The sequence below is a fragment of the Dipodomys merriami genome, unplaced genomic scaffold (genome assembly GCF_024711535.1).
Source record: "Dipodomys merriami isolate MVZ:Mamm:240054 unplaced genomic scaffold, mDipMer1.0.p SCAF_28, whole genome shotgun sequence".
Lineage (NCBI taxonomy): Eukaryota > Metazoa > Chordata > Mammalia > Rodentia > Heteromyidae > Dipodomys > Dipodomys merriami.
In genome coordinates this window covers 20,664,575-20,943,880 of record NW_027204270.1, presented here as the reverse complement: position 1 = coordinate 20,943,880, position 279,306 = coordinate 20,664,575, and the positions used below count along the sequence as shown (strand labels likewise).

The 279,306-nt window shown below is 43.5% G+C and overlaps 8 protein-coding genes, 1 non-coding gene and 1 pseudogene across 32 annotated transcripts; 6 read left to right on the top strand and 4 right to left on the bottom strand.

Moving 5' to 3' along the window:
* Positions 1-2,743: 2,743 nt before the first annotated feature.
* LOC138838027 (CUB domain-containing protein 2) lies at positions 2,744-18,022 on the top strand. Its single transcript, XM_070037031.1, has 6 exons — positions 2,744-2,822; positions 7,803-8,150; positions 10,105-10,440; positions 11,640-11,993; positions 14,697-14,875; positions 17,696-18,022. Exons 1-6 carry the CDS (start codon positions 2,744-2,746, stop codon positions 18,020-18,022), a joined length of 1,623 nt encoding a protein of 540 aa, XP_069893132.1.
* Positions 18,023-45,070: 27,048 nt separating this feature from the next.
* Positions 45,071-96,217, bottom strand: LOC138838026 (transcription elongation factor A N-terminal and central domain-containing protein 2). 2 transcript variants are annotated; one of them, XM_070037030.1, is made up of 5 exons: positions 96,146-96,217; positions 95,352-95,493; positions 70,331-70,472; positions 53,403-53,596; positions 45,071-46,076 (listed from the first exon to the last, which is right to left on the bottom strand). In XM_070037030.1, the coding sequence occupies exons 2-5, from the start codon at positions 95,451-95,453 to the stop codon at positions 45,888-45,890; spliced, it is 627 nt and encodes a 208-aa protein (XP_069893131.1). In that variant the 5' UTR covers positions 95,454-95,493; positions 96,146-96,217; the 3' UTR covers positions 45,071-45,887. The 2 variants fall into 2 exon arrangements, with proteins under 2 accessions (XP_069893131.1, XP_069893130.1); XM_070037029.1 differs by lacking the exon at positions 96,146-96,217 and adding an exon at positions 96,030-96,139.
* A 117-nt stretch (positions 96,218-96,334) lies between these two features.
* LOC138838428 (transmembrane protein 59-like) lies at positions 96,335-118,422 on the top strand. 2 transcript variants are annotated; one of them, XM_070037935.1, is made up of 8 exons: positions 96,335-96,760; positions 100,970-101,075; positions 103,080-103,174; positions 104,689-104,841; positions 107,436-107,517; positions 109,711-109,792; positions 112,405-112,513; positions 117,771-118,422. In XM_070037935.1, the coding sequence occupies exons 1-8, from the start codon at positions 96,350-96,352 to the stop codon at positions 117,924-117,926; spliced, it is 1,194 nt and encodes a 397-aa protein (XP_069894036.1). In that variant the 5' UTR covers positions 96,335-96,349; the 3' UTR covers positions 117,927-118,422. The 2 variants fall into 2 exon arrangements, with proteins under 2 accessions (XP_069894036.1, XP_069894035.1); XM_070037934.1 differs by having other exon boundaries at positions 109,708-109,792.
* A 7,766-nt stretch (positions 118,423-126,188) lies between these two features.
* On the top strand, positions 126,189-132,731 carry LOC138838024 (low-density lipoprotein receptor class A domain-containing protein 1-like). Of its 2 annotated transcripts, XM_070037027.1 has the most exons (7): positions 126,189-126,268; positions 126,643-126,697; positions 127,643-127,669; positions 128,544-128,669; positions 129,820-129,957; positions 131,570-131,698; positions 132,275-132,731. In XM_070037027.1, the coding sequence occupies exons 1-7, from the start codon at positions 126,248-126,250 to the stop codon at positions 132,424-132,426; spliced, it is 648 nt and encodes a 215-aa protein (XP_069893128.1). In that variant the 5' UTR covers positions 126,189-126,247; the 3' UTR covers positions 132,427-132,731. The 2 variants fall into 2 exon arrangements, with proteins under 2 accessions (XP_069893128.1, XP_069893129.1); XM_070037028.1 differs by lacking the exon at positions 127,643-127,669.
* Positions 132,732-145,357: 12,626 nt separating this feature from the next.
* LOC138838427 (leucine-rich repeat-containing protein 42) lies at positions 145,358-168,540 on the bottom strand. Of its 5 annotated transcripts, none has more exons than XM_070037929.1 (8): positions 168,349-168,540; positions 159,360-159,846; positions 155,952-156,083; positions 152,625-152,743; positions 151,577-151,665; positions 151,151-151,264; positions 148,155-148,239; positions 145,358-145,856 (listed from the first exon to the last, which is right to left on the bottom strand). In XM_070037929.1, exons 2-8 carry the CDS (start codon positions 159,830-159,832, stop codon positions 145,582-145,584), a joined length of 1,287 nt encoding a protein of 428 aa, XP_069894030.1. In that variant the 5' UTR covers positions 159,833-159,846; positions 168,349-168,540; the 3' UTR covers positions 145,358-145,581. The 5 variants fall into 5 exon arrangements, with proteins under 5 accessions (XP_069894030.1, XP_069894034.1, XP_069894031.1 ...); XM_070037933.1 differs by lacking the exon at positions 168,349-168,540 and adding an exon at positions 167,534-167,554; XM_070037930.1 differs by lacking the exon at positions 168,349-168,540 and adding an exon at positions 167,355-167,444.
* A 187-nt stretch (positions 168,541-168,727) lies between these two features.
* On the top strand, positions 168,728-192,160 carry LOC138838425 (intraflagellar transport protein 25 homolog). 8 transcript variants are annotated; one of them, XM_070037925.1, is made up of 8 exons: positions 168,732-168,746; positions 169,882-169,951; positions 178,556-178,616; positions 179,491-179,601; positions 185,562-185,668; positions 187,828-187,896; positions 189,617-189,660; positions 191,950-192,160. In XM_070037925.1, exons 4-8 carry the CDS (start codon positions 179,504-179,506, stop codon positions 192,061-192,063), a joined length of 432 nt encoding a protein of 143 aa, XP_069894026.1. In that variant the 5' UTR covers positions 168,732-168,746; positions 169,882-169,951; positions 178,556-178,616; positions 179,491-179,503; the 3' UTR covers positions 192,064-192,160. The 8 variants fall into 8 exon arrangements, with proteins under 8 accessions (XP_069894023.1, XP_069894026.1, XP_069894024.1 ...); XM_070037923.1 differs by lacking the exon at positions 168,732-168,746 and adding an exon at positions 168,849-168,958; XM_070037924.1 differs by lacking the exon at positions 168,732-168,746 and adding an exon at positions 168,849-168,971.
* Positions 173,937-178,549, top strand: LOC138838424 (thioredoxin domain-containing protein 9 pseudogene; annotated as a pseudogene).
* Positions 192,161-202,553: 10,393 nt separating the features above from the next.
* LOC138838423 (type I iodothyronine deiodinase-like) lies at positions 202,554-217,007 on the bottom strand. The gene is made up of 4 exons (XM_070037919.1): positions 216,644-217,007; positions 207,794-207,937; positions 206,626-206,825; positions 202,554-203,752 (listed from the first exon to the last, which is right to left on the bottom strand). The coding sequence occupies exons 1-4, from the start codon at positions 216,978-216,980 to the stop codon at positions 203,684-203,686; spliced, it is 750 nt and encodes a 249-aa protein (XP_069894020.1). The 5' UTR covers positions 216,981-217,007; the 3' UTR covers positions 202,554-203,683.
* Positions 217,008-222,545: 5,538 nt separating this feature from the next.
* Positions 222,546-259,677, top strand: LOC138838422 (protein YIPF1). Of its 10 annotated transcripts, none has more exons than XR_011375600.1 (11): positions 222,554-222,642; positions 223,213-223,293; positions 226,174-226,337; positions 230,329-230,409; positions 231,301-231,388; positions 235,944-236,060; positions 240,144-240,310; positions 240,614-240,796; positions 246,564-246,661; positions 258,884-258,941; positions 259,434-259,677. XR_011375600.1 is itself a non-coding variant. In XM_070037912.1 (11 exons), the coding sequence occupies exons 3-10, from the start codon at positions 223,263-223,265 to the stop codon at positions 246,651-246,653; spliced, it is 921 nt and encodes a 306-aa protein (XP_069894013.1). In that variant the 5' UTR covers positions 222,555-222,642; positions 222,808-222,875; positions 223,213-223,262; the 3' UTR covers positions 246,654-246,661; positions 259,434-259,677. The 10 variants fall into 10 exon arrangements, 9 of the variants coding, with proteins under 9 accessions (XP_069894012.1, XP_069894011.1, XP_069894018.1 ...); XM_070037912.1 differs by lacking the exon at positions 258,884-258,941 and adding an exon at positions 222,808-222,875 and having other exon boundaries at positions 222,555-222,642; XM_070037913.1 differs by lacking the exon at positions 258,884-258,941 and adding an exon at positions 222,808-222,875 and having other exon boundaries at positions 222,577-222,620.
* LOC138838492 (U6 spliceosomal RNA) lies at positions 233,407-233,513 on the bottom strand. Its single transcript, XR_011375629.1, has one exon. It is a non-coding gene; the product is annotated as a U6 spliceosomal RNA (small nuclear RNA).
* Positions 259,678-279,306: the final 19,629 nt, after the last annotated feature.

Here is a 279,306-nt window from a genome sequence, read left to right as displayed (position 1 = left end):
ATGTGCACGTGCACAGGTGTGAGCACATGCAGGCACATGCACGTGCACGTACCAGTCCTAGGGATTGAACACAGAGTCTGGGCCCTGTCCATGAGCTTCTTTTTGATCAAAACTAGCACTCTATCACTTGAGCCACAGCTCCACTTCCAGCTTTTTTGGTTGGTAGGTTAGTGGAGATAAGAGTCTCATAGACTTTCCTGCCTAAACTGGCTTTGAACCTCAAACCTCAGATCTCAGCCTCCTTTTTTGGGGGGGGGCTTGAACTCTGGGGCCTGGGCGCTGTCCCTCAGATCTTCAGCTCAAGGAGAGCACTCTACTGCTTGAGCCACAGCATCATTTCTGGTTTTCTAGTGGATAATTGGAGATAAGAGTCTCACGAACTTTCCTGCCTGAGCTGGCTTTGAACCACACCCTCAGATCTCAGCCTCCTGAGTAGTTAGGATGACAGGCGTGAGCCACCAGCGCCCTGCTACGATCATCTTTTACTGTGAGTGGTAGAGGCTGTCATGGCCTTTCTCACATGTCTGTAAGCATTGACCATTGCTCTGCACACATAATTTTACTTCATCCCTTCTAAACCCTCTGGGCTTCTTACCTTGGACCTTTGGGGCCAGCCCTGAGCAGTCAGGGAGCTGAGATCTAAACATCTGCTTCCTCACTTTTTATTTTATTTTATTTTAGTCAGTTGTGGGGCTTGAACTCTGGGCTTGGGCATGTTCCCTCAGTTCTTCTGCTCAAGCCAAGCACTCTACCACTTGAGCCACAGTGCCATTTCTGGTTTTCAGGTGGTTTGTTGGAGATAAGAGTCTCACAGACTTTCCTGTCTGGGCTGGCTTTGAACTATGATCCTCAGATCTCAGCCTCCTGAGTAGCTAGATGATGGGTGTAAGCCACGGGCACCAGCTTCCTCACCTTTTAGTTGTAATGATTTAAGGACATTGTCTGCTCTGTCTCCTGGAGGTACCCACTGTGCTTGAGCAGTCACCCTCCTAGCAACATAGCCTGAGATAGCCCCCTTCCTTCCTGTCTTACCCCCCACCACACACACACTCCCTGAACTCACTGGGATTGCCCACCAGTGAATGGCTTATGCCAGGAACTTCCTAGGAAGGAATCTACCCCTAGGCCCAGGCCTAGGCTTCTTCTGGCGAGTGGAGAACACACTATATGCTGTCCTGGCTGGGAGGTAGCACCCAGGACCATGCCCTTCTCCTCTCGCTGTCCCTCCCTTACATACATAGTAGGTGCTTAATAGAGTCTCTCCCTCCTCAAATTGCCCAGAATGGCAAAACCTTTTCTTTCTTGCCGCCCTTAGGCTTCTAGCCATTTCTGGTTCTCTTTGCTGAACACCTGCCAGGTGGCCTCCTCCTCTGGCAGTCCAGGGGTCCCTGGGGACTTCCTGATGAAAGGATGGGCCAGAGGTGACATATGGTCTGGCAGATGGATGTCTGGGTTCCTCTGGGGTAAATAACAAGCGCACTTGTTTCTATGCACTGACCCAGGCTGGCTCAGACGTCCTATTGGTGGTCCCCACAGACTGCAGGCTGTTGCCCTATGGACAAAGCTGGGCCTCAGAGGGCAGGGGGTACTTTCCCAGGCCCCTCAGCCAGCAGTATGAGATTCAGGTCTGACTAAGACCTCAGGAGAGTGGAAGATTTGGATCAATGAAGAACAGGCCTTTCCTCTTCTTAGCCGGAAGGTACCTGGTGGCCACTATAATGTATTAGGAGTTGCCCAATTAAATTGTATGTGTGTGTGTGTGTGTGAGAGAGAGAGAGAGAGAGAGAGAGAGTGAGAGAGAGAGAGAGTGAGAGAGAGAGAGAGAGAGAGAGAGAGAGAGAGAGAGAGAGAGAGAGAGAGAGAGAGAGAGAGAGAGAGAGAGAGAGAGAGAGGATCCTGGGACTTGAACTCAGTGCCCGGATGCTCTCTCTGAGTTTTTGTGCTATGCCATTTGAGTCACAGCTCTACTTCTGGCTTTTTGATACTTAGAGATAAGAATCTTACTGAATTTCCTGCCCTGGCTGGCTTTGAATCTCAATCCTCAGACTTCAGCTTCTTGAGTAGCTAGAATTACAGGCATGAGCCACCCGTGGTCAGACCAATATGAGTCTGATCCAATATGTTATTTCCACACATTCTACCATACTACTCCCTTCTCTCCCCCTCCCCCTTCTGAGCTCAATGCTCACATCTGAAGAAAGCTTGTCCCACAAATTTCAGGCTCAGGGCTTCCTTTGGAATGGTGGATGGGGAAAACCAATGGTAAACATCTACTCTATGTGATAGCATATATTCAGTGCCTTCTGTGTAATTCAGTATAGGTTATCTCAGAGGCAGGGTTGAATAGCCCCACTGGACAGATGAGAAGAGCAACACCCCTGCGTGTTGACTGTTAAGGTCACTGGGCAAGTTGGAGGCTAACCTGGGAGTGATCCCCGACCCTGGAACTCAGGTCCTGTCTCCACTACCCAATTTCCTTCCAGGCCCAAGCTGCTTCCCTTCCTTCTACACTGTGGCCAGTACAGATCTCAGAATGTGTCAGCCTAGTGACACTAGATCGGCCACCTTAGCGTGAAGTGAAGGAAGCACCTAGAGATCAGCTTACTAATTCGAGGGCCGATGAATTATTCACACCACCATTAACTTGGAGGCCCTTCTAGCCTCACCTCTCCTTCTCTGACTCAGACCCTTTGCTCCTGGCTCCCCTGAGCTCAGTAGCCCTGTGCAGGCCCCTCGTGAGAAGATGCTGGCGGAGTGGGGGTCTTGCCTGCTGTTAGCAGTGGTACTGCTCCATCCAGGTCCCAGGGCCCAAGCCACGAAAGGTAGGAGCTATGGGATCATGGAGGGTGGGTGGAGAGAAGAAGGTGGAGCCTGGGTTTATTCTCTGGGAAGTCAGAATGCTTGGATGGCAGGCAAACCTTAATGCTCTTAGTTTCTAGCCACCAGGCCTTCCTTAGAGGACACTGGGGGTCAATGTGTCTGGCTAGGGTCTAGTGGACAAGGTCTTCATTTGTGCTGGACCTGAGGACTTCTGTGCTGACTATCATGGTGCATCTTGTCCTGTGGGCAGGCTAGGGGGTAGGGGGGGAGGGGAGACGGCAGTGGAGGATAGGCAAGGACACAGTGCCCCTTTATTCTCATGTCAGAAAGACAGAAATCAGATGCCATTCCTGGTCCTGGCCCCTGCCTGAGGAGCCCAGAAAGGGATGGTGCCTGCTCCCCCAACTCCACAGGTCTTCCAAGGAACCCTTCTCACCATTGAAGTATCACCTCCTCTGGGAAGCTCATCCCTTCTCCCATACTGCTGTCCTCAGTAAGATGGTTTCCCTCCCTCTAGAGCCCAGAGCCCCTGGGAGGCAGAGCACTGGTGTGTGGCTTTGTCCCAGCTGCCTGGCCCTCCTCAGCCCCACCTTCTCTCTGTGCTCCCCAGGGAAGGTTCCTGTCAGAATCAGCGCAGATCTTGAGTAAGGCACGTGCCTGGCCAGTGTGTCTTTCTTCCAGGGATGTTATTCAAGTGTGTGCTTCAGGATGCTTCAGAACCTGCTCTGGATAAGCTTCAACACAAAAGGAAAAGGCATTGGCTCTGTAACCAAGCAGGAGACAGGGATGGAGCTGAGCCCGGGTACAGCAGCCTAGGCTCCATTGGCCTCAGGGCCATTTCCACTCTTCACATGATTCTTGCCTTCTGCCAGTGTGATTTTTTTCCAGGGCTCCAACCTCCAGCCTAAAGCAGTGTGCTGTTCCCTGGAGAGAGAGCACCTGAGGCGGATAGAGGGGTGCAGAAGGCTTCGTGGAGCACAACTTTAGCCTAGCCTGGAACACACGCACACTTCACACGCACACTCCACAGGCTAGTCACTGGGGAAGGGAGGCAGGATTACCTGGCTAAGGTCATGTGCCTGCCCTCCAAGAAAGAAAGGAGAACATGAAGAAGGAGGGAGGGAGTACTGTAGAAAACAGGGGCCTGTGGTTGCAAGAGGTGGAAGAGGCACTAGTAGACCAAAGCAAATGATGTCAGACAAAAGCTCCCTTTCTGGGATGTTTTTCTCATCTGTGAAATGGAGTTCTTAACAGCTGCCCTGCTTGTTTCCCATATAAGGCTGCAGTGAGGACTGTTATGAGTTCATTCGCTCATGCGTGCAGTCCGCAATACACAATGAACACCTGCTTTATGTATGCCACAGCTTGTGTTATATCAGGATAAAAAACGACAGTGATCCTTGATCTGAGAGTGTACATATTTATGGAAGAAAAACAGAAAGGCTAGGTGCTGGTAGCTCATGCCTGTAATCCTACCTACTCAGGAGGCTGAGATCTGAGGATCATGGTTCAAAGCGAGTCCAGGTAAACAAGTCCATGAGACTCTTATCTCCAGTTAACCACTAGAAAACTAGAAGTGGAGCTGTTGTTCAAAGTCATAGAGTGCAAGCCTTGAACAAAAGAACTCAAGGACAGCACCCAGGACTTTAGTTCAAGCCCCACAATCACCACCACCAACAACAAAAAAAAGAGGAGCCAAATAAACAAGTAAAATCAGCAGTATGCTACTGGTGTGAATACTATGGGGAAAATACTGCAATAAAGAGAAAGAAGGGTATAGGGAGGGGAGAAGAAAGAGAAAGAGAAGAGGGGAGGAGGAAGGGAAGAAGGAAGAAGAGGATTGTAGTAGAAACACATCAAGCATATAAAATCTCATGAAATAATGGTGTCTCCTGCCTGTAACCCTGAATACTTGGGAGGCATAAGAAAGCGGATCAAAGTCCAAGACTGGGCAAAAATGAGAGACCGTATGTGAAAAATAACTAAAGCCAAAAATTGGCTGAAAGTGTGGCTTGAGTGTCTGCCTAGCTAGCACCAGACTGCGTTTGAATCTCAGTACTGCAAAACAAATGAAAGACCCTCATGAATTTACAATGCAATTCAAAAGAAATTAAGAAAAATACTTATTGGCTTTGTGTGTGTGTGTGTGTGTGTGTGTGTGTGTGTGTGTGTGTGTGTGTGTGTGTGTGTGTGTGTGTGTGTGTGTGTGTGTGTGTGTGTGTGTGTGTGTGTCTGGGACACTACTTCTTTTTTTTAATTGGTAAGTAGAAAGGGCAAGAAATGAGACATTTACTTTGTCATCATTATAGGACTAGATTTCTCAAAAGCTAGCGAGGGAACATTGTTATTTATAGAAGACTACAGAAAAAAATACCATTAGAAAATCAGACGTTTGCAAACCACCATGGGATATTGGCTCTAGTCGTATAGTTCTTTTTTTTCCAGCTAGAGTTTTATACTTATGAATCTCAGTCCTTCTAATTATGCTTCCCAAATATCTGGTATGACTGGTACATGCCACCACACCTCATTTTTTATTGGTTGAGAGAATCTCATGGAACTTTTTACCTGGGTTAGCTTCAAACTGCTATCTTAACCGCATTGTTCCTTACTGATGTCCAACTTGTATTTTCTTTAGCCTTCAAGTGGGTTCCTGTGTCTTCTGACAAAAATCCCAGCAGTTCTTGGGAGTGTCTTTCCTATTTAGCACGATAAGTGTGTTGAAGTGCATTTTGTGTATTTCCAGTGCTGGAGACCTGGTTACCAGCCAGTTCTCTATGGAGCCCCAGTTCAGTTGGGCACAATAATCTGAATCTCAAGCCTAGGGATATAACGCACAACTGCAATATTATTGCTCCTGAGCTTGTTTAATAAACAATGTTTTAAAGCAATAAAACTAAATCTATGACATAGTAGTATACACAAGTGATTCTAGTACTCAGGAGAGTGAAACAGGAGAATCTTGAATTTGAAACCAGTCTTAGCAACATAGTTACATAGTTATATCCTGTTTAAACCAAAACAAGGAGGGAAGGAAGGAAAGGAAGGGAACAAGGGATGGAGAAAATATCAATTCATATTGATATTTCAACTCATGTCAAGAATCAAGAGTTTAAAATTTACCTGATATATATGTTTTCTTGTTATGTATAGTTCAGGCTGGGCTTTAACTCACTGGGTCCCCCTGACCCTATGCAACCATGCCATACATACATACATACACACACACATACATACACACACACATACATGCATGCATGCATATGTATGTATGTATATGTATACACACATAATTTTTATTTTTTGCCGATCCTGGGGACTTAAACTCTGGGCCTGGGCACTGTCTCTGAGCCTCTTTGGCTCAAGTTTAGTGCTCTACCACTTGAGCCACGGGGCCACTTCTGTATTTTTCTAAGTCATTTATTGGAGATAAGAGTCTTTGTTGCCAGAGCTGGCTTCAAACCATGACCCTCATATCTCAGCCTCCTGGGTAGCTAGGACTATAGGCATGAGCTACCACAGCCCAACTGTAGTAATATTTTTTTCGTCTCTCATTTCACACTGAACATCTTAGTTTCAATTGATATGAACATATTTCTTTGCTTTAATCCATATGTGTAATATTTATAAATAATCAATACTTAATATTGTTTCTAAGAGTAAGACTACTGCACATAGTTAAAGATGTCTTTGTGGTTCATTTGTCCTTGAGATCTGTCCTACTAGAGATGTACTGTCAGAAGTCAGGATTCACGCTCATTCATAATCATTTTTCTCCATGTGACTGTGTCTCCAACTGATACATAACTCCACTGATTTGCTTCAGGTTGAGATTTTTAGGGATTCATTAAATTTTTTGATTTTACATGAATTATTTCATGTGGTTACAAAGTCAAAACTCTGAAGAATGCATTTAAAGAGGTCTGATAGTCAGACATGATTTCTTTCCTTGACAGAATTATTCTTATTAGTTTCCTTTCATTGTTTCCTTTTTAAAAATGTACATATTAGAATGCACTTTTAGCATGGTAATGGGTCGTGTACATGTTCACCAAGGGGAGTTGTTACCATTAATCTCTACACTTCTGGCTGTGTGTATCTAGGGGCCTGGCAGATGGTAATGTTTTATCTAGAATTTGAGGCACACCCTAGACTGTTAGGGTTTAAACATGAAGTACTTCCTGAAAGGCTCATGACTTCAGGGCTTGGTCCCCGATATAATATTGAGAGGTGGATGAGGCTTCTAAGAAGTGAGTGAATCATGAAGGCTCTGACCTAATCAATAGATTAACCCATTGGTGGACATAATTGAATGGCTTGTTGGAGGTTGTAGAAACTGTGGAAGATAGGAAATGATTGGAGGAATGGTCAGTATGGGTGAAGACTATACTTTGTCCTTGGCACCTTCCTTCTTCATTCTCCTATTCTCCCTCCCTCTTCCCTTTCCCTTCCCTTTTTCTCCCCTCTCCTCCCTTCCCCTTCTCTCCTCTCTGCTTCCTGCTATCATGAGGTCACCAGCTCTGCTCCAACACACCCTCCCCACCATGACATGTTGCCTTTGGAGCCAAGAACCATAGACTAAAACCTCTGAAACTATGAGTCAAAATAAATCATTTCTCTTTCATGTTTTCTGTCTCAGGTATTTTGTTACAGCACCAAGAAGTGCCGGACACACTAACCCTTCTTTAGTCCCTCTTTGCCTTGTTCTCTGTGGTACCTGTCACTTTTCCAGATGTTCTTCATTTCACTTGTCTGTTCTCTTCCGGCAGTGACCCTAGCATTTAGAATGATGTCTAGTATTCAAACAATATTTGTTGAATGGAGCAAAGAACGCTTCAATATCCAGTATTTGAAGGACATGCAAATACATGGATATGTGAATCGACTTGGTGGCTAATGATCCAGCTTCGCCATATATATATATATATATATATATATATCCAAAACCCCTGCCGACTGCAGCCATCCTTCTCTTGCCCCAGGTGTCAAATGTGGAGGTGTACTCTCAGCACCTTCTGGAAACTTCTCCAGCCCCAACTTCCCAAGACTATACCCTTACAACACAGAGTGCAGCTGGCTGATTGTGGTGGCTGAGGGATCCTCTGTGCTGCTCACCTTTCATGCCTTTGACCTGGAGTACCATGACACCTGCGGCTTCGACTTCCTGGAGATCTACAACGGGGCCTCTGGAGACAAGGGCAACCTGCTGGGGAGGTTCTGCGGCCAGGTGCCCCCACCGCCCTTCTCCTCCTCCTGGCATGTCATGTCCATCATCTTCCACTCAGACAAGCATGTGGCCAGCCATGGCTTTTCTGCAGCTTACCAGAAAGGTGAGTGGGGTCTCAGCAGCAGAGAAGCTGGCCCTGGGCTGGAGGTGGGCGAGGGCAGCGGCTCAGGTTAGACCTGTAGGTAGCATCTTAGCAAAGACTGCTCTGTGACCTTGGATGGGCCTGCTCTCCTGCACAGCAAGGGAGAGGTAGAGTCTTTGGTGCTCATGGCAGATATAGTCTTGGTGACTATCGGCCCTGCTGCCATGAACACTCCAACTCCTCCTCCAGGAGTCCCTGGTCCCCAGAGGCTCTGGCTGTACTTGGAGTCCAGGCTCATCATGGCCTTCTATCTGCCCTGATGATTCTTATCCTGTGGTGTGGCATCAAGCCACCGAAGGGTCCAGACCTCCTCTCTGCACTCAAGGCCAAGACCAAAAGTCTTAGTCATGCCAGCCCAAGCAAGGGCTCCTGATCCACAGGGTGCACCTGCAATAACCCCAGGACTCGGTGAGACACCCAGTCCATGTCAAAAGTAGAGGTTCAGGAAGTGGCGCTGTAGCTCAAAGTGGTAGAGCACTAGCCTTGAGCTGAAGAGCTGAGGGACAGCACCCAGACCCAGAGTTCAAGGCCCATCACCGACCAAAAAAACAAAAGCAGAAACAAAAACAAAAGAAAACAAAAGGAGAGGCTCCGAATTGTGGGATATTAGTACAAGAATGGTGGTGGGCCGATCAAATCAGAGTTTGGAAATTTTAGTCCCTTGGATATTTTAGAATATTATGATATCCAAATCACAGTGCCATGTGCCATGTTCTCCAACATCTTATTAGATAAGAAAACCCTTCTATTTAATGGAACTGTCTATTAATCCCTAGTGTGTAAAAAAAAAGGCAAAGGCAGCATTTTTGTAGCATGTATTTATTTGATAATAAACCAATCATTGAAAAACACACGACTAATGATGGTCTCCAGGGACCCAAACTATGGCATGTAAAACTCATGACCATGGCTGTCTTTGAACTGTTAAGAGATAGTTTGAAGTATAACATAAGAATAACCTTTTAGCCAGGCTCCCTGGACCACTGGGGAGTCCCCGAGATTGTTTGGAAGCCTTTACTAAGCCTTTACTAAGGTTGGTGGTGTCAGAGCATCTCTAAGACTGTCTCTTACACTCTTACTTTACAAACAGTAATTCTGAGACCAGAGAAGGAATTTACCTTCCCAAGATCACACAGCATGAGGACAAGAATCAAGACCTCTAATGCCCAAGATTCTGAAGTCTTAGGAATAGTGCCCCAACTTGCCACCCCCCCACCCCCGGCCTTGCTTCAGCAAGACACAGCCTTCACCATCACCTGCCCATCTTCTCAGCTCTACACCAGTCAGACCCTAGTACATTATGATTTCTAATGCATAGATAAGGCTCAGAGAGGCTGGGTTGCTTTCCCAGAAGGCAGAGCTGAGAGACCACTCATCTTCAGATCTTCCTCTACGTCACAGTTTCCTCATCAATTAGGGAGATTTGATCTAATTCCTAGACTCAGGGACTTTGAGCCCTGGTCTGGTGGGAGCGGATGATGAGGTCACAAGGGTCTCTTGCACACATACACACAACTTGACCAGTTTTCTTCCTGCGGAGTGACTCTGGGCCTTCTACTTCACTGTTACCCTGCCAATCTCCACCTCTCTGTCCCTCAGCCTGGAATCTAGGAAGGCAGTGCATAAATGACCTGGCTCTCTCATTTCTGGGGCCACATGACTCAGGTCTGTGCTTTGCCCCAGCCCCAGAATTCCCTACTGGAGTTCAATAGTGAGATCAACATACCTTCTGTCCCTGTCTTGCGACTTCATTTCCCTATGGCTCGGTCTTCTCAAGATAATGGGAGAAGGCCAGGATATATCCCTGGTGGGACCTGTGGGAAGATTACAAAGATGGCGTGCTGGAGCTGTGCCTGCCACAAGAGCTCTGGGAGCCAGAGGAAGGAAGGGCATGTCAAGAACGGCTTCCTTGCAGATGTGTGCGGTGGCGTCCTGACCGGCCTGTCGGGGGTGCTCACCAGCCCTGAGTACCCCAACAACTACCCCAACAATGTAGAATGTCACTGGGTGATCCACGCGTCGGGACCCGCCGCCGTCAAGCTGGTGTTCATGGACTTCCAGGTGGAAGGCAGCGAGCAGTGCACCTACGACTATGTGGCAGTGCTCGGGGCTCCTGGACCCGCCCACGGGCACCACTACTGTGGCAGCACCAGACCCCCCACCCTCACATCATTGGGCCACGAACTGCAAGTGGTCTTCAAGTCAGACTTCAACATTGGAGGCCGGGGATTCAAGGCCTACTACTTCTCAGGTAGGAGGGGCTCAGTCCCACCCACCCATCACCCCTGTGCTGAAGAATCCTGCCTCCCTGGTATGCTTGGAAAGGGGAAGATCAGTCCTTCCTAATCCTTAGGAACATAGGGTTTCTGTACTCTAAAATGTTCCAGCATTTCCTTCCTAGCCAAGACCAAAGTATAAGCTCATTACTTCTTTTGTAAGTCCCTTCTTGTGCTCCTCAGAGAAGCTTCTGTACACTGTGACCTAATACTTGTGCAATTAATTAATTAGGTCTACGATTTATGTTTACACAAAGGAGCAGATGGACCTTTGGAATGTTCATAGTTGGGGCGAAGGATAAGACAATGATGACTTGTAAGAGTCTTGGGGGATATCCAGAAGGAGGAAAGAATTGAACAGTGCTTGAAGGAATTAGGCAGAGGTAAAAGAAAGGGAAAGGTCTTCCAAGCAGATGGGACAGCTTGTATAAGAGGGTGGAGGACAGAGTATTTGGGGTGCTGACAGCCTTGGGAGGTGTTTAGTAGGACTCGAATGTAGAAAGTGGACAATATGTTCTTAGTTGCTGTGACAAAGTACTGGGCACAAATTACAAGGCGGAAAGACTTATTTTGGCTTAGTTTCAGCAGTCAGTCCATGATGGGTTGGCCTGGTGTCTTTGGGCCTGTGGTGAGGCAGTGCGTCATGGCAGGGAGTGCAGGGTGGAGTGAAGCTGCTCACCTCATGGCAGCCAGGAAGCAAAGGAAAGAGACAGACAAGGATCCACGTCCAATCTCTCCTCTAGACCTCGCCCCCTCTTTTCTTGTAGGTCCCACCTGTTATATAGGATCCACTGCCTTCCAAGAACACCGTGGGCTGGGACCAAGTCTTTACTAGTTGGGAGTTGTGCGGGGGGGAGTGGTACTTACCCAAACCACAGCAATGTAGCATCAGGGAAGAGAGGCAAGACCCTGTCATGAACTCCCTTGTCTGTCTAGCCAGGGAGTTTGGGCTTCATCTTGAGGACAAGTATCAGGTATGACTACTAAGTTCCTAACAAGCCAGCATTCTTCCAGAGTTCCAGCTCAGGTTTGAACCATGCTTCAAACCAGGCTTGCTGACCATGGGGCTACATCCACCCGTAGTGATAGGACCCACGGCACCTGCTGTCGGAGCTATAGGGCTGCAGAGGGTGGCTCCCACTCTCCTCCCATTGTTCCTTCCCCTCACTCTCAGGAGAATGCCAGGAGGTGTACACAGCTGTGCGCGGCAACTTCTCTAGCCCACAGTACCCGGGCTCCTACCCCAACAACATCCGCTGCCATTGGACCATCCGCCTGCCTCCTGGCTACCGAGTCAAGGTATTCTTCCTGGATGTGGACCTGGAGGAACCCAACAGCTTGACCAGGACCTGTGACTTTGACCATCTGGCGGCCTTTGATGGAGACAGTGAAGAGGCAGCGCCGCTGGGGAATTGGTGTGGTCGCCACCTGCCACCCCCCATCACCTCCAGCCACAACCAGCTCCTGCTTCTGCTACACACAGACCGCAGCACCACCGGCAGAGGCTTCTCTGTGGCCTACATTGGAGGTCAGCTGGGGGGGGGGATGGGGGAAGGGAAGAAGCCAAGTGGGGAAGAAATTGGATCAGAGTTGGAGCACAAGGGTTCTGCCACAGAGAGGGATCGCAAAGGTCAGGTTAGCATGGTCTTGAAGATCCTAGGAGAGCGCAGTGGTACTGCCAACTGAGGAAAGGAGGAGGAAACCTTGGTGGGGAAGGTCAGGAAATGATGGTGGGATGCAGGAAGGGGGGGGGTAGAATGAGGCTTCATCCTGGGGGTGGGGGGAGCACAGTGAGAGCCTGGTGCCCTCCAGGCTGGCCCTGTGGCACAGCTGGCTCATCCCGTCTGCTCTCCACGCTTAGGTTTTTCCATTTATAAGATGAGGACACAAGTCAGAGGGTTTTAGACACTGTCCTGCCTCTGTTAGACTTACTTTCAGGCTCCAAGCCTCTCCCAGCTCCGTGTGATTTAAAAGAAGCTTCACCTCCTTTCAGTGCCTCTGGTGAACTGAGGTAGAAGTGACTCGAATCCTGGCTCTGGTTCCAGGGGCTTTGGAACAGGACCCCCCACCCCCTCCTCCCCCTCCCCAGGTCCCTGTGGGAGTCCAGGGTCAGACAGGGCACTTGAGCTGGGCCAGGCTCCAGATGGGGCCCAGGCTGCAGGCCGCCTCCCCATGGGGAGGGCAGCCACGGCATCAATCAGGGGTGACACACAGTTCAGCGCCACCGCGATCATCGTGGGAGACGGCGGGCTCATAAATCCCAGCCTGCCCAGACACTAGAGGCTGAAATATGTCTGAGGCATTTCCCGGAGAGGGGGCTGAGGGGTCTGGGCCTCTGCCTGCCAGATTTCTCTCCTTTTCCTCCCACCAGCTACCGCCAGCCGTTCCCCTGCCCCCCTGTACACACAGGCCTGCACACACACACACACACACACACACACACACACACACACACTCAGCAAACCCGACACTTAGTCACACTCATATATCTTGCTGGTGACAGAGTGTACAGGCGACTGCCAAATAGTTGGGAGAGACCGTGAACTTGGGAATCCTGTAGCCTTTGAGTCTACAGGACTCAGCCACTGTAAAATAAATAAATAAATAAAATAAAAAGTTCACTACTCAGAGATTCACTTTGCAAAACTAAAACAAGCTTAATTGTCCATTCCACTGGACCCTCTCAGGGAGAGGTGTGGGCTTCCTACCTCACACTCTTCAAAACTGTACCTCTCCTTCCCCTCAACCCATTGTGCTCTTCCTGTCTTCCATCTGCTTGATTTTCCTTCAGAGCATTCTATAGGTTCATGTACTTTACATAAAATCCCTTCCAGTCACTTACAGCATAAGCTCTAAAGGGCAGCGATTGTTTGCTTTCTTTTCATCTCTATATTAGTGATACTTAGAATAACACACTGAGCCACCTTCCCAGCCCCTCAATAATATTTGTTAAATGTCTAAATGAATGACTGAATGTATTGCAGGGCACCAGGGTAGCTTTTTGTCAGTCCTGGGGCTTAAACTGAGGGGCTAGGCATTGCCCCTGAGCTTTTTTTTTGCTCAAGACTAGCACTCTACCACTTTGAGGCTTAACTCCACTTCCAGTTTTTAGGTGATTAATTGAAGATAAGAGTCTCATAGCCTGGGGCTGGGAAGTTGGCTCAGTGGTAGAGCGCTTGCCTTGCATGCCTGAGGCCCTGGGTTCGATTCCTCAGCACCACATAAGCAAAAAGAAAAAAGCCGGAAGTGGCGCTGTGGCTCAAGTGGTAAAGCACTAGCCTTGAGCTGAAGAGCTGAGGGACAGTGCTCAGGCCCAGAGTTCAGGCCCCACAACCGGTAAAAAAATAATAAAAAAATAAAAAAAAAAAAGAGTCTCATAGCCTTGGGGCTGGGAAGGTGGCTCAGTAGTAGAGCGCTTGCCTTGCATGCCTGAGGCCCTGGGTTCGATTCCTCAGCACCACATAAGCAGAAAAAAAAGCCGGAAGTGGCATTGTGGCTCAAGTGGTAGAGTGCTAGCCTTGAGCTGAAGAGCTGAGGGACAGCGCCCAGGCCCAGAGTTCAGGACCACAACGGGAACCCCCCCCCCCAAGAGTCTCATAGCCTTTCTGCCTGAGATGGCTTTGAACCATGATCCCCATATCTCAGCCACCTGAGTAGCTAAGATTACATGTGTGAGCCATCCGTGCCTGGCCAAGGGTAGCTTTTATTCATTCATTCATTCATTTTTGTGCCAATAGTGGGGCTTGAACTCAGAGCTTCATGCTTTTTTACCCAAAGCAGGGCTCTACTACTTGAGCCACTTCTCTACTTCCAGGATTTTCCTGATTAATTGGAGATAAGAGTCTCACAGATTTGTCTGCCTGGGCTGGCTTTGAACCATGTTCCTCAGATCTCAGCTTCCTGAGTAGCTAGGATGACAGGTGTAAGCCACCAGTGCCCATCAAGTAGCCTTTATTATACACAGTCAATCATTCCTTTAGTGTTCAGGACTGCCAAACTCATGCTGGGCTTAGAGAAAATCAGACACACTGTGTTGTGCACAGTCCCAAAGAGTTTACAATAGGAGTCATGCATGCAAAATATCCCCTAGTATGCTCTGGAGGATTCTGTAAGAGCTTTTTGTACTTTGGGTGTTGGTTTTTCCATCTACTTCCCTTGGTGGGGCTTGGGGACATGAGATCAGTCTGCCTGTCCCTAACATCTCCCTCCGGCTTCCCCCTCCTGCTCCCAGTGGTGCCCATGAACGTGAGCTGCTCCCGCACAGACTTCCAGATCCTGATCTCAGCACAGGCACTGGCCCCACTGGAGCGGACCAAGATTTACCTGGGCAGCCGGAGCTGTGCTGCCCAAGAAGTCGGCAGCAACTTCCGGATCCAGGCCCGCTTTGACACCTGCGGCACTGAGTCTCAGGTAGGGGTGGGGAAGATGGAAGGAGGGCAGGCAGGAGGGAGGGCCTCGGAGCCAAGCTAAAAGGTATCTACCATTCTCCAGCTTCTCCTTCTGGTAGTAGTGACTGCACAAGCCTGGATACAGCTCACTCGGTCCTTCTAGGCTCTTGTTCACCTTGAGGTCTTTCTCTGTGTAGCCTCAGCATAGCAGATAATTCAAAGAAAGAAGTTAGGAGAAGGGACCTGGCAGGCAGCCCAGCAAGAGCCCACAGTGCCCACTGACCACTCTTCTAAAAAGGTCCTGGTAAGCCAGGCACCAGTGGCTCACGCCTGTAACCTTAGCTATTCAGGAGGCTGAGATCTGAGGATCTCGGTTCAAAGCCTGCCCGGGCAGAAAAGTCTGTGAGACTCTTATCTCCAATTTTCTACCAGAAAACCAGAAGTGGTGCTGTGGCTCAACTGGTAGAGCGCTAGCCTTGAGCTGAAGAGCTGAGGGACAGCGCCCAGGCCCAGAGTTCAAGCCCCACAACCGTCAAAGAAAAAAAAACGGTCCTGGTGGTAACCATTACTCAAGTTCCTTGCTCTTCCTCCCCTCCCCTCCCTCCTCTCCCTCAGGGACACCAAAGTCCTCCTCCCTTTAATATACAGACTCATCCAGCCCTGCTCTTCACCCCCACCCCTCCCCAAGCTAGCAATCCAAATCCATCCAAGGGTTCCACAAACGAAAGTGTTTTTCAAGTAACAGGGTCACCCTCTCTCTGAAGGCTGCAAAGCTCACAAATAAAATTTGTCTACCATCCTTAGATTTGGAGGAGTCTGTGAACGGAGGCTTGGGGCTCTCAGAGAGTACTGGGCAGTGGCCTGGCACCCTGGAAGTTTAGACTGTGTGAAAGAGAGCAGGAAGGGAGGTGGGCACAGAAGGAAGCATGGCTCACCTCTATTGGAGATACACTCCAGTGTTGGCATCTGGGGACCTGCAGCCTGGCTTGGCAGATACGATGTTCTTTCCAGTGAACCACTCCTTGCCCTTCACCGCTAGCTATGTGCCTCTTGCCCCTCCAGTTCTTCCCCCTGCCTCCTCTAGCCTTCTTTCAGCAACTATCTTTTGGGCTTTAGAAGTAGAATCCTGGCATTCTGTACTCACCCCACTCCATGCCCTGAATCCCAAGGGGTTTTCTTGGGGACAGAAGCACATTTCATCAAATTAGGGGATGACGAAGACAAAGGATTCCCAGAGACTCATGAGGTCCTGGAACCAAGGACTTAGGGATATAGTCTCAGAGCTCCCCCTCAATCCAAGGCTCAGAACCACAGAACTGATGAGTTAATACCTAGTAATATGGAGCATGAGGATCTTAGACTCAGATGCTTAGTGTAACCTGCAAAAGTCCTAGACCCTGAGGCCCAATCTATATAGAATTGCTGTCAAGGAGACTCAGCTAGCCAAATGCAATAAAAAATATCAAGGCTAACCTTTCGTGCACCCCTCTGTGACAACGTTAGAGACTAACCCTCCCAATTCCTTTCCTTTGCCACTCATGAAAGCCCCCCGCCTCCTACTCCTAGTCTCTAGGGTTACCCTCCATCCTTTGTGGCTCAGAGTGACCCCACACACACAGTGGTCTTCTTGCAGTCTCAGGTCCTGTCCTGCTTTGCTCATGTCCTGATTCTGTAACCCCCAAACTCATGTCACAAACTCCTCTCAGGGCTAAGGGAGGCTGACAGATTGAGGACACCGAAAGCTCCTTTAGAGACTAGAGATCTAGAACCTTCAGAAAGCCAAAGGTGGAAGAGGTCCCTAATCTGCCAAGTTGCTTGTAACATTCTTTCAGTCCTTCTAAGGGTCCAGGCCAGAATCCTATGGCGTGGCAGCTCCTGTGACTTAACGAGTTGCAGAAGCCCGACTCACCGGGGTCCTCCCTCCATCCACACGCAAGGCAAGCTGGGTGGCCTGAGCAGTAGTGGCAGTGGAGGATCTGGAGTGGGAAAGGAGAATTGTTCTACCTTACAAACCACACCAGAATGGCCTCTTGTGCCCTGGTCCACATGTCCTTCTAGCTCAAGGCCACCCAACTCCTAACTCTTTCATCCACAATGTGCTCTTTAATAACTCTTCCCATCTGGCTTTTTAATAGCTCTTCCCAACTTGAGGGTACCATCCAGGAGGACAAGTGGTGTTAGGATAGAGACGCTGCTGCTCGCTAACTGGGAAGAAAAGGCTCCTAAAGGAAGCCCACGGTGCATGAGGGACAAAGCTACTGAGAGGCAGGAGATTTGCTTTTGGATCTCACTGTGGGCAAGTTATTGCCTGTGGGCCTCAGTAGTCACCTCTGCAAACCTTCCTAAAGTGGGGACTGACCATCTGCTCTTTGGTTGGGGTGAGATGTGACAGCAAACAACATAGTTAAAAGTGGGCAGGTCTAGGTTAGAATAACATCTCTTCCCTTTGGCCTCAGACAAGACCAGGCCTTAGTTTCCCCATTTGTAAAATGGGAGAATGCTAATGGCCCTAAATAAGACAGTTGTGAGAGTTAAATGAATTCCCACACTCAAAACACAGAGCCTGAAACATGACTCCCAGGTGTTAGCCATTATTGTTTACACTGCCATGGGCTCTGCCATCAGATGGGATGTTAGCCTTTTATAGATGGGGGTCTCTGTCTATAAGTGGGACCACCCACTCTCAAACTGTCCAATTTATAGATGCAACCTCCAAGACTCCGAGTCAATAGGAAGGAGTCCGTGGCTGGACCAGGCTTTGAATCTGGGCTAGGCGGGTGTGTGGGGGAACAGGCTCAGCCCAGGCTGCATCAGGTGTGAGTACATGCCCTGGTCCCCACAGAGAAGAAACAACACATCAGTGATCGTCAGCGTGTTGTACATTGACTTCTCGGCGGCCGGGCGGGAGGATGTACATGAGTATGAAGTCCGCTGTGAGCCCCGACGCAAGGAGGCTTCTGTCCACCTGCTGTCCGGCTCTGACTGGCTTGGGCCCTATGCTGCCACTGCTGAACACCTCCAGGAGGCGCCACCCGGGGATGAAGTGGAGGTGCTGGAGGGTCCAGTGACCATGGTCTCCCAGGACACCAGTGACATCGTCTTCCTGGGTCTTTGCATCCTGGCTGGAGTCCTCATGGTCATTGCCATTGTGGTCCTGATGCTGCTGTGAGCCGGCAGGGAGGAACGCCTGGCATCTGACATCCCTGGGAGGTGGCTTGGGTACTCACAACAGGGGCAGGATGGCATCTTGATGACTGACTCATAGGTGACCCTTGAGCAAGTCATGTCCCTCTCTGAGCCTCTGTTTCCTAGGGACCACCTCCACCCTGCTACCTTGCAGGACTGGTGGGAGGCTCAGAGAAGAGCATGACTGGGTAAGAGCTCTGTAACTGCAGTCCCCTGTGTATCAGAGTGCAATCACTGCTATTAATTTCAAAGATATGCTGCTGCAGAAAAGGATCCGCCCATATGTGTCACTGGTTACCATCTTGGACAGTGGCGATCAGTGCAGCCGATTGGGTGGGATTCACTTTGCATCATGTATGAATGCTTCACAAATTCTTACCTTATTTTCCCAATGATATCCCAAGTTTTCATTAGCAACAGGCTCAATATCCACCCAGGGACCTCCACCCTCCTGAATCGATCCAGATGCTGTGAAGATCTGTCTAAAGCAGGCCAGCTCTGGCCTCTGAATTCCAGGAATTGGGAGCAGAGCTGAAGCCCCATCTAGTGTTGTCATTTCATCCCCGGCCACATGATGTCACTGTTGAAGATCTGTCCTGTGCTTCCTGGTGGAGGCTGGTTCACAGATGGAGAGGTAGCCCTGCTGGGTCGGTCTCCCTAGAAACCACAGGTAGGCTCCACATGATCCTCAGAAATGAGGCTGTGGACAGGGGTTTCTCTCTCTCATGATGGAGTTTTTCCTTACATATCTGTTTTTGGTTCATAGACTATTGAAGTTCCATGTATCTCTGTCATTGCCCAGATGTTGGGCTAAGGTAGAGCCCATCCATCCTTGCCCTGTGGCTCCTTGTGGCCCTGTGCCTTCTCTTGTCTTAGGGCTTCATTCAGTGTGGCTCCAGTTCACCCACAACACAGGGGGTGGAGGTTGAATCCTTTGAATTATTATGCAAACCCATCAACCCTTCTCTGAAGCTCTCCTTGATACCAAGAGGTGGAACAATCTTGTTAATGAAAAATAAACAAAAAAATCCATTTATAATACACCACTTTCCATGCTCACCTTTATATTTGCATAATGATCACTCAAGTAGTCCTTGTATAATAATAGAAATCTCCAAAGTGACCCTGCTGACCACTGGTATCAAGTTAAAAAAAAAAAAAAAAAGGAAACCCAATTACAGTGCATTCAACAACCAACAAGCGTCCCCAGGGCTCCAGATTTCGTGTCTGTGGTTGTGAGTCTCCAGGACACAGCAACACATAAGTCACCTGAGAGCCCTGCCTTAGTGATCTGAGTGTTGCAGAGCTGAAGTAAGGAGGGAGGGGGTAGGCAAGTTGGGAATGTGAAAAAAAAGATGAGAAAGTAAGAAATGAATTAAGCACGAGAGAAAGAGTTGACTGGACATTAAGCACTGAACTGGGTTCAAGTTTGCATTTTCCATGAGCCTGGACAAGTCATTTTGATTCTGTGAACCTCAGTTTCCCCATCTGCCAATATTACTATGGTTTCTGTCTTGCTGTGAGGACGTAATACAATGAACTAGGAAAGTACATTGAAGTAGACGTGCCAGCAGTCGAGTTCTGAACCCACTCTGGGGTGTATGAGGCCCAGGCCCCATCCTCCCTCCTGCTCCCCTTGCCTTCTTGCTCTGTCTCTGACCTGGGTGCCTTCACCAGGGTATTTACAAATACCTCACAGACACCTTGGGTCTTAGTTTCCCTGTCTGAAGATGACCAGACATCCTGTGAGAAAGCTCTGGATGCAGCCTAAGCTTTATCTTTGTCAGCCTATAGTGGTGGGGAGGAGAGAACAGCCCGACATAGGCCAAGCCTGATCTCAAAGTTTTGTGTGTGTGTGTGTGTGTGTGTGTGTGTGTGTGTGTGTGTGAGAGAGAGAGAGAGAGAGAGAGAGAGAGAGAGAGAGAGAGAGAGAGAGAGAGAGAGAGAGAGAGAGAGAGAGGCTACTATGCAGAGGCCAGGGACTCTAGCTCTGTAGCCAGGTCATGTAGGTCAAGCTGGGCCTCTAGCACTTGCCGACCATGTGACTTTGGGCAAGTCCACTCCTCTCAGCTTAGCTTTTTCACCTGGAAGGTGAGTAATAATGCTCACCTCAGCGGCTCATCATAAGAATTTGATGAGACAGTGCCAGACCGTGCCCAAAACAGGAAAGGATTCTGTGAATCTACGAATCTTCAAACCTCTGACTTAAAAAACAAAAAGTTCTAGGCCCAGTTTGCCACCATGTGATTTGGGAGGTAAGCCCATTTCCTTCACTGGCTTCAGCTTCCTTGTTTGCAAAACATACAAACATCATAATTACACATCCCGTGCATGGTAGATGCTTACAATACATCAACTCGCTTAAAGGCAGGTTGCAAGGTAGGCATCACTGCCTTATTTTACCATTGAGAAACTGAGGAGGGGAAAGTGCTGTGTTCAAGGTCATATGGTGCTGAAGTGTTGAAGCCAGGCTAGAGGACACAGACTCACCCAGATTAGGGGGAGCTGGGCATCGAATGAGAGCCCACTGGGCTCTCAGGGCAGCGCCCCAAGCCTTGCAGGACAGGAAGGCCTGGAATGGCAGAGGCATCTTCGAAGACTTTGAAGACGTGCCGGGAGCCTGCTATTCCCAGCCCTCCAGGCAGCCAGCACGCTGATTATCTGTGCGAGCTGCGGGAAATGACAGTCTTTATGACAGCGCAGTGTCTATTAGAACTGAAAGGGCTGAAATGATACCCATTAGCCAACACGCCTGGCTCTGGATGAGTGTGGGGCACTGCGGGCACAGCGTGGCCTGCCTGTTCATCTACTCACACGTAAGGGAGCATCCTTTCCAGAGAGGGGAGGCTCTCTCCCACACTTGGGCCTACCCTGAACATCTTTGTGTCCTGCTGCCAGCCTGTCCCTGGGGAGCTGGTGTCACTGGAGGGGGGAGCAGGCCATAGGCAAGTGGTTGCATTTGTCTTGGGGAAATACTCTCTGGTTGCTGGTCAAATACATCTGGATACACACACACACACACACACACGCACACACACACACACGTGTGTGTGTGCGTGTGTGTGTGTGTGTGTGTGGTTGCTTCTCTGACTCCGTGTGACCTTGGGAAAGGGGCTTAACCTCTTTGAGCTTCAGTTTCTTCATGTGTGGAATGGCAGTAGGAACAGTCTTTTCACAGGATCATTGTGAGAATGAAATGGGAGAGCAGCCGGAGAATGGCCCACGTGGGGCTTCAGTCCAGATGGGTTGAGGAGCCAGTGGTGGGTGGGCTTGCCCTGGGCAAGAGCTCCCCTGAGGAGTCCTCAGGTCAGAAGGGGTCTTGTAAGACAGTAAGTCCCCATCTATCTCCTCCAAGTCCATGGCTGCTCAGTCTTCCCCAGCCTCCACCCTTCCCTGCTGTCGTCCAATAGATCAAGGTCACCCACCCACCAAAGCAGCCCCTGGCTTGGTCTCCAGGTTGTCCCAAGGCCTCTGTCACACAGGACCCACCACGATCCCGGGGGCTCCCTGGTGTGGCTTGGTTTGCTCACAGCGTCCCTCTGAAACGATGTTAGATATTGCGTTGCTTGCTCTTGGTCTCCATACTCAGCACAGTGCCGGCTCCTGAGAGCCTCCTCGCCTTCTCCACCCCTGCAGGCTGCCCCGTGCACGTCAAGGAGCCTTTGTGTCTGGACATGGATAGAGGCAGGGATTCACTGCCGTTCCATTTGGTTCCTCCAGCCCCAAGGGTGGGGGGTTACCGAGTCCTGACACCACCCACCTACGACTATTCCTGAGTCCACACTGTGTCCTCCTCTGCCCTGGGAACCAGAATGGCTCAAACGTGATCCCCTCCCCTGTAAGCTTCCACTGCTTAAATAGAGACAGGTGCGCCAAGATGGATGCTGGAGGAAGCCGGTATCAGGGATTTGGAGAACACTGGGGTGAAGGAACAGCTTACAAAGGCTGTGGAGAGACCCCAGGGAGGGTACAGCCTCTAGAGCTAGTGATGGGGAGGGGTGGTGAGCAGAGGAAATGTGCACATCCTGGGATCACAGTAAACCTGGGGACCCTGGGCGGTGCCCAGAGGAGGTGATGGCAACACAGAGTTCTGAAAGGAAACACGGAGCAGTTAGGAGGGGTGGGAGGGAAGGAGAGGCGGGGGGGGGGGGGGGAGGAGGCGGGGGGGTGGGGAGAGGGGGTCTCAAGCAGTGGGTGCTGAGGATGGAGACTTGGGAAGTTCTGCCACTCCAAGATCACTTGGTAGTTCAATGAGGAGGGGATGGAGCAGAGGCGTGGTGGCCGGTGGGGACAGGACCTGGCAGCAGAATGCCCATACAGCATGACCACGGCTGGGGAGATCCAGGGTAGTCCTGCTATCCCTGGGTCTCCACTTGCTCCCCTTTGGAGGGTAGAGGTAACTCCCCAGATCATAAATCCAGCACACTGGCTGGGGAGAAGTCAAATGACCCACACTTGCCCACTGAACTGGACGCACACGGGTGTCACCTGACTTCATGGGACACCTTGTCCCTGTGGCAGGCACTCTGCTCCTCCTCCTTCCTGGGAGGTGAGTTTCCGTCTGATCGCCATGGGGGGTTATCAGGGTCTCCAACCCTTGGGATTCCCCTGGCAACTCTGTTGACCAGACCCCACCCACATCACCAGGGCAAGGGAGTTTCCCTGTCTTTGAAATCAAACACAAACAAACCCTAAACAGAAACTGGGCCACACCTGAATGCCAGGTAAATGCAGCTGAACCTGTGAGGCCTACACACTTTGTGGTTGGCTCACCTCCAGGTTGGAATTAACACTCAGTAAACGCGACCAGAGAGCAATAGTTTGCAACTCACTTTCCTCAGGTCTTCTGTCCTTTGAGCCTCCATTCCATCCTGAGGAGGGGTTGCTCATTCTACAAAGCAGGACACCGAGGCCTGAGGAGGCAAAGTCATGTGCTCAAGTTCACATGGGAAGTTGGTGACCTTCAGATAAGTCTAGGGCTAGATCCAAATGGCCTCAGGAGGTTGCACGTGCTGACCACACAACGGCTCTTCTTTCAGCAGTGTGGTGGCCAAAGAGCCATTTGGTGAGTGGGCTGGAGGAGGTACCACTGAGCTGACATGCAGAAGGCATCAGGGAGAATGCAGTGGGGGTGTAGGGAGAGAGTTTCAGGGCAGGAGAAACAGCAAAGGTAGGTTGTCAAGTGGGCAGATCAGGAGCAAGGCAGGCTCCACTGGGGCTGGTACCCAGGTGCACGGGAGACCCTGGAGGTTGCCCCTCTCTTTCAGCAACCTTCCTCACCCTTCCTCTGTCTCCGAGCTACACTCAAAACATGCATTCGAGCAGGGGGTAGCACATGTCTGTAATCCCACCTTCCAGGAAGCTGACCATAGGTTCCTGGTCAGCCTGGGCTACATAGGAAGAACCTGTCTCAAATTAAAAACAACAACAGCTGGGCGCTGGTGGCTCACGCTTGTAATCCTAGCTACTCAGGAGGCTGAGCTCTGAGGATCACAGTTCAAAGCCAGTATGTGCAGGAAAGGCTGTGAGACTCTTATCTCCAATAAACCACCAGAAAACCGGAAGTGGTGTTCTGGCTCAAGTGGTAGAGTGCTAGCCTTGAGCTGAAGAGCTGAGGGATAGCGCCTAGGACCAGAGTTCAAGCCCCATGACCGACAAAAAAAAAAAAAAAAAGACACATGTTCTGCTTCACTGTTGGTTTTAGATCATTCTGGGAGAGCCTGGAGATCAAAGGCCCCAAACAAAACATGATTGTGCTCTCAGCCCCTAGTACTAAGGCCTGGCACAGTCAGAGTCAGCAAATGAATGAAATGAGCAGCCAGCTTCCAGTGGCATGAGCCACCTAGCTATCAGGAGGCTGAGATGAGAGGATTTGGGGCCAAAGCCAGTCCAGATAGTGAGGTCCATAAAACACCATCTCCAAAATAACCAGCAAAATGTAGGTCTGAAGGCATGGTTAAGTGGTAAAGCACTAGCTGAGCTAGCAAGCCCAGGAAGTTCGAGTCCCTAAGGACAAGCCACAATACCAGCACACAAGAAAGAATAGAGAGAGCAAGAGGAGGAGAAGAAAGAAAAGATTCTAGATGCCAGTGGCTCATGCCTGCAATCCTAGCTACTCAGGAGGCTCAGATCTGAGGATCAAGATCATGGTTTGAATCCAGCAAGACAGTAAATTCCATTATCTCCTATTAACCACTCCAAAACTGGGAGTGGTACTGTGGCTCACATGTTAGAATGCCAACCTTGAGCAAAAAACCTCAGAAACAGTGCTCAGGATCTGAGGCCCCAAGGCCAACAAAAAAAGAAGGAAAGAAAAGAAAAGGAAGGAAGATAGGAAGGAAGGAAAGAAGGAAGGAAGGAAAGAAGGAAGGAAGGAAGGAAGGAAGGATGGAACTGAGGATGTGGTGGCAGTTGGATGTATAAACTAGCACTGAAATTCACCCAGGAGCTGAAGGCTACCCAAAAGCTATCCAGTAGCTTCTGAGTTAGGACTGCTGGACTCTCTAGCCCAGCCCATTTCTCTCTAGGCTCCTCCAAGTCTCCTTGAAGTGCTAAAGAGGATAACCAGTGTCAGGGATCTGGGGAGGGACCAGAGAGGGAAAAACCCTGTTATGGTCACACATGTAGGTGCAAAGAAGCTAGAACCAAGGCTGTGGTGCAAATGGGGCACCAGAGTGCATTTCTAGCCCACGCTGGACTTGTGGCTGTTGGACAGTGGCCTGGAAGTTTAAGTAAACCCTGCCTGGGCTCTGCCTCCCCTGAAGCTCAACTTTATAGCAGAAGGGGCCCAGGAAAGCACGCCAATGGGTGTCAGAGGTTCAGAGAGACTTTGGTCTGAGCAGTGGAGCAAGTTCTCATACCACGTGGCCATATGTCCCTATGCTAAGCCCAGGTGTAGCCCACCATGGAGGGCAGGGCATAGGGGTGAGCAGCTTCATGGGTTAGGGTGGGTTGCATGTGTACACATCTATGATGTTTCTTCTGCTGCATCCTTGAATGTGCCTAGTGGCTTCCGTCTAGAAAACTCCATCTCCCCATTTATCTCTGTGATGCCCACCATGGGACTGGAGGAGCAAGACAGGGTTCCTGAGAAAAGGAGGCGGCAGGCCTTGGCAAAGCAGAGTACAAGGAGGGGCCAGAATTGCACTGGCACCTGGCTGTATGTGTTTTCGTGTGTGTGCATGTGTGCATAGGTGTGTATGTGTGCCCAGAAGAACTTTCTCTGGAGGGGACTGGAGCTTTCCCAGGCTCTTGCAGCTCTGCCTAGCATGTGGGGTTGTATCATGGTATTTGGGGTCTGTGCCACAGGGAGGGGGTATGTGGGTTCTGTGGGCGGTTCCTGAGCCTCAGAACCAGAGCTGGGTGAGGTGGAGAGGACTTGGAGATCTGGAGTGGAGTCTATCTCAGCGGGCTGCTCTACTCTTTCCAGGCCATGCTGCCCACCTAGTAGAGGCCTGGGCTGGCGTTGGACACAGCGCCACCTTGTGGGCCCACAGGAATGGACATGTGGCCAACCTGGGGAGAAGGGATGGAGGACCTAGATCAGTCCTGACAGTTTTGCTCCCATCCCTATTGTCACCACACACATCCTCGCCCAGCCTTGCTGCCTCCTGCCATTCTCTAAGCTCACCCAGATCATAGATATGGCACTGAGGGGCATCAGCACTGTGATGGGGTTGGGATGAGGGGCAGGCAGAGGCTCCTGATGCAGGATGGGAGGAGAGACAAAAGTTTTCCCAAGGGAAATAATCTCTAGGTCCGGCTTCAAAGGATAAATCATGGACGAGTTAGGGGCTGGAGGCAGGGCTCTGTTGGCAGAGGGCTAGCTAATGAGCAACAGCAGGTCCCACCAGTGAGGAAGCTGAGGGAGTTCTGTGTGATGCTCTTAATTTCTTGTGTCATGGAGGCAAGGCCTTCTATGAGGAGTAAGGCTGAGGATGTGGGGTTGGAGGCTGGGGTGAGGGAGCAGCTTTGACTGGTGCCAGGAAACATGTAAATGGAAAATGGGAACCGGTGGATGTGGTAAGGGCCTTAAAGAAGACTGGAGGCCTGAAACTGGAGGCAATACCAACCTGCTGCCCCAGGAATATCACACTATGTGACTCGAGGAAGCAACCAACACTGACTTCCTCTTCTGCATCCTCAGGGGCCAGCTAAGGCCTGCCACAGGCCCGGAGGTTGAGTCAGATTTGCGGATTTTCAAAGGTGGGCAATCCCAAGAGCCCTTGCGAGTAAGAGGCTTGATCTAGAGAGACGGAACCAAAAGGCCTCATGTGTGCCGCTTGGGGTGGGAAGCACCCCTGTAGGTAGGTTTGGGGGATTGAGTTTGGCTGAGTGGCCTTGCTTAAATCCTTTCCCCTCTCACACATTTGAAGGACTGTTCTTGGTAGATCTGTGACTACTGTATGCTTTCCCAGCTGTACCTCCTCCCAGGTCCTCCCAGAGCCAGCTCTTACTTGGTGCTGTGACCTAGGGCCTTTGACTCTACACAGGTATAACCCTTTGGGAAGTGCTCATGATGCCTGGTTTTAAGTGTTCTTGGGAAGTGGGTAGGTGGAGAGAGAGTGAGACAGCTAGAAACTTCCAGCTTTTCTGCCAGAGTTTTCAGAATTCCAAACAGCTTTCTTACCCTCTGCTCAGCTGAGATTTTATTATTATTATTATCTCCAACGTATATAGCTGGGAGGGGGAAGGCATCTGGGAGGAGCTGAAACACCAGAAGCATGAGAACCAGAGCTGGCTCTGTGAGACAGGAGACAGATTCTAGTTCCAGCTTGGCCTTGATTAGCAGTCTGACCTGGGCCTCAAAACCTGTACAGACCAGAACCCTTGGAAGGTATAGAAAGCACAGACTGGGCTGGGAAGGTGGCTTAGTGGTAGAGTGCTTGCCTAGCATGCATGAAACCCTAGGTTCGATTCCTCAGTACCACCAAAAGAGAAAAAGCTGGAAGTGGTGCTGTGGCTCAAGTGGTAGAATGCTAGCCTTGAAGGAAAGTGCCCAGGCCTTGAGTTCAAGTCCCAGGACTGGAAAAAAAAAAAAAGCACAGATTGCTGGCTCCACCCCTGTTGGAATTCCTGACTCAGTAGGTGGAATGTGGAGCCCAAGAATTTACATGGCTAGCAAGTATTCTGGTGCCGCCCACGAAACAGGCCAGACCCACTGACCTAGCCACCTCCCTCTGCATTTGAATGGCCTCAGATTTGACCGGAAGAGCAATGATGCTATCCACCTCCTCCTAAGGGAGGCTCCAATTAGAAAGCCAGGTGAATATGGAGTCTGAGAGCTGGTTGAACTCCCCATTTCATAGGTGAGGAAACAAGACCGCAGATAGCAGAGACAAAGGTCACATGCTCAATGTGAAGGTGATGGCTAGAAGTAGATTCCCCGGCAGCCCCCACATTCCCCCGGTTTCCCCATCCTGAAGAGATGCTGTCCTGTTATCTTATCTTTCCAGATGACTTCCTGGTAACTGTGGCATAAGCTGGGAGTTCCTTCTGTACTTCACAGTGCTGTGTTACTGAGCATGCCAACCTGACTGCTTCTGGGTGCCAGTCCCTGTCTCTCTCTGGGGACCCTCTCTGGTTGTGGAGCCCTCTTGGCCTGGTCTGCATGTCTGTAAGAAAGGGAGCAGGGAGCTAACATCCATCCTCACTGCAAATCCAGGGCTCATGACTAGGATCCCAGATCCTTGCCCCCTGGCAGAGACAATTTGGGGCAAGTTCTGCTGCCATCCAGAATTTCTCAGTGGAACTGAGCCTGGCTGGTTACAGCAGATACCTGTAGCACCCTGTTTGCTGGCTTCTTACCTTTCTGTCTCACCTTCCAATACATTTGTGAAGAATTGTCTGCTCCAGTTACCTCAAAGCCCAGCAAGAATGAATGGCATATAATGTGTTGGGCACTGTGTTCCTAGGACCTAATTTGATCACACTTCCAGGTGGGCATCATCATTTTTTTTTTTTTTTTTTTTTTTTTTGTCGGTCATGGGGCTTGAACTCCGGGCCTGGGCGCTGTCCCTCAGCTCTTCAGCTCAAGGCGAGCGCTCTACCACTTGAGCTACAGCGCCACTTCCGGTTTTCTGGTGGTTTATTGGAGATAGGAGTCTCACGGTCTCTCCTGCCCGGGCTGGCTTTGAACCGCGATCCTCAGATCTCAGCCTCCTGAGTAGCTAGGATTACAGGCGTGAGCCACCAGCGCCCGGCTGGGCATCATCATTTTGTGTCCTGCTAAGGTTGCCTGGGTTCAGAAGTGGGAAGTAGCCTGACCGAGGACTTGCAGTGGGGAAGCTTTCTATCCACAAGAGGCCCAGGTAGACTGCGTAGACTCTGTGTAGGACTGACAGTCAATGACCCAGGGACTCAGCCTCAGTCTCTAAGGCCCCTGGTCATCATGCCCTGAGAAGAGGCAACAACATTGGCACCAAGATACAACCCCATGGCAGGTACCATCAAGAGTGGCAGTCAAGCCAGGTGCCAGTGGCTCACACCTGTAATCCTAGCTACACAGGAGGCTGAGATCTGAGGATCCCAGTTCAAAGCTAGCCTGGGCAGGAAAGACAATGAGATTCTTATCTCCAATAAAAACTACTCAGAAAGGGCTGGGAAGGTGGCTCAGTGGTAGAGTGTCTGCCTTGCCTGCATGAGGCCCTGGGTTTGATTCCTTAGCACCACATAAGCAGAAAAGCCAGAAGTGGCGCTGTGGCTCAAGTGGTAGGGTGCTAGCCTTGAGCTGAAGAGCTGAGCAACAGCACCCAGGCCCAGAGTTCAGGACCCATGACCACCACCACCAACAACAAACTCCTCAGAAAAAGCCTGAAGTAGTGCTCCGGCTTAAGTGGTAGAGCACTAGCCTTAAGTACAAAGAAGCTTGGGGGCAGTGCCCAGGCCCTGAGTTCAAGCCCCAGGACCAGCAAAAAAAAAAAAAAAAAATTAATTAAAAGAGTGGCAGCCACAGGGCTCCTCATCCATGGACCTTGCTGACTGAGATGAACACGAGGAAGGACCCTCAGCTGGAGAAGAAGAGCAAGGAATGATCTGAGGGTGACAATAACTGACAGGCTAGTCAGGAATAACTGGGACCTCTGAGAAGAACACGTTCCTGCTCAGGTAGAAGAGGGTTCAGAGTCTTTGCAGTTGTAAGTCAATGAAGCCGGTATTTAGGTGGATCAGTGGTAGAGCGCTTGCCTTGCATGCAAGAGGCCCTGGGTTCGATTCCTCAGCACCACATAAGCAGAAAAAGCCGGAAGTGGTGCTGTGGCTCAAGTGGTAGAGCGCTAGCCTTGAGTTGAAGAGCTGAGGGACAGCGCCCAGGCCCAGAGTTCAAGACCCACGACAACCAACCAACCAAACAAACAAACAAAACTTTCCCAGTATGTTTGTGGGACAGTCTCTGGTCCTTGTCTGTGGAAGTACAATGTTTTGCTTTCAGTTTAAGTTTCAAAGCCTGTTCCATAGTAAACATTTTCACCATAGAGAAAGAAAGTCAAAATCAGCGGGGCACGGGTGGCTCACGCCTGTAATCCTAGCCACTCAGGAGACTGATATCTGAAGATCATGGTTCAAAACCAGCCTGGGCAGCAAAGTCTGTGAGACTCTTATCTCCAATTAACTACCAAAACACCCGAAGTGAAGCTGTGGCTCAAAACAGTAGAGCGTTAGCCTTGATCAAAAGAGCTCAGAGACAGTGTCCCAGCACCCAGGCCCAGAGTTCAAGTCCCAAGACCAACAAAAAAAGGAAAGAAAAAGAAAGCTTTGTGGCTTGTGACGAAGTCACGGCTCCCCAGGTGCTCAGGATCTGTATTAGGCCTCACACCAGACCCACTTTCTCTGGAGGGAATCTTGAATACACCTTCCTAGGTCTAGCCTCAGTTTCCTCTTGTGTGACAAATGAGGCAGCTGAGGGAGCCCCTGCTTTCTGTGGTCCTGGGGTGGGGGCGCTCACCCTGTGACAGGGCCTGTGGCTTTCCCTCAGGGCCACTTGGCAATTGCAGGCAGGTTCCTGCCCTAGTCTAGCCTGGAAGCAAGTCTGTAATTGAGCCTGCAGGGTCACTGTGACAGGCAGAGCCCGTAAATCTCAGCTGGGAAGCAGCCTGGAGAGATCAACTGTGCTGCAGTGGGCTCTTCCCAGAGCTCACATGGAGTGAGAGGGAGACTGACAAAGGCATCCCCCACAGATGAGACTCAGCAGGATGAGGCCACAAGGCCCTAGGCCACCTCTGGTAGGAGGACTGGATGCAGAATGCTGTTTGCTCCTTGGAGCCCACAAACCTGACACAGCATGATTTAGACAAACAGCAGTGGAATGAACACATTGTCACGGAGTGTTGGAGGGGCCCTCTTCTCCCCAGGTTCTGAGGCTGGAGATGGCATCTGAGTCAGCTCACCATGCCCAGCACAGAGAGGGGAGGGGCAGAGAGCAGGCAGGCATCCCTGAACACAAAGCAAAGAAAATGGAATGATAAAGGCCTGTAGCCAGCGCTAATTCTGCACCAAGCCCTGTGCTTACCGCTCTCCATGGGCCAACAACACCCCCAGGAGCTTCTTCACCGTGCAGCTGAGAAAGGATCTGCAGATGTTAGGAACAGAAGTGGAAGGAGCTTGTTCTGCTCACTTAGCTATGAAGCTGAGCCATGCTTTAAACCCAAGCTCCTTGGCTCCCAGAACCTGGCCACCGAACCACTCTGCAAAAGCACCAATTTAGAAGTGATCACAAGGACAGCGGATACATCAACAACAGATGAGCACAAGATACCCCCCAAGCAACTTGGGGACAAAAACAAGGGGTTGAGGAGTGTCACTGTGTCTAAGGAATGACAATCATTTGGAAGTCTGGAGTATATAAGCATGGCTGGGATTAGGAGCCTGGGCGGTGGGTGGGAGCCAGGACTGGCGGGTGTGGGCAGGAAGGTTTCAGCAGGGTGAGACAAGGCTATCCCTCACCAGTTCTGGTGCCTTGGCCAAGTCACTGCCCTCTTGGAATCTCAATGTCCCTCTTGGCAAACCAGGAAGGATGATTTCTGCCTCACCAGGGTTGATCTAGAACAATGATAAGGCCCAAAAGGATTTTGTGAAGTGTCAAAATTTTCACAAATGCCAGCTGTTTTATATATTTGTGTGTGTGTGTGTGTGTGTGTGTGTGTGTGTGTGTGTGTGTGTGTGTGTGTGATACTGGGACTTGAACTCAGGGCCTGGGTGCTGTTCCTGAGCTCTTTTGCTCAAGGCTAGCATCCTATCACTTGAGCCACAGCTCCACTTCTGGCTTCTTTGATAGTTTATGGGAGATGAGTCTGGCTTTGCGCCTTGATCCTCAGATCTGAGCCACCAGCACCGGCATTGCCAGCTGCGTCACAAAGGGGCTGCCTAGGCAATGTACTCCAGTTTTTTCTGTTATTAAAAACCAAAACCAACCAACCAACCAAACAAACAAACAAAAAAACCCAGCCCCACTTGCAGGGGTTTTGCTACTAACCATTGGCTCTCAGCACTTCTCCAAACTTTTTGAATTAGGTGGAATGATTCCCATTTCACAGACAGAGTGAGGGCAGGGAGGCCGCTGCGGGTGTTTGAGGCACTGAGCTGGGCTTGTCCTGTCAGCCTTCCCATAACATTTTTCATGCAAAACACTAGTCTGAGTCTACACCTCCAATGGCAAACCAAGGACACAAGACACAAGAAGCAGGAAGCAGCAAATACTGATGGCTAGCTAGATTCAGCACTGCCATATCCAAGGTTTTGACTATTTGTCAGTAATGTTGAAGGTCTGTGACAGGCCATAATTTGTCATGTTCCTGAGATCCAAACTTGAATTCCTCACTCAAATTTTCCCCCAGTGTGGGGTGCTTCCTAATGACATTTTCTGGGTCTCTTTTTGACGTGGGAGGCAGAGTAGACCTCGGTATACGGATTTTAAAGTGAGTACACCTAGGGCTTAATCCCAGCTCTGTGGCTTGACCTTGAATAACTGAACTTCAGTTCCTTGATATGCAATACAAAGATAATAAGACTGACCTGTGCTTGGATTAAATGAGACAGTAGCAACTTGCAGGCTATGCAAGAAACTAGTCAGTGACGTGGGGAGGAAGGGGGGAAGCGCAGGAGTGCTGGGGGGGGGGGGGAGGGTGATTACTTTCCTACATCCTTTATTGTAGTTTCTTTCTCTTTTTGAGACAGGATCTCATTATGTAGGCTGGTCTTGAAATTGCTTGATAGCCCAGGCTTTCCTCCAGCTCTTAATCCTCTTGCCTCTGTCTCCCAAATGCTGGGATTATAGGTGTGTTCTACCATACATGGCTCTAGCGTCTCTTATTTTAAAAATTATGCATAGGGGCTGGGTGCCGGTGGCTTACACCTATAATCCTAGCTACAAGGGGTTGAGATCTGAAGATCATGGTTCAAAGTCAGCCTGGGCATGAGACTATCTCCAATGAACTACCAAAAAGCTAGACATGGAGCTGTAACTCAAAAGGTAGAGCACTAGCCTTCAGCAAAAAAAAACAAAACCAAACTAAAAACACACAAAAAAACTAGCTTCAGGGACAGTATCCAGGCCCTGAGTTCAAGCCCTAGGACCAGCACACATATACATACAGAATTAAGTGTAGGGAATGTCTTATTCAGATAAATTAATCAATGGAATTTCATAAAATGAAATAGTATATGAAGCATTTAGCACAGTTGTGGCCCTGAACTACTCCATAAATAGGAGCTTTCCTTGTTTTACTGCACATCATTACACAAGTGATTTTTTTTTAGAACTTCCTGACTCTTCCTCAGGCTGGGTGCCAGTGGCTCAGGCCTGTAATCCTAGCTACTCAAGAGGCTGAGATCTGAGGATCATGGTTCAAAGCCAGCCAGGGTGGGAAGATCCGGGAGATGCTTTTTTACTTTTTCTTTGTCAGTCGTGGGGGCTTGATCTCTGGGCCTGGGCCCTGTCCCTGAGCTCTTCAACTCAAGGCTAGCGCTCTACCACTTGAGCCACAGTGCCACTTCCAGTTTTCTGGTAGTTTATTGGAGATAAGAGTCTCAGGGCCTTTCCTGCCCTGGCTGGCTTTGAACTGTGATCCTCAGATCTCAGCCTCCTGAGTAGCTAGGATTACAGGCATGAGCCACCAGTGCCTGGCCATGAGACTCTTATGTCCAATAAACTACTCAGAAAAATCCAGAAATAATGCTGTGGCTCAGGTGGGAGAGTACTAGCCTTGAGCATAGAGAGGCTCAGGAACAGAGCCAGGCCCTGAGTTCAAGCCCAGCACCAGCTAAATAAATAAATAAAGTTTAGGGACAGCATTCAGGCTCTGACTTCAAGCCCTAAGATCAGCACAATAAAAAATAAATATTCCAAGCTGGGAATGTGGCTTAGTGGTAGAGTGCTTGCTTAGCGTACAAGAAGCCCTGGGTTCAATACCTCAGTACCACATAAACAGAAAAAGCTGAAGTGGCGTTGCTCAAGTGGTAGAGTACTAGCCTTCAGCAAAAGCAGCTCAGGGACAGTGCCAGGGCTTGAGTTCAAACCCCAGGACTGGCAAAAAAAAATCCTCACAAAAGCTAAATGGCTCCTGACAGAGCTGAAGGGACAATGGAGGGATCAGGGCAAGTGGTACCTTGTAGGCAGAGCGGAGAAACTTCACCAGCTCTGACTTATCAGCAACATCTAGGTGAAGGTGGGGGGCAGAGAAGGAAGGAGGAGGAGGGGGAGAAATGTGGGTAGAGGAGGGGAAAGGAGGAGGGTGGGAGCTTTCCCCTCGGCCTATGTGCTGAGTCCTTGGGCAAGTCGACCTCCTCCCTGAGGAGAGTGTTAAATGTAGGCTGCTGGGAGGGTTTCCAGGGGACCAGTGTAAGGCTTTCTGCCTGGTGAGGGATGGCTGGCTGTAGGGATACGTGGGCCCCTCCCCTCAAGGTCAAGGTGCACAGGTGCTGAGAGAGATGTTCTGTCTGTCCTGTCCCCAGCCCAGCCACCCCATCTTTCCTAGGAGCAGCACCTGAGCCTAGAGCCTGGCTCCCCCAGCAGCAGGAGGGCTCAGGATTGCAAAGCAAAATCCCAATGTAACTAAGGGAGCTTTGCCTTATCCACTTGCTGGGTCGGTGCTTATGCTAATCCCATTCGGGGCCAAAGCAACTCAGACTAATAAATCTGCACCCACTCTGGGCTCCACACCATCTGTCGCTGCCCGCAAGGGCAGACTCTGCTCAGACGAACTGGCCACCTGCAGGCTGGGTGGGAGCCACCTGGTGCTCTGCCCCAGATCCATTCAGCACAGTGCTGGTCCTGCTCCGCCACACTCTGCACCTGCATGGTGGCCAAGGAAGGAGGGATCTAAGAGGCCACAGAAGCCCTCAAGGAATAAGCAAATGTGGTCAGTTCAGATGTCATTACATGTTACGAAGAAAAAGCAGCACCGATTAGGCAGTCACTAGGGATGGGGAGCAGGCGTGGGGGAACGGGGAAGGAATCAGCCTAATTAGATAGGGTGCCCAGGAAAACCCCTGGGAGGAGGGTCTGAAGGTCAAGAAGCCACCCTTAGATGCTCAGAGTGTGCTGGGAAGGAGGATTGTGAATACCCAAGGGAAACTCACAGCCTGCCAGTTTAAAGGACAGATACAGCCAGGATAGGAGACAAGATGGAGCCCATGCCAGAGGCCAGGACATGAAAGGCTTGAAGGCCACTGGACAAATTTGGATTTGTTCTTACTGGGATTGATAGAAGTCCATAGAGGGTTCTGGACAGGACAGTGTCATGACCTGCAGTATGTTCTAGATGCTCATTGTCTGCTGAGAGAACAGAATAGATGTGGAGCAGTAGTGTCCCAGAGAAGCCATAAAAGGCTCCAGCACTAGGGATGAGAAGAGCCGGGAGTGAGATTCTAGGTAGGAAGAAACAGTGAGAAGAGGTAGAATATGAAAGGTAACAATGGTTCCTAGGCCATCTCTATCCGGAAGTTACTAATAACTAGGAGGTTGAGGCTTTTTATTGACTCCCTTCTGGCACCTAGTCTCCCCTAAGCAACCAGTGGAAAGTATAATAGTTGATTGACTCAGATACTGGCCTGATGTTCTCTGCAACAATTCTAGATGCTTCTTCCTTTGTGAGCCTGCCTCAAGGTGCATCCCCACGGCCACGTAGACTGCTTTCCTGAAGTAAACCTGTCAGAGCCTTGTGCTTTCTGACTCTAAGTCTCCTTACTGCTGTCTCAGGGAGGAGGTGACACAATCTTGCCTTGATCCATCACCAGCTTCTGAGCCCTGGGAATCCACAGCCGAGGGAGGGCATGACCCCAGGTCTGTCTGGTCTTCTACTTGACTCATTCAGTGCATGTTTACTGAGCCTCTGACCTGCACTAGGGAAATGAATGGGGCCCAATCTTTGCCTTGGAGAAGTTCAGGTTCAAGTGCAGAGGGAAAGCGATAAAGGGCCTGGCGTGCTATAGGAACTCCATTTTTGTTGTTTGACAACGTGGCAAGCCCTGGATGATGCAACTAGGATTTTGCTTAGTAGGTTCCTAATCTCCCATCTTTAAAATAATCCAAGTAGAAAAGCCCAGGCCAACATCTGGGCCACTCATGGACCAGTCTCCACTACATTCTCCAGTTTCACTTCAGGCCATTTTCCTTCTCCCCTGCTTTTGCTCCAGCCATATTACATCTATGACTGCACCCTGCATATATGCATGTTGTATCTTTGCTTGAGCCTGGATTTCCACTTGTCCTCGTCACTAGCTGGCAAGTTCCCTGATACCTGTCAAAGACCTGCTCAGAAATCAGCACCTCACCAAGCCTTTGTTGGTCTGTGCAGATCAGGCCCTCCACAGGCTTTAGAGAAGCCGCCTACCCACCTCAACCCTCCTGTCACCCCGTATTATACCAGACTGCTGTGGGTCAGTGACTTGGTTCCCTGTTGGGCCATGAGCCCTTGTTGGTTCACTTACAAGGTCTGTGAGCATCAACAGGGGCAGGATTAGAAATGATGGTGTCCAATCAGTATTCGCTCATTTCTACCAGGGCTGCCACAACCAAGCAACACAGGCTGTGCTGGAGACCACAGTTCTGGAGACTACAAGTCCGAGATCAAGTGGCAACAGATTTGGTTTTTCCTAAGGCTACTCTTTGGTTTGTAGGGAGCCATATTCTTGCTGTGTTTTACATCGTCTATGTATGTCTGTGTCTGAATCTCTTCTCTATGTATATATCATCATAGTGGATTGGGGGCCAGTCATGACTACTTCATTTTATATTAACTATCTCTTCAAAGGCCCTATCTCTAAACCTAGTCACAAGTAAGGTCTCACCTCTGAATGTGGGGACACAAGCAGCCTATAAGAGGGCCACAGGATGATGGCATGCCTGTGGCACAGGTAGACGAAGGGCCCAGATGAGACCTTGGTAGGGCAGAGTCTCCAACACTGGGTTTCAGGGTAGATTTCAGTCACTGGAGAAAAAGCTGTGGTAGAAGAGAACCACTTCCCACTTAGAGGGGGAAAGGGCAGGTAAGGAGAGTGATTTGGGGTTGGGAAGGTGATATAAATATTGATTATATTTATGGGATGTTCTCCAAGGGCTGTTAGCTCTGCGTTTACTTTCCAACATAAATAAAAGAAGATAATCATTAAGGACTTAAGGTCTCTTTAACAGGCAGCAAAATACTCAAAACACTTATAAATACCATCATCTCCTTTATCACCCCAAGACCATCTCATGAAGCATCTATGTATTTGGATGGGGAAACTGAGGCTTGGAAAGTTGAAGCAGCCTGTCTCAGGTTGCTACTTGAATAGTGATGAATAAAAGCTTATCTCTTCAAAGACAGTCATGACTAGATGTGGGTAAAATGTCTTGGGCCATCATAGGACTTGTTTATTACACAGCATGGTTATTTGAATGTTTTACAAATTATATATATTATACAAGTTTATCTGACTGGATTACAATCCAGTATATAAATTAAGTATACATGAGTCCATATTGATATAAATAAATAAAAAAGAAGGAAGAAATCTTCCTTAGAAAAGACTTCAAAGTAATGTAAGTAGATATTGCACCCTCCCCCCAGGAGCTGGGGGTGGAACTCACCCCCATTGTCCAATCTTTGAGAACAATCTGGACTTAATCTTTCCTCCCAGGTACACAGCATAAGAAGGGAAAATGGGGAGTCTGGCAAGCACATCTTCAGAGCCCCATCACCAGGAATAAGCCATGCGCCAGGGCCCTGGTGGGATCTGAGAGAAGAATCCCTCACCTCGGTGGTATTCTTGCCAGGAATTCACTGTCTCAGTGTAGACAGGAGGAAATCCTCATACAAACCCAAACTACCAAATACCTGGACTGTGCTGAAGACTGGTAAGTCATGGGAGAAACAAAGAGACTGAAAACCCACAGAGAAGGGGCGGCAGGAAGAGACAGGATGACCAAATGCAAAGTGGGGTCCCAGGCTGAACCCTGAGCAGAGGAGGGACATTGATGGCGAGGTCTGAATGATGACTAGGCTTAGTTAATAGTAATGTATGGCAGGGTGTGGTGGTACAAGCTTGTAATCCCAGCACATAGGAAGCACATCCTACTCAGGGTACGGCCCCTGTACTTGTTTATCTAGTTTATAAATACCGGTCAAGGGGGGAAAAAAAATAGTCTTCAAGGGATCAATGGGGCACCAAATATCTAACTTCCTGCCTCTACTGTTAACAGCAGCCTGATGGTCAGGGTTAATGATCTCTAAAAGAATGTTGACTGCTATTCTTGCCTAACATGAAGAGCTCCAAGTGGAGTCACAGCATAGCTAAAAGTTGAGTGGCCATCTTGTTTCTTCCAGCAGAAGTATTGCTTCCCACTTTGGGACTCAGGAACTCTAAACCCGCTGATCCCAGAGTTGTAGGGACAGAAAGTTTGAGGCCCAGGTGGGTCATTAGACAATTTATCTCTACTGGAGACTCTAGTAAACTGGGAGCAATTTTTCGAGAAGTACTTGGTTATAGATGGCGTGGCCCTGCTCCAGATCTCTAGGGGTCTACCTTGTGATTCTCCTATTGGCTCTTGTAAACTTCATGGGCATCTTTTCCTACAATCCTTCAACACCACAAGTTCTACTAGCTGTGTAGTCCACACAGCATGGCCACTTATGACTATAGCCTTCAGCTCCTTCTTAGACTAGTGTTCTTGGCTCCTATAAAAACTGGCAGAATCCAATGAGGTCTGTAGCATTGTGCTGCCTCCTCCTTCTCCTCCTCTTCCTCCCCCTCCTCCTCCTCCTCCTCCTCTTCCTCCTCCTCCTTTTTTCATTTATCTGTTTTTTTTTTTTTTTTTGTCAGTTGTGGGCCTTGAACTCTGGGCCTGGGTACTGTCTCTCAGCTCTTCAGCTCAAGGCGAGCAGCTCTATCACTTGAACCACTCCTGGTTTTCTGAGTGGTTTATTGGAGATAAGAGTCTCACAGACTTTCCTGCTTGGGCTGGCTTTGAACCAAGATCCTCAGATCTCAGGCTCCTGAGGGGCTAGGATTATAGGTGTGAGCCACAGGCGCCCAACTATTTATCTACTTTTTAGTGCCAGTACTGGGGCTTGAACTCAGGGCCTCAAGATCTTACTTGGCTTTTTTGCTTAAAACCACTTTTGCTCTACCACTTGAGCCGTACCTCCACTTTGTGCGTCCTTTTCTTTTCTTTTACCTTCCTGCCTTTTTTCCTTCCTTCCTCCCTTCCTACTCTTCCCCCTTCCTTCCTTTTTTTTTTTTTTTTTTTTTTTTTGGTCGGTTGTGGGGCTTGAGCTCTGGGCCTAGGTGCTGTCCCTCAGCTCTTCAGCTCAAGGCTAGTGCTCTACCACTTGAGCCACAATGTCACTTCCAGTTTTCTGGTAGTTTATTGGAAATAAGCATCTCACAGACTTTCCTGCCTGGCTTTGAACTGTGATCCTCAGATCTTAGCCTCCTGAGTAGCTAGGGTTACAGGCCTGAATCACCGGTGCCTGGTTTTGTGTTTCTTAATAGTGGAAGTGGCATGTACAACTTGTCCTTTACTTTGGAGTGAATGTCCCTAGCACATCCCAGAAAAAGTCACAGACCTGGCCTCTGAATTATCATAGGGTTTTCTCCTGTTCTCTCAATGCATGTCTCATGGACGTTTCTAACACATGTGCCATTTTTTTGATCCTCTGGTCCAATTAGCTGATGGCTCCAATGAACTGGCTCAGTGTGACATCTAGGCACATGTCTAGGCAGTGTAGGTCCTTTTTGGACTAGGTAGTGAGAGGGCTAGAGTTTACATTCCTAGGGTGAGTCTGCAAATGTATACGCCTATTTGTTCCAAGAAGATGGGAACTTTTTCTGATCTCAGCGTAATGGTGACTTATCATGTATCTGAGGCATGTTCATGTACTCTAGGAAAGATTCACATCTGCCACAGCAGCTGAACCAGAGCTACCTCTTGACAGGGTTTGCTATATATAGTCATCTTCAGGGATCCCTCAGCTTCAAGGCCTCTCACTTGTAGGCAGATGTTCTACTGGTGAGCCATATCTTCAGTCCAATACCTGGGCTTGGTAGGGGCCAGACCAGGAATTAGAGAAAAATAGAAAATCTCTATTCCAGAAGGCTTAGGTTTAAGATTGGAATCCATCTTTACCATCCTGATTACCAGTGAGCCTGAATATCTTTTAAAATTGGCCTGGAGGTGTGGCTCAGTGGTAAAGTACTTACCAAACATTCATTCACAAGGCTCTGGGTTCCATCTCCTGCACTGGACAAAAAATTAGAGCTGAGTGTATTATTATATGCCTATAATCCCAGCACTTAGGAGGCTGAGGCAGGAGGATCAAGAATTTGAGGCCAGCCCAGGTAACATAGCAAGACCCTGTTTCAAAAGCAAAATAAAACATTGTGATGGATTTTTAAATTTCCTTTTAAAAGTCCTGTCATAATAGCCTTTAAAAATGGACTGCTTATTGTCTGTCTACATCACTGAACTGTGAGCTTCCAATGTTTTACTTGTCCCTGTGACCCCTGTAACCAGAAAGAAAGAACTCAACAAATAGGCATTGAATGAATGATTTCAACAAGATCAAAAAATGGCATTTCATTGGACATCTTAGGCTTCTTGGACCTTGAAACCAATCCATCCAGCTGATGGCTAAGTACATCCCTGATGAAGCAATTGTTTCATTCTGGAAAGTTTAAAAGAAAGCACAATGTTGTCCAATTGAATTATTCATCCTTTGAAATAAAGGCAGTGCCACAACCCAATGGAAGCTCCCAGAGCCTTGTCTTCTATCTGGACTCCCTTTGATAGCAATAATGGGCAGTAACAAACTGAGCCCTCACCCCATCCGACTGTGATAAACACATCCAAAACACATTACAAATCTCACAGTGAGGCTCTGAGGCCTGAGGCTGCTGCAAAAGAAAACCAAGGTTGACAGGCACAAGTTTAAGAACCCGATATCTTATAAATGAAAATGGCCTGCTGCCTGTCCCTTCACCACTGAGCATGGTAAATGTGTTATCTAGGCCTTCTGTCATCTTTCAAACCTGGGACTCTCTAATATCTGGACAACTCTAAACTTCATTTGTCAAAAAAAAAAAAAGAAGAAGAAGAAAGAAAGAAAAAGCCTCCAATTTACCGAATCGCAAGTGTTTCTTTGCCTTAAACTATTGAAAAATTTTTGAAGGTTTCATTTTTTTTCTGAAGTTATAGATTAGGAACATTTTTATCTTTCTGAAACACACACCTAATTAGGTTGTTCATCTCTTTAAAAGCTTCTCATGTTCCTCCATTACTTGATCAAGGTCCTGAATGTTTTCTTTTTTGGGTTTGTTGGCTTTTTTGTCTCCTCCTTATTCTGGGACTGGGTGCTGTCTCTTAGTTGTTTTTTTTCCCCCCTCAAGGCTGGTGTGCTACCACTTGAGCCACAGCTCTACTTCCAGATTTTTTGGTGATTGATGATGGAAGTCTGATGGACTTTCCTGATCCTCAGATCTCAGCCTCCAGAGTAGCTAGGATTACAGGTATGAGCCACTGATGCCTAGCTCATTTTCCTTTCTTTATTGAAGAAGGAAGTGTTTCACACTGTTAAGAACTCTGACCTTTCTTTCCAGCCTTAATAAATTCTTAAATAAACTCTTCTGTGAATCTTTCCTCCTGGAGAGTAATTCATTCCTTCTCTATTTCCATAATATTCTGAGGTGCAGACTCAAGGACTCATGCTTGCTCAACCCCTTGAGTCACAGCTCCAGCTGGACTTTTAGCTGTTATTGTGGAGATCCAAACTGCAATTCTCCAGATCTCAGTCTCCTAAGCAGCTACATTGGCACCTAGCTCCTCACTTCCACAATAAATATCTACAGTGAACACCTAATGTGCTACATTACAGTTATTTAAACTTATATGCCCATCTCCTCTACAGGTTAAGTCCTTTAAGAACGAAAATCATATCTTATTAATTGCTATTCGTCAGTCTAGTCCTTGCTACACAGAAGATATGTAATATTTGTTGAGTGAATGAACAAAGATAGACTCAGTTCCTATCCAATGGACCAAGATCTCTAATTCAATCTCCTGAAGGATTATAAGCTGCTAGAACTCTCTAATGGTGTTTATGGCCCCAAACTGCCTCTAACAAATGAACAGGCATAGAAGCCTGTTTGAAGCTAGACTCAAAGGTAACTCAGAAGGACCAGGAACCTGTGCCTCATTCTAGGAACAACCCTTTTGTGTTAAGCAGGCCAAAGCAACAGTGCTTCTTAATGTGTGGGCAAGTGGGGATTGCTGTCTGCAAGCCTCTTTCCTTTCAGCAAGGGCTCAGAGTAGCTCTATTAGTGTTCATGGAAATTCTGCTCATGCATCAGGAGAAAACAGCCACAAATAACACAGCTGCCTTCCCAATCTTCCAAGAACATCTCTACAATCATTTTACTTTCTAGCTATCACCACCAAAGCCTTTCAGCCAGAAAGCAATTTGCTTCCAACTTACTCTAGGTTCCTAAGTTAGCAGAACTCTTTGGTTGGTTGTAAATGAAGCCCCTAACCTTTTCCTCTCTCTCCTGACTCCAGCTTCTCCTTATATAGCCTGTTAACACAAAATTGACCAGTCCGAATTCATCTGATGCTCAATACCCTTCAGAACGTCCTGGTCTTTGCCTTCCTCTTCTGCCTCATCCACAGCAACGTGTCCTCCAATCCAATCATGCCAACTACCTTTGAGGTGTCTCCGCTTCTAGGTCTGTGCATAGTCTGCTTTCTCTGTGGGTATTCACCTCAACCACCAACAAATCATTTCTGCTCTTGAATCACAAGCAGGTGTCACCTTCTTCAGGAAGGATTCCCAACTGGATTTGATGCTTTCAAACAACATGCTGTTATCCAACTTTGCAATACGTACTTAGGAGGCCCAATTTGTACTAGGCTCCATTCCAGGTGCTGGAGATAGAGCAGGGAAGAAAACGAAAACAAAGACCAATTCTACAAAGAGTACATTCTTGAAGAGGGGAAGACAGTGAAGAAATAAATAGCTGGGCATGCTGACACATACCTGAGATCTCTGCACTTGGGAAGCTGAGGCAGGAGGATCACACGTTTAAGGCCAGCCTGGGCTACATAATGAAACCCTATGTCAAAAATAAGAAAGTTGAAAGTGGAGCTGTGGCTCAAGTTGTAGAGCACCAGCCCTGAGTGAAAAAGCCAAGCCAGAGTGCCAAGCTAAGTTCAAGCCCCAGTACTGGCACACACAAAAAGGAAGTTAAATAAGTAAATAAATAACTGTGCCAAGGGGTAATAAATACCGTTAAGAACAATAAAGCAGGATAAGAAGGTTTTGTGTTTTTTTCTTGTTTTGGGTGCTGAGAATCAAAGAAACTCAGGGCCCTGCACATGCTAGGCAAATGCTCTACCACTGAACTATCTGCCAGCCCTAAAGCAAGGTAGAATATTAAAGACCATTTGGAAGAGAATATTATTTTATTTAATCAGTACAGGCATTTCCGATAAGGGCAAGAGAGATCTGAATTAACAGATACATGCAGATATATAGGGAAAGAACATTCTGGTCTGAATTATTTGTGTGTAAAACAGCAAGGGGCCAGTGTGACCACAGAGGCATGAGGAGCAGGAAGTGTGAGGAAGTGAATTCAAAGGCTGCAAGGGCCAGATCATGGTGGGCCTTGTAAGGTCATGGTAAGGGATTACAATGGAAAAGACTCATTCTGGCTATTCTCTGGATAAGACTATGGGAAACTATGAAGATCACAGGCATCTGGACATCCATTATTTTCACTACAGTGTTAACTGGATAGTACCACAGACAAGTACTACTCTAGGCACTAACCGTATGCAATGAGCCAGAAACCCCTGATGGTTAGCTTACAATCCAGTAAGAACCAACCGAAGTACAAAACACATATGTCTAGGATAGTACACAGTGAACTCTGTAGGAAAGGAGTTAGGTAGACAAGCATTTCTAAAGGCACAGCATGTGAGCTCCACTGCTTCAAGAGGGCACAGATTAGGAGGAGGTAAGAACAGAGAAGAGGGAGCTGGGTCAGAGACAGCCTTGCCAAGCAATGCTAAGGCATATGACAGGTGTGAGTCACCAACTTCTGGTGGATTTCCATTGTGACGTCACTTAGTTCATACTGGAGGAGCAACTGTGGAGACAAAGGGACCAGGTAGAGGCCATGTAGTCATCTGGGCAAGAGGATGAAATCCTGAGCCGGTACTGCAGATAGAAAGGAGACAAGAGGCAGGCACCAGTGGCTCCTGCCTGCAATCCTAGCTACTCAGGAGGCTGAGATCTAAGGATCACAGTTCAAAGCTCAGCTTGGGAAGTTAAATCTGTGAGACTCTGATCTCCAATAAAACTATCAAAAAGCTGGAAGTGGAGCTGTGGCTCAAGTGGTAAAGAAGCTCAGGGACAGTGCTAAGGCCCTTAGTTCAAGCCCCAGAACTGGTGCATGTGTATGCGCGCGCACACACACACACACACACACAAATTCTAAATAAACACACACACACACACACACACAAATTCTAAATAAACACACACACACACACACACACAAATTCTAAATAAACACACACACACACACACAAATTCTAAATAAACACACACACACACACACACACACACACAAATTCTAAATAAATTTAGGAAGCCAGGCATTGGTGGCTCATGCCTGTAATCCTAACTACTCAGGAGGCTGAGATCTGAGGACTGTGGTTTGAAACCAGCCCATCAGGAACAACACCCAAGTTCTCAGTTCAAGCCCCATGACTAACAAAAACATACATACACACAAACATACGTATGTACATAAAATATATACATTTAGGAAGCATTAGGACTCATCTGGCCACAGGAAGGAGAGGTGGGAGCTAGGCTGACACCCTCCCTCCAATGTTGGTTCCCAGCTACAGTGCTTGGGTTGCTGGAACCAGTAACTTACAACACCTCTCTGAATCTCCAGTTCTCATCTTTAATTGAGCATTTCCTTTTTTGTTGAATGTTACCACAGTGGGAAGTGCTCAATTAGTATTCTAGCTGCAATGGTTACTAGCAGTGGGAAATTGAACAAGATAGTTCTGCTCCGTGAGCCTCAGGGTTTTAAGCGAAGCTACTGCTAGGTGTCCACCAGGTCTCATGGAATGAGAGCTCAGGTAATGGGTGTGGAACAAGTGAGTAAATCTGAAACGTGGGAACAATACCTACGTCATATAATAGGTAGGAAAATTAAGCAGGGTTTAAAAAAAATTGAAGAAAGATTCATCTCAATCAACTATCTTGAGCAAGCAGCTCTTTGAAAGTAGCAGCCCCTTTTCTCCTAGCCTTGCTTTCCAACTCATCTCTTCTTTTCCTTAGCTTTTAATCTTTCTCTATTGCTTCCTTCTCTTTCGATGGCAAACATGCTCCCTTCTCCCCTGATCTACAAAAAGCATTCCTTGGGTCTAGCTACCTCCTGCAAACTCTTGTCCTGCTATTGTTTGGTTACACCAATTGTTCCTTTTCTCAACCCCAAATGCTTTTCAATGAAGAAAACATGCCTTTTGTTTTAAAATACACATCAGTTTATTATTATTTTAAAAAAGCAAATATCATTTACATAAATGTTTACAGGGCAGGCCCTATGAAAGTATTCCATTTTGAAATCTCTATGTATGTGTTTTTTTCAACAGCAGTAATTCATTGCAAGAGCAATTTCATTATGCATCTTCTACAGAGTCTTAGACTGAGAGCAGAAGTATTCACATAAACCCCGAGGTGCGGGGAAGGCTTCGGGCCAGTTCCTCATTAGAAGCCTCAGCATGGGGGCTCCGGAGACCAACGCAGAAGGTCTTCCAGGGAGAGCTGAACCACTCAGATAAGTGAGCTGTGGAAAGCAGGGCTAGTGCAAGGCTCTGGCAGGCTCACCCCTGGGGTAGAGCAAAGAGAACAGACAGGGAGTTCTGAGAGGCACCGGAGCTGTCTAAACTCAGGGGGATGGAACCGAGTGAGCAGCAGCGGTAATTGAGTTTCAGTTACCTGCAGGGTGGCGAAATAAAGTGGTAACTTCATCTGCCTGACATGGGAAGTTTAGAGGTGTCCTTGGCATGCTCACAGTGAAATCCATCACCCTTCCCCCGTGTTGGGTGATGGCAACCGTATGGCGCTTCCCAGTGACAGCCGGCGTGCGTCCTGTTAGGCAGCACCCGCGCACCGCAGCTAATGAAGCATGCTCCTGCAGGCCTGTCTCCCATGGCTCCTGCCTCCTGTCTGAAGGAATGGCACCATGGGAAAATTTAGCACAGCCAGTGCCCGCCGTCACCCAAACTCAAAAGAGTCTTTGAATGGCAAAGAGAAGCCCCTTTTCCTCTCTGCCCAGCCCAGGGTTGGAACGGTCCTGGGTCACTTTTTGTGGGTCTGTACAAACGTGCCGACCGGCAGTGAGCCGTTCTTCACCTGATCCCGGATCTCAGCTCGGTGCTTTAATGTGAAGACCAGAGCTCTCACCGTCCGCCGGTACGGCCCGTTAATGAGGCGGGAGCAGAGATGAAACGTTTCCCGCTCAATATTTTCAACCAGTAGGTGATCCATCTAAAAAACAGCAAAATTATCAAATTAGGGCCTTGCATTGCATAAGGATTAAAAGCAAGAGAGGCTGGAGCACTCTGCTCTGAGGCCTCCATTAATCAACTGAAATTCAAGGACATCTACTTCCTGTCACAAGAGAAACAGGAAGAGCAAATTAATTCCACCCTGGCAATTAAGGAACAAGGCCATGTGCTTTGTGACAGGGACCTCATTCACAACCCCTGCCGGGTGGTAATATTTGCCATTATAACAGGAAACTGGCCTGAACTAAGCAACCGGTACTGGGCTCTGTACTTTCCCAACCAGGAAACGAAGTCCGAGGATAATAAATCAGTGTAACAGTTTGTACTTCTTTTTGTTTTTCAAGTGCCTTTTAACCCCTTACAGCATTCTAGAAACAGTGGGCTAGGATCCTAAGATGTGTACAGGACAGGTTATAAATCACTTTGCGCACTGAATGTTCATAACTCATATGATCACATGTGCTAGCTAAGGTTCAAGGTAAAGAAGTCAAGCTTCTTGAAACTACTACAAGACAGAGCTGGGATATGACCCAGACTCCGATTGACCTCCTCCATGTCAGCATAGGTCCTAGAGGCAACCCACTGAATTTGGAGAGACCTCAGCAGACAGACTTAGTTATTAACAAAGCAAGCCTATGGGATGAGACCTGTAGCAATTCTGGGGACTTTGTCCACAGTCTGTCCTACTTTCCTTTCCAGCCCCACCTCCTCCTCCTCCTCAATCCCATCCTGACTGTGCAGTGTAACCACTATAACCTGCTGTCAGGCCCCTCTTTCTGTGCCTCTGACTGGCACATGTTCCCTCAGCAGGGCACTCCTTTCCCTAGGAAACATACTTCTGTGACTTTGTGTTAAAACCTAGGCAACACATGCATAGACACATACACACAGACACACAGAGAGCACAAAGGACAGGAGGTTTTTCAAGCTCCCCATAGCCATTGTTATATGTCATGCTATAATTATCTCTATTTGACTGTATCACCCCACCCCCAATAAGTTCTTTGAAAACAGGAACAGATTTTTCTCTCTTCCTTTGTTTCTCTCCTCCCACTAGGCATTATTCTACTATCTGATCAGCATTTACTATGCACCAAGCCCTGAGCTTGGGCGGAGGACCAAGCAGTGACCCAGGTAGGCCTGGCTTTGAGTCCAGGGGGAACCTCAGGCGGGGATTATAGGGGCACTGGCTGACAGAAAAGAGGAGGGGCTGAACAGTGAGGAGCAAGGCTCTAAGGAAGCCACCTGACCCAGGAGGCCAGCACCTGATTTTGGGAGGAGACTATATGTAGCTTGGGAGAGTGAACAGGAACTGGCAAGCTGATAAGGTATTTGTTTTGCGATAAATTCACCAAGATGGACACCGTGTTTTATATACTATTATGCACATCTATTCTACTTCTATGTAAGAAGAAAAGATCAGGCTGGGTGCATGCCTTTAATTCCAGCACTCAGGAGACTGATGCAGGAGGACAGCAAGTTCAGGAGGAAGAGGCAAGAAAACTGAGAGTCTGCGAACAGCCTAGGAAACATAGTAAGACCTTGCCTCAAAAAGCACACGAAAAACAAAGGGTTACCTGACATTTGACAACATGTCCTTATGTAGGAAAGAAGTAGGCAGAGGGGCTGGGAAGGTGGCTCAGTGGTAGAATGCTTGTCTTGCATGCATGAGGCCCTGGGTTCAATTCCTCAGTACCACATAAGCAGAAAAGGCCAGAAGTGGAGCGATGACTCTAGTGGTAGAGCGCTAGCCTTGAGTTGAAGAGCCAAGGGACAGTGCCCAGGCCAGAGTTCAGACCCCACAACTGACCAAAAAAAAAAAAGAGAGACAAAAAAAAAAAAAAGTAGGTAGAGAGAGAGAGGGGAGAGGGAAGAGAATTTTTAAAGATGTAAGGACCAAGCTGGGCTCTGATGGCTCATGCCTGTAATCCTAGCTACTCAGGAGGCTGAGATCTGAGGATTACAATTCAAAGCTAGCTTGGGCAGGAAAGTCTGTGAAACTCTTCTCCAATTAACCCCAGAAAACCAGAAGTGGTGCCGTGGCTCAAAGTGGTAGAGCATTAGCCTTGAGCTGAAGAACTTAGGGACAGTGCCCAGGCCCATGAGTTTAAGCCCCACGACTGACAACACACACACACACACACACACACACACACACACACACACACACACACACACACACACACACACACACACACACACACACACACACACACACACACACACACACACACACACACACACACACAGAAAGAAAGATGTAAGGACTAACAAGGGAGCAGAATAAGAGAGACAGAGAGAGACACACAGAAAAACAGAGAGAGACAAAGAGACAGAGACACAGAGAGAGGGAGGCAGGGAGGGAGGCAGGGAGGGAAGGAGAGAGAGACTCTGAGAAAGAGAACTCTGATGAGTATCCTGAAGTTCACAAAACTGGATACTCATACATACTCCATTCAAGAAAGAGTTGCTACTAGCTGGGAACCAGTGCCTCATATTTGTAATCCTAGATACTATGAGGCTGAAATTGTGAGGACTGGGCAGAAAAGTCTGTGTGGTATTGCATGCCTGTTATCCTAGCTACAGTCCAGGCAAACACTCAGGTGGGAATCCAGATTATCTACAAAATAATCAGCACAAAAAACAGGCTGGAGGCATGTAGATCGACTATCCAGCAAGCATGAGACCCTAAGTTCAAAACTGGGAACTGGAGAGAACAAAAATTGCCACAATGTCTGGTCTGATCTTGGAGACACAGTACATAAAAGACCTGACCTCTCAGCCTAGAGGGGACAGAGTATACAAGAAAACTGTAGGCCACAGACCGGGGAGAACAGGAGCATCAAGAATTTTTGTCATGCTTCCTGCTAAATGATGGCCAATCAGTGAAGAAATAAATCACAAAGGAAAATGATTCATTATACATTATTGTGTGTAACAAGTTCACTGAATGCAGTAAGGAACACCTCTAGGTGACCCAAACTTGCCCAAGATGATGAACCCTTTCCAGTGGGAGCTAAATTAGTGCTTTAAGGAAGTGCTTTAGGATGAAAAGACCAGTGTCTGACTGAGACTGAGAAAAGAGGTTGTTGTGAGGCACTTGTGGGAATAGGGCTCCTAGAAAGGAGTTTAGGGGTTTACTGCATTCAGTGACCAGATCTTTTCTTGGTATTTCATGAGATGCCTGGTCTCTTTTTACATGGTTTCATATTGCTTTTGCTTTTTCCTTGGCCTTACTACCAATCCCAACTGTTGCCCCTTTCCCTCCCTTTAGTCTATCCATTTCCCCACCTACAAAACCTGGTCAACCTCCTTTTTTCCTGTTTCAGTACCAAATGAAATTTGCTTTTCTTATCTATTGTGTCTATGTGTTATTCAGTTGTTCAATGCTGAACAAGTGGCTGGCTATAGCTGGAAGAAGATATAAAACACAACCACCTAGGGCTGTCCTTCATTAAACAATAGACTTACTAGCCAGGCACTTGCTGATGGCTCATGCTCATAATCCTAGCTACTTAGGAGGCTGAGATTTGAGGACTGTGGTTCAAAGCCAGCATGAGCAGGAAAGTCTGTGAGACTCTTATCTCCAATTAACCACCAGAAAACTGGCAGTGGAGCTGTTGCTCCACTCAAAGTGGTTGAGTACTAGCCTTGACTAAAAGCTCAGGGACAGTGTCCAGGTCCTACAACCAATAAAAAACAAAAGAGAATGGAACTTATACTTGGTAGAAAACTACCATAACTAAAGTGACTCAAGTGGTAGAGAGAAAAAAAATAAACAAGAACATCAGGCCCTGAGATTAAGCCCCAGTACTGGCATGTACATGTACATGTGTGTGCGCGCACACACACCCACACCCCCCCCCCCACATACACAAAGAAAGAAAGAGACAGAGAGAAGAAAGAGAAGAGGGAAACAGGGAAAATGAAAGAAAGAGAAGGAGAGAAAAGAAAGAAAAAGGAAAGGAAACTATCATAATCAATCAGTGTAGCTATAAGCTCTTTAAACACAAGGGAACAAGGTCTTTATATGTTTCTCTGTAACTATGCATTTGTCTAGCTTCCTTAGAAGACTGTGAGCACCTCTAGAGCTGACACCATATATTGTATCCATTTCTAAGTTTTCCATACCCAGTCTAAGTGCTGACACATATTAAGTGTTCAATAAATATCTGTCAGATGTATGTCTTTTCTCCCCATGCATACTCCCTCATTTCCTACTGTTTCAAACAATGTCTACCACCTCTTCCATGAAGTTTCATGATCAGCTCAGTCTTAATTGCTTCATACTTGGTGTTTCTAATATGATTTGCTAGCACCACTATTTCAGACCCCATCACATTTTTATTAGTCATTTACAGGTTCTAAGACAACAGAATAAGCTTTCTTAGAACAAAGTATGCAACTTAACTGTCTGCAATATCCTCTAGCACCTTAGTAGATCCCCACCAAACATTTGTTGAATTAAAATATCCACTGGAAGCAAACTTTGAATGGGTTTTCTGATCATCTGATTAGGTTTGTATATATCTATCTACACTTCTTTTTGACCACTTGATAACATTTATGAGAGAGCTGGTCAAAGCCAGGGGTGCAGTCCGAAACCATTAAACAAAGGAAAAACTAATAGTCCCATATGAGAACGTCCCCCTGACCTGGATCTCATTAGCACCATCTGACAACCAACTGCGCCAACCAGCCAGTGTTTCATAACTCTTAATGATACAGGCTCACTTTGAGAATCAGGTTCATTTTTTTTTTTAATGACATAATAGGAAAATGATCACAGGCCAAGAGGTAGGAAGGAGAGTGGATAATGAGGAAGGGGAAGTAAGAGAATGACACCACAGGGGATGTTCATGGGAGGAAAGATCTAAAAGACAAGGAAGAACAAAGATGATCCAGAAGGGAGAAAGAGGAAGGGAGCCTGGGTTTCAATGATGGAGTTTTTATTCATCTGTTCTATTATTCCAAGAACAAGGAAATAATCCATGAATTTAGAAAGCAAGATCTATAAGGCAATAAAGAAATGAACATTTGGCTGTGTGCATATTCTTCATTGGTGGTATTCACTATTAAAGGATATAACTGAAACAAATAAAATGGAAACATATTTTTCTATCAAAAAATGTAATGAGTAGATTATGGTATTTGCAAAAAACACATGCTAAGATCAAACTGTAAAGTCCTGTCAGTCACTGTGCCAATAACTTACCTGTGGTTCAGTACTGCCTGATAACAAGAACATTTATGGAAACTCAGTGTCTGATTTGAATACACCCAATATAGGTTATGGCCAAAGACAAGAAACTGGATTAAATGGTTCACTGATTTACCCTAATATGGAAATGTCTCATAATGATGGGTGCTAGAGTAAAAATGTTTGTATATTTAGTAAAATTGTTTGTATTTATATTTTCTGACATGCCATACAAAAATATCACTAAATGCTGCTTGTGCAAGGAAGAGCCATCAATTTTTCTTTTGCCAAGGAAGATAGTAAGATACATATTTAAAAAAATTAATTTAGGACCTAAACCAGTCAGTTATGCTTAATCTGATCTTTCCCCCAATTAAGTTGGAAAGCACTAACGAATGTATCACTTTTTTAACTTTGCTTTGTAACACTTGAGTGCTTACCACTTGATGTGCCATTTAAGGGATAATTAATGGATAAACTAAAAGGATAATTATTATGGAGTTTAATATAGCAGGCAAACTGCTCATTAATTCTTACAAGCATGGCTTCGTTATTATCATTTACTTAAAAAGATACCACAGGGAACTGATATTTACCACCACATTAGCTACATATTATATACCCACACTGTATGCGCAGTAATTTTAGTTTATTTCAAAAGTAAACTTTATTTAAAATAGCAAGTCTGTTGGCTAATCAATACTCTGGAAAATTACTTACAACTTTCACATTTTTCCCCCCTCTCTTTAATTCATATTGAAGTTTCCTTTAGGAATTCACTGAACTATCAAGAAGACATTAAAAATCATAAACATGAAAAACAAAGACATATAAACAAGGATACACAAAATGTCACTAATTGAAATTGATCAATAGTCAAGAGACAACACAAACGTAAATAATTATGTCAATTTTCTGCATTATTATTTACATGATCAATAAAAAGTATTACAGAACATCTGATACATAATTCACTCTAAATAAGCCTTGGATAATCATAATTTGCCCAGTATTTCTTTAAAATGCTGTAATAATTCACCGAAAAAGATTATGTCTGGGTGATAGGTTTAGTGATCATTTTTTTCTTTTCCTTTCTGCATTTTTCTCATTTTCTTGTTTTAAAAACCCAGTACCTTATTTGGTATATATCAAACTCCAAGTGATTTTCTTTTGTGGATAAATAATTGAGATAGAAAGATTAAAAAGGTTGGTTTGTTATTTTTTTGAGGATATAGTAGTAATAGCTAGAGATGTAGCTCAAGTGGTAAAGGACTTTCTAGCATGTACACAGCAGTGCAGAAAAACAAAAACAAACTTCTCTAAGAATGTATGATATCTAGCACTTAAATTAGACTTCTGAATTCCATTGTTAGTAATACTAAATTATACTTTAAAAGTATTTCAATAAGGATATTTTGGAGTATGATGGGGAAAGAAAAAAATAAGTATGGTACATGTCTGATTTTTCAGGTACTAACTACTTTCAAGATTTGTTATTTGATAATGACTAATATTATTGTTAATGAGCAAAAATCCTCTGTCCACTATATATATATATATATATATATATATATACACACATATATATATATGTATATATATATATATACATATATATATACATCTCAAACCACTAATATTATGGAAATTTCTGGTAATGGAGATGATAGGGAATATGTCTATCTAATTCATTTTGGTTTTTAAATTTCTTTTTTCTTTTTTTTCCTTTTGTCAGTACCTGATCTTGAACTCAGGGCCTTGTGTTTGCGTCTGGCTTGCTTACTCACAGCTGGTGCACTACCACTTGAGCCATGCCTCCAGCCTAGCTTTTTGTTGATTAATTAGAGATAGTCAAGTTACTCAGGTTTTTCTGTCCAGGATGGCTTCAAACTGTGATTCTCCAAGTCTCAGCCTCCTAAGTAGCTATGCTTATAGGCATAAGCTACTAGCTCAACCCAGATCTTGGTGGTTCCAAAGCCTCTCTCCCAGAATCCTTAAAAGAATTACCTATTAGAATAAGACTACAGTGTTAAGATTGAAAGTTCTTCATGAAAAAAAAAGTTTAACCAAGAGACCCTAGTAATTACACTCCAATTAGTATATTACCTTTAATTCCAAGGCTTCTGAAAGTAATTTCTGGGCATTTTTTCTAAATGACTCAGTTTTGGGATCACTTCGAACTTCAATAGGAGGTCTGTCCAAATGTTTTTCAATGAAAGTTTTCCACTCAGTATAAACTTCTTTGGCAAGACTAGCCACCTCTGAATCTGAGTGTTTACGCATCTTGTTCACAGCATGACCTGGAACAGAGGAGAGAAACTGTCTTCTGAAAAGCACAGGACTAGATGAACTGGTGTATCCCTTAAACATACCCAAGGACGCAAAGGCTCCTGTGCAGAATCAGACATGCTTTCACAAATTAGACAATCTCTGGGAGAGAACCAGGACTGGCCAGTGTAATATCAATAGATTCTTTAAAAAACTAAGAGGTACTAACTCTTTAGTTCAAAAATTTCAAAGAAAATGAGCTAATCATTTCCTGTGGGTTTTTTTGGTATGTATTACATTACGAGACAACAAAACAACCCTAGGTATTAAAGGAAATTCTTTATTTAACTAACTGATAGAAATAAAAAATTTTGTAGCCCCTGATGAAGTAATTCAACTCAATGGAAGGTTGATGAGGCACCTTCAGAGGGATGAACTGTTAGCACCTAAAAGCTGGCTATGGCATAAAGGCAGTGCTTGACAACTCTGCCTGTAAAGCAGTTCTACAACCTCCCCCACAGAAAAAGTGGACCACAATCCAATTAGCCATTCAAAACTAACCTCCAGTCAGGAAATATGAGAGACAGGGATAAGTTAAAACATCATTATGCAGAAACAAAGAAGTTTAGAATGTGGAACATTCTACAGCACAGCAGACATGTTTTCAATAGTCAATGGCTTTGTTTACAAAAGGGGCTTAGGGCTAGAGACTGCTAAAGATTAAAAGAGCCTTCGGAGTCCAAACTACCAAATGGGATGCAAATTCCTACCATTGAAAGATATTCTGAGATAAACAAGAAATAGGACTTTGCATTAGATATTAAATTATATCAAGGAATTACTGTTAATTTTTTTTTAAGACAAAAATAGCATTAGGGTTTCCTAAGAAAACATGTGAAATTTGGCCTGGTGGATTGGTGAAGTGGTAGAGTGCTTGCCTAGCAAGGGCAAGGCCCTCAGCTCAAACCCCAGCACCATCCATAGCTTTTAGACACACAAACTCAAGTATGTTGGCCCCAAAAGACAAAAGGTTTAAGACCTGGCTTTAAAAAATACTTCAGTAAACACCACATACACATACATAAAAGAGAAAGATGAAATGGGACAAAAAGGGACTATGGGAACTTGTTAAAGTAGTGAGTTTATTTCTATGTCTTTCTGTATAGAAAAAAGGGAAGTATAAAAATATCAATATGCAAAAGTACCTCTACAAAAACAAATATCTAGAAAAGCCAGAGAAATGCTGCCTGAACTAGTGGAAATCACACAGTACCAAGTAACACACTAACAGCAATGGGATGAAAGCATGATAGGGGCTAAAGGTATATGGTGTAGGGGGCGAGTTTGCCCACAGTGCACTGGGTTCATATATATAGACATATCACACAGAAACCCATTAATACAAATGTATGCTAACTCAAAAATAAAATGAAATAAAGAAATATTTAAGCCAGGCACCTGTGGCTCAAGCCTGTCTGTAATTCTAACTACTCAGGAGGCTGAGATCTGAGGATCATAGCTCAAAGCCAGCCTGGGCAGGAAAGTCCACGAGACTCTTTATCTCCAATTAACCATCAGAAAACCAGAAGTAGCACTGTGGTTCAAGCGGTAGAGTGTTTGCCTTGAGCTGAAGAGCTCAGGCAGCTCCCAGGCCCAGAAAAAAAAACTGACTGGAAAAAAATTAATTAATTTAAATAAGAACTATTGGGGCTGGGAAGGTGGCTCAGTGGTAGAGTGCTTGCCTCACATGCATGAGGCCCTGGGTTCAAATCCTCAGCACCACATAAACAGAAACAGCCGGGAAGTGGTGCTGTGGCTCAAGTGCTAAAGCGCTTGCCTTGAGCTAAAGAGCTGAAGGACAGCTCCTAGGCCTAGAGTTCAAGTCCCATGACCAACCAAAAAAAAAAAAAAAAAAAGAAAAAAAAGAACTATTTAAAGATGCTTCCTAGCTACCAATGCTGAGGAAAATACTTTTGATACATATGCCACTTAAAAGCAAATTTACTGCTGAATACTTTCCTTTTCTGGGTAGAATTTTCCATATCCTGGAGATTATTCACTCGGCCAATAGCATTTGTAGTTAACTACTATTTCAGATGGTAATAACAAAGATAAGATTGGGGGTATAACTCAGTTATAAAGTATGTGCTTTATATATTTGAGAATTTAGATTTAATCTGTGGCATCAAAAATAAATAAACAAGGGCTGGGAAGTTGGCTCAGTGGTAGAACGTTTGCCTTGCATGCATGAGGCCCTGGGTTTGATTCCTCAGCACCATATAAGCAGAAGAAAAAAAAAAAGCCCGAAGTGGCGCTGTAGCTCAAGTGGTAGAGTGCTAGCCTTGAGCTGAAGAGGTGAGGGACAGCACCCAGGCCCAGAGTTCAGGCCCCACAACCAGACCCCCCCCCCAAAATAAAATTAAATTAAAAAATAAATAAATAAAAGATAAATGTTATTATAGGACTTGAAAGTCCTAAATTCGGGATGCTGTAACACTTTTACTGAGCATCTACTTCATGCCTGGTACTAAGGACCCAGAAATGATTAATACTCAATCCTTGGACTTTTGCCAACATTTATTCTGCTAAAGGGTGCAAAGAAGACAGAAATATTCACCTTAGTACTGTTTAAGATAGTAAAAACAACAACAACAACTAGAAACAACCTACAAGCTCATCATTAAGGGTCTACTCTGCACAGAAAAAAAGAGTATAGTCCATTGAAACAATAACTGCTGTGTTGTCATTAAAAACAGGAATAGGAAATCAGGTGTGATGGCACACACCTGTGATTCTTACTCTTGAGAGACTGAGGCAAGGAGATTATTGAGTTTTAGGCCAACCTGGGCTTAAACAAACAAACTCTGACTCAAACAAACAAAAACTAAATGCTGGAATAGTTCTGCATGCAGTAACATGGAAAGATGATCACTGTGTTTAAAGAGCATGCTCATTATGTGCCAATATTTACTTTTAAAATTACATATGTGTATACATGTAAACACCATATTTGTTTATAAGCAGAGAAAAAAAAGCCTTAAAGAATTGATAATAAAATTATTAACAGAGGAGTCGCTTCTGAGTAGTGGGACCATATGCATCTATGCAGTTCTGTTCACAATCTAGTGGCTAGCCTAGCTAAACATCTAATAGCTTGTGCTGTTCTGTAATAGAGATACATCCAGGGTTCTTTGGAACAGAGCTCCTTCCCATCATGTAATCCTTACCTTATCCTTGTATTTTCTCTCTGGAAAGTCACTGTTGACCCAGTTTAATATATGTGAAATAAAGATGTGGAGAGCCCTCATGCCGAGTTCTTCTTACCAAATCCAGTAAACCTTCCCTGTCACGACATTGCTTATCCTGTCTGCATATAATACTGTTGCCTCATCCTTCAGAAATATTCTCTTCCTTCCTTGATGAGACAATACCTGTACTGGTACTGTTCCTTCTCTACCTCTTCTGCTGGCTGCTGATCCTTTGCTAAACATTTAATTAAAGAACTTCAACTTGGGACTGTACTTGGCCTTCCCTTCCTTTACCTGCCTTGCCTGGAGTAATCCTACCTACACTGGTAGTGCAACCTCTACCTACAAGTAGATGACTGCTAACTACTTAACTTCTAGCAAAAGTTTCCACTGAGTACAAGACTCAAATACCCAATTCTCACTGCACATGTCCACTTGCTTATTCCACATGCCCTTCTAACTCAGCATTTCCTGTCACACAGTGAAGCATCCTTCTGCAATCCACAATTTCTCTCATCCTATGTTCATGCAGTCATTCCAAGACATGCAGATCTACTTTTTTGTGTGTACCACTACTGTGGCTTGAACCCAGGACCCCATGATCTCCCCTGACTTATTTGTTCACAGATGGTACTCTACCACTTGAGCCATGCCTACTACCTAGCTTTTTTTGCTAGTTAATTTGAGATAGAGTCTCTCTGACTTTTCTTTTTCTTTTCTTTTTTTTTTTTTGTCGGTCGTGGGCCTTGAACTCTGGGCCTGGGCACTGTCCCTCAGCTCTTCAGCTCAAGGCGAGCGCTCTACCACTTGAGCTACAGCGCCACTTCCGGTTTTCTGGTGGTTTATTGGAGATAGGAGTCTCACGGTCTCTCCTGCCAGGGCTGGCTTTGAACTGCAATCCTCAGATCTCAGCCTCCTGAGTAGCTAGGATTACAGGCGTGAGCCACCAGTGCCCGGCCTCTCTCTGACTTTTCTACTGGCTTCAACCACTCAGTCTCCGGTGTAGCTAGGATTACAAGCATGAGCCCCAGTTCTTTTTTTTTTTTTAATATCAGCATAGATTAATTTTACAAAGGGGTTCCTTTGTGTTATTTTCATACGTGCAAATATTGTACTAAATCACATTCACTCTCTCTTTTACTCTCCTATCCATTCTACCTCCTTTTCAAACAATTTTATTTTCAAACAATTTTATTGCCATGTAGGCATATATGGTGCTTTGATCACATCCCCCACTTCCACTGGGGGTTTTGGGATTTCCACCCCCCCCCAAACAGTAACAGTCCCTAGTCCCCATTTTATACTTATAAACATTTTTATTTTATTTTTTTAGGTCTAGATCGCACACATGCGAGAAAACACCCAGTACCTGTCTTTCTCAATCTGGCTTATTTTACTTATAAATGACCTCCAAGTTCCACCCATGTTCCTGCAAATGATATAATTTCATTCTTTATGGCAGACGGACCCACTTCTTATCATTCTCTACATCCTTTACTCTTCCTCCTCATTTCCCTCTCCTTCTTACTGCCCTGATTCAGATTCTCCTCATTCTCTACTGGTCTACTGCAGCAGTTTACTGAACAATTTCTGTCTGCAATCTGGCCCTCTCCAACTCATCCTCAACACTGAAGTCTGTTTTAATGACTGTTTTAAGACAATTTGACAGGCATGAGGACATACATCGGTGGAAGAGAGTTTGTCTAATGAATGTGAGGCCCTGAGTTCAAATTCCAGCATGGGGAGGCAGTGGAGTGAGGAAGGAATGGGGGAGGAGGAAGGGGAAGGGAAGAGGAGAGGAAGAGAGGGAGAGAATATGAACTGGATCACATAACATACTTACTTAAAACCCCTCAATGACTCTCCACTGCCCTTAAGCCAAATGTATCATTAAAGCTCTGGATGTTCTGGCCTTCTTGTCGTTACCTCTCACATGCTGCCCTCTTTCCTTCCTCCCCACATTCCTAGTCCTTCCACAAAGTTCTATCTATAGAAAGCACCTTGTATGTCCATTTTGGGTCATGCTGTCTGGTCTTCTCCTACATTCCTGACCTATAGTTTACATTGTTCCCTCGCCTGAAATATTTACTTAATTTTTTTATGTGGTGCTGGGGATTGAACCCAGGATCTTATACATGCTATGCAACTGCTAGCTTGACCCCGAGCTACCTCCCCAGCCCTGCCTACAGTATTTAAGTACCTATTTTCTCTCTCAAGCAAAAACATCTTTTTTTTTTTTTTTTTTTGGTTGGTTGTAGGGCTTGAACTCTGGGCCTGGGCACTATCCCTCAGCTCTTCAACTCAAGGTGAGGACACCACTTGAGCTACAGCACCACTTCCCGTTTTCTGAATGGTTTATTGGAGATAAGAGTCTCACAGACTTCCCTGCCTGAGCTGGCTTTGAACTGTGATCCTCAGATCTCAGCCTCCTGAGTAGCTAGGATTACAGGCATGAGCCACCGACACCTGGCAAGCAAAAACATCTTGAGGCAGAACATGTATGTTAAAGCAAAAAAAGAAGCTAGGCTGAAGGTGTGGCTCAAGTGGTAGCACTACCTGTGAGCAAGCAAGCTGAGCAAGAACATGTTATCCTGAGAATTCAAGCTTTAGAACCAGAAGGAAAAAAAAAAAAAAAACTAGAAAGGCAGAAATGTCCATGGGACTCCATCTCCAATTAACTAGCAAAAAGTTGGGCTGGAGACATGGCTCAAGTGATAGAGCACCAGATGTGAGTAAGCAAGCTGAGTGAGAATATGAGGCCCTGAGTTCAAACGCCAGAACCAGGAGTGTAAAACACAACAACAAACAAAACAAAAACAAAACCCCACTGTCAACTGGTTGCTCACACTTGTAATCTTAGCTACTTTGGAGGCTGAGATCTAAGGATCATGGTTTGAAGCCAACCTAGGTAGAAGAGTGCGTGCGTGCATGTGTGTATGTGTGTGTGTGTGTTTATATTCAGCCCTGCCTTTTGCCCTGTGTCCTGAGTTAACTTAGTCTTTCAGTACCTCAGTTTCTTTACCTGAAAGATAGAAATTATGTTAGCCCCTACTTTGGAGGGTTGTTCTTAGGATTACATGAGTGAAGATACTGTGTTAGTTTCCCATTGCTGTGACAATTACCTCAGAAAATGAACTAAAGAAGGAAAGATTTATTTGGGCTCATGGTTCAGAGATTTCAGTTGATAGTCACTTGACTCCATTGTTCCTGGGCCTGTGGTGAGGGAGACCATCCTAGGAAACATGTGATAGAACAAAGCTGCTCTCTCAAGCAAAAAGAATGAGGAGGACATGGGTATTCCAATATTCCCTTCAGAAGTGTGTCCCCAGTGATCTACTTCCTGCAACCAGCCCAACATTGTACAGCTACCACCATCTCACCTTTGACAAATGGTTCTCAGATTTAACATATGAACCCAGGGCTTTAGGTGCTATCCCTGCGCTGCTTCTTCTGCTCAAGGATAGTACTCTACCACTTGAGTCACAGTTCCACTCCCAGCTTTTTGGTAGATAATTGTCGTGAACTTTCACACCTGGGCTAGACTTGAACTGTGACCTTCAAACCTCAGCCTCCTGAGAACCTAGGATTATAGATGTAAACCACCAGCACCGGCTTATGCCCCTGCTTTTACTCTGTAGTATGGTCCATGCTGTGATCATTCAGATGGAAAAATGAGGCCCTATAACCCTTCCCTAAGGTCACAAGTTGGTCAGTAGCTACATCAAGGAAGTTAATGATCTGCAAAAAGTCATTATTTGCTCCACAAAGTTTCTGTTTTAAAATAAGCAATACCCCTTGCTGGTCCTATAACTTGGGTCAGATCCCCTGGGTTTAAAGTTAAGGGATTTCTGCATCCTAGAACACTGTTAAGGCAAATTCCTTGTGAAAACAGTCTTTTGCTCACTTAGTAAACATTACTAAATACTATATATAATACTAGGTATATACCAGGCCCTATGCTGGGCACTGGAATAGAACATTAAGCCAGTCATTGCCTAGAACTAAGGGGCTCTAGGCAGGTCTAAGCATAGAAGACAGCTAAATACATGAAAATGTCACAGGTCCTAGTTTCACAGGAAAAAGAACTTCAAGGAGGACTAAAAGGACAGAAGAGTCAATTCAGCTGGGGAGGGAAAACCACAAAATTGACAGCATTTATCCTGAGTATTGACAATGACTCAAGGGGACAGGAATAGCACAAGAAATAAAGAACTTTATGGTATAATCTGATTACTACGGTAAACAATAGAATGGTACCAGGCTGGGAAGTTGGCTCAGTGGTAGAGTGCTTGCCTTACATGCACGAGGCCCTGGGTTCAATTCCTTAGCATCACATAAGCAGAAAAAAGCAAGAAGTGGCGTTGTGGCTCAAGTGGTAGGACACTAGCCTTGAGCTGAAGAGCTGAGCGACAGCGCCTAGGCCCAGAGTTCAGCCCCCATGAGCGACCAAAATAAAACCCCCAACAACAAAATGCTTAAATGGAGGGGTGGGGGGGGATAGTTGTGGAGGTGGGAGGGAAGGGATGGTAGGTGTAAAACAAAGGAGGAGGCAACAATGTTCATAGGAAATGTACTCATCACCTTGTTCATGTAACTATAACCCCTCTGTACAGTATTTTTACAATAAAAAACATACAAGAAATGGTATATAGCCATTCACTAGTCCTCAGAAGCTGTAGCTGTTATTTTAAGTGGCGAAATAGACTTCAGCTATTAAGGACTCTGAGAGGGGGATTTTAGCCTTGATTCTCTAGGTGGGCTCAATCCTTAAAGATGGACGAACAAAACAGTAGAAGAGGCAGAAGGGTAGGTTGAGAGACAAGGATGAGGAGAATTCAACTTAACCCTGCTAGTTTTGAAGCTGGAAAAAGGAAACCACAAGCCAAGATATTCAGGCAGCTTTCACAAACCAGAAAAGGCAAGGATACCAACTGTCCCCTAGAGATTCCAGAAAGGAATGTAGTCCTGCCAAACCCTAACTTAATCTTTCATGCAACTTTAGGTTTCAGGAGATATCACATAGTTTAAGAACATCTTAGTGCTGTCATATTGTTTGATTATCTGACTTGAGGCAAATGAAAGTCTCCAAGCTTGAATTTTCATATTTGTGAAATGGAGAAAATAATTATATGACTTACAGTCATATGCACAGTACCGTAAGGTAGCACATGTCTGCTCACCAGGCTGAGTGCAAGGCCTAACTAACCCCATTACCTTATCAGCTGTGATAAGGCAATGAATGCTCCTTGCTTGCTGGTTTCTTTACAATAAAGGTTCCACTGTCGGGCCTGAATGCCAGATCCAGAGGTGTTTCCTGCAGCTTCCTCTCACCTTCCCAGACCACTGGGAAACCCTGAGGACCCTCATTTCCTCTGTCTCTGAAAACACCCCAGGTTCAGTCCTCCAGTCCTTAATCCTTCCTTTTACTCAGGATGTATACATTTGGATGATTTTAAACAAACATTTCCTAGAAATAGTCAAATTTCTCATCTTAGCTTCAATCACACTTCTTCTATATTGGGACATTTCCACCAGAAGAATTTATATGGTAGAGCAAAACACTACGGAAATTGACTAAAATGGAAATAGTAGGAGAAAATTCCCATCTAAGGTACAAGAGAGAAATAACTGAATTTTGATTTAAAAGAGGTTAAATCTGAGCAGATGGTAGAACCCACAGAGAAGGTCTGACAAAATAAAGGCACATATGGCTGGGGTCCAAGGCACAAGGCTGCATGCTAACCAGAAAGGAACTCTGCCCCCAAAGAACTGGGTGCTCACTGCATCTCTGGGCCTCTCACTTCAGCAAAATGTGTCTTACATTCCTTGTTTATATACTGAGGCAGCTAAATGGATTTATGGAATTCACAAAAACAAGTAAGAAAACTCTAAGATGTCACCAATACATCAACAAGAACACAAACACTTTATGAGAGAGAGAGAAAGAGAAGGAAGGAAGGAAGGAAGGAAGGAAGGAAGGAAGGAAGGAAGGAAGGAAGGAAGGAAGAAAGGAAGGAAGGGAGGGAAGGAGGGAGGGAGGAAGGGAGGAAGGGAGGGAGGGAGGAAGGGAGGAAGGGAGGGAGGGAAGAAGGGAAGAAGGGAGGGTACCAATAAACACATGGCAAATCATTCTATACAATAAATGAAGAGGTTACCTTTATCTATTAGATTGGTAAGATTTTAAGAAATGGTAGGGATTTTATTAGAACAACCTTTCTTTAAAAAAACCATAAGATTCAAAAATGGATCAAGACAGGTAATGTATAATCTTATTCAACCTTATCATTTTTCACTCCCTTGACACACATTCACTAAGCTTCAGTAATATGCCACACTAAGGCTTAAAACATATTGGTAAATTAAATAACATGGTCCTGACAGCATGGTATTACTGTCTAGCAAATAAAAAGTAAGACGTAAATAATTAAATAAATTATAAGCCAAAGCTGGCATAGTATTACACACTAGCAATCCCAGCACTAGGGAGATACATGCAGGAGGATCACATGGCCAGCCCCAACTACATAGTGAGGCAGGCCTCAAACAACAATTACAAGACAAAACAAGAAATGATAAACCAAGATAACGTTTTGGTAGGAAAATGTTTAAAAATAGATGCAGAAGTGACAACCAGGTAGGTGTCATTTATGTCAATAGAAAGCAGAATCACTGTTGCTGTCCAATTCATAGTTCTGGGAAGAGAACATCAATAACTCTGGATAGAACGAAACCACTTGTGTCCAAAGAGAGGAGAGAGGACTGACTGTGACAGAAGCCACAGCCTGAAAAGGCTGGAAAGGTTTTCATAAAGAAGTGGGAGGGTCAGAAATTCAAGTTGTGAGTATTGGCCAGTTTTAACGGAATCTGACTATAAAAGGAAAAAGAGAAAAACAATGTCTGGAAAAGGTGGCAAAGATAATTAAAGGGAAGATTTGTGCAGAAAGAGCCAGTATAGAGAATAACAATGGTAACAGTGTGAGAGGCATTGGGATGATACAGTTCCAAGGTCAGTCGTTAGGTCCAGCACCTTCTGAGGTCTTGCTAAGGAGCAGTTTCCCTTCTCTACTCTCTGGATCCTCCATGTGATCACTGCCTCACCCAAACAAGCACAGCCATGCTCTGGGTCCCATGATTCACTTCTTTGCCCTCACTCCTCTCTGCTCATCTACTGCCACCCCCCACTGTACCTGTCCCACTTTTTCCTTTTCCACAGCATTTATCATCTTCTAACATACACAATATGCTTACGCTGCTTCTTTACTGCCTGTAAAGAAGGGAAAGTTCACACTATTAGGAGTTTTATTCATGTCAATCTTTGGCACTCCCAACAGAATCTGGCACACAGTGGACATTCACTAAGTATAAGCTGAATGAATGTTGGAATGACTTCCTGTCTGATCTCCCTTTCTCTTGTCCTGTCCTCTCCTATACATTCTTCTCTTGGCCACCTGAAGTCCTACAACCATATCAATCTATAGCTTAAAATCCATTTAATAGTTCCATTAAGTTTTTGTTTTTGACAAAGCTAACACTGAATAAAACAAAATTAAACTCATTTTTGTTGATGTCTATTTGTAGTGCAGAGGATAGAAGCCAGGGGCTTCTACACTGAGCTCATCCCCAGCACAGATTTCTTTGTTGTGCGATTTCTCAGTCTATGTACATGAGAAATTAAACTAAAAATCTCCAAGGGAGAAGAAACAGTCATGCAGCATTTTCCAGCTGATCTGCCTTTGTTCCACGGGACACTTTACTACACCAGAATTCTGAAAAATATACAACAGAAAACACTGACCCAATTAGCCAGCTTTTTAGTTTCTTTATAATCAAGTCCTATCTCTACCTTGCTCTTGCCCATCCTGGTCACACATCCTAGATTCTCTTGCTGTTCTCAGATTTTTAGGCCTCTCTTCTTTATACTTCTGCCTGTAATCAGCAGGAAACCCCCCCCCCCCCACCTCTGTCTCTGCCTCTCTCAGTGGCAATACCAGTGTTTCAACCCAGGGCCTGGATGCTATCCATTAGCTTTTTGCTCAAATCTAGTGTTCTACCATTTGAACCATAGTGCCACTTCAGGCATTTTGATGGTTAACTGGAGATAAGGGTCTTATGGACTTTCCTGCCTGGGCTGACTTTGAATTGTAATCCTCAAATTTCAACTCTCTGAATAACTAGGATTATAATGGTGAATCACTGGTGCCCAGACCCATGTGCAGTTTGTAGACTAAGCTATTGGCCCCCTTCACAGCCATAGACACTGCTGATCAATTTCCTCTGCCCCCGGAAAACACCATTTCCTTTGCATCCTATGACAGTATTGTTTCTGTTTCCTTTCTGTTCCTTTGATCACACTTTCTCAGTCTCCTTAAATATTGGTGTGCTTCAAGATTTTGGACTTGGTACTTCTCTTTCATTTTTGTTTACTGAGATAGTCTTAACTGTGTAGTTCAAGTTAGCTTGGAGTTCACAATATAACCTAAACTAGCCTCAAATTCATGATTCTGCTGCTTCAGCCTCCTGACTGCTGGGATTATAGGCATTTATCAACATGCCAAGCTTTTGCTTTTCTTATATACTTCTCTGGAAAAGCTTATCTATTTTCACCACCTTAATTCCTAACCATTTGCTGATAATAACTTATGCATACATAATTACAATCTTTCCTTAGTTTCAGCCTGTGCATCCAACATCCTGAGGGACATTTCCTCTGGAATGTTCTATAGAATGCCAAACATAGTAAGTCTAAAACTGAACTTACTATTTCCCCACCCCCAAACCTGCTGTTCTATATTGCTATAGTAGTACTACCATCCATCCACTTACTTGTTCATACCAGACACCTACGCTTCTACCTTCCCCCCATCATCATTCCCAATATCCAATCACATTTATATCTCTTGATTGCATTCTGTACCCCTACCACTATCAGTCTCAGGCCACTCTCATGTCTTATCCAGATGTTTTAGCAGCTTCCTAACTGGGCTTCCTACCTCTAGGCTTGCTTCTCTCCAACACTTTCCCACAATAGAAACAGATAGATTTTTCTAAAATAAATATCTGAGCTAGGACTAGTGGCTCACATCTGTAACTCTAGCTAGTCAGGAGGCTGAGATCTGATGAGGATTGCAGTATGAAGCCACACAGGGGAGGAAGACTATTATCTCCAATTAATCACAGGAAAAGCTCAAGTATAGCCGTGGCTCAAGTGGTAGAGAACTGAGCACAAAAGCTCAAGAATAGTGCCGAGGCCCAGAATTCAAGCCCCAGGACCAGCAAAAATAAAAATAAAAATCTGAATGTCTTTCCTTCATTCAAAACTCTTGAATAATAACAGTATTACTTTTAGGATAAAAAGTAAACACTCTGACTAAATTTAGGCTAAAGCTATCATTTCACTACAGTACAGCTAGATATGAGACAAAAGTCACCTCATGCCCACCAGCCAAAAAGTGAGCAGTAGCCAGAAAAGCAGGTTCAGAGAGGAATAGGCTAGGCCTAAGAGCTAAACCAATCAATAGTAATGCTGCTGAAATACTTAGCTGTAGACTAATGGTAGGTGAGAGAGCTAATCCTGAAACTCCTATATTGACTGAGATGAATCTTTGAGATGTGCTCAAGTGTCCCAGGCCTGAGGTGCCCCTGACTATTGGCAGAAGCGAAGCAAGAAGCTAATCCTCTTTAGCGGGAAGCTTCACCAATTTAGTCCCATAGAATTCCTTTATACTGAAAAATACAACAAGTTCACAATGGAAAATCAACAAGCTGAAGGGAAAACAAGCACCATGAGAGTCAGCACACACTAAATAAACAACAGATTTAGATCCCTAAGGACTATCAATATTAGAACAGCCAGCTGAAGGATACAGAAGAGCTATGTGCTAAATGTTTCAAGAAATAAAAACATAATCATAATGTACAAATAGCATTGACACAAGTCAGATTTAGAGGAAAGAGCAAACTTGCAAAAATGAAAAGCAGTTTTTGAAATGAGCTTAATGAATGGGTTAGAGTCAACTGAAGGAAGAATTAGTGGGTTGGAAGAAATATCCGAATAAACTACCTAGAATGCTGTGAGACAGAAAAATTATGGCAGAAATGCCATAAAATTGGCTATAGAAATAGCTATAGATATGGCTATAGAATTTGGAAAATGGAAGGCTTAACCTAATTCTTTTTTTTTTTCAACATTTTTTTTTGCCAGTCCTGGGGCTTGAACTCAGTGCTGTCCCTGAGCTCCTTTTTGCTCAAGTCTGGTGCTGTACCACTTGAGCCACAGTGCCACTTCAGGATTTTTCTGCTTATGTGGTGCTGAGGAATTGAACCCAGGGTCCCATGCATGTAAAGCAAGTATTCTACCACTGAGCCACCTTCCCAGCCCGGCTTAACCTAATTCTAACTGTAGGATCTCAGAAGGAAGAAACAGGGATAATGAAAGGGAGACAGGGCTGGAAGTGAAACTCAGTAGTAGAGCCTGCCTAGCAAGCACAAGGCCCCCAGTCCAAACCCCAATACTACCAAAAATAAATAAATAAATAAATAAACAGGAGACACTTTAAAAAATATGGAAAGCCAAGCACTAGTGGCTCACTCCTATAATCCTAGCTACTCAGGAGGCTGAGATTTAAAGATTGTGGTTCAAAGCCAGCCCAGGCAGGAAAATCTGTAAGACTCCAATTAACCAACAGAGAACTGGAAGAGGCACTGTGGCTGAACATAGTAGAGCATAGCCTTAGTAAAAAAAAAAGTTCAGGAACAGCACCCAAACCCTGAGTTCAAGCCTCACAAACAACAACAATAACAAAAATATATGGAATGCTTCACTTATTTGCCTGTCATTGTTAAGAGGACATGCTAATCTTTGCATTATTCTTATTTTAGTACATATGCAGGCCAAAACAAGCATAGGGAAGTATTTTAAAATTGAGAGATAATGGTTGAAGTTTGTTTTCAAGTTTGAGAATTATCTATAAGACAGCCCCCAGACAGTCGCATCTCCTGGTATCCACATCTTGTCGAGTTGCCTTTCAAACTGTACCAACATTGGTTTAATAGAGATATAGGATGGATATAATAATGTATCCCTTCTGAGATTAGGCTACACCAGAAACTGTGACTTTCACGTGCATTATTCTCTTGTTCTCTCCTGGATCACTTGATCTGAGGACAGCTTCCATACCATGACAGCCCTAAGCAGAGGCCCACACAATGAGGAACTGAGACAATCCTGTGAGTAGACCATTTGGAAGCAGATCCTCACACTGGATGACTGCTGCCTTAGCCAACAGCTTGACTGTAACCTTTTAAAAGATACTGATGAGCTAGAACTGCCTAGATAAGTAGTTCGTGGACTGCTAACTCTCAGAAAAACTATGTGAAATAATACTGTCGTATGAAACTAATTTTTAGGATAATTTTTACACAGTGACAGATATCTAATGCATTGCCAAAACCAAACAGTTTTGAATGGCTTACAAAAACCCTTTTCCATCTGGTCCAGACTATCTCCAGCCACACTTCTTACCACGCTCTCTTTAGAGTATTTTATTTTAAACACACCAAATAAATTTGAGTTTCTGGAATGTACAACGTTCTTTCCCACCTCCACCTTTTTACAGTTTACATGGTGTACCCCCTGCCTGACACATTCTTTAACACTTTCCCCCTTTCTCTTAACATACACAATTGACTAACTAACTCCTCCCCGTCTTCAGAGCATTTATCACTGTATGACAAAGTCTTGTTAACTTGCATGCCTTTCCACTAAACTTCAGGTTCCAAAGAGATGAGGCCATGACTTTTCTCTTTCATTATTGTGCCAGCACAGTTCCCAGTACAAAGAAGGTGCTCAGTAAATATTTGTATCTTACAAATATCCTGTTCACAGGACAGGGTCAGGCAGGAAGGCCAACCATTGGAAAATACAAATATTCTTAAGAACAATCCCAATGAAATCTTCAAGCACCACACAGGGCATAACTCTCAGAATCAAGAAACCCCTGTATTCCACATATCCTTGTTTAGGAAAGGACTGGGTAGGTCAAGATCCCAAAGTTGGATGGTTTCCAGTCCTTCTAAGTCAAGTACCATTGCAATTTCATTATGATTCTTGAACTGTAATCTTTCAACATCAGACACACCCATTCTTGAAAATAAATACTTACCATTGTACTCAAAGGCCATACAGAAATGTTTTGAAAATTATTACCTGTTTTGCATTTTTAGGGAAATTCTAGTTTATTATGCTGACATGTAAGATCTGATCATCCATGGCATGTGTGGCACATGCCTAAATATAAACATATACATACACATATGTACACATACACGTCATAAAATATTAATCACTAGTACCCTCTACTGGTAGAGGTGCCTCATGGGCTCATATGAAAGGTCTTATTGCCCTCTAGTGACCACAACCTATAAAGACAGGAAATCCAGCAGCAGATGGAGAGTCTCCATGGCTATAATGATAGGGTTTTATGTTTTTTAAGCATCTAATTTTCTCCAATTCTGGTTTATATTACAGGGGTGCAACTCTAAAACTCTTGGGGGTCCTCCTGGGGATTCTACACAGCCCTTCCCAGCTGTTAGTGCCAGGGTGAAGCAGCTTTCTCTCCTCCTTCTCAGAACAAGAGGTCAGGGAAAGGCAGGCGAGGCCCTGGCTGCAGTACTGAGGGCAAGAGCAGCAGCTGTGAATGATGCCCTGGGCTCTCTGGAGACTCAAGAGCAGCTTGAGGAACACATGTTGGTCCTCCCTTGCATATTATCCACAGTTGTGTACTGTACTAAAATGGCAATTCAATGTGCCTCACTTACCTTTGAAATACCTCCAAAGCTACAATAAATGATATGGTGGAAAGCAAATGTTGCTATCATCTTGCTTTACAATCCAGGCTTTTATTTCAACTCAAGACAGAAAAGCTAAGTTTCTTTCAAGATTAACTAAAATGTCACTTCTTCTACGATGTCTTTTATTTAATTCCTCATATCTAAGTGATTGCTCATTCTTTAGAGACAGCACAACAATTGTCCACAGCAGAACAGTGCTCAGAAAATTATTTATGTGTTTATTTATAACCTACAGGATTTTACCCCTCCATCTGTCCACATTGTTGTCTCTGACCAAATCCTAAGTTTTCTGAGGTCTCTTCATTTTGCATACCACACTCAAAATGTTATGTGTCATGTAGATCATTGTTAGTTACCATTCCACAGAGTTAAATACCAAAAATTAATATAGGCATTTACAAACGTACAGAAATTTGACAGTAATTTTACATCTGATGAGTTTAATTTTAAAATTGAAGTTTGTACATTATATATTCTCAATTTTACTTTTCTTGTTATTTTTACTATCTTACAAAAGTATTGGCTCATGGCCAATGAACATTTCTAAAACAATGGTCTTCTCCCAGAGATAGTTTTAAAAGTCCTGATGAGGGGACACTACTTCAAGGAAGGTAGAAATGGGGGTAAAGGAGACAAAATACAAGTATGTGTCAGAAAATTAGGCAATACCTATTCTCGTTGACTTTAACACTTCCCTTGAGGGTATCTTCTTCTTTAATTCTTGTAAGGCTTCAACTAGATTCTCTTTGGTTTGGTCAGGAAGCTCCAACATAGACTTCCATCTTTTTATGTCTTCTACAACCACAACTCTCTGAGAAAAAGAAAAGTCATTTGGAAAATGGAACATTTTCATTAGAAAGACATCTGCCTTCACCTGAGCTAATGGGGTTCCTATTGACATATGAATTATTGATTATGACCTGAACCAAAGCACAATGTGTCTGGATGGCCCCAAATGAGGGGTAATTGCTTAAAAGCAGGTCTTGCTCACTGCAAATCAGGAAGAGTTGTATCTATTAGGAAAAGTGCAAGTTTTAATCTTACTATGTCAGACACTACTGGGCACTTAGCAGTGAGAGGTAATAAGGAAGAGAAAAAAAAAAAAAGAAAAATGATGTTGAGGTGAATCAACCTTATAGCTCACTTAAGAGAGTCTTAATTCATATTAAGGAAAAAACAGAGAAGTCATAAAGATATATTTATTTCAATAGTACAAAGCACCTTCAAGTCTCCCAACTTCCCAGAGGGGAAAACTGAACTCTTCCATTTTAAAGGAATTCTTTTAAACTTCAAACACATAGAAAACTATAGAGAGTAAGCCACAAGTTATAGTGGAAAAGGCTAATACTTTGCCATTTTCTGCAAAATATTATAAAATTTAAGTCCTTTTACAGACTTCACCAAAGTAATTTCCTTCCTTCCCTTTCCAGAAACAACCATCTTAAAAGTTGGTATGCTCTTTCCCATTAAGAGTAAAATATTAGCAATTAAGGAATATGGGTAAAGAATAATAGAAAAGTTCTTTGTATTATGATATAACTTCTCTATAGTTTTAAAGTTATTCCAGCTAAGAACTTTTACTAGTGGTGCTGGAATTTGAACTAAAGCCTTTGTGCTTTCTAGGGAAGTGCTCTACCACTTAGTAGAACCATACACCAAGCAGTTGCTAACCGCAACCAAAGGCAATGTGACAAGATACCATACTGAAGAAAAGTAGAAAAGGCAGAGACAGAGAGATACGAGTGGGGACCAGGGGTTCCAAGCCTCTCTGGCACTTAGGACCTGAGTCCCCACAAGCAAGCGTATTTATTTGAGTTCACACAGGGAGGGTTATCATGGATACATGCAAAACATAAAGCATCTATATTAATATTACAATCAGAGCTAAAACAGAGTTTGTGAGAGACACTGGCTCCCTTATTCTCTTGAGACAGGAAGGAGACTGCAGCCCAGAGGAAGTCCAGACACGATGTCCACTTAGCTAGCCCAAGCTTATGCTCTGCAAGTCTTTCCTCCAGCCTACAAGGTCCCTAGCACAGCGGCCAACCTCTTAAGGAAAGTGGGGGAGGGGAGCACTCCAGTCTCTTCACCTTCTCCAGAGCTGTTTTAACCCTTCTATGGCCAGTGCTCAGCATTCTGAATGCTGTCTAGGTAGTGTTCCAATCTCTCAAACCTTTTCCAGGATTCACAGCTCAGCTTCAGAGTTCCCTACATTTGTCCTCAACTAAGAACTTAATTAAAAGCACAAAGCAGAAGACAAAATTTAAAATTGCTTTTATAATCACAAAATAACAAATCTTGCTTTGGATCATTATTAGCCCCAGGGAGGTGGGCTGTTAGGAATTAAAAAGGGGCATGGGTTTCTGAGATCCTGGTAAGGTTTCTTGATCGCATGCTGATGCATTCACATTGTAGAAGTTCCTCAAGATATATGCTTAGGTTTCTGTACACTTTTTTTTTTTTTTTGGTCCTAATCCTGGGCCTGAGTACTATACTTGAGATTTTTTTGCTAAAGGCTAACACTCTACCAGTTGAGCCACAGCTCTAATTCTGGGTTTTTGGTAGTTGAGGTAAGAGTCACATAGACTTTCCTGCCTGAGCTGACTTTGAATTATGATCCTCAGACCTCAGCCTCCTGAGTAGCTAGGATTACAGGCATGAGCTACTTGTACCCAGCAATCTGTACACTTTTAAGTACACAATTTTGATATGACAGTTTGGTAAAATGTACCCTCAATCAAGTCTCATCTCCTTCCCTTGGAGGGAAGTTTTTAGCCTAGAAGTCCATGTTGGGAGGAGGATATTTGACTCCCCTATTTCCTAGTCCTGCCCCCCCCACCATTTTTTACCCCCACCTCCAGTAATCTTCAATGTTTGCTTTGGTTTCTAAGACCTCCAAGTTCAAAGCTGGGAAAAGGAACAGCTTTGCTTTCTGCTTCAATACTGCACTAATAAGGTTTTGGTGCTCTCTGAACTGACATATTTAAAGCTGACTCTCTTTTTCTTACAGGGTAGCTTTTGTAGTCCCTTGGAGAGCCCCCTACTGCTGAGAACTCACTGGCAAGTACCCATAACATGGGGTAATGCTTCTTCCAGCCAGCCACTTCTAAGTCCTTCCCTAAGTCTCCCATTTTGGCAACACACTTCACAGTGTGACTCTCTGTAGGGGTTTCAAAATCCTTCCAAGGATCCTGTGAACCTGGCTACCCTAATTCAACTCCAGGCCAGCAGTATTTTCTCCCATGATTGCCATTTTTGTAATGGTCTATTCCCACTGGCTTTTGCCAGTCGGTCTCTGTCTCTAAACTTTCCCAAGGGCAGGACGTGCCTGTGTTCACCAACCAGGAACTGAAATTAAGTTTCCCAAGTGAAACTAGTCACAGCATATGCTCCACCCAAAGCAACTCCTCTCTGTGGGCTTCATGAAACCTCACCCCTCTTTATAGCCTATAGTGGGTGGAAGGTTCAAAAACTGTTCTACATATACCATGCAGGTAGTCTAGAAGCTCATTTGGGAATATCATTTTGTATCTTATTACTTTGCTCACAGCCTTCAAAGTCTCAATCAAAACGAGACAAAATGTACAACCTGGTCCCCACAAACCTGAGACAATGTCCTTGCCTATGATCCACTACATTACAAAATAGTATTATTATTAGTGCTAAATCACATGAACAATAAAATCAAATAAGAGGAAATTTTCTTTTGGAAAGAGGTATAAATATTTTACTGTTCTCAGTGTATCTTCTTGATTCACCCAAATAGATATATATAATCCCAGTTAATCCACTTGATTACATTGGAGAGTGTTTCATTATTCTTACATACAAATAATTTAAGACCATGAAATCAATTCACCTAATGGATACTGAAGAGTTCTTTCACCTGTATTTTCCTGTTATGAACTTCAATGAACTCTTGACTGTGATACTGTTAGATATATTTTGTATAATTTCTTTTATCCTTACTTTTGACTTTTCTGGATTATTATGGTTTAAATAGCCTATGGCTGTTTTATATTGCTTCTCCAGCTCCACCTCTATCTAATCTGAGGTTCTTCACCTTTTAATAGCATATTTAGTTTTATGTGTTTATATGGTTGGTTGGTTTGGTGTTTCGAGACAGGTCTACTATGTAGACTAGACTGAACTGGGGGTTCTCTTGCCTCAGCCTGCAGAATGCTGAACTCATGGCTGTGTACCACCCTCCTTGGCTGAGTTTAAGCTTGTTTTGCCTTTTTAATTTGCAAGTTAGACATTATATTTGTTTCATTTTGGTGTTTTGCCTTACAATTTTAAACATGTATGTATTCTCAATAAAATCTGACCAGTCTTCTCCTCATGACCCTCACCAAAAACTCTATTCAAACCTATTCATGACCTCTATTTAAAAAACTATTATAGACCTTTTCTTTCATATTGCTGTACTTTTCTCAGATTTACCTATTTCTCCCTTTAGCTATTAGCTTATTTCTTTTTAACCTGTTTCTCTACCATAAACAAATTTTCTCTCATTGGACAAGTTTTTTTGTTGTTTGTTTTTTTTCCCTGCTAAATCTGCTTGCTGTCTTTCCATACTCTATTCTTACGATTTCTATTTCTTTTTGGGGTTCTGTGAACATTGCAAACATGTTTAATGGCTCTTTAAGATTTTTAATCTCATTTTTGGGGGGAACAGAGAATCTATTACATCTAACTACTCATTGTCTCTCTAGGCAATTTATTGTCTTACAGAGTTTGTTAACTTTTTTGTTGTTGGTGGTGGTGGTGGTTGTGGGGGCTTGAACTCTGGGCTTGAATGCTGTCCCTGCACTCTTCAGTTCAAAGCACGTGCTCTACTGGTTAAGCCACAGCACCACTTCTGGTTTTCTAGTGGTTTATTGGAGATAAGAATGTCACTTTCCTGCCATGGCTGGCTTTGAACTGAGATCCTTGGATCTCAGCCACCTGAGTAGCTAGGATTATAGGTGTGAGCTACTGGCACCTGGCTCCCAGAGTTTGTTAACTTTTTGCCAAGAGTTTTTTTTTTTTTTAAGCGAATTATTTTTGATGGAGTCCTGAGTACCCTAGGATGTACACAGCCTTGTACTTGTTAGACAGGTAATCTATCTACTTGAGCTATGCCCTGCTCCTTTTTGCCTAAGTTATCCTTCAAATAGGGCCTCATGTTTATATACAGATCAGCCTGGATCACAGTCCTCTTATGCCTCCCACATAGCTGGGATGAAAGACATGTGCCATTGTACCTAACTTCTTATTGGCTGAAATGGGGTCTCATCAACATTTTGTCTGGACTGAACCACAATCCTCCCAAAAGACATCTTGTTAAGACAGATATGAGCCATCACACTCAACCTTTGGCCATACTGTATGTTAATTTTTAGGTAGTATAAATTTAATGTATGGTAATAAGTATGTGGTTCTAATGTGTGACAGTCAACTCTTTTTCTACATAAGACCTTAAGAAAATTGCCCTCTTCATATTGCTTTCTTGAAATAGTGGATGGAATTTTTCTAGCTCACCTATCACAAACATGATACCTGTTCTGGCTCTCAGATTCAAGTGTGTGTCAGTTCCAGTTCCCATCACATTAGCCTGAGGCCTTCTCTCCTGCCTCTTAAAGTATCAAGTCCCTCAGTATTGCATCAATATTCCCAGTTGCAGATCTGGCTTTGTTTCCTCTTCCTGGCTGGCACTTGAGGATTTTTTGCTTTCAAACTCAGCTCAGACTTTTTTTTTTTTTTGTGCTAGGATTTGAACTCAGGACCTGGGTGTTACCCCTGAGCTTTTTGGTCAAAGCTAACACTCTACCACTTGAGCCACAGCTCCACTTCCAGCTGGAGATAAGAGTCTCACAAACTTTCCTGCCCAGGCTAGGTTCAAACCACAAACCTCAGATTACAAGCATGAACCACTGGTACCTGGCTAGTAGAGACTTTTTTTTTTTTTTTTTTTTGTCGGTCGTGGGCCTTGAACTCTGGGCCTGGGCACTGTCCCTCAGCTCTCCAGCTCAAGGCAAGCGCTCTACCACTTGAGCTACAGCGCCACTTCCGGTTTTCTGGTGGTTTATTGGAGATAGGAGTCTCACGGTCTTTCCTGCCCGGGCTGGCTTTGAACCACGATCCTCAGATCTCAGCCTCCTGAGTAGGTAGGATTACAGGCGTGAGCCACCAGCGCCCGGCAGTAGAGACTTTTATATAACATTTCTACATGGTTGTAATTGAGTTAGAGATGCCATATCAGATCATATTAATTAGAACTACAGAAGTCCAAACTCTTTAGTATGGTATAGAAGACCTATGACTTGGCTCTGACAATCCTTTTTGGTCTCATCTTTTTGCTCTTAAATGGGAACTACCTAAATGAGTCACAAAATTTCAGACCCTTTGCCTATACATGCCCTTGCTCTGCCTGATAACTGTTTTTTTAAGACTCTTTATAAAAATCACCTCTGCTAGCCTTTCTTGCCTCTCTCCTACCACATTTGACCAATTTGCCTTCTGAGTCCTTTTACAACCTGTATAGGCTCCTTGCTATTGCTACATCTATGTTTTCTGCATATACTAACCAACCCAACTATCTTTCCCACCTGACTGAGTAACTCAAGAGTAGGTTCAACCAGTTATTTGCCTATTTATTTTCTGTGCTCAACATAGAATAAGTGTATCTGATTCAAACTATTTTTTGTGTGCCAGTCCTGGGGCTTGAACTCAGGGACTGGGCATTGCTCAAGGCTAAGTGCTCTACCACTTTGAGTGACAGCTCATCTTCTAGCTTTTGGTGGTTTATTGGAGTCTCACAGTCTTTCCTGCCCAAACTGGGTTTGAACCATGATCCTCAGATCTCAGCCCCTTAGTAGCTAGGATTACAGGTGCAGTGGCTCAGCCACCAGCATCTCACTTGAACTAAATTATAGTTTTCAGAGCTGAAATTTTAGGACAGAAAAAGTCGGAGAACAAAAGAAATCCATTTCTATCAAAGAATACCTCCTTGCCAGATACCGGTAGCTCACACCTGTAATCCTAGCTACTGAGGAGGCTGAGATCTGAGGATCACGGTTCAAAGCCTGCAAGAGCAGGAAAATCCATGAGACTTATCTCCAATTAACCACCAGAAAACAGGAAGTGGCGCTGTGGCTCAAGCAGTAAGAGCACTAGCCTTGAGCTGAAGAGTGCAGGGATAGCGCCCAAGCCCAGAGTTCAAGCCCCGACAAAAAAGAAGAAAAAAGAAAAAAATACCTCCTTATAGAATACCTCCTTATAGCTGCCTAAATATGGGCCTGAAAACAAGTATTTCAAATCTTACACAAAGCATTTCAGAAATGAAAGAACATAAGGCAAATGGACACAAATTGTCAATGTTGGGAACTAAAATGAGTAGGAAAAGTTATCTACAGAAAGAAGACATACCTTTCATCTGGTCTTATACTTGGGGGTACCTAGAATATCAGGTTTCACAAAAACACAGATCAAAGTGGTACAGTGCCATGACTGACCTCCCCATCCTCCAAAAAATAATCAGGGAAAACAATCCACTCATAAGTAATAATATGATACTATTCCACTGTGGGGGTAGGACAGGAGACAACACATTCAATCCTATGACGGAAAAAAGGTTCATAGAACAGTCAGAAATGCTGAACCTGGAAGAACTGTCCATCTAAAAGAATTAGCATATTCTAGGATCCTTTTTATTTTTGTGGTATTGAGATTTGAACTCAGGGTACTGAACTTAGGAGGTAGGCCCTCTGCCATTCAAGTTACATCTCCAATCCTTTGTACTTTACTTGTTTTTCAGACAGCCTCATGTTTTTGCCTGGGCCAGCCTGGACTGCAATCTTCCACCTAAGGCCTCTTGCATAGCTGAGATTACAAACACAAGCCACCACACAGCTTTTTTAGTTGAGATAGGGTCTTGCTAAATTTTTGCCTGGCTGTCCTTGAATCATGATCCTTATCCAAGAAGCTGAGATTACAGGCATAACCCTTTATTCTAGGACATCTTTAAAAAAAAAAAAATCAACCAGAAAAAAAGATCACTTCTAGATTGGCATGGTAGGACATATCTGAAATCCAGTACTAATAAAGTTGAGGTACAAGGATCCTAACCTAAGTTCAAGACTAGACTGTGCTAAAAAGTGATACTTTGACTCTAAAATTTAAAAAAAATCACTTCCCCTTTAAGGAATAAGAACAGATTAACCGAATTAACCTTTACCATTTAAATGTACTCTACATGAGCTCTATTGAGATCACTTTTATTGACTGTGATAAGGCTACACGGAATTACTTGTAATGCACTGATAACAGAAGTACAATGGTCCTAATAGTCTAAGATCCTTTACATCTCAGCCTGGCAGTCAGAAATCTACATTTTGTGGGGGTAAGTTTGAGCATAGTGCATGCATGCATGCATGCATGTATGTGTATAAATGTCACAATTGCCCCACCTTGTACAATCAATATATGCTAATAATAAATCTTAAAAATAAGTCTCCAGGGCTGGGAAGATGGCTCAGTGGTAGAGTGCTTGCCTTGCATGCATGAGGCCCTGGGTTCGATTCCTAGGCACCACATAAGAAGAAAATGCTGGAAGTGAGGCTATGGCTCAAGTGGTAAAGCGCTAGCATTAGCTGAAGAGCTGAGGGACAGCACCCAGGCCCAGAGTTCAGGCCCCATGACCGACAAAAAAAATAGAAAATAAAATAAATCTCTATCTTTTTTTGCTCTTTATAGGACAGATTATGGATTTAGATTACTAGTTCAAGTCCAAACTATGCCAGTATAAGCTGCATGACTTTAGTCAAGTTACTTAATCTCTTATTCTTCAGCTATAAAATGTCCATAACAAACTCATGTATTTCATAGCTATTATTAAGATTTAGAGTTAATATACATGAGCATGGTGGTTCACACCTATAATCCTAGTACTTGAGAGGTTAAAGCAGAAGGACTATGGGTTTGAGGCCAGCCTGGGGTGATATACACATACAAAAACACACATACAATTGAAGAGTTAAGACATGTGAAGCACTAGCACATGCCTTCCTTGTCCATAGAACTGGACTCAGTGTTAGTAGCAATCATTACTGCCTCCATTATCATTATCATTATCAGTTTGAGTTTTACTACATAAGCCTCTCCTTTTTTGTAAACAAGGAAACTTTTTACTGCATGTCAGCTTTTATAAATACACATTTATTTAGTTAGTCCTCATAAAAATTCTTCAGGTAGCCAGGCTCTAATGGCTCACGCTTGTACTCCTAGCTATTCAGGAGGTTGAGATCTGAGGATCACAGTTCAAAGCCAGCCCAAATAGAAATGTCTGTGAGACTCTTAATCTCCAATTAATCACCAGAAAACCAGAAGTGGTGCTGTGATCCAAAATGGTAGAGTGCTAGCCTTGAGTAAAAAAGCACCCAAACCTTGAGTTCAAGCCTCACATCTGACCAAAAAAAAATTCAGGTAAGGTATATGAGGTATCATTCCTGATATTCATGAGGAAAAGACAGCTTTAACAGTCAGCAGATTTGTGGCATTAAAACACAATGCTAAGCATAGTGTGGTGATATAGGCCTATAATCCCATTAGCTTGGGTGGTTGATATAGGAGGATTATGGGTCTGAGGCTACCCTGAGATTCATGGAAAGACCCTGTCTGAAAACAAATAAACCAAAAACCAAACCCAAACATAGTGAGAATGAGTAACTTAAATGTATACATTCAATACAATTTGGTTTTGTTTGCATGTATGTGCGTGTATATGTGTTGGAATTTGAACTTAAACTCAGTATTGTGTTTTATGGGTTTTTTTTGGGGGGGGAGGCAGTCTTGGGGCTTGAACTCAGGGCCTGGGCGCTGTCTCTGAACATTTTCACTCAAGGCTAGCACTCTACTACTTTGAGTCACAGAGCCACTTTGAGTCACAGAGCCATTTTGAATCAAAGAGCCACTTCTGCTTTTCTAAGGGTTAACTAGAGACCAGAGTTTCATGGCCATGCCTGCCTGGGCTGGCTTTGAACAGTGATCCTCAGATCTCAGCCTCCTGAGTAACTAGAATTATAGGTGTGAGCCACTGGTACCCTGGATTTTTTTTTCTTATGCTGGAGTTCTACCACTTGAGAAGTGCCTCTGGTCTGGCATTTTGCTGGTTAACTAAAGATAAGAGTATCTCAGATTTTCCCGTGCAGGTTGGTTTTGAACAATGATAATCAAATCTCAGCCTCCTGAGTAGTTAGGATTACAGGTGCCTAACACAACTTGCCACTATATATACATAAGTAAAAAGTTAACAGAATAGCAAGTACTACTCATCAAATGGTATGTTATAGCTTTCTGCTACCTAACCAAACTGCCACACAGCCTCTGACCACTAATTCCCTGAGCTCTCTTCTCTACTGTCTACATGACAATTCTGCAATAAATTACAATAATTTGCTGGTGGTTCATGCCTGTAATCCTAGCTATTCAGGAGACTGAGATCTCAGGATCACAGCTCAATGCCAGCCGGGCAAGAAGGGCCATGAAACCCCATCTCCAATTAACCACCATAAACCAGAAGTGGTACTGTGGCTCAAAGTGGTGGAGCACTAATCTTGAGCAAAAGAAACTCTGGAACAGCACCCAGGCCCTGAGTTCAAGCCCCATGACGAACAAAAAATAATAACAACAATTTGTATCATTATTAATTTCTTGTATTCAGATCCTTTGTAGGAAGTCCCAACAGGTCTTAAACTTTGATCTTTAATTTCTCCTATGTTCCCTATAGGACTTAGCATAATTCTGGGCACAGAGTTGTTTCAAAGTAGTGTGTGTGTGTGTGTGTGTGTGTGTGTGTGTGTGTGTGTGTGTGTGTGTGTGTGTGTGTGTGTGTGTGTGTGTGTGTGTGTGTGTGTGTGTGTGTGTGTGTGTGTGTATCATATATATTCTTTATACATATATATCATATATATATATATATATATAGAGAGAGAGAGAGAGAGAGAGAGAGAGAGAGAATAGTTTACTATCAAAACACCAAGGGTAGGTGCAGTGGCTCACACCTATAATACTTGCAACTTGGAAGGCTGAGATCAAGAAATCATGGTTCAAGGTCAGCCTAGGCAAAAAAAATGTCAAATCCCTTCTTGACCAATAACTGGGTCTAATGGCACACACACACAATTGTACACCAGCTATGTGGGACGTTAAATTTGGAACTCTGTTGCTCTAGGCCAGCCAGGGCAAAAAAAAAATCTTGTGAGATTTCATCTCAACAGAAAGAAGCTGAGTGTGGTGTTATACATCTGTCATCTTAGCTACCTCAGAAGAATACTGTCTAGACTCAGGCCTGGAAATAAAGTGAGACCTTAAACTCAAATGGTATAAAAAAGGGCTGGAGGCCTGGCTTAGCTTGAGATCCTGAGTTCAAACTAAAGAACCACACACAAAAAATTAAATGTACATGCCAAAATAAGGGATGATACTGTTTATTCAATAGATTTCACTTACAATGTAGCAGGCACTACATTAAGTTCTGGAGCAGAATTAGAACATAATAAGATACTATAGTCCCAGGCCTCAAGAGCCTATAGTGGATCTCAGACAGCTACAGGTAATCGCATTATTATCATACACTGATAAGTGCTATTTCAGATATTTGAATTAAATGTTAAGACAATAGTGAAGAGGGAAGGATTCAGTCCCCACAAAGAACGCAGAAGGTATTTCAAAATTCACTAACTTATATGTGCCAGGTCTAGGACACAGATGTAAATAAAATACTCAAGGGTCTCTATACCCATGGTCATATAATAATCTAGGATTCCGAGGTGAAGTGGTTCTAGTACGTTGACAAATGTGTAAGAAAGCTCTCTATAAAAAGAAAGAGAAAGGCTTTTCAGGAAAAGTGATCAAAAGAATCCTCAGGACAAACAACAACAACAAAATAATCTAGTTTACATAGTAAGAAATGGGATATAACCAGAATGCTTTCACATAAATAGGGAGCTACAAGGATAAAGCATATTTGGGCAGAATAGGAGAGGCCTCATATCCCATGCCAAAGCTTTATTTAGAAAAATATATTGTGGCCTATTGTGTGCCAAGTTTTATGCCAGGTACAAGGAACACAAAACCATTAAGGTACAGTTTTTCAGGAAGCCCAGTCATATTTAAAAAAAAACTGTAATGAAGTATAAATTGGTGTAATGTGAGGGAAATGTTTAAGATATTAGGATGGCTCAGGGAAGAACCAGCCTCAGGTTAGACTGGCTGTATTTCAGAGAGAAGAGTAGTTTGGCTTCATAGACTCTTGAACTAGGTCATGGGTGATAAACAGTATTTCATAAAGCAATGTTAACAACAATGATAGCAAATACTTACATAGTACTTGGCATGTACCAGAACATTTTATAAATATTGCTTCATTTAAACCTCATAGCACATTATAAAACAGGTGTTATTAGTCTCATTTTATAGATGAGGACTCAGAGATGTAAAATAACTTACCCAAGGTCATAAAGGCAGAATTGGATTTTAACACAAACAGTTTGGGCTCATGTTAAAATTAAGAACTCAGGGTCTGTGTTCTAAAGTACTAGTGATTTTACCTTCATGGCATTAAGTAGGGTAAGGGCACTCATGACAAACAGGATCCTATCTGAAAGTTACAGATATATCAAAGGGAACCTCATAGGGAATATAGTTCACTGGTAGAGCAATTGTTAGCATGCAGGAGGCCCTGAGTTTGATCTCCAGCACTGCCCACTTATTTCCTCCCTACGTCCCACAAATAAAAAGAACATAATCATCTTTGTTGAATTCCAAGTTGCTGATAATTGGTGGAGCGTAAATAGTAAGATTAGGAGGAGATGATACAGGCAGGTGACAGGTAGGAGAAGGTACAGGGTGCCTTATGGTAACATGTGGTCTTTATTGACAAGAAGAAATTACCAAACGAGGGCTGGGAAGGTGGCTTAATGGTAGAGTGCTTGCCTTGCATGCATGAGGCCCTGGGTTCGATTCCTAGGTACCACATAAGCAGAAAAAAAAAAGCTGGAAGTGGCGCTTTGGCTCAAGTGGTAGAACGCTAGCCTTGAGCTGAAGAGCTGAGGGACAGTGCCCAGGCCCAGAGTTCAGGCCCACAACCGGACTCAAAAAAAAAGAAAAGAAAAAGAAATTACCAAATGACTAGGCATGGAAGTAATCAAAGTAGATTTTCTTTTTTTTTTTTTGGTCCGTCGTGGGGCTTGAACTATGGGCTGGACACTGTCCTCAGCTCTACAGCTCAAGGCCAATGTTCAACCACTTGAGCTACTTCCAGTTTTCTGAGTGGCTTATTGGAGATAAGAGTCTCATGGCCTTTCCTACCCCAGCTGGCTTTGAACCATCACCTTCAGATCTCAGATCTCAGCCTCCTGGAGTAGTTAGGATTACAGGTGTGAGCAACCATGCCTGGCTCAGAGTAGATTTTATTTTATGACTGAGACAAACTTCTCCAGCACAAGCATGGAGAAGAGACCAACAGGGGATGCCAAGGTCAGGAAGACAAAATAGCAGACTATAGACAGCTGAAAAACCTGAATGTGTACTATGAAGTCACAGTACTGAAAGACTAGGAGAAACTTTAAAGATCCTCTAGCATTCATTAGGTCTCAACCAAGGGTTGCTTGGAAATGAAGGAACCTCAATGGGAGGTGCTATTTACATTTAGTCAGGATGTTAAACATCCTATAATTTCAGGATAGCTTCAGTAATTTAGGATTCTCTTGCTCCAAATGACAATTGTACCATTTGTAGATATACTACAGTAGCTCAACTTTCACATTTTGAGAAGAATGTCTTGTTTAAGATGACCAGTTGCACAGTTGGACCTTGAGTCTAGGGCTTCTGTTCATAGCTAATTAATGCTTTCTAAATGGATCTATAAACCCCCTGGGGGGCAAGGGCTCATGCCTGTAATCCTAACTACTAAGGAGGCTGAGATCTGAGGATCATGGTTCAAAGGCAGCCCAGACAGGAAAGGCTGTAAGACTCTTATCTCCAATAAACCACTCAGAAAACCAGAAGTGTCTCAAATGGCAGCCTGCTAGCCTTGAGTTGGAGAGCTGAGGAACAGGGCCAGGCCCAGAGTTCAAGCCTCATGACCAAAAAAAAAAAAAAAAAGGATCTGTAAACCTGAGAGCTGTCCAAAAAAGGAGTCTCACAGTATTTAAGTCAAGTCCTCAGGATACTACATTGCTATCAGGGCTTTGGCACATTGTTTCTAACCCCACATCCTCTTTCACTGTCAGAGATTTAGATTGGAGGTACAGGTTTGATAGTCTTCTTGCATAGAAAGCCTTGAGATGGAAAAGACCCCCAGGCCAAATACTTTATGGACTACTGGGTGACAGAATACTGGAATGTGCAAAAGTTAGAAATCTAGTGAAGAAACAGGAACCAATAAAAGGAAACTGAGTCAGACATATGGGATAAGTAGCTCAAGATAAAAAAGGGACTAACTGCAAGTTGTTTGTGTTTAGATAATAATTACTGAATCATTTATAATGTATCCATGTTAACTGATTCTGCATATATATATATATATGTATACACAGTGCTTCTTCAATGCGAACAAAAATCAAAAGTATAAAAAAGGGATAAAAAAGGGACTAACTGCAAGTTGTTTGTGTTTAGATAATAATTACTGAATCATTTATAATGTATCCATGTTAACTGATTCTGCATATATATATATGTATACACAGTGCTTCTTCAATACGAACAAAAATCAAAAGTATAAGGAATATGAAGAAACAAGACAACATGATTTCCAAAATTCAACAACTTTGTAACAAACACTACTGACAGTGAGGGAAATAAAAATCACAATTTTAAAAAGTGATTATAAGAATGATCAGTAAAGGGACTGGGAAGGTGGCTCAGTGGTAGAGCGCTTGCCTTGCATGCATGAGGCCCTGGGTTCGATTCCACATAAGCAAAAAGAAAAAAGCCAGAAGTGGTACTGTGGCTCAAGTGGTAGAGTGCTAGCCTTGAGCTGAAGAGCTGAGGGACAGCGCCCAGGCCCAGAGTTCAGGCCCCATGACCAGACCCAAAAAAAAAAAAAAAAAAAAAAAGAATGATCAGTAAAGACTATGCACCAGTGCTCATATCTGTAATCCTAGCCACTTAAGAGGCTGAGATCTAAGGATTGCAGTTTGAGGCCAGCCTTGGCAGGAAAGTCTGTTAGACTCTTATTAGCCATCAAAAAAAGCAGGAAATCAAACTGTGGCTTAAGTTGTACAGCACTATCCTTGAGCAAAACAGCTCAGGGACAGCACCCATGCCCTTAGTGCCTCAGGACCAACACCACACACACCCACACCCACACCCACACACACACACACACACACACACACTCATGAATAACATGCCTGAATTCCAAAAAACTCAAACAACTAAACAAAACAAAGAAGACACAGTAAGATATAATAGAAGAATTCAATAAAGATAGAGAAATTCTGGGAAAGAAATCAAATTGAAATTATGGAAACAAAAAGCTCAATAAGCCAAACGAAAACTCAGTTAAAAGCCTTTCCAGTTTGGGTGCTGGTGGCTCACACCTGTAATCTCAGGAGGCTGAGACCTGGGGATCACAGCTTGAAGGCAGTCTGGGCAAAAAAGTTCTGTGAAATTTATTGCCAATTATGTATGGCTCAAATAGTACATAGAATGCCAGCCTTGAGTAAAAAAGCCAAGCAAAAACATGATGCCCTGAGTTCAAGTCCCAAACTGGCACTAAATTAATTACTTAAATAAAAATCACACACATCTCTGGGAGCTAGAACAAATTAAAGACAGAATACCAGGGTTTGAAGACCAGGTAGATAGATTAGAGCATGCAGACAAAGATAAGAAATATAAAAACTAAAGAAATATGAATAGAATATGAAAGACCTCTGGCTTACTATTGGAAGACCGAACTTACAAATCATAGGTATATCAGAAAGAAAACAGGCACAAGTCATAGGCATAGAAAACACCAAATAAAGGATAGTAGAAAACTTAAATCTTAATATGGTAGTCCTCCAGGTACAAGAAAGCTTTTAGAACTCAAAAAAAGATCAGAGGGGCTGGGAAGATGGCTCAGTGGTAGAGTGCTTGCCTTGCATGCCTGAGGCCCTGGGTTCGATTCCTCAGCACCACATAAGCAAAAAAGGAAAAAAGCCGGAGGTGGCGCTGTGGCTCAAGTGGTAGAGCGCTAGCCTTGAGCTGAAGAGCTGAGGGACAGCGCCCAAGCCCAGAGTTCAGGCCCCACTACCGGACCCAAAAAAAAAAAAAAAATCAGAAAAGAACCTCTCCAAGACATATTATAGTTAAAACATTTAGGCATACAGAATAAGAAAAGAACATTGAGGGGTTGGAGAGTTAACTCAGTGAAAGAATACTGAGTTGTGTCCTCAGCTCTGAAAAACAACAACAACAACAACAACAACAACACTGGAAACTGCAAAAGAAATATGCCAAATACTCCTATCAGAATAAAAGCAGATTTCTCAACAGAAACTTTAAAAGCAAGAATGGCATGGAATAATGTATTTCAAACCCTGAAAGGAAATAAATGCGCGCGCACACACACACACACACACACACACACACACACACACACACACACACACACACACACACACACTCTCTCTCTCTCTCTCTCTCTCTCTCTCTCTCTTAAAAAAAATAATTGAATGATAATGGTCTCAATTCTCCAATCAAAATTCAGACTGGCAAACCGGACTAAAAAACAAGACCCAATCATTTGTTCCTTATAAGAAATGTACCTAGCCAGGTGCAGGTGGCTCACATCTATAATCCTAGCTACTCAGGAGACTGAGATCTGAGGGCCGGGCAGGAAAGTTTGTGAGACTCTTATCTCCAATAAACCACAGAAAATTGGAAGTGGTTGCTGTAGCTCAAGTGGTAGAGTGCTAGCCTTGAGCTGAAGAGCTCAGGGACAGCGCCCAGGCCCCGAGTTCAAGCCCCATGACCACCACCAACAACAACAACAAAAAGAAATGTATCTAATTCGCAAAGACAAACCCAGGTTTAAAGGGATAGGATAGAAAAAGATTATCCCAGCAGATGGAATCCAAAGACAAACATGAGTAGTTATACACGTATTCAACAAAGCAGACTTCAGCTAAAATTAGAAGAGACAAAAAAAAGTCACTTCATAAAGAGAACAATCTATCAGGAGGACATAACAATTGTAAGCATACAGATATACTGGATTTCATAAAACACACATTCCTGGCCACAAAAGCACCAGTAGAAGCCAGGTACAGTGGCTCATGCCTGTAATGTTAGACACTCAAGAGGCAGAGATCAAGACTGCCAGGTCAACCAGGGCAAACAGCAAGACTCCACCTCAAATCAATTAAAAAGTGCAGTGACATGTGCCAGTCAAACCAGCTATATGGGAAGCATAAACAGCCGGATTACACTCTAGGAGAGCTTAGACATAAAAACAAAACCCTACTGGAAAAATAAGGCAAAAGGGCTGGGTAAATGGCTCAAATGGTAGATTTCTTTATTGGCCAACTCAAAGCCCTGAGTTCAAACCCCAGTATTAGCAAGAGAAAGAAAAGTACAGACTGATTTCCAACATAATAAGAGTGAATGACTTTAATACTATATCCTTTATTAATAGATTGGTCACTCAGAACCACCCCACCCCCCAAAAAAACAAGGAAACATCAGAATCAAGCAAAACTATCTTTCTCAGTCCATGGAACTGTCTCCAAAATAGATCATATATTGAGACATAAATCAAGTTTTAACAAGTACCAGAAAATTGACACAACTTCTTGCATTTTATCAGAGTACAATGGAATAAAAGTAGAAATCAGTAACAAGAAAAGTTACAGAAAATATTTAAACACATCAAGACTGAACAATATACTTTTAGTTTATGGTTGGGTTTTTGTTGTTGTTTTTTTTAATTCTTTCTTTAAAGCCCATGATTCTTTGGGAAGTGATACGAGATTGGTAGCCAGGAGTCAGGAGGCAATTCCCAAAGTCTCCGTAACAACCATAAAGACAAAAGGCTCCAGCTTGGCCCACCCCCATTCACTTTTGGTACCTACATATGAAATGTTCACATCCAAAAAATGGGGTAAACGTGCTAGAGGCTTTTTTTTTTTTATCACAGCCCCCCTTTCCCAAGAGTTTCTAACTGCCAGGAAGAGAGAATGAATGCTCTCATGAGCGTATTTCTTTTTCTAAACAACTCCATCAGACATTAGGAGCAGCCATCTCTCAGAGGTAAGGGGACAATGGCTTATGATTCTCCATGTCTCATTGTACATTACAATTACAGAGCATTCCTGTGAGAGGTAGCAGAAGGTCTGGCACAGGCTCTAGCTTTATGATTTTAGAATACAGTTGCAACACATCACACCTGTCAGAAGAATTTGTGTGTCACTGAGAGAAGAAAAGCTCAACCTCGGCGCAGCGAGGCTGCTCGGGAAGATGGCTTGAAGTGAACAATACACTTTTTTTTTTTTTCTGGTCATGGGGCTTGAACTCTGGGCCATGGCGCTGTCCCTCAGCTCTTCACATCAAGGCTAGCTAGCTCTCTACTACTTGAGCCACAGCGCCACTTCCAGCTTTTTCTGTTTATGTGGTGCTGAGTAATTGAACCCAGGGCCTCATGCATGCAAGGAAAGCATTCTACCACTGAACCACCTTCCCAGCCCAAACAATAAACGTTTGAAGTATCACTGCACTAGGTCATCAAAGAAATAAGATGGAAGGCCAGGTGGCGGTGGCTCACTCCTGTAATCCTAGCTACTGAGGAGGCTGAGATCTGAGGATCACAGTTCAAAGCCAGCCCAGGCAGGAAAGATCCTGTGAGACTCTTATCTCCAATTAACCACCAGAAAACTGGAAGTGGTGCTGTGGCTCAAGTGGAAGAGTTCTCGCCTTGAGCTAAAGAGCTCAGGGACAGTGCCTAGGCCCAGAGTTCAAGCCCATGACTGACAAAAAAAAAGGGGGGGGGGATTAAATTCCTAGAATAAAAACACAGTTTACCAGAAATTATGGGGCACGGCAAAAACAAGAGTGAGAAGTTTATAGCTATGAGTGACTATGTTAAAAAAAACCGAAGGGATCTCAAATAAATAACCTATGTGTCTTAAACTCCTAGAAAACAAGAATAAGCCAAACCCCAAAGTAGCAGACAGGAAAGGGAGAATCAATTAAATGGAGACTAAAAATAATAAATAGGCATCAATTAATCCATGAAACAAAAATTGGTTTAAAACAAAACCAAACCACAAAATTGACAAGACCTTAGCCAACTAAGGAACATGAACTAAAAGAAGATCCATATTAATAAAATTCAAGATGAAAAAGGAGATATCACAACAAATATCAATGAAATTCACAAAATCACTAGGGCATACTTTCAAAGTATATTCTAATGAACTGGAAAAATCTAGAAGAAACATTAATTTCTAGATGCATATGAACTACCAAAATTGAACCAAAATGGATATAAACCACTTAAAACATTTATCACAAGGACAGAACTAAAGCAGCAACAAATAATCCCTTAAGGATGGAGTTTGAGTTCAAAGCCAGCCTGGGCAGTAAAGTCTACAAGACTCCATTTCCAATTAACCTGCAAAAAGCCAAGCTGACATTAGAAAGAATAATATTGCCATTTGCAGGGAAATGGATGGACCTCGAACAAATCATGTTAAGTGAGATAACCAAGCTCAAAGAGACAAATGGCACACATGTGGAAGCTAGATCTAAAATACACTGGGACACGATAAATTATATAGGAATCTAGTCATTCACAAAAAGTGAGACTAAACGAGGATATGTTTAGGGGAGGAACACAAAGGCACAATGTCTATGTGCTTCTGATCATATAAAATAATATTTATTGAAATGAACTCCAGGAAATATAAACAAGAGGGTTGTTCTTTGTGGATTGTGTTTCCTTTTCTTTTTGTCTTGCTTGTTAATTTATCTGACTTTGGGAGGAAAGGGGGGGGGGCACAGAAATGGAGGGAGAAAGCATAAACAAATGCAGCAGTACTAATGAGACACTACCTAGATAAAATGGTAGAGTGGGCGCTGGGAAGGTAACTCAGTGGTAGAGTGCTTGCCTTGCATGCATGAGGCCCTGGGTTCGATTCCACAGCACCACATAAGCAGAAAAAGCCAGAAATGGTGCTGTGGCTCAAGTGGTAGAGCTCTAGCCTTGAGCTAAAGAGCACCCATGCCCAGAGTTCAGGCCCCATGGCCAACAACAACAAAAAAGGTGGAGTGGCAGCCACAAGCAAGCAAGCTCATTGAGAGCTCAAAGCCCTGAGTTAAAGCCCTGATACAGCAAAAAAAAAACAAACAAAAAAAGCAAAGAATCCTTCAACAACAAAAGTCCAGAAATGGATGCATTCATTGTTGAATTCTACCAAATCTTCACAGAAGAACACTGAAATTAGTTCCTTAAACTAGTCTATAAATAGAAGGAAAAATGCTAACAAACATTCTGAGTATGACCAGACAGTATTACCCTGATACAATACCTAGACTAGAGAGACACACATTAAAAAAACTTCCTTGATGAACATGAGATAAAAAATTTTAAATGAAATACTTGAAAATTGAAAGTAATAACACATCAAAAATATTATGCAAGCTGGGCACAGGCTAAGAATTGAGAATCATGGTTCAAAGTCAGCCCAGGGAGGAAAATCCAAGAGATTCTTCTCTCCAATTAACCATCATTAAACTAGAAGTAGAGCTGTGGCTCAAAGTTGTAGAGCACTACCCTTGAGCAAAGAGCTCAGGAACAGTGCCCAGGCTCTCAGGTCAAGCCCATGATTACACACACACACACACACACACACACACACACACACACACACACACACACACACACACGCACGCACACACGCACGCACACACGCACACGCACGCACACACGCACACACACACAAAGATTATACACAATGATCAAGCTGATATCATTCCAGAGACACAAGGAAGGTTCAAATACAATCAATAAATGTTATATAACACATAAAGTATTAAGAACAAAAATCATATTATCATCTCAATAGTGTAGAAAAAACCTTTTACAAAATCAAATATCCTTTCATGATAAAAACCTTGTACAAAAAGGAATAGAGGGAATGTACTGCAACATACTAAAGAGTATATAAGGGGCTGGGGGTTTAGCCCAGCGGAAGGGCACCCGCCCGGTGCGTGCAAGGCCCTGGGTTCGGTCCTCAGCCCTGGAAAAAAAAAAAAAAGGAAAAAAAAAAAGAAAAAGAAAAAAAAAAGAGTATATAAGACAAACTGTAGATGACATTATACTAAGCAGAGAAAAACTGAAATCATTTTCCACTAAAAGCAAGAATAAGAAATAGTGTCCACTCTCCCCAGTCTTATCAATATAGTACTAGAAATTCCAGCAGGAGCAGTAAGGCAAGAAAAATAAAAGGAATTCAAACAGAGAAGAAAGAAGTCATAAACAGTATCCCTATTTGCATATGATATGCTCCTATATGCAAAATACCATAAAGAGCCTATCAAAAATCCCCTCAATCTGATAAATATTATCAGAAATGTAGCAGGATATAAATTTAACATATAAAAATTAGCAGCTTTTATTTATACTAACAATGTAAAATATGAGAAAGAAATCAGGAAAATAATTCCATTCATGATTGCCAAAAAAACAAACAACTGTTAACAACAAAACAAAATAAAATACCTAGGAATAGACTTAACCAAGCAAAGAGCGTCACAATGAAAATGACAAAACACTTTGTTTTGTATAAAAGTTTATCTGTTTTGGGCAGGATAGGGAAGCACAGAAACTGAGAGACCAAAGGTGAACCAACTCAGCAGTGAAACCCACTAGATACTATGTTGGAAATTAACTATACAATTTGGGGGGAAGTTGGGATGGAAAAACTGGGAGAGAATGAGGGAGGAGGGGGTGACACTGTTCAAAAGGAAATGTACTCATTACCTGATTTATGTAACTGTAACCCCTCTGGTACATCACCTTTACAATAAAATTTTTAAAAAAGAAAGAAAACGACAAAACTTTTAATTAAGAGTGAAACTGAAGACACTAGAAGACAGAAAGACCTTCCATGTTGATGGGTTGGCAGTATTAGTTTCATGAAAATGGGCTATATAACCAAAAGCAAACTACAAATTCAATGTAACTCACATCAAATCTCAATGTCAAAAATCAAAAATGTCAAAATCAGTCTTAACAGTCATATAAAAACATAAAAGATCCCAAATAGCAATAATAATCCTTAGCAAAAAGAGTAACATTGAAGGTATCTTAAAACTTGACTCTAAGTTACACTACAGGGCCATACTAACAAACTTAGTATGGCACTGGCACAAAAACTGACATGTAAAAATAAAGAAAAAAAACTTCAGATGGAGACCAATGGAACAGAGCAGAAGATCCAGAAAAAATTATACACAGATCCAGCCATCTGGTTTTCATCAAAGGTACTCAACACATACACTGGAGAAAAGACAACCTCTCCAACAAATGATTGTGGAAAAACTGCATATCCTCATACAGAAGACTAAACTAGGTCCCTAAATATCACCCTTTACAAAACAATTAATTCAAACTGAACTAAAGATCTAAATGCAAAATCTGAAACTTCTAAACTATTACAGAAAAATATAGGGGAAACCCTTGAAGACATAGGCCTTTCTGAATACTCCCATTGCTCAGAAACTTAGAAATGACAAATGAGATTTATAAAACAAAAAAACAAAAAACAACCAACAACGACAAAAAAACTTCTGTACAAACTAGGTACTGATGGCTCATACCTCGAATTCTAGCTACTGAAAAGGCTGAAATCATGACTGTGGTCAAAGCCAACTGGAGCAGGAAAGTCCAAAAGACTCTTAGCTCCAATTAGCCACCAAAAAGCTGGAAGTGGAACTGTGACTTAAATGGTAAGGTCTTAGCCTTGAGAAAAGAAAAGCTAAGAAGAGTGCCTAGACATTGAATTCAAGCTCTAGTACTGGCAAAAACAAGCAAACAAACAAACAAACAAAATACTCTGTACAGCAAAGGAAATAATTACCAGAATTAAGAGACAACCTACAGGGGCTGGGAAGGTGGCTCAGTGGTAGAGCGCTTGCCTTGCATGCATGAGGCCCTGGGTTCGATTCCTCAGCACCACATAAGCAAAAAGAAAAAAAAGAGACAACCTACAGGGAAGAGGAATAACAAAATGATGAAATAAGGACACAGGATGACCCATTGCAACAATGATACTCACAAGACACTATGTTGGAAATGAACTTTACAATTTCTTAGGGGGGGGGAGGAGTGGGACAGATGGGGGAGGGAAGGGATAGTAGAAGAAAAACAAAGGAGGGGGTAACAATGTTCTACAAGAAATGTACTCATTAGGGCTGGGAATATGGCTTAGTGGTAGAGTGCTGCCTAGCATGCATGAAACCCTGGGTTCAATTCCTCAGAACCACATAAACAGAAAAAGCCAGAAGTGGTGCTGTGATTCAAGTGGTAAAGTGCTAGTCTTGAGCACAGAGAGGCTCAGGACAGTGCCAGGCCCTGATTTCAAGCCTCAGGACTGTCAAAAACAAATAAACAAACAGAAATGTACTCATTACTTTACTCATGTAACTGTAACCCCCTGTGCAGCATCCTTACAATAAAATAAAACTGAAAAGAAAAAGAACTGGGTGCTGGTGGCTCATGCCTGTAATCCTAGCTACTCAGGAGGCTGAGATCTGAGGATCACAGTTCAAAGCCAGCCGGGCAGGAAAGTCCATGAGACTTTTATCTCCAATAAACCACTCAGAAAACTGAAGTGGTGCTTCGGCTCAAGTGTAGTGTGCTAGCCTTGGGCTGAAGAGCTGAGGAACAGCACCTAAGCCCAGAGTTCAAGCCCCACAACCGACCAAAAAAAGAAAAAAAAGAAAAAAAAGACAAACTACAGCATGGAAGAAAATCTTTGTCAGCTACTCATCAGGAAAGAATTAATGTCCAGAATATATAAAGAGCTCTAAAAATTAAACATCAAAAAAGAACAATCCAATTAATGGTCAAATGAGTTGCAGACAGTTCTCAAAAGTAGAAATGGTTAATTAATACACACAGGAACATATACTTAGCCATTAAGGAAAAGCAAATAAAAACTACACTGAGATTCCATCTCATCCTAGTCAGAATGGCAGTCATTAAGAAAACAAATGCCAACTAATACTGGCAAAGACAGGAGTAGGTGAGCAATGTAAATTAGTGTAAGCCAATATGGAAATTTGTATGGTGGTTCAAAAAAAACACGGTATGATTTTGTTACACGACTGTTGCACATATATCCTAAAGAACGTAAGCTAGCACACACTAGAGATAACCACATTTTATAGCAGCACTATATTCACAAAAGACAAACTATGGAGTCATGAATAAAGAAAATGGGTATATATACAGAACCAAGTATTATGTAGCCCTAAAGAATTATATTGTTTGCAGGAAAAATAGCTAGAACTAGAGATCATGTTGAATGAAATGAGCCAGACTAAGAAAGACAAATATTACATGTTTTCTCATATTCTCTTATATGTCGAATCTACACTTTAAAATAAAAGAGTGGCATCAATGTAAAATGGAGACTGGAAGTGGGAACAGCGGGAGTGAGGAGGGTAAACAGAGAGGGTGAAGAGGATGTAAGATCATAGAAGCATTTTATTCTTTCTCTTGTATGAAAATAGAAGGAACCCTGTTTAAATCGGTTTTAAAAGGGGGGAAAGAGGATACAAAAGAGAAGGTGAATGTGATCCAAGTGTATTATATGCATGTATGGAAATATCACAATGAAAGCCTTTTGTATAACTAATGTACACTAATGAACATAATTAAAAGGGCTGGAGGCATGCCTTAAGTGGTAGTTGCCTAACAATCATGAATCCCTGGCCACCTAAGAATAATAATGAAAAGAAAAAGATACAGTTCCAGGTAGCAAAAGCCCACTGAGTCTCTTTCCCAGTCCCAAGTGTACCTGTGGAGGCTATGTGATAAGAGTTCTGGCCAATAAAAGTAGAATATCATTATTTAGCCTTACCAGTATGTACAGGGCCTATAGAATCTTTTATAGTTTGACGTTATTAAGAGATGAATTGTTTTTCAAAAATTTATAGTCTTGGTGGACCCACTGCAACAATGAGATGTACAAGATGTTATGTCGAAAAATGAACTTTACAATTTTGGCCAGGAAGAGGGGGTGAGTGGGGAAAGGAAGATAGGAAGGGATGGGAAGGGGAAACAAAGGAGGAGCCAACAACGCTTTATCAGAAATGTATTCATTACCTTGCCCGTGTAATTGTAACCCCTCTGTACGGTATTTACACACACACACACACACACACACACACACACACACACACACACACAATTTAGTCTCTACTTTCAGCAAGCAAACATTCCATAAAACCAGAGTGATTAAAAATTCTAGCAGAGGTGGGTGGTGGGGAAGGGAATTGATAAACAAAAGACACCCTGCACTGGTTATGAGGGAAACAGAAAGAGTAAATCAGATCTGTTTTCAGGGAGGGTGTAGCAAGAATTCAGTCTCCCATAATTAGTACCCTTGGTATCCCAATCCTCTGCACATTTCCTCTAGCCCAAATCCCCTCTCACCTTTAGAGATTCAATCGTAGCCTGCTTGTAAATCTTTCCTCCAGTACCTTTCTTCTGTGGGCTATTCTGGGTTCTAGGAGTTCGAATGACAAACTTATCCATTGTTAGGACTCCAACTATTTTCCCGTGCTTGCAGCGTATTCTGCTCAAGAAAGATGGAAGATTCTAAAATTTCACCAAGACTGTTGTGCTGTGTATTCCCCAAAATGACAGGACGGGGTTTTAAGGAAACATTCCTAAATTATGGCCACTCTTGGGTGGTATTAACAGGAGTAAGCTTTTCTATTGGGCTTGGGGGAACACTTCCTAAGCACTGAAAGTGTATACACTAGTCGTTCTACTTCTGGGTTAGGAGTTCCTAGCTTCCAGAAGTGCAGGGAAGTGCGGGGGGCGGGGGGCGGATGGGACTGGTTCACAGCCAGATCAGGCTCTAAACCTGACTTTAAAACCCTCTTCCACGCTTAGAATGGGCTGGGCAAGGTTAGGGGTTCCAGTGCGCTCCACGGAAGCTCAGTCCTAAAAGGTGCCCTTAGAACCCCAACAACCATCTTCACATCTCCGCGGTACAGCAGAGGCCCCAATCCATGTCAGATTATGGACCCAGATGGGAGAGAAGCACCATTAGCACTCCAGAGGCCCGAAAAGAGGCACCCCAAAACAACCCCACAGGGGACCCACCAGGAAAAACAGCCCTGGCAGCAACTAGGTCCCTGTATTCCTACAGGCTCCAGGCCGTGAAGTCGGAAATATACACTTGGTTCCTCCCAAGGCCTAGTCTCAGGGTGGTTGCTTACGAGGGTCCTTCCGGGACCACGCTTCCCAGAACGCACCGCGAGACGCACACGCGGGAGGGCGACGCAGACCGATTTGCGTCATCCGAGGGCGACTCTCCGACGGCACCAGGCCGAATGAGAACTACAGGCCCCAGGTTGCCCCGCGAGGGGAAGGACAAGGAAGGCACCGCTCGGCCGGTCCACCTGTCCTCCCCTATTCTCGCGATGGTTGGACCACGTCGTCAAGCCCAGCCCGGAGAGGCTGCTAGTCCCGGAGGTGGGGCGCAGGCAGCCGGGTGGGCCAGTCAGGGCGGAGCCGACGAGACGGCGGAAGCGGCGGACGGCGGGGAAGGGGGCGGGGAAGGGGAAGGAGGCTGGCCCGGAAGAAGGAGAAACCCTGAAAAGAAAACAGCAACAAGCCCTGCCGCGGTGACAGAGGGGAGCAAGATGGCGGCGCTGAAAGGGAGCTACTGGGTCCGGGCCCGACTGGGACTCCCGCCGCTGCTGCTGTTGACCATGGCCCTGGCTGGGGGCTCGGGCACCGCTTCGGCCGAAGCGTTTGACTCGGTCTTGGGTGATACGGCGTCCTGCCACCGGGCCTGTCAGTTGACCTATCCCTTGCACACCTACCCCAAGGTAGGGCCCGTCCGAACCGGTCTTCCGCCCTTCCATCGCCGCCCATCTCTCCGCTGCGTGCCCCGGTGTGGGCTCTGGGACCCTAGCGCTTCCGCCGCGGCCTCCCCGGGGGTATAGCTCCGGTTTTCCTCCTAAACCCCGTCTGCACCCCGCTCCTGCTGTAATTACCGGAAGTTTGTGCTCCTCTCCTCGGTGATAGGTGGGCAACACAAAGAGGGGGAAAGACGCGCGACCCCTTCCCTCGGTGGGGAACTCGAGGGCAGCGGCGGGGGCCGGGGCCGCTCGGATCTGGAACACCGGGTCCAGATGTGCGTGGAGCCCTCGCGACGCGAGCTGGGAGGCGCAGATGCACCCGTCCAGGAAAGGCTGATCGCCACCCCATATTCGCTGCGGGCAGTCACTGTAGTCTGAAAGTGTTAAGTCAGCCCCCAGGAGTTGTTTGAGACGTACAGGAAAGACTTCCTGCCTGTGTTGAGTTACTCTGTGCGAGACGGCGCCACTAGGAATTAGAATGTCTTAAGAGAGGCAGATTTCTGCCTTCAAATAACTTGCGCCCCCCCCCCCATTCAGGAGACAGGAAATCCCGTGGGGTGGGTGGGGAGATGCGACTGGCCTCGGGAAGGGGGTGTCCATTGCTTAGAAGAGTTAACCCCATTCGCATCCCTAATCCCTTCACTTCCCCCACCCGCCCCTCAGTTGCTCCCTTGCTTTTAATTTTCTCTTAGGTTTTTCAGCGTCTTAAGAACTGTTTACTCAATGCTCAAAATTGCTTGGTGACTCTCCCCACACCTTCCCCACATGTAATTTGGGTGTATTCCCCTCCTCCACTCTGGAGTTATAAATAAGTACTTATGCCGGTTGGCTGGTCTTTCTCTTGTTTTTCTTTCATCCTCTGTATACTATTTGCTTAACTGTTGTGTCTAACCTTCTGCCTTCAACTACTACAAAGTGGTTACAAGGACAGTGCCAGTGACATTTGCTTACTAGGTAGAGCAGGCGTGTTTTGAACTCTCTGCCCTTCCTCAGCCAGTATTACAGCTATGTACCACTTTGGTTCAAAATATATGGATTCTACTGTTAGGCAATATAATGGGCTATGCCATACCGTTATCTCTAATCCCCAGAATAATCCTACAAAGTTTGATTTAATAATTAAGTTGAGGCTTAAAAAGTTAAGTGACTTTCCCAAAGTTCCATAACCAAGAAATATTTGACAGAAGTTTGATCTTCAAATTAGCTACACTGTACTGTCACCTCCTTGTACATTGGGTTACAAATAGTTACTTCACTGATTTCTGTCAGTTCTCCATTGTGTGTGTGCCTGCTAGGTTCTCATGCATGCTGTACATGCACTCTGCAAACTGTGTTACACCTCAGTCTCTTACTGAGGTTTGCAGTTCAGGGAAAAGCAGTGTATTGTTTAAAAAAAAAACCAACTAGATAAAGCCAGGCACTGGAGGCTCAAGCCTGTCATCCTAGCTCCTCAGGAGGCTGAGAGCTGAGGATTACAGTTCAAAGCCAACCTGGACAGAAAAGTCCATAAGACTCCTATCTCCAGTTAACCACCAAAATCAGAAGTGGCACTGTGGCTCAATGTGATAGAGCGCTAGCCTTGAGCAAAAGAACTCAGGGACAGCACCCAGGACCTGAGTTCAAGCCCTATGACCAATTGAAAAAAGAAGGGAAAAAAATTAGATCAATTCACAAGTTCTTATAACTGCTCTTGATCTGGTACCTGTAATTAGAAAGTAGAAATCTCATTTTAATGACTGTTTTTCAGAATTACTTGTTGTAAGAAAATAGAATGCTCTACCTGTTTGTAAGTAGCTATTTTAAAATTGCTGAATTTTATCTTGTGTCTTCAGAAATGTACTAGTGTAATTTGTCTGGCTTCAAAAACAAGAAATATAAGTCCTATTAATAACAAAGCTAATTAGAATCACTATGGCCTTTTTTTTAATTGAGTTTGGGCTTTGGAACCATGCAGGCTTGGTTTCAGCTCCACTATTGCTCCCTGTATGTCCGTATATGTTACACGCTTAGCACAGTGCCTAACACACAGCCACATATATTACCTGATATTCAATATGATTAAAAGCACTATTTTCCTTGTACTGTATATTGGAGGATTTAACATTTACATAAGCTTGCCATCATTTACAATTTGTACAGCATAAAATATTTATTATATAGAAAGGAAGTATTTGGATTTGATTCTTAATACCTATTGAGTGCCTAGTCTGTGCAGGTATTAAATAATATATTAGGTGTTTACACAGTACCTGGCACATTATTTTATTATTATGTTAATTATTAATGTGATGTATTTATTAGATAATACAGTATGATAGTAATCTGAATTAGATGTGATTTTATAATTCTCCTAATGTGTAATCAAGACTGACTTCAGCATGCTGTGTAGTTTCAGCATGCCATATGGTTTTGTGAGCTTTACTTCTGGTTACCTTTTGGGATTGGTTTAGTAACTAAAGGTATATTGGCTTACAACTGTAATCTCAGCACTCGGAATGCAGAGGCTTGGAGCTTGAGTTCAAGACCAATTTGCTGTCTAGCAAAACCTTATCTTAGGGGGAAAAACATATCTGAAAATATAATGACAGTATTGATGGTGTCCAGGAGCTCATGCTTCCTCTGTACAATAAAAGGAAATATGTTGGTGCTTCAAATACAGGAGAATTATTTCACCATTTTGAAAAGCCTGCAGATTCTATTCAGTATGAAGTACATCTTAATTATAAGAGTTCTTTAAATTTTCCCAAATTAAATACAGGTAGAGCTGAGGTCCAAAAAGATACCACTTTCAAAATTGTATAATAAAGGTATTTAATATTAAACTTGCAGCCACCTCTTCTTACAGATGGTTGCTGCTGCATTAATTTTAATAATTCTTCTGCTGGAAAGAAATGCATACTATTACACTCCATTGGATGCTAACTGGTGTATACACATGCTGTTTCTTTATTAGTTGCCTGCCAGTTTGTACACAGTGGATCACACAGTAAGTTGGGGGCTCCCCATATGCACTAGTTTGTTTCAAGTACTATATGTATTTCAACAAGGGAAAAAAAAAACTGAAGACATTGTTATTAGTTTTATTAAGCAATTGCTATTTTCTAGTAATGAGGAATCATTTATCTCATTTTTGCCCAACACACATACACCATGATGCTTGTCTTTATTTTTGAAATCTATTATGATTAACACTACCATTAACTAAGCACCTTTCGATGTCTCAGGCACTGTGCTAAGAATAGCAGCTTCCACAATTATTGAGGAATCTGGAGATAATAGCTATTGTCTCTTTTTACAATGAAAAAACAGATTTTAACAGATAAAATAACTTGTGCAGTTAGCCCCCTAAAAGGTTTGATTCTCATCAGGTAGCTTACAGTGTCCTTTTCCATATATCACTTTGTTGCTCCTGTATATGTTTTCAGTTAAGCCAAGTTTTCAAAAACCTTTAATATAAAATTTTTATAAATATGTACCTCATTTTATCAGGGGAAAATGTTTCACCATTTGCCTCTTGAAGTGAGTCATGATACTTTTCCTGCTAAATCTGATTTTTTTTTTTTTTTTTTGGTCGGTTGTGGGGCTTGAACTCTGGGCCTGGGCGCTGTCCTTCAGCTCAAGGCAAGCGCTCTACCACTTGAGCTACAGCGCCACTTCTGGTTTTCTGGTGGTTTATTGGAGATAGGAGTCTCACCGTCTCTCCTGCCCGGGCTGGCTTTGAACTGGGATCCTCAGATCTCAGCCTCCTGAGTAGCTAGGATTACAGGCATGAGCCACCAGCGCCTGGCTTTAAATCTGATTTCTGTAAGCTTGGCCTTAGGAGAAGCATGCCCTTAAGCCTAGTGGACTTTCTTACTCCTTCCTACCTCTGTGAGATAGATTCTGTCACTGCTATTTTTATTTCCAAATGTTCTTACCACAAATTATGGGAAAAGGATGTTATTTTTAGCCACTAGACCTTTTCTTTGTATTGCTTTTAAAATACAGAATTAAAACCTTTTTGTATGGCTAAGATCTTGAACATTGCCTTCCATTATTTTTTTTTTTCCTTTCAGTTATCAAACTACTGGATGGTTTAAAATAAACCCTACTAACATTGCTTTTTTTTCTTGATTTCTTTCAACTGAGAGAAATATTTTATGTTTTCATAATGCTCTCTGTTCTTAAACTCCCCAGGAAGAGGAGTTGTATGCATGTCAGAGAGGTTGCAGACTGTTTTCAATTTGTCAGTTTGTGGATGATGGAATTGATTTAAATCGGACCAAATTGGAATGTGAATCTGGTAAGATGCTACGCTAATGACATCAGCTGTGTATAACATTGTTTTTTCTTGAGTTGTGTTATGTTTTTTTTACGTTTTCCTTAGAAAATGACATACTGTTTAAATTAGTTATCCATAATTACATATATTGTAATAATTACAAATTTAGAGTTTTAACAGATGCTACTAAAACATTACATGGACTTTAAATTCATCTGTTTGTTGGGATGATGTTTATTTTGTACTATGGACAGAATGTCTTTGTGTAACCTGAGTGTTCTACTTCCACAAATGCAGCAGTAATTACCCTGCCTATCATTACCTTTTCATAGATAGTATAATTTTCCTACTAAGCCTTTCAATCATAGGATAGTTAACTTCATTCCAGAATTTTTACTGAATCAAGTCTTTGACTCATTATTTAATAGTGTATTCTTTATTGGTCATGCCAGTAAAAGTAATTGGAGACTTTGTAACCTGGTAATCACTGTTCTGATGCTGAAAGACATATAAGCCTATAATCAGGACACATGAACATTTACCTTTTTAGAAAACTAATGGGATTGTCTCCATTTGTTAGTTTATTCACAAAACAACTCTTGTCAGTCATTGTTGTAACTCATACCTAGTTTTCTGTGATACTGCTTTATTTTTAAAGCTTTGTCTACTAACTGGCCATTTTTCTATGTGCACAGTACTGTTCAATTTATTATTCAGCACCTTTCAAAAGAGTATTATAAATGCATATATGACTTGAATAAAAATAAAGTCAGTACATACATACAAAAATGACTATAATGAACTAAATGAAGAGATTAGTAAAGATGCATTTCAAGCCAGCTGCCAGTGGCTCACGCCTGTAATCCTAGCTACTCAGGAGGCCTAGATCTGAGGATCTCGGTTCAAAGCCAGCCTAGGCAAGAAAGTCCATGAGACTCTTATCTCCAATTAACAACAAAAACCAGAAGTGGTGCTGTGGCTCAAGTGGTAGAGCACTAGCCTTGAGCTGAAGAACTGAGGGTCAGCGCCCAGGCCCAGAGTTTAAGATCCATGACCAACAACAACAACAACAAAAAGATCTATTTCAGTGGATAGTGACTGCTCTACCATTTGAACCATAGCTCTACTTCTTGGTGGTTAATTAGAGATAAAAGTCTCACAGACTTTGCTGACCAGGCAAACTTCAAACCAAGATCCTCAGATCTCAGCATCCTCAGTGACTAGGATTATAGGCGTGAATCACTGGCACCCAGCCTCAACCTTCCCCCTTCCCCCCCCCTCCCCCGTGCTGCAGATTAAACCCAGGGCCTAGTACATGCCAGGCAAGAACTGTGTCACTGAGCTACAGTCCTAGCCCTATTTCAGTTTTAAAATCACTTGCTATAGAACAGTTCAGTTTTCTTAAGTCTTAGGGTATTAGACTCATTGTTTCATCTTACTTTTCTCTTTCCTTGTTGTTTCATCTTATTTTTTTTTCTTTCCTTGTTTCTCAGCTAAGTGATCCCTTTTTTTTTCTACAAAATCCAGTACCCTTTAATGATAACACCATTAATCAGAATACCAAATGGTTCATTTCTTAACAGTAATCACAAATATTTGTATAAATGACTTAAATACGTTATTTTTAACCCTATGTAGTAAGCAGTGATATTTCCACTTTAGACCTATAGAAATCAAGTTAGCGGTTAAATACTACTGCCCACATAGATAGTCAACAAAAAACTTCAAATGGCATCTTCAGGACACTAATACACAAAACTTAGCTTTAAGGTTTCACTTACATGAATGTTATCACATAACCAAAACCTGGATATTAAGAGATTTACCATGACACATTTAATTTGTAAGAAATACACACAGGGGGAATTCTCTTAAAATAATACACTTCTTCTATTAATAAATTTGTATGTTCATGTTTAAAATTTGTACATTCATAAGAAAAATGTCAGTTCTAGCCTTTACCCTATTCTTTATTTTTTGCTTACCCCCGTCTCTTTTTTAAAATGTACTATTTTTCTCTTTCAGCATGTACAGAAGCATATTCCCAACCTGATGAGCAATATGCTTGCCATCTCGGATGCCAAGATCAGCTACCATTTGCTGAACTGAGACAAGAACAAGTAAGAAATAATAATAATATCTTTTAAAATTGTCTACTTTTGAGGACTGGGAATGTGGCTTAGTGGTAGAGTGCTTGCCTAGCATGCATGAAGCCCTAAGTTTGATTCCTCAGTACCACATAAACAGAAAAAGTCAGAAGTGGCTCTGTGGCTCAAGTGGTAGAGTACTAGCCTTGAGCAAAAGAAGCTAAGGGATAGTGCCCAGGCCCTGAGTTCAAGTCCCAGGACTAGCAAAAAAAAAAATTGTCTACTTTTTCACTTTGTCATAACTATTCCTGTTGTACCATGAATAACTTGTTCCTAAGTCTTAAAATATAGTGATATAACTGGCATATTATTTATATGTTCAGAGATAGAATGAGGATCTTAGACAAAGAGTAAAGATGTGACATTTCTTTATTTCCCCTTAGTAGAGAAAAAGTCTGTCAGCTAAGCATTCTGGCCCATACCTTTAAGTCTAGTGCTGGAGAGTTTGAGTCAGGAAGACCATGAGTTCGAGGCCAATCTGGGATACATAGCAAGATATTTATTTATTCATTTATTTATTTACTGCCAATCCTGGGGCTTAAACTCAGGGCCTGGGCACTGTCCCTGAGCTACTTTTGCTCAAGGCTAGTACTCTACCACGTGAGCTGCAGCACCACTTCTGACTTTTGCTGTTTATGTGGTACTGAGCAATCAAACCCAGGATTTCATGCATGATAGGCAAGCACTCTACCACTAAGCCATATCCAGCCTGCAAGATCTTTCTTAAAAAGAAAAAAATAAATGCCTGTTTAGATGGTATTGACTTGCATTATTTCAAAGTGTTTTTTACCTGCTTTGTCCTACTTTAATAGTGATTCATTTCTTTATTCATTTAAGATTCATTTTGTTTTGAAGGACTCGGGATTAAACTTGGCCTTGCTCTACCACTTGAGCCTTATCCTCAGTCCTGTATTTAATTTTCATCAAGTGAAATTATGTTTGTAGCTGGGCTCCGGTGGCTCACACCTGTAATCCTACCTACTCAGGAGGCTAAGATCTGAGAATTGAGGTTGAAAGCCAGCCTGGGTAGGAAAGTCTGTCACTCTTAACCACCAGAAAACCAGAAGTGGCACTGTGACTCAAGTAGTAGAGCACTTGCCTTGAGCCGAAGAGTTCAGGGACAGTGCCCATGCCCACATTTCAAAACCCACTACCACCAAAAAGAAAAAAACACACACAAAAAAAACTGACTTCTAATTGTCTTGCTTGACATTTCATCAGATTTTGATTTTCCGTATATTTGGACCTGACTCAAAAACTGACTATTCTAATAGAAGTGAGAGGTAGTGCGTTAATATGTTTGGTGGCAAGTAAAAGCAGCCTGGGATTTTAAGTTTTACTCTAGTTAATGTGCATAAATAGCAGTTTAATGCTAATGATTGTGGTAAATTCATTTAATTATTTTTATGATTATATTGATTATATGTGTATGTTCTTTATAATACATAATAAATGCATTTCAGATTTAATTTTTTTTGTTTGTTTAGCTAATGTCCTTGATGCCAAAAATGCACCTCCTCTTCCCTCTAACTCTGGTGAGGTCATTCTGGAGTGACATGATGGACTCTGCACAGAGCTTCATAACCTCTTCATGGACCTTTTATCTTCAAGCTGATGATGGGAAGATAGTAATATTCCAGGTAACTATTGTGCCTCAGATTCATCTAAGTACCAGCAACAGTGAATGTATATGATTATGTTTTGGCATAAAACTATGTACTTGGTCACTTAAAAATACTTATCAAATAAAAATTACTTATTTGGCCTTGATGAAAACATTGGGCATGAGGACTCTGTAATTGCCCTTTCCTCTTTCCCTTGTAATCAGAACTCTTGAATTTTCTAAATTTTCTAGTGGCTAAGTAAATAAAATTAAAAGGAGATAATATATTTATATACTTTGAACATAAGTAGTGGTATATAATATGTAGATACTTGTGACATAATATTTAGAAAGTTTACTTTTTTCCTATCTTACCATATACCATGTGATATGATAATAGCTACTATTCTTAGAAGTTTCTGTTGTAGTAGACATTTTGTATGTACATTTGTCCCAAGTATTGGAGATGGTTCTGAGACTCCCTTGGAAACCAAAATTTGATAATGTCAGGTTCTTTTTTTTTTTTTTGGGGGGGGGGGGGGTCCGGTCATGGGGCCTGAACTCTGGGCCTGGGCGCTGTCCCTCCTCAGTTCAAGGCTAGTGCTCTACCACTTGAGCCACAGCACCACTTCTGGCTTTTTTTTCTTTTTTTTGATTATGTGGTGCTGGGGAATCAAACCTAGGTCCTCATGCATGCAATGCAAGTACTCTACCACTGAGCCACCTTCCCAGTCCCAATGTCAGGTTCTTTAATCTACACACATCTCCCTACTATGTAGTTTCCTTTTCTTTTTTCTGGTTTTTTTTTTTTTTTTTTTTTTTTTTTTGTCTGTAGTGGGGCTTGAACTCAGTGCCTGTGCACTGTCCTTGAGCTCTTATGTTCAAGGATAGCATTCCACGACTTTGAACCATAGCTCTACTTCTCTTGTCCTGGTGGCTAATTGCAGATAAGAGTCTCATAGACATTCCTGCCTGAGCTGGCTTTGAACCATGATCCTCACACTGAGTAGCTAGAAGTAGCCATGAGCCACCAGCACTCAGCTTGTAATTTTCTTTTAATGCAGTAAATTTCTCAAATATACCATTCAACAAATTATATTGTTAAAAAATACATGGGGCTGGGAAGGTGGCTCAGTGGTAGAGCGCTTGCCTTGCATGCCTGAGTCCCTGGGTTCGATTCCTCAGCACCACATAAGCAAAAAGAAAAAACCTGGAAGTGGCACTGTGGCTCAAGTGGTAGAGCGCTAGCCTTGAGCTGAAGAACTGAGGGACAGCGCCCAGGCCCAGAGTTCAGGCCCCATGACCAGACCCCAAAAAAAAAAAAAAAACATTGTGATACTCAATTTTTTCAGGTAATAAAGTAAATATTTTAATTATTTTTGCTAATAAGGTACATCTTTTAATTATTTTATTTTTTTAGGTCAGTGATAGGGCTTGAACTCAGAGTCTGAGCTCTGAGTACTTTTTTTTTTTTTTTTTGTGGGTTGTGGGGCCTGGACTCTGGGCCTGGGCGCTGTCCCTCAGTTCTTCAGCTCAAGGCTAGCGCTCTACCACTTGAGCCACAGTGCCACTTCTAACATTTTCTGCTTATGTGGTGCTGAGGAATTGAACCCAGGGCCTCATGCATGGTAGGCAAGCACTCTACCACTGAGCCACCTTCCCAGCCCCGTCTGAGCTCTTTACCCAAGGCTAGTACCCTACCATTTTGAGCCACAGTGCCACTTCCATTTTTCTGGTAGTTTATTGGAGATAAGAGTCTCACAGACTTTCTTGCCCAGGCTGCCTTTGAACCACAATTATCAGATCTCAGCCTCCAGAGTACCTAGGTTTACAGGCATAAGCCACCAGTGCCCAGCTATTTTTTAATTTTTTTTAAGCATTTTTTGGTTTACTCATATGACTACTGTGTGATCATGTTATAGCACTGTCGTAGGCCTGGATCTTTTGTACTTGATTTAGTAATAAGTGACAGTAATTTTCTCTCCTTAAATTTCTGAGCAAATTTTATGTCCTAAACCTTCTTGTGTTAAAGCTTCAGTTGATGTTCAGCATAGAACGCTAATTCAGTCCTCCTTAAATGTAAGAGTAGCTCTGTTGCTCTCAGAAATATGACTATAACTGGGAGTAACTCTCATTCCAGAGGATCAGAGCTATTAAAAAATGTAAAGTATGGTGTGTTCATCTGTAAATTACAAATTATTCCTATTTAGAGAATGGGATGTTTCAAATAAAGAATAGAGATAATAGATGTTTAGCCAAAAGTTTTGGCAATCTGCTGAATTATTCCTGATCAACTAGAATTAGAGCTCGTTTTTTCAAAGTATAATGTTTAATGCAATGTTTTGTCGTAATTTTTCCCTCTCTTGTCTCTTTTTTTTTAAGAGACAGGAAGTTGAACTGACTAACTAGTTGATGATGCCAGAAATCTGTCTATTTATCTGAAAGGCACTGGATCTGATGTTCAGGAAGTGCAATTAAAATTATATTGTGGTTAATGTGTTTTATGTTTTATACCATACTTTTGTTACTTTCTCTCAATTTAAATGTTTATAGAGATGATGTGTTATAGAACTAGTTACCAAAAAAAGCTTTAAGTACAAATGACTTAATTGACTTTCATTACCATTTTAGTCAAAGCCAGAAATTCAGTATGCACCACAGTTGGAGCAGGAGGCTACAAATTTGGGAGAATCATCTCTGAGCAAAATGTCCTGTAAGTTTTATTTTAAATAACTTGTATAAAAAATTAGCATCAGGGGCTGGGAAGGTGGCTCAGTGGTAGAGCGCTTGCCTTGCATACATGAGGCCCTGGGTTCTATTCCTCAGCACCACATAAGCAAAAAAGAAAAAAGCCGGAAGTGGCGCTGTGGCTCAAGTGGTAGAGTGCTCGCCTTGAGCTGAAGAGCTGAGGGACAGCGCCCAGGCCCAGAGTTCAGGCCCCATGACAGGACCCAAAAAAAAAAAAAAAAAAAAAATTAGCATCAGGCTGGGAATATGGCTTAGTGGTAGAGTGCTTGCCTCACATTCATGAAGCCCTGGGTTCAATTCCTCAGTACCACATACACAAAAAAAGCCAGAAGTGGTAGAGTGCTAGCCTTGAGCAAAAGAAGCTCAGGGACAGGCCCAGAGTTCAAACCCCAGGACTGGCAAAAAAAAAATTTTTTTTAATAAACAAATTAGCATCAAGGGGCTGGGAAGGTGGCTCAGTGGTAGAGCACTTGCCTTGTATGCATGAGGCCCTGGGTTCGATTCCTCAGCACCACATAAGCAGGAAAAAAAAAAAGCCAGAAGTGGCGCTGTGGCTCAAGTGGTAGAGTGCTAGCCTTGAGCTGAAGAGCTGAGGTACAGCATCCAGGCCCAGAGTTCAGGCCCCACGACCGGACCCCCCCCCCAAAAAAAAATTAGCATCAAATCTGGTAGAATTAGTTGCCCATCCTCTGATTTACTAGATCTGAGAAGTGATCTGAGGATTTGTATTTCTAACAAGTTCTACATTTTTGCTGATGCTATTGGTATGGAGACATTTGAAAAGCACTATTCAAAAATATTAACTTGTTTCAAAGGATTTGTGTCTGCGTGCGTGCGTGCGTGTGCATGCGTGTGCGTGTGCGTGTGCGTGTGCGTGTGCGTGTGTGTGTGTGTGTGTGTGTGTGTGTGTGTGTATACGTACATATGTGTCTATACTAGGGCTTGAACTCAGGACCTGGGTGCTGTCCACAAAGTTTGCACTCTACCACTTGAGCCACAGCTCTGTCTGCTCTTTTTTTTTTTTTTTTTTGTCAGTCTTGGGGCTTGAACTCTGGGCCTGAGTGCTATCTCTGAGCTTCTTTTGCTCAAGGCTAGCACTCTGCCACTTGAGCCATAGCACCACTTCCAACTTTTTCTGTGGTTAATTGGAGATTAGAATCTCATAGACTTCCTCTCCAGGCTGGCTTTGAACCATGATTTTCAGGTCACAGTCTCCTGAGTAGAATTCCAGGCACCCAGCCACTTCCAGCTTTTTGGTGGTTAGTTAGAGTTGAGAGTCTCGTGGACTTTGCTGCCAGGACTGGATTCAAACCTCAGTCCTCAGATCTCAGCTTCCTGAGTATCTAAGATTACAGGAGTGAGCCACCAGCACCCAGCAGAGGATGTTTTAAGTATGAACCAATCAAACATTTAGATATTTCCCAATAAATTAAATGGTAGAACTACTGAAAAATGTTTCCTATTTTATTTTCATAGTAGAAGTGAATTTTAACCCATAAGAACACAAAATATCAAACTAAGGCAGAGAGTACCTTTTAAAACTTTTATTTTAAATACTTAATTAACCTGCTGATTATATTGGTGAATGGGAATGGGTGGATAATAGCACATAACACTATTATATAGACAGTTTTGATTAGAGTAAACCAAATTCTATTATTCAAGCCCACGTGTTTTTAAATAGAAAGTATCAATGTCAAGAATTTGAAAATTAAGCCGGGCGCTGGTGGCTCACGCCTGTAATCCTAGCTACTCAGGAGGCTGTGATCTGAGGATCGAGGTTCAAAGCCAGCCCGGGCAGGAGAGACTGTGAGACTCCTATCTCCAATAAACCACCAGAAAACCGGAAGTGGTGCTGTAGCTCAAGTGGTAGAGCACTCGCCTTGAGCTGAAGAGCTGAGGGACAGCGTCCAGGCCCAGAGTTCAAGCCCCACGGCCGACCCCAAAAAAAAAAAAAAAAAAAATTTGAAAATTAAACAGGAAACCAATAATATGGTAAAATAACTTTTCATCACTGTTGTACCAGATGAATTTTCACAGATTATAAAATATGTCATTGAAAGCAATTAGATGTCTGTACAGTGTTTCTACCTAGAAGTAGTTATGAGACTAGTGTTTAGAATATAAGATATAAACTTGGACCTTATTTTTTCAGCAGATCTGCACTTGAGAAGTTCCCAGGCACACAGAAACTATCTTGAAGATGGAGAAAGTGATGGCTTTTTGAGATGCCTCTCTCTGTATGTATTCTTTCTTCTATGTATAAAAGATAAATATGGTTTGTCTAAGAAACTAAGGTTCCCTTTCTTAATATTTTTTCTCTCTCTCCCTCTCCATAGTGGTGTAAGCCTGTTTTCCCAGCTATGATAGGAAGTGAAAGGGGTGTTACTTTCTGCCTCTGTTTAGTTCTTAAGTCTAGACAGACCTGAAAATGATTAGTAGTTGCTCCACATATGCACACACCTTTCCATATACTTCATGTGCAGAGCATAGGAATATCCCTACATCTATTAGAGGTTTCAAGGAGAAGAAAATATTGCCAGGAGTTGGTGGCTCACACCTGTAATCCTAGTTACTCAGGAGGCTGAGATCTGAGGATCGCAGTTCAAAGCCAGCCCAAGCAGGAAAGTCTGTGATACTCTTATCGCCAATAAACTACAAGAAAACCGGAAGTGGCGTTGTGGCTCAAGTGGGAGAGCACTTGCCTTGAGCTAATAGAGCTGAGGGACAGCACTCAGACCTAGAGTTCAAACCCCACAACTGACTGAAAAAAAGAAAAAGAAAATATTGAGGTGATAGAAATAAGTCTTTAATGATGAATAGAGCTCTTTGCTAGTTATAGGAAGAAATTTTTTTTTTTTTTTTTTTTTGGTATAAGTGTGCTAGCACTGGAGCTTGAGGCTTGGGTGCTGGCTAACATTTGGAAGTTAATTGGAGATATGAATCTCACAGCTGGAAGTAGCACTGTGACTTAACATAGTAGAGTGCTAACCTTGAGCAAAAATTGCTTAGGCCCTGAGTTCAAGCCCCATGACCAACCAAAAAAAAAGAATCTCACAGACTTCCCTGCCAGGGGTGGCTGTGAACCATAATCTTCAGATCTTTGTCCCCTGAGTAACTAGGTTTACCGGTGATGAGACACTGGCAACTGGCGACGTTAATTTTTTTAGAATTTCAGATAAGCTTTCTTTCAGCTGAATGTGTAAGATGTATCATTTTGTACTATAGCCTAAAGAGCCAAAAATTAGACCAAACCAGGTAAACTCCTGCAAATACAGTGGCAAAGAAAGCAATGTGTTAAGAACCCTCTATGTGAAGGGTAATCAGAGGACCAAGCTAGAGAGCTTTAACCAAGAAATTATAAGGCCTAAACTAGAGCCATGGACAAGAAAATCAAGAGATAATAGAGATAGTAGAGAATCTATAAGATCTAGGAGTTGTTTTTCTGTGGAGTGAGGAAGATGATGGATTCTAAGATGAACCCCAGTTTTCTGTTTTGCTGTTGCAGTCCAAATATCAAACATACCTTTCTTTTTCATGGATATAAATTCCTTAAAAACAAAGGAAAGTAGCTGGGCACCAGTGGCTCACACCTGTAATCCTAGCTACTCAGGAGGCTGAGACCTGAGGATCAAGATTCAAAGCCAGCCTGGGCAGAAAAGTCCATGAGACTCATCTCCAATTAACCACCAGAAAACCAGAACTAGAATCGTGGCTCATAGTTGTAGAACGCTAGCCTTGAGCTGAAGAGCTGAGGGACAGGCCCAGAGTTCAAGCACTACGACTGACAAAATAAAAATTTTAAAAAGTAAAGGAAAGTGAGTATTTTTTCACTTAAAGCTTTATAGCAGAATTCCCTGCATTTCACTTTCTGGGCAACAGTGTCCAGCGGTACCTTTTCCTTTTGCATGCCCCAGTGTTAACAAACCATCAAGTGAATGGTTTATGGTGGTAATACAGGTCTTTTTTAGGCAATGTTTGATGAGCAGTGACTCTCTTAAATTATATAGTTTTTCAGAATTAGATCCTTTAGTATTAAAAAATGTGTTTTGAATCTTATTAAATCGATTATAAAAAAAACCTCAGTCACTGATTCTCATAAACTGGCCTTCTACCTTAAAATGTTTTAATCATAAGTAAAATATAATTCTTTATTAAGACAGATTATAATAGCCACAAGATGCGTCATTTGAAATGTAAATAAATTGTTGCCAGTTAAATGTTTGAGCTGTTATAAGAAACTGACTTCTAGAAATCTGTTGTGAATCCTTTTATAAAACAATCATCTCATAATGTATGTATTGTATACTTTAATTTTTTGGGATACAGTTTTCTTAAAGTGAGTATAATTATAATACTTTGTAAAATAATTGTAACATTTATATGACTTAAATTTATAGGATACTTATTTTTAGTAATTAGGAAGTACTCTTAGCAGAGAAGCAATGTGACTGGTTTTATTGTTATTATGATTATTGTTATTATACAAGTTCTTTAGCCAGGCTACAGAAACTTTCGGAATAGAAGAAAATGTCATATCAAGAAGTGGTGCTGTAGCTCAAGTGGTAGAGCGCTAGCCTTGAGCTGAAGAGCTAAGGGACAGCGCTCAGGCCCAGACTTTAAGCCCCACGACCAACAAAAAAAAAAAAAAGAAAGAAAATGTCATATCACCCTAACATACTGGCTCTTATTTTTCCTTCTATAATCATGTCTTTTAAATAATTTTAAAGTTAGCACACCAAGTTTCAATTCAGGTATGTAAATACATAAGGTTGATTGCCTAATTAAGACTCTCCTAATTTTTACATTGTGAGTTTTAATATGACTAATTGTCATTTGTTTTGTTTTTTAGTAACTCTGGGTGGATTTTAACCACGACTCTAGTCCTCTCAGTGATGGTTTTGCTCTGGATTTGTTGTGCAGCTGTTGCTACAGCTGTGGAACAGTATGTTCCCCCTGAGGTAAATTTAATTCTAACCCTTGGGCCATTTGAAGAATGAGCCATGACACAAACCATTTTAAGTGCCTTATTTGTTTAATTAGTAAAAAGAAACAAAGCCTCTGTACTAATATAATGAGAGAAGATCTGAGGACTTTACCCTATCTGTTTGAAGTTAACACACATGAAAATTGTAAATTTGCAATCACTAGCTCAAATTCCTGGTTCCAGTGTTCTGGGTGATATGTGTTGGCTGGCTTGAGTAATGTCTCCCTGGTACTCTGAGACTGACAAGAAAGGTTGATACAGTTTTCTAAGATAGTATATAGAAAAGAACACTTGTAGACCACTTAATTTTGAGCCAATTGCCATGACTGTTCAGAAGTAATTGTTACTTTAGAAGCCACAAAACTGGGACTTTTGATTCTTAGTTATTTTGTTCTGATTGCTAACTACCAGAGAGTTGGAAGACCATTGTGTGAATTATTTGGGAATTAAAATATAATGGTCTAAGAAGCTTAATTGTTAAGATAAAGGGGTTTTGTTTCATTATGAGGGATGATTGCTAAATATCTGTAGCCCTCTTCTGTTTATAATATGAATATACTGACAGTGTCCTTTTTTCTAGATTACCTGCTATATTCCCTGATATGTATTTTTTAATTATTTACTTATTAATTTTACTATGCTGGATAATGGAACCCAGGGCCTTGTACATGCTAAGCAAGTGCTCTACCACCAAGCTATACTTCTGGTTTCTTTATCTTAAGAAATTTATTTTCCCTAGTAAAGCTGAAATTGTACATCTTGCATAGAATTGTCTTTTCTGTTTTTTTTTCCCCGTGAACTACCTCATGCAGTCTAAATCCTCATGGTGACCAAACTGCAAACTTATGATAATAAATACCCAGGGAGGGCTGGGAAGGTGGCTCAGTGGTAAAGTGCTTGCCTTGCATGCATGAGGCTCTGGGTTCAATTCCTCAGCACCACATAAGCAAAAAGAAAAAAGCTGGAAGTGGTGCCATGGCTCAAGTGGTTGAGCGATAGCCTTGAGCTGAAGAGTTGAGGGACAGTGCCCAGGCCCAGAGTTCAGGGCCCACGACTGGACCCAAAAATATATTAAAATAAATAAATAAATACCCAGGGATAGTTGGTTCCTTTCTCTATATCTTATTTCTGGGAAGCCTCTTGTTAAAGGAAGATATATATATCTCCATTGGTCTAGCTATTGCCTAGAAAGACTAAAACCAGCTTCAGGTAGAATTTACCCTGATGAATCCCCATAGCCTGGTTTGTGACTAGTGTTCAGTGCTTTCTAATGGGTTCTGTTCTGAGTGTTTCATGTGTAAGGTGACTGCTGTTGTCATCCCCATTTTTCAGATGAAGAAACTTGAGGAGAGAGTTTGTAATTTCCCCAGTGTTAAATATCAGGAAGTGTTAGAACCGGACATGAACTCTAGTAGTATGACTCCAGAGCTGTTGCTCTTAGCTAGGGGAGATGGTTATATGACTCTTATCAAGAGCTGCTGTCCTGTGTGTCAAAGATAGACACCACTGCGACCACCTGATTCATGTGGTAAGCCCCACATGCCCAAAACTTTTATATAATGGTTCTCAGCCAGGCAATTCATGGAACTCTATTTTTTCCTTTCCTTTTTTTGGGGGGGGTGGGGGGGGGCGGGGGGCGGCCGGTCGTGGGACTTGAACTCTGGGCTTGGGCACTGTCCCTGCGCTCTTCAGCTCAAGGGAGTGTTCTACCACATGAGCCACAGTGCCACTTCCGGTTTTCTAGTGGTTTATTGGAGAGTCTCATGGACTTTCCAGCCCGGGCTGGCTTTGAACCATGATCCTCAGATCTCAGCCTCCTGAGTAGCTAGGATTACAGGTGTGAGCCACCAGCGCCCGGCTTATTTTTCCCTTTACTTACAAAGGTAACTCCTCTTCGGAGGTGTTTTCGCCCTTTAGTGCCTCTCATACTTTTGGTTAGATATGCTAGACATGAGGATCTTTCTCCCCTTAGGTGACTTTTGCTCTTTTTCTTAGAGTTGATGTCTCTGTTGGGACAAGTTTTATTGGGAGCATATATCTTTTTAATTTTGTGAGAAAATTTCACCCCTAAGTTCTTGGGGAGTATATCACATCATTCCTAGATGTGTCCCTCTGTCACCATAAAACGTATAGCATCAGAGACACACTTGTGGCCTTGTTGGCTGCCATTGCATTGCCTCTGGATAATCAGCCATGAAGGCACTACTTCCTTCCCCTTCACTATGGTCTCTTCTTCCTATCCTTGGCAGTTAAAATGATGACTGCATTCTAAGAGAACCTGTTCTCTTCTAAGGAAATACATTTTCTGAGAAAATGTGCATTAAAGAACCATTTGGGGTGGTTTTTGGTTGTTGTTTATTTAAAAGAGCCATTTGGATGTATTACTTTTAGACTTGACTTTTACATGTGAAACTATACTTTGGCAAGGTAATAATTTTGTTTAAGTATGTTTTTCTATAAAAGTGTTACGCACTTAACGTACCTGTAAGGCAGGAAAATCACTCATTCTACCATCCATAGTTAGTGTACTGTTTATTTCCAGTATGAGCAGTTTGCAATACATATTAATAATCAGTTTTTATTTTAGAAGAAACAAAGGCTATCATTTACTTGGTTATCCTCAATTAGTATCTTTTTCTCTTCTCTCCTAGCCTCTCTTCTCTTTCTCCATTCTTCTTCTTTCCTCTCTTTCTTTTTTGGTGCCAGTACTGGGCTTGAACTCAGAGTCTCAAGCTCTTACTCAGCTTTTCCTTACCACTTATGCCATACCTCTTGTCTTTTTGCAGATTAATTATAGATAAGAGTCTCTTGGATTTGTCTGCCCCAACTGGCTCTAAACCACTACCAGTGAGCTGAATTAGTGTCAGTTTAGTTTCATAAAATTTTGATGCTTTGTTCCCATTTCTTTTTGGGGGGGTAGGAGGGAGAGTTGGGTCATGGGGCCTGAACTCTGGGCCTGGGCGCTGTCCCTCAGCTCTTCAGCTCAAGGCTAGCACTCTACCACTTGAGCCACAGCACCAACTTCCAGCTTTTTTTTCCTTTTTGCTTATGTGGTGCTGAGGAATTGAACCCAGGGCCTCAGGCATGCAAGGCAAGTGCTCTACCACTGAGCCACCTTCCCAGCCCTCATTTTTTTTAACAGTTATGATGTCATATTCATTCATTCATTCATTCATCTAGAGACAGAATCTTGCTATCTATGTAGGCAGGCCTCAACATTCTTCTGCCTGAGCCTTCCAAGTACTAGGATTATAGGCATGTACCACCGCATTTAGTTTAGAATGAAGCTTTTCTTTCTTTCTTTTTCTTTTTTTCTTTCCTTCCTTCCGCGCGCTCGCGCGCGTGCATGTGTGGCTTTAATTCAGGGCCTGGGCACTATCCCTGGCTTTTTCTTACTCAAGGCTAGCACTCTACCATTTCAGTGGTTCTACTTCTGGCAGTTGTTGTTGTTGTTGTTTTTGCTACTTAATTACAGATAGGATAAGAATCTCACAGAATATATCTCCCCACATCACCAAGCTTGAAACTGTAATCTTCAGATCTCAGCCTCCTGAGTAGCTAGGATTACAGGCACTGACATGAATCTCAGGTGCCCAGGGAATATTTTTGTTGAGCTTATCTATTTAGGACAATAAAAAGTTGTCATTCATAGTGTTGTTTTTCAGGCAGGCCCAACTGAGAACAGAGTTTACCAGTATTCTTTCCTAAGGACTAGGCAGCCTCAGACAGAAATTTGCTATGGCAACAGATAGTAATGATAGGTGCTTCCTTGGTGGTGTCTCATTATCTTTGCCTGCTACTTTTTCTGAAAGAGTAGTGTTTGAAGCTATTTGTCAAGACCATGATTGTCTTAATTTCATACAGTTAGTTAAAAGTGGTTAGGAAAAGCCAGAATTGGAGCTGTGACGCAAGTGTTAGAGCACTAGGCCTTATCAAAAAAGCCCAGAAATGGTATGCAGTCCCTAAAAATCAAGTACCAGGACTGGCCCCAAAGTTAAAAAAAATTTTTTTTAAGTAACTTATCTCAGATCATTTAGTTGCAGGGCTGAGCCTGTAGCCCATAATGTATTTGTTGATTAAATTTCTTAACTTTCAGAAAGAAAGCATACATAAAACTTCTTGCTCATTCAGATTTTAACATCTATTTTTGTTATTGTATCAACTTGAGATATTATCTAGTATCTTCCTGCTAAAGGGAGAGGAATTGGTTCTCTTACATTTCTTCACTGATGGTTATTGAAATGCGTATTATTTTGTCTACTTTCTATAATTATTTTATAAATTTCTACTGATAACATCATTATCTTTCCCCTTTTCTATAATTTTTAGTAATTAAGTTACTATGAACTTTGTTTTTTGTTTTTTGTTTTGTTTTTTTGGTCCGGTCGTGGGGCCTGAACTCTGGGCCTGGGCACTGTCCCTCAGCTCTTCAGCTCCACTTCCGGTTTTTTTCTTTTTTGCTTATGTGGTGCTGAGGAATCAAACCCAGGGCCTCCTGCATGCAAGGCAAGTGCTCTACCACTGAGCCACCTTCCCAGCCCTTATTTTCTCTTTTATAATTAACATTTGTACAAAATCCTGTTGCTACTCAGAATGAGAGTTAAGATCTTAAAGAACCTGGTCGTTTTAGCCTTCAGAGTCAGAGCTGTTAATAGGAGTACTCTTAACTTTATATAAACTTAACTCCACTTGGTACTCGTTTGCTGTGCCTTAGGTCACATGGGAAGTCTTTACATGTGAATCACATCATCTCTAATACTTTGGATTTTTATTATTGGTTTTTGTGCTGGTACTGGGGTTTGAACTCAAGACCTAGTTTGCTGTTCCTTAGCTGTTTTACTCAAGGAACCTGAATCATAGCAGCTCTAATACTTTGGATTTTTTTTAAATTTGTTTTTGTGTTGGTACTAGGGTTTGAACTCAGGTCCTAGTTGCTGTCCATTAGCTTTTCACTCAAGGCTAGAACACTACCACTTGAGCCACAGCTCTACTTACAGTTTTTTGTTGATTAATTGTACATGAGTCTCATGGACTTTCCTGCCCAGGCTAACTTTGAACTATCATCCTCAGAGCTCAGCCTTCTGAGTACCTAGGATTTCAGTTATGAGCCACCAGAACCCTGCTAAATACTTCCTTTCCTTTTCAAAAATATTTATAGAATTTTTTAAACTAAATATCGATTGATTAAATTGCTATTTGGAAATAATTTTTTGTTTTGTTTTTTGTTGCAGAAGCTGAGTATCTATGGTGACTTGGAATTTGTGAATGAACAAAAGCTAAGCAAATATCCAGCTTCTTCTCTTGTGGTTGTTAGATCTAAAGCTGAAGATCATGAAGAAGCAGGGCCTCTGCCTACTAAAGTAAATCTTGCCCATTCAGAAATTTAAGAGCTCTTCTTAAAAAGAAAAGTGTCAGGGACACTGAAATTTCCATTCCTCATAGAGCTTTTAAAATGGTTTCATTGGATTTAGGCCTTAAGTCAATATGAAGTGCAAATAAACTCACCCAAATGTGTGAGGACTGTATTTGCTATAACTTTACCTATAGGGTTTTTCCCCCTAGTAACTTAAGACATGGACATTTGGGGTTGTATTTTTATTTTACTAATATCTGTAGCTACTTTGTAAGTTGTGTTGGTTTTGTTGTTTGTTTTTTTCTCTGTTAGCCAATTTCTATGAGCTGATTGTAGTTCTTCCCCACCTCCTGTCATGATACTGTCAGTTATCTTAGTTAATAAGCTGAATACTTAGTAGGATATGACGCTTTTGCTCAGCAATGGCCCACAAAGCTGTAATTTGAAATTTAGCAGAAAATGGCATTTAATGACACTACATTTTCAGTTGTATTGAACTGAAATCATTAAAATTTTATTTGAATAATTATGTGCTGAAATTTGAGTATCTGATTTCCCTGGTCTTCCCACCCATTACTTCCCAGCCTAGAAAAGAATTATGTAGTGTTGTGTTTACTCCTCTCTAACAGGACTGAAGCACAGTGACCCTCTCAGCAATGCATTTGCTATTACTTTGTAAAATAACACAGGTTGGAGGAGTTCCCAGAGAACTGCTTTTCCTCTACATTTGACAAAAACTAATATTACAACCATTCTTTCGCCAACAAGAATACAGATTTAAAAACTAGAGTGATGTCAGGTAACAATATACCAGAATCTTAACGTGCTCCAGCATTGTACTAAATACCTTTGCAAACCAACAGTTGTTTTAATCACAGAGGATGGCTGGCAGATGCAGTAGTGCTGTTCTACTAGTGAGTCATACTCGCCCAATGGCCTAGTCTTCAGATTTTCCTGAGTCCAAAGAAAATAAGTAAGACTTTTCACACAAAAATATAGGTTTTCATTTCTAAAATAGTTTGTCTGGATTTGGAAGATGGAGGGTCAGAAAGTGGTGAACACATACAGATGGGGAAAGGAGTAATTACTAAGCAGTCATTGCCAAGCAGGCAAAACATGACTATGAGTTACCTTAAAAGACATTGTCTCACATCACATCCCTAGTGTATGCTGACACTTCTTAATCAGACACGTTTAACTGAAATACTCAGTGAAGAAGGCTGAGAAAAGTACACAATTCTACAAGCTTAGGAGTTAGCCCACTGGGAAGAAATGCTTCCCTTCTAAAAGCAATACCAAGAAATATTTAGATAAGAAGGTCAAACTAGGCTGGATAAAGTGGTTCACACAGAATCCTGGTAACTAGGGAGGCTGAGATTGGGAGAATTGTGGTTGAAGGCAAGTCCAATGGAAACATTAATAAGACCCTAACTCAACAGAAAAAGCTGGGTGCAGTGGTACATGTCTTTAAAGCTATAGCAGAAGCATGAATAGAAGCATCAAGGTCCAGGCTAGCCTAGTCAAATAATAAGACTTTATTTGAAAAATAAAAGCAAAAAGGGCTGGTGGTATGGCTCAAGTGGCAGAGCACCTGCCTAGCAACCACAAGCCCCTGAGAAATCTGAGGGAAACACTGTTAGTACAAGTACTAGGACCCGATGTGTACTTGTTGGTGCTGTGACAAAATAGAAAATCAACTTGAGGGAGAAAAGATTATTATGATTTGGGGGTTCAAGCCATCCTCGCTGTCTCCATTGTTCTGGGCCTGAGGTAAGGTACAACACGGGAGCTGCTCCTCTCAAGAAACAACTGATGCCTCTCCAGAGCACAGCTAGAGGCTTGCTTTTTTTGACTGGGACCAACTTCTAATAAATAACTTGTTTAGCTATTAGCACCCTCAGGATCTAGCCACCTCTCAGTAGTGCCACAAGCTTGGGAGCAAGCCTTTAATATACGCCTTGATGAGGACAGCACTTCATATTCAAGTCATATCACCAGCATGGAATACTATGGAGCACATGGGCAGACCCCTAATTTCTGCAGGGAACTGATAGCCAAGCTTCAACCTGGAGGAAAGGGAAAGCCAAACAAAATATTAAGGAGTGGCTTTCTAGGCAGTGCAGGCAGGGAATTGCAAGTTGTGCAGTAGGCCCAGACCCAACTTAGAAAAACAGCAACAATGAGCTAGAGAGGCCAGCTAATAAGGAATGCTGTTAAACCTAGACTTGATCCTGAGCATGGAGGAGAGCTGCAATGTGTTAAGCAACAGAGTTAACAGTGTTTTGAAATAATTGAAGTGACCATGTGGGAAGTAAATTGGGACAGAGTAGTCCTGAGGCCAACATTTTATCCCTGTTCTTTTAATACCCAACAGCCCTACTTTTATGTCACTCCATTGCTCTTATCTAAAAAGGTCTCTTGTTCCTCACTGTTCAGAGGATAGGTCTAGGAGTGGTCTTGGCTGGGTCTTGGACAGTGCTGCCAAACCAACAAAACCAGCCCACCATTAACAGCACTTCCCACATGCTTCCTGTTGTGCTGAGCCTTAAACTACAGTGCTAGTCAACTCATTGCCGTCCTCTAACCCTCTGTTGGCTAGCCAGCCTGTACATGCTCAGCAGACTCTTGAGCTGTTCCCCTTCTCCCCTGGGTTTCCAGTTGCTAAGCATGTCATGTTGTGTTTGTATGGTCAGCTGGAGGTTCTTTCATAATCTCTCCTTGACTACTTGTTCTCAACTAGATTCTGGGGTGGGGAGATCTTGGACAGCAATAAAGACAGAGATAGAGGGAAATGTAGTCTGCGGGAAACTAGATTGGACAGTTAGTGTGGATTTTCTGGTTCCTTTCAGTGATGACATTCTGAAGCACCTTTTCTAAAGTTTATAATTGTTGTTTTGTTTTTTGCTGGTCATGGTACCTGAACTCTGGGACTGGGCTCTGTCCTTCAGCTCTTCAGCTCAAGGCTAGCACTCTACCGCTTGAGCCACAGTGCCACTCCTGGCTTTTTCTGTTTATGTGGTGCGGAGGAATCGAACCCAGGGCCTCATGCATGCTAGGCAAGCACTCTACCACTGAGCCACCTTCCCAGTCCAAGTTTATAATTGTTTAAAGTCAAATATTTCACTTTCAAGCACTGTCTTCCTGGGATGTTCATGACTTAACTTGTTTACAGCAGAGAGTCTCAACCTGTTCTGTTGTCATAGACCTTTCTGGCAATCAAGTGATCTGTGAATACCTTCTCAGAATAACGCTTTCTAATGCATGAACGCTAAATATGAAGGGTTGTAATATTTTCCAGAAATGTATTATCTTCTTATTAACACAAAATAAGATTTAGTGGTAGTTCTAAAAATTCTGTGATTTCAAAGTCGTGTTTTGAAATAAGTTCAATGGAATACATCTACATCTAAATATCTGAGTTTCTATAAGTAATGACATCACAGGCACTACTAATAACACTGGATTGTTAAAGGGTACATTTCAGCTAGAAGCTGCTAAAAATTATTTTCCCCATCCAGATTCACCAAAACCTTGGCCTGATTTTACTTCATAATCTAAAGAGCAAACTATTTTCATTTGCCAGCTCAGTTCTAAGTTATTTGTTGCTTCTTATATTGCTTCTTGCGTGCTTTTTTATATTTGAATTTTTTTTGTTGTTTTTTGGATCCGGTTGTGGGGCCTGAACTCTGGGCCTGGGCGCAGTCCCTCAGCTCTTCACCTCAAGGCTAGCGCTCTACCACTTGAGCCACAGCGCCACTTCCGGCTTTTTTTTTCCTGCTCATGTGGTGCTGAAGAATCGAACCCCGGGCCTCATGCATGCAAGGCAAGCACTCTACCACTGAGCCACCTTCCCAGCCCTTGAATTGTTTTTGAAGTGTTGGAACAGCAATAATTGATGGCTTGAGTGGAAAGAAATCAGCAATGGATTGGAAAAGAAAGGCTTCAAGACAAGCTCCTGATATTGTTCCTTAGGTGTACTATCTTGCCATTGTTGTGGTACTCCAAAATCTATTAATTTCATGATGCTTAAGTGTGTGAGCGTTAATAAAATGTGGACCATCTACATTAAACAGTGGTATAATGCAATCTTGTAAACTTAGATAATTCACTGTGGGGTTGGTTTGTGTATCTCCCCATGATGTCTGCAAAGCCGTTTATAACAGCCTTACATGTCTACTGAATGAATCCTAATTTCTCTCCTTCTAGGAGAACAGGATGGGGTTGTCATCTCTGTTTCACAATTGAGGAAGTAGTCTCAGAGAGTGGAGCTAGTCAGCTGGAATTCTCAGTTGTATAAGGCTACAAGGAAGAGTGATAATGGCTGTGACAGGCTGGGCCTCCCTCTAAGCAGACTGGATGCCCTCTCAGCTCCCTTATCAGTCCAGCTAACTTCAGTGCCCACAGCATTGCTCAGTGCTGGGCCCCAACAGCACTCAACCATCAAGAATCTCTAGAACTGGAAAGAAAGCAAAGCATCCAGGAAAAAAAAAATCCTATCTTCAAAGAATGTACTCATTCCATCCCCATTATACCTCTGAGTTTAGTATTATCCCTGTTCTTCAGATAAGGAAACTGAGGCTTAGACAGACTGACCTGCCACCATGGGTAGACACTAACTTGGCAATCAGGTATCTGTGTAGTTGATATATCTACTGAGTGTCTCCTGACTACAGCTTGGCTAAGATGAAGACAAAGCCTAAGAAATGCAAGGAAAGAGAGAACCTGGGAGAGAAAGGAGAATCAAGGTTTTGTGGAGTGAGATTTTTATCTGATCTGGGCAGGAAAGAGATTTAAAAGGTAGAAGGAGCCAGCACACATGACAAGCAATATACTGAGAGATGTATAACCACATAATGAATTATTCAAATCCAGCCTGTAGAAATCCATAGGTAGAGCCAGAATGACATAGCTGATATGGGCCATGGGTATAGAGGTCCTAATTAGCATTGTTTTTGGCTTCAAGGTCACCTACTGATTCTATGCTGGCCTTAACTGTATCAGCAAGGGCAATCAGCAACGACTATATCCTTGTTGACACAGAAATAGGTCAGCATCAGCAGGCCTATCTAGAGGCCAAGGACAACCTTGTGAAGAGCTTGAGGAAGTATATCCCAGTCTATAAACTGGACCTGATGTTCACCTACAAGGTTTATACAGCCGTGAATGAGTTATTCTGTGGGACCAGCCCAACAAAGATGTTAGAACAGCTGCAGTCCCTGAGGTAAGGCAGGCATGTCCCTTCCCCCTCACCTGCCCACTCCCTATTTCCAGGGAGTGGCCCACCTTCTGCAGCTACCAGGAGGAAGGCACCCAACCATGTCTGGACCACCAGGGAAGAAACTGTACCCACCAATGCCTCTGGGCCCCAGCTGTGAGCAAAGGCCACCTTGTATGCCCCAACTATGTTTGTTTATATGTCTTTGGGAGGCACAGAAATGGAGGGACAAAGAGTAAACAAATGCAGTAGTGGTACTCACTAGACACCATATTGAAAATGAACTATGCAACTTATGGGTGGGGATGGGAGGGAGAAACGGAGAGAGAAAAGGAAGGGGTGACATTGTCCAAAAAGAAATGTACTTTCCCAGTTCTTACGTAACTGTCACCCTTCTGTACATTACCTTTATAGCCATTTAAAAAATACACTGGGTGTGTGCATTTCCTTCCTGGTGAATTGTTTTTCATACATGTGGCCTTCCCCTTTTAGCTTTGTTGGTTTTTTTTGTTGTTTGTTTAGTTTTGTTCTGTTTTGTCGGTCATGGGTCTTGAACTCTGGGCCTGGGTGTTATCCCTGAGCTGTTGAGCTCAAGGCAAGCACTCTACCTCTTGAGCCACAGCAACACTTATAGTTTTCTAGTGGTTAATCATGCATAAGAGTCTCATGGGTCGAGCACCTGTGGCTCATGTCTGTAACCCTAGCTACTCAGAAGGCTGAGATCTGAGGATCATGGTTCAAAGCCAGCCTGGGCAAGAAGGTCCATGAGACTCTTATCTCCATCTAACCACCAGAAAACCAGAAGTGGTGCTGTGGCCCAAGTGGTAGAGTGCTAGCTTGAGCTGAAGAGCTGAGGGACAGTGCCCAGGCCCAGAGTTCAAGCCCCACAACTGACCAAAAAAAAAAAAAAAGTCTCATGGACTTTCCTGCCATGGCTGCCTTTGAACTGTGATTCTCAGATGTCAGCCTCCTGAGTAGTGAGGATTACAGGTGTGAGCCACCAGCGCCTGGCAAGGTTGTTTTGTTTTTGAATTCATACTTCACATAGCCTCTACCAGTTGATTGCAGTTGACATAAAGAAGAAGATTAGTGTCTTCTGAATATGTTAGACTCCTCAGCCCTTCTCATTACAAGTTCCAGCAGGCCAACTCTCACCTGCCATCCTGGGCCTCTGTGCCTACTGTAGGCCAGTGTGTGGTGCCAGGGAGGAAGGCTCCATAGTAGTTCCCAGAAGTGGCTGTGCCCTCAGCTTTAAGTGGATACCTAGGGTAGGAGATATTAGGGTTGAAGTTAGGTCCTTGCTCTTGCTAGGCAGCACTTGAGCCACAGCTCCACTTCCGGTTTTCTGGTGGTTTTTTTCTCTCAAGTTTTGTTTTTTTTTTTTTTTCTCTCAAGTTTGTTTTTCAGATCAGATCTCCATGTATGCTCTGGCCGACCTTGGACCACGGATCTCTTAGCTGCAGTAGCTGGGATTACAGATGTGCAATACCACATTCAGATTAACCTCCTTCCATTCTTAAGGTCTGATTCTGAGGAACTCTAAAACATTTCTTTTGCTAGTCTATCCCTTTGTTTTATGGATGTAAACACAAGTGACTTCCTCAAGCCAGAGTCAAGCAGGGCTCTAATGAGGACTCTGTTCTCCATGCCTAGCCCAGGACTCAGCGCTTCCCAACATCGCTTGCTGCCCCCTGCAGGCTGCTCCTGGTTTGGCATCTTATTTCCCAATGCAAAAGAAGCAGTTGACCACAGGTTAGAAAGCCTACTGGCATCGGAGAAGTTTGCAGGGGCTTGCCTACCTGGAGCCCCTGAACTTACTTCTGGAGGTGCAGGCCTTGTTCTCTGGGTACAGGCCCTTGAATTCAGCCCTTCCATTTCTAGTGCACTTCTGCTGCCAGGAAAAAATGGCACCCTCTGAGTGGGTGCAAGAGTTGGGGTATGCAGTCAGCTCCCTGCCTTCCCCCAGCCTAAGGCATCATCTTAGGGGAAAACCAAAATGTGCTTTACACGTTCTCTTTTTTTGTACGTTTTTATTGTAAAAATATTGTACAGAGGGGTTACAATTACATGAGCAAGGTGATGAGTACATTTCCTATAAAGCATTGTTGCTTCCTTGCTTCCTCCTTTGTTTTTCCCCTACCATTCCTTCCCTCCCACCTCCACAACAACCCCGCTTCCCCCCCCCCCGCCGAAGTTTTTACTATGTTCTTAAAGATGAGTTCAAGATTGTATTTGCTTTAGCTTTACCAAAAAAGCATCTTTCAATCTAGATTATGTAACTAAATAGAAGGACATGGGTGACAAAGTGAACCTGATTTCTGGCCATGGAAAGGGGGGCTTGGAATGTGGCTCAATGGTAGAATGCTTCCCTAGCATGCATGAAGCCCAGGGTTCGAATCCTCAGTACCACATACACAGAAAAGCCGGAAGTGGGGCTGGGAAGGTGGCTCAGTGGTAGAGTGCTTGCCTTGCATACATGAGGCCCTGGGTTCAATTCCTCAGCACCACATAAGCAGAAAAAGCTGGCAGTAGCACTTTGGCTCAAGTGGCAGAGTGCTAGCCTTGAGCTGAAGAGCTGAGGGACAGCACCCAAGCCCAGAGGTCAAGCTCCACGACCAAAAAAAAAAAAAAAAAAAAAGCCAGAAGTGGCACTGTGGCTTGAGTGGTAGAGTACTAGCCTTGAGCACAGAGAGACTCAAGGACAGTGTCCAAACCCTGAGTTTAAGTCCTAGAACTGGCACAAAACAAAAGAAAAAAAATAAGAGAGAAAGGTGGCTGTTGGTATTCGTATCTGCAGCCCTATGAGTGGAGCTTTTAGGTCCAGTAGCTTCAGCATAGATGTAGAGGAGAAAACATGCTAAGTCCTCACCCATCTACTGTGTGACTCTTCCTCTATAGAATGGGGATGAGGGCTCCCAGCGTGCTGCATTGGAGAAGGCCTGCTCTGAGCAGGATTCCCCTGCCCTCTTCATGCCAGGAAAGTAGCCCAGAAGTAGACTGCCCACAGGGAAAGGTGTGGCCTGGGGTGAAGCCTTTTTCTGTCTCACCCTCCCTCCCCCAGGTTGTCCCTGGTGACAGGCAGGAAAACCTGCCTTAAGTTCTGTGCACTCCATTGGTTCTGGGAGATAGGAGCCAGAGCCATGAACAAGATCTTCCCTCAGGTAGGAGCTGTCCTGGGGAGACAAACCTGCATTCAGTCCTACTTGCACCCTGGGATGCTGGGAGGGAAGAGGCAACCAGGAGAGTGAGAAGTTGCTGCTTAGACTGGCCTGAAGGACCGTCAGGTGCCAAGTGGACAGCAGAAAGAAGCACAGCACAGAAGCCACTCACTTCCCAGGCAAAGTGTAGGGATGTGAGGCAGGCAGGCAATATGAATGTGGGGTGCTTGGCATGCTGGGATGTGAGGGACCAATAAACTCAATGCTCTCAGAGACCCATTGTGAATACCCTGAAGTCTACAGCCCCTACCCTAGCTCTACTCCCTGGCTTGGTCTGGTCTCTCCCAAGCCCACCTTGGCTCTGCTGTCTTGGGCAGGGAGACGCAGAGGACAATGCTGCTGCCAGAACAAAAGCTGGCCCTCGAGGGGAAGGTAAGAATGGAGGGCTGGGCTAGATGCTGTGCATCCAAAGTGCTTCCTTAAGCCCATAGTTGGCTACAAATGCACGAAGAGTGTCCAGGGCTCCCACCGTCACTCTTGCTTCCCTCTTCTCTGTTAATGGTGTCAGCTTTCTAGCTTCCTGCTGTGCTGAGGTCACTTGCTTAATAGGATTGCTTATGCTCTCCATGCAAGAGCATTTATTGAGCTCCTACTGCATGCTGTGTACCTACCAGGTACTGCACTGTATACAGTTCACACCTATAACCTGAAGAAAAAGGGACCTTAGAGCTAAATTCCTGATTCAGAGAATGACCTAGACAATTTGCTTTACCTTCAGAGGGATAAAGTGAATGCCACACTTAGTATTTACATGTGTTACTGACTCCCTGTACAACTCTGACCATTTTTCTTCACCTTCATGGAATGAAGGAAATGGGTGAGAAGGAGGGAGAAGAGGAAGAGCATCTTCTATTCACCCTATCTTGGCCCATGTTTGGCAGGTGAGGAAGCAGACCTGAGAGGGACAGGACAATGAAAGCTATAAAGAGCCTGCCCAGGGGCTGGGAAGGTGGCTCAGAGGTAGAGCGCTTGCCTTGCATGCACGAGGCCCTGGGTTCGATTCCTCAGCACCACATAAGCAGAAAAAGCTGGAAGTGGCACTGTGGCTCATGTGGTAGAGCGCTAGCCTTGAGCTGAAGAGCTGAGGGACAGCGCTCAGGCCCAGAGTTCATCCTCCGGACAGCTCTTAGGGACTGGGAGGACATTAGCAAGACTGAGAAGTGGGAGAGGCTGGGTGTACATTCCAGCTGAGGTCCTTCTGGCTGCAAAATCCCAGAGCCTTCTTAGTGCCACATTGGTGGTAGTTTATTTCCAAGTCCTGGCTGGTAGAAGGGGTGGTAGTAGAACCAAGAACCTCCTCTTTTCTTCATCTTCAAGGGAAAGGACTACACCTCAAGCGTTTTGGTATGCATCTTCACCTGGGCGACAACCTCAGCTCTGCAGCTTCTCCTCCAAGTGACCCCACTTTGTGCCTGGCTTGTGCTGCACAAATATTTGAAGAGCAGCCACTTGGCTGGCCAGGACACCTGTCACAGCCTGCTTTACCTTGTCCCCCTGGTTACCTGAGTTTGCTAACAACTAGAGTTGGAAGGATTCCTGGTTTCAGATTTACACTGAACCTCCTGTGGCCTGCCAGCCCCTACTGTCTCCACCCCCCCCCCCCACAGTGCCCTCTTCATCCACTTCTGGGGAATGTCTGCGCTTCTCCCCTCTCATCTCCCCTACCTGTGGAAATCACAAGAGCTCCAGTGCTGCGATATGACCTTTCTAACACACACTCTCTCCTCTCTCTCTCTCTCTCTCTCTCTCTCTCTCTCTCTCTCTCTCTCTCTCTCTCTCTCTCTCTCTCTCTCTCTCTCTCTCTCTCTCTCTCCCCCTTTCTCTCTCCCCTCACCCACCCCTCTCTCTCATGGGCCAATCCTGGGGCTTGAACTCAGGGTCTGGGCACTATTCCTTAGCTTTTTCACTCAAGGATGATGCTCTACTACTTGAGCCACAGCCCCACCTCCAGATTTGGGGTGATTAATTGGAGACAAGAGTCCCTCAGACTTTCTTGTCAGGGCTGCCTTTGAACTAGGGAACTCCTTCCTGTCTCAGCCTCCTGAGTAGTTTCAATTACTGGTGTGGGCCACCAGTGCCGGGCTTATGAAGAAGGCCTAGGAGCCCTTTCCAGGGCCATCCCTGGAGGGGAATGGGCTGTATGCAGATAGCAGGGCAGGAAATCCTGGACCAGCCTGGCCATCCCTGCACCCCCATTTGTGTTTCCTCCTGTCCTCAGGCTACAGCCTCCTCTGCTGCTCTCGCCGTGAGGCCTGCCTCTCTGCCTTCCTGCTGCTCCTGCTGGCAACACTTGCAGCCCTTCTCGTCCTAGTCGTCATCCTTGGACTCCCATCCCGCACACCAGGTCAGAGTGGGCAAGAGAGGGCGACTCAGACCTGCTGAGGAGAGGGTGGAGGCACAGAGACAGGGAGCCCACACTCTGCTTGGCTCTATAAAGAGACCTGGATGATTCCTTATATTGAGTGTGGATAGACACACAGATTCCTGCCCACACCCTAGACAAATGCCTGAGCCTTTGTTTGTACATCTGTGACATGAGCTATTGAGACTAAGCCTGCTCTGATGTCACCTCCGGGGCCTTCCCAGGAAAACCGTCTCCCAGCCCCAGGCTGGCTCATCTGCCCAGTTTCCCTCTCATTCTTTGAGGCAGCCCTAGGGCGGTATTCCCCCCCACACACACACACACTGCTCAGTGGAGAACTGATAATGACTCCTGCACCTCTGGCAGAGGTGTTTGGGGGAATGGTAGAATAAGAATGTAGAAGATATATGCCCAGCCAGGTGCTGGTGTCTCATGCCTATAATCCTAGCTATTCAGGAGGTTGAGATCTGAGAATCTCCATTCAAAGCCAGTCCAGATAGGACTGAGACCATACATGAGACTCTTACCTCCAATGAACCCCCAGAAAACCAGAAGTGGTGCTGTGGTTCAGTGGTAGAATGCTAGCCTTGAGCAAAAGAGCATAGGGACAGTGTCCAAGCCTTGAGTTCAAGCCCCATGACACACACACACACACACACACACACACACACACACACACACATACATGTACACGCTCACACACACTCACAGACATAGATGTGCCCAGATGGACAAGATTATAACACGTGCTCTCTGAGATGGCCCAGACTCATTGATCCAACAGCTTGCCTGTGGCCAGAGGTCCACTTCAAGCCACATTATTGCCTAGAATATTGCCCTCAGCTCCTGCTCCGCACATTGAGTTCACCACCTATCCATAGGGAAGCTCTCACCGAACCCCTCTTCCTCAGCAGTCCCCATCCCAGGGGTTCACTACAATCCCCACGTTGCAGACAAAGAACCTGAGACTCAGAGAGGTTATATCACCTGCCCAAGGCCATACAGTTGCAAATGCAGAGGCTGCCACTGAGCCCAGAGCCTCCCTACTACCCCAGTTCAGGGCGGGCCTCAGGTGGGAGAACCCGTCCAGGTGTTGTCCGTTGGTCCTCAGGCGCCTCCTCTGCCCATGCAGGGGCCCAGCTCTGTGTGACACCAGCCAACAGGACAGGCTTCTTGTGCCATGACAGGAGGAGCTGCATCCCTGCCCACGGCGTGTGTGACGGCGTCCGCACGTGCCCGCATGGCGAGGATGAGGACGAGAGCTTGTGCCGTGAGTAGCTCGTCATTGGTACTTAGGCTCTGTGTGGCCCTCCCAGGGCTGATTCCATTCCCCCTGAAGCACTACTGAAGCCCTGCCCTCCAGAGCATGCCAGGCCCACACAGCCCCACTGCCCCCAGACAGCCATGTTAAAGGGTGCTTCACTATGCATCTGCACCCCTGAGCATCAGTGTTCATCCTTTAGCCTTCTCTGACTCCCATATGCCTCCCACAGCCCTTGTGCCTCCCTATATGCCCTAATCACACTGTTGTTACATCTGCAACTCTCAACAGGCTGTGAACTTCTCTGGGATAGCGCTGGTCTGCTTGATCATGATGCCCTAGTATACAGGAGTTATTCTGAATGAATAGATGAATAAATGAATGAATGAGTGAATGAATGAATGTATGATTCAGTGTCTGGATCTACAGCTAGGAGAGAGGTGCGTGAGTTGGGAAGAACAGCAGCCGAGCCAGAAGTGTTGGTTCATACCTATAATCCCAGCAATTGAGAGGAAGAGATAGGAGGATTAGTTTGAGGCCAGCCTGGACTACATACTAAGTTTGAGGCCAGTCTGAGTTACATAGTGAGGTACTTTCTCCAGAAACCAAGGACTATGGGTAATAGCTCAGTTGTAGAGTGCTGGCCTAGCACACTCAAGGTGCAGGGTTTGATCCCCCACATTGCGGGGCAGGAGAAGACTCTGAGGAGTCATCTAGTCTCCTACCCCAACTCCTGCTCAGTCTCCTCTGTAGCAAGACCCAGAGGCCAACTCGCTGCTGCTTGCATGTTTCTGGAATGAGGAGCTCACTCCCTGAGGTAGCTGCTCCTAGTTCTGGGGTAGATTTTCCTCAGGGGGTTTCTTTGTTCTGAGCTTAGAGCTGCCTCCAGAGCCCCCTCCACCCCTGCTCCCATAGATCCCATTTAACCTCTCCCCAAGATAGTAGGAGGTGCTGTCTTGCCCTATGAGTATCTCCTTCTCCAGACCATGCCTTGAACCCCAGAGTCTCCAGCACCTCCCATGACTCAGTTCTTGGCCCCTCAGTACACTACAGAATACATTCTACCTGCCTGCATCCTTCTCCTTGCACACACCCCTGCAGTAACCATAATGTCTCTAGTGGAATCTGGCCAGACCAAAGAATGAAGGCTGGTTCTTTCCTGTTTTGTATCTGAGACAATGTGGCTGAGTTTGCGTGAATCTGGGCAGCCCTGGCCTACACCTGCCTAACACAAAATCTGCATCCTTAGCCAAAGCCTAGCTCTACAGTGTCTCATTTCTCCTTGCTACACACACCCCAGTTGGAGGAGGCTTTCCTTGAGGTGGCATAGTTTTGTGGGGGTGCTAAGGAGATCTTTCTAGAGGGAAGAATAGTGCTAGCACTGATGTGGGGTAGGGAATGAGAATGAGGACAAGACAGTGGCTTTGGGGGACCACCTGCTGGTGGGGAGCAGGCATACTCCTCTCCCTTGGGCTGACCTCCTCCCCAGGAAAACTCCTGGTGCTCTTTCTGGGTTGGGTGGAAGGCAACCGGGTGCCAGGATCCATCCATCTTCACATGGTCCTGGAGCAGCCATGGACTTCAATGTGGACTTCATCCTGACTCATCTGTCCCCTTGCAGAAGATGTGCCCCAGAGCCTCCCCAGCTTCCTCGTGGCCCACTGTGGAAACCCGGCCTCCTGGATCTACTCAGACCAGAAGTGTGACGGAATCAACAACTGTGGGGACTGTTCGGATGAACTCAGCCCAGGTGGAGGTCTAGGCACAGGCTGGGCCAGAACAGTGGCCAGACAGTGGCCAGAGGGTAGAGGCTGTCAAGGGCACCTCTGAGGTTCCCCATATCCTCTTTGACTCCTAGGTATGCTCGTGGGTGTACATCTCCCAATGGGGTATCCAGTAGCCCTCTCGTGGCTCTCTCTAGAGGTTCATTCTTCAGGAGGGGAGTATTGGAATGCTGGGGACCAGGGCACAGGGCAAAGGACAGAGCTGAAGCACCCTTAGGGAGTCCTAGGGGTGGGCATGGATGGAATCAGGGTGAGGCAGAAGGAAGAGCTAGATGATGGGGAAAATAGTATACACCCATTAGTATCAGAATTGCCTGTCTTTCTTTCCTTAACAACCTTCAACGATGAGAAACAGAAGCTTAGACAGGGTGTTGGAGGCACAGTCTCAGTTCTGTCTGCTGCATTCAAACTCAGTCAACCCACACCTGACAGGGCAGGCCTGGCTCTGGAGAGCTGTGGCAGGTTTCACAGCAAAGGAATACCCTCATGTATGAAGCAGTCCAGACAAGCAACTGTTCCCATGCTGACTTTTCTCTCTCTAGTGACTTCATGCCCACTCTGTGGCCCTGGGTGGTGGCGTTGCTCTTCGACAGTCTTCAGGTACTGCAGCTGCATTCCAAAGAACCTGTGCCGGGACCACGTGCAACACTGCTCAGACTGGTCTGATGAGTTCTCCTGTCCTGGACCTGAATAGGGCCCCCAGGCAGGGGTGACTGGCTGGTTGGAATGGTACTGATAACCCTTCTCATAAACATCAAGTCCTAGACCATGAGGGTAGGAAGGAACCTTTAAATCAACCCCCCACCCCACCCCCCAAGATCTTCTGATTAGGAATTTCTTCTTCTACTTTCAAGTTGCTCTGACTCCGTTTGGAGGGCTCCAGTGCCAGGGAGCCATCTACCATGTTGCCCAGCTTCTAACAAAGAGGTGAAGAAGCTGCTCTAGGATTATAGGTCTATCTCTGGGTCCTTACAGAGGAAATAAATTCTCCTGCTCCAAGACAGGCTCTTGTATCATTTTTTTTTTCCAGTCCTGGAGCTTGAACTCAGACTTGGGCACTATCCCTAAGCTGCTTCTGTTTAAGGCTAGCACTCTACCACTAAGCCACATTCTCAGCCTCCCTGGATCATATCTTGTTGACCCTTGAGAGAAGATATGTCTGGCCTTAAGTGCCAAGATGAGGAGTTCAGTTCCACAGGTATCACTTAAGGTCACATACGAATTTTCCTGTCCCTTTGGTTAATTAAGGTAGATAGTTTGGGGTTTGGAGCAGCCTTTGAAGGCTGGATGGACTGATCACATGAGCCTACAAAGGAGGCAGGGTGAGGGTCATCCTCCCAGAAGGAAGCATGCCAGGAGGCTTGGGCTGGAGAATAGAAGATCTGGAGAAAGGACGGCTTGAGGGACCTCTTTCCCGCTCTGTCCATCCCCACCCACCACAGCCCTTTCTCTTACGTCTAGCCACCAGCTGGACAGCCCAGGGTTTTTGAAAAGGAGGTTTTATTTTGATCCTGGAGCTGGAATGAGCCATCTCCCTACATAGCTTCCTAGCTTTTCAGCATCCAGCCAGGCAAGGATGGGTGGTCCCATCAGACAGATGAGGAAACTGAGACCCAGAGGAAAAATGACTTACCTAAGATCTCCAACAAAGTCAACTGCTGGAATTGGGACTCAAACACAGTTTATGGCAGCAGCCCAACCCCAAAGTCCTCCTAGTTACCGATGTGACCATTATCATGGTTGGGAAGAGTCTCTGTGGGATATTAAAGAGGGAGCTTGAGAGGCACAAGATGCCCCACCTTTATCGTGAGAGTCATGGAATCTAGTCAAAGTAGAAAACTCCTGTTGAAAAATACAACTCTATCAGCTATACAGTCAATACACTTGGTTTTATACATCAATCTCTTGTTGACTTGGAAATGGTGAGCACTGGGTCATTTGGTGCCTCATTCCTTCATTCACTCATCAGTCTCTGTACCAAGCCATAAGCTGGGCGCCAGAGCCGGAGTGGCAAAGCATGGATCCTGGCACATGAGGAATGAGGGGACTAATGAAGGCCACACCTCACAGCACTGAGGGACCAGTGGGACAGCAGGAAATGCTGGGCCCTAAAGAGACAGCATTGGAGGACCAGCTCCTGAACAGGTGTCTCTGGAATCTGGCCTGAGGATGGTCAGCCCCTTCTGCTAAGATTCTTTATAAACGCAGCCCAAGCAGGAGCGGTGGGGCCTCTGGCTCCATAGAGATGGAGCCTCCACATGGTATGGCTTAGTCAGGAGACAGCCAAGAGGCTACAGTGGCCCAAACATAGAGCAGGGAAAGGAGACGGGAAGAGAAGGGAGAGAGGAGATAGGGGCTGGATCCTAGTGGATACAGCAGGTTACACTTCACCCCAAGGAAGTGAGATGTCCTGGGGGTTGGGGGGGAATGTAGCAGGGAAGCGTCTATTTTTAGAGTGCCTGTTGCTTGGAGAGGTGAAGCAGCTTCATGGATATGTGACTGATGGAGGCCAGAGCCTGGTGTGTGGATTGGACAGCGAACTATGTTCACGGTTCTAGGCCATCTCTGCAGGTCTGGGAAGGCCTGCGAGCAGAGGTGATGCCTTGGCAGATCCGAGAAGACTGAGGCATTTGGGAAACAGGGAAAGGCATGGCTGAATCCTGGGTCGCAGTGGGATACCAGGTTGGGGGGGGGTGGTGGCATTGGAGAGACACATCTGATGTCTCCTTGGGGAGGAGGGTTGCGATGAAGGCTCAGGAATAAAGATCCAGCAGCACTAGGCAATCTTGCAAGCTTACTGAGTGGGAAGAATAAGATCTGGAATGTGAAAGCCTGCTTCACGCAGAGGAAATGGCGCCCGGCATGGGACAAGTGGCTGTGTGTTAGTGAAGGAAGGGAAAGACTAGGTCTAAGTAAATCATTTTGTTTTCACAGCCATCCTGATGCTTAGGTGATGGGGGCTGTCCACCCTCTTCCAAGGCCATGGTTTGGGGGCATTAAGCCATGCCATCTTGACATTTGGAGTCTACCTGGCCTTCTAACAAAGACTCCCAATTCAATCTTTCAAAATGCAGCTTCTCTGTTTTCTCCTGACTGGATTTTGTATCTGATTTACCTGACAACATTAGCAGCCTGTGAATGTTCAGGAAGCATTTAGTTCATGTCAGGCACTGTGGCAAGCCTTTGTCTGATCTCTGCAGCAGGATCACTTTTTCTGATCCTTACAACTGCTCTGGGAACCTGGTTTAGTAATCTGTGCATTCCACAGGCAGAGAGAAAGAGAATAAGCTAGAGGTGGGGGTGGAGGAGAGGCGTGCTCAAGATCACACAGCTTTTTTTTTTTCCTTTTGTGTAGTTCTGGAGCTTGAACTCAGGGCCTTGGCACTGTCCTTGAACTTTTGTGCTTAAGGTTAGAGCTCTACCACTTGAACTACAGCTGCACTTCTGGCTTTTTTTTGGGTGCCGGTCCTGGGGCTTGAATTCAGGGCTTGGGCCTTGTCCCTGTGCTTTATGAGTTCAAGGCTAGCGTTCTACCACTTGAGCCACAGCTCCACTTTTGGCTTTGGGGGTAGGTAATTGGAGATAAGAGTTTCGTGGATTTTCTTGTCCAGGCTGGCTTTGAACATGGTCCTCAGATGTCAGCCTCCTGAGTAGCAAGGATTATAAGTGTGAACCACTGGCACCAGCCATACAGCTTTTAAGATATAGAGCCAGGAACTAAACTTTGGTAGTCCCAAGTCTGGCTCACCACAACCCTCCTGATGTCTCTCCCTCTTTCTCAGCTAGGTATCTTTAGGTGGAAAGCTGGAGCTCAGGCAGAAGCCACAGCCTAGAAGCAGGGATTGGCTGGTGTTGGCACAAGTGGCATTTATTCTTTTCTTTCTCTTTCTCCCCCCCCCTTTTCCCTCCCTCCCTTCCTCCTTCCTTCCTTCCTTCCTTCCTTCCTTCCTTCCTTCCTTCCTTCCTTCCTTCCTTCCTTCCTTCCTTCCTTCCTTCCTTCCTTCCTTCTTTCCTGCATGCTTGCTTTTTGTTGGTTGTGGGGCTTGAACTCAGGGCCTGGGCCCTGTCCCTGAGCTTTTTTGATCAAGGCTACTCTACTACTTTGAACCACAGAGCCACTTTAGGTTTTCCGGTGGTTAATTGAAGATAAGAATGTCCTGCCTGGGCTAGCTTTGAACCACAATCCTCTCAGATCTCAGCCACCCAAGTGGCTAGGGTTGCAGGCAGGGGCTACCAGCATCTGGCTGCATTTATTCTTCTTGTCTTGTTTATTGGCTCTTACTTTCAGAAATGAGCAGGTATCATAGCTTCTTCCCAAACAGATTTCCCAGGAAGATGCAGGGCCTAGGAGGCTAGGCAGGCCCTCCCCTGGTGCCCAGCCGCAGAGCAGCAGCCGGGAGACAACCCAGAAGCTTGTGTCAATATTTGTCCTCTCCCAGCCTCCCTGGCCCCAGCTCCAAGATCAGGGCTCTAAGTACAACAGGTTCTTTACTGTGCAAACACGCAGGGATAGATTAATGGAATTTAAAGTGGCTCAGGCTTGGCCCCAGGGTTTGGATGGGAAAGCTGGTCTGGTTTAACTGTCTGCCATCACTGTTTGCCAGGGGCTCTCCTTTCATCCTTAGACTCACAGAATCACAGACATTAGCTCTGGCAGAGACCCCAGAGCTCAGCCAGGCTTATGACTGAAGAGGAGAGGAAAGACAGGAAAGAGACCAGCTCAACGCCTCACAGAGACTCTGATTCTCAAAGCCATCCTACTCCAAGCAGAAATAACATCTTTGAGTTCTTACACACACACACACACACACACACACACACACACACAAATGTATTTAAACAGTAGTTCTCATCCTTCTAGGTAATACATCTAAGACTTCTATAATTCCCAGTAGATGGACAATAATATCAAACTCTATAATACTAAGCCCCTCCCCTACACATACCTGTGATAAAGTTTAACTTATAAATCCAATACAGAGATGAACAATAATGTACTGTAATGATAGTACCAACATCAACCACCACATAACTACTTTAAGGCTGTTTGTTTCCTTGTTTATTTGTTGTATCACTGGAGATTGAATTTAGGGTTCCATGCTCCAACTTAGCTTTTACAATTCAAGACTGATGCTATAGGGCTGGGAAGGTGGCTCAGTGGTAGAGCGCTTGCCTTGCATGCATGAGGCCCTGGGTTCGATTCCTCAGCACCACCACATAAGCAAAAAGAAAAAAGCCGGAAGTGGCACTGTGGCTCAAGTGGTAGAGTGCTAGCCTTGAGCTGAAGAGCTGAGGGACAGCGCCCAGGCCCAGAGTTCAGGCCCCACGACCGGACCCAAAGGAAAAAAAAAAAAAAAGACTGATGCTATACCATTTGGCTTTTTTCTACTTCTGGCTTTTTCTGATGAATTGAAGATAAGAGTCTGTTGGATTTATCTGCTTTGTGTACCTTTGAATCTCAGTCCTTAATCTCAGCTTCCTGAGTAGCTGGGATTACAAGTACCTGGCTGGGTTTTTGTTTTGTTTTTGTTTTGTTTTGTTTTTGTCTTACCCCCACCCCTACCCCCCTCTACCCACCGTCCTAGGGCTTGAACTCAGGGTCTGGGTGTGATCCCTGAGCTGTTTCTACTAAAGACTAGCACTCTACCACTTGAGTCACAGTGCCACTTCTGGACTTTTCTATTTTTTTGTTTTTTTTTTTTTGGGTCTGGTTGTGGGGCCTGAACCCTGGGCCTGGGCGCTGTCTCTCAGCTCCTCAGCTCAAGGCTAGCACTCTACCACTTGAGCCACAGCACCACTTCCGTTTTTTTTCTTTATGCTTATGTGGTGCTGAGGAATCGAACCCAGGGCCTCAGGCATGCAAGGCAAGTGCTCTACCACTGAGCCACCTTCCCAGCCCTTGGCCTTTTCTGAGTAGTTTATTGGAGATAAGAGTCTCATGAGCTTTCCTGCCCAAGCTGGCTTTGAACTGCAATCTTGAGATCTCAGCCTCTTGAGTAGCTAGGATTACAAGTATGAGCCAGCGGTACCCAGCTTGACAGTCTGTTTTTTGAGATAAGGTTTTGCTTAGGCATCCCAGGTTGACCTTGCACTTGAAATCTTCCTTGTCGGCCTCTGATGCTAGTATTACAGATCAAGTTAATTGACAGTGTTGTCAACTGTTTCCTTGATGGTTTTCTGACTACTTGTTCAATGACTTTTTGACAACCAAAATTCTGTATTTGTCTATTTTTCCTCGTAAGTTTATCACTTTTGCTTCATCCACTGTAAAGCTCTGTATTTAGTGCATAAGCTTTTAGGATTGTTAATCCTCTTGATTCATTGACCTATTTCTCATTGCTAATTGGTCTTTATTCCTCAGATATTCCTTGCTCTGAAATCTACTTGTCTGATACTAATTTAGCCAAACTAGTAGTTGTCTACTCAGTGTATCTTTCCCATCTTTTACTTTTAACATATTTGTGTCTTTATAGGATGTCTCTTTTAGTCAGTATATACTTAGGTCTGACCTGGATGACTATCTATTTAATGCTCCCTCTTGTAAGGATGACAGGCACATGTTACCACATCCAGTTTCTTCTGTTGAGATGAAGTTTTGTGGACTTTTCTGTCTGGGCTGGCCTGGAACCTTAATCCTCCCATTCTTAGACTCCTAACAAAGCTAGGATAACAAGCATGTGCCACTGCACTTAGCTATGGGCTGAGAAGGGGTCTCTCAAATGTTCTTCTCTATCTGGGCTTCAAACACAATGCTCACAGTCTCTGCCTTCCAACTAGCTAGGATTACAGGCATGAGCCAGTAATGCCTAGCTAAGTCTTACCTTTTTTTTTTTTTTTTTTTTTTGTCAGTCATGGGGCCTGAACTCTGGGCCTGGACACTGTCCCTCAGCAATTCAGCTCAAGGCTAGCATTCTACCACTTGAGCCACAGCGCCACTTCCGGCTTTTTCTGCTTATATGGTGCTGAGGAATTGAACCCAGGGCCTCCGTATGTTAGGCAAGCGCTCTACCACTGAGCCACCTCACAATTTCTTCTGGTTTTTAATTAAGTCATTTAGTCCATATGAATTACACTTAGTGAGATTATTGTTATGGTTTAAATTATCTGGCTATTATTTTCTCCCCATCTGTTCTTCATTCTTTTTCTTTATGATTTCTTTTGGGTTAATTAGATATTTTAAATTTTATTTTTATCTCTTTGGTTGGCTAATAAACTGAAAGTATTTTAGTTTTTTTTTTTTTTTTTTACCGGTCGTGGGGTCTGAACTCTGGGCTTGGGCACTGTCCCTCAGCTCTTCAGCTCAAGGCTAGTGCTCTACCACTTTGAACCACAGCGCCACTTCCGGCTTTTTTCTTATGTGGTGCTGAGGAATCGAACCCAGGGCCTCAGGCATGCAAGGCAAGCGCTCTACCACTGAGCCACCTTCCCAGCCCCTAGTTATTGTTTTAGGATTTACAGTGAACATCTTTATCAGAGTCTGCCCTCTTCACTTCTATATTTTCCATCTAACCTCATGTAATTGTTGTCATGAAGTTCATAACACATTGCTGCTATTCTTAAACAATCAAGCATTTTTTTGTGTGTGGTGGTAAAGGGGTTTGAACTTAGGGCCTCATACTGGCTAGTCAGGTGCTCTACCACTTGACCCACACCCCAGCAATTTTGGCTTCAGTCCTTCCTTCCCTTTCCTTTCCTTCTTCTCTCCTTCCATCTGTCTCTTTGTTTATTATTAACATCAATTTTTTTTTTCAAATAGAGTGTCTCTCACGATTTTGCCTGGGCGAGGCTGTTTATGGTTCCTGCATAGCTGTGATGACAGGAACACAACACCATGCCCAGCTATTTCTTTTTAGAAATATGAAAAAATGAAATTTTTGCCCGGGCAGGCTTTCCTACTCTTAAGATAGAGCAGAAGAGGAATGGAGATTGGGGTTGGAGATGAAACCAGAAGCATGCTGAATATAAACAGGTTCCATTGTAACCTTTGGGGATCTTCTGGAACCCACTAAACCAAACCCTAATAACTTTCTTCTTAAGAGTTATCTTAGCTGGGCGCTGGTGAGTCACACTGTAATCCTAGCTAATCAGGAAGTTGAGACCTGAGGATTCTATTTGAAGCCAGCCCTGGAAGGAAAGTCCATAAGACTTTTGTCTCCAATTAACCTCCAGAAAACTGGAAGTGGTGCTGTGGCTCAAAGTAGTAGAGCGCTGGCCTGGAGTGAAAAAAGCTCAGGGACAACATTCATGCTCTAGATCATGACTGACAAAAAAGAAAGAAAGAAAAAAGAGAGAAAGTTAGTTTAACAAAATAGCAAGTATTATAACTCCTAAGGAGAGTTCGTTTTCACAATCATGTTCTCTCTCTTCTTGTCTCCTAGTTTCTTTTTTTCCTTTTTGCCAGTCCTGGGGCTTGAACTCATGGAGGGAATTGCGGGGAGGTACGGGGGGAGGACTGTCCCTGAGCCTCTTTGTGCTCTACCACTTGAGCTACCACTTCCAGCTTTTTCTGAGTAGTTTTTACTGGAGATAAGAATCTCACAGACTTTTCCAGCCCAGGCTGGCTTTGAACCATGATCCTCACAATGCAGCCTCCTGTGTAGCTAGGAGTACAGGCGTGAGCCACTAAGCCACTGGTGCCCAGCTTGGTTTCCTTTTTTTTTTTTTAAAATCATTTCTTCTCAGTTGCTTACTACTGCTTACTACTGTTTCTCTTTAAATATTGGAATTGCCTTAGCTACCTGCTTGCCCCCATCAATCTAACCTTGGAGAAAATTCTTTTCTTTTTGAGAATGTAGTGATGACTGTAGGGTCTCTCCTCAGGATGGGGAGAAACTTAAATCCCAACACACATTTTGCATACCTATTTTTCCTGCATGATTTTATTCTCACCCCTGGCTTCTTTCCAAATCTCTCTGTTGGTCTCATAGCTCTCTTGACTAATAAATCAATAGCCAACACTATCCTTTCTGTCCCAGCACTCAGCTCCTGAGCAGCAATATGTGTGTTTATTATGGCTCTCCATCATGAGCAGAGGCTGCCTGGTAACAGGTGTACCACAATATGTGCTGATTACATCTCACTTCCATCTCCTGCTCTGTATCTGTATTCCTTAACTCATGTCTCATCTGGGTCCTCAATAGCCCTACTCACCAGTCTTGCTTCAGCGGCACCTTTCTGCAACACAGGTCCCTGAATCCCTGAATTCCATGCATAGATCCCTATTGTTTCTAGGATAAAGGCCTTTGCTTGAGAGTAATCCTTACTGGTGTCTCTACCTCCATCACTCAACTCTAACACCTATGGGCTCCAGATACCCAGAAATTCTGTGAGATTCGCATGTGAAAATGCTGTCACTCTTTTCCACACTCTCTAGATTTGGAAGGTCTGGCCCCTCTTCTGGATTTGCTAGCACACAATTATCCTTCAAACCTATTATCTCTCAAGAAATATTTCCTGCCTTGTAGCTCCTTGCTTCACATGCTAGCCAAGAGCTCTACATCTCCAGCTCCAATAGTTAATTTTCAAATAAATGGCTTTTAAAAAAAAACCAAAGCATAAAAAGGCCAAATACAAGCTTAAAAAAAACTCTGGTAAAAACGGGTAGGGTGCTGGGAAGGTGGCTCAGTGGTAGAGTGCTTGCCTTGCATGTATGAGGCTCTGGGTTCGATTCCGCAGTACCACATAAGCAGAAAAAGCCAGAAGTGGCACTGTGGCTCAAGTGGTAGAGTGCTAGCCTTGAGGTGAAGAGCTAAGAGACAGTGCCCGGGCCCAGAGTTCAGGACCCATGACTGACAAAAAAACAAACAAACAAAGAGTTTAAACATTTAAAAAAAAACAGGTAGGTTCTAAAAATTTTCCATTTTAATACTCAGATGACTCTTGGGCAGAATTCCATCTGTAGATCATCCTTATGAAAAACAATGATCTATCCATTCTTGCAAATATTTTATTACTTAGGTAGGCAACAACGTTTTCAAGATATATGAGAAGCCAGGCATGGTAGAACATCCCTGTAATCCTAGCATGTGAAAGACTGAGGCAGAAAGATTTTGAGTTTGAGGCTTGGGGTATGTAGTATAAGATTTCATTTTAAAAAAAGAAGTATGAGGATCAGAAGAATTAAGTCATTTGTCCAAAGTTCATAATGAGTCAACCAATTTCTTCTAAGGAAATAGGAGAAATTCTAATTTAAAAAATTGCTTATCCTAAGGGTTGTAGAGGTAACTCAGTAGCAGAGTGCTTGCCTACAAGAAGTGCTTGTACAAGGAAGGGAAAAAGTTACCCTTAAACACACATAAAAATTACCCATAATCTCAATTGCTAAACAAAGCTTAGCAAAAGACCCTAAAAACCGTTAGAATCAAAACAAGAAATAGTATTTTAAGAGATCACCAATTAAAAAAATCAGAATCTTGAAGAGATTAAAGAACATGTATCTTGCTTTCAAAATTCGTTGTTTACAAAAGCAAAGTAATCATTAGTTGCTCTGAGGGGTAAGTGTGAAAGGAAGATTTGCCTCCCATCTGATCATGCAGGAGGGATCTCTGGGGAGTAATTTCACATATGACTTTGTGATGAAGCACTGAAGAGAGACACCATTGCATATGTGTGAGGGGGCAGACAATCAAGTTCAAGTTTCACTTGAAATGCATGCCAAGTTTGAAGTGAATATGGCTATGCAGTTTTGCTAGGAATTTGGCAAGGTGTGCGAAATGACATTTTGAAGTTTTGCTCTAACAAAGAAAAAAAACCCATCTGAACTGTGTTAGTGAACTTCACGTTGCTTTGATACAATAAGATACAGCAAAAGCAGAAAAGACCTAATTTAGCTTCTTGTTTCAGTTCATGATCTCTTGGCTCTGTTGTTTCTAGGGCTGTGGTTAAGGCCAAACCTCACCATTGCATGGAGCTCATCTCATGGTAGCAACAAAGCAAAAGGAGAGATTTTGGAAAAGTATAATTAAGTCCACACATCCGTTAGTCAGGTTGTTGTGACAAAATACTTGAGATAAACCAACTTAAAAGAAGTTGGTTTTGGCTCACTGTTCAGAGGTTTCACTCTGTGTGTTTAGTGTGGTTCCTATTGGGCCTAAGGTAAGACAAGTTTATAAAAGCAGCCAAAATGTGGTAGAAGAAAGCTTTACTCAGTTCCTGGTGGCCAAAACAGAGTTAACTTGCTTTTGTCAGAAAAACATTAAAGCCGAGAGCTGTTGGCTCATGCCTGTAAACCCTAGCTACTCAGGAGACTGAGATCTGAAGATCATGGTACAAAGCCAGCCCAGAAGGTAAGTCTGTGACACTCATCTCCAATACGCTACTCAGAAAAAGCCAGAACTAGTGCTATGGCTCAAGTGGTAGAGCATTAGCTTTGAGCAAAAGAAGCTCAGAGACAGTGCCCAGGCCAAGTTCAAGCTTTAGGACCAGTTAAAAAAAAAAGAAAAAAAAACCCCAAAACATTAAGCTAAGAATTCAAAAATGGACTAATTCATCAATGAGGTCAGAGCCCTCATGATCTAATCAATTAAAGTCCCCACCTTTGAACACTGGGATGATGAAGCTTTCAACAAGCCCAAGTTTCTGGGGGACATGTAGGATCAATTGGTTGAAATGTATTATAAATGTATGGAAATTTAACAATGAAATCTTTCTCTGTATATCTAATGTAAGCTAGTAAAATATTATATAAAAAAATCAAACTGCACCTGGAGTTAAGGCCTTGTGCCTGTAATTACTTGTCAAGTTGAGATTTGAGAGTTCTACTTCAAAAGCCAGCTTGGACAGACAAATTCTAGAGACTATTATCTCTAATTAACCAGCAAAAAGCCAGAAATAGAAATGTGGGCTCAAGTGGTAAAATGCCAAAGTTAAGCAGAAAAACCCAAGCAAGAGCTTGAGACCCTGAGTTCAAACCCAAGTACCTGCATTACATCAGGCTGGCACAGGTCTATAATCCTAGCTCTGGGAAGAGGAGGCCAACGTTGAGGCCAGTCTATGCTACCCAGTGAGACCCTATCTCAAAGAAGCAAAAAGCCCCATAGATCCAAACCATAATATACACTGCATTTATCTTTTTCATGTTATAAATGTCAGAAATCAGAGCTTTTGACATGATCCCAGATAATAGGCCATCTTTACAAAGCTAACGCTGTGTACCCCAGAACAGCAAATGAAACAAACCAGATCCAAGATCTAACTTTATTACAATCTTGGTTCAACTCCATAGCATTTCCAATTGTCAAACTCCTGCTTTCAATTTTGAGGTACTTTCTCTCATTAACTGCCTGTAAGTCTTGATGCTAGCTTGCCTTTTAACAGTGGATGATTTACAGCAGCACTGCCCAACAGAAATAAAATGCAAACCACAAAAGGTAAGCCATGTATGTAATTAAAAATATATTAGAAAAATATAAGCTTTTTTTGTTTTTTGTTTGTTTCCAAGAGGGTCTCACAGTGTAGGCCAGGTTGGCCTGGAACTTGAGCTCCTCCTGCCTCTGAGCCCTGCACTGTATATGCATCAGCTGCCACATCCAGTTCAAAGTATTTTTAACCTCCATTCATGTAACTAAGACTTGAAATGGAGGTACTCATTACTCATACTTTTGAACTCTCATGTTTAAGGTCCAGTGTTCAACATAGAAGGGGCTACTGATTTGGAAAGTGAGTGTCAATTAGAGATTCTTGCTGCTGGGTAATCTACAAATGAGAAGCACTGGTATCATTTGGACATTGGTTAAAAACAGTAAGTCTTAAGCCCACTACAGACCCGTTCAATCTGAATCTGTACATTTTTTTCAAACTTTACTTTTTAGATATGATCTTGCCAAGTTGCTAATGTTGGCCTCAAATTCCTAGTTCTCTTGCCTCAGTCTCTGAAGTAGATAGAATTAAAAATGTGAACCAAAAAAAAAAAAAGTGAACCATCACACTTGGCCTTAATCTGCATTTACCAAGAGCCCCAGGTAATTTGCATACATGATAAAGCTTCAGAAACATGACTCTAACATAGCAAATTATGGCTAATTCCACCTATTTGCCTAAACATAACTTTATTGGAGTATAGCCATACTCATTTTTTGTGTGTGATTGCTTTTTTGCTATAAGGACAGATTAAGACTTGTTGCAACAGAAATCTATGGCCTTCAAAGCCTTAGATATGACTTGACCTTTTCTAAAAAAGTGTCTCAAGGAAAGAGGAAGCCTCTGCCCCTTAGGCAAGGAACAAGTCTGAGTTACTTTTATAACTATTGTAAAGATCCCAAGGGAGTTACTAGGCAGATGATATTTAAGAGGGCAATGTAACAGACTAAGCTTTCGAGATGGTCGGAAAGGAGTATAACTTCTGTCACCTTTAAACTCTGCGATCTTAGACAAATTGCTTAATGAGGCTGTTTGCTCTGAAGTGGGGCTCTTTCCTATCTGTGTTCCATGGTTGACAAGAGGGCAGGGCATCCTGTCAAGGTGTGCTTATTACCACCATGTAACTCTAGAACTCTTCATGAATGTCTACGTTCTGCTGGCAGGGTCAGATTTAGTAATAACACATACCATGCTGCCCTATTAGTTCACACTGGCTTCCATCCCAACATGTGATTTCCGGTGGCTGCAGTTTATAATCCACAAACAACTTAAGGACAGCAAAAAGGTTTATTTGAAAAAATTACTATGTATTGAAAATATACATTAGAAATTATCACGTACTTCCATAGTATTCCCCTCCCCCACCACAAAAGTATAAATTTCTGCTTGCTATACTAATGCCATAGGTAAATTCAAACAAAAAGTAAATCATCACCAGTCCCCTTTCCCCATGCGTTAGCGCTGAGGAGAGAGGTCAACTTCTAACTGCTAGTCAGTAGGAATTTAACAAGTCCCAGTCTTCCACAGTCAAACATACATATTTCTGCTTTGAAGACTGTGGAGAGTTATTCTGCTCAGGCTCTGACTCCTCAAAAGCTCTCTTCTTGCTCTTCTTAGTCTCTTGGCCCAAGGAAGCTTCATGTTTCAATGATGGCCCATGGCAGTCTGAGGCTTTCTCTCTATAGAACTGGAGTTTTCCAGAAGAGTTCATGTGAGTGTCTGCCAGGGGACACTTCCTTGAGGCTTCCATTAGCGCCCGGGTCTGATCTGTAAGAGTAGTGGAGAGGGGGAAGGGTTCACTACTGCTCATGCTTACACCTGCCTACATCTAAACAGATGACCCAAGTAAACAAAAGTCCAAACAGGGTGAGTTTTGGGTTAATTTTATTTTGTTGGGAGCCCTCAAAAGTCTATAGTCTGCAAGCAGGACTTCAGTGATGTGTGCACTGGCACAGCATGATGCCAGGAACTCTTACTGGATTCTGACAAGTGAGTTGGAACAAATGACTAGTCCAAAACTCAGTTTTCTCATCTTCCTAAGGATATTAAAAATATCTAGTAAGTATGCTGTGAAAATAATGCATTGGCTTAGCACACACTAAAAACTCAACATGATTTTAAAAAACTGGACATGAATCTAGCCTACCATCTAAATTAAATCTGTGGCACAGCTCCAGCAAACAATACAATCGTATGTTATTTATTTTTTGGTATACTCTGGAGTCTTATTTTGTTAACCTATTTTTTTTCATTTTGATTTTGTCACCTGATTCTCTTTAAAAATTATACTAAAATACACAACATAAAATTTATCATTTTAACCAATTTTAAGTGTATATAGTTTAGTGAATTACATACATTCAAACTGTGCAATCATCACCATCATCCCTCTCCAGAAACCTTTTTCATATCTTACAAAACTGAAACTTTAGCCAGGCACTGGTGGCTCACACATATCATCCTAGCTATTCAGGAGGCTGAAATCTGAAGATCATGGTTTGAAACCAGGCCAGGCAAATAACTCAAAGAGACTGTCATCTCCAATCAACCACTAAAAAGCTGGAAGTCAGCAGCTGGAGGGAAGAAGGATGAACAAATGCAACTGTTGGCAGGAACAGGAAGGGGGAGCAGGGGGAAAGCAAAGGGGGGACATTGTTCAAAAAGAAATGTACTCATTACCTGACTTATGCAACTGTAACTCCCTGTATCACAGCTTAATAACAAATAAATTATGTTTTAAAAAAGCTGGCAGTGGAGCTGTGGCTCAAGTGGTAGAGCACCAGTCTTGAGTGAAAAAGCCAAATGAAAGCACAAGACCCCAAGTTCAAACCCCAGTACAGGCAAGGAGATAAAACAAACACCTGAAACTCCTTAACCATTAAACAGTAACTCACTATTTTTCCCTCCCTGATACCTTGACAAACACTGCTCTACTTTTTCTAGGAATTTAGGAACCTCACAGAACGATTGGTCCTGCTGTGTCACAGTTAACACTCCAAGGTCAGGTGTCAAATTTTCTTTTTTTCTTTTTTCTTTTTTTTTTTTTGGGTCCAGTCGTGGGACCTGAACTCTGGGCCTGGGCGCTGTCCCTCAGCTCTTCAGCTCAAGGCTAGCACTCTACCACTTGAGCCACAGGGCCACTTCCTGCTTTTTTTCTTTTTGCTTATGTGGGTGCTGAGGAATCGAACCCAGGGCCTCAGGCATGCAAGGCAAGTGCTCTAACAGTGAGCCACTTTCCCAGCCCCAAACTTTTTTTTTTTTTTTTTTGTCGGTCATAGGGCTTGAACTCTGGGTCTGGGTGCAGTCCCTCAGCTCTTCAGCTCAAGGCTAGCACTCTACCAGTGAGCCACAGCTCCACTTCTGGCTTTTTTTTTTTTTTTTTTGCCTATGTGGTGCTGCGGAATCGAACACAGGGCCTCACTCATGCAAGGCAAGCACTCTACCACTGAGCCACCTTCCCAGCCCCTCAAATTTTCTTAAGATTGAATAATATTCCATTGAATGTAAATATTTATATGCATTTTTATTTACCTATTGGTGTCAACTTGGGTTACACTTTTGCTTTTTTATTTTAAAGAAATTATTTTTTTCTTTCCATGCCTAGGCCCTTGCATAGGGTAACCAAGTACTCTGGCTCTGAGCTACACATTATAGCCCCACTTTTAAATCTTTCAATTATAGCAAATTCCTTCTTACTTCTGTATTCTATGTTTGTGCCACCATAAACCATCGTTTTTTTCCCCATAAATCTTATTTGGAATAAGATAGGACATAATATCTTCCTACCAGGTGTAGTGGGACACACTTGTAATCCTAGTACCTAGATGCAGAGGCAGAAGGATCTGGAGTTCAAGCAAGACCTCTGTCTCAAAAACCAACAAGACCACCAAAAGGCTATCTTTTTGGTATAGGTTTGAAAAGCTAAGAGCAAACCTGAATTGTAAGCTATATGAGGGAATATAAGTCTTAACAACAATAAATATATCAATAATATTGTAATTAACTTTCGATTTAGGGGTGCAAAACCCCCAAAGCAACCTCCCCCCAAAAAAAGAAATTTCTCACAGAAATTGAGAGTTGTTTTTCGAAGGTCCATGTTTTTTTGTGGTTGCATTGATTCCACAGTCACACGTTCCCATTGCAGAACAATCTAAAAGATATTTAGAAAAATTTGAATCCAAACATAATCTCAAGCCTTTCTTGTTTCCTCTTTCTCCCTTTCTTCCTCTTTCTTTGTAATGTAAGAGATGGAACCAAGGCCTTGTTCAAGCTGGGCAAGCACCCTACTGCTTCCTTGCTTCCTTCCCTTCTATAAACACAAACCTATGTAGTAACTTTTATTTTGGATGATTGGTGAGAAGAATAAAACTAAATTTGGATTTTCTGTTCTCATATAAGAGTTGAATCAGAATGTATTTGTCTACATGATTAACACAAGTATATTAAGCTTTTATTCCTCTCCTTATCTCAAGCTATAAATACACTTCACACACTTAAAACTATTAAAATTTATTTATTTATTTATTTTTTGGGTCCGGTCGTGGGGCCTGAACTCTGGGCCTGGGTGCTGTCCCTCAGCTCTTCAGCTCAAGGCTAGCGCTCTACCACTTGAGCCACAGCGCCACTTCCGGCTTTTTTCTCTTTGCTTATGTGGTGCTGAGGAATTGAACCCAGGGCCTCATGCATGCAAGGCAAGCACTCTACCACTGAGCCACCTTCCCAGCCCAAAACTATTAAAATTTAAAACCTTAATCTTAATACTTTTTATACATTCATAGACTTCCTCATGCCTTAAAATATACCAACAATGTACAAATATATTTTATTATGTTACCTTATTAATTTTGTAAGTTACTACATAAATGAAAGACCAATAAACTACCTCTTCAATATACCATGAGTAATAAGAACTTTGCATTTAACACATTCATGATTGCATGCCATGTGATAATCAAGAAAAGCCTGTCACAACAACAGTACACTAGAGTTTAAAAACAATCTGGCTGTGCCACTCAGTAGCCAGGAGACTCTCAATAAGGGATTTAATTTTGGAGTTTCAATTTCTTCATCTGTGAAACAGCTTAATAACTATACACATTTCACAGGGATATTACCAGGACTAAATAACATACACAGCAGGTATGGCAGGGTTTGGTACACTCCTATGACACTTTCCTCATTACAGAAAACAGAACACATGTAAGAGAAGACCCAGGTAAGGCCCGGCACTAGTGGCTTATGCATGTAATCCTAGCTACTGAAGAGGCTGAGATCTGAGGATTGTGGTTTGAAGCCAGCCCAAGAAGAAGTCTGTGAGACCCTTATCTCCAATAAATTACTCAAAAAAGCTAGAAGTGGCACTGTGGCTCAAGTGATAGCACTAATCTTGAATAAAAGCAGCTCAGGCACAGCATCCAGGTTTTGAGTTCAAGCCCCAAGACCAGCACACACACACAAATCTGCTAAATTTGACTTGGAGGGAAATTGTCCTTCTACTAACAGAAGAAAGAATGTCAGTAAGAAGTAGTACTTGGGGACAGGGAAGAGGAAAATGAGTTTGGTTCTGGACAAGTGGAAGTGAGGGTATCAAGTAGACTCATGGACAATATTGGGGAATGTAATCTAACATCTGATAGGGTAGTCACCCTTGCAAGGGGCCCGAGAAAAGATAAGGTCAGCAGGGGTGAATGGAGATGTAATAAAGACAGAAAGAAGGAAGAATATTGATCAAAATTCACTCCAAAAAATAGGAGGAAAAAAGAATTAACCAAATAAGAATACCATATGGCACACATGTATACAGCAAATGACACAGAAAATACAAGGAAAGAGAAGTATGAGGTTACTTGTCACCTTCCAGAGAATCCTTTCAGTACAATAGTGGAGGCCATACCTGGATTACAAAGGGTTAGGAAGTGATGGGCAGTGAGAAAGTGGGAGAGGTAACAAGAAAGTACATGGATGCACTGAGATATGAAGAACATGTCAGAATAAGGATAGTTGATATTTATACACAGAAAAGGGCCACCAAACAATGACACTAAAGATGTGGTGGTTGGGTTGGAAAGGTGGCTCAGTGGTAGAACGCTTGCCTTGCATGCATGAGGCCCTGGGTTCAATTCTTCAGCACCACATAAGCAGAAAACGCTAGAAGTGGCGCTGTGGCTCAAGTGGTAGAGCGCTAGCCTTGAGCTGAAGAGCTGAGGCCCAGAGTTCAGGCCCACAACCAACCAAAAAAAAAAACAACAAAAAAACAAAAGATGTGGTGGCATGGAAGGGAAAACTTTGGGTATTGAACCAGGATTCTAAACCTCAGCTTCTTTCATTTCTTGATTTCTATCCTTTTTATACCTGCTACCAAGCATTGGCATGATAATCCCACACTGACCCAAGTTCATTGAGTGCATCTATGATTCAACCATGGATACACTCTGGTAATTATTTCATAATGCATGTTCTGAATTAAGGTTGGAGTGCTTCTCAAACACAGCCTCACCAGTCTCCCTTCCTAATTTTCTACAGAGAGTTTATTCTCTCTCCAGTAAGTAAACACTGCTAAGAGAAATCTGTCCTGAAGATAGGCCAAGCCAGATTTTTTGCATAATAAGCCAGAATTCACTTATTTTCTGAGATACTTGTAAGGTAGTATTTCCTCCTAGATTCTTTGATAGCCCATCAATGTTTCTGATTTGACAAGAAGATGACAAAGAGGACTAATGTTTGATCTATGTGTTGGATAAGACATTTTATTAAAAATTCAATTCAAGTCAATGCAGATGGCTCATGCGCATAATCCTACTATTCACAGGGCTGAGATGGGAGGATTGAGGTTTAAAGTCAGCCAGGCAGACAAACTGAGCTAGAGACTCTTCTCTCCAATTAACCAGAAAAGAGCTGGAAATAGAGCTGTGGGCTCAAGTGGTAGAACACCAGCTATGAGCAAAAAAGCTAAGGGAAAATGAAAGGCCCAGAGTTTGTGCCACAGTACCAACACAACATTTTAAAAAATCAGTGCATTAAAACAAAAAGCTGCATTAGCTGTAGAGAAAATTCTACAGTACCTGGTCAGCCCAGCCCTCTGTCTTGCAGTTACTATGATCAAATTCCTTCAAAGGCACTTTGGAGTGAACAAGGCCTATGCGAGTCTGGAGTTTGTGTTTGACAGCTTTGATATCCTAGTGAGGGAGAGACAAAACAGATATGTGAACACATTTGGCCAATTCTTACTTGCTTTCAGTAGCAAATAAAGACCATGATAGGCCAAGCATGGTAATTCACACCTATAATTCCCAGCATTTAGAAGGCTGAGACAGGAAGGTCACAAGTTCAAGTCCAGCCTGGGATAAATAGTAAGCCCATGCCTCAAAAATAAAAACAAAACAACTCCCCCCCTTCAAAAAAAAAACATTATAAATACTAGCCCTTTCAAACAAAAAGCAAAGTATCAAATACTGAATCTGGAAAAATGAGAAAAACTAAAGTCTTACCTTGAGCCCAGTTCCAGAGATATCTAAGCAGTTTAGTTTTCTAAATGAAAGGAGGTATCCAATTCCAGCATCTGTGATCTCAGGGTTACCTAGGTGTCAAAAACAAAGCAGCTTTGTTTACAATATAGTGGTTGTGAATGTAGCAACTATAAATTCAGGAGAATAAGTCTAGGCAACCATAAACTATTGAGTGAACAAACTTTTCAGAAGTTAAATATAGGCGTTTTGTCCGCTCCTTGGAATATGAACCACCCACAAGATGACCCCTAAGATTCTTTATAGTTATAGCTACCCAAGAGTTGGGGATCCAGAGAAAAGTAAAGGAATTATGTAGTTATCCAAAAGGTTGAATTTAGAACCAAATGAAAACAGCCTGTATTAAAGCTAACATGCATTTTCTTTGGAAACTTTTCTTATGTTTCTTATTATCAGAATTGTTTGTAGCACAGTCTTCTAGGATATAATAAGCATAGGAACAGGCACATTATGGATGCTCATAAAATATCTGTTGAATGAATACACATCCTTCTAGAAGGTTTTGTAGAGCATTCAATATTATCCTTATTCCACTGAGGTCAAATTCAAAAGTCACAGGTTAAATGTCTTGGCCAAGGCTATAGTTATTAGTAAAAAGTGACACACAAGAAGGGCCCTCTCAATTTACCCCAGTTTCTTTATCTTTTTGGTACCACACCACCCAGCCACAGATTAGGTGGATGCCAAAATTGCAAATGTTCTGTGTTGACTTCCTTCTGTCGGGAGTCAATATCTGAGAATTTTAAGTTGTCACAAATAGATTCATTCATATTGCCTCAGCTAAGCATGGATTAAAATGACCTATGACAGACACCATGAATCAGAGACCCAAAGACAGTAGAGTCAGACATCCTCGATGTCAGCTATGAATACAAGGGAAAGCTCTCTGGTCTGTACACTTTAAGTGGCACGGGTGTTTTGAAAGGGTTTTTCCTGCCTTGAAAACCAAGTGGAAGGTGATTATTGAAGCCATTTTTTCCAACATGAATAAACTTTAATTGCTAAAACTTACAAGATAAGTCTAATAGTGTTAGATTCTCAAGGCCTCTTTTCATCACTCGAACTGGTGCTGTCATTTTCCGTACTCCAGCATCCGATAAACAATTATCCTTCAGATGTAGTTGAGTTACACTAGGGAAACAAAATCTATAATTAAATTACTTAAAAAGCATTTGAGTATAGGTCATTTAAAATATAGAATATTGTTGGGTGCCAGTGGATTATATCTATAATTCTAGCTACTCAGGAGGCTGAGATCTGAGGATCACAGTTTGAAACTAGCCCAAGCAGAAAGTCTGTGAGACTCTTAGCTCCACCAAAAAAGCCAGAAATGGAACTGTGGCTCAAGTGATAAGAGTACCAGTATTGAGCAAAAAAGCTCAGGAACAGTGTCCAGGTCTTGAGTTCAAGCATCAGGACTAACACACAGACACACACACACACGAGTGATACAGGACCAACACACACACACAAACACACACACAGTGATACAGGACCAACACACACACACACATAGTGATACAGGACCAACACACACACACACAGAGTGATACAGAACCAACACACACACACACAAAGTGATACAGGACACACACACACACACACACACACACACACACACTGATACAGGACCAACACACACACACACACACATAGTGATACAGGACCAACACACACACACACAGAGTGATACAGAACCAACACACACACACACAAAGTGATACAGGACACACACACACACACACACACACACACACACACACACACACACACACACACACACACACACACACACACACACACACACACACACACACACACACACACACACACACACACACAGATACAGGACCAACACACACACACACACAGAGTGATACAGTGCCAGTACTCAGGATACTGAGACCTGAGAACAGTTCAGAGTCAGCTGGAACAGAAAAGAACATTAAATTCTACTTTCAATTAACCAGAAAAATGCCAGACTGGAGGTGAGGCTCTAATTCAAATTTTAAAAATTCATTTGGCGAAGTAACCAACGCTATACTGTTTCTCTCTCTCTCTCTCTCTCTCTCTCTTTTTGAGGCAGTCTTCCTTCATAGCTCAGTCTGATCTCAAATTGGAGATGTTTCTGCACCTCTCCCAAAATTCTGGGATTATAGATATGCTCCAACACACCCAACCAATGCTCTAATTCTAACCAACTTCAAGTCTAGATTTTCAGATTGTTTATACATAAAATTATCTAACTTGTCCATCTAATCTGCAATTAGATTCTGATCAATCTCACCCCTTCTATCACTCTGCCTTGTCTATTCACTGGTTGTTATTCTTGAGATAGGGTCTCTTTTTTATATGTATGTGTGTGCTTAAACTCAGGACTATTCTACCATTTGAGCCACAGCTCTATGTCCAGTTGTTGTTTTTTTTGGGGGGGGGGGGTTGGTAGTTTAGTGGAGATAAGAGTCTCACAGACTTTGTGCCAGGCTGGCTTCAAACCATAATCCTTAGATCTCAGTCTCCTTAGTAGCTAGAGTTACAGACATGTGCCACAGGCACCTGGTTTGAGATAAGGTCTTGTTTCCCACTCAGATGTGCATCTGAGCCTCAATCCCACTACTTTACCCTAGCATCATAGGCATGTGCCATCACATCCAGCTTCCCTCTGTGGGGAAGCAGACTTTGCTGCCAGGTTGGCCTGGAACTATCATTCTCCCTAATCTGTCATTCACATAGACTTGGGTAAGAGGCATGTTACCATTATACCCAGCTATAGATTCAGAATGGGGGAGGGGGGGAGGTCCTTACAAACTTTTCTGACCAGAATGGCCTCGATTTGTGATCTCAGACTCTCAAATAGCTAAGTGTGAATGACCAGGCTTTGAAATGGGCCATTTCTCTCTCTCTCTCTTTTTTTGTTGGTCATGGGATTGGACTCAGGGCCTGGGCTCTGTTGCTGAGCACTTTCACTCAAGGTTAGCACTCTACCACTTTGAGCTACAGTGCCACTTCTGTTTTTTGAGTGGTTAATTGGAGATAAGAGTCTGATGGGGGCTTGTCTGGCAGGGCTGCAGTCCTCAGATCTCAACCTCCTGAGTAGCTAGTATTACAGGTGTGAGCCACAGGGTGCCTGGCTCTTTTATTTTTATTTTTTAAATTGGGGTTTGAGCATAGGGCCTGAGCACTGTCCCTTAGCTTTTGTGCTCAAGGCTAGTGCTCTAGCACTTGAGCCACGGCTTCATTTCAGGCTTTTTGCTGGTTCATTGGAGGTAAGGGTCTCACAGACTTCTCTTCCCAGGCTGACTTTGAATCACAATCCATAAATCTCAGCCACCACTGCCTTTTCTCTCCTCTTTCTTTCCTTCTTTCCTTCCCCTTCACCTCCTCCTCCCTCCTCCTTCTTGTCATGGGGCTTAAACTCTGGGCCTGGGTGCTGTCCCTGAGCTCTTTAGCTCAAGGCTAGCACTTTACCACTTGAGCCACAGTGCCACTTCCAGTTTTCTGGTAGCTTATTGGAGATAAGAGTCTTGTGGACTCTCCCGCTGGGGCTGGCTTTGAACAGTGTTCCTCAGATCTCAGCCTTCTGAGGAGCTAGGATTACAGGCATGAGCCATAGGCATCTGGCAAATAAAATGGGCTGTTTATTTAAATCAGGTTCTTGAAAAGAATATTAGGTTGTTTTTTAATAGTTATTTCTCTTTGTAATTCATAGTCCACTAATTATTCAAATAATAATTGCTGCGAGGAATTGTGTAATTTCTCATCTTAAACAAACTAGGACTGGATAAAGGGCAAAATTCTTCAACTCAGGAAGTTTCAAGTTCCATGTTGAAATAAAGGTTATTAGCCAGGCACAGGTGACTCACGCCTGTAATCCTAAGTATTCAGGAGGCAGAGATCTGAGGATCACAGTTCAAAGAGAGCCTGGGCAAAAAAGTGTAAGACTCTTATTTCCAGTTTATCACAGAAAAAGCTGCAAGTGGAGCTGTGGCTCAAATGGTAGAGCACTAGCCTTGAGCAAAAAGAAGGTCAGGGGCAGTGTCCAAGTCCTGAGTTCAAGCCCCAGAACCAGCACAAAAAAACAAAATAAAATACAAAAAGAAAAGTTATTTAAGGGAGGGAAATTGACTGAATTGACTTTCCTAAAGGTTGTCAAGCTATGTAATTGTTTATAACAAGTGCATGGAGTTTGAGAATATTCTAGGAAAAAAAATAGCAAATGAACACAGGACGGGGAACTAACTAGTATTCCTTAAGATGATCAATTTTGTTTATCCTTTAAAAACAAGCAAATGGACAAAAGCAATAAACAAATCATCTAGATATGGCAGCAGGTCGCTACCTAGACAGGGCCTCATTGGTGAGATGTTCCAGAAGCTCATGCTCATCTCCAAGTTTGCAACAGGAAAGATCTAGGCGGGTCAGCTCTCGGAAAGACTTAATCTCTTCAAGTTTTTGTGAAATCACCAGATACCTGTGGAGCATAGAGAGCAATCAACAGCTTTTCACCTTCCTTTCACACATTACAATTTGTGACTTTGTACCAGTCAATGTCACCTCATCTGAGTACTATGTTATAAGCTGACTTCACGGATAACTGTCTGCACAAGATTTAAAATTTTAATTAGTAAATACGTTGGGAGTCTTATACATGACAGTGAAATAAGCATTTTGAATAAATAAAAGTACATGAGTGAAGACAAGTCTTGAGAAAAATGTATGTTCTGTTACTAGACAGACAGCCTTGGCATGAGTATTGGGAGCTTATTTAATCTTTAGGACACCAACAAAACTGCGTATTTTATCTCAAGGTGCTTTTTAATCTGGAAATATGAAAACTAAAACAAGGTGGAGAACTCTTGAGTTCTCATCTGCACACCTTCAAGAATATACCCAGAGATACCTGGCAGATCACATACCTTTCCTACTCAAACACAAGCTTGAACACCTGTCAACCCCACTGGGTTTCTGTTACTCTAAGTTGACTCCAAAAGTATGTGGCAGCGTGACTCTCATCTAGATGATTACTAAGACAAACTAAGAGCTTGAGAAACTTAATTATACTGAAGCAAGCACCTTGCCAAACTGTTTGCAGGAAACCATCAGGGAGGCCTCTCTGGAGAGGAAAAGGACTTCAGCACTCTGCATGCCAGGCTGGGCTCTACCCAGCCTTCTAGCTGTTCTGTATTTTGGTAGGTCCGTAAAGTCAAATGAAAAGGATTATGACAGGAACTCAGAGAGAAGAGGCTCTTAAGAGACAAAGGAAACTGATCTGTGGAGAGCATCTAATTTTGATCCACTTGCAGCTTGAAGGCCACATAGGATGGTGCTAAGACCAATGGAGTTATGCATAAGAGTCTACTTTCAGCCAGGCACCAGAGGTTCACGCCTATAATCCTAACTGCTATGAAGGCTGAGATCTGAGGTTTGCAGGTTCGAAGCCAGCCAGGGAAGGTAAGTCCATTAGATTCTTATCTCTATTATAAACTACCAAGAAGCCAGAAGAGAGGTTATGGCTCAAGTGGCAGAGCGTTAGTGTGGAGCAAGATAAGTTCAGGGATAGTGCTCAGGACCTGGTTCCAAACCTTAGGAAGAGAGAGAGGGAAAAAGGGAGAGGGAGGAAAAGGGAGAGGGGAGAGGGGGGAGAGGGAGAGGGGAGAAAGTAGAGGGGAAGAGGAGACTATATCTCTTTTCAAGATCATAATTGAAAAAAAAAAGGATGGAATAATGAGAGAGCAAGAGGCATGTGAATAAATTTTCTTCCCATATCCAACTAAAATTTTATGTACGCAAACTGATCACTGGCCTAACTACTAGTTACAGATGGCTTGAGGCACTGGTACCCCCTTTAGACTGTAGAACCTAAGCTGCCTGGAGACAGAGTTCAGCTGGGTACATAAATGAGCCTTATTTATACAGATGTATTTTAGTTGCACTGTAAATAAAGCTGCTGTTTTACAACTTCCAATCATAGATCTAAAGTTTGTTAAAGGGGATTTAGGGGATTACTGCAATTAGAGAAAAGAAAACACATCCTTTGATCAATTAACCAAAGGATTTTTTAGTAATTCTGAAATAAGGGTTATCTGTGAAGGATATAAGACTTTGTAATGTGATTAAGAAATATTACAAAGTCGGGCGCCAGTGACTCACACCTATAATCCTAGTAATTCAAGAGGCTGAGATCTGAGAACCCTGGTTTCAGAGCCAGCCCAGAGAGGAAAGTTTGTGAGACTCTTCTCAATTAACCAGCAAAAAGCTGGGCAGAGGCATGACTCAAGTGGTTAGACCACCAGCCATGAGCAAATAAATTGGAAGATGAGAGGCCAAGGGAGAGTTCAAAGCTCTGAGTTCAAGCCTAAATACTAGCACTTAAGAAAAAAGAAACATAACCAATATTCTAGGCCACAGACAACACTAGATGCCAATCTAAAACAATAAAGCTTCAGGTTCTTGTAAACTAAGAATGAGGAAAACTAAGAATGCGGCTTGGAGCCTGGGGCAGGTGGCTCAAGCCTGTAATCCTAGCTACTCAGGAGAACGAGATTTTAAGATCGAGGTTCAAAGCCAGCCCAAGCAAGAACATACATGAGACTCTTATCTCTAATTAACCACCACGAAACTGGAAATGGCACTGTGGCTCAAGTGATAGAGTGCTCCCCTTCAGATGAAGAGCTCAGGGACAGCGCCCAGGCCTAGAGTTCAAGTGCAATGACTGACCAAAAAAAAAAAAAAAACAAAAAGAAAAGAAAAGAAAAAGAAAAAGAAAAAAATCTATAACATTGACAATTTTCAAATTATGTGAACAAAACAAGGTGCACCACTGAATGCAGCATGTGGTCATTTGTGTAGCAAAGGAGAGCTAGGTAAGCTGGTTAATGTACAAAGTTTCTCTGGAATGACACAGAAGGAATGTGTAAGCTTGGAGTGATTATCCCAGCTACTCAAATGACAGCTGGAGAAAGCACATGAGTTCAAGGCAGCTAAGGCATAGTTAGCAAGAGTCTATTTCAAAAACAAAACACAAGGGTCTGTTTAATAGCTCACATCTGTCATCCTACTACTTACGATACAGAGATTAGGAAGATGGTGGTATTGAGGATAGCCTGAGCAAAACATTAGCGAGATTATCTCAATCAATAAAGCCAGGTATGGTAGCACAATCTTAAGATTTCAGCTATGTGGGAGGCCATAGATAACAGGATGATTGAAATCTGAGGCTGGCCCCAGACAAAAAAATGAGACCTTCCTTGAAAAATAAAATGCAAATGCAGTGGCTCAAGTGAAAGAGCTCTTGCCTAGCAAGCACAAGGCCCCAAGTTCAAACCCCAATACTGGAGGGGAAAAAAAAAAGGGAGGAAGGAAGGAAAGAAAGAAATTTGGCTGTAAAGTATTTCCTATCTAACGGAGGAGCTGTGGCAGTGAACTAATCCTCAAAAAAAAATTCATATTGTTCAAAAAGAAACACATTCTACCTGACTTATGTAACACTAACCACTCTGAACATCACCTTTATAATAACAAGAAAAATAATTTTAAAAAATTTTCAAAATAATGTAAATGCTGTCTGGGAGATGTGTGTGTGTGAGGGAAGCAATAGTGATTTTTCTCAACATGGTCTGCCACTTTCCCTGTTTAAATTCTAAATTGAAGTACTACTTGATGGTAGAACTCCTGAATTCACTAAATCCCACTGATTGACAGGATAAACACACCCAATAAATATCATTATCCTGAAAAGAACACCCACCTGTTTCGTAAGCATAGGGAGCAAAGCACCAGACTTCCATAGGCCTCAGTGAATTTCTGTAGGGCCCTCAGCCCAGCACCTGGCTGTGTGAATTTCTGCCTGGCTTCAGCAGCAGAAAACAGCTTTTCAGCAATTTGCTCAGGAAAGCCAATAAGGGAATCAATGTGATCAACATTGTCGGAGATGAAGCCCAGGACGAGGCTGAAAAGGGATTTGGCAGAGTACCTAAGGTTCCCTTCCCGAGTATACGTGAAGATGAAGTGATCAGTCTTCTCTTTCTGTGCAGTATCATCTTCCCTGTTCATGCAAAGCTCCACGGAAAAGCCTTTGGGAAACAGTCTGAAGGGCTTTGACTTCTGCAAGCTGCTCCTGACCCCATCCAGAGCCAGATTGACCATATGCAACTGCCCATTTTCTCGCACGTAGATGGGTCCTGGGTCTAGGTGGTTTTCTGACTTGAGGTAGTAAGCCATGGCCTAGGTTGTGACTATAAAGCAAAGCACAAGGAAGCAAATTCTATTAAAATGACATCTGCAACACATAACACTTCATCTTTCTGTGCTGAGAGCTTTATGAGCCTACAGGCAGGCTCTGTGGATAGTATGCAAAAAGCAAAGCTCACCAGTTGCTATGAACTTTGGTACTTAAGGTTTCCTTTACTGTCTACATGGAATGCCCACTTTTCCCCCTTTCCTTGGCTAACTGGTCATCTATCAAAATCCAGCATCAATCTTGTTTCTGAAATTCACCCTGAACAAGTTATCAATGATGTTTGCAATGGTTTTTTTTTTTTTTTTTTGTCAGTAGTGGGGCTTGAACTCAGGGTCTGGGCACTGTCCCTGAGTTTCTTTTGCTCAAGGCTAGCACTCTACCACTTGAGCCACAGCTACTTCTGGCTCTTCTGTTTATGTGGTACCAAGGAATTGAATCTAGGGCTTCATGCATGCTAAAGACACCACTAAGCCACAGTGCCAGCCCCACAATGATTCTTTAACAAGTAAATTCATGGCAGGACAGTTTACATTAACCAAACAATTGAAAACAATCTAAATGTCCACAAATTGAGGTGTTATTAAATAATACCATGGAATATTATAGATTAAAAAAATAAAAATGTTGATAGGGACTGGAAGTACAAGAGTGTTTGCCTAGCAAGTACAAGGCAAACCTCAGTACCAAAAATAAAATCTGGAAAGCTGAATTATAACAAAAAAATGCATTTACACACAGATTTTTAAAAAAATCTAGAGGCTGGGAATGATGGTTCATGCCTATAATCCTAACTACTCAGCAGGTAAAAGACTGTAAGACTCTTAGTTCAAGGACCACCAGGTAAAAGACATCATCTCAACTGATAAAAAGCTGGACATGGTTGCTCATACCTGTAATCCTAGCTACGTGGGAGGCTGAGATCTAAGGATCACAGTTCAAAGCCAGCCAGGACAGGAAAGTCTGTAAGACTCTTATCTCCACTAAACTACCAAAGAAAGCTCAAGGGGAAATGTGGCTCAAGTAGTAGAGTTCTAGCCTTGAGAAAAAACCAAGGAACAGCATGTAGGCCTTGAGTTCAAGCCCCTGGACCAGAATTAAAAAAAAAAAAAAAAAAAGCTGGACATAATGGGGCACATCTGTTGAGCCAGCTACATGAGAAGCTTAAAGAGGAAAATCATAGTCCATCCTGACTTGCACATAATTGTGAAACCCTATTTCAAAAATATCCAAAGCAGCCAGACACAGGGGTTCATGCCTATAATCCTACACAGGAGGCTGAGATCTGAGGGTGATAGTTTGAAGCCAGTTCAAACAGATAAATACAAGAGAATTTTATCTCCAATTGACTAACAAAAAGCAGAAAGGGGAGGTGTGGCTCAACTGGTAGGACACCAGCCATGAGTCAAAGAAAATAAGCAAGAGCTGGGTGCCAGTGGCTCACGCCCATAATCGTAGCTACTCAGGAGGCAGAGATCTGAGAATCATGATTCAAAGCCAGCCCAGGCAGGAAAGTCCATGAGACTCCCCACTAGAAGAAAACCAGAAGTAGTTCTGTGGCTCAAGTAGTAGAACCCTAGCCTTGAGCTGAAGAGCTGAGGGACAGTGCCCAAGCCCAGAGTTCAAGCCCCATGACTGACAAAAAAAAAAAAAAGAGCAAGAATACAAGACCCTGAGTTCAAGCCCGAGTAAGGATACACGCACAAATGCACACACACAAATTCTAGGACTGGGAGTACGCCTCAGTGAGAAGGTACTTGCCTAGCAAGTGTGAGGCTTTGAGTTCAAACCCCAATACTTCTTAAAAAAGAAAATTTTAAAAAAGAAGAAGAAAGAAGAAAAAGCAGGTGAACATCTATAACCCTAGCTACTGAGAAAGCTGAGATCCAGAGGATCATAGTTTGAGACCAACCTAGGATGTCAGGCTAGAGGTATGGCTCCAAGTGAGAGCACCAGCCAATGAAGCAAGTTAGCAAGTACAAGGCCCTGAATTCAAACCTCAGTATGAGTAAATAAAAAGTAAAAAGGGGAGGGAGGGAGAGAGAGGGGAAATAAATAACACCCTTGCAAACACTACACACTTTATTGTATTGGGCTTACTGTTCTTCTACTGATATGGGTTTGTGTTTCCCTGGCTTTGAACTCCTGTGAGGAAGGACCATGTTTAATTTATCTCAACTGGTAACACTGCTAACACAGTGCTCTGGACCTGTGGAACTCAATTTTCTAAACCTTATGTAAGTCACAAGTAAAAGGCTTTCTATTTTTGTTTTGGTTTTGTTTTAGTCCTGGGGACTTGAACACTGTCCTTGTGCTTTTGTGCTCAAGGCTAGTGCTCTATGATCTTAAGCCATGACTCCACTTCTGTTTTTTTGGTGTTTAATTGGAGATAAGTCTTACAGACTTTCTTGCTTGGGATGGCTCTGAACCTCAATCCTCAGATTCAGCCTCCTGAGTAGCTAGCATTATAGTACAGGTGAGCTTCTTATACCTAGCAACAAATAAAGGCATCCATCACAAAAGCTAAATAAAAGCTAGAAAAACCCTTGAAAGAACCATTAAGACCCTGACAGAGCACTTTTTTTTTTTAATGCTAGTACTGGATATTTAATTCAGGGCCTTGAACTTCTGAGCTTGCTTGCTAAGCTGGGATTCTACCACTTGAGCCACATCTTCAACCTGGTGTTTTGATGGTTTATCTTTATTTTATTTTTCAATACCTTTAGGTAGTTGTACAATGGAATTTCAATTCAACATATCATTTTATGAGTACAATGAATCTTGATCAGTGTTGCCCCTCCCATCATTCTCTCCTTCAACTATGCTAACCCTACCCCTCCCTCAAGTTACCTGGCTCCATCTTTACATATGTACATTGATTATTAGGACTGTATTCACCCACCATTCCTCACTCCATTCATCTGTACTTCCTCTATTTACTGGTCACTTTTGAATCTCACACTGTTCTGCCAAGGATAGCTTCAAACCTTGATCTTCTAAGTCAAGTCCCCTGAGCAGCTAGGATTACAAGCATGAGCAACCAGCAACTGGCTCTAAAAGAACCTTTGAGGTAACTGAAAGAAACAAAAACAAAAAATAACAAGCATACACCTATGTTACCCGCACACAAACCAGTTGGGAGCTGGGGGTGATGGCTCATGCACAGACCCACTCAGGAGGCTAAAGCAAGAGAAGTAAAAGTAAACAAGTATTTCTGCAGTCAGATGGGTGACTGACATCATATAGCCAAAGATTAATCAGTATAAATGCTTGTTTTCCTGAGAAACTATGAGATTTCAAAACATGCAAGAAATTGCTATGATAAATAAAATGAAGGCATTTCTACAATTTAAAGGGAAAAGAAATAACAATCATGATGGTAGACATCCATAATTTCAGCAACTCAGGAGTCTGAGGCAAGAGAATCCTGAGTTCCAGACCAGCCTAAGCTACATAGTATGACTCAAAGAAAGCCAAAACAAAACAAAGGATGTTGGGGAATAGCTCAAGTGCTACAGTGTACTTGCCTAGCAAACTCAATCAAGGCCCTGGGTCAACTTCCAGTACAGCAAATAATAAGTGAAAGAAGATAGGGGTTAAATTTACTATAATACAGGCCTAATATTGCCTCCAAAAGATTGGGGTTTGGGGGGGGGTTGGGCAGTACTGGGGTTTAAACTCAGAGCTAACTGACCCCACTACTGCTGCATCAATGCAGGGACACAATGTGGCCCTGAAGCCACTTACAAGTGTCAGCAAACAAGTGAGTGATTAAAAATGCTGAGTGAGTCTCTGAAGATCAAATACTGAATCTGTTTGTGGGAATCAGTACTACCCATGCTTCTCCAAAGGCTAATTATGTGTATAAAGCACATCACAAAAGAGGGCCTCACCCTGTCCCCACTCATCTCCCTCTGCTCTACTCTTGTGGCCATACCACACCACTTAACAAATTGGCTATACTCTCTTGTCCCACTAAAGTTAGCATACTCTACACCCTTTGGCTGGAGGGTCCTTCTCTGCCTCCATGGCCTAGCTAATTTCTACTCATCATTAACAATCAGCTCAATCATCATTCCCTGGCCTGGGAAATATTCCCTAACCCCTGCACTAGTATATGCCTGTCTTGTTTTCCCAGAACACCTGGTGTTTTTTTATACAACCCTTAGCACCATGTATTATGTTTGTTACTGTACTCAGAGTTGCACTGTACTCAGGCAAGGCACAAATCTGATTTGTCACTCTTTCCTAGGTCCAACACAGTGCTTAGTACTAGGTAAGGGCTCACAGATACTTGCTGAACTAAATGAGAGGAAGCATGAGATCTGAAAGGGGAAGATCTAGTACTCTGAGTTGAAGGGCCTGCTGAAACGGTTGCTAGGAGGCAGCTCCTCTTCTAGGCAACAGCTGCAGGCTCCTCCCCAACTTGCCACACCCTTCTGCAGGTGGTAGAAGCAGAGCAGATGATGGGAGGATACTGCTATTGGTAGGACCAGGAAAAATACACAACTCAACTAGAAGCCAAAAAAACCCAAAAAACAAAAAACATCCTGTAACAGTGCCAATGTTTACAACCCATATTCTTGCCAGCATTCAATGTCTGTTGTTACAGACATGCCTTGCTCATTCTAAGTTCTTCTTCCATCAGGGGAAAGCATCTGGCTCATCCAACCTTACATACCTTAATCCTGAGAAAAAGGTCTTTGTCCCTGTGGTTGGACACTCAGAACTCTAGATTACTTGAAGATTACAAAGTAGACATCAGTTTCTGGGTATAGTGACTCGTCTATAATCCCAGTAATTTGGGAGACTGGGAGGTTAATGGTCTGCGGTCAGTTCAGGCAAAAGTTAGTGAAAGTCCCATCTCAATCAATAAGCAGAATGTGGTGGTTCATCGTTGTCATCCTAGCTAACTAGTAAGGAATCTCTATTGGACAAAAACACCAGACTCTATTGAAAATAACTAAAGCACAAAGGACTAGGGCATGGCTCAAGTGGCGGGCCACCTGCATGATGACTATGAGACACTAAGTTCAAACTACAATACCACCAAAGAAAAAAGAAAGAAGGAAGAAGAAATCTGGTATGGCCCTCAAAAGAAATGATTGGATTTTAATATCAGAGGGGCAAATTTTATAGAAGATAGCATATAACAATGGATCAACATACCATTGTTTGAAAAACAAAGCCCACCTATCTGCTTTGTTCCTAATCCTCAACCATATTAAGTTACCACAAACTTTGGAGTAAAATGGAAAAAAGGATAGACAGATGGATGATCACTTGTGAAGAAAATTAAGTCTGATTCCATCCAGCAGAGGGCACAGGCAACTCAGGACCAGAATAAGGATGCTAATCCCTCTCCCAAATCCTGGCAGCTTCAGGTTCTAAGGATCTTATTTAAAAAAAAAAAAAAAAGGTTATAGCTATGACTATATTTTATCTTTAGACTACTCAACAAGTGCTACTCTCTTTGTAAATGATTCAAAGTCCAATAATTCCCAAAGAGTAAACTATCTGTCCATGCAATACTCCAAGGCCTCTCTTTATCCAGCTATGGTATTTGGGAACTGACCTTGATTCATGGAATTCTGGTAACCTTTTATTTATAAGACTAAATTTGTAGATCCTGTATTCTGCCAGTAAGGCCCTTCTGGGAGATGATAAGGTACTATAAAATAATCTAATTATTAAATACATTTAAACCTTTTTTTTTTAATTGTGCTGGTCCTGGGACTTGAACTCAGGGCCTAGGCACTGTCCCTAAGCTTTTATACTTGATTAGAGTTCTACAGCTTGAGCCCAAGCTCGTTAATTGGAGGTAAGAATTGTACACACTTTGCTGCTTCTCCTGGCTTGGAACCTTAGTCTTCAGATCTCAGTCTCTTGAGTTTCAAGTAATATAGGCATAAGCCATTGACACCTGGCTCATGTTTGAATATTTTAAAGTTAAGAACTATAAAGAGGCTTGGCACTGGCGACTCATGCCTGTAATCCTAGCTACTCAGAAGATTGAGATCTGAGGATCACAGTTCAAAGCCAGCCCAGGCAGGAAAGTTGTGAGACTGATTGCCAATAAACCACCAGAAAACCAGAAGTGGCACTGTGGCTCAAGTGGTAGAGCGCTAGCCTTGAGCTGAAGAGCTGAGGGACAGTGCCCAGGCCCAGAGTTCAAGCCCCACAAGGGGGGGGGGGAAGAACTATGAAGAGGATTCTGCACAAAGTTTCTGTATTGGGTTTTACTTACACATGACTATTTTTCAAGAGACAGAGCCTGATTTATATCATGGCAAAAAAACATACAAATTGGAAAATTAGAAATAGGTATTTATAAGAATAACAATGTTCAGTACTGATCTGTATTATATAGATTATATATAAGACATATAAATATAGATATATATTATATATATGTATTATATATTAGCTTAACAGAGTGAAAGGCATTCTAGTGGGCTTCCCAACCTGTTCAGAGAGGCAGCTTTGTAACTCAAACATCATACAAATATGTTACAATAGTACATGTTCTAGTGTTTAGCCACTGTAAGTAGCTAAAGTTACCACAAAGCATATCATTTCTTCAAATAAATGAAATGTAACCTTAGTGCATTAAATATTCAGTTCTCCACGCCTTCTTTGAATAAGAGGCAAGATAAATGAATTGATAACTAAACACAACTTCTTCAGGCCTTGAAGCCAGTTTACCAAGAAAAAATTAGGGGACAGAAGGAGCAAGCAACAGCGAAAAATGCTAAAATTTTCAGCGGAGTCTATTGCTATCTAATTTGAAAAGAAAAAGAGGAAAACACCTAACTTTAGTAAAGTAAGTTAAAAATCCCCTAAGAACAACAGATTATAGCAAGGATGTTAATGACACTGAGTATAATGGCAACCCCTTATTAAGTACCTCCAGCTGCCAAGCATAGTGCTATGTACCATATAAAATGACCTCATGTAATCACCAATCCTATGAGGTCAGTATTGTTCCTTAATAGAAGAAGCTCAGAGAAATGAAGTCACTTACTTAAAAAACAGAGCTATAGCTAGTTAAATGGCACAGCCTAAATTCAATCTCTAGGCTATATTATTCCAAAGCACACGCTCTTTCCACTGTACCAACTGTTTCTCAAGAATAAAAACATGACATCAACCTTTAGAATTAAGAAAACGTTAAAATTTAATCTCCCCACCTGTTTGATCCCAGATACTCAACTGGCTCAAGCTGGGAGGAGAGGGAGGACAAAGGGGAGATTAAAAAACAAAAACAACAAAAACAAAAACAGTGGGCTTCTGAGGAAAGAGTTGGTGGAACAAAGCCAGGGTAGAGTCACCATGAAGGCTCCCTTCTGCTAGGGCAGAAGTTAGCTACATCCACATTCCAGGAAAACATGTCAACTCATGATATTCCGGCCAAGACTGCAGACCACCTTTGGCTTATTTGAGAATGCAGTATTTAGAAATTCTCCAACAAAAAACCTGAACAGAAACTCATTGGAACACGACTACCTAAAATCCACCTTCATTGTTCTGTCTTCGCCATCATTCAATTTTCAATTCTCCCCGATTTCTTTTTCCTGTAATTGCACTCCCCCACCTGCCTTCTCACCCAAGCCCCAGAAGCTCACCCCAAGTCCAGCCTCCCAGCCCCCCCCTCCCCACTCCCAGACCACGCTAAGCTCTCTTACAGATATCTTGATACTCTCACCAACTCGACAGCTTCTCGCACAAAAATCCGGTCGTTCCACACGTCCAAATTCCCAACCTCCCCCAGCACCCCTCGCCTCGCCCCTCCCCGCTCCTCCGCCCCCCCCCCCCCCGCCTCCCAGACTTCGGACCTTCCCGATCTTTCGAGACCCCTCAGAAACGTGGCTCCCAGTCCCCCACACCCAACCCCACCCGCCTCCACCTGCCTCCCCTCCCCGCCACTCTACCCCCCCCACCCTTTCTTGCCTTCCCCCCCACCCCGGGAGCTTCCCTCCGGCGAAGACCCGCACCTCTCCAGCCCACGCCTCGCCCGGCCTTCTCAACCTTCGAAACCCGCTCCCTTCACGTCTACGCCATCCCCAACTTCACAACCAAGCCCCAACTTCTTTCTTCCCTGCCCCCCCCCCCGACCCTACCGCTTCCCCTATTCCAGGACTAGTTCCTTTCCTCCGTGCACCCCTCCAATCCCATTCCTTCTCCACTTCCTCAATACAGCAACCCTTCAGCCCACCCCCCTCGATCCCCAAGCAAGCCCCTCCGAGCCAACCCAGCTCCCCCTGGCCCCGAACCCCAATTCCCACACGCCCACACAGCTGACCCCTGCACACCGAACCCACCCTCAAACCTGTCTCCCGCACCCCTTCGTCCTCACCGCCCCCCCTCCCCTCTCCCTTGGGCCCCCACACCCCATCCCCGGAGGCCTGCACCTCACCCACCCGCCCCTCCCTCAGCCCCACCCCCACCTCACACGCAGCCCGGGGCTCAGCGAGCGGCCCAGCCCGCGGCCGCCACCTACCTGTGCCCCAGCCCGGGGCAGCGAGCGGCGGCAGCACCTCGGCGGCGGCTCCTTCCTCTCGCGGCGCAGCTGACGGGAGAAGCGGCTCGGCACCCGGGCACAAAGCTGGCGAGGGTGGGACACCGAGAGGGTGGCAGGAGGGAGGGGCTGGGGGCGACCTGGCGCCGTGGGACCCGCGGGACCGACGGGGCGGGGGAGCGGGGAGGGAGGGCTAGGACTGAGAGTCGCGCGTGCGCGGGTCCAGCATAAGGGGCGTGGCCGCCGATGTGGGCGGGGATTGGGTGGGAGAGGGCGGGGCTAGAGGGCGGGGCTACCGACTTGAGGGAGGGAGCGGAACGGGAGGCCGCAGGGCTAGGCAATGCGCGTGCGTGCCCGCGCGAGGGCGGATCCTGGGCCCTGTGAGTCCCCCAAGGCGTGGGCGGGGTCGCGCAGCTGGGCGGAGCGGGGCGGGGCGGTGGGGGGCGGGGGTGGAGGGGAGCGTAGCTGGAGAACCTGGGGACCGCTGTGCGCGCGCCCGGGAACTCCTCGGGGACCCGAGCAAGGGGGCGGGGTCGCCGCGCGGCTGGGGGGCGGCGTGGATCCGGAGCTACCCGGAGGCCCAGGCGAGCGGGTCCGTGGGCGGGGTAGGCCGGCACGCGCGGGCGGGTGGAGGGTTGCCGGTGGGAAGGGGGAGTGAGGGGAGGGACTGAGAGGTGACGCGCGGCCTGGCTGGGGGGGCGGGGGTGGGGGGAGAGCCGCGGGCCTCGCCGCGGGGCCTCCGGGTGCGGGCCGCCTCGAGAGGGCGGGGCCTGCGGCCTCTGCGGCTCCGCCGACCCTGGGGCTCCCCACCAGCTTTTTGAGCTTCAAATAGTGCTTCCCCGCGCCCCCCCCCCTCCGCCCCGGCTACACGGCGTCTGCTGCGTAGTCCTGACCCCGAGAGTTAGAAACCGCGTCGGAGGTCGAAGCGGGGCCTTTAGAAGGCCGAGGAGGCCTCGCGGGCGCGGGACGTGGGAGCTGGGCCTCAGAGGAGGGCGAGGGGGGTCGAGCTGGCACCCTGCCGCTCCGCCTGCAGCTCCCGGCCGGGAGAGGCCGAGGACAGCCTTTTCTAATGTACCGCGCCGTCCCCGGTGGACGAGGGAGGATCGATCGGGGCTGTGGTGTTTGCAGTTGGGATCTCCAGAGCCAAGGGCGGGATTGGGGGGGGGGGAGGGGGAGGGGGGGGAGGGAAGCTGGGTTAGAAGAAAGGCAACCCAGGGCTTTACCCAGGGAGCTTTCCAGAAAGGCACGGGAACTGGAGATGAAGAACCAATGGCCCCAGTTAAGAAAAAGCATCGAAGTCCAAGTCAGCAATGGTAAAAAATAAATACATTAGAAGGGTGCCGTCCCCGAGCACATCACTTTAGGTAAACTGAGGTTCTCAGGGAATATCTATTCAGAGCAAGGAGCCTTAGGACAGATGGGGATTCGACCTTGGAGTGAAATTGTTGTCTGCTGAGGTATTCTGTGGATTTCCTGAGAATTCATTTGCCTCTTTCTCATTAATGGCAACAAAAGAACTCTGAAGACACAATCCAGCCTCTGCCCTTTTCTTCCTTATTTAAAAGAAAACTGGTGGCTGTAAAAGGTATGAAATGTGTTATGTATTGAAGCACTTGTTTCCTTCTCTCAGACATCTTAGATAATTTTAAAATGAGATAAAATGGGCTTTTCATGTCTGTAAACCTAGCTAACTCAAGAAGCTGAGACCTGAAAGATCATGGTTTGAGGCCAGTTGAGTCAGAAAAATCCAAGAGACTCCATCTATAATTAACCAGCAAAATACTAGACTAGAGATGTGATTCAGGTGGTGCCAACCCTGAGCAAGAACACCAGACTCTTGAGTTCAAACTCTGGTTTGAAAAAAAAGTAATAAAACTATGTATTTAAAGAGTACACTATGCCACTATGCTGCTCATATACTACACATAAATTCGACACACATATCCCTAGAATGTGTTAATTTAATTCTTGCACACTTCTGCCCCGTGAGGAGTAGAATATTACTTTACAATAACTACCTGTCTTGAGATAATCCAGATAGCAAAAGTGGAATTTGAAGCCAGCCTGGGCATACAGATCCAAGAGATTTTTATCTTCAATTAACCAGCAAAAAGTTGGTGTGGCTCAAGTGGTAGAGCCATAGCCTTGAGCTTTTGGAAAAGAGCTAAAAGCCCCAGTTGAAGCCTTGATATTGGTACCTGAATTTTTGTGGGTAATACATCTCTGTATGGTGGTATATCTAGCACCTCCTCCAGTTGTGACATTTAAGACTATACAGATATTACCAAATGTAGTCTTGGGAGCAAATTAGCCCCAGTCTGATTGAATGTAAGGCCCATTAGGTTTTTATTTTCTTCCCCTCTCCCTTTCTCTCCTCTCTCCTTCTCTCCCCCTCTCTCTTCCTCTCTCTCTCTGAAAAACTAGTCTTGTTATATTGCCCAGGCTATGAGGATCCTTCTAATTCAGCCTCCCAGGTAGTTAGGATAACAGGTACATTTGCTCCCCTCACCCCTAGCTTTAACCTGGCTTATAATACCCTGAAGTTTCTATCTGTTTCTAATCTACTTTTCTTAGAATTTGACTCAGCCTAAAATAATCTCCAGGACAGGAATTCTTTCTTTGGCTTTCTTTGTTGGATGCTGGAACTTTTAGGGGAGGAAAAGATTAAAACTCTCCTTTGCTTCTAGCTCTTCTCTGATGTTTTCATGGTTTAAAATTTGTATTTGTTGAGTCCATTTGATTCTCTTGGAGCTGTGGAAAGGAAAATTCTGATCTTTTTTCTACGTATAAGCACAAGTGATGTTGTTAGTAGTCATTTTTCTCTCTCCTACCAAATTTTTTCTTGAAAGCATTCAAACCTTTTTCTCTTGTTTTTTTTTCCACATGAACTCCCCACCCCCCATTGAACATGAGGCCTCAGGCATACTGAGCAGGTGTTCAACCACTGAGCTACATCTCCAGCTACCATCATGAAATTTTGCACTCTCCTGAACACTATTAAGCTGACAGTGTCCTACTTAAAACATACCAGAACACAGTATTCTGGATGTGGGTCACAGTATTTGCACACCGTGTGTTGTATTAGATGAATGTTCATCATCCTTTATTCAGTTTAAAGACAACCAATTCTCAGTCACTGGTTGTACTTATTTTTGAATTACAAATATAGTGCCTGACCCTTAGTTGAAAGGGGTCTTAGTGTTAAAAAATTTTTGAGGGAATGTTGCTCCTTAACTGCACGTGCGTGCACACACATATGTATGTATGCTGCTAGGCATGAACTTTACCACTCTATACCCTCAGCCCAACTCTTACTATAATCTAAAATAAAATTCTTTACTTTTAAGGGCTGGTAAAGGTACATTTGCACTGTTGTTGTCTTACTTTGACTTTGTCAGTAACCAAACCAGTAAGTTTAGATGAATATTAAAGTCAGCAGTTTGTTTGTTTGTTTGTTTTTGATTGGGGTAGCACCAAAACAGCCCTAGACAATGAATGAACAAATGAGCATGGTCAGGTTTCAATAAAACTTTATTCATGATCATACAAAAACAGGTGGCAGTTTAAATTTAACTTGCAGGCAATAGACAACTGCTGATCTAAGCCAATCCAAGTATGGTAGTTTTTTAGTCAGTATAGACTTTAATTATCTTTATATCTTATTAATTGCAAACCATCTTTTTAGCTTGCTCATATCTTCTCCTGGGACTTCAGTTATTTGTATCTCAGACTAGTATTATATTATTTCACAGTATCTGATGCTCTGCTCCCTTTTCTCCCTACTTCTGGTGTTAAGAATCCAAGCCAGGGCCTCTCAGGCACTACACAAGTACTCTACCACTGAAATGCACCCCAACCCTTGACCCTTTTTTTTTTGTCAGTGGTGGGGCCCGAACTCTGGGCCTGGGCGCTGTCCCTCAGCTCTTTAGCTCAAGGCTAGTGCTCTACCACTTGAACCACAGCACCACTTCCAGCTTTTTCTGCATATGCAGTGCTGAGGAGCCACCTTCCCAGCCCTTGACCCATTTTTTAAGTTCACTGATCCTTCCTTATGCTAGGTGTTATATCTGGTGTTAAGCCAACCTAGTGGGTTTTTTTTTCAAGTTTTAGGTAACGTACTTTATGTTTTAGTTCTAGGATTTCCGTTGTGTTCAAGTTTTCCTTTCTTTACTATAAAAGTTCTTTTTGGTCACCCATTTGGTCCACCTTTTCTGTAAATTCTCTAACAGATTTATGGTAGTTATCTTTATAAATCTGCTAGTATAGGTTTGCACCTGGATAATTCCAATACCTGGGTCATCTATAGATCTACTTCTATGACTTAGTTGAATATTGTATTTAAAGGTGCAGTAGAGCTGGGCACCTGTGGCTCAGGCCTGTAATTCTAGGTACTCCGGAGGCTGAGATCTGAGAATTGCAGTTCAAAGCCAGCCTGGGCAGGAAAGTCCATGAGACTCTTATCTCCTCCAATTAACCACCAAAAAACGAAGTGGCGCTGTGGCTCAAGTGGTAGAGTACTAGCCTCGAGCTGAAGAGCTGAGGACAGTCTCCAGGCCCAGAGTTCAAGCCCCACAACTGACCAAAAAAAAAAAAAAGAGCATTACAATAGCTGAAAATATAGCTCAAACAGTAGAGTGCCTATCTACCAAATTTGAGGTCCTGAGTTAAAAAACCTACACATCCATGCAAAAGTAAAGAAACTAGAATAGATCATTTTTACCCCGAGGAGAACATATCCTTTATCTGCTGCCTACGATGAGGGGCAAATCAGTTCCTAACTAGAAATTATGCTAATGTTAGCCATGTTGTAGTTTTAAATAGTTTCTCTCTGGTTTCAGATAACTAAAAAGTGTAATCAGTTGGGTACTTCTTCCTCTGCCCGCCAAATATTTCTTTATTGAGATTAAGTGACTACATATATTTCATAATACTGTGGCATAGTTATACTTAGCTAAAGTCACAAACACCTTTTAATCTTCACAATGATCATCATCATCTTAATCTACAGAGTTTATGAACTCTACAAACTTTAACAAAAGACTGTTTCTTCCAAAATCGGGTGAAATGTACATTTCTTTCCTTTTGCTTAATGTTCCCTCTTTCTCATTCCTCCCTCCTATATCACTGCCCTTGAGTTGCTTAGTTCACTTTTATCAATGTAATTGAGTACAAACGTCTTTTTTTTTTTTTTTTGGCCAGTCCTTATGCTTGCACTTGGGGCCTGGGCACTGTCTCTGAGTCTCTTTGTGCTCGAAGCTAGTGCTCTACCACTTGAACCACCATACCACTTCCACCTTTTTCTGAGTAGTTTATTGAAGATAAGAGACTCGTGGACTTCCCTGCCTGGGCCGCCTTCACTCACAGGGATCTTGAACGCTCAGCCTCCTGAGTAGCTAGGATTCCTCCCCCTCCCCCTCCCCCTCTTCCTCCTCCCCCCTCCCCCTCCCCCTCCCCCTCTCCCTCTCCCTCTCCCACCCCCCTCCCTCTCCCTCACTGATTCCAAAGCTGCTGCTGGGGACCAGCTCTTACCACAATAGATGTGATAAAGGTTTAGCAGGGGCTGGGAAGGTGGCTCAGTGGTAGAGTGCTTGCCTTGCATGCATGAGGCCCTGGGTTCGATTCCTTATCACCACATATGCAAAAAGAAAAAAAGCCAGAAGTGGCACAGTGGTAGAGCGCTATCCTTGAGCTGAAGAGCTGAGGGACAGCACCCAGGCCCAGCATTCAGGCCCCATGACCAGACCCAAAGAAAAAAAATTTTTTTGTGAAAATTTATCGAGCTTTTTTGTATCCTTTTCTGTTTGTATGTTATAATTCAATAACAGAAGAAAGGTAGAAAACTCCTGCACAAAAACAAAAACCAACCCATAAACCTAGCATGATTGTACTCATCTATAATGCCAGAATTAGAAGGCTGAGCTAGGAGAATTACAAGTTTAAGGCCACCCTGTTTATAACCCATAAAGTTAAAAAAGCCACAAACTGGGATAAATAGTTTCAATACGAATAGCAAATGATTTGTGTTTAGAATATTTTATTTCTAAAGTTCCTACAAATCAAAAAGGAAAGGAATCAGATGCCGTTTGTTTGCCTATAACCCTAGCTCCTCAGGAGATTGAGGTCTAAGAACTGTGGTTCAGAGCCAGACCAGGCAGACAAATCTGTGAGACTCCTATGTCCAAATAACCAGCAAAAAGCCTGAAGTGGGGGTATGGCTCAAGTGATAAAGCACCATCCATGAGCATAAAAAGCTCATTGAAAGCAAGAGACACTGAGTTCAAGCATCAGTAGTACTGGCAGAACAATAACAAGCCCAAAAGTAATAATAAAAAGGCAATTCAATTAAAAAAAAAAAAGAATACACAAAGGGTAAGAAAAAGCAAATAGCAAAGTGCCAGTGGTTCACACCTAGTTACTCAGGAATGTGAGATCTGAGGATTTCAGTTCAATATCAGCCTGGGTAAGAAAATCTGTGAGACTCTTCAGTTAACCACCAAAAAACTGGAAGTGGAGCTGTTGCTCAAGTGGTAGAGTGATAGCCTTGAACAAAAAATCTCAGGCTCTCAGTTCAAGCCAAAGGAAGGAAGGGAGAGACAGAGGGAGAGAGGAAAAATAACAATAGGAGAAAGAAGGAAAGAGAAAAATGAAAAAGAAACAATAGAAGCCCAAATGGTCTGTAAACATAAAATGGTAATTCAGCTTCACATCAACAAGATAGTTACCAGAAAGTCAGATCATTTAACCTTAATCCTTGTGGGTGGCATGAAGAAGTCAAGTAAGATACAAAAGGATTGAAAGTGACAGGAAAATTTACTAGTAAAGAAGTAAGGTGAAAAAAGGATATCAAACAGCATAGACATGCCATGGGAAGATGGCACTTTAGTTAATCTTTGGCTATTTTCAGGGTATATACATAAGATGAATAATTAGAGGCAAGGCACAGGTATGCATAGTTTAAGAGTCTGGGATACAGGTGTACCTGGTTCTAGTTCTCCCAGGTTCTGGAGAAATGTTATCATTGTCATCACTTAAGGGCAGAATCTGGTTACTATGAGATGATTTCTCCCATTCTAGGGTGCAGCCTGATTATTATAGGTAATTGTTTCATTTGGGAGTGACTTATCCTGCAAGACTATGCTGTAGTTTTAGTCTTAGTCATAAAGATATTATGGGTCAGTTCTGTCTTTCCTGGATCCCAGAGTGATTTATAAAATGACTATGGAGAGAATGGTTTAGGACAATGACAAACATAAAAGCAGAGATGTTAGGCTTTTCTCCTGCTTTTAGTTACTTGATAACAGCAAAACCAGTTTAAGAACCTGTTATAGCGGGTGCTGGTGGCTCATGCCTGTAATCCTACCTACTCTGGAGGTTGAGATCTGAGGTTCGTAGTTCAAAGCCAGCCTGGGCAGAAAGGCTGTGAAACCCATCTCCAATAAACCACCACAAAATCAGAAGTGGTGTTGTGGCTCAAGTGGTAGAGCACTAGCCTTGAGCTGAAGAACTCAGGGTCAGTGTCCAGGCCCAGAGTTCAAGCCCCATGACTGACAAAAAAACCAAAAAAACAAAAACCTGTTACAAATACACTTTCAACAGGTTGAGAATGGGTCGTCTCTAGGGTGAAAATAACATTAGCCTTTGGGGTTTGAGGGCTACTTGAAATTGCCTGTGAGAAAGTTCTTAGGTCCAGTTTACAGGGCTGAGGTTACGTGTGAAACAGGAAATTTAATTACAATATTTTTTTCTGATACCTTGTGATCTTATCCTCATTTTAAGTTCCCTTTGCAGTTCCTCATTGCTCTTTACTAGCTGCTACTCATTCATACCAAATTAGTGAAGATATGAGGAAGCAGAAAGTCTCATACATTGTGACTAGTAATTAATTTGTTATAATTTAGAGACCATATTAATTAATGACAAAGATATATAGTCCAACTTTCTGCAGTTTTGCTTCTAATATGCAAAGATACTTTTTTCTTTTTGGTGGTACTGGCGATTGACTCAGTTCATTAGCTCTAGTACTTGAACCACACACTTCCAGTCTGAGATTCTTTTATTATAAAGACCTGTTTGTCTTACTCCCTGGACACCATCGAGGGTTCAACATGAAGGCTGAACGTTACAATTTAGAAGAATGGAGGGTGATGCATCTGTCCACATGTTTTCAAAAGCCCTGAAAAACCAGTTGCTTCAGACGACCAAGCTGGTAGAAGATCATTTGGGTTCTGAAATTAAGAAACTGCACCTGGTGGATGAAGATGAATTGGAGCACAACAAAGAAAAGAGACTTGAGGCATTAAGGAAAGTTCAGCAGCAGAAACAGGAATGGCTTTCTAAAGGACATGGTGAATGCAGAGAAATGCCTAGTGAGAAAGACTTTTTTTCAATAAGTCAAAGAGAGTAAAAAGTAGTTTGCCATTTCTATAAAGTATAGTACCCTACATTCAGGTACAAAATCCTAGACAGACATTTGGTGATACTAAGAAACATCTTGAGACCAAAGTTTTGAAGCTGAATGTCGAAAAAGCACCTTTTCTTTGTGAGAGACTACATACTAAACTCATTCTCACACTAGCACTGGTAAAAGAGGGGAAAACACAAGATTATGTTTTTAGATTTACTGACCTAGAAATACAGATGATGATTTCACCACAGAAACTTTAGAACGGAGGCTCAGCTGTTCTGATATTCTTAATTACAGTGGAAATTTAATGGAGCCACCATTTCAGAGCTAAAAACTGAGGGCTGGGAATGTGGCTGAGTGGTAGAGTGCTTGCCTAGCGTGTATTAAGTCCTGATTCAATTCCTCAATGCCACATCAACAGAAAAAGCCAGAAGTGGTGCTATGGCTCAAATGGTTGAGTTCTAGTCTTAAGCAAAAGAACCTCAGGGACAGTGCCCAGGTCCTGAGTTCATGCCCAGGATTGGCAAAAAAAAAAAAAAAGAAAAAGAAATTTGGGACAAAATTCACAAAGGTGGAAAAGAAAGCTATCTGAGAAAAGAAATATGATTCAAACTGATAATGACTAGAGCTAAGTTACAAATTTTCTGTTTATTTCTGTTTACATGTAAATGTGTTTTAATAAATCCTATTAATTTCAATACACTGGAAAATAAAGACCTGTGTGCACATGTGCTTGAAGATGTCATTATAAACCTGTTTATGATAGCAAAGAATTGGGAACGAACCTAAATATCCTTTACTAGGGAAATGGAGAAATGTTATACAGCAGTTAAAGTGAATAAATGAATAAATATATAAATAAATAACATTTATATAAAATGTATAAATAAGTATATATAGAATAAATAAACTGTCTTGAAAACAGTAGTGCATGAAAAAAAAATAACAAAAGGATGTATGCACTGTGAAACTACCTGAATCTCCTCCCCCCAACTTTCTATTGGACATTGAATTCAGGGTTTCATACATGCTAAGCAAGCACCTGTGGGTTTGGGGTTTTTTGCAGTTATTTATTTGAGACAGGGTCTCCCTAAGTTGCACAGGCTAGCCTCAAATTTATGATCTTCTTGCCTCCCTCTCCTTTTGTACCACCATGTCCAGCCTAAGTACAATAGTACATATTGCTCATAGATACCTATGGGGTAAAAATAAAAATGACTACTCAGAACATTCATCATCTTCAAGAAACTTGCCTCTGAGCCAGAAATGTATAAGATCAATGTAGAGCTCCTTATTTCTCTCTTAAATAAAATGTCTGAAGTTAAAAATATCAGACTGTTAACATTATTAAGTCTAGACAGTGGAGACATAATTGTTGAACATCTGTAATATTCTCTACTTTTTTTGTTTATATTTGACATTGTTTCATTAAACTGGGATCAAGTTATGAAGGGTATCCTGTGCCATAGGAGGCCTTCCTCTTTCTAAGTACTTTTTTTTTTTTTTTTTTTGCCAGTTCTGGGGGCTTGAACTCAGGGTAGAACATTGTCCCTGAGCTTCTCTGGCTCAAGGCTGGCACCATTTCCGGCTTTTTCTGTGTATATGGTACTAAGAAATTGAACCCAGGGCTTCATGCCTGCTAGGCAAGCACTGTCACTAAGCCACATTCCCAGCCCAGCACTCTGTTTTTTAATAAAGTTTCCTGATTACTTTGTATCTTCACCATCAGATCAAGTAAGTGAGTATAGATAAGAACTAAATTTGCTTCTCTGTTTTACCCTCTAGGCCCTATAGTCAAACTCAATATTTTTTCAGAATCATTTTTATAGACATATACAACAGAAAGGTAAGTCACTGGCCTAAGTAATTGAATACTTAGAGTTTTAAAACTAAGTTAAAAACTAGTAAAAATTGTCTCTAGTTTCAAATTTCTACTGGAAGATAATGAATGATAGTCAGGTATGGTAGTGCACAACTGTAGTCCCAGCTACTAGAAAGGAAAATCACTTGAGCCCAGTAATTGAGACCAGCCTAGGCAATATTCTAAAAAAAAAAAATGAGGTTTTTTAAAAAGAGGAAATTATATTGTTTGATAATTTAATTGGATAAGCAGTAACAAAATACAGATTACTTTTAGTTTTTAAAAAATGTAACTATAAAGCCAGGTGCCAGAGGATCACATCTATAATCCTAGCTACTCAAGGGGCGGAGATCTGAGGATCACAGTTCAAAGCCAGCCCGGGCAGGAAAGTCAGTGGGACTCTTACTAACCACAAGAAAACCAGAAGGAGAGCTATGAACTTTGAGCCATAGTTCAAAGAAAAAAAGCTCAGGGACAGCATGCAGGTCCTGAGTTCACATGACCGAACAAAAAGAAGTAACTATAAACAATTTTAAAAATTTGACCCACTAATTTTTGTTAACTATTTCAACTTGATTATAATATCCTTTAATTTTAAAAGTTGAAAAATGGTGTTATTTCAGGTGTCCAAATAATTATTTTGTGTAGCAGAGAAGGGGAAATAGTTACATTTCACAGATTATCCCTGGGAGAAGTCAGAAGTTTATTTTTCTTAAAAAAAAAAAAAAAAAGTCTCTCCTAGTTGTTGAATAGCTTAGTTGTTAAACCTGTTACTAGGCAACAGGCTTTCCTTTTAAAGTTTAGAGAAATCCAGAGTTGGCTTTTTGTTTATTAATGTTTTGTTACTTTTTATTTGCAGGCTAAACACAAAAATGAGAAAAGTTGATCTCTGCTTGAACTCTGAAGGGTCTGAAGTGATTTTAGCTACATCCAGCGATGACAAACACCCACCTGAAAACATAATTGATGGGTAAGAGTTACTACATTGTCATACTTCAAGTCAGGGAACTCCTGGGACTGTGTGGTTTTTCCACTGATAGTGTTAAGCTTAGTTTAGTATTTGATGAACTTGATGACCTGATATTATATGCTTTTGATATCCTTTCCAAAATGAATTCAGTTGTGAATATTTAAGTTTTAGATCCTTTTCTCTGTAACAACTTCTGTTGTTGGTTGTGGGGCTTGAACTTGGCTTGGGCACTGTCCCTCAGCTCTTCAGCTCAAGGCTTGTGATCTACCACTTGAGCCATAGCGCCACTTCTGGTTTTTCTGATGATTTATTGGAGATTAAAGTCTCATGGACTTTCCAGCCCGGGCTGGCTTTGGACCGCAATCCTCAGATCTCAGCCTCCTGAGTAGCTAGGATTATAGGCATGAGCCACCAGTGCCCGGCTTTTCTGTAACTTCTTAACTGATCTCTTTAACAATTAGGTTTAAAGTTTTCATTGTTTTTGTTACTTACTATTGTTTCTACAGTGCTGGGATTCCAATCCAAGACTGTGCATATGATAGACAACTGTTCTTCTACTGAGCTACATCTTGCCAGCCAATACAAATTTTTTTTGCTCCTAAATATAATTTTATTATTGTTTTTAAGATGTTGTACAGAGGGGTTACCATTTCATAAGTCAGGTAATGAGTAAATTCCTTTTGGACAATGTCACCCCTTCCTTCACTTTCCCTTAGCTTTCCCCTCCAGTTCCTGCCCCAAAGTTGCATAGTTCATTTTCCACATAGTATATACTGAATACTATGACTGTATTTGTTCACTCTCCCTCTACTTTTTTTTGTTTGTTTCTTGGGTTTTGGGGGGATTTTTTTGTTGTTATTGTTTTTGGTTCTAGATGTTTTGAATAATGGAACCTATGTCCTTACATGGTATAGGCAAGCAGTATACTGTTGAGCTCCTTTCCCAACCCTCATAGCGTAGCCAAGGCTAGTTCTTGAACTCAGAATTCTGCTTCCTCAATCTCTCAAGTGCTAAGATTAGAAGCATGTGCTAAGATTAGAAGCATGGCCACCATGCCTGGCTTTCCAGTATTGTTTTTTTCTGTTCTAGACCTTTTTGCTATTAATATTCTATAGATAGTGTAGGGTCTCAAGTATTTTGTCTGGCCAAACTCAGACCAGAATCATCTGTCTTTGCCTACTACATAGTTGGGATTTAAAAGCTTGTGCTGCCTCAGGGCTTCCTTATTATTTATTTATTTATGCCCAGGCTGACCTCAAATGATTCTCCATTTTCTGACTGCAGAGTAGCTATGATTACAGGCCTTTGCCACTAAACCTGGCCTCACAATAGTGGGTTTTTTTTTTTAATTTTTTTTTTCTTTTTGCTTATGCGGTGCTGAGGAATCAAACCGAGGGCCTCAGGCATGCAAGGCAAGCACTCTACCACTGAGCCACCTTCCCAGCCCAATCTTTTTTTTTTTTTTTAATAGTAGTTTAATGAATCAGAAACCCAAACAACAGCTTCATTTTATGGAAGTGTAAATTTTAACCTATGGCTTAGTTTTATTCCAGATTATTCTTGGAAATAAGGATATATTTCATTGCTGGTCTAAGCAACTTCTTTGCTAAACTTAATGTTTCAGTTTCCAATATCCTCCTGCATTGTTTACTTCTTGGCTTATCTCCTTACAATTTCTATTCTTCACCACCCTCAAGCTCATTCTATGTAGAGATAAATATTATTCTCAGACTTTCAATTCCAAGAAAAGGTAGGTAACAGAACTGGCCTATCTTTTTCTTTCTTAGTATTCATGTAAATGACCAGAGTTGGAATCATATAGTCACATAATTTTAGAGCTAAAAGAACTTACAAGTTCATCTTGCAACTTGTGGTTAGAGAGGTCTAAATATGTTAAATACTATTTAATTATTGAAAGCAGAGTCAGTTGTAAGGTAAGATTTTTGTGATTCTTAGGTTCTGCTGTAAAGCCTGTGAACCAGGACCAAATTCTAACAACTTGATTTTTTCTTTCAAGGTTAGACGCTATCTCTTTTCTAACATCTGCCCCTTCCGCTTGAGGTGGGATTAGTTTATCTCTTTTCTAGGTCCCAACAGTATTTAGTATAAATCCCCATTGTTTTATTTACTTTTTTATTATGGAGTTGTTTATTTTTTTATTTTTGGGTCCAGTTGTGGGGCCTTGAACTCTGGGCCTGGGCGCTGTCCCTCAGCTCTTCAGCTCGAGGCTAGCGCTCTACCACTTGAGCCACAGTGCCACTTCTGGCTTTTTCCTTTTTGCTTATGTGGTGCTGAGGAATCGAACCCAGGGCCTCAGGCATGCAAGGTAAGCACTCTACCACTGAACCACCTTCCTAGCCCGAGTTGTTTATTTTTATTTGTCTCTTCTCTCATTGAGAATTCCTAGGAATCAAAAGTATGTCTTATTCTTTGACTACACAAAGTCTTAAACTGTTTGTTAATTGGTTTAATAAATTAAGACATCAAATATTAGTTAACCCTGGCTAATACTGAAGATATCAGTGTATATTTATACAAAGACACAAATATATATATATATATATATAAATATATACATGAGTATGCATATATTACTATATATTTTCATGGGGCCCTATAAGTTCATAACTACCATGTCATTTGGGAAACAAACACCAAAAGAACAAATAAATACCAAAATGTATTTTTAAGATGAGGAGCTAGGTATAGTGGCACATATCTGTACTCCTGGCACTTGGAGTGGCAAAGGCAGGAAGATTGGGACTTCAAGGACAGCCTGTGACATACAACAAGTTCTAGGCCAGCCTGGACTATATAGTGAAAACTTGTCTCAAAAAAACAAACAAAACAAAATAAAAAAACCAAAGCTGGGTGTCCAGGTTGCTCATGCTTGTAATCCTAGCTACTCAGGAGGCTGAGGATCTGGGGATCTGGATCCTCAGGCTCTGAGGATCATGGTTCAAAGCACAGCCTGGGCAGGAAAGTCTGTGAAACTCTTGTCTCCAGTAAACCACTCAGAAAACTGGAAGTGGCACTGTGGCTAGAGTGCTAGCTGAAGAGCTTAGGGACAGAGCCCAGGCCCAGAGTTCAAGTCCCATGACTGACAAAAAAAATAAAAAAAGAAATGGAGCTGGGGGCATCAGTAGCGCATGCCTGCAATCCTCTCTGTAGGCTGAGACCTGAGGATTGAGGTTCAAAGCTAATGTGGATAGAAAAGCCCAGAGACTCAATCTCTAAAATAACCAGAATAAAACTAGGCTGGAGGCATAACTCAATTGGTAGAGTGCAAGCTGAGCAAGCAAGCCAAACAAGCATGAGGAGGCCCTAAGTTCAAACTCTTGTATATAAAAAAAGGATAACCAAAGGTAAAATGACTTGCTGTAAATCACACAGATAAGCAAATGATACAACCAATGCTCATGTCTTCTAATCCTAATTCAGAGTTCTTTATCCTCTGCTATACTAATCCTACTTGAGGTTTGAATTAAAAGAATATCTGCTTTTGCTTGTATCTCTTTATTCTTTTTTGTTTCTTTTTCCTATAAGTCAAGTAATAGTTATCTATCCCTCTCTGACTTGGTACTGTGGGAGCAGATATGAGGATGCATATATACTATAGAGATGTGCCTTAAGTTGTTCATTAGGAAAAGAATCTTTCCAAAAAAAACCCTGTCTAGTTGGAGGTAAATCATTTTCTAAGGCAAGATCAATAAATTTGTTTCCTTTCGGTGGTTTACCACTCAAGGAAATATGTTTATAGATCATTGGAGTTTGTCATATGTAGTAGATAATATTTGAGGTTTTATTGGTCCATTATTTTATTTAATAAAGGTTTTATTTAATGAATAAGGACATAACATTTTTTAGTTTAGACAAAAACTCATTGTACAGAAAACCATATAGAATAAAGGTAGTTACTTTCCTGAAAATTAAATGAAATATACTGAAGACTTTAATCCATGTAAATATGGATGAAAATATTATAGACTTTATATAGAAGATATTGAAAATTATTTCTGCTCACAATTTGTTTTATCTAAATCTAAGTAACTATCAGGTTATTTGGAGAAAGCCATGCTATAAATTTACTCCCAATGGGGCTGGGAAGGTGGCTTAGTGATAGAGTGCTTGCCTTGCATGCATGAGGCCCTGGGTTTGATTCCTCAGCATCACATAAGCAGAAAAAGCCAGAAGTGGTGCTGTGGCTCAAGTGGTAGGGTGCTAGCCCTGAGCAGAAGAGCTGAGGGACAGTGTCCAGGCCCAGAGTTCAGGCCCCATGACCAACAACAACAAAAAAATTACTCCCAATGAACAGTGAGATTTTAAAGCCCTGTTGCAAACTTTAATTTCCTCAGAAATAAGAGCTTACAAAATGATATTTTTTTACTCTTGACCTCTATATTTAACATACCAGTGAAAAAGAGGAAAAGAGATTCTACTCTAGGAAAAAAAAAAAAGAGTCAAGAGAAAAAGTAAGAGTATGGCATGGTAGTGTATGCCTGTAATCCCCAACTACTTGAAAGGCTAAAGCTGGAGGATTACAAATTCAAGGCAGCCTGGGAAGTTTAGCAAGATGTGTCTCAAAATAAAATTAAGGAAAAATAGGCTGAGGATCTAGGGGTACAATTTAGTAGCAGAGTCCTTGTTAGTATATGCAAGTTCAATTTCCATCATAAGGAAGGAAAAGAAAAGACAATGCTGGATGCTGGTGACTCGCACCTGTAATCCTAACTACTCAGGAGGAAGAGAACTGAGAATCACAGTTCGAAGCCAGTAGGGGAAGGAAAGTCCAGTTAATAACAGAAAAAGCCAGAAGTATCTCCATGGCTCAAGTGGTAGAGTGCTAACCTTGAGCAAAAAGGAGCTCAGACACAGTGTCCAAGCCCAGTGTTTGAGTCCCAGAAGTAGCGAAAAAGAAAAGGGAATATGAAAACAACTCTATTGTATACCATATAGATTATGTGTATATGTGTGTTTGTACTGCACACATACTCTATTGTATAGTAAATATACTATATGTCTCATATATCTATGTGTACACACAAATATATATATATATATATATACATACTATATATATTTGACATACAATTGACTGCATGTTTTATTTTTTCCAGAAAACATTATATAGTATAGGTCACTACTATAATAGTTAATAGGAACAGAAAGATAAGAAAGGTCTCTTGAGTGCTCAGCATCCTGCAAGCAACCATAAGAACCCAGGAATCGCTGGGAATGTGGCTTGTTGGTAGATTGCTTGCCTAGCATGCATGAAGCCCTGGGGTTGATTCCTCAGTATCACATAAACAGAAAAAAACAGAAGTGGCACTATGGCTCAAATGGTAGAGTGGTAGCCTTGAGCAAAAGCAGCTCAGGGACAGTGCCCAGGCCCTGAGTTCAAGCCCCAGGACTGGTTAAAAAAAAAAAACAAAAACCAGGGATCAGTGTATGGTTGAATACTGAGTGTGAGACTAGTGCAAAGGAGAGAGGAAGTGGTTCTGATTCCTGGTAGAGAGATAGGACCAAACAGTGAGTAAACTTTTATAAGGTTCAGGAGAATGTCATTACCTAAGGTAGAGAAGTGTAAGACTGCATGATGTGTTCGCAGAATTTTGAGTGGTCCCCTGTGACTACAGTGATGGGAATCAGTATACTTTAATGATGAAACCAGAGTACAGCCCTCAGGGCCTTACTGAGGAGTGTGGGTTTATAGGCAGTAAGGGGCCATTGAAGGCTTTTAGAGATGAGTGACATCGATTCAGTTCCTGTGTTTTAGAAGAGACTATCTGGTAGTAGTTTAAAAAAATAGTACTAATAATATTAAAGTTGGAAAGAAATAGCAGAATTGACAAAAAGGGATTGCAAATACTAATAATTGCTTTCTAATACTCATTTGAATTTTGTGACTAAACTTTTATACTTGATTGTTCCTTTTTCTTTTTTATTATAATTAATGATAGGAATCCAGAAACATTTTGGACCACCACAGGAATGTTTCCCCAGGAATTCATTATTTGTTTTCACAAACATGTAAAGATTGAAAGGCTTATAATTCAAAGTTACTTAGGTAAGCAAACCATACATTGATTTTTTTTTTTTACTATTCTGTAATGAACTCATAGGCAGAGGACACATATGTAAACTTTTGGCACAACATTAGGTTTTCTTTATAGCTTGGAATCCAGTTTTACTGCTGGAATGGGAGGGTGGGGCTTATGGGTTAACTGCCTCCAGCACAATTAGCCTCTCTGAAACTCAAAGTTGAAACCCTTCCAAGACACATAATAATTTCCATGCAATTTATTACATGGAAGTGTTTAGCAAAATATCCCATTATGAGCATAAGAAACTGACTTACCAGAACACAAGGTTCCTGACATCTTTACTCTAGATTCATTTGGCCTGGCGTTCTCTCTCAAATTATTGCTGAAAATCTGATAACAGTGATTAATCACATCGGATAACTTTGATTCTTCGTCTTATGACATTTTTCTAGAGATTAAGAGTAGAATCTCCCATTGGAACATCATTCCAATCCTGTCTGTGTTTGTTTGTTTGTATGCTTTTTTTTGAGAGGGGCTTGCTAGGCAACTCAGTCTGGCCTTGAACTTGCCATCCTCTTGTCTGTCTTCCTGAATGCTGAGATTACAGGCATGCACAACCATGCCTCACTCCTCTGCTTATTTTAGGATACTGTATGAAAAAACATTAATGGTAGGTAACAGTATATTGCAGATGGTAACAGGCTTTATTGATGGCTCTTACAAAAGGGATAATGAGGTTTGCTACAGCCATAAACCATCATTGCCCTGAGAAAAGGAAAGGAAATAGTGTTTTTGGAGCCAGTACAAAAAGGCTGCTCTGCTGGAGCTGTGGTGGTGAAGGAGTGACCAATAAGAAAGACATGGCATAGAAACAGAGAAGGGTGGCGTAAAATAGCCTCTGCTCACTTATCACTGCCTCCAGCTTCCTCCTGGGGTTTCCCACTGGCCGGTGAGTAGTAAGCCCAGGACATATGCTCACCAAGAATCTGCTCCTTGGGCGCAAAGATGGCAGAGAAGAGGAGGAAAAGATTGAAGAAATGGGCCTGGGAGGAAACAGTGGAGAAGAAACTAGTGTAAAAGGAGATGATTGGAGGCTGGTGTCCTGTCATTAATCACAGACACTCTGGAGTCAGTGTGAATTCCAGTCTGATACTTCCTTTCCTTGCCTCTTTGGACACCCTTCCTGGCTTCTGTAAGCCTGTGTCCTCAGCAGTAGAATAAATATGGTTAAAAGTGAATGAATAACTATACCTGACTCATAGCAGGTTCTCCATAAAGATTTATGACCAAGACCACCAATAGCATTATAATTACCAGTATGTAAAACTTTCTGGATAACTAAGTTAAAAATCACACTACTGGGCCAGGCATGGTGGTACATTCCTATAATCTCAGCTACTTGGAAGGTGGAGATCAGGAGGATTGTAGTTCAGGCCAACTGGGCAAAAAGTTAGACCCATCTAAGTAAATTATATGAGTGTGGTGGAATGTGTCTATAATCCCAGCTATGCTGAAGCATAGGAGAATTGCAGTCTGATGTAGGTCTCAGGCAAAAACAAGTGTATATACAAAAAATGACTTAAAAGGTTGGGGCCTGACTCAATTGTGCCTAACAAATATAATGCCCTGAGTTCAAACCCTAGTACCATGCATACACACACATGCACGCACGCACGCACGCACGCACGCAGCGAACAAAACAAAAAGCCACTGCTAGCTTCCTGTTTTGTTTTATTTTATTTGGGGGGGGGTCCAGTCGTGGGGGCCTGAACTCTGGGCCTGGGCGCTGTCCCTCAGCTCTTCAGCTCAAGGCTAGCACTCTACCACTTGAGCCACAGCACCACTTCCAGCTTTTTTCTTTTTGCTTATGTGGTGATGAGGAATCGACCCCAGGGCCTCAGGCATGCAAGGCAAGCGCTCTACCACTGAGCCACCTTCCCAACCCCTAGCTTCGTGTTTTATGATCCCAAACATTTGTAAGATTGTTATTAGGCAACTGCATTTTATCTCAGGGATTTGTGTAGAAACATAGTAGGTACTTCCTGGACATGAATTCCCTATACTAGCCCTCTGTGTAGATCCATAATGAGTGGCAGGCTCAGGCAGAGGGCAGAAACCTAGGGAAGGCAATAGAGAATCAGCTAATTAACACTTTGTTTATTTTGCTTATTGACCATGTCAGTGCAGACCCTGAGGATTGAAAAGACCACATCTAAAGAGCCAACTGGTTTTGAGCTGTGGATCCAGAAAGGTATGTGCTTGTGTCAGAGCCTTGTTCTGAGCATAGTCAAGCGGTGAGTTGTCCTCTGCCTATGTTACTTATCTAGTTTTGTCTTGGCGAATTAAGGGTGAGTAATGATTCTCGTGACACTGTGAAGGCCTTGAAAACCCAAGTTGGCTTACAGATTTCTTCACTCACTGCTGATAGAATAATTAACATGTTACTTCATTTTTCTGAATTTTAAAATCCTTATCAGGAAAATTAAATTGATAACTACATTTAAGGCTTTTGTTTCTTCTTTCCTCCTTCCTAGTTAATGGTATTATTTAAATAACATCCACAGAATTGTTAGCCTCTAGTTAAACATAAAAATTTTGTCTTTCTATTTCCTTTCTTTCCCAAATCATGAAGATAGTAGTAAAAGAATAAAAATGAGGCATAAGCCTCATTAATTAATTAAACTAATTAAACAAGAGGAAACTAAAGCAAATGTGAGATTCATATATATTTTGATAGAGGGAAAGAAGCAACTTCTATAGCTAAATGGATTACGCTGTAACCTAATCGTCAGGGGAAATATCAACAAGATGTTTTCCAGAAATGTCTAGAATTTGAAGGCAACAGATACAATGAGCCAGAAAACATGAATGATTACTTGACCATCTCTATCCTTAGTGGTTGGATTCTAGGTACTTTCTTACATCCTACAAAGCTAGGTGAACTCTCACCTACAGACTTCCTCCACCAACTCACTGACTAGGAACAGTGAGTGTTGAGACTCAGGACTCAGGAAATCAGGCATAGTAGAAAGAATGAAGGGACATAGAACATTAAGCGGAGGCTTCCACGTTGAACAGTGGGAGTTCCAGGCTTCTTCCTGAGCTTTGCAATTAATGACAACCACCAAGAGTATAAGCCAAAGTGGGCGACTAAAGGATTTACCTTTAGAGAAACTGTGGTCCTCTGTGGATACTGATAAAGCTAGTTCACACTTAGTCACTTTTTTGATGTCTACCAGTCAGCAAGCTTGGCTCATAAACACATTTTCAAATAATTTATTATTCATAAAGAATAAGACAACCAGATAGCTGATGAATATAATCAAACCTTGCCTCTAATTTCCAATGTATAGGAAATACAGAGGATAGAGGATCTAATTAAATGAACTATGAAGAGGTAAGATGACAATAGCATGTACTGTTTTACAGGACAACTGACTTAATACATTCAATTTAAAAATAATATATATGGCTAGGTGTGCTGGTACACACCTCCTACCTCAGCTCTGGGAGGAAGATTGGAGAATTGAAATTCAAGCCTAGCCTGAGCCACATAGTAAGTTTCAGATCATTCTATACTATGTCGAAAAACTCAGTCTTAAAGAAGAAAAGGAAGACGACCAGGAGGAGGAGTGATGAGAGTAGGAGTAAGAGAAAGCAGTTCCAAAATTAAAATAGACTACTATTGGGCTAGGAAGATGGCTCGGTGATAGAGTGTTTGCCTCCCATGCATGAGGCCCTGGGTTGGATTCCTCAGCACCCCATAAACAGAAAAAGCTGAAAGTGACACTGGCTCAAATGGTAGAGCACTAGCCTTGAGCTGAAGAGCTGAGGGACAGCTCTCAGGCCCAGAGTTCAAGCCCCATGACCAAAAAACAAGCAAACAAACAAATAAATAAAAATAGACAGCTGTTTTTGCATGCTGGTACTGAGACTTGAACTCAATTTATCCCTATTAAATTGTGTTTTAGATTTAGTGCACACAGAGGGACAGCTTCAGAATGAAGAAATTGTGGTAAGTAATTTTCTTCGTAGAGCTGAATATTTTCTTTGGCAAGCACAAGGCATTTAGATTTTAAACTTATCTTCCAGAATAAACAAATAGTATTGTAGGTTCTGTACCTAATCAACCATTAGATAGGTTATTGTCCTTAACGTTCTGAGCTAATGTAGAGGGAGTGCCTCCAAGGGTAAAACTGAATTCATTTATTTGTTTTCTATTTTATTTTGCTTATTCACTTGTTTGGAAGTACTTGTTTGCCTTGCTTTGCTTTCTTTTATTCAGTAGGCCTTTCAGGCTAGGAATCAAAAAATGGTTGAGATGTCAAAACTGGGTGTTAATTTAAGCATGAAAGGACAAGGGAGATTCAGATAAGGGGAACTAGAGCATGGGATCAGCAACAAATAAGCCAAAGAGAGATGGAGTGGAAAGAGAACCAGCGTTTTTCCACTACATTCCATTGGGCTTTGCATGTCAAGTGGAATGAATGGTCTTTGATGAGGAAGCTGCTGCTTCATCAGGAGTTCCTCTGTCCCTAACAGTTTGTCATGCCCTGGTTTTACACAAACACAGAAAAGGAAACTGATTGAATATGTATTTTTTTTAAGGTGGCAGCGTTTAACTAAGGTCTCCTTAAATGAGAATTGATGTACCTATCCATTAAGTTTACTTCTCCAAGTCTTTCTAGGGATTGCTATGAAATCAGTGTTTTGAAGGATTCTATACAAGTTTTTGAATTCTGTGAATTCCCTTTCTCCCACTAAATTCACTCAATAACTATGACACCAGTGGTGCTCAGGAAAAATAATTAATTCTGCTGAATTTTACCTTTCTGCTTTTTTCCATCTTAGTGGCTTGTGATTAGTAAATCTTTGGATTTGTTCCAGGACTCACTGAAAATTGTGGTGAGGTTAATATTTCTATAAGTCGTATGGGAGAATCAGCAGCAGATGGAAACCACAGATAATTTTACCACTTGGTCATAACTCATTTCCTTTTAATTGTCAACCACATACATCACATAGATAGAATGTATAGACAATTTTGTGTTGTCTTTTTACATTTAATACTGTATTATAAACTTCTTAAGTATAGTTAAGGATAACATTTAAAATAATTTCCTTTGCTTTCCTGTCAATGTAAGTAATTAAAGATATTTTTTCATATTCTTGCTGCCATGATCTTTTTCCTTTTGATTATTTTAAAAGGTTAAATATCATAGAAGGGCTAGGCGACAGTGGCTCATGCCTATAATCCTAGCTACTTGGGAGGCTGAGATCTGAGGATTGCAGTTTGAAGCCAGCCCCTGGCATGAAAGTCTGTGAGACTTCTATCTCCAATTAACCACCACCAGTGGTGCTGAATTCAAGCCTCAAGACCAAGCAATAAATATATATATATATATATATATATATATATATATAGAGAGAGAGAGAGAGAGAGAGAGAGAGAGAGAGAGAGAATGGGTTTACAGCAGAACACAAGGATATAAGACTTTATATAGCTTTCTACATATATTGCCAGATTGCTTATCAGAGAAATTATATAAAAGTATACCATGTACAGGGAGTGGATTAAAGCACAATTAACTAAGGAAAATCTCTTACTGTGAGAAAAAATTTAGAATTGCCTGCTTTTTTTAATTACCATATATTAGTTATATTAAATTACCATATATTAGTCCATTATGACATTTCCACACATGCATACAATGTATATGGAACAATTCACCCCCTCTTTCACTTTCCTATCCTCCTCTCCCTTTTTGAGAAATTCTTTAAGTAGGCTTAAAAAAATAAATTGATCAGAAGCCTCATGCCTCTAATCCTAGCCATTCAGAAGACTGAGGTCTAAGGATCATGGTTCAAAGCCAGTCTAGGCAGAAAAGTCTGTGAGACTCTTATTTCCAATAAAGCTACACCGAAAAATCTGGAAATAGAGCTGCACCTCAAGTGGTAAAGCACTAGCCTTGTGCAAAAGAAGCTCAAGAGCAGTGCCCAGGCCCTGAGTTCAAGCCCCAGAACCCACCAAAAAAACAAAAAACAAAAACAAAAAAGATCAGAAATGTACAGTTGTGATTTGTATGCCTCCTGCTCTTTTTCATAAGACCAAGACTGATTATCCTATGGCTGGAGACCAGAGCAACTGTTCTATGTGGCTGGCTCAGCTTCTGATAATATTTTATCTTATACATTGATATATAGTTAGAATAATAGTCTTCATCTAACCTTTCTTCTACTAGCTGCTTGTTAACAGTTAACTATAAACACTGAAAACATCTCTTGATTTCTTTTTTCCCTACAGGCCCGCGATGGCTATGCCACTTACTTGAGATTCATTATTTTATCAGCCTTCGATCATTTTGCATCTGTGCATAGCATTTCTGCAGAGGGAATAGCAGTATCAACGCTTTCTTAGTAACTATAATGAAATGTTCTTACATGATTCTTAACAATATATTTACTTCAACATGAAATTTTCACCAAAATACGTTATTAAAAGGATTTGTGTCAAACTTTTTTAGCTTTTATTTATATTTACTTCAACATTTTGGGTAAGACATTGTGATTTCATCAGTCAGCAGTGCTGGGCACCATGGAATATGTAAAAACTCTGGCTTCAATATACACAGTAATCAAGGCTGGGACAATACATGAAAATTTTAACTGATAATGCATTATGTCCCCACAGTATCTCAGTGCATTTTGTAATAAAGTAACACAGACTTAGTGACTTAAACAAGAAATGTGTCTTTGCATAGTTCTGGAGGATGGGAATTCAATATGGAAAGTGTTGGTCCAAGAGTTGGTTGCTATTAAGGACTCTGAGGGAAAATCTGTCCCAAGCCTTGTTTCTTAGCTCCCAGCACTTCAGCCACTTCAGGCTGACAATGCCTTATCTCCAGTCCAGTCACACGATATCCTCCCCATGTGTCTTTTCATCTGTCTCCCCTGCATGTATCTGTTTTCATATGTCTTATCTTACAACAGGAACAAACACCTACATGTGTTCACAACTGTAGTTTTAGCCTAAGATGCTTTCAGTTACAGAGAATTTATTTATTTATTTATATTTGTTGTTGTGGGGCACAGTTCCTCAGCTCTTCAGCTCAAGGCAAGCACTCTATCACCTTGAGCCACAGCGCCACTTCCGGTTTTCTGCTGGTTAATTGGAGATAAGAGTTTCACAGACTTTCCTGCCTGGGCTGGATTTGAACTGTGATCCTCAAATCTCAGCCTCCTGAGTAGCTAGGATTACAGATGTGAGCCACCAGCACCCGGCATTCCAGAGGTTTTAAAAGACAACTTTTTTTCTTTCCTATCTGTTCCCATACCACCACCACCACCATTCCCCAAGTGAGAGAATTCAAGAATGTTTTTACAGCTCCAATCAAGGTCACCACATTCCTTATCTGGCCAACTACAGGAATGAAAGAACATTTGGGACAGGATGGAATACAGCTCCAGAGACTAATGCCATGGCATCAAGAAGTAAGCCGGGGGGGGGGGGGGGGAGAACTAGGAAGGTGGCTCAGTGGTAGAGCGCTTGCCTTGCATGCATGAGGCCCTGGGTTCGATTCCCCAGCACCACATAAGCAAAAAGAAAAAAGCCGGAAGTGGCGCTGTGGCTCAAGTGGTAGAGTGCTAGCTTTGAGCTGAAGAGCTGAGGGACAGCGCCCAGGCCCAGAGTTCAAGCCCCATGACCAGACCCCCCCCCAAAAAAAAAAAAAACTAGTCTGGGGGCTGGGAAGGTGGCTCAGTGGTAGAGCACTTGCCTTGCATGCATGAGGCCCTGGGTTCGATTCCTCAGCACCACATAAGCAAAAAGAAAAAAAGCCGCAAGTGGCACTGTGGCTCAAGTGGTAGAGCGCTAGCCTTGAGCTGAAGAGCTGAAGGACAGTGCGCAGGCCCAGAGTTCAGGCCCCAGGACCAGACCCAAAAAATAAAAAATAAAAAATGAAGAAGTAAGCGGGCCCAAGGCCACCATCCAGCCTGGACTCTAGCCTGGGTTCCTGGGCTTTTCTATAAAACCATCCTACTCACCTCCCTCTAGGTCAGCGCTTCTTGCTGAGATAACAGCTTAAAGTCTTCATTTAACCTGACAGAATTAAGAAACCTTTATTACCTTTTCTCCAAGCCCCTGATCTCATTATTTAGGAATTGGCATTGAGTTCAGGGGGCCAAATTTCTCATAACACTCTTCTTATGAAGTTATATAATACTACTCATCTTGATAGAGGGCTTACCTACCCTATGTGACCTTTAATATTTGCAGTGACTCTGTTTCTAAGTTAAGATTGTATTTGTGGTTCCAGGTTTCAGCACCCCAACATACATATACATATATATATATATTATATATACAAATTATATATATATATTTTTGGTCAGTTGTGAGGCTTGAACCCTGGGCATTGTCCTCAACTCTTTAGCATAAGGCTGAGACAATTCCAGTTTTCTGGTGGTTTATTGGAGCTAAGAGTCACAGACTTTCCTGCCCGGGCTGACTTTGAACTGTGATCCTCAGGTTTCAGCCTCCTGAGTAGCTAGGATTACAGGTGTGAGCCACTGGCGCCCGGCCAACATATGTTTGTAATGGTTTATATTTGTACTTACTGGAACAAAGGTAGTGAAAAATCGTTGCACCTAAATGATGACTATATGGGGATTCATTTTGCTAGTCTATTTTTATGTGCTTAAAGTCCTTCATCATTAAAAAAAAAAATACATATAGTGCCAGATGGCCGGGTGCCAGTGGCTCATGCCTGTAATCCTAGCTACTCAGGAGGCTGAGATCTGAGGATCATGGTTCAAATCCAGCCTGGGCAGGAAAGTCCCCAAAGACTTATCTCCAATTAACCACCCAAAAACCAGAAGTGGAGCTGTTGTTCAAAGTGATAGAGCACTAGCCTTGAGCAAAAGAGCTCAGGGACAACACCTAGGTCCTGAGCTAAAGCCCCATGATTGACAAAAAAAAATTGTCACAACGAACATCTTTTTTCATAAATTTTTGCATGCCCTTCAGATAGTTTTCTTAGATGAGATACCTAGAAGAAAACTAGTCAAAGTTAAGAATAAGTTTATGCTAGGTGCTGGTGACTCTAGCCTGTAATCCTAGCTACTCAGGAAGCTGAGATCTGAAGACTGCAGTTTGAAGCCAGCCCAATCAGGAAAGTCCATGAAATGTTTATGTCCAATTAACCACCAAAAGTTGGAAGTAGAACAGTGATTCAAATGGTAGAGCACTATCCTTGAGCAAAAAGAAGGTCAGGGACTGAGCCCAAGCCCCTGAATTCCACCGCAGAACTAGCGTGTGCACACACATACACAAATGGTTTATGCACTGGTGGCTCACACATGTAATTCTGTCTACTCATGAGATTGCAATCCAAGGATCAAGGTTTGAAAACAGCCCAGGCAGGAAAGTACTTGAAACTCTTAGCTCCAATTAATAGGCAAAAAGCTACAAGTGGAGCTGTAGCTCAACTTAGTGCTCAACTTTGAGCACTAAGGGACAATGTCCAGACCATGAGTTCAAGCCTCAATACTGGCATGCACACACACACAAGAATAAGTTTGTAATGCTAGCAATCAAAGCTAGTGCTTCATTTACACTAGGCAATAGCTTTTTCCACTGCATTTTAAAACATAGGAATAGTTTTGGTTTGTTTATTTTTTTGGCCATATGGGCTTAAAGTCAGGGCCAGGGATCTGTCCCTGACTTTTTTGCTGAAGGCTAGTGCTTTACCACTTGCATCACTGCTTCACTTCCAGTTTTCTGGTGTTTAATTAGAGATAAGAGTCTCACGGACTTTCCTGCCCAGGCTGACTTTGAATTGTGATCCTCAGATCTCAACCTCCTGAGTAGCTAGAATTACATGCATGAGCCTCCAGCACAGGGCTCTAGGAATAGGTCTAAAGTTCTTGTGGGAGCTTCTGACAAAGTGTTTCTCAAACTTTGCCACATAGATTTACTCATGGAAATGAAGATTTCAGAAAAGTAGAGGGGAGTAGGAAAGGTATTCCAAGAGCAACATTGGTATAATCAAAGATGTGAAGGTGCCTACTCATTCACAAATGACATTTGGGGAAGGATGAATAGAAGAGACTGGCTAGAGTACAGAGGAAGAGTAAAACTGAACAGTACCGCTAAATCACAGGAAATCTAATGTTTTACGTATTTTCCCAGTATATTGCACCATTAAGGCTTTTGAGAATGTAACCCAGGGCAATTCTGTTTATGTTCAATAACATGCACTTCTAAGGAGTTTCTCTTTGGCCAATTTCCTAAGCTGTCAATAATTCTTAGTGTAGGAAATACTGTGGCTTACAAATTGTGGGGAGGGATCTTCGGAGGTTATCTGATTGATCTCTTAGGCACAGGTTTGGTGAATTCTCTCTAGTCTGTTTTCTCTATCTTCTGTGAATTTAAAGAACAAGTGATCAGTGCAGTGCTTGTAATACAAATTCATCTGTGATAGTTGAAGGCTAGGAAATGTATCTCAGTTATATAACACTTGCCTAGCATGCCCAAGGCCCTAGGGCACCACCTCAGTACTAAAAATCCAAAATTGCATATTTATATATGTATACATATGATATATTTGTGTATGTATACACATACATGATACTTAAAAACAATGTGCTTTAACCTCCATTTTCCTAGGCCTTAAAACATGCATTTCTCAACTGAATGCCTGTGGCCCATGCCTATAAACCTAGCTACTTGGGAGACTAAGTTTGGGAAGATTATGATTAGAAGCCAGCCAGGGCAGAAACATTTGAGATTCCCCTTCTCAACAAAGAGCTACCATGTACACCTATTATCCTGTATTATCCTAGCTAGATGGGAAGTTTATACATGCTCTAGCACTGACCCACATCCCCAGTGAGATCCCACATCCCAGTGAATAGGGTTGAACTTAGTACCTCACACTTGTTAGGTAGACATTCCTAGCATTGAAGCCCACCTCTAGCTCTGATTTTGCTGGTTATATTTTGAGATAAGTTCTTAATCCTACCCAGAATGGCACTTTGACTGTGATCCACCTATTTTAGGTTCCCAGTCATAGCTGGGATGACAGGCATACACCATAACACCCAGCTTCTTTTCCTTGAGATGGAGTCTTGCAAACTTTTCTGCCTATGCTGGCCTGGAACTGAAACCTTTTTTTGTTTTTGTTTTTGTTGTTGTTGTTTGTTTGTTTGTTTTTGTTGGTCATAGGGCTTGAACTCTGGGCTTGGGTGCTGTTCCTTAGCTCTTCAGCTCAAGGTGAGCACTCTACCACTTTGAGTCACAGCACCACTTGTAGTTTTCTAGTGGTTTTTGGGAAATAAGTCTCATGGACTTTTCTGCCTGGGCTGGCTTTGAACGGTGATCCTCAGATCTCAGCCCCCTGAGTAGCTAGGATTACAAGTGTGAGCCACCAGCACCCAGCAAGTCAGTGAGATTCTTTTTTTTTTTTTTTTTTTTTTTTGGTCGGTTGTGGGGCCTGAACCCTGTTGCTGTCCCTCTCAGCATTTCAGCTCAAGGATAGCGCTCTGCCATTTGGCCACAGTGCCACTTCTGGCTTTTTCTGCTTATGTGGTGCTGAGGAATCAAATCCAGGGCCTCATGCATGCAAGGCAAGCACTCTACCACTGAGCCACCTTGCCAGCCCCTGAGACCTTCTTATCTCAGCCTGTTGTGCAAGTAGAATGACAGGCATACTCCACTGTGCCTAGCTATTAGTTGCAAAGAAGTCTTGTATATATACCCATTCTGGCCTAGAACTGAAAAACTTCTAATCTTAACCTATAAGATAAGAAAACTGAGCTGGGGGCTAGTGACTCTTGCCTGTAATTCTAGCTTCTCAGGAGGCTGAGATCTGAGGTTCACATTTTAAAGCCAGCCCTGGCTAAGGCCCTGAGACCCTTATCTCAAATTAACTACTAAAAAAGCTGGAAATTGAGCTGTGGCTTAAGTGGTAGAAGACTACTAGCCTTGAGCACAAAAGCTCAGAAACAGCACCTAGGATCTGAGATCAACCTCCTAGATTGGCACAAAAGAAAAGATGGGAAAACTGGAAACTGCTATGTGACTATATATTTTAAATAATGATATAGACATCATATACTTTATAATGAGCTGACTCATATGTAAAGTTCAAATGGATGCTTCTGGTTAAAGATAGTAGAATAGACCCAATATGGTTGTGTATACCTGTCCTCATACTCAGGCACCTGCGGCAGGAGGATTGTGAGTTTGAGCCAGCATGAGCTACATGAGACCCTGTCTCAAAACAGAAAACAAAAAAAGGATGGTGGAGTAAAGGGGCCTTTATTCCAACCTCTTTCTCAAAACTCATTATTCACAACAAAAAGAATTATAATAGTTATCTGTGATCCCTATCTAAAACTTGGATATGTACTGAGTTAATACTTGTACTGTGATATCAGAGTGAAGGAGGAAGATGAAGGAGAAAGCTGATAATATATTCTCCTCTAGAGCTAGAGACTTAACTGTACAAATTACGGGGAAAGGTCTATCCAATGATTTCTTGATTTGATTGAAGAAGACTGTAGGTGTTTTAAGAAGATGGCAAACATTCTCATAGAGACTGAGATTAAGAATGCAGAAAGAGGGGCTGGGAAGGTGGCTCAGTGGTAGAGTGCTTGCCTTGTATGCATGAGGACCTGAGTTCAATTCCTCAGCACCACATAAACAGAAAAAACCAGAAGTGGTGTTGTGGCTCAAGTGGTAGAGCGCTAGCCTTGAGCTAAAGAGCTGAGGGACAGTGCCCAGGCTCAGAGTTCAGGCCCCATGACCAGCAAAAAAAAAAAAAAAAAATGCAGAAAGAGCAGGGCACCAGTGGCTCACACCTGTCATCCTAGCTACTCAGGAGGCTGAGACCTGAGGATCACATTTCAAAGCCAGCCCACGCAGGAAAGTACATGAGACTCTTGTTAACCACCAGAAAAGTGGAAGTGGTACCGTGGCGCAAAATGTAGAGCACTAGCCTTGAGTGAAAAAGCTCAAGGATAGTACTTTAAGCCCTGAGCTCAAGCCCCACGGACCAACAAAAAATGCAGAAAGGGGCTGGGAAGGTGGCTTAGTGGTAGAGTGCTTGCCTTGCATGCATGAGGCCCTGTGTTCAATTCCCCAATACCACATACGCAGAAAAAGTTGGAAGTGGCGCTGTGACTCAAGTGGTAGAGCACTTGCCTTGAGCTGAAGAGCTCAGGGACAGTGCCTAGGCCCTGAGTTCAAGACTCACAACTGGCAAAAAAAAAAAAATGCAGAAAGGCAGGAGAGATGGAGCCAAGGGAATATAACCGACAAGACATACTAGAAAGAATGCTGGAGGTATACATGTCTTAGCATGAGCAGCCATCATAAAATACCAATTGCGTAGCTTTCATTTTCTTTAATTCTGGAGTTTTAGAAGTCTAAGACCAGGGTGACAGTATGGTCAGTCTGATGAGGCCAACCTCCCTTGTAGGTCACTGTCTTACTTGTTCTCAGAACTGTCTTTTGTATATATGTGTCTCTTCTTCTGAGGGCACTTTCCTGTCAGATCCCTACTCTTACAACCTATTTAACCTTAATTATCTCTCTACATAGGCATTATCTCTAAACTCAGTCATATTGAGGTGACGAGGGCTTCAACATACACATTTGAGGAGCATGGGGGCACAATGTAGTCCATAGGAGAAGAAAAGAAGATAGCCAGAGCAGTGAGGATATCACTTTGGGAGATGAGTCCCATTGCACAAGAATTCGAGGGTACACTAGACAACTAATCTAAGTGAAAAATCAGAGCATGCCCAGCAGACTCTTCAACTGTATTGTATCTCAGCAAATAACAAGCCACAGTAAAGAAGACTAATAACAGGAGTGGGTGTAGTGCACACCTATTGTTTAGCACTTAGGAGACTAAGACAGGAGGATTGCTAGTTTGAAACTAGCCTGGGCTAGATAGTGAGATTCTGTCCACACACAGCCAAGCTGGATACCAGTGGCTCACACCTGTAATCCAAACTATTCAGGAGGCTGAGATCTGGAAGATTTGGGTTTGAGGTCAGCCTGTTTGGGGTCAGCAGAAAAGTTGGAAATTCCATCTCCAAAATAACCAGCAAAAAGTTTGGATATAAGTGTGGATCAAGCAGTAAATATGCCAACCAAGCTGAGCAAGCAAGCTAAGCAAGCATGAGGCCCTGAGTTCAAATGAAATAACAACAACAAAAAAATAGAGACAATAATCAGAGACAATAATCAATTCTCTAAAACCAGAGCTGCTGGGCACCAGTGGCTTATGCCTGTAGTTCTACCTTCTCAGAAGGCTGAAATCTAAGGATTGCGTTTCAAAGCCAGCCCAGCCAGGAAAGCTCATGAGACTCCTACGTTACGACAGAAGTGGAGCTGTAGCTCAAGTGGTAGAGCCCTGGCCTTGAACAATAAAGCTCTCAGGGACAAAACAAAAAACAAACAAAAAGCTCAGGGACAATGCCCAGGCCATGAGTTCAAGCTCCAGGACCAAAAGAAAATACATAAAGCCAGAGCCTGAGTTAAAGATTCTTCTTACTTTTTATTTTTTGTCAGTCATGGGGCTTGAACTCTGAGTCTGAGCACTGTCCCTCAGCTCTTCAGCTCAAGGCGAGCAGTCTACCACTTGAGCTACAGTGCCACTTCCGGTTTTCTAATGGTTTATTGGAGATAAGAGTTTCACAGACTTTCCTGCCTGGGCTGGCTTTGAACTGTGATCCTCAGATCTCAGCCTCCTGAGTAGGTAGAATTACAGGCGTGAGCCACCAGTGCCCGGCTGAGTTAAGGATTCTTGTAAGAGTAATTTATTAGGAGGTACTCTAAGGAAGTGAGGGAAGAAGGGGAAAGCAGAATGCAAAGCAAATCAAAGAAATGGCTTCAGAAAGTCCAATTCCACAAAGAGCAGTAATCCTACTTTGTGGTAAGGGACCAGGCCTTGAATCTCATTCCATCAGTAATTGGTTGTGAGTTTCCCTCCAATGTAAGGAATTTCTGGGTAAGATTACTGCTGTAATTTGAGGGCAATTCTCAGGAATAGGGGCATCTGTGAGCCATTAGCTGCTAGTACTCACAACAGCTGGCAGATGAGGACATTGGCTTAGGTAAGGGCATCTGGGCAAAGCACCAACAACATCCACTAAAGCAGTGCTTCTGAAAGGGTGGTTCTGGGAAAGTGCTGCACCATCTCCATCTAGAACTGGATAGAAATGCAGGTTGTCTAGCCTACCTCCAGCTATACTAACTCAGTAAATTCTGGGGCAGGGCCCAAAACCTGTTTTAACAAGCACTTTGTGATTTGGGTTTGCATATGAAGTGTCCCCACAAAAGTCTCAGGTATTTGTTGAGGGTTTGGTCCCCAGCTGATAGCACTATTTTGGATTGGAAGGTTAGGAAAGTTTAGGAGGTAGGACCTCTGCAGGAAGTAGGTCACTGGAGGAAGGTTCTTTAGGGGTATCTTGTCCCTGTCCTCCTCCTCCTCCTCCTTCTTCTTCTCTCTCTGTCTTTGTCTCTGTGTCTGTCTCTGTCTCTCTGTGTCTGTCTGTCTGTCTCTCTGTCTCTCTCTCTCTCTCTGTCTCTCTCTCTCTCTCCTTCACCAGCTTCCTGGTAACCATAAGGTGACTAGATTTCTTCATGAAACAGTGAAACAGCTGGGCACTGGTGGCTCACACCTGTAATCCTAGCTACTCAGGAGACTGAGATCTAAGGATCTTAACCACCAGAAAATCAGAAGTGGAGCTGTGGCTCAAAGTGGTAGAATGCTAGCCTTGAATGAAAGAGTTCAAAGAGCACCCAGGGCCTGAATTCAAGCCTTACTAACAGAGGGGGGGAGGGGGCGGGGAGGGGGAAGGAAGGAAGAAAGAAAGAAACAGTGAAGCAGAATAAATCCTGCTTTCATGTGTGGGTATGGGTATGTGGGTGTGGGTGTGTTCTACTGGGACTTCAGAAGAGCATTGCCCTCCATGCTGTGTTCTTGGTGGAACCAGGTACTTGGAGTGAGACAGTGTTGCCCATCACTCTCAGCCACTCTTCTCAGTAGCACCTCACAAACTCAGGCCTGTGTTGCCCAGTTACTTTGGCCCCAAAAGTGAGCCTAAAAATGCAACTGTGGAACACTAAGACGGTGATCACAATACTAGCCAGCACTTACATGCATTTTCTCCAAGCTATTCACAGTTCTCAATGTTTTGCTCATGAGTCCTCTATGTGAGGTACAGCAGAAAATCCATTTTATACTTCAGGATACCCCAGCAACTGAGCCCAGATAGTAACTTATCAGAACCAGGACTCCAGTCTTGACCTCAAGAGATGGCGTTCAAATCTCAATTTGTTATTTACAAGTTTTGAGAACTTACACAACTCTCTGAGGCATGATTTCTTCATCTCTAAAATTAGGATAATAATCTTCTCTCTGGGATAAGAAATTTAGTGAGAACACATCTGTAAGTACCTGTGCATGGTAGATGATTAATAGTAGCAATTTTTTAAAAAGAGTAAAATTTTAGAGTTGTTGTGATGTATTCCTGTAGTCCCAGGCTTACAGATTGCACCCTGGATTATGTAGATTAATCTTGTCCTCCCCAAAAAGTGAAATGGCAACATTAAATTATTAACACTGTAGCAAAGAATGCAGAGCATATTTTTAAGCTAGCAAAATGTCTCTCAAGTTCATTCTTTTGTCATGTGAAGGTAGTTTGGTTTCAGTGTGGAAAATCATTTCCCTCTAGCAGGATTTCACAAGACAATACCACATTTGTCACATGGCACAGAGAGAAATAGAATCCCTTTAGCAAGAGAAATTTTAGCTTATCAATTACATTTGGAGATGATAAAACATAGATCATCCTGACACAAATTGGAAAAGCAAATGTAAAGATCACACATCCTAAATTGCTAGATATATTTTAATGGTTCAATATTAACTTGTTTGCATCTTAAAACATTTTAAAAAATCAAGTCACAGCCGTGTCTACTTTAGGCTGTGGCCATCATAAACAAATATGAAAAGAAGCAGAGTTAAAATAGATGAATACCAATGATTATCCATAAGTCTGATATAACCTAACACAAATGACCACTAAGAGACTTGTGAAGGAACAAGTGAAACAGAATTTCAAACCTGAGCTTCTGCATAACTCAATGACAGTTTTTGCTGATCAATGCCTGCTGTCCAATTGGTCAAGATTATAATGCTTTGGGGAAACAAAAAATAATCCTTTCTTGAAAATGAGTGGGAACAGTGGAAGATTCCAGCTTATCAAAGAGCCAGATTTCTGTGAAATATTCAAAGATGTTAAGGTGAGTATTCTCTTCCTGGTATTATTGGATATGTGTTACCATGGAAACCTGCCCCAGTACTACCACCACTGACCTATTTTAATCTTTCAGCAAGGAAAGGGTTACTGTCTTTTTCTCCTACCAGCTCCTCTCCCAATTTCTCTTCTCTAACAACTAGAATTCTTTCAGCGCTTGATGCTAAAAACCAATTTGTATCCTTTTAAAAAATTATTACTCTGGGGTTTGATCTCGGGGTCTTTCACCAGTTAGGCAGGGACCATAGAACTGGAGCCACATCTACATCCCCATCTTATCCCCATCTTAGTGATCAATTCTATGAATAGTGGATTTGGTCAGATGAATTTGCTTAACACAAGGGATGCCATAATAAACTGCTTGGTATCAGAATGGCTAGAGAGATATCACACTTGGATATGCCAGTGGGGTATCATTGCTCTCTTATTTGAAGGCATTGTGCAATGAATGTGGTGGGTACAGTGTGAAGTTAGACATTCTTTAACAGTACACTTACATGAACAGCCCAAGCATTGCTTCATTTTCGGGTTATAACAATTTGTCCTGATTGGTCACTCTGACCTGCATTTCCTAGCTGGGCGTTGTTTGCTAGTGGTTCAGCTGGGAACTCAAGTTAAAGATAAAAACGCTTCTGGGCTGGGAGAAGAGCCAAGCCTGGAAGAATCCTCCTGTTTGCTACCTAGAACTGGAGGATCTGTCCAGATTAGGTACGGAGCTTTTCCAGAACAGCACGAACTTCTTCTGGATTGTAGTTCCAAGGGCCAGGTTTTCCCTGCAAGAGAAATGAATCAGGCATTCCCTGAGTTCCACCTTGCAGGGAATATATGGGTCTAGAGCTCTGATGTGAGATGGGGTGGTGGTATCTACGCAGGAATTATTAGTACTGCACAGACAGTGTCAGATGCAATGTGAGGTGGATCTGATCACCCAACGATACAAGAGGGTGGCACCAACATTCATCCAGAGGACTAGGCAGAGAAGTAGAAGGAAAACTCAGGGAGGCAAAGGGACAAAGTTTCAGCAAAGGATCTATGTAAGTAAGATTTCCTTCCATCATCAGACCTTCAGACCTGCCTCATTCTCTCCAGCCCTCACATAGAGTTCTGCCCATTCTACACAGGAACGACCTTCACCTATCCAATCCTTTGCACTAGATCAGCTCTCTTTGGGCCCCTAGCACAACTCCCAGTGATCTCCTATCTTCAGTCCCTACCTACTCTAGTCCATTCTTCACCCAGTAGTCAATATTCTTTCTGTAGTACAAATCTGATTGTGCTTTTTCTCCTCATGGTCCTCCTAGGCCTCCTTGCCCCAAGATGAAAGCTGAAGTCTCTGGTTAAGAACCAGAGCCTTTGCTGGGCACCAGTGCACCGGTGGCTCACTCCTGTCATCCTAGCTACTCAGGAAACTGGAAATGGTGCTGTGGCTCAAGTGGTAGAGCACTCACCTTGAGCTGAAGAGCTCAGGGACAGTGCCCGCATGACCGACAAAAAAAAAAAAAAAAAAGAGCCCTGAAACCCAAATGCCCCCAATTCCCTACCCTCTTCCTTCTCTAACATACCTCAGTGCCTTGCCCACCCTTTTCCCTATTTGTGCAATGATTTTTCCTCCCCATATAACTCTTTATGGTTTAAGACCCAACTAGGCTTGCTACATCCTCTGAAAAGCCTATTCTTCCACAGGAGTTGGGAAATGTGCTTGGAGAACCAAGTTCATTCTGATGCCTCACATGTTTTCATTTACACATTGTCTGTGGCTGCTTCTTTTGGTTGTTTCTTTTGTTGTTATTGTTTGTTTTTATTGGTCAATAAGAGCCCAGAGCCTCATGTATGCTAGGTAAACACTCTATCACTGAGCCCCAGAATTGAAAAGTTGGGGAATCCCAGGGTTATTTGGCTTACAAAGTCAAAAATATCTATCACCTGATCCTTCATAGAAAAGGCTTTTTGGGGGAGGGGGGAGGCTTGTCAGTCGTGGGGCTTGAGCACTGGGTTTGGGCACTGTCCCCGAGCTCTTCAGCTGAAGGTGAATGCTCTACCACTTGAGCCACAGCACCATTTCTGATTTTCTGGTTGTTAATTGGAAATAAGACTCTCATGGATTTTCCTGCCTGGGCTGACTTCCAACCTCAATCCTCAGATCTCAGCCTCCTGGGTAGCTAGGATTACATGTGTGAGTCACTGGTGTCCAGCTTGAAAAGGTTGTTGACTCCTGCTCTGGAGTCCCATGCCACATGGGACATTGCATTACTGCTGATATCTGGGGCTTCTTTATAGTCTGGGAAGACCACTAGGATCTTGAAGTAACATAGGAGTCAATTAAGTTAATTTGTGCATGTCAGTCGTGGGGCTTGAACTCTGGGCCTGGATGCTGTTCCTGAGCTCTTCAGCTCAAGGCTAGCACTCTACCACTTGAAGCACAGTGCCACTTCTGGCTTTTTCTGCTTATGCGATGCTAAGGAATCAAACCCAGGGCCTCATGCATGCAAGGCAAGCACTCTACCACTGAGCCACCTTCCCAGCCCAAGGCGTTCTTTATTTGACCTGCATAGGTAGGGCCAGCCTGGCCTATAGGTCAGAGAGCATCTGGCAGTTGGGTTTCATCTGTCTCCAAGGTTTGAAATCCCTATGAAACTTAATGTCCCAGGATCAGAAGCTGTGCTTGCTTCCTTTATTCTAACCAGGCCAAAACCTTGAGAGACAGTAGCCATCAGGAAGCCTCGGCTATTGAGTCAAGCTCCCATGTCTCATCCTTACATCAGCATTTCTCACTCCTAGTGTAGAGGGCCCACTCTCCTTGACCTCCTACACCCAGGGTCAGACCTGCCTCAGCAATGATGGCTTCAGAGCCCCTCCATTTTCTGTTGTACCCCTTCCAGGAGATTTAGAATGGAAATCAAAGCCTTGCCTAGTAATCTGGGGCAAGTCAGTTTAGTCAGTTCCCCTCTCTGATCATCATTTATAAAATGGGAACATGTTCTTGCTTCCCTTCCCTTTTTTTCTTCCTTTCTTCCTTTCCCTCCCTCTTTCGCTCCCTCCCTCCCTTCCTTCCTTCCCCCTCCCTGCCCCCTGCTTTGTGTGCAAGTATTGGGGCTTGAATTGAGGGCCTCCATGTTCTCTTGGCTTTTTCCACTCAAGACTCACACCTCTATTTCCACAAACAATGTTTTCTTTTCTTTCTTCTTTTTCTTTTTCTTTTGTCTGTTGTGGGGCTTGAACTCTGGGCCTGGGCACTGTCCCTCAGCTCTTCAGCTCAAGGCTAGTCCTCTACTACTTGAGCCACAGTGCCACTTCCTGCTTTTTCTGCTTATGTGGCACTGAGGAATCCAATCCAGGGCCTCATGCATACAAGGCAAGCGCTCTACCACTGAGCCACCTACCCAGCCCCCAAAACAGCATTTTCTATCTCTCATAAAACCAAACCATCTGGCTTCTGAAGGCAGATAGGAGGATGCAGCTATGGTGTAACTGCTAAGTATTTTCATGTGCATTATTTCATCTCTGCAATTTCATATTGCAGAAGAGCTAAAGGGGTGAATAGGTTGCTGTGTTCACGTGGACAGCAGTGATTTGAATCCAGGTCTCCCTGAAACAAAGCCCTCTTTTGGCATTGTCTTTCCAGAGCCCTTTGTCCCAAGGTCACAACCTTATAGAGAATCCTGCCCTCCTGAAGTACATAGAGCCTCTCTGGCAGGGCTGCATAGAGCTGGCTGCTCTGGTTCTCCATTGTGTCCACCACGACAGGGCACTGAGGCTTCTGGTCCAGTAGCAGCTGGGCTGCCTGCAGGCGGTCCTGGAGGTTCCGGTGATGGCTGATGTTCACATTGTTCTTAAAAGCCCAACCATCTACAAGAGAAATATTAGTCCCCAGACTCCATAGGCATGCTCCACACTTCCTGCAGACTAAATGCCACCTGATTTTAACATAATATCCCACATAGAGTGCCCTTGGCCATGATTAGACCCAGTTTCCCACTAAAGATAGGTGACAATGTTGCAGAGAGAATTACTGATTGATCTAGAACTGAAGCACTAGGCTTCTGACTACAGGCCTTAGCTCTTCAGTGTGAGATAGTCTGAGACACAGTGCTTCTTGATCTTTAGTACACATGAATCTCTCAAGGACTTTGTAGATTTTGGGTTTTTTTTTTGGGGGGGGCCGGGGGGAGGACTCAGGGCCTGGGTTCTGTCCCTTCGTGTTTTCACTCAAGGATAACACTACCATTTAAGCCACAGCTCCATTTCTGGCTTTCTGCTGGTTAATTACAGATAAGAGTCATACATACTTTACTGCCCAGGCTGGCTTCGAACCATGATCCTCATATCTTAGATAGGATTATATGCATGAACCATGGGTGTCAGGCTAAAGGAACATTCTTTGTCCAGCTCCCAGAATGGCAAGGCTGTTGGTGCCTGCATCGCACTTTGACAGACAAGAGTCTAGAGCAGTGGTTATCCAGGTGTGTATTCCCCAGACTAGCTGTACAACATCACTTAGGAGTTTCTTAGTAATGTCGATTCTTAGGCCCCAACCTGTACTGACCAGGAATAAAGCCCAGCAATCTGTGTTCAACAGCCTTCCAATTGATTCTAATACTGAAGTTTTAAGGACTCTTAATGTTTTAAGGGCTATTCCTCAATTACAACAATCTTTTAAAAATACAAATCAGACCTTATCACTCTCCTTAAATCTTTCAGCTCTTTTACTCTTTCTTCTTCTTCTGGCCTCTCCACCCAGTCTTGAAATGGGGCTTGGGGAAAGGGAAGAGAGAAAAGAGAGTGAAAAAAGGAAGAGGCAGATAATCTTTCTGTACCTGATGCATGTGCTTCTTCAATGTAAATGATGAGGAAATCGGCTGTGGAATGAAAGTCTTCTACAAGTCTCTTGAATTGGTCGAATTTGAAAAGAAATGAAGGTCAGGTGCAACTACCAAAGTTCAGTACCAGTGGCCTATTGCCTAAACAGAAAAGAAGCCATCATAAATGTAGAATCTGTTCTCAGTTTTCTTTTGCATGTACCATCTTCTCTCCTACTTCACAATTCTGTTCCCTTTACTGCCCCTCCAGGATGGGGCCTGGACCTAGTGGCACTGGTTTGTGCCTTTCTAAAATAAGAGGTTTTATAAGATACCTCAGTGGACCACCTGCAGATGTGCGTGTGTGCATGTGCACGTGTGTGTGTGTGTGTGTGTGTGTTTGTATGTGTGCTAAAATGGCATGCCTATACAGCTTCCCTCTCTCTCCAGCCACCAGAGCAAGGTATCACGCCCCAGCCAAGAGCATAGAAGTTGAACCAGACTTTCCCCCTTCCTATTTACCTCAACCCCAAGGGTACTGCAGTTTCCTCTTTGGGGTCATGCTTGACACTGTGATAGAAGAAGAGAGGAAAAGTTTCTCTAGCTGGGTGCTGGTGGCTCATGCCTGTAATCCTAATGACTCAGGAGACTGAGATCTGAAGCCAGCCCAGGTAGGAAAGTCTATGAGACTCTTTTCTCTAATTAATCACTTAAAAACTGGAAGTGGCGCTGTGGCTCTAAGTGGTAGAATGCTTGCTTTGAGAAAAACAAAACAAAACAGGCCAGGGACAGTGTCTGGGGCTCTTAGTTCAAGCCCCAAAAATGTCAAAGAAAAAAGTTTATCCTAAGTCACTACTACATCACTTGGCAAATTACATCACTCTAGTCCGGGTAGAGACAGTTACTTCCATGCCCTGCCATGAGATGTCAGGGGATGCCCATACCTGACCCTGAGCTGCCCATGCTGGGGCCAGACCCTCTCTGTGACCAGAAAGTGATAGCAGTTCATTGGGTGGAAGCAGAAAGAAGGAACATCCAGAGCTGGGACAGTGGACCTTGCAAAATATGCCTCAGAGGTACAGGAAGGTCTGGAAAACAGGACCTGTGTGAATCAAGGCTCTGAGTCCCCCTGGCAACCTCTGTTGTTCCTTTGGGCTTCACTAACAAAATGCAGACCCAAAGATGAAATGAAGAATTTCAAGATAGCTTTTTGCAGAGTATAAATCTGCAAGTGTGAGGCCTTTCTGAGCGTGGGGTCCTGTGTGAGTCAGGAACTCATGCCTATAGGTCAGAGTCATCTATAATTCCCCAACTTGGACTAAGACAACACCCCAGAGCCAGAGCCAGGGCCAGAACACCGCTAAACCTTGTGTGTGTGTGTGTGTGTGTGTGTGTGTGTGTGTGTGTGTGTGTGTGTGTGTGTGTGTGTGTGTGTGTGTGTGTGTGTGTGTGTGTGTGTGTGTGTGTGTGTGTGATGGGGCCTGAACTCTGTGTGTGTGTGTGTGTGTGTGTGTGTGTGTGTGTGTGATGGGGCCTGAACTTTGGGCCTGTGTGTGTGTGTGTGTGTGTGTGTGTGTGTGTGTGTGTGTGTGTGTGTGTGTGATGGGGCCTGAACTTTGGGCCTGGGCGCTGTCCCTCAGCTCTTCAGCTTAAGGCTAGCGCTCTACCACTTGAGCCACAGCGACACTTCTGGCTTTTTCAGCTTATGTGGTACTAAGGAATTGAACCCAGGGCCTCATGCATGCAAGGCAAGCACTCTACCACTGAGCCACCTTCCCAGCCCCTGCTAAACCTTTATCACATCTATTGTGGTAAGAGCTGGTCCTGTACTGTGCTATAGCCTTAAGGTTCTCCACCCCCACCCCCACCCCCAACCTCCAATCCTGTGTTCACTGCCCCTTGAGGGCAGGGCCTCATTCATACTTCTCCCATTTGTATCCCAGATCTTGAGCATGCGCACGTTCACTCTTCAAGCATTTGTTCAGCACTTATAATGGGCAAAGCTACATACCACACACTGGGGATTCAGTGGGAAAGGTGGCCAGCAAGCCTCTGCCTGCATGTAGTTTCAGGTCTGATTAGTGGGGAGTCAGGCAACAAAAGCAAATAAGCACATAAGTGAAGCAATTTCAAATGTGATAAGTATTGTGAAAGAGACTATAAAGAAGTGCCCTACTTCAGACCTCTCCCCAGAGAGGGCCTCTGGGGAGCTGCCATTTAACCTGAGAAGCGAAGGAATAGAAAGACCAACCATGGGGAAAGGATAAAGGGCTTTCCAGGCAAAGGGACTCAATGTTCAAAGTCCTCCAGGACAGACAGGGCCGAGTTTGTTCAAGGACTCACAAGATCACTGGCTGGAACCAGAAGGAAAAGCAGCCATAATAGAGACCTCAGTGAAGAATTTCAATTTTTTGTCTTAAAAGCCTGGGCTGGCTTCAGACTGTAACCATCAGATCTTAACCTCCCAAGTAGCAAGGATTACAGGCATGAGCCACTGGTGTCTGGCAAGAATTTCAATTTTATTCTGGCTATATTGGGAGTCATGGAGATATAAAGCAAGGGTAGTGGATTTTTGCTGCCTTAATCCTTAACCTATTTTGTATACTATTGAGGGGAGAAGGTGCCCAGCCGGGTTCTGTGGAAGACAGAAGGGCTCAGGTCTGCTGTCTGCCCATAGCAGCCAAGCCACAGGCACTAACACCCAGGGCTGATTAGACCCTCCCACCAAGGTGTTTGATTGTGCAGAAGCAAGGAGAAAGAAGCACTTAGGGAGCATTGAGAAGTACTTCAAGGGACCGGGGAGCCATCACTAGCGGTAGACCAGGAGAAGCAGTATAATAGATGGGACTGCTATAGTGTGTGTGTGTGTGTGTGTGTGTGTGTGTGTGTGTGTGTGTGTGTGTGTGTGTGTGTGTGTGTGTGTGTGTGTGTGTGTGCGCTTGCTTGATGTACATGTGTGCTGATCCTGGGACTTGAACTCAGGGCGTGGGTGCTATCCCTAAGCTTCTTTTTTTTTTGGTCCGGTCATGGGGCCTGAACTCTGGGCCTGGGTGCTGTCCCTCAGCTCTTCAGCTCAAGGCTAGCACTCTACCACTTGAGCCACAGGCCACTTCCAGCTTTTTTTTTTTCTGCTTGTGTGGTGCTGAGGAATCCAACCCAGGGCCTCCTGCATGCAAGGCAAGCACTCTACCACTGAGCCACCTTCCCAGCCCCCCTAAGCTTCTTTTGCTCAAGGCTATCACTCAACCATTGAACTAGAGTGACACTTCCAGCTTTTTCTAAGTAGTTTATTGGAGACAAGAGTCTCAGGGCCTTTCCTGCCCAGGCTGACTTTGAACCATGATCCTCAGATTTCAGTACGGCTTTGCTGTGGTTAATTGATTAGTTACATATCTTCCTTGTTCTACAAGGATTTGAAGCAGCTTGTGCACATAATAAAATATAAAACAGAATAGACAGGGGGGGAAACTCTTGTCTCTCTGGAAGGCATAAAACAGGAAAGGAGAATAAAACATAATAAATATGTCTTATGTATTTATTAAAACTGAGTTATGTATTTTGTTCTGAGTTTTCTGGTGGCCAAGTAAAAGGAGAAACACAATTATATATTCCTAGTATTAAAGTCTACAGTATAAGGAGAAGGTAGATTGATTTCTCTAGAGACACAAAGCTCTCCTTATCTTTGGCTCACAGATTGTTTTCATAGGAGGCCCTCAGAGACTCTGAGTGGGCCTCAGTCCCTGTGGGTTTCCTGCATGATTATTCCTCACCCATGTGACAGGGAGGTATCAGCAGGAAAGGATCTCAGGTCAGTCATGGCCAAGTGGTGGGTCAGTGGACTCCAATGACCCCAGGGAGTCACTTAGGGTAAGATAAGTGACTAAGGTTCTGGTCTAGCTCAAAATATTAGCTTTCTGGAATTTTGTTTTCAATGGGCCAAAAAAAAAAATCAACACCCACTGATTGGGACACTCTGGAAGGGACAGAGCCATTTGTTTAATTATTTATATTGTGGTTGACACAGTGATTGGTATTGAGGGCAAAGTTCAAACTTAGTTCTCTGCTTCTCAGACAGCAGAGAGAGGAAAGATGGATATAGTGGGTAGTTGCACTGAAGGCTGGCATTACGCCCAGGTCCACAGGCCACAGGGCAGAGAACACCATTTTGAGAATGTTAGGTAAGGATCTCAGGTCAAGTCCAACTCTGTTTTATAAACAGGAAAACAGGTTTGTAGTAGAGGTGGACTTGGACTTACCCCAAAGACTCCTAGGCCAGTAAATTAACTCCACACCAAGTTCTCTCAGCAGAAAACCCCATGCATAATTACAAGCTAATTCCTCATTCCATTTGGAGAAATTTGAGATTTCAAATGGGGACTGAAATTTATTTTCTGACTCTTGGATAATAATCTATAACTAGTCTTCTCACACAACATGCTAGTTAGTCAAAGCTTGTGTGTGTGTGTGTATGTGTGTGTGTGTGTGTGTGTGTGTGTGTATGTGTGTCCAAGAGTGTGTGAGCACAATGTGCATGTGCTTACACTTGTACAGGAGACCACAGAGGATAGAAGATGGCTGTTAGTTTCTCTGAGCCCCTTCTACAAGACAGAAAGTACACCAGCACAAGTTCTAGTTTGGTCTCAACTAAGAAATCTGAACAAGTCATTTATTACATTGGGCCTTTGTATCTGTGAAACAGGGGAATTGCTTTTGGTTAGTCATAAAGAGTTTTCCAGGTCTCCCAATCTGTGGCTCTACATTCACAGTTCATGCTCAAAGTATACAACAGAGCATTTTAATGGCCTACTAGGTGTCTGAAACAGTTACAGGGTATCTATCTTACAGGCAGAACTGATCGTGTTAACTCTGTACTTGAAAACCAAGCATCTCAGATATGTCTGCAGGTAAGACACACCAGGCCTCCAAGTTCTGGTCCCTGCTGGTGGTCAACCTCATCTTTCATCCCTTCTTGTCCTTTGTACCCCACTTCTGCCAAGCTTAAGGATGCCCTTCCCCTTTCTTTCCCTGTTCTTAGAGCTGTCCTTAGAGATTCAGCTCATGGTCCTGTTCTCCAGGCAGCCTTCCAGCAGCGACCTCCTAACCCCACCTGTGAGATGACCCTGTGCTTGCCTTGCCTGCATCTCTCATGTCTGAGTTCTGTGGTGTTACTACCACTGCCTATTATTTCAGAGGATTCGAAGTCTAAGTGTAGAATACCAACTCCATTTTATAAAGGAATTTTTCTGTTTGTCTGTCATTCTCCTCTCATCCTTTGGTCTCAACTGCAGTAGCAGGGCCCAGAGACAACCCGAGACCTTTCTTCATTGAAGGTAGACAGTTAAATACTGTAAGACAATTCTATGAATTGGCCCTGAGGCAAGTTAGCTTTCAAGGAAAAGCTAATGGGAAATGATCTTTCTTTCTTTCTTTCTTTCTTTCTTTCTTTCTTTCTTTCTTTCTTTCTTTCTTTCTTTCTTTCTTTCTTTCTTTCTTTCTTTCTTCCCCCTCCCTCTCTCGCCCCCCTTGGTTGGTATCCAGCAAATTGGTCTGTCCTATTACAGTGTCTGTAATGGTAAAATTAGTGGTTATTCCTCGATGTCAGTGCTTGCTTGGTATGAATGTTTGTTGAATAAGTTGAGGTCTTTATTTTGGGGGCATTATGGCTTAAATTCATAAAAAAAGAATAAAAGAAAAAGGAAGAAAGGAAGCCAGCACTAGTAGCTTGTGCCTGTATCTAGCTATTCATGAGGCTGAAATCTGAAGGATCTTGATTCAAGGTCAGCTCAGGCAGAAAACTTTGCTAGCTTCCATCTCCAAAATAACCAGCAAAAAGCAGGTCTGGAGGCATGGTTCAAATGATAAAGAGACAGTCTAACAAGCACAAGGCCTTGAGTTCAAACCCCTGTGCCAAAAAAAAGGAAAAGAAAGAAACTATTAGTGCTCCCTTTGATTAAAACACTTCCCTCCGTGTGTGTGTGTGTGTGTGTGTGTGTGTGTGTGTGTGTTTGTGTGTGTGCACGTGTGCGCACGCACCAGTAGTATGGCTTGAATTCAAGGTCTAAGCTGTCCCTTTTTGTTCAAGGATAGTGCTCTACCACTTCTGGCTTTTTGCTGGTTAATTGTAGATAAGAGTCTCAAGGAGCCGGGCGCTGGTGGCTCACGCCTGTAATCCTAGCTACTCAGGAGGCTGAGATCTGAGGATCTCGGTTCAAAGCCAGCCTGGGCAGGAAAGACTGTGAGACTCCTATCTCCAGTAAAAAACCACCAGAAAACAGGAAGTGGCGCTGTAGCTCAAGTGGTAGAGCGCTTGCCTTGAGTTGAAGAGCTGAGGGACAGCGCCTAGGCCCAGAGTTCAAGCCCCACGACCGACAAAAAAAAAAAAAAAAAAAAAAGAGTCTCAAGGACTTTTCTACCCAGGGTGGCTTCAATCCTCAGGTCTCAGCTTCTTGAATAGCTAGGATTACAGGCATGAGCCACTGGTGCCCAGCAACACTCCCCATCTTAAGCTACAAAAGTCATTCTTTCTTCAAAGTTTAGTTCCAAAGACACTTCCTCTAGGAAGCCTTCCAAGTCCAGCAGCAGAGAAAAGTCAAACCTTCCTACTGTCTCCATTTCACAGAACTATAAAGATTTGTTTATTACATATACCTGTTCTGTAGAGATATAATGTCTTTGCCCCAAGAGCAGGAGAAGCAGTAGACCAGTAGATGGGACTGAGAGAGAATAGATGGCAACTTAAACTGCTATAATTTGTGTGCATCTGTGTGTGCACGTGCTTGCTGTGTGTGCATGTGTATGTGCGCACGCATGCACGCATGCGCATTTTCTACGGGTCTGTCATACTAGAGGTGTTAATGCCAGTCAAAAAGCATTGAAAAGCCAGGTGCTGGTGGCTCTCACCTATAATCCTAGCTACTCAGGAGGCTGAGATCTGAGGTTGTGGTTCAAAGCCAGCCCAGGCAGGAGAGTCTGTGAGACTCTTATATCTAATAAACTACTCAGAAAACCAGAAGTAGCACAGTGGCTCAAGTGGTAGAGCGCTAGCCTTGAGCTGAAGAGCTGAGGGACAGCGTTCAGGCCCAGAATTCAAGCCCCATAACTGACAAAAAAAAAAAAAAAGCATTGAAAACACAAAAGTAAAAGTCCTCTCTCTGGATCTGACCTGGTCACTCACTGGCTCTGTTCCCTTGTCCTTATTTCACTCCTTTCGAAAATGAGAGGATTGACTGACTAGGTTAATACTTCCCAAAGGGTGCTTTTTGGAATCAGTTCAATGATCATAGGCCATTTCCTTTGGTGGAAAGTTGGGTTTATGTCTTAGGAAAACCAGTCAGCAATAGGTTGATGTATTAAATGTTTCATGCATTTGCTTTATTGTTTTAAATGCCAGTCCTGGGCTTGAACTCAGGGCCTAGGAACTGTCTCTGACCTTTTTTTACTCAAGGTTAGGCCTCTTCCATTTGAGCCAAAGCTCCACTTCTGGTCTTTTGGTGGTTAAGAGAAGAGTCCCATGGACTTTCCTGCCTGGGCTGGCTTTGTACCATGATCCTCAGATCTCAGCCTCCTGAGTAGCTAGGATTACAGGTGTGAACCACCAGCACCAGGCTCATGTGTTTTCTTTTAAGAGTCAGAGCTTCTCAGAGTCGTTTTTTTGTGAAATACTGGGCTTGAACTCAGGGTCTCAAGCTCTTACTTGCCTCCTCCCACCATACCTTACTGGTACTCTAGCACTTGAGTCACATCTCCATTTCTAGCTTTTTCTTGTTCATTGGAGATAAAAAGTCTTTTGGATTTGTCTGCCTCTGCTGGCTTCAAACCTCTATCCTCAGATCTCAGCCTCCTGAGAACAGGGAGCTTAGGTATCCAGGTGCTGGTTCTGAGGAAAGGCATATGAGGAGAGGTGTGGGCAGGGAGGCATGGCCCCAACTAACAGCGTTAGCCCAACTAACAGTGTCCAGAAAGCTGGACGCTGGCCCGTGAGGGTGTGTGGATGGCTGGCATGGAGAACATTCCAGAAGGACATTCACGTATCAGTGAAGTCACAGAGAAGGCAAAGCACAAGAGATGGACAAGGCCCCACAGTTTATCTCCAGAAAGTGAGTGTGAGGAGCGCTCAGAAGTGATAGTGGTGAGAAAAGTTGGAGCCTAGCTGGGAGCTGGTGGCTCACGCCTGTCATCCTAGCTACTCAGGAAGCTGAGATCTGAGGATTGCAGTTCAAATCCAGCTCAGGCAGGAAAGTCTGTAAGACTCTTATCTGCAATTAACCAGGAAGGAAGAGAGAAAGAGAGAAAGAGAGAGACAGAGACAGACAGAGATCTTCAACAAGTATATACTGAGTGATTACTATCTGCCAACAGAAGGCAGGGCACAATAATTGTGAAGAGTTATAATGTCCCTCCACAGAGTTTGAAAACTAATGAAGGCAACCCCTAAGTCAAATACCCACCACCCAATTACAAACCACGATGGCCTGAATAAAGTAAATTTTGAGATGTTAATCAGAATAGAAGAGAGGCAACCTGAGTTGGGGAAACTAGAGTTGGCTTTGAGCAGCACTCTGAAGGATGAGATGGGAGGGTTTCACCAAGCAGAGATGGTCATGGGGTGCCCTGGAAGAAGGTCTTCATTATAAGACCAGCATTGAGGGCTAGAAGCCAGAGTGAATGACTTGTGATCTGACTGTCTGGGAAAGTGGTTAGGCCCTCAGAGGAACAGAACTGGAGAATATTTCATTTCTTGATCAAGAAGAAGAAAAGAACCCCCCCCCAAAGGAGCAGAGGAAGAAAATTCAACACCTTCCAAGCCACCTCTCCATCCCCTGCACTGCCACTTTCTCAAGCCCCCTGAGGACATAGTGGCCTCCTGACCTTGCATGAAGTCCCAAATGCTGCACCTCTGTCCTGAGAGGCTGATCACTGAGCAGTTTGGAGCCAGACCTCCATACATAGCCTTGTCTTCCAGTCTCTGCCACCGGACCTTCAGGACGAACCAGAAGTACTGTGTGCTAAAGAAAGTCGGGACCCAGTTGTCTGGGGAGAAGCGAGGATTCCTGGTCATGCCGGTCTTCTGGCCCATGGCCAGGATATGCTTCTTGACCCTCTCTGGAAAAAGAATCATTAGCATTTTGCCCATGGCCACCTCTACAACCACCTGCAAGAATATCCAGAGCCGCTTCAGCCACAGTCCTTGCCGGGACAGCCCCATCTCTGAGCAACCAGCACTGCCTCTGAGGCTGATGGACCCAGAGGCTGCAGCCAAGCAAGACGCAACACTGGGCGGAGCTGAACAAAGGTGCAGAGTAGGAAGAGCCAATCCCTGACCAGAGGAAGGAGCCAGGATGGAAGGTGTTTGCTTTGCTGTCAATAAAATGGAAAATCCCTAACCATCTGCACAAATGTTTACTCTAAATTGTTATCATTTCAGATCAGTTGTCTTTGCTTTTGAGAGATCCTTGGATTGGGACAATCCAGATCTTAATTTTCCCTCTGCTTAACTTGAATACTTGGACCCAGTACAGCTAAAGTCACCCTTCTGTACAATTAATATATGCTAATAAAAGAATGGAAAAGATTTGTTTCAGGCTGGGTACCAGTGGCTCATGCCTGTAAATCCTAGCTACTCAGGAGGCTGAGATCTGAGGATCATGATTTGAAGCCCACCCATGTGGAACTGTCTGTGAGACTCATCTCCAATTAACCAGCAAATACCCCCTCACCCTCCACCTCTGCCTAGAAATAGAAGTGTGACTCAATTGGTAGAGCACTAGCCTTGAGTGAAAAAGCCAAGCAACAAGGGTATGAGGCCCTAAATTCAAGCCGCAGAATCACTGTGTACATGTGCATAGGCGCATGTGTGTGTGCACACGCACACAGAGATCGGTTTCAAGTGAATAGATTGTAACTGTGGTTATTCTTCTACTAAAGAAAGATGGGTTTCACCCTCACAGTTTCCCAATGATGGGTATTTGTGGAGGACAAGTCCGCACCAGAGTTTATGAATCTGGGTCCTTCCAGGCTGGTACAGGGCTGGGGCCATCCCCAGGGAAATCTGAGGCCTGCCCCTCCACTTAGCACTGGAGTGGAGTGAGTAAAACACTTCCAGTCCTCCGGGAGGCCATAGTTGAGTGCAGGGAAGAGAAAGTTCACAGAAAATTGCTGTGTAGTCTACTTCATACAGAGTCAGAGGGTTTGTGGGTATGACGGGAGCATGGGGAAGAGGCAGCTGATTCTCTTCAGAGAGGTCCAGAGGACTTCAAAGTGAGGACAGTGATCCTAGTGGAAGGAACCCCATGGCCAAAGGCCTAGAAGCCAGAGAGCATGACTCAAAGAAGCTCAAAGTTGGAAAGTGTTTTAAAATACATCTAAAACCACTTCCTTTTTTTAAACTAGGGGGAGTAGAGTTGAGAGGGGAGAGGTAGAGATGGTGGGAGACTGAAGCCCAGAAAGGGAAAGTGTCCTGACTAAAGCCAGTTGCAGTGTTAAATAATCTCTAGGTATTAATTCACTCCCTACTGGGTTATTTCTATGCCCAAATACTTATAATGTGTCAGTAAGGGTAGAAGGGAAAAGATGACATGAAAAGCTGGCTACACTACAAAAAGTTGTCAACTTTGGCTCTGGTGTCCAGTTACTGCCTTTACTACATTAGTTTCATGTAGGAAGGAAGACATAGAATAAACTCCCAAAGATACTTTATCTCAGAAGATCTCACATGTTGTATTCACCAAGTCCAGCATCTTCTTCTTCAAGCAATCACAGCTAGGATTACAGGTGTGAGCCACTGGCACTGGGCTTCTAAAATCATCACATATTTGTCAGTTATTTTAAAATCCTGGGTGGCATTTCTTCCATAGCTGATTCCCGTTCTGATGCTTGTTCTACCTCCTCAAACTGAGTTTTGTACCTTTTAGTATGTCTTGTAATTGTTCAAACCCTAGTACTGCCAAAAAATAAAAATAAAAAGGTAGGGGCTTGAAATGTGGGTCAGTAATAGAACACCTGCCTAGCATGTTAAGGTCTTGTGTTCTATTGCTAGCAAAACCCATCCCCCCACCAAAAATATAGGCCACTGGTAATATGTAAGTGTTTCTTGGTCATTTCCCCCTTTTAGGTGGGACAGGTTGGCTAGAAGTGAAGTATTTCTCTATGTCAGATAAACTCTGATGAGGGGCTGGGAAGTTGGCTCAGTGGTAGAGCACTTGCCTTGCATGCCTGAGGCCCTGGGTTCGATTCCTCAGCACCACATAAGCAAAAAGAAAAAAGCCGGAAGTGGCGCTGTGGCTCAAGTGGTAGAGCGCTAGCCTTGAGCTGAAGAGCTGAGGGACAGCGCCCAGGCCCAGAGTAAAAAAATTCTGATGAAACTGCAATAGGTTTGACTCTGGCAAAACAGTTTTTCCCTTGTTAAAGGGAGTTTCCTGACAAATCTCAAACTGTTTCTTTCCTTACTCTCTTGCTGAAAGCATGAGGGAATTTTCCCTCTAGTCATCACTGTGAGAATCTGGAGGTAAATTTCATCAAAGTGGGGGTACATTTCCCTAACACTGGGCTTCCCTAATGCTGGGCTCCCAACCCTCAGATTTGACTGCAAACAGAGCCTCCACCAAGTTGTCAGCTACAGCTGAGCTTTTCATATTTAGCTCTAGTTCTTACAGAGGCTTCTGCTCATGGTTCTTTGCTACACGAACCTATGAATTCTGACTGTAGCCACATGGCATTGGTTCTCATTGTCAATCTGGATACTCACCTAAGCATTAGTGTATAGGTTTCTATTGGTGGTTGACAACATAGGCTTGGCAAACAGTCTGATGTGGCTAGTATTCAGACTTTAACACCTTTGGCCCAAGAGTCTCACCATACAACACTTGATTATCATAAACCATTGGTATGGTCCCAAGGTCTTAGGTAAATAAGTGTGTGTGTGTGTCCCAGACTTGGGGCTTGAATTCAGGATCTGGGTACTGTCTCTGAGCTTTTGTGCTTAAGGCTAGCGCTCTACCACTTGAGCCATAGCACTACTTCTGTTTTATTTGATGGGGGTGGTGGTGGTGGTGGTGGTGGTGAGAAGGTGCTTAATTGGACATGAGTCTCATAGGCTTTGCTGCTTAGGCTGGCTTTGAACCATGTCCTTCAGATCTCAGCATCCTGAGTAGCTAGGATTACAGGCATGAGTCACCAGTGCCCAGCAATTTTCTCCATTTTTTTCCTTTTTTCTTTTTTGTCGGTCATGAGGCTTGAACTCTGGGCTTGGGCACTATCCCTCAGCTATTCAGCTCAAGGCGAGCGTTCTACTGCTTAAGCCACAGTGCCACTTCTGGTTTTCTAGTAGTTTATTGGAGATCAGAGTCTCACGGAGTTTCCTGCCCGGGCCGGCTTGAACCATGATCCTCAGATCTCAGCCTCCTGAGTAGCTAGGATTACAGGCATGAGTAACCAGAGCCCAGCAATTTTCTCTACTTTTGAAGCTCACTCAGGTTATGCCTGCTAAAGCTGGAAGAAGAGAGGTGGTGGTGATATTGAAAATAAATTTTTAGACCCCAAGCTCCAAGAGTCTCACATTAGGTCCAGTCACTTGCCCCATATGTCAAATAAAGAGACTTGGGAAATGAAAAAGGAGATTAATTGCCAGGCGCTGGTGGTTCATGCCTGTAATCCTAGCTACTCAGGAGGCTGAGACTTGAGGATTATAGTTCAAAGCCAGCTCAGACAGGAAAGTCTGTGAGACTCTTATCTCCAATTAACCACCAGAAAACTGGAAGTGGTGCTGTGACTCAAGTGGTAGAGGGCTCACCTTGAACTGAAGAGCTGAGGGACAGCATCCAGGCTCAGAGTTCAAGCCCCACGACTGACAAAAAAAAAAAAAAAGAAAAGAAAAGAGAAAAAAAGGTTAATTAAAATTTGAATTTTGAAAGAGGATGATTTTTTTCATCTAGAATAATTTAACTTAATTACTAAGCTTTATCCATGATGAATATGGACCATTTATCTTTTTTCTGCTTTAATGTATTTAAGTAAAATCAATTTGTAACTTTATAATAAACATAAAGAAGATTTGTTACATGACAGCCTTGGGAAGGCAGCACTTCTGTACATCTTTAGCTATCTTCTGGGATGCCTTGGCCTCAGGTTAAATAAGTAGATCTAGGGGGCAGGAGGTCAGAGAGATATGCATTGTTAAGACTTTCCCAAAATCACAGGTATGGCTTAATTGACCATGGGCTTCAGTTTTTGTCTTTGAAGGCATAAAAGGAGGTCTATAATTTTTGACTGCTCTTGTCAAGATGATAAGAAGGAATTGCCTGTTTGAGGGGCACTTTGCCTTTTGTCACAAGATGCTTACTGGTGAATCCTCTTTCCCGAAGATCAGGATGGTTGTAAAGTCACTGTAGCAGGGAATGGTGCAGATCAAAGAACACAGATGCAAAGTGTATGTACGAGGGAGGGGGGACTAGCTGCCCAGCTTTTCGTTAATTTGCCAGCCCAGGAAAAGCAGCAGGGGAGGTAAAGACAAAATGGCACATAAGAGGTGTGTGAGACAGTGGCACGTTTCATTTTGTGATGGAGAGTCATTCCTGGTACATACTTCAGCAAAAGTGCCCTGCTCATATTTTCAGATTCAGCTTTGTACAGTGAAGATTGTATCCTGAGGCTTGCAGGATTGGGCTGAGAATTAGAGCTCCTTCATACATGACAAGGCCAGTTTAAAAATACATTAATAAATAATAATGTGATGATATCGAATTGCTCACCAGTCATATGGCAACAATTAGTGATCATTAACTTACAGTCTTTGCATTTGGCCACAAGGCTCACAGTGGGATCCAGAGGCAACTACCATTATTATTTCTGGTCTCTGCCCTCAAAGCCTCACAGGCTGGCAAAGATGGACAAAAGGTAATTCTGGTAAATATTGCTTCCTAGGTGACTATGGAAGCAAAGGCCCTGGAAGGTGAAGGCAGTCACCTCATAGGAAGAGGAAATGATCCCTAAAGTCTGGAGGGTTACCTAGGCACTAACTCTACAGGGGCAGGAGGTAGGTTGAAACTCTCTTGTGTCGGGTCCTGATATAATCCACCTAGGGGCCCAGGTGCCTGGGGTGACAGATGAGTGAGGCCCATTCTGTACAGGCCCCTTCCCTAGCCTGGCCCCCAAGCTCTGCCCTATAAGGGCTATAAAGCAAGAACAAGGCTCTCTGGGGATGCTCAAACATCATCCTACCCCTGGCTCTCTCATTTCACACACTTGGATTGTAATTGCCAACATCACTTCCTCAGATTTTTATAGCCAAAGAATTGGGTGATCTAATTTTAATGGTCACGGTCATATTTTACTGTCCTACTTAGTATTTCCAGAGGAGGTATATAAATCACCTGGAGCCAGTGGCTCACGCCTGAAATCCTAGCTACCCAGGAGGCTGAGATCTGAGGATCACAAAGCCAGCCCAGGCGGGGAAAGTCTGTGAGACGCTAATTTCCAATTAATCACCCCCAAAGCGGGAAATGGAGGTGTGGCTCAAGTGGTTGAGCACCAGCCTTGAGTGGAAAAAGCTGAGAGATATTAAACGAACAGTAGGACAACCGTGCACCTCTGGAAGGGAGGTTGGGGCCAAGCCGCTCCGCGGTGCCTGTCTCTTTAAGAACCAGAGACTCACCCCCGGGAGGGGTCGGGGAGAGGTCCGGCTACGCGCACTCGCGGCCTGGGACGGTCTCTGAATGCTGCGGCCACTTTAAGAGGGCGGGGTTCCTCCCGGAGGAGGCGGAGAAGTTCCGCCCCCCCCGGATCTCCGGCTTCCGGCAACTACACGGAACCTCAAGCGGAGGGGGAGCCGCGCAGGCCCGAGCCGCGCCAGGTGAGGCGGCCGAGCGTGTGAGGTGGGTTCGGGCCCGAGGAGGGGAGGGTCTCCCGCCCGCCTGGGCCGCTGCCGCTCGGCCTCTCTCCCGCCCCTCGGTAGCTTCACCCCTCATGGCTGTGCGCCGAACGCCTAAGGTGCCCCGCTCGCCTTTCACGGGCCAGACCGTCACGCACCCATTTTACAGATGCGGAAGCCGAGGACCCGCGCTGCGCGCGCACGGCCGCGAAGCCACGGAGTCGGAACCCAGCCCAGGTCCGTCTGACCCGAGAGCCTGTGCCCTTCACCGTGGCCGGGCCCCCGGCAGATCGCCTCCTCCCCTTCCTCATTCTCCCTTCACCAAGCTGCAACGAGTCCACACACAGGGACCCGTGGGAGACCACACGGAACCGCCGAACCTCCTCTGCGGGGTGCGCGCCTTTCTCGCGGTGTTGCTGACAGCTGATGCTCAGTGGTGCTCTTGCTGGAAACCTAGCAAACCCCCTGAGAAAGGAGGCAAGGGAAAGCAATACCGTTTCTAATGCCGAAATACGATGTATCTGCAGGTATCTTATTCTCTTAGCCTAAGTTGTATTTCTTTTTCTCCCTGTAGACCCCTGGATATTTTTCTTCCTCAAAATTGGAAGAAGATCCACCGGCTGAATGGCAGCTGCAGATGACTTGCAGTTTGAAGGTACAGCAGTGGGGCATTGATCTCTACCTTTATGGTCACTACAGCCATAGAAAGAAACAGATTTTCATTGCTGTACTGCCTCTATATTAAAGTATATTAAAGGTGTGGTAGTACCTGCCTGTAATCCCAGCCTGTAATCTCCAGTTGGCTGTCCACCCTGACAAAGTTAGTGAGATCCTAACTACATTGGAAGGCTGGTGATGTGGCCCAAGTGGTAGAGAACCCACCTAGTAAGCACAAGGCACTGCATTAAAAAAACAACTCAATACTGGGGGCTGGGAAGGTGGCTCAGTGGTAGAGCACTTATCTTGCATGCCTGAGGCCTTGGGTTCAATTCCTCAGCACCACATAAGCAAAAAGAAAAAAGCCGGAAGTGGCGCTGTGGCTCAAGTGGTAGAGCGCCAGCCTTGAGCTGAAGAGCTGAGGGACAGCGCCCAGGCCCAGAGTTCAAGCCCCACGACCGGACCCAAAAAAAAAAAAAAAAGTACATTTCTTTTTGGACAGTATCACTCCTTCCCTCCCTCTCTCCCAGTTTTCCCTTCCCAACAGTTCATTTTCAACATAGTGTCTAGTGAGTACCACTGCTGCATTTGTTCATCCTTGTTCCTCCACTTCTGTACCTCCCTTGACTAAGTGATTTTTTTTTTTTTGCCAATTCTGGGACTTGAACTGAGGGCCTAGGCACTGTTCCTGAGCTTCTTTTGCTCAAGGCTAGCACTCTACCTCTTGAGCCACAGCACCACTTCCAGCTTTTTCTGTTGATGTGGTACTAAGGAGTCAAACCCAGGCTTCATGCATGCTAGGCAAACACTCTACCACTAAGCCATATTCCCAGCATTGTTTCTACTTTTTTGCCTTTATATTTTCTATATTAATCACATAGATATTAGGAAAAAAAATTTTGTGCCCATCTGGGGCTTGAACTCAAGATCTGGGCATTGCTCAAGGCTGGCCCTCTACTACTTGAACCACAGCTCCACTTCTGGCATTTTGGTACTTAATTGGAGATGAGCCTCATAGACTTTCCTGCCTAGGCTAGTTTTGAACCATGATCCTCAGATGTAAGCCTTCTGAGTAGCTAGGTTTATGAGTGTGAATAGGTATGAGCTACCAGTACCTGGCTCCATTAAAACTTTCTTGAACTAGAATGAGATTTAGAGTGGTCTACTCTATAAAGGACTTGACTTAGGTATTAGGTACTATATCTAACTCTCCTGGCATCTTTATTTTTACTTTGTTTTTGTTTTGGTTGGTTGTGGGGATCTGGGCATTGTTCCTGAGCTCTTTTTGCTCAAGGCTAGTGCTCTATCACTTTGAGTCACAGTCCTACTTGTGGTTTTCTGGTGGTTAATTGGAGATAAAAATCTCACAGGCTTTCTTGCCGGGGCTGGCTTTGAACTGCTGTCCACAGGTCTCAGCCTCTTGAGTAGCTAGGATTACAGGTATGAGTCTTTAGCACCTTGCTCCTGGCATCTTTTTTTTTTTTTTTTTTTTTAAATTGTATTTTATTTTATTTGAGAACATACTGTACAGAGGGGCTACAATTACATGGGCAGAATAATGCATACATTTCTTACCAAGCATTGCAGCCTCCTCCTTTGTTTACCCTTCACTTCCCTTCCCTGCCTCCCCCCTCCCCCCCTCCTGGCATCTTTAAAACAAACATTATTCTGTCTATTGTAGGATGATACCTGAGGTTCAAGAGGTCAAGTTACCCACTAAGGCTCATGTAGTCAGTGAATAGCTGAGTCAGGACTAAAATCCCAGTCTACCTCCAAATTCTGTTTTTTATCTTCGTTATCACTTAATTCTGTCTAGTCGTGGGGCCTGAACTCTGGGCCTGGGCGCTGTCCCTCAGCTCTTCAGCTCAAGGCTAGCACTCTACCACTTGAGCCACAGCGCCACTTCTGGCTTTTTTCTTTTGCTTATGTGGTGCTGAGGAATCGAACCCAGGGCCTCATGCATGCAAGGCAAGCACTCTACCACTGAGCCACCTTCCCAGTCCCTGTCAGATTGATTTCTAGAAGACATTTTTCTCTTTTCCTCTTTCTTCCTTTTTATTTTATTTATTTATTTATTTATTTTTGTGCCAGTCTGGAGCTTGAACTCAGAGCCTGGGTACTGGTCTGTGCTTCTTTTGCTTAAGGCTAGCATTTCTACCACTTAAGCCACACTGCTACTTCTGGTTTTTTGTTTATGTGGTATTGAGGAATCAAAGCCAGGACTTCATGTATGCTAGGCAAGCACTCTACCACTAAGCCACATTCTCAGCCCCTCTTTCTTTTTAAATTGAGACAGGATCTTGCTTTGTAGCATAGGACATCCTTGTTTATCTTTACTAGAGGTCTGTAACAAAGCTGGGGCTATAAAGCTTCTCTTTCAATAAAAAGCATTGCTCCAGGGGGGAAACTGGGGAAAGCGGAGGAAGTGGTGACATTTTCCAAAAAGAATTTTGTTCATTACCTGTTTTATGGAAATGTAATCCCTCTGACAACTTTTTTTTGTTGTTTGTTTTGTTTTGTTTTGGTCGTGGAGCTTAAACTCAGGGCCTGGGTGCTATCGCTCAGTTCCTCAGCTCAAGGCTAGTGCTTTACCTCTTGAGCCACAGTACCACTTCCGGTGTTCTGGTGGTTAACTAGAGATAAGAGTTTCACGGACTTTCCTGCCTGGGCTAGCTTTGAATGTGATCCTCAGATCTCAGCCTCCTGAGTAGCTAGGATTACTAGCTCCTGAGCCACTGGCACTTGGCTACAATTCTTAATAATAACAATAAAATTACAAATATATACATACATATGTATATGCATATAAGATACATATATAGCATTTCTCTTCCTGTGTGAGAAAGTCTCTTGGTCTTTGTGCTCTGCTTGATTTCAGAATTTGGTGATACAGCCACTTCTCTAGCAGCAAACTCAGATGCCACCACAATAAGCATTGAGGATCCTGGCGAAACCCCCAAGCACAAGTCAGGACCCCCAAGAAGTTCTAGGAGGGAAGAGGATGATGAGTTGCTGGGAAATGATGACTCTGACAAAACTGAGGTTTAAACTGACCTTTGACTTTTCCCTCCCCCTTTTTATTTCAAGCTTGTTCCTGCATTTATTCACTGACTTGTATATGCAGGTACAGTGCCAGACAGTGGTGCCACAAAGGCAGATGACCCATGGCCTCAGCTTGGTGGAGAAATAGACCATTACTGTCCATGGAAGTGCGTATGGAGGGGGGAAGATGGGTGACAGGGGCAGGGAGAAGAGTTAGGGAAGGCTTCCTGGAGGCAGTGGCACCTGAATGAACCTGCTGGCAGGGGAGGAGTAGCCAGAGGAAGAAGTGTGGGGCAAAGATGATACAGGCAAGGGAACATATTACTGAAGTCATCGGCATGAAAAAGCATAGTGTAGGCAAGGGATGTCCACCATCTTTACTCATCGTGGGAGAAAAATACAGGCAAAGACAGGAGAGAAGGCTGCACAGCTAAGCCAGACCTCAACCCAATGAGTATGAATTGCATTCTGAACATAATTAGGATGTGTCAAAAGGTTTAAGCACTATGACTAGATGTGATATGTTCAATAATAATTAAGATATGGAAACCTTAAGTATAAATTGGAGGCAGAAAGACAGGAGGCCAGAAGGGCAGGTAAGAGGCAGGTGGTTTGACTAGAAGTGATAGAGCCTGCATGGGGCAGGGGGAACTTGCTTACATGTAATTACTTCAGGTCGATCTGCCGGTCTCGCCTCAGGTCCTGGTGTTCCTCAAAATAAGTGCTGAAGTTTATGCTAAATTACCTTTATATGCAAAATATTGTGATGAAAACTCAGATTTAAGCCTGGCATCAGTGGCTCAGGCCTATGATTCTAGCTACTCAGGAATCTAAGGTCAAGAGGATTGAGGTTTGAGGCTGGCCAGAGAGAAAAATCTGAAGAGACTCCAACAACCAGTAAAAAGAAGTCTGGGAATTTGACTCAAGTGGTAAAGTACCAGCTGAGCAAGCAAGACTGAGTTCTAACTGCAGTATTGGCAAAACAAAACATCTTCAGACTTATGAGTCTCTGATCTTGAATCCTGGTCCTGGCTGCAGTAAGGCAGTCCTAAGAAGAGTACTTTTATAAACAGAGTTCTAGGCCAAAGGTTTAGCTCCAAGGGTTCCAACATGTCCAGCTCAGCCATTTGCCTCAGTATGCGAATTTTTGCCTCAGTATGCGAATTAAAGAGACCAATTAAAGAGCCAGGTGCAGTGGCTCATGTTGGTAATATCAGCTACTTAACAAGATGGTGGTCTAAGGCTGGACTCAACTATAGCTGGGGACTCTTACATAGCTCAAGTGGTTAGAGCACCTGTCTTTAGCAATGGGAGGCCCTGAATCCAAACCACAGTAGAGCCAAAAAGAAAAACAGGGGGGGGGGGAACCATATCAGTAGACTAATAATGTTGAAGGGTAGAGAAAGGCAATTTATTTATTAACAAACTGGCCAGTGTGCTAGAAGAGGGCAGAACCATTTCAGTATGTCTTTGGGCTGCAGACATGAGTTTTAAGTTTAAAAAGAAGAAGGACCGAGGCAGGGGTCAACAAGCATGCATATTATTAATAAGTTTTAGTCTGATTTATTGTCTGGTGGTTAAAGGTATAGTTGCCTGGGAAATAGCTTGCATTTTATTTTATTTTATTTTTTGTGTTCATTGGCTGGCACTCTAACACCTGAGCTGTATTTCCGACCCTTCAATTCTTCTCACCAGATATTTACCCAGCAGTCTGGTCCCGTTAGTCTTGCACAGTCCTCAGATGCTATCAGAGAGAGACTCCGATGCAAAATAGAGGCAGAGATGCCAGATTTCCTCCTGCTTTTAATGAACTCAGGGGACTGAGTAGTTTTTTTTTGTTTTGTTTTTTGTTTTTGTCGGTCATAGGACTTGAACTCTAAGCCTGGGCGCTGACTCTGAGCTCTTCAGCTCAAGGCAAGCTCGCTACCACTTGAGCCGTAGAGCTACTTTCAGCCTTTTCTGTTTATGTGGTGCTGAGGAATCGAATCTAAGGCCTCATGCATGCGAGGCAAGCACTCTACCACTGAGCCACCTTCCCAGCCCTGGAATGTTTTTGTTTGTTTGTTTAAGCAAAACAGTTCCCATGAACCTGTTACCTGTTATAATGTAACCCTAAGCCTGAGTTTCCTGATCTGAAATATGAAAAATAAAGTAGCATTGTGGCCCTCATTGCTGCTACAGTAACTGATATTTATTGATTGTTTGATGGCTGCCAGCCACCATTTAAAGTTGATATTTGTATCATCTCATTTAATCTCCAAAGGACTCTAAACCAGGCATTACTTTTATACCAATTTTACAGTGAGAAACTTGAGGCACAGAGTTGAAGTCACCTGACAAGATGCACACTGGCAGGAAGTGGCCTGTGCTTTTTGTTGCTAGACCCCACGACCCCTTTAGAGGTGAAGTGTGTTCCTAACTTGTTAAAGTGGTAGACATCAATATACACAGGAGTGGCTGAACATTAGAGTTCTCAACAAAGAAAACCAGTAAAGTGTGGAGAAAAAAAAAATCTTTAGCGAGTTGAAATCTGGTAAGAGAGACCAGTAGGCCTGAGACTCTGGAAAGAGTTGCAATTGAAAGTTTGTCTGCTGCCAGTTCCTTCTTGCTTAGGGGGGATGGGTGAGGTAGAGTTGGTCTTGTGTATGGGTGAGACCTTCAACTCATTAGGTTAGGTCCCTCCACATTATAGAGCAGTCTTAAGGAAATGGAATTTAAATGTAAATTTCATCCAATAATACCCTCACAGAAACATCCAGAAGATTGTTTAACCAACTTCTAGGTACAATAGCCCAGACAAGTTGATGCAAAATTAACATTTGTGGAATAAACAGTGGTACCAATATTTAAGCATTTGTGAATATTTATGAATTTGAAAAAATACATAAGGGAAAAAATCTTAACCTTGAAAGAAATTGCATTATCTTCATTTTCTTTGTGAATTGAGAAAAAGTTACTGGAATTTTGTGACAGTGACAGAGTTCCTGGCCTAGCTTATAGAAAGTGGGTCCCTTGTCCTGCAGAGCGGCCTGGGCTCTGCTGCACCCTCTGCTTTGTGAATCCTGTTTGCAGTCATGATTCCTGGTGCTGGGCCTGGCTCTGGTGTCATCAAGGAGAGCTGTGCTATGGCCACAGGCAGGGCCTCCTCTAAATTAGATTTTTTTTTTCTTTTCTGTTTTTGTCCAAGACCAAGACTCTTAGTATCTGATGCTTTTGCTTATTGGCTGGCGCTCTACAACTTGAACTGTACCTCCACCCCCTAGATTTTTTTTTAATAGAGCAAGTAATATTTTTAGTACTTTAGAGTGAATTAGAACATGAGACTTTGAAAATTCAGGTGACAACACAAGTGAGGATCTTGAATCTGTTGCTCTGTATGTATGGGTGTGTGTCTATTGTAACATTCCTCCACATACTACTGAATCCAATTTTCTCTATTTTTCTTAGGTGATAGAGATCTTTCTAGATCAGGCAACTAAGCCTTGGGAGAGTCTAGTGATTTGTCAAAGCTCACCCAAGTGGAGGAGCTGGGACTTGAAACCTGATGAAAGTGATTTTAAAACTGATGTATCAGGCTGGGCATGAAGTGTAGCTGTTGCTGTTGTTCATTGAATGCAGAAATGCCTAGTGGTTTCCCACATTTTGGTTTTTTATCAGATCATCTTCCCCCTGTGTAGCTACAATTAGGAAGTTATTTCTGTGTTGATTTTTTTTTTTTAGTGTGTGTGGGGGCAGGCAGGGGTGGGTGCCTGGTCCTGGGGCTTGAACTCAGGGCCTTGTCATTGTCCCTGAGCTTTTTTGCTCAGGGCCAGCACTTTACCACTTGAGCCACAGCTTCACTTCCAGCTTATTTTTGGTGGTTAATTGTAGATAAGAGTCTCATAGACTTTCATGCTAGGAGCTGGCTTCAGATCTCAGCCTCCTAAGTAGCTAAGATTATAATCATGAACCACCAGCATCTGACTGATTATGTTTTATTTTATTCTGACAGTTACTTGCTGGCCAGAAGAAAAGCTCTCCCTTCTGGACATTTGAGTACTACCAAACATTCTTTGATGTGGACACGTACCAGGTTTGTAAATTTGTTTTACTCTTCCTTCTATATAATGGAGACTTGTTTCTTCTGTAATTAAGCAGGCAAATCACATAAAAGATTTTTGCACTGGAAGTGGTCTTAGAAGAGTGTAGAAATACTATCATAAAAAGCCTAAATAACTGAGCTTCAATTTTGTAGTAGTTGAAGAAAACTTTGGAGAAAAAAAATTAAAAGGGAACTGGAGATGTTGATTAAAGTGGTAGAGTACTAATCTTGAGCAGAAAAGTTCAGGAATAGTGCCCAGACTCTGTGACTGACAAAAACAACAACAAAAAACATTGTCCAAAAAGAAATGTACTCATTACCTGATTTATTTAATGTAATCCTTCTGTGTATCACCTTTCATTAATTTTTTTTTTCTTCCCAATCCTGGGGCTTGAATTCAGGGCCTGGGAACTGTCCCTGAGCTTTGTTTGCTCAAGGCTAGCACTCTACCACTTGAGCCACAGTGCCTCTTCTGGCTTTTTCTGTTTATGAGGAATTGAACTCAGGGGTTCATGCAGGCTAGGCAAGCACTCTACTACTAAGCTACCTTCCAGCCCTGTGTATCACCTTTATAATAACAAAAAGATAACTATTAAAGCCGGGCAGCGGCTCACGCCTGTAATCCTAGCTACTCAGAAGGCTGAGATCTGAGGATCGAGGTTTAAAGCCAGCCCAGGCAGGAAAGTCTGTGAGACTCTTATCTCCAATAAACTACTAGAAAACCAGAAGTGGCGCTGTAGCTCAAGCGGTAGAGCACTCACCTTGTTGAAGAGCTGAGGGACAGTGCCCAAGCCGAGTTCGAGCCCCACAACTAACAACAAAAAAAATAAAATTAAAAAATAAATGAAAAACTTAAGAATTTACTGCTTTGTTGTCTTCTAGGTCTTTGACAGAATAAAAGGGTCACTTTTGCCAATACCTGGAAAAAACTTCGTAAGGTTATCTATCCGCAGCAATCCAGATCTCTATGGTACGTGCCGTGCCCTTTTGATTCTTTAACCATGTTCTGGTTAAGCTTGGGTAAATGTGTGGGCTGCCTGAAAAGCTGGGATCATTGTACTGTTCGGGTAATACATGGTGTTCTTTTGACTCATCTGAGATTTAGTGGCAACTCTTACAGAGAATTTATGGGAAATGCAATATGTCTGATATCAATATTTAGTTTAGTTTTGTTTTTGACAGAACATGGAGGGGTTTGAACTCCAGACCTTGCTCTTGCTAGGTGGGGTTCTATATTTTGAGCTATTCCTCTAGCCTTTTTGGCTCTTATTATTTTGGAGATAGGGTTTGTTTTTATATGCCCAGGCCAACTGGACTCAATTCTTCTATTTCCTCTTCCTGAGTAGCTGGAATGACAGGTTCATACCATCTTGTTTCCCTTTTTATTGGTTGATATGAATTCTTTTTGTTGTTGTTGTTGGTCATGGTACTTGAACTCTGGGCCTGGGCACTGTCCCTAAGCTCTTTAGCTCAAGGCTAGCACTCTACCACTTTGAACCACAGCTCCACTTCTGGTTTTCTGGTGGTTAATTGGAGATAAGAGTCTCATGGGGGGCTGGGAAGATGGCTCAGTGGTAGAGCGCTTGCCTTGCATGCATGAGGCCCTGGGTTCAATTCCTCAGCACCACATAAGCAAAAAGAAAAAAGCCAGAAGTGGCACTGTGGCTCAATTGGTAGAGCACTAGCCTTGAGCTGAAGAGCTGAGAGACAGCGGCCAGGCCCAGAGTTCAGGCCGCATGACCGGAAAACCCCTCAAAAAAAAAAAGAGTCTCATGGGACTTTTCTGCTTAGGCTGGCTTCCAACTGTGATCTTCAGATCTCAGCCTCCTGAGTAGCTAGAATTATAGGTGTGAGCCACCAGCGTCTGGCTGTGGGCTTTTATTTTTATTTTTGTATCTTTTATATGGTAAGCTTGAAAGTCAAAATAATTCTGAGTTTAGTCCTTTACTACAGTAGAGAACTTGTAGTCTTGTGAGGAAATAGTTTGTGGAAAGCTGATGGTGGTTCTTTTTGGAGTATCCTTTTCACCTTAGAATGCAAGGCTTAGCTTTGAAAAAGTACTCATCTATTTCTGCTAGACATCTCTATTATTATTATTTTATTATTCCCCCTTCTTCCCCCTCTCCCTCTCCATCCTTCTCTTCCCCTCCTCCTCTGGTTTGAACTCAAGGCCTTATTGATCACTTGAGCCATGTCCCCAGCCCACAAAAAATTTTCTTAATTAATTTTGTGTTAAGGTACCTAAAATTATTGCAGTGTTGCAAAATATTATTGAAATTGAAAAATGAAATTCATAAAATATATTGAAATTTCTCAGCTTAAAAATTGTACTTTTACTGGGCACGATTGTAAATTCAGAAGGCTGAGGCAAGAGGATTGAGATTTTAAGATCATCTTGGGATACACTGAAAGACTTTATCTTAAAAAAAGTACAATAACAACATATTCATATTTGTTTACATAGTGTTTTTCCTAGATAGAGTGAGATAAGGATGGTGTTCCTGAAATCGAGCAACCAGGGAAAGAAGTTGGCAAAGCATGGTCGACTTATTCACTTGGGGGGATTATTTTATAGTCATTAAGAAGGAAGCTTAACTGGGTGCCAGTGGCTCACACCTGTAAGCCTAGCTACTCAGGAGACCAAGATCTGAGAATCACAGTTCAAAGCCTGTCTGGGCGGGAAAGTCAATGAAATTTTTTTTAATTAAGGTTTATTCAATTAAAATCAAAGGCCAATTTTTAGTTCTTTTTTTTTTTTTTGGGAGGGGGGGTCCGGTCGTGGGGCCTGAACTCTGGGCCTGGGCGCTGTCCCTCAGCTCTTCAGCTCAAGCCACAGTGCCACTTACGGCTTTTTTCTTTTTGCTTATGTGGTGCTGAGGAAGCAAACCCAGGGCCTCAGGCCTGCAAGGCAAGCGCTCTACCACTGAGCCACCTTCCCAGCCCTCAAAGGCCAATTTTTAGGGTTGTTGCTTATTCACTTTGTTTTAGAAAAATATGGAATACTTCACGAATTTGTGTGTCATCCTTGTGCAGGGGCCATGCTAATCTTCTCTGTATCGTTCTAATTTTAGTATATGTGCTGCCGAAGTGAGCACGCCAATGAGATTCTTATCTCCCAATTATCCCAGAAAGCTGGAAGTGGCACTATGGCTCAAAGTGGTAGAACACCAGCCTTGAGCAAAAGAGCTCAGGGACAGTACCCAAGCCCTGAGTTTAAGCCCCATCACTGACTCCCCAAAAAAGAAGGAAGCTAATTTTATGGCTAACAATGGTAGAATCTCTAGGATATTAAAAAGTAAAAATAGAAGGATGCATTCAGGACATGTGCATATACAAACACATGTGCATGCATGCATTTGCTTATAGGTACCCAATATTTCTGGTAGGATTCACCAGAAACTGGTTACAGTGGTGGGCTCTGGGGAGGTGAAATGTGGGTGAAATGCAGAGCTGGGCCATTGAGAGGGTGAAAGCTTGCTTTTCTTTCCTTGTATTCCGTGTGTGTGTGTGTGTGTGTGTGTGTGTGTGTGTGTGTGTGTGTGTGTGTGTGTGTGTGTGTGTGTGTGTGTGTGTGTGTGTGTGTGTGTGTGTGTGTGTGTGTGTGTGTGTGTGAGACTTGAACTGAGGGTGGAAGCTTGCTTTTCTTTCCTTGTATTCCGTGTGTGTGTGTGTGTGTGTGTGTGTGTTAGGTGTTAGTATGGGACTTGAACTTAGGGCTTCAATGCTGTTTTGAGTTTTTTGCTACTAATTGGTGCTCTTCTATTTGAGCCATACTTCTAGTCTTAGTATTTCCTTTTGTAACTTTTTTTTTTTTTTGGGTCCGGTTCTGGGCCTGGGCACTGTCCTTCAGCTCTTCAGCTCAAAGCTAGCACTCTACCACTTGAGCCACAGCACCACTTCCGGCTTTTTTTTTTTCCTCCTTATGTGGTGCTGAAGAATCAAACCCAGGGCCTCATGTATGCAAGGCAAGCGCTCTACCACTGAGCCACCTTCCCAACCCATCCTTTTGTAACTTTTGAACAAGGTATTGCATTCATAGACTGATTTTTTTTTTTTTTATTAAAAAAAAAGTTTGGGGCTTGGAAGGTGGCTCAGTGGTAGAGTGCTTGCCTTGCATGCATGAGGCCCTGGGTTCGCTTCCTCAGCACCACATAAGCAGAAAAAGCTGGAAGTAGCGCTTTGGCTTCAAGTGGTAGGGCACTAGCCTTGAGCTGAAGGGCTGAGGGACAGTGCTCAGGCCCAGAGTTCAGGCCCTATGACTGACAAAAAAAAAAAAAAAAAAAAAAAAAAAAAAGAGCTTACGGACTGGGAAGGTGGCTCAGTGGTAGAATGCTTGCCTTGCATGCATGAGGCCCTGGGTTTGATTCCTCAGCACCACATAAGCAGAAAAAGCCAGAAGTGGTGCTGTGGCTCAAGTTGTAGAGTGCTATCCTTGAGCTGAAGAGCTGAGGGACAGCGCCCAAGCCCAGAATTCAGGCTCCACAACTAACAACAACAACAACAAAAAAGCTTTAAAAAGTCAGGTGCCAGCTGGGTGCTGGTGGCTTATACCTGTAACCCTAGCTACTCAGGATACTGAGATCTGAGGATCATGGTTCAAAGCCAGCGCAGGCAGGAAAGTTCCTGAAACTCTTCTCTCCAATAAACCACTTGAGCTCTGTGGCTCAAGTGGTAGAGTGTTAGTCTTGAGCCTTGAGCTGAGGGACAATGCCCAAGCCAAGAGTACAAGCCCCGAGACCGACAAAACAAACAAACAAAAAAAAGGTCAGGTACCAGTAGCTCAAGGCTGGAATCCTAACTACTCAGGAGGCTGAGATTTGAGGATCGTGGTTCAAAGCCAGCCCAGACAGGAAAGTCCATGAGACTCTTATCTCCAATTAGTCACCAGAAAACCGGAAGTGGCGGCTCAAGTGGTAGAGTGCTTGCCTTGAACTGAAGAGCTCAAGGTCAGCGCCAGGCCCAGAGTTCAAGCCCCGTGACCAACAGAAAAAAACAAAAAGCTCCCACAAATATGTATATCTCTGATGCCACATGCACATACTCACAGAGCCCATGGTGATTTAGTAGATTAGATCAACATTTGCTTGAAGTATCCCTCTTGCTCTGCTCTTCATATATACTGTGGATGGACCTTCCTGATGTTACTTAATATTCTCTGGCATTAACACTTGGCATTAATAAGGAAAGCAATCTTTGCTTCTTGTGTTCTGATGGAAAGTTTAACAAAATGTCTGTGAATTTATTTTATGATCCTCCAGTTAAGGGAACTATGTATAAATCAATGTCTTTATCCACCTAATTGTAGCAAGTGTTTTGGCCCTTTGAATTCTAATAACCCTAGTCTTCAAGGCAGCTAATTATGGAATTGTGTTTTGATCTTTTAAAAAAGAAAATTCCCATTAAGTAAGTGTTGATTGCATTTCAGATTCATTTTCCTTTGCTTGTCTAAATACGGAGAGGCTGATAAGAGTCTGAAGGCTAGTGCTTCATTTTCCTGTTTATAAATATTCTGGTTGCTTTTGCAGGCCCTTTTTGGATATGTGCCACGTTGGTCTTTGCCATAGCAATTAGTGGGAATCTTTCCAACTTCTTAATCCATCTGGGAGAGAAGACATACCATTACGTGCCTGAGTTCCAAAAAGGTTGGTGAATAGCTTGACTCATTGTAAATGCTGTCAGTTTCTAACCAGGAAGCCTTTTGCTCCTTGAGCTGTGGGCCTAGTCTGTAGGTGCCGCAGCTCTGCTTCCTGTGTTTTAGAGTTCAGACATACCATTGACTGAATAGTTTACCAGCTTTCTATACAAATCCACATCATATTTTGTTTTCTAACTGTAGAAGATGTATATAATGTACATTTTAACAATTTCAGTGGTATAAGTACATTTGCAGTGTTGCTAATTCACAAAGTATTTAAGGAAGCTAGCCCAACAGCAACTGGAATTTATTCTAAAAATGTACCAAGTAACTGAAAAGTAGTGTTATGAAGGTCTTCATTATAGTATTGTTTGTATTATGAAAGCCTAGAAATAGTAGGGGCACTGTTCTTCAAGTTGTGGTGGCCCAACTAGCGGAGATGGTCTCTAGCCACTAATTATGAGGCACCTAGAGCAACTTGAGTACCAGAACTTAGGCAAACTGGTGCCTGTAATGTTGGCAGCTTTGTAAAGAGAAGTCTGTTCATGGTTAAGTAGAATGGACAATGAAAAATTGTAAATTCTAGGGGTGGATTTAGAAATGATGGTTCGTATCTAAAAATTTCTTTCTTGTATCAGTTAAGATAAAAAGAAAACAGCTTATAGAGACTTGAATATGAGAACCACTCCAAAGTGAAGAAGCTTGGCTTTGTAAGAGATTGACCATAGCACTTTCCCAAGTTCTCTTTCCCTACCTGCTTGTCTGCTTGGGTAAAAACATGGGCTGCAGGTTTCAACACTGTACTCACTAGCTTCTACAGAGGAGACAGGTTTGTGGCCTCAGGTTCTTCATAAGAGAAATGGAAATGATAATACTATATGGTAGAGCTACTATAAGAATAAAGAGCAAGCTGGGCACCAGTGGCTCATGCCTCTAATACTAGGTACACTGGAGGCTGAGATTTGAGGATCACAATTTGAAACCATCCTGGGCAGGAAAGTCTGTGAGACTCTTATCTCCAGTTAAACAGAAGTGGAGCTGTGGCTCAAAGTGGTAGAATACTAGCCTTGAGTGAAAAAACTCAGGGACAGCACCCAAGCCCTGAGTTCAAACCATGACTGAAAAAAAAAAAGAAAAGAAAAAAAGAATCAGGCAGGCACTAGTGGCTCATGCCTGTAATCCTAGCTACTCAGGAGGCTGAGATCTGAGGATCATGATTCAAGCTAGCCTGGACAGGAAAGTCTGTGAGATTCTTTTTTTTTTTTTTTGGTCCGGTCGTGGGGCCTGAACTCTGGGCCTGGGTGATGTCCCTCAGCTCTTCAGCTCAAGGCTAGTGCTCTACCACTTGAGCCATAGCACCACTTCTGGCTTTCTTCTTTTTGCTTATGTGGTGCTGAGGCTCTTCAGCTCAAGGCAAGTGCTCTACCACTGAGCCACCTTCCCAGCCTATCTATGAGATTCTTATCTCCAATTAGCCAGCAAAAAATCTGGAAGAAGGAGATGTGGTTCAAGTGATAGAACACCAGTCTTGAGCCAAAAAGCTCAGGGAAGCATACACATGCATACGCACGTGCGTGTGCGTGCGTGCGCGCGCACACACACACACACACACACACACACACACACATACAAAAGAATAAAGAGCTGAAGACTAGAGGTATGGTGCAAGTCGTAGAGCACCTGCATAGCAAGCTCCAAGCCCTGAGTTCTAATCCCAGGAATGTCACAAAAAAAGAAAATGAATGAATACAAAATGGATATATGTAAGATGTTAGACTAGTGATTTTTATACAATTCTTCCAATGTTTATTATTGCCATATATATGTATACATACCTGTCATAGGAACATATTTAAGTGTTTGAGAGAGTATACATGAACCTACAGTGAATTGTTTCTTTTCCTCCTTTTTACTGTGTGTGTGTGTGTGTGTGTGTGTGTGTGTGTGTGTGTGTGTGTGTGTGTGTGTGTGTGTGTGTGTGTGTGTGTGTGTGCGCGCGCGCGCACGCGCATGTGTGCGTGTGTGTGTTTAGTTCTGGTGGTTTATTGGACTTCCCTGCCCAGGCTGGTTTTGAACCGTGATCCTCAGATCTCAGCCTCCTGAGTAGCTAGATTATAGGCGTGAGCCATTGGCACCTGGCCCTTCTTTCTTCTTTACTAAAATGAAAATATAGATTTCAGGAAACAGTATATCAACATGTTAGTTAATAATAATAAAAAACGAATTATTTTTTGTTGGTTCTGGGGCTTGAACTCAAGCAGGGCCTGGACTCTGTCCCTGAGCCTCTCTGTTTATTTGGTAGCAAAGAATCAAACCCAAAGCTTCATGCATTCCACTTTACCACTAGCCACATTCCCAACCCTAAAAAGCTAAATCTTAAGTATTTATTCTTTATCAATCACCACTCTATTAGAATGGTTATTGCCTATTTTAACTTAGTTCTTCTAACAGTCTTTTTTTGCATTCTGGTAATGGAACTCAAGACCTTATACATGCTAGGCAAATGCTCTAATAATCTTGTGAGGTAATTTTATTCCCATTTTGCAGATAGGTAAGTAGTAGGAAGATTAAGTAGCTCACTATCCAGAGATGGTTTGCCTGGGATTAGAACCCAGGGCATCTGTACAAAGTCTCTGCCATTTGAGACTACAATACCGTGATTGTCAGTAAAGCAGTGAGTATATTGCCTGATGCCCAGCAGTGATCAATGACTGTAGCTACAGCCAGAGTAGAATTTCCTTCTCCTTCCCTTCATTGTCTAAGAAAAAGGTATGATGTCAATGAAATTGTATCTGGCTTAAGGAGGGAGTGCCAAATGTTTTGGACACTGACAGTTTTAACAAGAGTCTGACTAACTGCCACAAGGCTTTACCAAGATGTGTTAAATGAGTTCCCTACTAGTTTTCCCATAGGAGAAGCAGATGCCATGGCTTAGCCAAGTATAATTTATTTATTTCTTTATTTATTGTCATGAGTCTTGAGCTCTGGGCCTGGGCACTGTCCCTGAGCTCTTCAGCTCAAGTCTATTGCTCTACCACTTGAGCCACAGCACCACTTCAAGTTTTCTGGTGGTTAATTGGATATAATTCCTACCCGGGCTGGCTTTGAACCGTGATCCTCAGATCTCAGCCTCCTGAGTAGCTAGGATTACAGGCATGAGCCACCAGCGCCTGGCTTTGTTTATTTATTTTTATATTTTATTTTGCAGTACAGGGAATCAAACTCAGGACTTTCTTTATGCGTAGGAGGCAATCACTGTACCACTGAGCTACATCCCAACTCTTTGCCAGGCTTTGTGATAGTCACTCCAGAATCAAGAAGACTTCAAATTGTTCTCTAGGGCAAGTTCTATAGGGCATGATACTACAAGAGGAGGAGGTAAAAAGTAGGAAGAGAAGAAGAAAGAAGAGGAGGTAGAGAAGGAAGAGGAGGAGGAAGAGAAGGAAAAGGAGGAGGAAGAGGAGGAAGGCCTTACAGAGCAAGGGAAGGCTGGATTCTGAGGAGCTTTTAACAAGCAGTTCCATTACCAAGGCATTGTTATTTATGTAAGGAAGAAAGTGAAACTGGAGAATATTTCAAGCAATCCATCAATGTGCTGAAACTCTGTATTTCAGAAGCAGAAAGATCTCTAAATGACATGCAGAGCAAGTTAATCTGTACCCAGGGCATTTTAATAAATTTGCTAAAGAAATCAGTGTCAGCTCTTGTTTTGCTAGGGAGGAGGATGTATTCTTCCAAGGGGATAGTTGGCTTTTATTTGATTGAAATGTTCAGTATATTTAAATCTTACAGTATGATGTTCTCAGATATTTTAGTTATTCAATAATATTGTTACTAAATGAATATAAAAGTTCTAAAGGAAACTACAAGGACAGATGCTAAAGATTCATTCATTTGGCAAACATTTATAAAACACCTACCATGTGCCAAGGGCTGTGTCAGGCCCAAAGAATACAGCCCAGGAAGACATGGGCCCACTGTCCATTGAAGTAGATTGCCCTGTAGGAAGTAAGGACAGTCTAAAGTATGGGAAGTGCTCTAACAGTGGCTTAAAGACATGATACAGGTGACACTGTCTTGTTGTCCACAGTATCCATAGCAGCTACCATCATCTATGCCTATGCCTGGCTTGTTCCTCTGGCTCTCTGGGGTTTCCTCATGTGGAGAAACAGCAAAGTCATGAACATTGTTTCCTATTCATTTCTGGAGATTGTGTGCGTCTATGGCTATTCCCTCTTCATTTATATCCCTACAGCAGTAAGTATGGCACTGTGGAGCAGACTCTGAGTGATGCTCTGGTCTTGGTTAACACTTCAGCCAGGAATTGCACCAGACATTGTTATTTCCAATTTAACATTCATCTGCTCCCCTTTGAGTTTCAAGGGCAGCATGAAGAGGAGTGGGGGGTGGGAGTGAACCCTTAGTTAGGATAACATTGCCTCAGTCTGCATGGTGATGGGTATTCTGAAAACCAGCTGGCATCAGCCCAGCTGATTGGCTTACATGCCTGGAATGAACAAATGCATCCAAAGACTGTCTCCTTTTCTTCTCTTCTTTCAGATACTGTGGATCATCCCCCAGAAAGCTGTTCGTTGGATTCTAGTCATGGTTGCCCTGGGCATCTCGGGATCTGTCTTGGCTATGACATTTTGGCCAGCTGTTCGTGAAGATAACCGACGTATTGCGTTGGCCACGATTGTGACAATTGTATTGCTTCATATGCTTCTTTCTGTGGGCTGCTTGGTATGGTCTCATTCCTATATACTTTTGGTGTGTTTTAACACTAAAGTGTTAGGTACAATGGTTCCTTTAAAACTGTCTTCATGAACTAAACACCATTTTGACTCTCCTATAGGAAAAGTAAATAGTTTTGAGAATTTAATTGTAGCCTCTGACTTTGCCTAGTTTTTGTAATCTGGTTAAGATACAATGTCTAGCCAGGGCAAGTATGGGTAGATATGTACCACTCTATAGGATTGGGAAGAAGGAAGCATGTTGAGGTTCTGCCTCTGAATGCTCTGTTGGTTTTCTGCATATGCCTAGAAGATTTTTTTTTTCTGTTGGCTGTGGGGCTTGAACTCAGGGCCTGGCCACTGACCCTGAGCCTCTTTGTGCTCAAGGCTAGCTCACTACCACTTAAGCTATAGCACCACTTCGGGCTTTTTCTGAGTAGTTTATTGGAGATAAGAGTCTCCTAGAGACTACTGCCTGGGCTGGATTCAAACTGAGATCCTCAGGTCTCAGCCTCCCTAGTAGCTAGGATTATAGGTATGAGCCACCAGTGCCCAGCTGATTTTTTTTTGAACATATGCTATACTAAGGCTTGAACTCAAGGCCTGGATGCTGTCCCTTAGCTTTTTTTTTCTGCCTAAGGCAGGTGCTCTACCCTTTGAGCCACATATCCACTTCTGAGATTTTTGTGATTAATTAGAGTAAGAGTCTCACAAACTCTCCTTCCTAGGCTGACTTTGAACTAGATCCTCAGATGCCAGCCTTCAGAGTAGCTGTGATTATAGGTGTGAGCCATCAGCACCAGACTTACCTAGGAAGATGATGGACAACATTAAAGTACGTTTGAAGCTGGGCACCAGTGGCTCTAGCCACTATCTACTCTGGAGGCTACTCTTGGAACAGAGCATCCAAGTTTGATGCCAGCCAGGGCAGGAAAATCCATGACTCATCTCCAGTCAACTCCAGAAAACCGGAGGTGGTACTGGGCCTAAAGTGGGTAGAGTACTAGTCTTGACAGTACCCAGTCCCTGAGTTTAAGCCCTGTAACTGACAAAAAAAAAAAAAAAGTAGGTTTGAGTCCTGTGTCTAGGAAGAACATGTCAGGCAGGCTGGTTCTGTTACTCTCTGGCTAGGAACTTGGCTATGTTCTATACTTCTCTGAGTCTTCTTCATCTATAATGTGAGTCTATTATTTCCCACCAGTGGGTTGTTCTGAAGATCAAACAAAACAATACATAGGATGCATTTAACATAGAACTTGTCCTATAAATGCCCATAAACTAGGCCCCTTTCCTTTAATCCTAAGGCAATATGCTTGATCTTTGAAATGCTGTCTGTGAATAATATTCTTTTCATTGTAACTAACTTGCTCATGGTACTGCCTCTAACTGGCACCTTCTTGTCTCTTACATACTTTTTCCAAAGCATACCTGGCCAAAAGATTGATGACTCAAAATCAGGAAGGAAATGCATTGTTGTTTTCAGCTCTATAAAAGCTAGGAGCAAGGTAGATTGGTTCGTGGAGCAAAGAAGTATAGTATCTGTTTCATAAGCCAAGTTCTGATGACTCACACCTGTAATCCTACCTACTCAGGAGACTGAGATACGAGGATTACAGTTCGAAGCCAGCCCAGGCAGAAAAATCTGTGTGAGATTTTTTTTTTTCGGTCGGTTGTGGGGTTTGAACTCAGGGACTGGGCATTGTTCCTGAGCTCTATTTCTCAAGACTAGCACTCTACCACTTTGAGTTTTTGAGTGGTTAATTGGAGATAAGGTTCTCACAGGGACTTTTCTCCCTAGGCTGGTTTTGAACCATGATTCTCAGATCTCAGCCTTCTGAGTGCTAGGATTACAGGTGTGAGCCACCAGCGCCCAGCTCTGTGATACTCTTATTTCCAATTAGCCAGTAGAAAGCTAGAATTGGAGCTGTGGCACAAGTGGTAGAGCCTTGAGTGGAAAAAATATTGAGTGCACAGTCCCTGAGTTCAAGTCTTAGTACTGGCACATACACATACACATGTGTGTGCATATATGCACATGTATACACATGAAGAATATTTCATGTGGAACTGATGGCAGGATTTTTTATGTTCTATGCCACTTATTTTTCTTCTGGGGTAAATGGCACTAAAGCTAGATTTCCCTGCTTGTCCTACTGCCCAAAATTTTCAGGAATGAAGGTTGGGGGCATGACTTGGGTGGTAGAGCATCTGCCTAGCAAGCAAGAGCGCTTGAGTTCAAACCTGAGAGTTTCCAGAAAAGAAAAAAAAAATTATCTTCTAGAAGAGAGAATAGTTACAAAGAAGACAGAGTCTTGGACAGGGAGGTGCTTAGCATTGTGATCTGAGGCAACTTAACTCTCAGAATTTTGGTTTCCTCACCTGTCAGAGATTCCCGGGCTTTTGTGGAGGAAGCTCTTCATGTACTGCGAAGGTTGTTCAAATGGAAAGCAGTTAGGAAAGTGGCCCTACTGCACATTATTCTTTAGTGCCCCAGTAGGAGTGGCCCGGGATCACATGGTTTGAACCTGGATTAAAGCTCAAATCTCCCTGCTGTACCACAGTACCCTTTCATTGATGCCTTTCTCGTGAGATTCCCCCCTAATTGTTCTGCTCATACTTGGCTGAGAACTTGATGGAGGGGAGGAAGCAGAAGGGCATCACTCTGCTCAGATCTGTGACAGTCATGGAACAGGGTAGATTGGACTGTGGGTAGGAAGGCATTGCTGACAGTAGGGGAAGATAATCATTTTCTCCTCCTTGAAGAGAGAAACCATCTCATTATCAGGTGTTGAGCCAGCCCTCTCTGCCCTTCAGGCTGTGCTTTGGTCATTTCCCTTCTCTAGACTCCTACCTCCTCCCTTAGAAAAAGGATCTGGGCTAGCACACCACAGTAACATCTCTGTTGTTGGAGGATCAAATGATGTTTGCAACATGAAAAGTATAACAAGTCATGTAAAGACAAGGCATTTTTATTCTTGGAAGGCAAGGCCAGGAGTAAGCAGGAGAGTCACTTGAGCTGAGGAGCACCTGCTGAACCAGACAGGTTGGCTTTCTCTTACTCCCCTGGGAAGCACGGGTTGGGGTGTGTGTGTGTGTGTATGTGTGTGTGTGTGTGTGTGTGTGTGTGTGTGTGTGTGTTCTCTTACTCCCCTGGGAAGCACGGGTTGGTGTGTGTGTGCACGGGTTGGGGTGTGTGTGTGTGTGTGTGTGTGTGTGTGTGTGTGTGTGTCTGTGTCTGTGTCTGTGTCTGTGTCTGTGTCTGTGTCTGTGTCTGTGTGTGTTCTCTTACTCCCCTGGGAAGCACGGGTTGGTGTGTGTGTGTGTTTGCCTTGGTGCAGTGAAGCATATGACAGCCCACACCTGGGAAGGCCCCTTGGAGAATACACATAATACACATGTAAGTGATCCCTAAGTTTGTACTAAACACACCTGGCAGAGGTAGCTGGGAAGATCCCAGAGGGGATGTCCTTGGCTGACATGTCAAGAGATGTACAAGCCTGTGTTTGTTTACTACTGGCAGTAGGGAGGCTCACTCCCAGAGAGGCTGCCATCCATCCTGAGGCCTCCACAGAGCCTAGGACTGGGCTGGACTTGGACTCTGTTGAGCATGGAAAAGTCTAGACTGGAAGTGGGCACACTGGATTGGAATCCAACTCAGGCACATTTATATAGTTTTGGAAAATTGGTTTGAGGCTCAGCTTTCTCTCCAAAGTGGGGATCAAAATGCCTGTTTCTGAGCTGATAAATGATTATGTGCTTGATGTACAGTAGGTATTCCCCAAATGATAGCTGAGGTTTTTATGCATTCATAAGTCACAAAACTAAAGCTTGTTCAAGAAACACTTAATAATCATGTTTTCCAATCCTTACATTTTACACATGGGAAAACTCAGGCTTCTACGGGCCTTGCCCAAAGTTACAATGTGTGTCAGCCCAGACCCAGATGGGAGCCTGGGCCTTGTGTCTCATTCCTTCTGAACAGGCTTCCTCTAGTAACCTGGAAAAGCTGAAGCATAGGTCTCTCTGACTCATTGATCCCAGAGAAAACTGAGGGAACCCTGGGTAGTGTGGACACTGTGGCCTCTGTTCATACCACCTACTTTGGAGTTCTGTTCTTCCTCTGCTCCAGAGAATCACTGCCAGGAAGGATTTATGGAGTAGTGACTGGTAGGATTGCTCTGGGAATGTGACAAATGGGAGGACTGCACAAAAAGGCATCAGCAAGAAAGTTTTAAAAAAAGATTACTGAGTTAGAAATATGCTAGAAGCCCAGCATGTCGTGTTGGTGCCCCCTTCTGGTTGAAAGCAAGCAGAGCTGGTAAAAAAATGCTTCTTGGTTTCTTGGCTTTTCACTTTCCTGAAATATTAATGCCAAGGGAAGTCAGGAGCATTCAGTGGTCTTGGATACAGTAACAGACTCACCGTTCTTTCAAAGAACCAGTGTTCAAGGCTAGTGAGATTGGGTGTTTTCCTGGCCGATGTTAGGATTGATTCTCAGGACTCAAGGCAGAAGGGAAGATCCTCCTTGTTATCTTCCTTTCCACTTCCTTCTGACTTTTGACAGTTTAATTGTAGATGTTGAGCAGAGGCCCTTATCAAACCTTTCATTTCCAAACTAAAGAATTAAGAGATGAAGCTGGGAAGGTGGCTCAGTGGTAGAGCGCTTTCCTTGCATGCCTGAGGCCCTGGGTTCGATTCCTCAGCACCACATAAGCAAAAAGCCGGAAGAGGCGCTGTGGCTCAAGTGGTAGGGCACTAGCCTTGAGCTGAAGAGCTGAGGGACAGCGCCTGGGCCCAGAGTTCAGGCCCCACAACCGGACCCCCCCCCAAAAAAAATTAAAAGATGAAGCTCTTTTTAAGATCTTTGAGCCAACTAGCTAGTTTAGCAGCTGTCTGTCATAGCTCAGCTTGCTAAGAACTAATAGTTTATATAGTGTGCCAGGTCCTGTGAGAGATCCTGCTGACACAAAGACAGAGGTAGAGACCATCTCTGTGCTAGTACTGGGGCTTTAACTCAGGGCCTGGTGCTGAAGATCCTTTTCACTGAAAGCTGGTGTTCTACTACTTGAGCCATAGCTCCACTTTCATAGAGACAAGCCTGTGTGTGATGTAGTAATTACAGTATGCCTTTTGGAGTCAGATGGACCTAGCTTGGAGTCCTGGTTCTACCACTCATATATCATATGCCCTGGATCCAAGAGACTTGAGTTTCTCAAAGTAGCTGTTTGCTCATCTGTCAAATGAAAATAATTGTAACAACATCAGGGTTGTTAGGAAGATTTAAGTCATGTAACATAGTAAGTGCTCAATAAGTGGCAGCTAAGTTTAAGGTTACTCACAGCCAGGTGTTGGTGGCTTATGTCTGTAATCTCAGGAGGCTGAGATTTAAGATCATGGTTTGAAGTCATACCAGGCAGGAAAGTCCATGAGACTCTTTCTCCCATTAATCACCAAAAAGCCAACAGTGGAGAGCTGTGGCTCAAAGTGGTAGAGTGCTAGCCTTGAGCACAAAAAACTGAGGGACAGTGCCTAAGCCCTGAGTTCAAGCCCCAGGACTTGCAATGCCACCACCCCCTCCCCCCCAAAAAAAAGATTACTCACAGATTGAGTTAACAAGGCAGACATAGACAGAGATGACTATAGTTCAGCATGATGCCAACCATGGTAGCAGGAGGCAGGGACCATGAGAGCCCAGAAATACTGTTATTATTGAGCCTAGGAGGACCCTCAACTGGATTGTTGCTTTCTGACACTCTCATTGGTCTCTCTTCCTACAGGCATACTTTTTTGATGCACCAGAGATGGACCATCTCCCCACAACTATAGCTACTCCAAACCAAACAGCTGCAGCAGCCAAGTCCAGCTAAGGAGAAAAGTAAGAGATAATATTTTTATTCTGTGGAGTCGTATGCTAAAAATCAAAACAAAACATGGCAGGAAAGTCCATGAGACTCTCATCTTCAATTAACCACCCAAAAGCTGGAAGTGGAGCTGTGGCTCAGGTGGTAGAGTACCCAGGTCCTGAGTTCAAGCTCCAGGACCAAACACATGCACACATGTGCATGTGCATGTGCACACACATACACATGCACATACAAAATCAGACCATTCTTTGTGTACAATTTTGTAGTAGGATATGAGTGTGCATGTTTAGGACTGTGTATGTATCCTTGTTGAAAGTTTCCATTTGAAATCTATCTCTTAGATTCTGCTGAAGGTGGATCTCTGCATTCATCCCAGCAGCCCCCTCCTAAACCTCATGTACCCTTTCTAGCAGCACAGTATGGATTTGTTCCATCACATAACAGTTCTGGTAGTCTTTCTGACTTCTTAGGCAGGCTGCTTCAGAGCCTGAGTTGACCCCTGTTAGTTTACTCCTAAAGTTCTCCAAAGGCTATGCATGTTCAGGGCCTCTGAGGTGATTCTACCATTAATGGTTAGTTCAGTGGGAGTTAGTACAGGAAAAAGATGTAATTTAGTGGCACCTTCCTTGCTTCTATCCCATTCCCATTCTGTATCAAGGCTGCAGTCATACTGCACTTTTTGGTTTTCTGTCCTGTTCTTGGCACGAGTACTTTAACACTGAGCTGTGCCTCCAGCCCCACACTGAACTTTTATCATTGCTTTAATATATCATGTCTGCACTTGCAGTTCCATTTGTCTGAAGTGTTTCTTTCTTCCAGCCCTTCTTCCAACAGTTGTCACTTAGCTTGTGATACCAGTATACTTTGTATATAGGTATCACTTTCTTATGGTGCTCAAAACACTAATTGTCTGTGTGCCCATGTGCTGTCTGATAACCTGATCAGTCATCTAGTCATTTGTCTGTACTCTCTGCACTAGTGTGTCCCCTCAATTAGAATCAGCTCCATGAAAACAACGATAGGATTTCATTGCCCATTTCATGACTTGGTATATAGGTGGACTCAGTGAGTGAGTGTGGAATGAATGAATTAATGAATGAAGACATACTATGCATATGATCTTACTGTGTGTCAACCAAGAACTGTTACTCAGTTTTATAATCATTAGCAGCCCTTTCTGTGCAAGCTGCAGTCTACCAGAGCAATGGAATATGAAAAAAAATCAGGGTCTTCATTATCAAGAATTAAAATTAAATCTCAGCTAGGCACCACTGACTTGCCCTTATAATACTAGCTAATCAGAAGGCTGAGATCCAGGGGATTATAGTTTAAAGCCAGCCCAGGCAGAAAAATACATGAGACTTCTTCTGGAAAATACTAGCAAAAAGCAGGACTAGAAATGTGGCTCAAGTGATAGAGTACCAGCTGAATAAGCAAGTTGAGTCATCATAAGACACTGAGTTCAAATTCCAATACCAATCCCCTCCTTCCTCAAATTAAATCCCATTTCCCATTACCCTGTGCTTGCTGTGGGCCTTGGGCAAGGAACTAATTCTTTTTGAACCTCAGTTAACTTCTCTATAAAATATGGATGATACAACCTATATTTGAAAATTAGATGTTGTATTTGTAGAAGCTCCTGACACCCGTAGTGAAACTCCTTGGTACAATTAATAAGAAAAAAAAATTCCTGTCACATAGGTGCTCAGTAATAAGACCAAAGCTATTTCCCCACTGTAAATGGGCTGATAGTTTGCATTGAAATTTGGTGCTTCTCACTGACTTTACCTTGATCCATTATTTATTTTTTGTAACAAATGAGGATTTTTCCCTCTCAGTTGAAGAAATCAAGTGTAGGCCCTGCAAGTTGACAAGATGTAGTGACCCGTGTTGAAGTCACTTTGGCTGATAGAATGACTAGGAATCAACTGTAAGGTGTCACAGGCCTTCCACCACCTTCCCCTCTTCCTCTCTTCTTGGGGGTATGTGATATTGGAATCAAAGAAGATCACAATCCTATGTGTGAAACAGAACAATGATGCCTACTGAAATTGTCCTAAGAAAAGAAAAGAAATTAAGGGAAAGTGACATTGGGGTGAGATTGGTTGAAATGCAGTGTATACATGTGAAAATGTCAATTTAACTCTCTTCCTATACAGCATCTATATGCTTATTTAGGAGGAAAAATGATCAGAACCTTTGGAGATAGTAGTATGGATTTCCTTCCTCATTTTACATTGAAAAAGCTAAAGCCAAGTTAACACAGTGCACTTGGCTGGCAAGCTAACATTTGTACATCACATTCCATTTTATAAAATACTTTCTAGGTCCCTCTCTTATTGGCCATGCTTACCAGTCCTTTCCACCTTGTTGCATAAGTGAAGAGGCTGGAATGAATATGGCTGAGTTTTCTAAGGTCACCCATTGCTTAGAGGTAGAGAATAAGTCTTGGGGATCCAGTTTCTGAGATTTTCTGATATCTTTTTAATTTTTCCTGCATTTTTGACTCTTCGCCATAAGCACAAACCAGTAATATGTGCATGTTTTAAGTATTTACATTACTATTATCAATCTATACATTGTTAATAATCCCAGTGGGAACCTGAGGAAATTAAAGCTTAATACCCCCCTTTTTAATGAAAAAGAAATACAAGTTCTAATATTTCTTTTTTTGGGGGGGGCCCTCCAGTGGTGGGGCCTGAACTCTGGGCCTGGACACTGTCCCTCAGCTTTTCAGCTCAAGGCTAGTGCTTTACCACTTCAGCCACAGCACCACTTCCAGATTTTTTTTTGGGGGGGGGCCGGTCATGGGGCCTGAACTCTGGCCTGGGTGCTGTCCCTCAGCTCTTCAGCTCAAGGCTAGCGTGCTACCACTTGAGCCACAGTGCCACTTCGGCTTTTTTTTTCCTGCTTATGTGGTACTGAGGAATCGAACCCAGGGCCTCATGCATGCAAGGCAAGCGCTCTACCTCAGAGCCACCTTCCCAGCCTGAAGTTCTAATATTTCTAATAGTAGTTTGGGTGTCTCTAATCTTAGAATGAGCATGTGGTGGCTTGTTTGTGCCTCAGTTTGTCTGCACACTTATACAGCTCATCCTGCAGATGACCTCACTGAATGTTGACAGAGAGGAGAGAAGGCTCCAGACAGAGGAGGTACCCTTCCTTAGTATAAAAATCATGAAGAAGGAACAGTCTTTCCCTCCCTCCCTCCCTCCCTTTCTGTCTCCCTCTCCTTCTCCCTCTCCCTCCTTCCCCCCCCCTTCCCCCTAAGACAGTGTCTTATTATGTAGCCAGGCTAGCCTCAAACTCATTATCTTCCTTCCTTAGCCTGTGAAGTGCTGGGATTACAGATATATGGCTCCACACCTGGATGAGATAGTCTTATTTGATTTAGCCCAGTTTCCACTGACCTGGACAACAGAAGTGTCCAGTTAATATTGGGAAAGTGAGGTTGGGAAGGTGGCTTAGTGGTAGAGTGCTTGCCTAGCATGCATGAAGCCCTGGGTTCGATTCCTCAGTACCACATACACAGAAAAAGCCAGAAGCGGTGCTGTGACTCAAGTGGTAGAGTGCTAGTCTTAAGCCAAAGAAGCTCAGGAACAGTGCCCAGGCCCTGAATTCAAGCCCCAGGACTGGCAATATATGTATATGGAAGACAGAAGGTAGATGAACCTTTGAGAACTAAGTGCATGAATCAGGATGAGGGTTTTTTTTCATTTCAATAAATACTATTTTATATGATCAGAGGCATTGCACATTTAGGATGCAGCATTTCATGCTGAGCTTAGGCCATCATTTACTCTTCTCTGCACTTACTGAGGCTACTTTGTAGCCTCTTTGAGCCCGGTCTTGGGGACTCAGGAAATAAGATATAGTTTCTGCTTCAAGGATCCTGTCTGATGTGCAGAACAGCCTAACAGGTAGCGCTATGTTGTATGGGAAGTTCCTCAAGCAGGATGTCAATTGAGCCCTGTGGAGGCAGAGAAAGAATGACACAGTTGGTTTTAAGCAGAGTCTTGCTTGAATTAGGTCCTGAAGTTTGAGTACAGCAATCAGTTACCCTTCATTCTGAAAAACAGTCTACTTTTATGGTTTTGGGGAAGGGAAGATATAGGCATGATTAAACCATGGACATGATCAATCATAAGACATGATGTGAGCTAGCATGTCTAAGAACCAGTAAGTCTGAGCTCAGCTGGAGAAGGGCCTGAACGAGAGAACAGAGGGGCAACAGTTGTCTGAGCCTCTCTTTTGGCCAGAATACCAACTTCACCCAATGAGGTGCTCTCTTGACCTGCTACTGAGCTGGGACTTCAGTCCCTTCCTCACGTTTTGTTGTAAAGGCTCTCCACTAAGAAGCCCAGGTACCATAACCCTTTAGAGTCAGGGCAGTGTCTGAGAAGAGCCTGGCCCTTGGTTAACTCTTAAAGATCTCACAGCCTGGTTTACACAGATTTGACCCCTCTGGGTTTTGCTCAAATCTGTAAACTTGGGTGTCAGTGCCTCCATTTAGGTGTCAAGTCTCCAAATGAGATAGTGATGAACAGCTTCTCCATAGCCTCCCTGGCAGAAGCATCCATCACTTTGCCAATAAAAGGGCTGTCCAGAGCCCTTGGGCACTGCAGATTTATGAGCTGGCTATGCCTTCTACTGTAATCTCTGGACTCCCAGCTTTCACTGAAAAAGAATGGCTTCTAATCTCAACAGTAACCTCCCTGCGTAAATTTGTGCTTGGGAAGGCTTAGTCCAGACTGAATTTCTTGTAGAACATTAACTCCTTCTCTCCCTGTAACCTCAGAACCCTAGGAGAGCCTCTAACTACTTGTAAGCAGGGAAGCTACCCCTATGTAAGTCATTGAGGTAATGTAGTTCGCTGGGAGTGTGACTAAAGTAGTAAAGTACTCATCTAGTGTACCCAATTTGGAAAGAAAAATAAAATCTGAATTCCAACTTCCATTTTCACTCCCATTACTTGAGAGCCACTTTTCTTCTCTGAGCCAAGACCCAGGAAAAGCCTAGAAATTACTGCTTTGGCAATAAGGAATGAAGGTTGTGAAGGACTACATCCAAACTGGGGCCCTTCCCATGGGTGATGACATCTGTCCAGAGGAGGGCAGCAGATAATTGTACTCTAGTGTAATAAAAGCTTTAATAATAGATGAGCAAAGGGCTTGTGGAGAGTTGTTTTTAGCTGTCCCTCAGCTCTTCAGCTCAAGGCTAGTGCTCTACCACTTGAGCTACAGCGCCACTTCCGGCTTTTTTCTTTTTGCTTATGTGGTGCTGAGGAATCAAACCCAGGGCCTCATGCATGCAGGTAAGCACTCTACCACTGAGCCACCTTCCCAGCCCCAGCTGTAATCTCCTTTATTTCAGCATCCCAACTGTATGATTTTCCGCCATCTTGCCACTGCTTGTCATCCTTTCCACACCATGTCTGAAGTGTCCCTGGCCAGCTCTTCCTCAACTTTCCTCTCGGTTTCCTCTCTGTGAGCTACAATGGAGGATCTAGGATAGCAAATGTCTCAACACAGTAACTTCTTTTCTTTATATTAGTGGAAAATGTTGATGTAGATAAAAGTAGTGTGGCAGGGCATTGTAGTATTGGCCTCTAATCCAAGATTAGAAACAGAGACAGAAGGATCATGAATTCCAGGCCAGCCTAGGATACACTTGGAGAACTTGCCTAAAAAAATGTAGGGCTAGGAATGTGGCTTAGTGGTAGAGTGCTTGCCTAGCATGCATGAAGCCCTGGGTTTGAGTCCTCAGTGCCACATAAACAGAAAAGGCTAGAAGTAGTGCTGCAGCTCAAGTGGTAGAGCGCTAGCCTTGAGCAAAAACTTAGGAACAGTGCCCAGACAGTGCTTAAGCCCCAGGACTGGCAATTTTTTAAAAAAATAGTAGAGGGACTGGGAAGGTGGCTCAGTGGTAGAGTACTTGTTTTGTATGCATGAAGCCTTGGGTTCAATTCTTTAGTACCACATCAGCAGAAAAAGTTGGAAGTAGCGCTGTGGCTGAAGTGGTGGAGCGCTAGCCTTGAGCTGAAGAGCTGAGGGACAGTGCCCAGGCCCAGAGTTCAGGCCCACGACTGACTAAAAAAAAAAGAAAAAAAAGTAGAGTAATAACAAATGTAAATGTATTATTTATTTTGTACAGATTCTTTCAACACTTGTTGCCCACTCATGGCCAACCTTGTTTATCCATGTACCAATCTACTCCCTGCCTCTTTCCTCAATATATTATTCTTGACTGATATTATTAATGACTGATGTTTTGGGACAGGATATCAGTGTATAACCCAGGCCTCTGCCTCCTTAGTGCTGGGATTATTACCATACCCATCCTCTTCTATAATAATAATAATTATTATTACTAATATTATTATTATTTGCTGGTCCTGGCGTTTGAACTCAAACAGCCTGGGTGCTGTTGCTGAACCTCTTTGTGCTCAAGGCTAGCATTCTACCACTTGAGCCATAGCACCACTTGTGGTTTTTCCTGACTAGTTTACAGGAGATAAGAGTCTCATGTACTTTTCTGCCCAGGCTGGCTTTGAATCACGATCCTCAGCTCTCAGCCTTCTGAGTAGCTAGGATTGCAGGTGTGAGCCATTGGCACCCAGCCCTCCTCCATATTATTGGGAGGAAAATCATTATAACACATCCTATCATTTCATCCATGTGTATTTAAATTCTGTATAGAAGATAGAGGCAGCCAGGAACTGGTGGCTCATACCTGTAATCCTAGCTACTCAGTAAACAGATCTAGGGATTGGGGTTCAAAGACAGTTCAGGCAGGAAAGCCCCTGAAACTCTTATCTCTAATTAATTACCAAAAAAGGTGAAGTAGAGTATTAGCCTTGAGCTATAAAGCTCAGAGACAATGCTCAGGTCCTGAGTTCAAGTCCCAGGACAGTCACACACACAAAAAGTAAAGGCTTTAAAAGTTTTTTCTACACGTTCCAATGTGGGAGGAGAATTAAGTTAAAGGCCACTTCTCTTGGAAACGTCTCCAAACTCCTACCTCTGGCACCCCTCTCTATGGTGAGTGTCTATACTTTCTCTTTCAATAAACCTGCTTCTTTACTATAAAACAACAACAAAACTTCACTACAATATCATAATCATATCTAGAAAATAACTTCTTAATATCAAACATATTTCAGTGTTTAAATTTCAAGTGGTTTTATAAATGTTATGACTTTTCAGCTTGCTTGATTCAAATACAAATTAGGTCTTCTTATTACAACTTGGTTTATATATCTAAATTATAGGTGCCTACTCCATCTCCCCAATTGCTGTCATTCTCTTTCATTTATTTGTTGAAGAATCATTTACCCTGTAGTTTCTCTGGAAACTGAAGTTTCTTTGGCAATATACATCCCCCCCTTTTTTTTTTTGCCAGTCTGGAATTTGAACTCAGGGCCTAGGCACTGTCTTTAAGCCTCTTTTGGTCAAGGCTATCACTCTACCACCACCACTTCACCACAGTGCCCCTTCCAGTTTTTTTCTGTGTATGTAGTACTGAGTAATCGAACCCAGGGCTTCATGAATGCTAGGCAAGCACTCTACCACTAAGCCACCTTCCCAGCCCAGCAATATGCATTCTTACTGTAACTTCCTACACTGTAAGTTCCTTGAGAACAGCACCCAGGGTTTTTCTGAATGTATCATTATGATTCACCTAATATACTTTTTTGTTCTCCAGATTAGTTGGTTGGATAGAAATACTTGATCACATTCAGGTTTGCATTTTTTTTTACAACATTGCTTAATGTATGCTGTTAAACTCTTTTTTTTTTTTTTGTCGGTCGTGGGGCTTGAACTCTGGGCCTGGGCGCTGTCCCTCAGCTCTTCAGCTCAAGGCGAGCGCTCTACCACTTGAGCTACAGCGCCACTTCCGGTTTTCTGGTGGTTTATTGGAGATAGGAGTCTCACGGTCTCTCCTGCCGGGGCTGGCTTTGAACCGCGATCCTCAGATCTCAGCCTCCTGAGTAGCTAGGATTACAGGCGTGAGCCACCAGCGCCCGGCTTGCTGTTAAACTCTTTGACCCTCAGAATTATAGTGGCTGATGAATAAGCAGTGCCTAAATCTGTCCATCCATTGAAAATTTAACATGATGATATTTCAATTTTTTTGTTTATTAACTGGAATTTTTTAAAAATAGCCTCACTGTGTAGCCTAGGCTGGTCTGGAACACAATCCTCCTGTCTCCGCCTTCTCAGTGATGGGATTACAGGTGTGTGTCATCAGTCCTGGCTGGAATACTTCTTTAATAAGAATTTCTTACATTTACCATTTTGGGTACCCAGTAGTTTGGTTAGCATGAGGAAGGCAAAAGAAATTATTCCTCTGCTTTGATTTTTCCTTTCAAAATAGTAATTGGCTCACTAGAATTCATCATCAGAAACCCATTAGCTGCAGTCCATTGCAAGAATCATTTGTATCAATGCTCAAATTGTCCCATTTTTGGCCATTGGAAGCCTCTTCAGGCAGGTTCCTGAGTTTTGTTACCTAACTCTGACTCTAGAAATCGCTAGTAACTGCCTTGCTAGCTATCTTTTTTTTTTCTTTTTTTTTTTTTTTTGCTTATGTGGTGCTGAGGAATTGAACCCAGGGCCTCTGGCATGCAAGGCAAGAGCTCTACCACTGAGCCACCTTCCCAGCCCCGCTAGCTATCTTGTAAAGAAAAATATTCCAGATCAAATTGTTGCTCTAAGGAATTCTGGTTCCTTTCAGTATTTCAAGTATTTCAAGTATTTCAAGATCATAATCTGTGTTTTTTTGTTTGTTTGTTCGTTTGTTTGTTTGCCAGTCCTGGGGCTTAAATTGAGGGCCTGGGGACTGTCCCTGACCTGCTTTTGCTCAAGGCCAGCACTCTACCACTTGAGTCACAGAGCCACTTCTGGCTCTTTCTGTTTATGTGGTATTGAGTAATCAAACCCAGGGCTTCATGCATGCTAGGCAAACACTCTACCATTAAGCCACATTCCCAGCCCCTCGAGATCACAATCTAGATGCTAATGATTTTCCATGCAGTGGAGTGGGCATTGTCTTCAGGCCTGCTCAGTGTTCAGAGCTAGGAGGTGTTTATATGCTTGTTTGTTTATTTGCTTCTAAAAGAAAATTTATGTGAGTTCATACTGATGGCTCCAATTCCTGTTTAGTATCAACAAGTTTTTGCTAAATTCTTTTGTCTCTATGTCTCCTTTCTCTCTTTCTTAGACTTACCACTCTATAATTACACTAATGACAGAAGTGAAATATCATATACTTACTAGTTTTATCTACCATACACTTACAACAATCTAATAATTGTATCAATACTACCACTAATAGGAATATCACTTTTACCTTTTTAAGGGTTTTCTTTTTTAAGTTCTGGAATATCCTTCCTTGTCTTGTATAGGCAGTTTCCTATTGATCCTTCTGGACCCACTTTCAAACAGATACCTCTCATTTTTTTTTTAAACTTTAGCTAATATTCATTCCTTTGTATTCTATACCTCTTAGTTTAGCAAAATTCATTCATATTTTCTGTAACTTTATACACCATTAATTCCTTGAGGACAGCACCCAGCAGCAGATACTCAGAGCAGGCTTGATTTTCAGCAAGTAATAGCATTCATGTCACATGGTACTCACAACTTTCCTGGACAAGTGACTTAGGCAGTATGCATGTGTTGATGCATTGAGAATCTACTCTGGGTCAGAGTAGACAGTGATGCTTTTCCTCATCCTCTCAAAATGAACTTCTCAATTTTATACTCTGCATCACCCTGACTAGCAGGCCCTTTTAAATTGAAGACAGGGCTGTGGGAACTTTTGATTGAAATACCAGACCAGAGTGGTGACATTGGCCAGATTCGGGGCAAAGAAATGCTCAGGGAAGAGACCCAATGGTTCGGCTATCCAAGATAGAGATCCTGAGTGGCCAAGAGTTAGGTCTAAGGCAAAGAAAAAGTACAAACAGTCTTCAAGACACAAAATGCTGGCTGATAAGGACATAATGGACTAAGTTTGGTACAAAGTCCAGAATCTTCTTACTTTTTACCCTCTGGCTTAAGTGCCAGGAATTCCCAGCCTCTTCCCTGCAGGCCATCCATTAAAAGTTGGCAGCAGGAGAAGGAAATTTTCTGCCTTCAGATTCTTCTGTAGGGTTTGATGTTCATTTGGAATAGACAACTAGAAAGATGAAAGAAAAAATGGAGAGTAGATATTTATGAAAATAAAATCTCTAGTGATTGCCTATGGGCTAGTTTGTCTCTGCCATTATTTAACATTTCAGAAACCAGAGCTGGTATTTATTAGAAGCCCTATGAGGCCTTCTACTCTGGTAAATTACAGCTTCTACCCTTCTGCAGCCACTTGTCACACACAAGACTGTTTTTTGGCAGCATTTCCCTTTCCCTGAGCCAGTAGACACGGGCAGGTCGCCCTTGCCCCGCCTTCCCTTCACAGTGTGGCCCAGGGCTGACATCTGAATGTAGCACTGGTGAGGTCTCCAAGGAGGCCCTGGCTCAGCTCTTAAGTGGAAGGCCATGCTTTAGGAACCCTTCTCGGCCATATGCTGGCATCTCCTAGCCTTTCTTTCCAAGTTCCCGTTTCTTACCAATCTCTGACTGGGTGACTCTTCTTCATTACATGCTACGTTAAAGCCACTGTCCCTTGCAACGAGATTCCCCTCATATAAACATGCTTCCCAGTGAATGCCACCACAATTCATACTTGTCCCTGACTGAAGACTGGGCTGGGTTTTTTTGTTTGTTTGTTTGTTTGTTTGCCAGTCCTGGGACTTGATCTCAGGGCCTGGGGACTGTCCCTGAGCTTCTTTTGCTCAAGGCTAGCACTCTATCACTTGAGCCACAGCACTACTTCTGGCTTTTTCTGTTCATATGGTACTAAGGATTCAAACTCAGGGCTTCATGCGTGCCAGGCAAGAATTCTACCACTAAGCCACATTCCCAGCCTTGGGCTAGTCTTTATTGTACCTTAGCACAGCAATCTACAAAATGTTTTGTGTGTTTGTCTCTCTTATTCTTTCCCCTGATAAACTATAAGTTTCCTGAGAGCTGGGGCCATGGCTATCCTGGAAGAGTGCCTGGCACATGACTTCAATAGATATCTGTTGGATTAATTAAGAAATCCAGCCCAGGCATCAGTAGCTCATACTTGTAATCCTATCTTCTCAGGAGGCTGAGATCTGAGGATTGCAATTTAAAACCAATCCAGGCAGGAATGGCCATAAGATTCTTACCTCCAATTAAGCACCAAAAAAGCTGGAAGTGGTGCTGTGGCTCAAGTGGAAGAGTGCTATCCTTGAGTAAAGCAGTGCCAGGACAGTGCCCAAACCCTATGTTCAAGCCCTAGGACACATACAAAAAGAAAAAGAAATTCACCCAGTCACTTAAACTAGAGTCTCCAGATCAGGGTAGATACTGCATTCTTACTCTGCATATCATATCGGTCAGCAGGATTTGTCTCTTCTCTGGAACATTTCTTGAGTCTGCCTGTTGCTACCATACACAGTGTTCTGTGCCCACTCATTTCACATTAGAACTGTGATAATAACTCAGTGGATTTTTCCATCTCTTTTCTTTTACTTTTAACATATCCTACATGCAGCCATGGGGGTCTTTGAAAATTAATAAACTTGACTATGCCTTTCACTGTGTCACTTCCCTACTTAAAACTTTTCTTTTGGCCTCTCCTTGTCTGGTCTAAAGAAAATCTAAATTCCTTGGACTACTATCTTTGTGTCCTGCCTCATTGCCTTGTTTTAACTTTTGTTTCAGCTACCACAATGGCTTTCTAGTTCCTAAATCTTTTGGTGGTGGTGGTTGTGATGGTAGGAGTGTGTGTGTGTGTGTGTGTGTGTGTGTGTGTGTGTGTGTGTGTCTGTGTGTGTCTGTGTGTGTCTGTGTGTGTGTCTGTGTGTGTGTGTGTGTGTGTGTGTGTGTGTGTGTGTGTGTGTGTGTGTGTGTATGTAATGGAATTCAGAGCCTCAAGCTCTTGCTTGACCTTTTTCTACTCAGGCCTGTATTCTACCACTTGAGCCTCTGCTTCTGGCTTTTTATTGGTAAAATGGAGATAGGAGTCTCTCAGATTTTTTTTTTCCTGGCTGACTCTGAACTGTGATCTTCAGATCTCAGAGTCCTGAGTAGCTAGGATTATAAGCCTTAGCTCTCCTAAATCATTTAAGTCTTTCCATATATACTTTATCCTTCCTCCTCTAGTACCTAACAGAAGGTTGCCACAGAGAAGCAAGAGAGGAAGTGGATGAAGGCAGAACCTGTGAGTCTGGGTTGGAGAACTTGGGTCACTAGATTTCCAAAGAAATAGAAAAATAGGACAGGTCTTAAAAAAACAGTCGTGTCCCTCCAACATTAATTATTCCTTGGAGCACAGATATTAGTACTCAAGGCTTAAGATTTTAGGGCTCGGGCTGGGAAGGTGGCTCAGTGGTAGAGCACTTGCTTTGCATGCTTAAGGCCCTGGGTTCGATTCCTTAGCACCACATAAGCAAAAAAGAAAAAAGCCAGAAGTGGCGCTGTGACTCAAGTGGTAGAGAGCTAGCCTTGAGCTGAATTGTGGGACAGCGCCCAGGCCCAGAGTTCAGGCCCCACAATCGGACCCCCCAAAAAAAAGATTTTAGGGCTCTAGATCTGATGGCAGCAGGCAGCTCTGATGTTGAAGTTGGTCCTTTAATCATTAAATACCATTTTCTATTATTTTAGCTCCTTTGGGTAGGGGAGAATATCTTGAATATTACTCTTTGTTTTTCAGTGCTCTTTTTTGTTTGGGGCGTGTGGTTCTTCTGGACATGGCATCTACTACAGGAAGGCAGAATGGCCAACAGCAGCAAGGAATTCACGTGGTGCCGTATTGGAGCCTCATCGTCTGTCTAACAAATGCAATTTAAGGGTTGACCCAGGGGTGTAGCTCAGTGGTGGAGTGCTTGTGAAGGCTGGGTTCAAACCCCAGCTCCCCTCCAAAAAAGAAAAAAAAGCAAATTAAACATTGTTCAGCACATGTGTCTCTTAGGTCTTCTTTTCCACTGTTGATTGCTACTGTAACTGCGCTGATGCAATGAAATGTGGAGGAATGAGTTAGGCAGGCCCAAGCGACCTCCCATTCGCCTCCCACAAACAGATGGCACAGCACATAGAACTATCATCACTTCTGCCCTCTTTTCTCTGAATTGTGTCGATTACCCAGTGATCCTCCTTACTCCAAATGTTTGTCCTTCTAAGGTCATCAAACACAGATTAATTGGGAACTTGCACATTAATCTTCGTTAGCCTGATATGGAACACCTGAATCTCATGGTTGCAAACATATCTGTTAGCATTTTGTGATTTTGACCTCATTTTTTTTTCTTGAGGGTTGTTCGTTTTTATTTTGGTGCCAGTACTAGGGATTGCCTCATACTCTCATGTGTTTCTTTTACTCCTGGCTGATACTCTACCATTGGAACCACCTCTGATTTTTGGTGGTTGATTGGAGGTAAGAGTCTCATGAACATTCCTGTCTGGCTGGCTTCAAACTACAGTCCTCAGATCTCAGCCTCCTGAGTAATTAGGATTACTTATGCCACTGATGTCTGGCTTCTTAAAGTTTTATCTATAGCATGTGAGAGGTTACTGGGAATCTGATTTAATGTGCTAGCTATTATGATGTGTAGATCCCAGTACACATCCGAAGTTTTCCTCCTGTAAGTATAGAATGTCAGCACTGAAGAAATGTCCATTTTCAACAGATTTTGAACATTCTTTAGAGTTCTTTGAGTGCTTCATCCTGGCTCGAGGACATTACAGCAAGAAGCTAGTCACAAGAAGTGTCTTAAGAAAATGTAAATAGAAGGCTGGAGACTATCAGCTCAATACTACTGCTCCATGATGCCCTTGGCTGTCCCGATAACTTTTGTCACTTTGTATTTCTTAGCAGTTCTTTCCATGAGATTGTCATCATCGGATCCCAAGACACCTGCTCTAGCAGTGAGGGCAGTACAGAACCTGGCTCTAGGAGAAACCTGCCAATAATCTTTTAGACCTAACAAAGGCTTTACTTCAGAGGCATCTTAGGGAAAGGTATCTAACTGCCTCAGATTAGGAGCACAGCCAGTGCTTTGTGACTTCACAGGAGGTTTCTGTAAATGACTCAGTCCCACCTCATGCTCCTACCATGCATATCTGCATTTCTAGCCCAGATTCTCCCATTTGGAGGCCTTCTTGCCTGTAGAGTGGTGGGGAAGAGCTCTAGCTATGGCCTCTCAGGTGCCTTTGCAGAGACCCATTTATTGAAAGGGAGTCCTTAAAGATGCTTTTCTTAGGCAGGTGTGATGGTGCATACCTGTAATACCAGCCCTGGGATATGGAGTTGCTTGGGAGGCAGAAGCAAGAGTTTCACTAGTTCAGGGTCAATGTGGGCCACATAGCAGGACTCTTGTTTTTAAAAAAGAAACGAAACAAAAAAAACCCCAAATAACAATAAGATAACTTTATTCATTCAGTACTTTTTCTCTCCTGGCCTTTTCCTCTCCTCCCTCCCCCCCCCCCCCCGCCCTCTCCCACCCCCATCCCATGGCAGGAAGACATCTGCAGTGATTGCCTAGTATTTGTTCCATGGGGTAAAATGGAACATTCGCTGCAGGTGCTTTCTCCACTTTAGCCTCTTGCTTCCTCCTTTTGCACTAAGTAATCTAAAGGCTTGTCTGTTACTTCTTTTTTCACTTATCTTAATCAACTATTCTAATACCTGACTCTCAGCTCTCTTCACCTCAGCTCTTTTTTGTAGCACTGAGGTTTGAACTCAGAGTCTTGTACTTGTTTCTTCCAGCTCAGCTCTTGACAGACAGCAAAGTTGGAAAAAGCAAAATGCATAAGCCAGTGGGTTGGGCTGTCTTTTAATGAGCTTTCTCCAAAGCCCCTATCCAATGTTCTCTGCTTATATGTCTTATTGGTCACAGTGTATCACATAGTTACCCTTAGTTGTGAGGGAAGCTGGAATATGCTCCTTAGCTTGACACATTGATACCAGAATGAACCATATTGCGGCTAAGTAGAGAAGGTAAAGAAAGTTTTAGATAAGTAACTCCAGTACTACATCTTATTTTTATTTTATTTTTGTCAGTCATGAGGCCTGTCGGTCTGGACACTGTCCCTCAGCTTTTCAGCCCAAGGCTAGCACTCTACCACTTGAGCCATAGTGCCACTTGCGGCTTTTTCTACTTATGTGGTGCTGAGGAATTGAACCCAGGGCCTCATGCATGCAAGGCAAGCACTCTACTTCTGAGCCACCTTCTCAGCCCCCAGTTCTACATCTTAGATTCCCTATTTTTAGAAAAGCGAATGGACATTTGTCTTTTTTAAAATTTTTTTTGATTGACACAAAGTATTGAGAGGAATGAATTTGGGAAAGATGGAATGGCACTAACATAGTTTTTGAAACTCTTTAATTCCATCATGAAAACAGAGCAACTGGACTACCAAAATAAGCCTATGGACATCATCTACAACAAAACTAAGGTATTTCCACAACCCCCAAAGTCAAGTAGATGGAAACTACTGTCAACTCTCAGACTTGAATGGGGTATCAGTGTTTATGGGGGGAAAGAAGTAGAGAGAAGGGCTGGGAAGGTGGTTCAGTGATAGAGTGCTTGCCTTGCATGAATGAGGCCCTGGGTTTGATTCCTCAGCACCACATAAGCAGAAAAAGCCAGAAGTGGTGCTGTGGTTGAAGTGGTAGAGCACTAGCCTTGAGCTGAAGAGCTGAGGGACAGTGCCCAGGCCCAGAGTTCAGGCCCCACAACCAACAAAAAAATAAAAAAGAGGCAGAGAGAAGCAGCAGAGTTTTGGGGAAAGCTGAAAACAAGAGACCCAAAAAACAGCCAACAAGAAAATACATTGGGCCAGTAGTAGAAAAGCAGCAATAGAAGTTTTATATATACCAGTTTGCAGCCCATAAGGACAGGAGTTCAAAGAAGCTGTTGTAGACCTGATCCTGTGAACTTACCCAACCATCAGAGAAGAGACTGCAGGAAACAATATAATTCAGGAAGGCCAGGGGTGGGATATTTGGGGCAAAGGAAAGAGAAGTCTAAATAAGAGCTGAGGAGGGGAACAGACTGAGGCTATTTCAGAAAGTTTGAAGCTGTGTATGTGTGTGAGTGTTTGTGCATACTGGAGATTGAACTCAAGGTCCCATACTTGGTAGGCAAGTACTACCATTTAGCCAAGGCCTCTAATTCTTTTGCCTTTTTTTGTTTTGTTTTTTAGATAGGGTCTCATGCTTTTACCAGGGCCAGCCTTGGACTTTGAGTCTCCTACTCTGCCTCTTCTGTAGCTGAAATTAGTGTGTACCATCATACCAGGTCCTGAGGCCATACTTTTGAGAGTATCATGGGAAGATTGAAAAAGAAGCAGTAAACCATGATTTTAGAAAAAGCTAACTGAGGGCTGGGAAGGTGGCTCAGTGGTAGAGCGCTTGCCTTGCATCAGCACCATATAAGCAGAAAAGAAAAAAAGCCGGAAGTGGCACTGTGGCTCAAGGGGTAGAGCACTAGCCTTGAGCTGAAGAGCTGAGGGACAGCGCCCAGGCCCAGAGTTCAGGCCCCACGACCGGACCCAAAAAAAAAAAAAAAAAAAGCTAACTGACTCAACATTTTCTCCTAAATAGGCAAGAAAACTAATTCCATGTAAAACAGTACAACAGTGAGGATTGCAGTCAGATCTCATAATTAGGTAAGAAGAAGAAGAAAAATGAAGACAAGGAGCAGAGTAACATCCCCAGTGGTGACTGAAGCATCCTAGATGAATTCCCACAAAATGGGCAAAACCTGTTACGATTTGAAAACAAGCTTAAAGATATAGAAGAAAGGCTCTAATCAAAACAGATGGTTGGAAGTAGAGCCATGACTCAGGGATAGAACTCCACCTTTGAGCAAAAAAGCTGAGGGACAGTGTTCAGACCCCCTGAGTTCAAGCCATAGTACCAAAAAAAAAGAAGAAGAAAAAAAAATAAGAAAACCAGGTAGTCTTCAGCTTTGACAAGAGTGCTTTATACGGACTACTGTAGTGATATGTATAGGATGCTTGAAGAAAAGAAAATGTGAGCCAGGATTTTGCATCCAATCACCTGTTTTTCTGGGGTGAAGGGGATAGATAGAACATTGTTGGCATGGAAAGAACAAAGAGAATACTCCCTGGGCTGGGAAGGTGGCTCAGTGGTAGAGCGCTTGCCTTGCATGCCTGAGGCCCTGGGTTTGATTCCTCAGCACCACATAAGCAAAAAGAAAAAAGCCGGAAGTGGTGCTGTGGCTCAAGTAGTAGAGTGCTAGCCATGAGCTGAAGAGCTGAGGGACAGTGCCCAGGCCCAGAGTTCAGGCCTCACGACCGGACCCTCTCCCCCCCCCCCAAAAAAAAAGAATACTCCCTGAGTTCAAATCCCAATGCCACCAAAATAAAAATAAGGAAGGGGACTATGTTTGAAACCTGGACTACATTCTTTGCGTGTATGGTATGGGATTTCCTCATGGAGTCCATCATTGGTTTTCCCCCCACCCCCATGGCCTGGTCTCTAGAAAGCAGACAGTAGAGAAGAGCCCCCTCAAACAGACAAGGAAGGCAGCCTGGTTCCTGAACCAGGACATCAGAGGAAGAAGCAGGAGCCTGGGTCTCTCCATTGATTAGTTGACCATTTTATATTCTTCCTCTAGGCTTGGAGATACTTTGTTTCATGACTCATAGTTATCCTGGGACACACATGTTCTCCATGCCCAGCAGGGAAACAGCATCCATATGTTTTGAATTTATTTTCCTGCTTGATTCACCAAATACCCTTGCACAAGAGACATTGTATTCCAAGGAGCTGCCTTTCAAAATAAATGTCATTTATTTTGCTTTTGTAATTGGCTAATCACATTATATTGAGAGTTAGCAGCCTTCTTTTAGGAAGACTGATTTTGAAACCAACCAGATGGGGAGAAAGGATTATATGCCACCACAACCCATATATTTTTAATAGGCTATAAAACATCAAATACCATACAAGTGAAAATTTTGAAATGAACATTTTGGGAAAATGCTGGCTTGTTAAAAAAAAATATTGTGGGGGCTGGGAAGGTGGCTCAGTGGTAGAGCGCTTGCCTTGCATGCATGAGGCCCTGGGTTCAATTCCTCAGCACCACATAAGCAAAAAGAAAAAAGCCGGAAGTGGTGCTGTGGCTCAAGTGGTAGAGCACTAGCCTTGAGCTGAAGAGCTGAGGGACAGTGCCCAGGTCCAGAGTTCAGGCCCTATGACCGGACCCCAAAAAAAAAAATATTGTGGCAGTTTGAAAACAAAAAATATTTTCCTCACAAGAGTGGTGGTATTTAAGATGAGGTCCAGGTTAGACTTTTGTTATTCACAGGTTAGATCTTCCTTGCCTATCTTCTCTTGTCACTTTTTTTTTTTTTGCTAGTACTAGGGCTTGAACTCAGTTTTCATTCAGCTTTTTTGCTTATGGATGCTGCTCTACCACTTGAGCCACATCTCCACTTCCAGTTTTTTGCTGGTTAACTGGAGGCGAGTCTCTTAAATTTATCTGCCTGGGTTAGTGTCAAGCCACAATTCATGTGTTTCAGATTCCTGAGTAGCTAGGATTATAGGTGTAAGCCACCTCCACCCAATTCTATTTGTCAGGTTTGTTTTTTGTTTTTTTCACCAGTCCAGGGGCTTGAACTCAGGGCCTGGGCACTGTCCCTGAGCTGCTTTTGCTCAAGGCTAGCACTCCACCACTTGAGCCACAGTGCCACTTCCAGCTTTTTCTGTTTATGTGGTACTGAGGAATCAAAATCAGGGCTTCATGCATGCTAATCACTGAGCCACATTCCTAGCCCCTGTTTGTCAGTTTTCAAGAAGTCATTTTAATGTTTTTATTCCTTTTGATTAGTAAAGTCCTAACTATTCCAGTTTCTTCCCTTCCTTCCTTCTTTCCTTTTTTTTTTTTTCTTTTTTGGTCCGAGTCTTGCAATGCAGCACAGGCTGACCTTGAACTCATGTTGTAGCCAGACTGATTGACTGGCCTTGAGTTCTCAATCCTCTTGCCCCAGCACCCTAAATACTGGGATTACAAGCATGGACCTGGCTGTTAATTTCTTTGCTCTTGAGTTTCTTCTAGTTCAATTTCCATATATATATATATATATATATATATATATATATATATATATATATATATATATATATATATAATACTTTTTCTTTTATTATGATGTTTTCTTTTCTTTTTCTTTTTCTTTTTTTTTTTCTTTTTGTCGGTTGAGGGGCCTGAACTCTGGGCCTGGGCACTGTCCCTGGGTCTTCAGCTCAAGGCGAGTGCTCTACCACTTGAGCCATAGTGCCACTTCCGGTTTTCTGAGTGGTTTATTGGATATAAGAGTCTCACGGACTTTCTTGCCCAGGCTGGCTTTGAATCGATCCTAAGATCTCAGCCTCCTGAGTAGCTAGGATTACAGGCATGAGCCACCAGTGCCTGGGTTATTATTATGATGTTTTCTTCATAGTTACTAAGTTTTTCTAATAGTAGTTGGTATCATTCTTCCATATTGTATATAATTTTATTTTGAAGGAATGAAATGTTCTTTTAGTCTTTCAACATTTTTGTTACCTATTTCTGCATTCATTCTTCTCTTGATTTAGATTTCAAAAGCTGTTGTCCTGAGTAGACACAGATTGAGTTAATTTCTTCTATTCAGTCATTATTTTGTCTATTTACTAAACAGATGTGGGCTTTTTAACAATTTAATAGGCACTTTGGAAACAATGATAAGGAAGAAGTCATTGCCCTGGTGAAGCTTTGGTACTGGTGGGAAGATAGATGATAAGAAACATGCTTAGAAAGTTCTAGAAGCTTTCCTAAGACCTTGTGCTACAGAGCAGCACAGGACTTCCCCTAGCCATGTTTACCTCATTCCAAAGCCTGAATCTTTCCACAGTATGCCAGCAAACTAGCAAGCAACATGTCATGTACCACAGTATCTTGTCAAATGGTGTCATTATTGGTAAAGACACTCAGTGTTGGAGTGCAACTGCAGATAATTGTGAACCCATGTGGTAATTGATAGCTCCTCAGTGTCTCCCTGCCAGCCATGATGTGGTTCTGACAAACAGGGCACCTCCCTTGGCAGCTCAGCATCTTGCATGTGGCCTCCTGGGATGTGGGTAGTCACTTGTTTGTCTCCTCTGTTACTACAACCTTGTATTTTCTCTCCCTTTCTAACATGTTTGTTAACCATTAAATCTTTGGTTTAGATATCAAACATCCTGCACAGTCTCTGTCAAATACAGTTAATTTCTTCCATGTAGTCATTATTTAACCCACTTAGTGAACAGTCATTAGGATCCATCCCAGCCATCCCAGGGGACCACGCGGAGGCAGGCATGCACAGGAGAAAGATTATTATGTGGTTTATTAGAGGGACCATATCAACCCCTGGAGAGGAAGCAATATGGCATCTGCCCCTATCCAGGTGGTCACTCTGGGGCTAATGGGTCAGGTACTCTGTGTGCACAGGTAGGTCTGGGTGGAGAGTGGGAGTGCCCAGCAATCCTGGTGGGAACTCTAGGTCAGGAAGGAGCTCAGGTCTGGGTGGGGCTGAGGACCAGAGGTGGGGAGAATGCTAACACTACTCATTAACACATGAGCAGACATCCCAACAAAGATAAGTATATAGCTTCTGTCAGAAGCAACTCCTGTCCTGTGTTCATTGTAGCATGTAGGGCTGTCCCCACTCTCTCTCTCTCTCTCTCTCTCTCTCTCTCTCTCTCTCTCTCTCTCTCTTTCCACAGCAACAGAACTGATTCTCCTTCCCTTTCCACCCCAACTTCTTAAGCTGAGGAGTATATTGCAGATCAGGATGCAAATGACAAAGTAGAGCACTCAGAATTTGGTGGCCTTAAAACAAATGTTTTAATAATCCTCGCACAGATTGTCTCGCTGCAAGGTCATAACATTTTCTGTTACTCCCTGCTCCTTGCTGGCTGCTTAGGATGCTGCCTACCTCCCTGGCTAGTGCCCTGCCAAACCACCTCATTTCATCACCGGATCCTGCTTAGGTGGGGCCAGCTGCTGCCTCGGCACTAATTGTGGGTGGAACACAGGGCAAGATTTGTTGGAGAACAGGTACAAGGGGAGACTGGATCAGAGACAGTCTCGAGTATTGAAGAGGAATTTAAGGGAGCACTTGTCTTTGAGGCATTGGACTTGGGTTTTTATTCATCCAAAGGACCTTGTTTTAACCTTGGAGTAAGTTAGTGTCTAGGGCACAAACACCAGAGTGGTTAGCAAGAGGGACACAGAGAGGTTCTGGCCCGAAGCTCTCTATCTGCACAGAGGAGGGAGCACTGAGGAAGGCAGTGGAGGGAGGCTTCAGGGAGGACAGGGCCCTAAGGAGTCTGGGAGACAGCCTCCACAGTCAATCCATCATCCTCAGGTGGAGTTGGCAGAATCTGATCATTTGTGTTGCTGTTGAATGAGTTATTTACATGGAGTCATTTTTATTCATAAATAAATCAAGTCCTTCTTAAAGGACACTTCATACTGTTACAGCAATGTAATAACTACTTGCCATGGTAGAATATAATCATATAATATAGAGAATGAAAGCAAAACAATGGTATTAAAGTCTGCGGGCTGCAGGGCTGAGAGTGTAGCTCAATAATAAAATGCTTGCCTAACATGCAGAAGGCTTTGGGTTAATTCCAAGCACACATTTCTGCACCCCCCCCCCAAAAAAAAGATAATTGTAGCTAGATGCTAGATGCTAAAAGTCTTTTAGCAGGTCTTAAAGAGGAGTTAAAAACACAAGAACAGGGCTGGGAAAGTGGCTCAGTGGTAGAGCGCTTGCCTTGCATGCCTGAGGCCCTGGGTTCGATTCCTCAGCACCACCTAAGCAAAAAGAAAAAAGCCAGAAATGGCGCTGTGGCTCAAGTGGTAGAGCGCTAGCCTTGAGCTGAAGAGCTGAGGGACAGTGCCCAGGCCCAGAGTTCAGGCCCCACAACCCGACCCCCCCCCAAAAAACAAAAACAAACAAACAAAAAAAACCCACAAGAACAGAGCTAAGTATCAGTGGCTCATGCCTATAATTCTAGCTACTCAAGAGGGTGATATCAGAGGATTATAGTCTGAAGCCAGTCTGGGCATAAAAGTCTGTGAAACTCTTATCTCCAATTGAACTGTGGTTCAAGTGGTAGAGTACTACTAGCCTTAAGCAAAAACTTAAGGGACAGGACCTAGGCCCTGAATTCAGGTCTCAGGATGGGCACAAAAACTAAATAAAATAAACAAAAACAGGAATTGGAGGTGTGGCTCAACTCAGATAGTCCCAGCCTTGAGTAAAAAAGCCAAGAAGGAGTGTGAGGTTGCTGGGCACTGGTCAGGAGGCTGAGATCTGATAATCACTGTTCAAAGCCAATCCCAGGCAGGAAAGCCTGTGAGACTCTTATTTCCAATTAACAACCAGAAAAACAGGAAGTGGTGTTGTGGCTCAAAGAGGTAGAGCACTAGCCTTGGGTGAAGAAGATCAGGAACAGCGCCCAGGCCTTGGGTTCAAGCCCCAGGACTGACATACACAAAAAAGTGTGAGGCCCTGAGTTCAAGCAAAGTACTGGCACAAACAAATAAAAAATAAGAACAGGATTATAGACAGTGATAGAGACTTGTTTTGCATGCATGAGAATCTTGAGTTTTATCCCCTAGGACTGAAAAAAATTACTTATACTTTCACCTTGATATAATACAAAGAACAAAATTCATTGAATTCCTTTTCTAGACACATGGCCGTGATATAACTAGGTCTTAGGAAAGTTAGAGGAATAAGAACAACCTCCAAGGTCAGTGAGGAATGGGAGGAGAATACTGAATTGACTGTGAAGTGGGAACAAGATGAGATATGAAGGAGACTGGCCCTGGGACTCCATACCAAGCCCCAACATCTCGGAGATAGGAAGCTAACTCACAGCTGCCCCTTTAAGTCCTCTCACTTTGAAGGGAGCTCAAGTGTGCACTCTGTGGCTCCTGAGAGAGGAAAACAGAATTTCATCTTGGAAGAAAGTATTATTACTCACCTGGGCTTCCAGGATCTCAAGAGATTGTGTTCAGCCAATAGAAGTTCACAGTGAAAAGGCCCTAATACTTGAGAAAGCAACCTTCACAGCAGCAGCCATAAAAGTAGCCACACACACATTTAAGATCACACAGATTTCCTACATTGAGATGTTAGAGATATAACGCATGCAGTATGAAATGTTCACAGAAAGAAATACATACCCAGAGATAAATGACAGGATGCATTTGTGTGTATGCACACATGCATATACAAAGGCCAAAGATTTGATTTCCAGCCCTGCAGAAAAAAAAAATACTGGAATGGAAGGAATTTTGTCTCACTTCTTTGGACTGACTTTATCGAAGATAAAAAGTGAGGGTGTGGGTCAAATGGTGGAGCACCAGCCTCCACCAATGCTGCCCTGGGTAGATTACTTCTCAGCTTATTGTCCTTTGTTTTTCTGGGACACTTAATACAAGCTCCACTCATCTATTTTATTTCTGCTGTCTTTTGGAATGTAATAGGCTCAGAAACAGACTTTGTCCTTGCCTGGTCCCTGGAGCCTAGAACACTGCCTGGCACAGACTCCATAGTTGTTCAGAGACTCAATAATGTGCACAACGACCCTCCTGCCCTAGTGCACATGACAGGCACGTGACCAATCCCTGAGTCAGCCACTCCAACATCTTGTAGGAACTCCCTTGTGCCTTTTGCTGTTTTCTCTATAAAAGTTAGTCAGGCTACTGCAATTCAAAGAGAGTCTTGTCCCCATCCCTACAATCTAAAGGCAGCCAGGGAGCTTTGGAAGTTGGACTGCTAACACACAAGCTGTTTTATTCTAGCTTTATTAACTTTTAAGCCTTTTCCTGTTTTCCTATCAGGGCCAAACCTACCTCCTGGCAGCTGCTTAAGTCTTGAGTATTTGAATTAGATTCCTGAGCAGTGATTAAAACAGATCTGAGGCCTCAAATAAAAGAGCTCCTAAAATACAACAAGCAAAGTCTAGGCTGTTCCAAAGCCCCTGCGCCCATCACCTGGGGGCCTGTGGCCTCTTCTCTGGGAGGGTCTTCCAGACTGGGCAGGCCGGAGGTCCGTGTACTGGTGGTTTGCTGTTGTGGTGCCCAGCATATGTGGGCAGGAATTGGCAGGATAAAGGGTGGATGTCCTTAGTATACAGGGGGGCCTTCTGGGCAGAGTTCTTAGGGAGTCTTTAGCCCGGTCTTCTTTTACAAGTCAAGTTTTTACCCAGGAAAACAGACAAAAAGCTGGGGTTGATTTATCATCAAGGCCCTACCCTTCCAGGGAACAGCAGGGTAGACTCCTGCCCTTGCTGCCCTCCAGCCCAGCCCTGCCTGGCTTTCCAGCCTCCCACACTGAGCCACACTCATTCCTGTTGCCTTCCAAGCAGAGTGTGCAGTCTTCACACTCAGGGAATCCCAGGACACACTGGGAAGGGAGCTTTCCCTGGATATGCTATGAATGGTTAAAAAACCCCACAAAAACATAGATAGATAGATAGATAGATAGATAGATAGATAGATAGATAGATAGATAGATAGATAGATAGATAGATAGACAGACAGACAGATATAGATACATAGATATATAGACAGGTGCTAGTGGTCCACTCCTGTAATCCTAGCTACTCAGGAGACTGACAGGATCCGAGGATTGTGGTTCAAAGCCAGCCTGGGCAAGAAAGTGTGTGAGACTCTTATCTCTAATAAAGTACCAAAAAAACAAAACAAAACAGAAGTGGAATTATGACTCTTATGATAGAGTCCTGGTCCCTTCAGGGGCAGTACCCTATCCCTGAATCCAAAGCCCCAGGATGGTCTTGTCTGTCCATTAAAACTCAATATTAGCCAGATATGGAAGGTCATCCCTACAATCCCTGCACTCATGAGGCTAAGGCTGGAGGAGCATGTATTTGAGGCGAGGCTGGATAATAGCAAGTTCCAGGCCAACCAGGGCTACATGGCAAGGCTCTACCTGGGAAAATGGAACAGAAAGGGAAGGGACCTCTGAATTATATAAACATAAATATGACAAAAACCATCCTGAGCCCCCTAAAGCAATCAGTGACCCTTTTCACACAAACCATCAGAGACCCTGAATTCAAATCCTGGTTCAGACAACTGTGTCCTTTGGTGGAGGGAGGGGGTTGTGTAACTAAGCAGTTGCTGTGAGTTATTACCATCTACTTGAGAGAACAGCTGCATTTCTGTGGGACATTGTGGCCCAGTATGTTTTTTTTGGGGGGGGGTCCGGTTGTGGGGCCTGAACTCTGGGCCTGGGCGCTGTCCCTCAGTTCTTCAGCTCAAGGCTAGCGCTCTACCACTTGAGCCACAGCGCCACTTCCAGCTTTTTTCTTTTTTCTTATGTGGTGCTGAGGAATCAAACCCAGGGCCTCAGGCATGCAAGGCAAGTGCTCTACCACTGAGCCACCTTCCCAGCCCCTGTGGCCCAGTATTGTATGGATGATCTAAGATGGAGTGTTCACTTTCCTCTTAAAGGTCATGCTCACTCTGCTGGCCAGAGCAGCTCTCTTTGCTCTCCTCGTGCACCTGAAAGTCACATGACCATGTGACCACATCCAGCCTCCATGGCCAAGGGTTTCCCAAGAGGATAAAAGACACAGATGCCTGTTGATCCAGAGTTCAATGTTTTGGGTTTTTTCTTCTTTCTTTCTTCCTTTCTTTCTTTCTCTCTCTCTCTCTTCCTTTCTCTCTCTCTTTCTTTCTCTCTCTCTCTTTCTCTCTCTCTTCTTTCTTTCTTTCTTTCTTTCTTCCTTTCTTTCTTTCTCTCTCTCTTTCTCTCTCTTCTTTCTTTCTTTGTTTCTTTCTTTGTTTCTTTCTGTGTCTTTCTTCAAGCCAGTGCTTTGAATAGACCAGTGAAAAACTAAACAGGACCCCTTGTCTCTTGTCTTGGACAGTCAAAGGGCCTTAGCTTAGCTAATAAATACACATTTGGTAAAGACTTAACTACCCCTGCCAGAGTGAGGGGTAGAATGGGCTGTGGCATGTCCCATAGATAGAGGAGGGCCGGAGGATGGTCTGCTCGTGCCAAACCTGGTGGATGCCCTAGCCAACAGGCCCAGCTAAGAGCAAGGCCAAGTTAATAAACACTCCTCCAGGGCTGGGAAGGTGGCTCAGTGGTAGAGCGCTTGCCTTGCATGCCTGAGGCCCTGGGTTTGATTCCTCAGCACCACATAAGCAAAAAGAAAAAAGCCGGAAGTGGCGCTGTGGCTCAAGTGGTAGAGCGCTAGCCTTGAGCTGAAGAGCAGAGGGACAGCGCCCAGGCCCAGAGTTCAGGCCTCATGACCGGACCCAAAAATATAAATAAATAAAAATAAATAAATAAATAAATAAACACTCCTCCAATTCTCCAGGCTTCCTATTTGGCACATCTCCTTCTTGGCAGCTCACGAACACAGTACCTTGCATACTCTATTAGAACCAGCTCTAGGAAACCAGAGTCATGCCCAGATACCACTTGACTGGAATGCGTCATGTGTTGGAAACTCCTATGTTAATGGTATTTGGAGATGGTGTCTTTGGAAAGTAATTAAAGTTAGATGAGGTCATGAGGGTGGGGCCTCCAGATGAAATTAGTGTCCCCCCTTTTTTCTTTACAGTCTCACACACTTTTTATTTTATTTGGCAGTAATTGGAAATGAACACAGAGCTTCATGCTTTAGCCATGGCCTCCCATCCTTTATTTTTAATTCTCTCTCTCTCTCTCTCTCTCTCTCTCTCTCTCTCTCTCTCTCTCTCTCTCTCTCTCTCTCTCTCTCTCTCTCTCTCTCTCTTTCCTAGTCCTGTGGCTTGAATTCGGGGCCTAGGCACTGTCCCTGAGCTTTTGCTCCAGACTAGCACTTTACCACTTGAGCCATAGCACCACTTCTGGCTTTTTCTGTTTATGTGGTACTGAGGAATTGAACCCAAGGCTTTGTGCAAGCTAGGCTAAGCCACATTCCCACCCTTTAATTCATTTTTAGGTAACATCTCTTCCTTCCTTCCTTCCTTCCTTCCTTCCTTCCTTCCTTCCTTCCTTCCTTCCTTCCTCCCTTCCTCCCTTCCTCCCTTCCTCCCTTTCTCCCTTTCCCTCTTTCTCCCTTTCCCTCTTTCTTTCTCTCTTTCTCTCTTTCTTTCTTTCTTTCTGCAGTCATGGGACTTGAACTCTGGGCCTGGGCGCTGTCCCTCGGCATTTCAGCTCAAGGAGAGCACTCTACCACTGAGCCACAGCACCACTTGCGGTTTTCTGGTGGTTAATTGGAGATAAGAGTCTCACAGACTTTCCTGCCCGGGCTAGCTTTGAACTGTGATCCTCAGATCTCAGCCTCCTGAGTAGCTAGGATGACAGGCGTGAGCCACCAGTGCCCTGGCAAGATCTCTTTCTTTTTATCTGGCTCAGCCTTAGACTGTGATGTTCCTACTGCTGCTTCCCAAGTAGCTGGTATTTAGATAAACACCACCACACAAGGCTGGAGTTCCCTTGCAGAAAGTACCCTGTGGCCATGTGATAACTTCTACTGTGTTAGGACTGTGAGCCAGGACCAGATTTGAGCCCTTGATCCTGGGCTTCCTAGCTTTTAGGAATGTGAGAACATAGATTTCTTTTTTTAAATAAATACTCAGTTTTAGATATTCCATTGAAGGAACCCTAAACAGACTAAGACCCCCATCTCTTATCAAAGTCTGCAAGATAGTCTGTACCAGGGCCATCCTTCCTAGGAAATTTTACAGTGAGAAGCAGGTAGGGTCTTAGCTGAGGAACATGCCACCGTAGAATCAGCCAGGTTTGTTTTTTGGAGGAGAGGGGAGAATGCTGAGAGGGGAGAGGGGCCCGTGGACTTCCTGAGCATCCAGACATCACAGATGTCACTTGCGGCTTCTGTTTTTGCCTAGTCAGGCTGATTGACTGTATGTCATGCACCATGGACCCAACTTTTGAATCTCAAGCTGGGCTGGGGTTGGTCTACGGTGAAGATTGTCTGAGAGACTGGCAAAAATCTTAATACAAAATTATGGAACAGAGCCAGATGCTGATAGGTTATATATAATATGTATTTGAAAGTGATATAAATGTGAATATATCAATAGGCCAAGTTCCTGACTTCAGGAGCCTGTGGAATCGTCAATGGCCTGGTGGAATGCCATAGCCAGAAACATTTTTGGGACCTCCCTCCCTTTTTTTTTGGAGGCAATACTGAGGCTTGATATCAGGGCCCCTGAATTTGCTAGGCAGGCACTCTACCACTTGAGCCATGCTCCAGCCCCTTTTGCTAGAGGTGCTTTTCAGATAGGTCCCTTTGCTTTTTACCCAGATGGACCTCAAACCTGATTCTCCTATCTCTGTCTTCCAAATATCTGAGCTTACAAGTATGAGTCACGTACCTGTCCAAGCTCAATTCTTTAAGGATCCCAGGGTGGAGTAGGGCAGTAGTAAAGCTGGAGGAGATTGAGCTCAGCACAGGGACAGGGCTGGGGTCTTTGGGTGGCAAACACACACAGATTTCCTGAAGCAAAAATCTCAAAAAACAAAAGACTGAGGCATGTCTTGAGACATGGAGCACATGACAGCAAGTATGAGCTCTGAGGCCTAGAGTTAACACACTAGTATCCAAAAGAAAGAAAGAAAGAGGAAGGAAGGAAGGAAGGAAGGAAAGAAAGAAAGAAAGAAAGAAAGAAAGAAAGAAAGAAAGAAAGAAAGAAAGAAAGAAAGAAAGAGAGAGAGAGAGAAAGAAAGAGAGAGAGAAAGAAAGAAAGAAAAGAAAGAAAGAAGGAAAGAAGGAAAGAAAGAGAAAGAAGAAACATTAAAAAAAAAATCAGAGTCAGGGCCTAGTGGACAAGCCATCCTAGGGATCAGAGAGGAGTCTTCGCTGTGCTTAGAGCCCTTCAATGCAGAATGGAGGCTTCCATTTCAAGGAAGCCTAGTGCTCCTGTGTCCCGGCCACCAGGCAGCCAGGGTACCATGATTGCTCCTCCCCCAACCCCCCCCCCCCCCATAAGCACAGCTACCACCCATAGCTCATCTGTCTTGCCAGATGCATTTTGGTCCCAGCCCCATGCCTAGGGATAGGACTCATCTTTTTTTTCCTTTTTCTCTCTCTCTCTTTTTTTTTTTGGTCATGGGTCCTGAACTCAGCCTGGGCGCTATCTCTCAGCTCTTTAGCTCAAGGCTAGTGCTCTACCACTTAAGCCATAGTACCACTTCCAGCTTTGTCTGCTTATGTGGTGCTAAGGAATGGAACCCAGGGCCTCATGCATGCAAGGCAAGCACTCTACCACTGAGCCACCTTCCCAGCCTGGTATATGAGTCATTGTGCAGTCACAGACAGCTGCTTTTGCTAGAGGACCCTTCAGCCCGGCAGCTTGGAGGTCAGCCATGCTTTCTGGACTGTGCAGCGGCCTCAGAGAACACAGGCAGGACCAGCGAACCGAGCCTCAATCTCCAGCATATTCCTCCTCTCCCCCACCCACCCACCCCCAACCCAGCATGAAGGGTCCCAATACCCAATGCTCCAGCTCAGCTTTCCCATTAACTCTGCCCACTCCCTGAACACACTTTATAGATATCCCCTAGCAAATCCTCCAGCAGACACAATGTTGCAGACAAGCTTTCATCTTCATCCATGGTAGAGGGCTTACAACTTCAGAACTTGCTAGAAATGCAGGTTCTCAGGCCCCACATGGCCATCCCCATTGTAATGAATGAGAATGTTACAAGTGGGCCAGGTTATGTGTGTCTTAGTAATCTAGGAAAACCCTGGGTGAGTCAGGTCTCCTTGAGATCTTCCTGGAACAAAGGTCATTTGGAAACAAGTCCGATCGCGCACGTTCCAGGCGCCCCTGGTGAGGACAGGACACTCAGCAGGAGCCCCTGGCTCTGACGTCACCCACCGTGACATCGCCAGCCACCTCCTCCCAGGGTCAGTCACAGATCCACAAAGCTGTTTCACAAGGAACACGGTCCCTTCCCTTCTCCTTGCCCTCCTGCAGGCTGGGTTTTTTGGGGGGAGCTTCTACATCCCCCCTGTACTGCCTTAGTCTGGCTCTGAGCCATTTCTGGGAATTCCTCTGCCCAAGACCAGCTTCTGTTCTCATTGATGGAAGCTGAAGAAGCCAGTGCTGGTCTCCTCAGGCCCAGTCCCTTCAGTTACTCAGACCAACATTGCTCAGAAACCTGCTCCCTACTCCCCATCCCCAGACCACCCCCCAACAGGACTGCTATCTGCCCCCCTAGATCCTCGGCCAGCAGTCCAGGGAAACAATTGTCTAGAATCTAGACACATCCCCAGGAGAGAGGCAGAGGTAAGGGGAGGGGGATGGGTCTCCTGGAATAGTTGGGTTTGTTTTGTTTTGTTTGTTTGTTTTTTGTTAGTCGTGGGGCTTGAACTCTGGGCCTGGGTGTCCCTCAGTTCTTCAGCTCTAAAACTTGAGCTACAGTGCCACTTCCAGTAAGATAAGAGTCTATGAGATAAGAGGCTCATAGACTTTCCTGCCTGGGCTGGCTTTAAACAGTGGTTCTCAGATCTCAGCCTTCTGAGTAGCTAGGTTTATAGGTGTGAGCCACCCGTGCCCAGCGTCTCCTGGAATCTTAATCCACATGCTTCTGCATTCACTGCCTTTGGAATATTCATTGGTGGAGCCAGACTCCATTGGAGTATCCTCAATCTAATAGTCAGACTCCAGGCCAACACAAGAGCCACAAGCATTCATCCTGATGAGCCAGGAAGAGAGAGCTAGCTAAACAAAGCAGAGCCTCTTCCTCCAGTTTACTTTGCTCTTTCCTCACTGTAGGTACTGAGTTCTGATCTTACAGCCTCAGGACCAGGCCAGCTGTCTTTTAGTCAATCTTTAGAAATGACAAAAAAAGAAAAAAGCAAGTCTCCCTTCACTGCTGACTTCCCAGAAGCTGCCCCTCCCCCTGAGTAGCCTCTACCCTTTCCCCTCTAAGTACTGCTGGAAGGTAGGGTTTAACCAGCTGTCTCTGTCCCTCAGTTCCCCTGGAAGTCTGCTTTAAACTAGGAATTCACAAGCACTCATCATATTTAATGAGTTTGGTGGGGAACTCAGGACTCTGAGCTTTTTAAACCTCCTCCCTGCCCATTTAGTCAAAGCAAAGATGAAAAAAATCAGAACAACCCAGCCTGGGAATTTGTATGTGTGTGGGGGGGAGGTACAATGATATTAATCTTCTAGGTCTTTTGTTAAATGGGGTTTTTGGCATCTGGGAGAGGAACAGACTTCTCCTCAATATCCCTTAGCTAAATATTATTATTTTTTAATCCCAGCAGCTTAGTCTGATCAAAGTACAATATGTGTATGTGTGGAAATCCCACAGTGGAACTCTTATGTACAATTAATATACACTAACTAAAAACAAAACAACAAAACCAAAGAACTGGGATTAGTACCATGTACTTAGAATAGGTTTTTTTTTCCTGGTCCCAGGGTTTGAACTCAGGCCCTAGATACTGTTCCTGAGCCTCTGTGCTCAAGGTTAGCACTCTACTACTTGAGCCTCAGCACCAGTTCCATCTTTTTCTGAGTAGTTTATTGGAGATAAGAGTCTCACAAAGTTTTCTGCCCAGGCTGGCTTCAAACTTTAGTCCTCTGCTTCCTCAGTAGCTAGGACTACAGGCATGAGCCACCAGCACCTGGCTTACAAATTCTTATATTACAGGATAATGTGGTTTCTTTTGAAGCTAGAATGATTCAGACCATACTGAATTGCCACAAAAGTAGGCAAATGGGCCAAACGAAAAGGCTGGAAAACCCAAAGAAGTGTGACAAAGTCTTTTACTGTGGGCCAGGCATCAGTGGCTCACACCTGGCAATCCTAGCTACTCAGGAGGTTGAGATTTGAGGATCCATGCTTGAAGCCAGCTCAGGAAGGAAAGTCCATGAGATTCCCCATCTCCAACTGACCACCAAAAAACTAGAAGTGGAGGTTTGGCTCAAGTGGTAAGGCGCCAGCCTTGAGCAAGAAAGCCAAGTGAGAGTGTAAGACCCTGAGTTCAAGCTCTGTAGCAGCGCACACACACACACACACACACACACACACACACACACACACATACACACACGTTTTTACTATGGTCATTGATGCTGATTCAATTTTTTAAAAAACCCAACAGGAGGAAATAAAAGTACAAATGTAGTTCTTTTGCTGCCAGTACCCACTTTCTGAGATCAGATTCAGATAGCCTAAAGCAGTAGAGTGGAAGCAGTAGATCTAAACCTCAGGATTAAATGGGATAAGTTCAGGCTGTGCGCAGATACAAGTCAGCACCTGATTGACTTGGTTGCACCCAGATCTTGAATCACAGGGAGCTCAGCCTTTGTTTGACTCTGCCAAACCCACCACAACCCACCAAGTTCCCCACCCCCAGACTGGTGGCAAGCCCCCCTTAGACCTCCCCACCCCAGCCCACCCTGCTTAGTCTCCTTCACATGGGTGCAATTGATCAGCTTGAGCTACCTCTGGTTGATTTTTTTGTGGTTTGTGTTTGTTTTTTTTTTTAAGCCATCAAATTCAGTATTTATACAGGAACAGTCTTATGC

Coding starts and splice junctions, on each gene's coding strand:
- LOC138838027 (XM_070037031.1), top strand. CDS start 2,744: ATGCTGGCGGAGTGGGGGTCTTGCCTGCTGTTAGCAGTGGTACTGCTC. Junction 2,823..7,802: donor CAGGGCCCAAGCCACGAAAG/GTAGGAGCTATG, acceptor CTCTTGCCCCAG/GTGTCAAATGTGGAGGTGTA. Junction 8,151..10,104: donor TTCTGCAGCTTACCAGAAAG/GTGAGTGGGGTC, acceptor GCTTCCTTGCAG/ATGTGTGCGGTGGCGTCCTG.
- LOC138838026 (XM_070037030.1), bottom strand. CDS start 95,453: ATGGATAAGTTTGTCATTCGAACTCCTAGAACCCAGAATAGCCCACAG. Junction 53,597..70,330: donor GTTAAAGTCAACGAGAATAG/GTATTGCCTAAT, acceptor CCTCTGTTCCAG/GTCATGCTGTGAACAAGATG. Junction 46,077..53,402: donor CAGAAGCCTTGGAATTAAAG/GTAATATACTAA, acceptor GCTGTTTTTTAG/ATGGATCACCTACTGGTTGA.
- LOC138838428 (XM_070037934.1), top strand. CDS start 96,350: ATGGTTGGACCACGTCGTCAAGCCCAGCCCGGAGAGGCTGCTAGTCCC. Junction 96,761..100,969: donor CCTTGCACACCTACCCCAAG/GTAGGGCCCGTC, acceptor TAAACTCCCCAG/GAAGAGGAGTTGTATGCATG. Junction 112,514..117,770: donor AACAGTATGTTCCCCCTGAG/GTAAATTTAATT, acceptor TTTTTGTTGCAG/AAGCTGAGTATCTATGGTGA.
- LOC138838024 (XM_070037027.1), top strand. CDS start 126,248: ATGAACAAGATCTTCCCTCAG. Junction 128,670..129,819: donor ACTCCCATCCCGCACACCAG/GTCAGAGTGGGC, acceptor CTGCCCATGCAG/GGGCCCAGCTCTGTGTGACA. Junction 129,958..131,569: donor TGAGGACGAGAGCTTGTGCC/GTGAGTAGCTCG, acceptor GTCCCCTTGCAG/AAGATGTGCCCCAGAGCCTC.
- LOC138838427 (XM_070037929.1), bottom strand. CDS start 159,832: ATGGCTTACTACCTCAAGTCAGAAAACCACCTAGACCCAGGACCCATC. Junction 156,084..159,359: donor TCCCTATGCTTACGAAACAG/GTGGGTGTTCTT, acceptor TATGCTCCACAG/GTATCTGGTGATTTCACAAA. Junction 152,744..155,951: donor ACCAATGAGGCCCTGTCTAG/GTAGCGACCTGC, acceptor TTGTTTCCCTAG/TGTAACTCAACTACATCTGA.
- LOC138838425 (XM_070037922.1), top strand. CDS start 179,504: ATGAGAAAAGTTGATCTCTGCTTGAACTCTGAAGGGTCTGAAGTGATT. Junction 187,897..189,616: donor TGAGCTGTGGATCCAGAAAG/GTATGTGCTTGT, acceptor ATTGTGTTTTAG/ATTTAGTGCACACAGAGGGA. Junction 189,661..191,949: donor TTCAGAATGAAGAAATTGTG/GTAAGTAATTTT, acceptor TTTTCCCTACAG/GCCCGCGATGGCTATGCCAC.
- LOC138838422 (XM_070037911.1), top strand. CDS start 223,263: ATGGCAGCTGCAGATGACTTGCAGTTTGAAG. Junction 223,294..226,173: donor AGATGACTTGCAGTTTGAAG/GTACAGCAGTGG, acceptor GCTTGATTTCAG/AATTTGGTGATACAGCCACT. Junction 226,338..230,328: donor ATGACTCTGACAAAACTGAG/GTTTAAACTGAC, acceptor TTATTCTGACAG/TTACTTGCTGGCCAGAAGAA.